At 41.0% G+C, this 288,358-nt stretch overlaps 2 protein-coding genes across 2 annotated transcripts in view; one reads left to right on the top strand and one right to left on the bottom strand.

Annotated features, from left to right (window-relative positions):
- The window catches only part of npffr2a (neuropeptide FF receptor 2a), a gene marked incomplete at both ends in the record, with an annotated part of 15,846 nt that extends 13,557 nt beyond the window's left edge, over positions 1-2,289 (top strand). The window contains one exon of the mRNA XM_083978690.1: positions 1,437-2,289. Within this exon, the coding sequence (XP_083834816.1) occupies positions 1,437-2,289 (853 nt within the window). The remainder of the gene's footprint in view (positions 1-1,436) is intronic.
- A 51,989-nt stretch (positions 2,290-54,278) lies between these two features.
- adamts3 (ADAM metallopeptidase with thrombospondin type 1 motif, 3) lies at positions 54,279-240,557 on the bottom strand (the record flags this gene model as incomplete). The annotated part of the gene is made up of 24 exons (XM_083978186.1): positions 240,495-240,557; positions 240,074-240,095; positions 233,350-233,798; positions 202,476-202,632; positions 166,017-166,210; positions 146,786-146,869; positions 143,001-143,157; positions 128,462-128,567; positions 117,270-117,413; positions 112,922-113,054; positions 102,372-102,485; positions 100,753-100,898; positions 99,091-99,266; positions 97,347-97,480; positions 95,945-96,068; positions 91,242-91,302; positions 89,577-89,656; positions 89,062-89,142; positions 79,880-80,043; positions 72,892-73,048; positions 70,748-70,880; positions 61,186-61,393; positions 57,259-57,376; positions 54,279-54,745 (listed from the first exon to the last, which is right to left on the bottom strand). Exons 1-24 carry the CDS (start codon positions 240,552-240,554, stop codon positions 54,279-54,281), a joined length of 3,669 nt encoding a protein of 1,222 aa, XP_083834312.1. The 5' UTR covers positions 240,555-240,557.
- Positions 240,558-288,358: the final 47,801 nt, after the last annotated feature.

Raw genomic sequence — 288,358 nt, 5'->3', positions numbered from 1 at the left:
TATTATTGATTATTTACACACCTACTATGAATTTAATTCATTTTTCTAATCTGTCATTATGAATCACCATCTTAACCTGGCATGTTTTTTTTACCCATCGATGGTTTTTAATCTGAAATGGCAACAAATTCTGCTAAATGTGCAGCCTGGGGTTGATTTACATTTAATATTCAAAGTGTGGGATACTGAATGTCACCTAGGCCTATTAAAAGTCACAAAATAAACCAATAGACCGAATCGCCTTGTTGTTTACATTCTACTTCCGGGTAGAAAACCAGCACGTAATTTGAATGAGAACAGTAGTAACGAACGAGAATTTAGCTATATATATCATATTTTTCATGCCCTATCACCGTTTAGACGAATCTGAAATGATTGAAGAAACATTACTATTTCTGTGTGTGTGTTTTGTGTTGCTATGTGTGGGATTTATTCAGTTTGGGGGAATCAAGGTGTCTAGAAAGCATCAGTGGCTCAGCTAACGGCGGTAGCTAAGCTAACACCAGGACGTCAGCTGTTAAAAACCTCTCGTTGTCGGACACGACATGAAACTACTCCAGTTAGCTCAGTCATGTTGTAACTCAGATATCCGCTGGAGAAAATATTTTTTCATGGACCGTTTATTGAGTCATTATTAAAGTTAAACAGGTAGCTAACGGTTAGCCCCGCTAATCTCTGATAACCATGACTAATTACAATGTGCACACGTAAATAGTAATGTTTGTCCAATCATTGGTTTTATAGACTTTACAAACATCAGATTAGTCTAAACGGCGATATAGTGACATGAAAAAGTATATATATATAGCGAAACTCTCGTCCGTCACTATTGTTCGAATGCTGGTTTTCTACCCGGAAGTAGTTGTAAACAACAAGGCGATTCGTCCTATAGACAATGCACTAACTGTAAACTCATCATCTGATTTATTTTTTTATTTTTTTAAAATAAACTGCAACAACAATGTGAAGTCAGCAATTAAAGATTTTTGCAATTGCAGAATTTCTCTAAAGTTAGATCACTTATACCTTGGATTCGGCTCTGACTGCCTTAGATCAAACCTGGTAGAGGGATGGGACATGGGCCGGGGGTGAACCTATTAAAATTTGGTGCAGATATCTAAAGCCATGCATTCAGCAAACTATTGTTTTTCCCACTTTCCCCATTACTATGTGAAAGGACACTCTGTCATTGCTCAAGAAATATCATACAACATATTTACAGCACAAACCTCTATAGGATTGTTTGGCCTTGGTGGAGGTATACTGTACATGCCACTGAATGCCATTCAGGTTACATAATGTTGTGCTGTTTAAAGTGAATGTTCTTTACTGTCACTCAAATTCCAGAAGAAAAGCTTCTTTTTTCTTCTTTTAAATAATCTGGTTGAATGTCTACATACATCTGCCTCATTCAGTCTCTTTTAATCCTTTTACAGATTCAGATGCATCGTCTACCCCTTCAAGCAGAAGCTGACCATATCCACAGCCACCTTGATAATAGTCATTATCTGGGTTCTGGCCATATCCATCATGTGTCCCTCTGGGGTGATGCTACAAGTGACCAAGGAGCAAACCATTCGGGTGTTTCTGGGCTACGACAACAAGACGAGCCCCTTCTATTGGTGCCGAGAGAACTGGCCGAACCAGGAGATGAGGAAGATCTACACCACCGTTCTGTTCGCCAATATCTACCTTGCCCCGCTCTCCCTCATCGTGATCATGTACGCTCGGATTGGCATTACGCTTTTCAAGACGGCGGTCCCGACGGGAGGGAAGCCGGGCCACGACAACCGCCACACTGTGTCCAAGAAAAAGCAAAGGGTGATTAAAATGCTCCTAATAGTTGCTTTGCTTTTCATCCTCTCCTGGCTGCCTCTGTGGACCCTCATGATGTTGAGCGACTATGCCAGCCTGACTGAGCAACAGTACAGAATCATCAACATTTACATTTACCCCTTTGCCCACTGGCTAGCTTTCTTCAACAGCAGCGTCAACCCCATAATCTACGGTTTCTTTAACGAGAACTTCCGCAGCGGATTTCGAGCTGTGTTCAAGTTCAGCCTGTGCGCGGCGGACGGACAGCGGAGGAAACCGTACTCGCACAGGCTGCAGGGAAACTCTGTGCTGCCGGCCAACAATGTACAAACCACTCTGGAGCCTATTTCCCTCAACAGTCTGGATAAGAGCACTTCCAGGCGACACAACCACGTCGCTCAGCAGGACTTGGTCATGGAGGACCTGGAAAAGGCGTCTTGCAGTAGCGGCGGAGTGACTGCTGTGTCTATTTGAGGAGACGCATAGAAACATTCTTCAAGGTGATAAGCAAAAGGTGTTCCCATTTCAAGAAAATTGCCGCCGCGGCTCAATGAGTACAAGTAAACTGCCATCTGGATTGGTTTTTAGATGCTGGTGTTTATATGTAATTTATCCAAGGCAATTTTAATACTGTCAAGAAAAACACACCAAGAAAAAAAAACTGCAAAATGAGCTGGAAAATAACATACACTTAAAGCTTTTATCAACGAAACAAGATACTTCAGTGTTTACTCTTCAATTGCATACATGTCTAAACTGAAAATCTACTGTATAGATCACCAATCTGAAAAGAGAAGACTCAATTTGGTTGTTAATCTTTATTTATCAGCTTCAAGGCACACAGTGTACGTTCCGCATATTGTGCCATGTTTAAAGATGGAAGCAGGTTTTCTACACAGGGAAAAGAAAACTTAAAGCTCTTATAAATCAATCAGGATTGGTTGATACTGCATTGGTAAAATTGCATGTAAAAAATGTATAAATATGCATCAGTAATACAGTACGGTGACGTTTGCAGAGCAGATTTCAACAGTAACGTAACTCTTTACAACAAATTTGATGTCAGATGCTGCCTCCGCATGAACAAAAAAACCCTCTGTGGCCTGCAAAATTACATCAGTCCACCTAATCGGCTAATGACGAGCCGAAGCAACTGATCAAGTCCTTTAACTTGGTGAAAGACCATTATCGAAGCAGCCTGTCACACTGATTATGAAGCAGTGGTCCACCTACCTCTGAATGCAACTGAGCCTGATCATTAGACGGGATTTTGGTCATTTTTTAGTCGTTTTTTTATTTATTTTTTTTGGTAGGTGGCCTGTACTAAGTCCCAGATGCAACTCACACTTGTATTGACTTCCCAACTCATTAGTAATTTGAATAGCTGAGAAAATAATGAAAATGTGGAAAGTAATGCTAAAGGTTTGGCACCAAAATAAATGAAGTGATCCAGTATGAATCATTTAAAAGCAGCAGATGTCTTTCCATTGACATTGACTCTACTTATGGTAATGCCAAATTATGATATTATGATGAAGGTAATGACATGTTGGTATGAAAATGCTATACAGCCTTGAATTACTGTATGCAGCTGTAAAACAGTGCAATCTGAGGGAAGATTAGTTTGTCTCAGTTAAAATATTCACCTTAGCCATTAAAATCGAAGTTATTTAATAATAGAATAGACAATGTACAGTAAACTTTATTATATGATTTGCACACGAATGGGAAAGGCCAACTGATGCAGGCATCAACCCACATCAACAGTGTTTAGATTTTAGATTTTGGATTTTATTTTTAAGTCCAGTTTGTGAGAGAATAGAGAGGAAAGATATGATTATGATTGTATGTGAACCATCTACTTACAGATAACATGCTTTTACTCTGAAATCTGCACTGTAAACAAGTACATGAAAGTGTAACGATGCTGGATTCAACATCATTTATTCATGAATATCTCATGAGCCTGTAATGAATGTGCCATGTGAATCTCAGACAACGTGTTTTGCTGTAATTTTGTTTTTCTCTCTCTATAAACAGTCTTGCGCAGTTAAGATGTACAGTCAATGGGAAAAACTACAGTACGAGCCTGCACCGGCCCCCAAGACCTGCACTGTCTGCTGTAAATACGTGTTATTGAGTCAAATGCTTAGATTACAAGTGATCCTGTGAATCTGTTTGTCTGTGTGAAATACTGTCGCTATTAGGAAAAAGTCTTGCAGGGTAGTGTACTAAAAAAACGTTTGGTTCAGAGGTGTTTTACATAATTTAAGTCTCTACTATTGATGGTGTCAAATTTTTTTAAAAGGGGCCCAAAATTTGTATTTCAACGATGTAAGAACTAAAATATATATATATATCTATATATCATCAGCTAATGTCTTAAACCATGCATAATATAACAGCTGTATGTGATATGGAGAATCCTCTGGCAGCCATGTTGGAGGTCCTTACCTCTGCTACCTGTATGTAGTATATGTACCATGACAATGTACTGGTGATCCTGTGTTCATAAGGACATTTATATTCAGGGTCTGATGGATTTCATGCTGAGGAAACTCTCTACTGCATCAGAGAGGACAGGTTTAATGTTTTTAAAGAGCAGCAGAAGCTTGTTGTTGCGCTTACTTATTGCAAACACCAACACTATGCATGAATGAACAGAACTCAGCATCTCATCAATTCAAGGAAACTGACTGATGTGATCAAATGTGCAGCACAAGGCCTTTAGACAATGCTGACAATGTGCCTTACAATTTGGCATTTAAGTTTAAAAGTGGAGTTCTAGAAACTACGATGCATTAAAATCAATTATTCCTTGCATGGACCTTTACCTTTTTAGTCTGCTTTGGGCACATGTTGAAGGCTCCGTCGCAAAATTTGGCAAGAATGAAGTGAACTGTTAGTGTTTCACTGGCTGGTTTTAGCCGGTTCCCGCTGAGAGCAGGTCTGCACTGCCAGCACTAATGATTTTGACACTTGTCACAAACAGGCGCCTTTGTTTCTTGACAAGCTGTCTGCAGAGACTCTCAATCACCCAGGTCTATGGATATCTATGCAGACTAGTATATCAAGAGTGATTGGACTTTGTTTTTGCATCATTTATCCAAAATGGCGACATCTCTTTTGCTGACCCTAACCTTGCTGATACCACGTTCTGTCATATGAGAGAGTCACAACATGTCAAGAGTCACATAAATTAGATTATGAGCCATTAGACCAATGTACTGTAAGTCTGGATACTTAGATTCAAAGATACTGTACATATAAGTGAATTTTAAAACGCAGGGATCACAAAATGTACTGCTGTCTCTAGCGGAGCCTCCAAGATGGCACCAGATGTACAGATGGGAGACAACTTCAAGGAAAAACCTTTATCTGAAGTGTCTTAGTATGGTGATGGGTTGTCAGTCGCTGCTATAGCACAGCTTCTGTTCAATTGATTCTTCTGGATAAATGAAGGAACACCATGCCCCCAAGAGATTATCTACATTTGGTGGTTTGGACTCCAAAATCTACCACATCATTTTCATAGTCAACTCATTCCCTGACTCTGCGTGCAATATAGATGGGGGTATTCTCGTCCTGTCTCCACTTAATGACCAGGTTTCTCCTTTGATTTGTCACCCGTCTGTATCTGCAAAGAGTTTTCTCACACCCTCTATGCTGAACTCACACCTTCTTCGCTCTACAGGCTCATAACTCATTCTGCCATGCAATGTTAATGCATCCAGCAGCGAGCCCTCCATCTCTCTGGTGAATAGGGTTCATGCCCCCCTTTTGGGTATATGGCTGGCTGTGTGTTATGTTAACACATTGAGCAGAAAGGCCCCATTGCAACTCTGATTTGACCCCTTTTTGTGGAGCCAGTTAACATGTCCTCAGCGTGAACCGGCTAGCTGCTGCTAGCTTGGACTCAGAGCTATAATCTATTATACATTCAGACAGAATTTATTATACTGTGATTTTCTGGTTGACCGATCATCTGGAGACCTTGTTTATATATCCAGTTATAATTGGATGCAATTCCTACAGGCTACAGAACATACTGAGTGCATCTGTGAGTGTTATATACAGTATAGGCTACAAAGCATTGGGAGCAATGTGTCATGGTTTTGATGGGATAGCTGAATCAATATTCAATTTGAATTATTTTGATTCCTTCAAATACTGTTTGATTTGGCTTTCTAAAAATCTGAACTTAAAGCCGGAGTGCGATACGTTATAGATGAATGTCTGTTGCATTCAAGCTCTGACAAAATATACACATGGTATACTGGACGGTATACACCTTAATGTCCAGTTTGTGTTCTGTGTTTGGAGCTCTGCACCGCAAGTTTAAGTTTGAAAGTTCTGGGTATTTTTCAAACTCAGACTCTTGGCTCCAAAGTGGGAAACAACAATCATCTACTGTAATCTAACTTTATTTTGAAGTCTTATTTAGGAATGAGCTCTTTACTTTTGGTACCAATTCCAAACGAACAACTTTTTCTATAACTTATCTCGGTAAATGTAAACAAAACCTTGTTATATTTTGATGGCATAATGCAAAATTGCTCAATGCAGTCCTTTTTGGAACAAGAAATACACTGGTATATAATCTCCAGTTACCTGATTTGCATCTCATTAGATAAAGTGACTAAACACACCTAGGAATTAAACCAACCATCTGATGGCAAGTATCAATATTTTACACTAAGAGGTATTGAGGATCAATACCCAGCTCCATTTTGCAAGTTCAGCTTGTGATTCAGCATAGGAGTGGCAAAAATAGAAAATGTTGTCACAATGTTCAGTTGTTTGATGTTCTTTTGAGTTGAAGCAGCCATTCAAAGTATTTTCCTCCTGCCTAAGAAGCCAGGGTTTCCCATGATCCTTCACTTTTGACGGCATTTGCTTGCTACAATACAAACATTTGGTACAAACAAGTTGTTAAGTGTGACACTCAAACATTGAATGTAATGAATTTGTACTCTATGGTGCCTGTGGTTTAAAAAAAATCTGTTCTGTTTCAGTTTGTAAAAAACAAACAAAAAAAAGAAGTGTGAATGAAATCGTGTGAATTTTTTGTTGTTTTTTTTTGTCTGTTTTTTTTTAAAATTGAGACTCTCGGTACCTTTGTATAGTCTGCATGTGAGTAGCTTGTGTACTAGCACGCGTGATCTTTGTGTCGGCACCTACACGTTCTTAAATGATGTTTAATAACAGTTCTAAAGATTTATTTGTCGGGACACAAATTCTGAAGGTTTTTATAGGAAGTTATGACGTTGACAGTGTCCTATTAAATTGTGAAGGGCTACTCATCACATGATCTATTACCTCTGTGATTGTCTGCACAAACTATGACCGCAAGGTTTATAGTGGAGGTTCTGGCTTAGGTTTGCTGTAGATAAAGAGGATTGAAGATCTAATTACTAGAAGATTTGAAATGATAAAACTTCTGTGCCTCTGGGAAAAAGCTACTTCCCTTAATTAAATAAAATCAAACAGAATGCGTAATGCAAAGTTGGCTTAGTGAATAATAATTATGTACATGGACTTCAGTATTATATTTGCCGAGTAGAGGCAATGCACAATTACTACTGTACAAAATCAAGTACTGACTAGTACGTTAATGCTAAATACACGGGTATCTTTTATAGCTAATCAGAGATTTAGACTGAAAGCAGCTCCGTGTTAAACAAAAAAATCCTGTGAGCTGCATCGGCGGTGGCATGACGTTATAGTTAGCAGCACCACAACAACACGATTTACTGTAGGTCATCCAGTTGGGGTGACACATGAACACATTAAAAGGCAATCAGTCATTCAAAACCCACACTGTTAGCAGTGGACAGACGGTATTCAAACACAAGCTAATCTACCAGAAACGTGCACTTGCATGAATTGACTGGCCAACAGAATTGAGATTTCTTACTCTTTCTTACCAAACATCATAACTTCAATTAGCTAAAGAGCTTATGAGATAAAAAAAAACAAACACTGGAGGTAACTGCGACTTTGCAATGAAATGTAGACCATAGGCCATGATCCAGTATAAGCAGTGCTTATTAATGAGGTGTTCTGATTCATTGACATGGTGCACAGTGGAGGCGTTATGTTTATGTATCAGGGCAGCTCAGTGGATTTCCGCTCTCATACCGTGGCCAGTGACCAAAGAAAAAAAAAGTAGGCAGTTTTCAGTTCACTTTTATTTTGTTCTTTTTAATTATACAAGTGTTTAGTAGTTGGCTTAATGTCGGCCTCACCATTGAGAGTTAGCTTGTCGTGTAGTGTGAGCATCGTTTTGGAGGAGCATCTGCAATTTTAAATTCCTTGTACACCGATTTAAACTCAACCAGTATCATGATATTACACAATTTACATATCATATCACATTAAACTGGAATATTAATGGAATAAATCCACTAGCGGACCATGTAACCAGTTTAATAAAAGACGGTATTAATCAAGAATAATTTAATTTCAATTCATATGGTTGATTCGCCTAAGAACCCTCAGACTTAAGGACTAAATCCGCTCTGGAAATGAAGCACTTGATAAACTATAGGATCTATTTTGAGGATGACCGCCTCTATAAAAAACTTATAATTGCCTCTACTTCATGGACATTTCTTATGGTTTTACAGAAACCACTAGATTTACCTTAATGTGTGTTGTAAATTACTGTAGTTTTGCTAAGAGATGTGGGATAAACACGTTGTCCCACTGTGATAATAAGGAAGGTGAGAATTATGAGCACTATCTATAAGTGCTCAATTCATCCTGGCCTGGTGCTCTTCCTGTTTGAGAGTAATTTCTTTCAAGATGTGTGAACTGGTGAGCGCTGTTCCATCATATGAGTCACTTCTATTGCAGTTGTATTGTTTTGTTTGTTTCAAAAAAACACAGGGTTGTCATTAACTTCGTTTTCATTCATCTCCACGGGAGGAAGTCCAACAATGAGGCTGCATGTGAAGACATTCATGATATATATAGTCTACGTATTTGTGTTTTGCCATTTTATGCTGCACCGCTGTCCAGCTGTGTGGTGGGAATTAAATGTACTGAAGCTATCCCACAGCACAACGTGAAAACTGAGGGACGGTTGCTGTCAAACTGCCAAACAGAAAAGGACTTTCCACAGAGCCATGACCAGAACAATATCTGTTTTGTTTTATGACTAACTAACTATACAGCTTGTATTGCAAATGTGCATTTTCTGACAAAATGTTTCGATGCTTTGACTTCTTTTCTGCTGTATTGGTCGACCTTGCAGAAAAAAAAACTTCATGCTTGCCTTCTGTCTTTCTGCTCTTTCCACCTTCAGTGACCAGAAAAAAAAGACTGTTTTGTACAACCTTGAACCACTTTGGGCTCTTAGGAAACCTTAGGAAACCTTGAACGCATTGTGGCAAAGAAAACTAGGTTCCTGCAGCAACCTTGTGTTCAAAATGTTAAGCTTTATATGTCATGCAGAGACATGTCTTAGTATTATTTCATATGAGTGCTCCTTGAAGCGATTCTTTGGCGGCTGTGTATTGTAAAAAGAATCTCCACTTTTAGTGCAAGCAGTATTTAAACTAAAGTTGAAATGACAAATGCTCTTTGCTGTTTGTTTTGTTGCAACAAAGTCATTTTTTATTGCCTTATCATGCGTACATTGATATTTTTCAGCTTATATTTCATCACGCAAAATGTCTTAAGGGGAAGTGAAAGTCATTCCTTTATCCAATTCCTTTAGGGATATATAACATCCAAATCCGTCAGAAGACAAGGGTTATGAAAGAATCTTTGTCAAGGCCAAACTGAAATAGAAAGTCGACCCTATGGAGGCTATACAGTACAAATCATCACTCTGATTGCCTCGCAACCTTGACAACTCGTAATCAAAAGTGTTAAAGGGATAGTTCAACATTTGGCAAATTGTCCCATTGCCATAATCCGTATAGTCATAGCAGTAGGTTCGTTACCTTTAATCGTCGGTGCAAGCTATTTTTAGAACGGCGGAGCAGAGCCGCGAGCTGCTCAGAGCTACGCTACGGAGGCTCATGGGATTTCTTGGTTTCCCTCATCAAACTCATCAAATACACAATCCAACAACTCCAAAACACTCTGGTGGACAAGTTGTGACCTGCACATTCACCACGCTATGAGATAATAACAGAACGTTACCAGACAGAGTTGTTTTAGAGGTAAATTCATGCAAAACCGCTGATGTGCGTTCCCGTCGGAGGCAGTTTTTCATCAAGCAGTCTCTGCATTTACCTCTAAAACAACAAAGATCTTCCATTTGGAGCTTTAATTGCCTTGGAAAAGAAGGACACATTTCTCTGGCAGATTTTAAGACGCCACTTCAAAGCCTCTGAGCTCGGCTATTATCAAGAAATGAATGAAGCTGGACTCTGGCATTAACATTTTGAACCCCAGGTAGTAAAGGGCCTAAACAGGGCTGCCTCTCACTCTGCCTCCTTCAACGTCTGCTCACACATTTTTCTAAAATAAATCCCTTCTCAAATTATCCAGGAATAGTTGCAGGGATGGAGGCTCCATTTTTCTGGTCACTGGGTGTTTACCTCTTTATAAACGACCCTCTTTTTTTTTTGTTGTGTATTGAATTGATTCAATGGAGAAAAAAACAAAGTTGTGGTTGTGTTGATGCTTTTTAAAATTGTCAAGCTCATTTCTGTCTTGCCTTTGTATCAAGAGATATTTCAATGTGCCCAAACTGTGAGAGGGTGCATTCATGTTCTTGTGAAGAACAAAATGTCCAAATGTTCTTTGATGAAGATATTGGTCTTAACTCATTAACAATAAAGTACTAAAATCTCTCTCTGGCCCAGCGATTGATTCAGTGAGGAGAAAAGGAGAACGACTCAAAGAAAAGTATGCAACACGCTGCATTTCAGAGTCATTAACCCAATTCTTTTGCCAATAAGCGTTTGGCGCCTGCTGAAATATCTGTGATGAATCTTTGATCACCGTGAAACTCTTTTGAATGCCACTGACATGAGACATTCAGGGACACAGAGACTTGCTGTCCACATTATAAGCGCCTTTGTGAAGGTCACGTAGCCTACTTTCAGATTTACTAAGGTTCAATTTGAATTGAATTCCCACCCTGCAAATAATTTAACTCTGTGTCCTTGTAGTTTTTGAGTTGACAGTGATAATCTAATTCAAAGGCTTTTTATTTTAAAGTATTTGCAGCACAAATACTCTGTAAAAAAAAAAATATTGCATATAGCTTCAACGGAAACAGTTAATTCCACACTTCTTACTTGTGAGACTTATTTTTCTGTAGATGGGAGTAACATTATGTACTGACGTGCTCAACAGGATTATGAACAGGACATGTGAGACATTGACTGGCGTTAACAAAACAAAAATAGAAAAGTGGTTTAGGTTTGAACTGTGCAACGACGAGCACATCCAGATGGATTTTATGCAGAAGACCAGGAAGGAAGGGATTGTTGGTAAAGCAGCTCCCCGAGGGATGAGGCTTGAATGAAAGGGGGCTTCAGTAGAGTCGAGTACGGCATCTGCTGCAGAGTAGAAATATATAAATAAATACAAATCAATATAATCTTTTTTTCCTTTTTTTTTTTTCCTTTGTAAATCTGTAGAGCACTTCAGACTTCCCATGGATTTCTGGAAGAGTCCCGAGAGCCTTCTTTTTCACTGACGGCTAAGTTTTAGTATAAGATCATTAAAGTCCCACTAAAAAGGACTTTATAAACCTGATTATGACAGTATTCAAGACTTGATTTTTTTTTTAAATCATAGAGGAAAAGGGCTAGTGTGTGGAGGGATCTGATTTAAAACCCGGCTCCCTGGCTGCCAAGGTGCAGCCGGAGATAAGGAGGTGTCAATATGCCAATATTAATCTCTCTCACATGCAGGTTTGGAAGTTTTGAAAGTGCTGCTGTCACATATTCATTATATCTGACGTTTATGCATTAAAATCATTGTGAAAGTTAGCTTAAAGGAATAGTTCACCAAAAAATGAAATTCAGTCATTAGTTATGACTCAGCCTCTTGCTGATGAATACTCCGGAGTAGTTTTTTATGCATGTTTTGTGCATCTGGAGACCCGGGAGGCCGGTTCGTAGTCCAATGAAAACTTTATATGAGAGTCAATAGGGTCTGACACAAAAACGTCCATAAAACTACACAAAAACCTTGTGATCTTCCTCCACACTGCTCGTCCACTGCAATCCAAGAGTCCTGAAGGGATATAGTCCAGAGTTTACTGGAAACAACGTCATTTAGGACATTTTTACAGCCTAAAGAGTCCTGTATTGACTTTGACTGGTGCGTTCACGCAATACATGCGGACGTGGCCGGACTTGCTTCAATTACGTCATTTCGGGTAAACTCTGGACTATATCCCTTCAGGACACTTGGATTGCAGTGGACGAGCAGTGTGGAGGAATATTAAATGGTTTTTGTGTAGTTTTATGGACGTTTTTGTGTCGGACGCTATTGACTCTCATATAAAGATTTCGTTGGACTATACGAACTGGCCTCCCGGGTCTCCAGATGCACTTTGAGGAATAAAAAAATACTCTGGAGTATTCATCAGCATGAGGGTAAGTCAGTAATGATTGAATTTCATTTTTTTGGTGAGCTATTCCTTTAACGTGATGACGCAAAAGAGAGATTTCTTTTTGACAATAACAGCAAAGACAAAGCATCTGTATAACATCCAATATAGTGATTCCCCCCCCCCCCCCCCACCACCATTCACTAAAAGATGTATCATACACATCACACACGTCAACAATAAGGTCTTTAAAACCTTTAAAACCAGCCTTGAGAGACACTCAGCCTTAGTACGTTTAGGATTTGTGAATCTGAGTTAAATCTACTGTTTGCAGACAGACAGTAGCTTATATAAAAACACGCAGCTCATGCCACAGGATTATTATAAAGAGACACGGTGGCGTTCGCTGCGCCCACATGAGCTGGTAATCAGCTGGTTTCAGCAGCCGCACACGTGACCACGCAACATGGTGATGAAAAAAAAACAGGGCAGCCGACTCCTATTCAGCTGCTGCAGCGCAAACCGAAAACAAGCCGCCCACTGCTTTTTAAAACGGGTTATAGGGTTACATATCCAAGTTCATGTGCTATTATTTAAGCTCATTAGACGCTTTGCTTAATCAGGATCCATTTCTTGTGCAGCAGCAGCAAATGATGCACAGGAGAAAAACGGTGCTGAAATTATTAGTTTCTAGATGGTAATTAACTTAATTAATTGTGTTTATTCTTTTTTTTGTCGTTAGCTGCTACATCCGGCTACATTTTGCCCGCTAACATGCTGATGTGTAGTAGTAGGGTTATGTTTACCATGTCTTAGATTAGCATATTACGTAACAGGCAAACATTGACGTTTGCATCAGCCCCAGCTGTTCTTTAGTTGTTTTACTTTCAAGAGTGTTGTGGTTGTGTTGATGCTTTTTAAAATTGTCAAGCTCATTTCTGTCTTGCCTTTGTATCAAGAGATATTTCAATGTGCCCAAACTGTGAGAGGATGCATTCATGTTCTTGTGAAGAACAAAATGTCCAAATGTTCTTTGATGAAGATATTGGTCTTAACTCATTAACAATAAAGTACTAAAATCTCTCTCTCTGGCCCAGCGACTGATTCAATGAGGAGAAAAGAGAAACGATTCAAAGAAAAGTATGCAACACGCTGCATTTCAGAGTCATTAACCCAATTCTTTAGTTGTTTTACTTTCAAGAGGAATTATAAAACTACGGACCGGTCACTGCTGCTCATGAATAAATTCCTAAAAAATACTGTAAAAATGAACTAGAAATAATAAATATTTTCACTTTAAATGGAAATAATCTTTTGTCACACAGCCTCCTGTTGCCATGCCTGCACATACAGTACAGTGACACTCTTGGGTCTTGATTGCCGGCCCATCAGAGCTTTGTCACCCTGCCTGATGTCCATCTGGGTATAGAAGCTGTGGTGAATAGAGCCATTACAGAGTGTCCTAATTACCATAATTCACATGCTCTCTGAAACACGTTGAGGACAACTTGGTCAGATGGAACAAATTGCCCCTGTCCCTCTCAGGATGTTGCTGTATATACCATGAAAGGGAATATAATGACCCCACGATAACAACACATTTTGCACATGTTCTTCTCAAAGCAAGCGTTGAGATTGCTTCTCTACAGCTTATACAGCGACATGCTTGGAGAGTGTGTACATAAAAGGGGGTTTGTACACTAAAAGAGTAAAGCTCATAAACATCCAAGTGCATGTTCATGGACGCCAGCAGGTGAAAATCTATATTGCACACACGCACGCGGCTGCATGTTGAAGATCTCCTCCTGAGAAACTGTGATGGGTATTTCTCAGTATCACTTTAAAGGGATAGTTCGACATTTTAGGCAAATTGGCCCATCGCCATAATCCCTATAGTCATAGCAGTAGGTTCGTTACCTTTATTTGTCGGTGCAAGCTATTTTTAGAACGACAGAGCAGAGCCGTGAGCTGCTCAGAGCTACGCTACGGAGGCTCATGGGATTTCTTGGTTTCCCTCATCAAACTCATCAAATACACAATCCAACAACTCCAAAACGCTCTGGTGGACAAGTTGTGACCTGCACATTCACCACGCTATGAGATAATAACAGAACGTTATGAGACAGAGTTGTTTTAGAGGTAAATGCAGAGACTGCTTGCTGAAAAACTGCCCCTGAAGGCAACGCAAATAAGCGATTTTGCATGAATTTCCCTCTAAAACAACTCTGTCTGGTAACGTTCTGTTATTATCTCATAGCGTGGTGAATGTGCAGGTCACAACTTGTCCACCAGAGCGTTTTGGAGTTGTTGGATTGTGTATTTGATGAGTTTGATGAGGGAAACCAAGAAATCCCAGGAGCCTCCGTAGTGTAGCTCTGAGCAGCTCACGGCTCTGCTCCGCCGTTCTAAAAATAGCTTGCACCGACAATTAAAGGTAACGAACCTACTGCTATGACTATAGGGATTATGGCAATGGGCCAATTTGCCAAAATGTTGAACTATCCCTTTAAATACTGAAAATATTCATTGGGAAATTAAGTGTTGATGAAAGGCAGCCCTTGTCGCCGTGTGCACTGATGAAGAGGCGCCGAGCCACAATGGAAAGCTTTTGGGTCTCTCCTCCCCGATGGGATGTGGGGTTGTGTGTCTGGGCCACGGGAGCTGTGTTGAATGGAGCCATTACACTCTAATTACCAGGACAGTCTGACTGAAACAACATTATTCTGCCTTGGTGGACTTAAAATCCCCGGACACAGAGAATACAGCGGTGTGTGTGTGTGGCCTTTGCCCACCTGGTGCCTCAGTTACAAAGACAGCTGCCGTTTGTTAGGAGCAGGAGAATGGAATCAATCTGGATTTGTTTTTCTGTGGCGACTTCACGTGTCAGGTTCTCTCTTGCACAGGTTTTCTCTCCCGCTTTGGTCTTATGTTAGTGCAAAGTGGGCAATTGTTGATGGTAAATGAACACAGAGGACACGTTTTGGCCTTCGTGACCCTGGACAAGAAAAGAAAATACTACGGAGGATAAAAACGGACAGATCCTTGACATCAGATGTTCAGTTAAGTTAAGAGTGTACGTACGGGAACACTCACAACAACATTTTCGCAGAATTACTCACCGCCTTTTATGAAAAACATGGTATTTCTTCACAAAGGAGCTTCTGAGGATTCGTCTTCTTTGATTATGTTCAGCAGAAATGTTCAGTTACACCACTAGATTTTGATATAGAAGTACAACAATCATGGTTTTTGTTATAAATACATGTTATTGAATCATGAGGAAGCAGACAGAAACACGGGGCCGGATTTACTAAAGGTTTGCGTGTATTAAAACGTGTGCAAACATGATTGCACGCGCAAACACATGTGGAACCTGATCTACTAACCGGACGCACCGAGGATTGCGTCCCTCACACGGGCAGAATAGCACGTGCGATCCATTTAGCGTGTTTGCCTTGATGAATATGTAGATATGGGCGTTTCAGCCAGAACGTGCAGAATACTGGGAGGAGTAGATGCAAATCGATTTATTTAGCGTGTGCAATGTGATTTACCAAACCAGGAAGAGATTGCGGTGGCTGTTTTTGCGTCTTTATTCACCACGTACGAAAACGGGAGCGTGCCTATGTTTCCACAGCCCTATGTTCCCACAGCCCTATGTTCCCACGGCCCTATGTTCCCACAGTTCTAAGGTTTTCCTCAAAATTAGGCCCTATGTTCCCACTGGACTCTCTCTACCTATCTGGACTCTATCTATCTGGCCTGTCTAGCCTCTACCGGGTCTTTTTACTAAACTTAACCAACTCTTTTCTTCATTGCCTAAACCCAACCAATGGTGGGACCAAAGGGCTGTGGGAACATAGGGCCTAATTTTCAGTGACAACAAAAGTTAGAAATGTGGGAACATAGGGCTGTGGGAACATAGGGCTGTGGGAACATAGGAATGACCCCACGAAAACCATGTACTAACTGATACAACTTCGCCAAAACGTATGCGTTTATTGATTTGATACCTGTCAGAGCCTCATGATCTTACATCTCTGCATTTCCTCACGTCTGGGTAATTTTGTAACAGTTTTTCAGCCGTGTTAAAAGTCTTTTACGCGCCGTTACGCACGGGGTACGTCTGTCCTGCAGTGCGCTCCTCTCCTCTCCTCTCCTCTCCTCTCCAGTACCTGGCTGCTCAGCTCCGTCTCTCAGTCCCGGTCCCGGACTGAGACACGTCACCGCTGCCTTTGCCCGTCTTTGATCCCTCTGCTCAGTGGTCAGAGCGTTTAGATCCATGTGTCCCACCTGAGCTCTCTATTAATCCACTCGATCATGGGCGGCACACACATATTATAGGTGTGTGATTGTCCCTGCAGCTGCTGCCTGTTCGTCACTATATGACGAGTTGGGCCCTGTAGCGATTTGTGTTTATTTATCTAAACAGAGCGCGAGACAGATGAACACACGTGCTGTCACTGTATGCATCGGATCAAATGTCATTCTGTCCCTTCGTCCGTCCAGCTCTCTGTCCACTCTCTCCATGGCGGAAACGATTACGACGCGCAAAACCCTCATTTACATATTGCGGTTTGCACGTGTTTTCATTTAGCGGGTTACTCTTAGTAGATCACCTGTTTTGCGTGCACTAACCAAACACGCAATATTATAGCGGGAGCAAACAATATAGCGCCCGCTATCTGGGATCTTAGTAAATCCGGCCCACAGTGCGTAACCATATAACATACACACACACACACACACCTGGGCTGCATGTGCATGAGAGAAGCAACACAATGTGAATAAGTGATAATAACAGATTCATTTCCCCCTCCTCAACGCTTCTGCGTCAGCGACCTTAAACTCACCACAGAGCAAAATGATTTCACCGGGCCAGTGTCAAATTGGTAGATTTAAGAAAAAAAAAAGAAAAAGAAAAAAGAAAAAACTACTGTGATACGATGATATGATATTGAAGGAGAAAAGCTCATTTCCACAGGACTGAGTCACAGTTTAACCTCTGGCTGTGTTACTAACAGAGAAGAGGAGCAGCTGAGTATGATAGAAGTGTCAGTCAGGGACAAATCAGATGGAAAAACAGGGGAAGGAAAGCAGATATCTGTTCATCCTGAGGAGAACAAGGATTGTCTAGGGGAAAAAGTGGAAAACAAGCATGTTTTCGTTCATTTAAATACGCAGATGACATGGCGCTGGTTGCTCTACTGCAGGAGGGTGATATCGAAAGAGAGAATCTGTATTTCAATCATGTACTGAGCTTTCAAAAATGGTGTTCAGCCATGCAGCTCCTTGGAAATTAATGTTCTTAGGACCAAGGAGCTGGTCCTACAGAATAACAAAGATATTAGGAGGCCAGTAAATATACTGTAGATCGACGAATGGTTGAAATGGTCGATGATTTTAAATATTTGGGCACATACATTGACAGTAGTCTTACCTTTCAAATCAATACGGATCATGTTTTTAAAAAATGTTCACAACGCCTCCACTTTCTACGCTATGTCTTGAGTGTTTGTGATGTGTGAGTGGGTGTATTACACATGTGTATGGATGTTTAGATAATTCTTACCTTTCTATTGTTCTTATTCACCTGCCGAGGGACTACGGATGGAAAGTAGCTAGTAAGCTAAATCCGGTACAAGGCACCTCTTCTCATTTCGAGACTAATGTTATCTTGTACATTGTCCCTAATACAAATAAACGTATTAAGACGAGAAGTTGAGTCTCAGTTACTTTATGGTAATTAGCTATGATGCAGTTCGGCGGCAACCAGTCAGAATAGAGGTGTCCTTCGCCTCCTTTAAATGACCAGCACGATCAAACTTTGACGTCAGTCACGTGAAGAGCGACCGAAGCAGCTAAAAATATTTTGCCTCTTTGGAAGCTTTTGGTGCCCACTTTGAGGAGGCGCTATGTTATGTACACTCAGTTGTGATTGGCGAAAAAAGTCGAGTCGAGCTGTAACAGTGCAGTGGAAAAGAGCCATTCATAACTAAAACTACATAATAAGTTTAATAATAATAATATTACCTCTGTGATGTTAGGTTGCTCACCTGTTGGAGCGTGCACCATGTGCTGAAGCCGAAGTCCTTTGCTGCAGGTAATCATCTCCCTCTCTCTCCTCTGACTTCCATGTCCATCTCTGCTGCCACTGTAACATGAAGTGGAAAATGACATAAAATATTATCATCATCAGTGTGGCACAAGAGGAGAAGTCTGTGTGTGGTTTCTGTGGACCAGATCTTGTACTGTAGGTCCCTGCAGCCACACCGGCAGCTGATTTTCTTGATCCTATTCTCATTAGTGCGTCTTGGCCTGAATAGCCTACAGAGCAACACTGGTGGGTTAACACAACTGATTCATTATACAGAGCAGCAGAGCAGCAGAGCATCTAACAGCCAGTTCCTGAGGGTGACCACTGAGAGTCCGTGCTTTCAAACACAAACCGATCACTGAGGAGATTTTTCTCTTTGTTGGCCCAACATCCCCCCATCCATCCATCCATCTCTCTCTCTCTCTTTCTTTGATGCGTAACCACAGAAGGCGACCAGACCGCAGCCACCGCGTTAATCTGTCACAAAAACAGCTGAGGCGACTCTGATACTCAGGGCCGGCCCTAGGATTTTGGTGGCCCTAAACAAGATTTTTGTTTGTGGCCCCACTCTAAGCGCAAATCACTGGTTAAAACTGAATACAGACATGTTTATGCCCTCTGAGGTTTGAGGCAATTTTCTCGACTTTTACATATTTTCTTAAATTGATCTTTTTAAGATACTTGCAGATGTAACAATACTCAAGTGTTTTATGTCTAAATATTAGAACCTAGTCCTAGAACACTGTATAAAGAAATAATTTAGGCCAAATGCTGGAAATTTGAGGTCTGCTTTTTGAAAAATTTCAAATCCCTTGTGAAAACACTCCTTCAGTCATGAGAATGAACTGTTTTGGTGCTTGAAATAGGATATGAAAACAAGTCTAAAATGAAATTTTGTAAGATTGCTTTTTGAGCACAAATGTTGTCATTCTGCCAGTCTATTTTCACCAAATGTCTCAAATGTGACATAAAAGAAGCTGAATATTGACTTCACATATAAAGCTCATAGTGTGCACGTGCAGACCTCAGGATGTTTAAATGACTTGAATGAACCCCGGTACCTTTCTGATCATGTGGCCCCCCACCTAACGGCTGTGGCCCTAAACAACCGCATAGAGTGTTTATGCCAGCGGCCGGCCCTGCTGATACTGCACAACGCCACCGCAGAACACAACCATCGACTGCATTATTAACCACACTTCATCAGAGGCTACCATCGTACTGCTGCTGCTCCCCCAGTCAAACCACAGTGCCGAGGCTGCACCTGCCCCGGGGGGCAGATGAGAGGGGCGGGTGAGTGTCGGGACAGATGCAGAGGCAGCAGCTCCATGTGCAGAGACTGAACTGCACTCCTGCAACAACAAACACAACAATTAGAAAAAAAAATTCCTCTCATGATTACTCTCCTTCAGAAATATGAACCCACGCATGTGTCACATATGACCCAGCTCATATTACAGTACTATACAGGGAAATACAAAAGATATATATTCTATTTTAAATGGCTTTTTTAAAATTGTAAATCGTTTAGTCATTGATTTAACCTTTTAAATATGTTCTCTTTTGCGGTGCAAATGGTATACATCTACAAAGATGAATATTCTCCCATCTAGTATTTACAGTAATATTAATTATTGACTCTCAAATGACAGTGGAAGTTTACCCACCAATACTTGAATGATATGGTTCTTTTATGTGGTTAAAACAGAAAATAATGAATACTTCTTTTATACGTTTTGTTTATAAATTTGCATTTGTAAAATCATTTGTTGGCTCCAGGCTTCTGACATGTATAACACGCCGACTTCACACGCTTCAGACATGTTGAATAAGCTTAATCACACTTCTCTCTACTGTCATCATTAATAGCAGTGTGTGTGTGTGTGTGTGTGTGTGTGTGTGTGTGTGTGTGTGTGTTGCGTTGCAAGGTGCTATCATGTGACTCACTCAGGCTCTGACAGGAGGATAACTTGACAATAATGAACAGGAAATCTACTTCATATTTCATTCATTCGTTTTTAAATTGCAGACCATATTCAATCAGCAGTTAAATGACAGGAAACACCGTTTTGTTCAACAATCTCTGATTTCTGAAACCTTTTCAGCTAAAATGAATCATAAAATTTGATTCTGAACAACTCTGTAACTGTCTGTAAATTGTTAATAATAATAACTTTTGTGCAAATGAGAAAGAGTCTCAGCCGGCAGACACTCTACTCCTGAGTGAATAATTTTTGTTATGAACTAAATCAGCAGGATAAAAGTTGATAAAAGAGAACTAATCACTGGATCTTAGCCTGCGCTTCATCCCACAAGCTACGACTTCAGGCTATATATGAGGAGATAAATTCTGCTCCAGCTTTAGTTTCGCCTGTGCAAATCATCTTTTCCTCCGTGTAATGACGCACTTACCTTAGGCTAAGATTAGAAGCTGTGGGGCGCACAAATGACTTTACTGAGGGATTATATGCTGTAGACAATTAACCACAGTGACATATGAATTCAGGGGTTGATATCAGTTGTCAAACTCCCAGCAGGTACATACTAGACCCCCCCCCCTCAAGACCCCAGCGTGTCTCTGATATCAGACATGACGGAGGAACGAGATCGATTAGATAAACAGGAGTTGCACATACAGTATTTGATCTGAAAATGAAAATCCAGTCATTAGTGACTCACCCTCATGCTGATGAATACTCCAGACTAGTTTTTTATTCTCAAAGTGCATCTAGAGACCCTGGAGGCCGGTTTGTAGTCCAACGAAAACTTTATATGAGTGTCACAAAGTGTTGGTATTCTCTGAGGGCCTGACACAAAAACGTCCATAAAACTATTTAATATTCCTCCATACTGCTCATCCACTACAATCCAAGTGTCCTGAAGGGATATAGTCCAGAGTTTACCTGAAACAATGTCATTTAGTCAAGTCCGGTCACGTTCCTTGTGAATCGCCCCAAGGCAAATTCAATACAGGACTGTTTAGGCTGTAAAAATGTCCTAAATGACATCGTTTCCAGTAAACTCTGGACTATATCCCTTCAGGACACTTGGATTGCAGTGGACGAGCAGTATGGAGGAATATTAAATGGTTTTTGTGTAGTTTTATGGACGTTTTTGTGTCGGGCGCTATATATTGACTCTCATATCAAGTTTTCGTTGGACTACGAACCGGCCTCCCGGGTCTCCAGATGCACTTTGAGGAACAAAGAACTACTCCGGAGTATTCATCAGCATGAGGGTGAGTCACTAATGACTGAATTTCATTTTTTTTGTGAACTATTCCTTTAATATCAAACTGCAACACAGAGGGCCAGTGGTGTTTTGACTGCATCTTATCACCTGTCACGCCAATTATATTATGTAAAATTTCACAGGTTTAAAAAAAAAACGTTGTTAATTAGTATGAAAAGAGTCTAATTCAGCCGGGTACTGCTCACACACACACACACACATACAGGCAGTGCAAAAAAGAAAGAAAGAGAGAAAAGAGGAGGCTTGGTGTCAAAACAAAACACACAAACTCTGGAACAGCTTTAAACTTCTTGGCTTCATTTCAGCATTTTCTGTGGGTGGAGGAGTGAGTGAGCAGCATGTTGCGCGTCTGCTCCATCTGGCTCAGACTGCTGCTGCTGCTTCTCCCACTTCCAGATGATGAGTCAATATCAAGTTGTTTGAAGTCGGACCAGAGATGAGTTTTTCTGCTGCGTAATAAACCCTAGTCTCTCTTTGGGTCTTATTCTCTGCAGTGAAGCCATAAAAAAAAGATTTGGTTCATCCCACAATGTTCCCCCAAAACAAAAACATGGTGTACAAAGCGACGACCACCCACCTGGTGAAAGGGATAAGGAGGGCACAGTCCACTGAAAACGCTGATACTAACCAGAATTGCACAAAGAAATAAAAAGACAAAGAAAATATAGCAGATAAGAACCAAGATAAAAGAATCAATGAACAAGATAACACTGGATTTAAAAGTGCAATGACTACTTATCTAGATGGATAAGTAGTCATCAAATAATCAGTAATAATAATATGGGCTTCCTGTTTTTTTTTTCTAATCTAATCTAACATTTTACTCGACATTCGTGTTTTTGTTGTTCAGTAAAATAATTGAAGAATTAAAACTTGATAAAGTTCTACTCACAAATAAATCTGTTGAAATGTCATGTTTTTTTAATTGTATTATTTTGCATGGACGTCTGCTTATTACAAAACAAAATATTTTCCATTTATGTTTGGGTATGATACAGTTTGTTTAAATTACCCCAAATTTCCAGTTAATTCCCATAAATTCCCAATATGGAAAGTTTTCAATTTGGAATATTTTCAAAATTCCCCATCTTAACTTGCCATGGAAAGTTTCTTGAAATTTAGTGGAAATTTTCCACCCCTTTCCAACCCTACAAGCGGTCAACCCGAGCGGGGCGGTGGTCATCTTTTAAAATGCGTTGAGCTTTCCTCTGTGTGTGTTTGTTGTAGAGGGAATCTACCAATCAGTCTGCCTAACCTCTTCACAGTCGGTGCAGACAGCTCCTATTTCTAAAAGTCAGGTCACAGGTCAAAGACAGGGGGTAAAAAACAAGTGCAAGCACAGGTGCAGAGGGTAAACAATTGCTCTGTTTTGTTATTTTTGTTTGATCTGGAGGTCTCCGTTGTCCTGTCTTTGGTTTTACTTGATTCAGTTCAGATTCCTTTGGGCAGCACTGGTTTTATGGTTTAGTTTGGGCCAGGACCTCCACATTAAACTTTTTATTGTGTTGTTTCCTGTTTACAGTACTTTGGCTTTTTTTCTTAACAAATAAGTTAAGGGTACATTGTGTAGGAATTACTCTCATCTAGCGTTGCGCTTGTATATCGCAAGCAACTCAATCATATTTTTCATGCTGCATTCACGTGAAATTGGGCAGACGGCAGACGGACGACAGCCGCTGCACGTAACGGCATAAACAAGCCTCTATGTAAACAAGTGGTCCGTCAGCACGAGGCAAAACAATACACGTGACAATATGTTGTCATGGTGATGTCGTATTGTTTACCTGACCCATGTTTTACCGGCTTTCTCTCCACCTCTGTGACTAAAATGAAGTCTGGTTTGTTACCGACGGCCGTCTGCCCGACTGCAGGTGAATGCAAAACAGACTTTTGAACCAAATAATCTATTTTTGTGAATAGATAACAGAAGAAGTTACACAATGTCCCTTTGATAAAGTTTGCATTGTAATTTGATTAACAGCGGTCTCCAGTGTCCTCCTATGTGTTGCAGCCCTAATGAGCCGTATATTGATTGAAAAGGGGCTCTATAGCAGTGCCACCTACAGTGCACAGCTAATCTAATCATTAGCAGCTGAGGATGAACCCGTCTCTCTCCTTACAGTGAAGTGATCAGTACTCTCTCCACAAAGCAGCAGATCCACCAGATGTTGGAAACACTCGTTCAACATGATTGCATCACAGAATTGCTCCACTGATTTTTTCTCTCATCAACATCATCATCAGCACATTTCTATCTGCGGAGCCGCTGCTCATTGGATTCAATTAAAAACCTCTATACACTGTTTCCCAGATGATGTTTAATTTTTTGTTTTCTTGTCTGTACACAACATCTATTGCATCCTCTGTTGCTCACCCTGAGGTTTCTCCTGTTTTTTTCCCCTGTTTAAGGTTTTTCTTGTCGTTTAAAGTTTTTCCTCAGTCGATGTGAAGGTCAGAGGATGTTGTAATGTAAAGCAATTGAGAGACAAACTGTAAAAATTCTCACAGTGGGAGGTTATTGCATGTATAACTCAATCTTCTCTGTCACATGTTTTCCGGGCGAAGAACTTCCCTCTCAAATCCCCCCCCTTTGAATTCACCAGGAGAGGAAAAAAAACGCCAATTCTACGTCACTTTATTAAGTTTTAATGTTTTTTCATGCGAGAAAGTAACTGTTTAGATCCCCAATGTGCGGTTGGTTTATCCAAATGACGGCTGTTTAGAAGTTTGTTACAATGTTTTTCATAGAAGTGAAGCTCCACCTGTGTGAGCAGCGACCGCGACATCACAGAAGCAGCAGCCGGTCTGCAGAGCTGCTCGGCCGGCCAACCTACGTTGTCATCCAGGGGGAAAAAACGATCGCTAATTTACTTACTCGCAGGCTTTTAGAGGTTTACCGCCGGCTGGTTAAATTATTTTTAAGAGATAAATGTTGGTCTCATTGATGAAATCTAACAATTGTGTGCCAGTCGCAGTTTGTTTGAATGAAAAGTGAAGCTTCATGTGTGTATTGGACAGAGGAGTGGCGCTGCCTCGGGGCTCTGTACGTACAGAAATCACCACATTAACATCAATAAATACATGTTTTACAATCAATGTCACGGTAAACGGCAAAGATACTTCACTACTCTAAACCGTTTTTGGTTACGGTTAGAGGCGCAGCATTGTGGGATACAGTAGGCTACACAATGTAGACTGGTCAGATACATACTTGAGCTATTTTCCAGATCAGATTTTAACACTCATTTACTTTTGGAATATGTTTTAAATGCAACAGACCACAGGGAAAATATCTTATAATGGGCAAAGCTGTGTAATTTTGTCTTTTCCCAGAGTTCACTGCTTCATTACGGAGTGAGTTTACATCTGCAGACATGTCATCAGCACTGGGATAATAACTTCTGCTCTTGCTTTTCCAGTCCGCAGCGACCAGACAATCATTAAATGAGATAACCGTGTAGAAAGAAAAAAAGCTGTGAAATTTAATTGGCTCCATTGTGACCAGATGTTCTCCTGACTAATAATATACAGTTGATGTAGGACAGTAGAGCAGGTGCAGGTTTTTTTTATCTCACCTCCAAAGTCTTTCTCCCTTTGACGGAGCATAAATCTTTGTTTTCCATCTGCATCCATTCTTGACAGCAGTCTGTCTTCACCTAGTCTGAACGTCTCATCGTGAATATGATGAATTAATAACGATTTGCTGTCTTGATGGATCCCACTCTGAGGACTCCAAATTCTTCTGATAGGGGCCTGGGAAGAGAAGTAATGAAATAAAAAAACATTTTTGCAAATGCTGAACCACTTATGGATTCTGTAACATCTCTATACTGTCGAGTTTTATGCCAAATAATGAAAAATTGAGAGACATGGCGGCGGCATCCTGACAAATGACATCCGGAGGCCCAAGGACAGAGAGTGACCTGATAAAACTGCTGCTATATTTGTCTCATTTTAATATATTTCAGGAAACCACAGAAACAGATGCCGTTTCTGGAATCCATACATCATAAGTGAGAAGACCTTTGTCAACAGAGCGAATGTAAATACATAAACACAGATAAGCAGGAAATTGCACACCTGCCCTTCCTGTCTGCCTGTGATTGATATTGTGCAAACTTTGCTACTGCTGCTGCTGTTGGGGAGGATACTCACTTTCTGTCTAGTTTATTTCCCTTTACACCAACTTTCAGATTGAGAGAGAAGATGTGCAGGTGGCAAAACAAGCAGCAACCGTCTGGGTACAATATTAAAAAACATCTGAATTCCCAATACCTCTGCTCTCATTTGCATATTTCATTTAAGTTTGAAACAGACCCATTAAGGCGAGATGTAAAGCTGCGTTCTCTCCCAAGCTGCTGCTCTTCTCCTGATTGATTTTATAACCACATTTTGTTATCTGACAAAAATCATTACACACATAAGTTAAAGACGAAGACTGAACCGTGTGAAACTTTGCTGTATAATTTGATATGCTAATCTCCAGGTCGAGTCAAATACACCCACAACTAAATACTAATATAAACAAGAAAAAACCTCATTTGACTTTTCAGGTGATTGCTATTGCTGCAGAAGTTTCTGCTCAGGTCACAACACTGTTGTAAAACACAGTCTCTAATCAAGCTTCCACCTGCAAATACATTACTAATTAATTTCTCAGTGCTGAGAAGACAATTATTTGGTTTTCACAAACTGACTAATGAGGGAAGACCCATAAGTTCCTATGAATGGAATAACGAGCACTCAAGCTAACAAGCTGCACTCAAACATATTCCCAAAGTGAGACTGAGAGGATTTGAGTCATTTTTAAAGTCATTTTCTGAAGTGTCTCAAGGTGCATTACACATTTGTCAGAAATAGGGCTCAATTAAATTAGATTAAATCTGAATTCACTAATCCTGATGTAGCAGGCAAGGACACTTTAAAATTGATTAAGACCAGAGTGAGGTGAATCCACCTGTACCGTCTTACAGTGTGCTCCTCTCTTAGGAGATAAGCACTTTTTCAATGTGCAGTTTAATTATGAAAAAAATCAATTGATTTCGAGAACATTTTTACCCATTTTGTAATCTGTACGAGTAGGGCTGGGCGATATGGCAAAAAACGTTATCACGATATGTTTTTCCATATTGATTGATTCTCGATATCGTCTCGATATGTATTTTTTGCTGACGCTGCCAGTTCAAGCAGCATCCTGACTGAATCCTGAAGAAACCAGAGAATGTGTTCAGTTTGGGAGGATGACATGAGTTCACTTTAATGTTCATTAAGGGTGGAACAGTTCAATAATCCACAGTTTAATTTGATTTACATTGTTGTTGTTGTTTTCTGTTGTCTTTTTTCTACCATACATCAGCTCTAAAATGTGTCAATCACGAGGCTTTAGTCTTTCTAGTTATTTGAACAGGTTGTAGACAAATATTTAGCTATTTAGCTACTCTGACAACAGGCTTTATGCCGAGCCCCACTACTTCTTGAAATTAACAGGCTCTGATGAATCCAAGTGTGTCTGACTCTGACCTCAGTAGTCACAACAATGGTCAGACACACCTGGATTCATCAGTTTGTCCAAAAATGTAAGACAGGAAGGAAAGGAGCCTGTTTGAGCTCAGGAGGTAGTGGAGCTGTGCATAAAGCCCTCAGTATTTATTTATTGATCTGACTCGGTAACCAGGAGCGCAGTTCACGTCAACTCAGGTGATCTGCAGGTTGTTGTTTCACTTCACCGCTCCGACACGACGCTCCGTGTGTGTGTGTGTGTGTGTGTGTGTGTGTGTGTGTGTGTGTGTGTGTGTGTGTGTGTGTGTGTGCGGCGCTGACAGAGAGAGAGAGAGAGAGGAAGGGAGAGAGACTGTCGGCGCCTACTGTGAGTGGCGTTGACTCCGCGCGCACTTTCCGCGGACTTTTGCGGTTTCATAGGCGAGTGTACAGTGTCACATTTGAAACAGATCGAGTCCGCGCGGTCATAGAAATTGAGCTTTGCGCGGAAGGGACCGGCGGACGCCCGCTTTGGGTCCACGTCTGCCTCGAGTGCGCGCGGATGTCCGCGGAGTCAAATACGCCAGAGTATGTGGGGGCCTGAGCCTCGCGCATGTTCTTCACACTGTACATGAGCAAACATGAGACATGTTACCGCAGAATAAACGTCACAAGCAGCTCCGTGTTTCCTCCACTTTGTGGCCGTGGTAGGCTGTCATCAGGTCGCTCTGACTCCACACTGCCAGGCTTCTTTTCATGATGACCGGGACAGACGAATTGACGCTCCACACGTTCACAATCGCTTCAGTTGTCATCGGCTCCACCTCCACACGTTTCCTCCCTCTTTTACAACTTTCACTTTATCACAGCTTGGGATCAATAAAGTATATCTATCTATCCATCTTATCCTTCCTCCCTTTAGCTGCAGCAGCTCAAACAAACTCTGCATGCTCAGGACAGGAGGCGGAGTATCAGACGGTGTGGCCGGCTGCTGTCGCGCATTTACTTTCATGTGATATCGAGGAATAGGGCCATAGCTTATTATCGAAATCGATCAAAGATTTATCGCGATCCCGTATCGAGATCGTTATATCGCCCAGCCCTATGTACGAGTATTTTTCACACTCTCCAACATCATAAGAACATGAACTACAATGAAATTAAAACATTAACCTCCAAGGATAAAGTTAAAGCAGATATCAGCTTCGCGGCCGTTTCGGCTAATGCTGCGTTCAAGGCAGGCTTTTGAAACCGTAAGTTACAGCTTCAAGTCACAACTACGACTTGGTAGCGTTCCAGGTAACCCGTAGCTCGTGTTTTTACCATCCTGTTGTCTGTGAAAGTTCCCTATAACGGCCACTCGTAACTTCCGACCCGTGAACTCGTACCAGATCGAACTGGTATGACTTCACAGGAAGGAAAAACACAAAGTACGAGTTTCTTTGAACACACCATGAGTTAGCAGCCCCCGCCCTTGTCAGGCATCAATTGGTCCTCGTGCTACGTCACCACATTCACGCGCATCCCTTGGCTGCACACACAGCCCTTCATGCCGTTCTCTCTCCTCATTGGATAACACTTGTATCCCACAAGGAAAATTTTCTCCTCGGGTTACAGCAGAGCAGAGTGACGGAGAGACTCGTGTTTAGGCTGAAATACTTCATGTAAGTGATTGCTGACGGAAAATAGGACTATTTAGGACTTATATTAACAAAAACATTCCACTGATATCTGCTTTAATACAGTTTATTTAATGAGCAGGATTGTTAGTTAAAGGTACCATCCCAGGCTGCTCATTTTTGGCAAAATGTTGGCAAAATGATAAAAATCTGAGTATATCTGGTAAATATTAGACAGTAATCGATGACATAAGTGGTTTGACATATCAATGATGAAATTTAGTCATAGTTAGATGATAGACTGTCTGGGCTACGATGAAGGATGTCTCGGTCTTTATTTCTCCATAACAACAGACTAACTCTACATTATCCAGCTTATTACGGTTTATGAGTGAAATTATTAATTTCAGACGTACAGTAATGTTGATCAAAATATGACTTTTATCGATTCATAAATTGCATCTTTTAGCGAATCTGCAAGTCCAGTCAATTCTCCGGTGTTTTGCTAAGCCTCCTCTGGTCGTGTGCATTTGTTTTCAATGAAGCCTTTGATAATTAATCAGTGGATCGATGGATTATCATATACTAGGGGTGTCACGATTTCGATTTTTTATCGAAATCGATCGAAATTACGTCACGATCTCGAGCATCGAAGTCAAAGAGAGGATCGACGATGTACAAACTGTACAAAATTTGATGAATAAAATCAATGATCGTAGACTAGACTAGTCTGAAAATAGCAAAGGCCTCTGTGCTGTAAGAAAAAGAAAAAAAATCGAGAATCGAATCGAATCGTGACCCTAAAATCGAAAATCAAATCGAATCGAGGATTTGGAGAATCGTGACACCCCTATCATATACATGTGTGTGTATTTGTGTAGAAATAAACAAGAGATTACAGTGTACGTGTGACAGGTTTGTGTCGCGGAGACGAGAGCTGTGACACCGGATCCGATGCTCTGATCGTTTGGTTTGGTTTCCAGCAGCGGTGTGGAAGGAGCCTCCACTCTCCCACAAGTCATTTATCTATAGAGAGCCGAAGCGGAAGCAGGAAGTAACGTCGCCATGGGAAAAAGTCAGAAAAAGTCTCCATGTAAGTGAACGGGGGTCAAAGTTTTATTTCGTGATCCGATTGAATTGTGCCATGAGAAAAGAATATGACCTCTACCTGTTTAAAACATCACATTCATGCCGAGAAATCAGCAGTTTGTTGTAAAACTATTGTAAAATAAAATTCTGAAGAATCGATCTGTAACCAGAAAGACTCCAGGTGGCGTAGGTGACGTCACACACCACATGGCGCCCTTTCCCGTACCAGATTTGTAGTTCGTAGAGCGGTTTTCACACAAAATACATTCTTCCGTTGCTATTTTACGATAAACTGCTGATTTCTTGGCATGAAACGTGATGTTTTAAACAGGTAGAGGTCATATTTTTTTCTCATGGCACAATTCAATCGGATCATGAAATAAAACTTTTGACTCCCGTTCACTTATATGGAGACTTTTTCTGAGTTGAGGTCCCATGGCGACGTTACTTCCTGCTTCCGCTTAGGCTCTCTATGATATCACAATTAGTCACCAGCTGTTTAATGTTTAATGACGGTAAAAATGAAGCATAATATCCTGCATAGTTATTCTTCTGTGATTCCTGATTGGACAGAGGGGGTGGGTGCTTATTAGTTGTGCAATTAGAAATAAAATCGTAAGTCCAGCCACCTGGGATGGTAACTCTAATGTAATGTATACCAGAGGCTCTCATAAGGTGGAGTGCAGTGCAGCCTGCAGCTCTAGAAACCTTATTTTCTCTGTGACTGGAAAAGTTTTTTTCCTCAGGAATTGTTGAAAACCTGCTGCCCTTGAGCTGAACACCTTCTACCTCAACAGTGACGAAGAAGTCCTAGTTTCCACTTGAATCTTTTTGGGGCAATCTTGAATTTTTATAACATCACCTTAACAAAAGAAAGTCACAGTGCATATTTTAACAGGACTCATCTTTTGAGGGGGTTGTCTCTGGGCTTGCTGCACTGCTGGGAAAAAAGAAAAAAGATAGCTCTGTAAAAAAAAAAAAAACCGTCATTTCAGGACAAGTTTCCTCAAAGCTTATCTCAACAATATGGTCACTGGTTTCTCTAAAATATAAAAGTCATAGTTGATATTTTTTTAAAAATCCCAGGAGGTTGTTTTTAAATAGAAGAGTAGCTGGAATCCCAAAAGACTCCTCCAATCATCTTGATGGTAATATTCCCTCCACGTGGTGATGAAATACATTTTTCTCTCTCAGGTGTGCACCTCTTGTTCCCAAAAATCTTTTCTTTTCTTTTTTTTTTTTTTTTGCACCATCTTGCAGCAGAACAAATATTTTTATTCCTGCAATCAGATTTTCTCAACGACCCTGTGTGGGTTTTTCAAATCACTTAATTATCTCCAGGAGAAACTGATGGTTAGCACTGTGACCTGGCTGCATGCATGCAGATTCATCAGGCGCACAAACTGGAGCAACACAAAACTACGTATAATTATCCGTGACAGGAAAACTGAATTACAGTGTTGCAAATCAGACTTTTACTACTGTATTTTATAATGTGTTTATAATTGCTTTTATACTGCTTTCTTATTGTGTTTTATAGCCTACCTCTACTCTTTTGATTCTTTAATTTCTATTCATTCATATGTGATAATGTGCTATACACATGAAAGCCTTTCAGAGGTAATCACCCAAGGACACAGCTATCAGGAAAACAATAACAAAACTCTGTGTGTCCTATTTTTATTTTATTCAATATTGCTCTGTACAGCATTTTGAAAGTACAATTGAAATTGTAAAAGTGTAGCTAGTCTGTGCTAAATTAAAGGAGACACAGAAACACATTGTGATAAATTCAGGTGCACTGGAGATGGAAATTTAAAAGCTATGCTTCGTCTGTTCACCTATGGTCTGTAGGCTATCTGTTGTGTGGTTACACTCATAGGCGGCGCTAGGACAGTAGGAATGGGGAAGCTACGGGACAAAAAAAAAGAGAAAGTTTTTACCCATAGGCACTAGGCAGATATATAAATTTTGATTATATTCATCAAAATGAGATGCAGTAGAATGATTTCTTTCATTCTCTACTTGTTTTTTTTTGTTTTTGTTTTTTGCTGGTGTAGTAGCCCATAATCAATTAATCAATGTTCTTAGCATACGCCACGGGGCGTTTGTGTCATATTTCTCAACTATTTCTTCAGGGTTAAATCCTTTTAACGTAGTTATTGCTCTCGATGTACAGAAGCGACACAGTTGACAGTATCTGCTGTGCCATAGTTGTCCTCATCCAGTTGCGCACCCGCTGCATCGCTGAGAATGTGCGCTCACACAGGTGTCAGGTGACAGGATTTCAATTTTGGACGGGCCACAGTAATTTTGGATGGGCCACTACTTAGGAAAAAATAACACTAACATACATAGAGTTGGAAATTATTCCTGAATGACTCGTTCGTGTCTATATTGAAAGCACACATAATTTCTGCTGAGACGAGCTTTGACAGCGCGGTGCGCCGCTCTCTCTCCCGTTAAAAGTTAATCTAGCTCACCCAGTGGATCTCTCTCTCTCTCTCTCTCTCTCTCTCTCTCTCTCTCTCTCTCTCTCTCTCTCTCTCTCTCTCTCTCTCTCTCTCTCTCTCTCTCTCTCTCTCTCTCTCTCTCTCTCTCTCTCTCTCTCTCTCTCTCTCTCTCTCTCTCTCTCTCCTGTTACTTATGTGTTTAACCAAATGCACGAAAAGCCAAATCAAATCAGAAATGCGTAGCCCACATCTTTTTAACTCACAGACATTTATTTTCATAAAGTAATAAAATATCTGGACATTTTGCCATCGTTAACATAGAGACAAAAGGCTGCAGGAATGGAAGAAGAATTCGGCAAATCATCTTATCACGCAAAAAGTCACAACAAACAGGTTTTGCACAATGGTTTGCACAGATAAGTCTTAAAATATGTGCAACACCTTCTCATCACAATCCACACCATCTACACAGTTACGTATCAGCTGTTATTAAAACCCAACTCATCAGGACGCGATGACCACCACTCACATTAAACAAACCGTTAACTATTAATCCACACTCAAACCGAAGCAACAATAGTGTTAACTGTACTCAACAAGCTGTTATTACAAGGTTTACAACAGATATGACAGACAACCTGGGCTGTGTGTGTGCGTGTATAAGAGAGGGAGGGAAGAGAAAGTACGTAACCTGCTAGCTGTTAGCTACCGTAGCTCAGGCGTCGGTCCGTCAGGTAAAAGCTGCCGTTTATTCCTCAAATGAAGCTCATGCAGTTATTCAGCCTCTCCGGTACAGTTATCCATCACTGCTGTTGAATTAGCCGCTAGACTGCTGGAAGCTAAAACTGAGGGGGCGTCTGTGTGTTTACAATTCACGAAAGCAACGTGAACGTACGTGCCGCTCACACTCAGTAGAGTGAGGCAGTGAGGCAGCGTTACGTAGCCTCAGCCTCCCTCGGCGTACAGAGGCAAAGCACCACACTCGCTGCCTCTCCTCTGAAATACGAGACGGCCAGTGGTTTCTACGGCCGCTGCCTGACACATGCTGACACATTTAAACCTACGTAATGACGCAGGTAACCAGTCAAATACGACCGAAAATTCTAAATCTAAATCTAAATTTTCCATTTTATTATTTGTGATGATTTTTATTTTATTTTCTGTGACAATCTAGGGGAAGCTAAGCTTCCCCTAGCCTATTGATAGCGCCGCCTATGGTTACACTCTTTAAATATAATTTACTTACGCTGCCTTCCACACAACTCAGAACTCAGAAATTCTCGGGTAAAAAAAACTCCCATTTCCAACTTCAAAGCGGTCGAGATGCATCAGGCCAAAATAACCAAAATCATGGCGGACTGGGACAAACTTTGCATTCAAAGTGCCTCATGTAGCCTAGCTAAAAAAAATCATTACAACCGACACTTCCGGGTCCACAGCAGCTACTATTAGCTTGGCTCATACACACCTCTACAGAGAACAGGCTAGCATGAAATTATGACTGTCACACTTAAACTTCGTATGTTAATAAATTAGGCCTACGGTAATTAGTTACAAAGCTTTGAAATACTCACAGAGAATAATCAGATATGCAGCACAGGTGTGTGTGTTTTTCCGGTTTAATCCACTGTCGTGCCGTGTGCAGTAGTGACGGCTGCGCAGACTGAAGGAGTGTTTTGTAGTTCACCCTCGTACGCCGGCCTCTTGTGGGCGGAGTCAGCTCGACTGGCACAAACCAAACGCAGTTTGTGCTCAAATCTGAATTATATTGACAAAATGATTCACACACATCTACATAAACATATTAGTCCAGTAATTTTAAGACAAAAAAAGGGGTCAACGTTGAACAAATTGCAACAGAAGCGAACTCAACTGATTTTGTATCCTCAACATGTCCTGAATAAGGGGGAAAAAAGTCCATAAGAATCCCATTAGGGGAAAGTTTAGAAAAAGACCCAAATATAGCCCATTCATACGCCTTTTAATTATTTTTCTCACGTGAATAGGGTAAAATTTTTAACCTATTTTTTAACCCTTCCATCTCCATGAAAATTACTGAATTGATAACTTACATTAAGACAAACAAAAAATGTATTACAAGTTTTTTTGAAATTCCTTGTTAACATGAGCAAATTTGCATACATTTACATAAATTTCACCGTTTTGACGGCACATGTATATATAAAGGTGCTGTGGTGGTACCAACATGAAAATTGGAATTCGAGTTGACTCCATCGGTCAGCCGACAAGAAATCACTTTAAATTTCATGATGACTGCAATTTTTCAAGAATCCAACGCTGCGGGAAGCGCTCGTTTTACGTGGTAGCCTAAGCGCCCTAACTCATTAAAGCTACAGTTGGTAAGCTGACGAAAGTGAAAGTAAACTCCGTGACTTGGTCCAAAATTTCAAGACAACACACAAGTCACTTTATGAACCTCTGGAGTCAACTCACTCCAATTTTCAAGCTGGTACCCCCACAGCACCTTTATGTGCCGTCAAAACGGTGGAATTTATGCAAATTTACTCATGTTAACAAAGAATTTCAAAAAACTTGTTAGGCTATACATTTTTTGTTTGTCTTAATGTAAGTAATCAACTCAGTAATTTTCATGGAGATATCTAAAGGTCAAAAATTTTACCCTATTCATGTGAGAAAAATAATTAGGCTAATAGGCGTATAAGGGCTACATTTGGGTCTTTTTCTAAACTTTCCCCTAATGGGATTTTTGGGGGCTTTTTTCCCCTCACTCAGGACATGTTGAGGATACAAAATCAGTTGAGTTTGCTTCTGTTGCAATTTGTTGTTCAACCTTTTTTCATAAAATGACTGGACTATCCTAGCATATGCAGCCTTACCACACAGAAACATAGCCTATATAGGCTACATTAAAGCAGATATCAGCTTCACGGCCGTTTCGGCTAATGCTGCGTTCAAGGCAGGCTTTTGAAACCGTAAGTTACAGCTTCAAGTCACAACTACGACTTGGTAGCGTTCCAGGTAACCCGTAGCTCGTGTTTTTATCATCCTGTTGTCTGTGAAAGTTCCCTATAACGGCCACTCGTAACTTCCGACCCGTGAACTCGTACCAGATCGAACTGGTATGACTTCACAGGAAGGAAAAACACAAAGTACGAGTTTCTTTGAACGCACCATGAGTTAGCAGCCCCCGCCCTTGTCAGGCATCAATTGGTCCTCGTGCTACGTCACCACATTCACGCGCATCCCTTGGCTGCACACACAGCCCTTCATGCCGTTCTCTCTCCTCATTGGATAACACTTGTATCCCACAAGGAAAATTTTCTCCTCGGGTTACAGCAGAGCAGAGTGACGGAGAGACTCGTGTTTAGGCTGAAATACTTCATGTAAGTGATTGCTGACGGAAAATAGGACTATTTAGGACTTATATTAACAAAAACATTCCACTGATATCTGCTTTAAGTATCATGCACATTACTATACCCAGACACAAATAGGCTACATTTTCTGCATTAACAGGAAGTTTTTCAAACTAATCAAAATCATAATAGTAAATAGCTCTCATAGGGTTTTCTATACAAAGCACCTTACATCCCCATAGGCCTACGGCTAAAACAAACTGACATAGAGATATTGGGAGTGTTAGGTCTATTTCTAAAATGCCCATGAAAACAAACAATATCCTAACAATGCAATAGAGACACAGTGTACTTGTCTCATGTCTCAGTCTTTTCCCCCTTTGTGCTGCTCACACTGTGCACTCCCGTTGCTCTTTCCTATATTACTATATTTAGCCACCTGTTGTCTGTTACCTGTCCATCCAGCTGCCTGTAAACCAGGTTATTTTATCATTCCATTTAAAGTAACCTGGCTGATCCAGTCGGCTTGTTTGTCTGTGCCCCTATCACTTGCTATGACACCATATTCTCTTTTATTTTTTATTTTTTTACTTTCTTTTTTTCCTCTCTTTTCTGCTAAACTAAACTCCACTGAGCCAAAAGATTACTTATTTCCTGTTTTCCCAAAACAACCTCTGATGAGTAAGACGAACGCAATGTTAATCCTAGCTATAGGGGCCCGACCTTCAAAATTTGCATTTGCATCATTTGGTATTTAAAAAAAAAAAAAGACATCATGGCTATCAAATTGAAATCAGTCATTTTATAAGATTCGATACGTCTGTGTTGTGTGCGTCTATTACTTTTTTGCATAATTTCATCATTATTCATAGAGTTTCTCTGACCTAAATCACTTGTATCATGTCCTGTCTCCTTCAGTCAATCAGATCGGATTAATGCACTGCAGAAAAGACAATGAACAACACATGTTCACTCATGAACAACCCCCCCCCCCCTCCAAAAAAAAGATGTGCTTGGCAAAAATGGAGCGCAGCACAGGATTATCACAACTTCTGCAAAAAAAAACTCTGACGTGGTTGCAGCAAAACCCATTTAAAGCATTAGCAGTAAGTAGAGCTTCATAACATCGTCTGATAACTCAGATTATGGAGGGGCTCTGTGCTGCGGGGGACAGCGAGGGGAGCAGTGAGGCTGAATTAATGGGCTGCATGAATAAGCACCAGCTCTAGTGGTGTGGAGTCGGAGCAGCCATGCACACCGACCGAACGCACAGCGCAGCTGATACTCGACCGTAGACACTGGGTCCATCAGAGTTTACACCCACTCAGTCACTATACTCAGTCACTTTGATGAGAGATATGGTTCAGTTGCTTGGTCAAAACAACAACAACATTAATGGAGAGTGAAACATGACAGAACTGCTGGTTGTTTCTTCCTAAGTGTGATTTATGTTGATTTGCAGGTCAGAAGAAGCTCAGTGAAGCAGTGAGGTTAATGGAAAGCTGGTTACCAAAGTGTCATTGAATAGCGCTGTAATGTCTATAATTCATGCACTTACAGTACAGTAGCACTTCAGAGTAATTTAAACGCTGTAGAAGCAATGACTATTTGCAACAACCTCTGTGTTTTAAAATCTATTTTCTGCTCAAACAAATTGTTTCAACCGGGACAGGTGGACATTAAAAAAAATAACATGTTTTTAACCCGGAGACCCTCACTCGCTGCTACTGCTGAGCCACTGAATGTCAACAGGAATGTGCACAAATTACCTGCAAGATATGATATGATATGATATGATAGAAAATCAAGAAGAAAGGGCAAAAACAACACGTTTCAAGTTGTAAAACATCACATCAAAGACTGCAGGACTCAGTAGGAGCAACTGCATATTAAACATTAACTTGTTTTCATTGCTCTGGTTTTGATTTTGCTTCACTTTCCACGTGGTTATTATGGACTCAGCTGCTGTGCAGAGAGCAGCACACAGTGAGTGATGGGTGCAGCAGAGAGGAGATGCGGTGGATTCACACGGCACACAGCAGCGTGGGAATGTGTGGAACGAACAGTCGTATTGTTGTCCGTTTCTTCCTGAAACAGATAATCCAATGACTGTGCCCAGTGCAGCGTGCGAAGCTGCAGCGAGCGGCCCCAGTGTGTGGAGGTGTGAAAGTAGAGGCAGGGCTTGAACAACGCCGCCGAGCAGGGACATCAGAGCGCCGAACAAGCTCACATGCTCACATGCTGCGGGGGTTATAACCCCTCCGTACTCCCTCCACAGTGGGAGACCACCGCTCACCATCGCTGCAGCATCAGAGTCAAATTAAAGGGATAGTTCACCCAAAATTGAAATTGAAAACTCATTATCTACTCACCCTCATGTCGACTAAGGGCTGGGAGAAGTTTCAGAGTCCTCCGTGGCTTCTCTGAGTTACAGGGGGTCTCGGCGTAGCAGTGCATGTCCATATGACGGTTGCAAATGGATACCAACTGTCTTCGTAACAAAAAGACACACCAAAAAACATCCAAATACCTCCATGCTGCTCGTATGTAATGTCCGTCTTGTATTGAAGCCCCGAAATGCGAAACTGTTCCGAAAAAAATTAAATAAGTCTATATTTCAAGCTTGTTTGTAGCAGAAGCTCCTCTTCCTGGTCCGTCCAATTAGGACGAACTTGGATGTTTTTTGGTGTGTCTTTTTGTTACGAAGACAGTTGGTATCCATTTGCAACCGTCATATGGACATGCACTGCTACGCCGAGACCCCCTGTAACTCAGAGAAGGCACGGAGGACTCTGAAACTTCTCCCAGCCCTTCGTCCACATGAGGGTGAGTAGATAATGAGTGCAATTTCAATTTTGGGTGAACTATCCCTTTAACTACCTCCCCCCTCCCCCCCCTTCTCCTGAGCTCCACAACAGACAGTCTGTACATTATTTATATTTTAGAGTAGAGCAGTTTGTGCTGTGATCATGAAAATCCACCTGGGACATCATCAGGTTTGATTTTTATTCTCACAGGCTGAATCGTAAAAAAAACGGTTACAGTACCCCCCTTTGAGTGAAAATGGATTTATTCACTATATAGTTGAAGTTGATGGATGGTTATTGGATGGGTTAAAATGAGCCATGGGATAATTTGTGCAACAGGTTATTTTATGCCCCATATAGTTACACTTTGTTGCTAGGCGACTTTTAGTGGATGGAATAACTATGACAGGAGCAAAAGGAAAAAGTGTGGTGAGACAAAAAGTTCATAAGTTTTGGTGCCATTTCTCCATTATAATCATATATTTAGCAAAACTGCAAGAAGATAATTTAAGACACTGCTACAGCTTTTGCTCAGAGGACTAATTTCAATTCATTTTAATTTAATCAGGCACTTTCATTTAGATTAAAATACTCTTCCTGAGGGAGACCCGAGAACAAGATGCAGCCACGAGGGATAATTAACAACAAAGACAAAGACAGAACTACTAGATACAGGAAACATAGCCTTTTTACAATGGTCATAAAATACATCAAATTAATAAAGCTTTAAAGGGATAGTTCAACATTTTGGCAAATTGGCCCATTGCCATAATCCCTATAGTTTTAGGAGTAGATTCGTTACCTTCAATTGTCGGTGCAAGATATTTTTAGAACGGCGGAGCAGAGCCGTGAGCTGCTCAGAGCTACGCTACGGAGGCTAATGGGATTTCTTGGTTTCCTTCATCAGACTTATCAAATACACAATCCAACAACGCTCTGGTGGACAAGTTGTGAGCTGCACATTCACCACGCTATGAGATAATAACAGAACGTTACCAGACAAAGTTGTTTTAGAGGTCAATTCAGCTTGCACTGACAATTAAAGGTAACAAACCTACTCCTTAAACTATAGGGATTATGGCAATGGGCCAGTTTGCCAAAATGTTGAACTATCCCTTTAGGGGTGACACAATCCTCAATCCCTCTCTGTGTGAATTTTGCATGTTCTCTCTTCCCTCAGTCCAGAGCGATAGATATAACCGAGTGGCGACACTCCCATAGGAGTCCGTTGTAAAAAATGGCGGGCCGACTTCCGGGTCATGGAGCCCTCAATAGTTCCAAACATTCCTCCCGCGGCGCTGGACCACGTCTGTTTCTATGGCTGCACAGCAAGAAACTACTGAGCTACGTTAATGAAATACCGACCAATTTTAAGTTATAAAGTGGTAATAATCTTTCCCAAGTACAGTAACCATGTTGACTTAACAAAATAAAAATTATTAGACTGATCGGTTCATTGAAAAACATTTATTTATTTACGTAACTGTGGTGATTTCAGTCCGTAGCCCAGAAGCAGCCCTGCTCACTTTTCATTCAAACAAACTAATGCCACTGCCACAGTTGTTAAATTTCATCAATGAGACCAACATTAATCTCTTTAAAATAATTTAACCAGCCAGCAGTAAACCTCTAAAAAAAGCATGCGGATACGTTACTTGGCTCGTTTCCTCCGACGGGAGGAGGACGGTCGTACCGCCGGCAGATCAGCTCAGCAGAGCGGCTGCTGCTGCTGTGACAGCCGCTGCCCCTGGTCCCCGGTCGGGGCTCACACAGACTGCACTTCTCCCAGAACAAACATCGGTGTAAGTTCCTAACACACGTTATGAACTGACCACAGACTCCGGATTAAACGGTGACTTTCTTGCATGAAAAAAATATTAAAACTGTGACGTGTTGACAGCGCTAAAGCCAGGTTTTGGCAGCTTTACTGCTATGGCTTGGTTGCCGCGAAATGGCGATATCGATGCTAATTTCTGTTAGCCCGTCTATGAGGTTTTGCATTATACGTTAGCATTAAGCTAACGGGCTTTATGTTTAGTTGTGATACTGGCTGTGTGTGTTTTGAACGTTGTTTCAAACTGTGTGGGTTTGATTGAACATCTTTGATGCTTAAATGTATATATTCCCGCTTAATATATTGCTTTAGTCCTCTTCTTATGCCATTTTTACTGTAGGGCAGGCTAATCTTCACTTTAGAGTGACAAATAAAACCTTGAAGCAAGAAGATTTTGCCTTTTGTTTGAAAACTGACATTGATGTACATACAGTAATTCAGTAACAGTTGTAAATACACCTTTGTACGGTTTATTTTTTAATATTTACCGTCCAAAAGCAAGCTCAGTGCTGTCTGTCCCATAGCAGAACATGACAGCGGCAGCCTCGTTTGGAACTATTGGGAGCTACATGAACCACGTGACCGCGCTGGCGGCGACATCAAAGGCTGTCGCCACTCTGTTATATCTATCGCTCTGCCTCAGTCCGAACACACGCACACAGTGGATGGATGAATGGATAAAGTTTTGAAATTTACAAGAGAGAAACACAGGAGTCGACTTTGAGGGCAGGTTGCAGTTAATTCCAATTAAAATGGTGAAACCAGCTCTGCCCAATGTTCGTGCAAACACGAGGGGTGTCGAGGGTTAAGTAGTCAATGTGGGACTTGCCAGTTTGATCTGGACCACGCTCTTCTCTCCAACGGTCTCCGTCCTGACCCAGAGGTCAAATCTGAAATGCCGCCATGTCTGAAAAACAAACCTTATGCTATATAGAAACTTCATGCTTCATGCTCTATTCATATAATGCACTATAACCTCTCATATACAAGTTCATCAGCTGCCTTGCAGTGGTTTTACTTAATAAGATTAAATCTCAAAAAGTCTTCCTTGCATGCATTGAGATTCAGAACACTAATGCGTTTACTTTTTCCTGATATTAAATCTAGATTGACTGCATGCTTTAAAAAAAAAAAAAATCACATCCAGGTGCAACACATCACTGCTCTCTCAGCTGACATGCACAACTAATTATAACAGTTCAGAGTGAATTATTGCAGCAGCAGCAGGGAGGAAAAAAAATCTGAGCTTTGATGGAAACTGCCACTTGCTGAGTAGAAAGGAGCTGTCAGTCTGTTCCCGCAGCAGACAAAGCTCAAAACGCTCATCAGTCAAACAAACAAACCACAGATGCTTTAAATGCCAGGAACGGTCATTGTTGTTGTTCCTCCCACAGTTCGTCCGTTTGCATGTCTTCAAAGCGGCGCCATCTCAACGCTGGCAAGCTCGCCGCTCATTCAGACCAGTCACACACAAAAACAGGGAGGCTGGCTGTCATGCAACGGCTTCACGCTGGGCCGATCCCACCACTTGGCTTCCTGCCACATGGGATGGACCTCCTCCACTCTCTATAGTCTCTCTGCTAGAAAAACACTCATTTGCTCCCTGCCAGGACGCAAACATGTAGAGTCACTCACAACTGCAACAACAATGAAGTCACCTGTGAGTACATACAAATAGACCTTCCAGGTGTTGTGCTGTTTCCTGATTCTGGATCAGTGATGTGTTGCCCAGGCAGCACCTGTGAAAAGGCCTCTTCTTCTTCCCGGCTGCAACAAATGCCGACCAACCACACACACACACCTCTTTACCATGATGTCCATCTTCTGCAGGCAGCAACAAAAAACATCCACACATTTAACATTTAAAGCAATTTAAAGCCTCAAAAAACATGTTCTAAAGCATTCACTACTTCCTACTAGGGGTGTACAGCTAGTGCACTATTTGTATTCGAGTTCAGATTCGGGCTTTTAAAAGAAAACTTTGGATTCATTATTCATATTCGAGAAGAAACGGGACAAGGGCGCACTAGAGACTTCCGCTGAGCTAGCCGGCTAACTTCCGCTTTAGCTCTCGGCTTATTAGAAAGGGAATAAAATAATTTAATCGTGCAGCTTTTCTAGACTTTCCAAACGTAATTGGACTGAATGGATCAAATTCTGATAGTGGAACCAGTTATTTCGCCGGGTTGTGACACCTGTTTTATAGCCGCTTCTTATCCCGTTAAGGTGCATTAGCGCTACCTACTGTGTTAGAGTGTGAACCAGAGCCACCTGGTTATGTGCTGTTGCTCCTCTGTGCCATAACATAAGGGACTGAGCCTGGCAGTGGCAGTGTCTCCTGATTGGCTCAAAACATGCACCAACATGTTCTTTTATTCTGTTTTCTTTTAATCTCTTGTAGTTGGCTCAAAATCATGCTCCAAACACGCATCCAAATGTTTGTTTTTCTTTCCCGAATAATGAGGAGAAACTTCGGATAGAAAAACTATTCTGGATCAAAGCATTATTTGTGCACTTCCGAATAACGTATTTGGGAACATCCCTTCTTCCTACACAAACTATTTCCGAGGGTTTTTCTGCTCAGTTTGTGTGGAAGCTGAAAATCCTCCCCTGAATGTTTCTATGCATGAGTAAAAGTGAGAGACACTGTTACATGTGAGCTGTGTTGTACTTTACATCAATCCTGTCAGGTTGAACGGGGAACTGGACCCAAAATGCCGACTCACATGAACGCAAAAACTCACACATGAAGCTGAAGCTGAACACAACAGGCATGAAACAACCAGGGACAATGGGACGACAAGGACGATGGTAAAACACAGAGGAGGAGACAGAATACAGGAGGAGAAACAAGGCACAGGTGGGGAAATCAACACAGGTGAGAGAAGGACTTCAAGTAGACCAGAGATGAACCATGACAAATCATTTAGTAAATAGAGGTGGTACATCAATCATATTTATGTAACTACAGTAGATTAGTTTATTTGCATATTCACTAGGAGTAAAAAAAAAAAAAAAAAAAGCCAGAAAAAGAGGCTCGTATAGATGCCTCCCCTATTTAAACTACAAAGTTGTCTTCACTGTCAGGGTAAGTGATAATAAAGACAGAAGAAGACCATTTAACATTACAGTTAAAACATAAATCTGCTAAATGATGTTTATACCGGAGCTTCTTTGTTGCACAGATGCACAGTTGACATCCGTTGTCTGAGCTTTTCTCGCACGTGTTGACATCTGTTTTAACTCCATTGTTCATGTAGAATGAGTCAGCATCAGTGGACGGCGGCTGCCTCAGTGCTTAAACAATGTCAAAGATGCAAACACATAAACATCGAGTGGGCGGTGGACGTATGGGAGATGATGATGACCACTGAGACCCACAGTGGGCTGCAGCCTATACTCCACACTGCTCTCTCCCTCTCTCTCTCTCTCTCTCGGTGCACATGTGTAATGATGTAGAAAAATAATACTTTACAGTAGAATTGGTTATTTGTAAACATGCAATAAATTCTCTAAATTAAGTGACAAAATGTGTCGTTTGCCCTTTAAAATAACAGATTTCCTGCTCTGACACTGGCTATCGGCAAAACAATTTCATTTATCTGCAGCTGTAAATCACTGTTTTACCATGTGACCTGGTTATACAGTAGTTCAATTTTAATAAGTTAAGTTTAGTTAAGGTCTCGAGGACGATCTGCAAGGACGGTCCTTTTCCACAGTGATGGAGAAGTAGAAAAGACATTTTTGCTGGACTATTCATCAACAATCCTTAAGGGTTATTTAAATTCCTTGGTAGTTCACGTTTTACAAAATGCATCTGCCCTTTATTGCATTATCTTGGATTGATGGAAATGATTCCCATCAGGCCGATTGCAGCTGCAGCAGCCTCCATCAATCACATGGTCAACTCGATCCACCAGGTTTGATGCACATTGGTTCATTATCAAACACAAACACTCTCTCCTTGGTGGAGGAAAAAAACACTTTAACACTTTAAAAAGGCTGGCTTTGGGACAATTGGGGCGTCCAATAACCCCTGACTTTGTCCTGGATGGACGCTGAAGCATCCTTGGAAAACCCTATGAACTTGAACTGCTCCCAATATGGAGGTCAGTGCAACAGTGTTGTGTGAATGGCCTCGTTTACCAGTTGGGAGCACAATGTTTTCTGTGGTTTTGGACCTCAGAGCAGACATGTGCAGAGTAAAAGAACCACTGTTGGGTGAAAAAAAAAACCTAAAACAATCAGAGTTTTCCAAAATGAAGTCAAAATATTTCAGGCAGTGATAATAACATGAACGATGTGAACATAAATGTGATATTTTTGTCTCCAGGCAACAGTGGCCTGATTCTCTGCTTCTCTAATGGTTGCTCGAACTGATGGGAGAATAAAGCAGAAAATATAAATCCATTTTTAAAGTAGGCCTACATTACGGAATTATTTTGTCACCACCAGAGGACATGAAGAAAATGTATTTTAAATAAACAAGGTTTTATTTTCTTTCAAACAAGAGTTGGGATTCACTCTGAAAGCACTAAGAGACATGGAGGTTTTATGGCAAGAATGAAACTGAGGTTTTTTCATGTCCCGTGCATCAAGTCATTAATGTGATCCAAACCAGTATCAGGGTCAAAACCAGAATACTGATGCACATTTCAAACATAACAAAGGGAACCAATGGCTTTTCAGTCAAGGGGGGCAAAAGGTTTGAGGAGCTCTGGTTTTAAAAGTGCTTCTCTATTTTGAGTCTCATTTATTTATTTATTTTTAAATTGCATGTTTTTATGTTGTTGTTTTTTTCCATTTCCAATTCTATGTTTTGTTATTATTTTAGACGAGACACTACAGGCATAACACAGTTTTTTCATGCACTGATCAATTTTGAGATTTTGGGCTATTTTTCATGTATTCTTTCAGAAAAGTCAAAAGAAATGGTAGAAAATCCACATTAAGGTGGTTATTTAACTTCATTTTGTCTCTTCCGTCACTTGCTTTCTCCTAAATTCACCAAAAGTCAACATGCTACTGTGACATACTGTGCTGTGCTGTGCCTGTCCTTGTCTTGTCTTCCTGTGTTCTCCTTGATTACCTGATGTGTCTCACCTGTGTTGATTATTCTACCACCTGTTGTCTGACCCATGTCATGTCGGGTATCATTGTAAAGCTCTCTCTCTCCTGAACAATTATGTAGGCTCCAAAAATTGCCATTCCCTCCTTATGCGCAACCAATCATAAAAGTACGATTTACATTAACAATCTATGGAATTGTGCAGTAGCAGTAGTTTGCAGTAGGTAGTTAAGCACCTACATTACAATGAGCTTTATACTACCAGGAATCAAAGACTGTCCAATGACAGCTGAATAGTTTAAAGTCGAGCAATGATGTTACATGACTGAGGCAGGAATCAAACCCATGAACCTCTTGATCAGTAAACCTTTACTCTTCCACTAGGCCAAACAGAGCCGAGAATCACACGAGTTCTATACTGACATAAATCAAAGCTGTTGGAACGCTAGCTGAAAGTCTTGTGAACATTTTACAAGTTGAATGGAGTGTGTAGCTTAAAATAAGTTCAAGTAGTAAAATTTGAAAGAGGCTAAAGTTTTAAAGACTATTGTCGTTCATTGCAATGTGAAATGTGCTGCAAACTGTGGGCCATTTTCTCAAAATGAGTTTTTGCTCAGACTCTGAGCCTAAAATCTCCACTTCAGCAGCACCTACAGACACCAAGCCTTCCAGTTATATTCCTGTCTGTATCCTGAAGGTTGTTACAGAGGGGTTTGTTAATAAATCATTCAGCAGACATGTCATCAGTCTGACAAACAGCAGGAGTCAGACATGAAAAGTGTCATGGCGTTAACATGTTGTGATGTCAGGACGTCAGAGGCAGAGAAACACTGGTGTCAAATCTTGCCCCCACTCCCTCCTCCCCACTGTTAGCGGCCTGGCGTCACGTTCCTGATGTGTTGCCGAGAGCAACCACCCAAGTGCACAGTGGTCTGTGTGGTGTGTGTCGGCTCGGTGGATATAAGCCCTCATCAGTCACGCTCAGTGGCTGCCTATAGCTGCTGGCTCGGCGTCCGACGCCTGAGCTCTGGGCGCTCCTCCTGTGGGACTGATTTGGCATCGCTGCTGCTTTCTCAGTCATAAAATAAAAAACTCTGCTCCTCACCAAGGAGGAGAAGGGAGAAGAGGAAGTACAGCAGTTCTAATAGTCAGCCCTCAGTCATACTAATCGACTTTCCTGTGGGTTTAATCAAATGATCTGCCCTCTCCCATCTCTTGCTGTCATCCTCTGTTCCATCACTCCTTTATATCGTCGTCCTCTCCTGGTTTTGTCACGCAGCACAGAGCTCCCCATGCAGCAGAAACACCAACACTTTCAGACTTTCTGCTGCTGTGTTTGCATCCGCTCCGTCTCTCTCTCTCTGTCTCGGTCTCATCCCGCTCCTCAGGAGAGCTCAGAGGCTTTACGCCAGCTCATGTCTCTCTCCAGTCATGGTATTTGCTTTCCGAGTGTTGCCTTGCCTCCTCAGTGTCTGGAAAACAGTCGATGAGCTGGATGTGTGGATTATTAAACTGTGGCATCTGGACCAAGTGTATAGTTTTGCATTTTCCTTTTTTTTTTTTCCACCTATAGAAATCAATTTCTCAGCTCATCCCATTGGGTTGAGCTTAAAGAAAATCTGCAGCCAGGCAGCAACAAAACAAACCGGTAAAATGTATATAGACTGGGGGAGGTACAATGAATATCCCTGTTTAGAGTCGACCACACTAATCCAGTGCTGAATTACTGCTGTATTAGCTGTATATCCTTTATACGCCTGTTGAGGGATATTAATACCAGTGAGATACTCGCTGCGGCTCCTGGGCAAATACGGATGCGAGTCGTTGCCGTGCAGACAATTTATTAAATACTAAAGCCTGGGAGCGGGGGAGCGTGTTTCAGTTGTTTGGGCTTTTTTTGTGTGTATATGAAGAACATTCAATTGCTAAACAAGATTAGGCATCAGTGACATGAAGCCGACAGACATCCTGCACTCATTAACCCTCCAAGTTACAATATCTCTAATTAGATTCAGGCCAGTGAGAGAGAAGCACTGAGTTGTTTAAAGAATGTAATTAGACTTATCTGCAGTCAAATTAAGCTAATTCCAGATATCTCCATCTCCACAAAAATTCCAAACGACTTCATCTTCAGCATGGTTTTAACTGGTCATAATTTGAACTAATTCGGCATATTTGAAGATATTTTCCGTGTATTAGTGTACATCTCATTAGTTATTACTGTCAAATCTAGAAAATATCTTGAATTTGAGTCACTGTTAATGCAGGTAACTCTGGATGGAGACACGGTCAGGTATGTTTTCACTTAGTGACAAAGAGGCTTGAGACAAACTGTTTCTTTTTGGTCATTTTGCACTTGTCTATGTTATTGTTTTGAGTGTTTTGTCTTCATTTCTGTGGATATTTTGTGGGTTTTCCTTGAGTTGACCTTTTTATTGTGTTATTGTCGCCTCTTTGTGCTGATTGCTCTTCTTTTTGCATTGGCTTTTTCAACTTCTTCGGCCTCCTAACCCTCTTTGGCTCCTCCTGTGGGACTGATTAATTCATCCGTCCATGTCAGGAGACCTGATTAAACAGAATGAAAATGACTGTAACATTATTTGATAAGAATGATTTCCTACAGTTTGAATAGCTACAGATATGTTGAATTAAAAATCTTTGCATATGAAGATGTCTAAAATGTAATTACAGATGTAATGAGAAAGATTAGAGACCTATTAAATATTCAAAGGACTTTCCATCGCGTCAACTTTTCTTTGAAGTCTCTCTGCAAAGTTTAAGCTTTTTTATTCCCATTCAGCCACAAAAGGCAGTAAAATGCCTGGATGAGCAGGTTCCTCGTGAACTCAGTAGTGAAACCTCTCAGGGTTTCTGACTCAGTGAGTCTGGACGGCACTTTGGGGAAAGGCCAGGGGCGTTACGTCTCGGAAAACCTCCTCCTCTTGACACATAAGGCTCATGACTCGGATCATTTCAACATGAGGGCGAAATTTCAACCTTTTAAAGTTTTAATTCAACTCCTGAAGTAGGCTACTGTAAGGTTTAATATAGAAATTATGTTTATCATTTACATTTAACTCAACATTTGGCATTTAAGTTGTGGAAAGATTACAGTTTATTGTTGGTAAAGTTAAGTGACTTGAAAGGAACTATTTCCCATTTTTGCTATTGCTTAATGGCTAATGTTAGCATTAGCAGCTGGTTTACAAACCAGTCATAAAGAGGAACTATGCAGGATTGATTTTTTAGCTAAACTATGCTACATTTTTACCTTAATTAAACAGCTTTGGAGTAATTGCTATGGTTTAATAAATGAAGTGTAACTTGTCATGAGGGAGAATGAAGACTCTCTCGTCTACCTAGCGCTTCTTTGCTAAAAACAACTTTGCAAGATCACCACCGCCTCCCCGGTGTCCCAGCTCTCGATCTGCCCCTAACAATGTTTGTTAAAATATCTGACTCTTTCTTGTTTATGACAGGTGGGACTATAGGAACGTGTTAACATCGTATGTAGCTACCACCCGATTGATTGATTTCTCGCCAGTGCTGTTGAAAACAAATGCACATGCAGGAGGAGGGTTAGCAAACAGCGGAAAAGCGACCAGACTTGCATAGTTCCACTTTAAAGTTGCAAGTTCACCATCAAATATGATATATTTATCTATTATTTATCAATATTTTTCAGTCAAACAACTTGTCTGCAGCTGCGGAAAACAACAGCAACGTTAACTCTTGTCTGTCATGTTTTAGCCTATCTGTGGTTAGCATGCTAACTAGCTCCTGCCCATCTCATTATATATATAAATAACAAGATCTAATTGTAAAACATGAATTTAAGGGGACAGGTTTGATAGTAGGTTTTTCATTAATACAATTTAATAATGGTTTATCTACTGTGTTTCCCTGTGTGTGTAGTGTAGTAGGCTATTAGGGAAAATCTTAAGACGTATGACCATATTTAAACTCACCCTATCGTCTAATCTCTAGGCTACTCTATATTCAAGAAATTCACATATAATTTTCTGGATATTCGAACATGTCCATCATTGTACATATTGTAGGTAGGATAGCATTATTCTTATACATAAATGTTGCACTCATCTGTGATAATAGGCCTACTATTGCTGCTTTTCTGGTTAGATGCTAACCACATTTCAATGGTAAATGGCAATAAAGTTCGATATAAACTAATCTAATTTATTTTTTACTATAAGCACTGCAGCATGTGGGATTGCACCATGCTACGTCCAGAGTAGGCTACCTTCAAATTTCATTTTCATGGTATTTCCCTTAATTGGAACTAAAAGGTCACTTTAGACAGTTAACCAGATAATTAAAATCTTTTAACCAATAAAGCTGCCACCAATAACACATAAAGGTGCGTCTGTGAGCTGCAGGGGATGGAAACCTTGCACCAGAATCTAAATGTTAATAAGCCCTATACTATATAGTTATAGTTATAATAGTTGACTGTAAATCAATAAGCGTGTTCGCTCAGAGATGAGGTTATTTCAGAAAATGTAAACCTCATTTAGAAGTCAAGACAGGGAGGACGGGTGGTGATCTTAATTAAATACCTTCATAATTCACATACTCCCCACGATACATCTTTAATTCATTTTGACATTTAACTTGCTGCCCTGCTGTCACTCTGGCTTCATTTAGAAACCATGCACCATGTTTTCACTCCGTGTGTTTTGTCCTCGAATGAAACAGCATCACTTCTCAAGTGTTTATAGTTCAAGCAACTTCTTCAATCAGTAACATGTGGTGTTGCACTGTGTGTTTGATTGTATGGCTCTCTATGTATTTTTTACTTTTTCTTATTTTCCATTTGCTCATTTATTTTTCCTGTTTTTTCTCTCTGTTGACCTTAATGGATGAGATCCTTGCTGGGTGGAGTTGTTGAAGTTTGTGTTATATGTCAACGTACACTCTGTATAGCTTAATCAAAATGTCAATATACATATGTTTTAAAAGTAAGTGGTGCAGAGAGCACTGCTGTGGGCAGTGTTTTATCAGGGACAGAGAAAAACAAGTTTTAGACTCTAAAATGTGTTTTTCTCTATCTATCTATCTATCTATCTATCTATCTATCTATCTATCTATCTATCTATCTATCTATCTATCTATCTATCTATCTATCTATGCCACCCAGTGCACTTATATTTAAAAAATCCATCTATCTACCTATCTGTTCATCCTTCCTTCCTTGATTTCTTCTTTCCATCCATCTATCCATCCATCCATCCATCCATCCATCCATCCATCCATCCATCCATCCATCCATCCATCCATCCATCCATCCATCCATTCATCCATCAATGGAGTGGTCAGAGTTAGTTAATCATGTCTTTTATTGCTATGTGCTCCCCATTACAACAAACAGTATCAGTAGTGTACACTTCGATCTACACAAATACATAGAAGAGCGAATAGAGCAGAGAGTGACTGACAGTCGTGACAATCGTAGTTCAGTCGTGATGCATGGATAGCACAGGGGCATTGATACAGTACATGGAGAGTCCTATGCAGTAATATCTGTCTGAGGCTCAGGGATTGTCAACGTAACATCTACAACTATCCTATGTATCATTACAAGCTCTCTATAACATTAGCAGCAAATGTTTTATAGGCAGCAAGTAAAGGCTGTGAAAAGAACTGGGGAGGAAACTGTAAAATGGTTAGACAATACTGACAACTACAAACAGCATTTTTTAAAAAAACAAAAAACAATGAAACAAACAAAAAAATAAAAACTTTACTTGTTTACTGGTGCTACGCTATTTATGTTTTATTGGTTAAAATAAAGCATCTGTCTGGTCAGTATGTCGCTGCGACATGACAGCTCTGTTAACTTCTACAAAACAGCTGTGAAAAGACAGCTCTCTGACAAAAGGTAAAACATCTCAAAATTGAGCATGTATATTTACATCTAATTGTTTGCAAAAAACAATGTCATTTCTAATCTATTATGTTTTTTTTTCTTTTACTTAAAGTAGAAATCCAGTTAAAATTTTTGAAAAATCAAACAAACAAACAAACAAAAACTCAGAAGGTGATCAGTTTTCAATGGTTTATCAGCTGCAGCTTATTGGTGAGCTGGCACTGCACATGCTGTAAAAAAACAAAGCAGAGCCCTTTAACTTTCAATAAATATTCATGTACTCAATGCTATATACATGTTCTATACATTGGCACACAGGAGTGAGTGTGAATAGTTGCGAGCTATTTCTTTGCTGAAAACACAAAACTGTGTTTTTTTGCTATTGCAGTCAGATGCATGGTGGTTGTGAGGAAATCCTTTTTTTTCCTTATTCTTAATAAATAGCTTTCTCTCTCTCCTGAACCTCTTTCTCCGCCATTAAAAAAAAGAAGCCATTTAGAAAATACTTTGGAAAAAAAACAAAAACAAACTAGCATGTTCCACATACAGTAAAACTCTTGAAAATCCATCTTCCTGTGTTAAAAAATGAGGCTTTGTTCCTGTAAAAAAACACAAACTGTAGCAACAACAGAACGGCGCTCGGACTGAAGGGTGGAGGAAGATTAAAGCTCCATTAAGCACATTTTTGATATTTAAAATGAACCCTGTGTGTATTGTGAACTTGTGCTGAACCCGCTGAGGGTTTGACATCCCGCTCTGCAGCTTGACAAAATGGGAATAAGCAAGAAGCTAAGTCAACAAAAAACATTCATCTGCTGGATATGAGGGTCCATGTTAGCCATTAGCACCTCTTAGCTTAGCTTAACGCGAATGTCTGAGTCTGTCTGTTTCCTAGTGGTCAAAAATTGCTTAATGCAGCTTTAGATGTTTGAAATTGGACAGTTTCTGTCACTGTAGAAAATGCAACACTAAACTGCAAATTTCAGGATGAGCGTTTGTGTTTGTCATGGTCACACGATGTAAAAACAAACAAAAAAGCGAAGTAGCCGAACAAGAGTGCCCTAATGTACGACGAACATTTTGAAAAAAAAAAAAAAAACGCATTCCCTTCTCTCACTTGACAATCTCAGCCTTTCCGAGAGCGAGAGCGTTAACGAGGAGGGAGCGGTACAAAGGAGTTAGCATCATGCTAACTCTTTAAAGGCTGGGGTTAAAGTAGGCTATCAAGATGCTTCTTAAATGAACAGTTTGGAGATATACTCATTCACTTCCTTGCCACAGAGTCATATTCTTATATTGTTATGCTAAATATAATTATTGATACATTGTGAATAAAAGAAAACAAAACAAGGCTAGTAGTTCTGTACGTAGGCTAGCTGTTTCCCTCTATTTTCAGTCTTTATGCTAGGCTAAGGTACGCTAACTGTATAAGCTAACTGAGAGTGGTTTTCAATATTCTCCTCTGACCCTTGACAAAAGAAGTTAATAAGGATATTTCTCAAACTGTCAAACTATTCCTTTAAAATAAAAATTTTACTTTACTTTGCAGAAAAATTGCGGAATAACGCGGCGTTCATCAGTTAGCGCCGCTGTTAATAACACTGTTACTGAGAAGGTAAACATTCAGAGGGATCTCCGATACTCTAATCGATTAAAATGGGATGTTTGCAAGTTTTTTTTTCTTCTTTTTTTTAAAAACAATAATACTGATATTTTCATGTACAGTATTTACAGGAACCTTTATAAATACCCATTTCCATAGAAACCGTAGAGTTTATATAGCCACTCAACAGACATTGCTGGATATAAAAAGAAAAGAAAAAACATCAACTATACAACTAAAACCATTTTTCTAGCGGTCTTCACTCATACATCTCCGGTCACTTATGCACTCAAAGTCCGGTGTTTGATTTAGTTAATGCAGTGACCCTATTGTAACTATACTGACTCTATAGTGACCTATAATGTCCTATAGTGAGCCTTTATATACGGAAATCTTTTCTTTTTTTTTGGCAAGAAAATGGCATTTTATAACATTCAAGTAAAAGGGGATTTTCAGCTGTTTCCGATGATCTGTTTATGATCTTTTCAACTTTTTAGCAACAACATGAAGACATGATATGCACTGATTTATTATTATTAATATTATTATTATTATTATTATTATTAAGTGCAACTTGTTCTGCACTCATTCCTGTACCGGTTTATCTCTGCACTGGGTGAGTTCTTATTCTTGTGCCATGTCCGCACAGTTATTCCCAAATGAAATCATCTATAATGACGGCACCTCTTTCTCTCACCATCTGCTGAGCGCTTCAGCCGCCGTGCTGCAACGCTACACACACACACACACCTACACACACACATACACACACACACCAGGTGCCTGATTGGTGAAGATGACTACACCAGAGAAAAGACTAGTCAGAGAGTAAAATGCCGACACCTGTTCCCTCAGTGATGGCATCAATGAAAGATTTGAGACTCGGTTAAAAAGTCAAGAGACTGATTAGAATTAAGCAACAAATGTCTCTAATATCCACTGAGATGCAGCATATTATTATTATTAGAGTTAGTGTGGTAAAAAAAATAAAATAAAAAAGGGCATATTTTGAATATCAAACTGTCCTTTGGCTGTTTGATGTCCCTGAAAATAATTCACTAGAAACTTAATACCAAAAGCTGTGACTGAGATTATTGAATCATTTTCTCGTCTGAAAAATAAAGTATGAAAGCGAAGTGACTCGGCGGTTTCACCTCAAACACTGTGGGAGCTCAATGTCAGCGTGATACTTAAGTGTCGGGGGGAGGGGTTGGTTAGGGGTTGGGGGGGTTGAACCGACAAAGTGAACCAGCACTTTTCTCTCTCTCTCTCTCTCTCTGTTTCTCTCTCGGTGGTGTTTTGGCATGAGAAGATTCAAGATGAAGCTGGATTATCTACTGTACATGAAGAGTCCTGAAGGGAGAAGTAGGGGGAGTGGGAGGGAGAGGGAGGGGGAGGGAGGGGGCGTTGCTTTCATCTCTCCACTTCAGAATACGCTGTTGGCCGCCGGCTGTCTGTCGAGCTGCTCGACCTTTGACCCTCGGCGCTCAGGCCCGTGTGCCGCGGGACCCGTCTCGGTGCCGAGTTGATCTTCGACTGGGTTTTCTTCGGCGGAGCGGCGCGGGTGTTGGCGGCCGTGTTTCTGGCGGCCGTGTTTTTGGCGCCGCCGCCGCCCGTCGCCGCAGGTTTCCCGGCCGAGCCGTGTTGTTTCCCGCCGCGCGTGGCGTTCGCCGCCATCAGCGTCTCCAGGAGCTGGGAGGCCGACCCGAAGCGGACGTGGTCAGTCGCCTCCGCCTCGGCGGCCTCGGAGAACAAGGACATAGCGCCGTTGCGCCGGGTGCAGGACTCGCAGCACAGCTTGTTGTAGCCGGGAATCGAACAGTAGCGAGCCAGGACCTCCATTTGGCAGAAGATGGATTTGTCCCCATTGCACGGTTCATCTGAAAGTTGAAGAGTTTAGAGAGTGAGCTCAGAGTTTCAGCTATGAAACAAAAATAAAACTTTTTACACGTTTCAGCCACTCAACTCAACTCAACTTTATTTATAAAGCCCTTTAAAACAACCACAGCTGAAACAAAGTGCTGTACATAATGCAACATATGGAAATAAAACAATGAGCAGAAAAATAAATATAAAATAATAATTGTTTATTGCTTTTAAAACAGTTTAAAAGCAATACAACAATTTACAATTTAAATAAAACAATTAAAATAAAAACCAATAAAAACAATATATAAAACACTAAAACAGAGGTAGAGTCTCATGCTGAGTTGAAAGCCAAGGAATAAAAATGGGTTTTACGTAAGACGAGTTTTAAAAATGGTGAAGTTTGATTGGTCGAGAGCTGTGGCCCAGTTTTATACTTGTTTCTAATTCTAAATGTAGTTTTGAGCCTCCGTCTGTCTGTTTCATGTTAGCGTTAGCTTTGCATTCAAGCCAGAAAAATAATCATTTGTGTCTCCCAAAGATCAACACATGGTGATGATTGAAAAACAAAAAAACATCTGAAAACATTTACAGCTGTTCTGCAGCTGTTCCCAGAGCCATCAAAGTCTCCAGCAGCCGTCAGTCTGGATAAAGAAATGTGTTCAATGCACAATAGATTGAGTGGTGACTCTATAATCTTAATCCAAACAAAGATGGTCTACGATGGTGAAAAAAAAATCTTTTTGACTCAAATGATAAGAGGCTGAGGCCTGGTTTGAATACATAGTTTGATCACAGTGGGAAATTTGTCCAGTGTGAATCTATCTGTGTTTTTATCAGTGCAGCTCACAAATAAAAGGAAACAGAGCAGCTATTCACAACAGAGCAGAGACCTGAACTCATCTGCAGGCAGTGTTGGGACAGAAGGAGAAGGTCTTAAAAAACATTGACAAAAGCTTTAAATAATATTTATTACAGTAAAGACAGAAATAGATTATTTTTCCCTCAAGGATCATCTCAGTCCAACTTCAAACACATTCATCATTACAATGTGACGACCGTGAATGACCTTCTCCACCTTACAGTATATAAAGTCCAGATTGTGAACAAGGCCCAGAACATCCTGTCTACCAGCCAGACCATTTATGCTTTTATCTAATAATTTGTCCGCGAATGTGTGAATTGTTGCTGCCCGCTGAGGATAATAAAGATAATTTAACCTTGACTTCCACACCTTTTGCTTTCTGTCCAGTGGTGTAGCATGATTCATTACATCAGTGCACATTTGAAACCTTAAGACAGGTTTAGCTTTTGCACTTTGCTCTGGCAATTTGAATATATTATAAAGCGTTATAACAATATAATAATGAATTAATCCTGAGGTCTCTGGTTTTTAAAAAAAATGTTTTTGGTGAAACAGATGAAATTAAGTTTGTGGGGTTTAAGCAATTTCACATTTTTACTCTACAACATCAAATATGCCAGTAATGTTTTTTTTTTTAGCTTTTATTTTTCTTGAACTATCAATATGGTTTACTATGACGATGGACCTTGGTGAACAGAACGTATCACAATATGATCGTCCTGCTTTTCTCTCTGAACTGACTTTAAAGGGATAGTTCAACATTTTGGCAAATTGGCCCATTGCCATAATCGCTATAGTCATAGCAGTAGGTTCATTACCTTTAATTGTAGGTGTAAGCTATTTTCAGTACGGCGGAGCGCAGCAGCTGGCTGCTCAGAGCTACGCTATGGAGGCTAATGGAATTTCTTGGTTTCCCTCATTAAACTCATCAAATTCAACATCCCAAAACTCCACAGCGCTTTTGTAGACAAGTTGTGACCTGCACAACCACCACGCTATGAGATAATGACGGAACGATACGAAACGGAGCCGTTTTCGAGGTAAATACAGGGTAAATACGGAGACTGCTTGCTGAAAAACTGTCCCTGAACGCAACGCGCATCCGCGGTTTTGTATGAATTTACCTCGAAAACGGCTCCGTTTCGTATCGTTCCGTCATTATCTCATAGCGTGGTGAATGTGCAGCTCACAACTTGTCTACAAAAGCGCTGCGGAGTTTTGGGATTTTGTATTTGATGAGTTTGATGAGGGAAACCAAGAAATTCCCTTAGCCTCCATAGCGTAGCTCTGAGCAGCCTGCTGCTGCGCTCCGCTGTACTAAAAATAGCTTGCACCGACAATTAAAGGTAACGAACCTACTGCTATGACTATAGCAATTATGGCAATGGGCCAATTTGCCAAAATGTTGAACTATCCCTTTAATCACCGGGCTCATTCACGGTGACATATTGATCGAGTCTTTAAACCGTCTTCGGGGCCGTTGTGCTGCAGCTGCATGGACTATAGTATAGATCAATATTAGATCAACAGAACGTGCACTGATGTTCGTCTCAGGTGCGTTTCATCGCTCACTTTCCCACACTTTAAAACCTCTGGTCTGGAGAAGCTGGTATTGAACATCATGACAAACTATTAGACTATTACATTGAAATGAACGCTCACCGTGACAGGGTCCGGGTCTGCAGGGCCTCACACTCTCGGGTTTCTCTCCACTGCATTGATCTCCAATCCGACAGGTGACCAGGCGCCTCTCCACGCCCTCGCCACAGCTCACAGAGCACTGAGGACGAGAGAAACACAACAGCAAAGTCACTCAGCAGCCAATCAGACAGTTCTTCTGCAGAGCTGAGGTGAGACAAGTGCAGACAGAAGATCTGCAGGGACCAGAGTCAAAACAAAGTCTGCAGGATAAAACCTTCGGCCGTCTGGACAGAACATCTGAACTGGGCTTAAGCTCGTCCATGAGGAGGCAAAACTTTTGTTCTTTTTGCTTGTCCTGAAGAACCCGGATTAGTAGGCTAGTACATTTTTATGAAGTCCTTGTAAAACGCAGAGCAGCTCAAGAACTATATGTTGTTGTTGTTGTTTTTTTTTTTTCCATTTCTGCATCCGGCAGCTTCACAGAGAGGCCTGTGGAGACCAGGATTTGTTCCATATTGGAAGAGATTCATCCCTGTTATTGCTGAGCAGAGCAACAATGACGGCTGCTGGTCTTTCAAAGAGGGGAAGCTCATTTTCAGACTACATCTTTAAATTTATCCATTTATTTATACGTAAATTCTCACGAAACAATATTAAACTTGAAAAATGGAAATGTGAGAATCAGGTTAAACTGAAAGGAAAAGTTTCAGTTGTGATTTATATAGAACGAATCGCCTTGTTGTTTACAACTACTTCCGGGTAGAAAACCAGCATGAGAACAATAGTGATGGACGAGAGTTTCGCTATTTATATCTCATTTTTCATGTTACTATATCGCCGTTTAGACTAATCTGATGTTTGTAAAGTTTATAAAACCAATGATTGAACAAACATTACTATTTATGTGTGCACGTTTTTGTAATTAGTCATGGTTAGCGTAGATTAGCAGGGCTAACAGTTAGCTACCTGTTTTACTATAATAACTCAGTGACTCAATAAACAGTCCATGAAAAAATATTTTCTCCAGCGGATATCTGAGTTACAACATGACTGAGCTAACTGGAGTAGTTTCATGTCATGTCCGACAGCAGGAGGGTTTTAACAACTGATGTCCTGATGTTAGCTTAGCTACCGCCGTTAGCTTAGCTACCGTTAGCTGTCCCTGTCAAATGAGCCACTGATGCTTTCTAGACACTGTGATTCCACCAAACTGAATAAATACCACACATAGCAACACAAAACACACACACAGAAATAGTAATCTTTCTTCAATTATTTCAGATTTGTCTAAATGGTGATAGGGCGTGAAAAATATGATATATATATAGCTAAACTCTGGTTCGTTACTGTTTTCAGTCAAATTACGTGCTGGTTTTCTACCTGAAAGTAGTTGTAAACAACAAGGCGATTCGGTCTATACAGTGTATGATATGTGCAATGGAGAATCATCATGCAGAAGCCCAGTGTCCAGGCCTCACCCACTGCTCCATTCACTCGCTGACAGAGTCGCAGCATTTATTCAATGATCATCTACAGTAGTTGCGCTGCAGTAAAAAAAACAGACCCGCGATAAGTAGCTGACTATGAAGGAACTCTTCTGAGAGTTGAATGTGTTTAGTAAATGCAACAGTCCATATTTGACCATCTATTTTTTTTATTTTATTTTATTTTAAAAGGAAGCTCTTGCAGTCTTAGATCAATCGCCTCTGCTGCTGAGATTTGCCAAATTTAATGTGACGTTTAGTAATCTCCTTAAAAACAAATGTGAAGACCAGACGCCTCTTGGCTCTCGATGGGAAACTCCTCCTCAAAATCTGAACTAATTCCAGCGAGTGGTTTCTGAGATGTCCTGTGAACTATTAGACAAACTAATTACACATTAAAAGACTTGACACCCAGGATGAAAACGGTCTCCATGGTGGATGTGTGTGCTTCCAATTAAGTGGCTGCTGCACCATTAAACAGCGACTGAAGTTCAGACGCTCTCTTGAAGTGAGATCTGAGGCTACTTCCAAATATTTCAACCCACGTTTAAATAAGCCGACAATCTGAAATCACACTCACCAGCCTGTTACTGTATGTCAATTTTTTCTACTTTTAACTTCTCCTGTGCACAAAATTGTGCTCAATAATGCAACAACACCTCAAGCTTTGAGGAGAGGTCGTTTTAACGGCCTCCTATGCCAGCGGGCTTTTCAAGTGGGATCCTTTGATAGCAGGTAGAAACACTTTGGCCGTCGGACGTGACTTTGTTTCAAGCACAAACACACACACTGTGGTCCAAATTAGAAACAGGAAAAAAAAAGGATTAAATGAAACCTTGAGTGGGGCGAAAACGAATCCAAAGCAGCAAACAAACTATTAATCTGGCTGGTGGAGGATCTCCTCCCTGACGAGACCCTGGCTGCATGTTTTTTTTAGACTCTTCTCAGATCCCCCGCTGAGACAATTAGGTCTGAAATCTGTTTATCCCTGAATGAGACAACACTCAGAGCTGGAGTCCAAATGTTCTGGGTGAGAACTTCAAAACAAACTGCTTGTAAAAAGAGTAATTATGGCTTTGGTATTTAACAAACAAATCCTAAATGGTAAAACGCTGAATAAACTCTGACTTTCTGTGTCTGGACCGGGATAAATAAACAAAACTGAAAGCCTAGAGGAAGAAAGAAACATGTAGTTTTAGTAATACTACAACTCCACAACTGTTACTATTGTGACAAATGTCTATATTTTTTTCCAAAATATGAAAAAACAATCAGCACTTAGATTTTTACACAGCGAGTCTTCACTAAAAAAAACATAGTAAAATGGAGGTTGATGGTGGTTATTATATGAAACCGCAGTGATATTTACCACACTGCTGTTGTTTCCTCTTTCCTCTTTCGCTTAGCATTGAATTTAAGGTCACTAAAATATATTATGATATTCCCAAAACCAACAATAACACTGTGTGTGTGTACTTGTACAGCTATACATGTGAGGACCAGATTGAGTTTTAAACCATTAGAGTGAGGACATTTTGGCAAAGTGAGGACATTTTGAGGGTTTGAGGGTTAAGACTTTATAATAACTGGGTTATTATAAGGTTTAAGTTGGGTTAAGAGTAGACATGTCACGATTATATATTTTCTTGGTACCATTATTGTCACAAAAATAATCACGGTATTACGATCATCACGATTATTATGCATCAATAAATTTCACAACACTATGAATGTGCAAAATTAAATATAGTCACAATATAATTACATCACTATAGGACCAGTTATTAATCCCCCGGGCGAAGTGTTTGAAATATTTAAGTCATAATTTGTCATCTATACCAAATGTTTAAGTTTATTTTTAATAATTTCCGTGCTAACATTTAAATTCCTACCAATTCACTGTTACTTTAGATAATTGGACCAGTATCTGTGCATGTACTTTTACTTTGGCGCACATCTGCCGATATGGTATCGACATAAGCTTTTTCGGAAAATGTGGCGGTATTTAGGGGTCTTTACGATCAATTAATTGTGGCGTTTAATACCGCGATTAATTGTGAAAACAAGTAATTGTGACATCCCTAGTTAAGAGTAATTGTTGAGGTTAAGCATTTGTTTTGGATGGTTCAGGTTAGGGTAAGGGGCTAAAGGGAATACATTATGTCAGTGAGTGTCTTCACAAAGATAGCCATACATGTTAAACAGAATCGTATTGTGGTGAATCCGCTGCGGTGTTGGGTCTGCTCTCAGCTATTGATCACAGACGCCTCACACACTCGAGTTCAGAAACCACAGCTGCGTGTTATACTGTGAATCTGTGAAGCAGCCGACATTAAAAATCCACAGAAGAAGAGACTTTAACCCCCCAGAGACGTGATCAGCTGAACAAACAGCCGTCTCACAGCTCTTTGATCAGAGAGTTGAAAGGAGATGTCAAGAAAGACAGATCATGTGGATACTGAACCTCTGACCAGGCGCCGGTCCTCCACTGAGCGGGACACGGGACTCTGTTGCACGGCCTGCGGCTCTCTGGCTTCTCGCCGCTGCAGTATTTGCTGTGGACCGAGCGGTTGGTGCCGTCGTGGAGCATCTGGAAGCAGCGGACGGTCCGGATCTGAAAGCCCAGGCTGCTGCAGGTTTTGGTGCAGTACTCCCAGTCCTCCGAGACCCATCTGGACAAAGAGACACGAACAAGAAAAAAAAACACTCAAGTCAAATTTCAATTTCAGTGATCAGAGGAAGTACGAGTAAAATATAGTCAGAAAGAATTCACACCACTTCAACTTTCTGCTCCTTATTGTGTTGGAGATTTCACTTTAAAGGGACAACGAGGAGTTTCTCCATCGGCAGAACGAAAAATTCCGCGACAATAAAAAAGTATCATATTAATGTGGATGAATCTCCGCTACCCACACTTGTTAATGGGCCCATTTTTAATAAATATATCGTTTTGTCTCTATTGTTATTTTGTTATTATTAGTGGTGGCGGAAATGCTGGGCGAGCCGACCAGCGTTTCTTTACTTTCGATTTCGTGGCGAGTCATGAGAATAACGCCGACGAATCACCGTTTATGGTCGGGACTACGACGGTATCTCATCGTCTTCGAACCTCTGACTTTAATTCTTGGTGAATGAAAACATGAGTCTGTCTTGCGCCGGTCAAAGAATTTCACGGTGCGCGCGGAGGCTCATAAATGTAGTGTGAAAGTGCTTCGCTTTTCCAAAACTCCTTGTTTGTCCCTTTAAGTCAAATTTCAATTTCAGTGATCAGAGAAGTACGAGTAAAATATAGTCAGAAAGAATTCACACCCCTTCAACTTTCTGCTCCTTATCGTGTTGGAGATCTCATTTTAAAGTGGATCTGATTGTTTCGTTTGTGGTCAAATCTCCTCGAGTTCAGAAATCACAGCTGTGTCTTGCACTTTAAATCTTCAGCTACAGCAGCTGACTGTAAAAATCCACAGAATAGGAGATATTAACCTCCAGAGATGTGGCCCAGTGGCCTCGACCTATAACAACTATAGGTGTAAACCCAACCTTCCTCCTTCGTGCCTTTGTCAGTAGGTGTTCTGAACAGGAGCTTAAAATATCTATCCATCCATCGGCTGTTTGCTGCCTCTCATCCTCCGTCTCTCTTTGACTCTCCTGACTCTTGTTTGTCGATGAGATCTTGTATTCACATGGCCAAAAGCTATACTATTTTGCGAGGTCAGCACCCAACTGACCTTTGACCACCAAAGTCGAAAAGATTCATCCAAACTGTAGGTGCAGAGTTTCACGGGATTTCCCAGAGATCTTGTGTCCAAAAAAAAAAGAAAGGCCAAAGTCATGTTTTTAAAGGTCACTGCGACTTTGACCTTAAAGAGGAACTAAGCAGGATTTCTCCCGTGGCTATGCTACATTTGTTCTCTCTCTGGAGTAATTGTGATAGTTAACTACAAGACTTGTGACTTGTTAGGAGTGACAACGGAGGCTCTCTGTCTTCATCTGGCGTCTCACGGCTGAAAACCAACCTTGCAACATCAGTGTAGTTACTCAGTCGCCACCGCCCCGGTGTCCCAGCTCTCGTCTCTGCACACCGCAACACAAACGCACTCCATAACCCGTAATCTTTTGTTCATGACGGTTAAGACTACACAAACACACACGTCGTAACATCGTATATGTTATGTAATGTTTTTCCACTACTCAAGTTATTGATTTTTCGCCGGCTTCGTTGTCAACAAATGCACATGGGCCAGAGGAGCGTAACCGAAACAGCGGAAAAGCGAGCTGACTTGCATAGTTCCCCTTTACATAAGACACTATGAGTCTAATCAGTTTGTTTGCGAATCCGGGTAAATGTTCTAACATATTGGAACGTGACATCTCTGAGGGAATTATAACTTTTTACCACCAAAATCCGATCAGTTGTCTGCTGAGACCTGAGACACTGTGTCCACTGGACAGAGAAAGAGTTTCCAGACCTTTGAATGACTTCCTGGCTCGTTTGCCCTTTTTGAAACACAAACAGCCTTTTACCGTCAACATGATAAGTGGCTTGATATCTATGGAAACTGAGAAGTCATGCTGAGTTCACAACGCTCACAAAAGTGCTTTGGCTTTTACGTGCTGTGGCTCTTTTAATATGCAGCTTCTATTTGTGACTCTATAATGTGTGAATATACATATGTGATGAGCCGGTGCATATTCTCATTTGCCCAGGTCATAGTATTTCAAAGGAGGTTAAATCGAAAGCAACTGGACTTAGTTATTTGTATTATATTCAAATAACTAAGTCCAGTTGCTTTCGATTTAACCTCCTTTGAAATACATATGTGATGATTTTAGCAAATTTCTGACAATTACAGTACTTGCCATCGGTATGCACTCGTTGACCTTTCCTTTACTCGTTTTGTCCTGAGTGTGATGGTTGTTGAAAACCCAGCAGAGAGAGACACACTTCTCGCTTTCCTTTCCTTTCCTTTTCTTTCTTTTTTTTTTTTTTACAAAACTAAGAAAAGAATTCAAGAGGAGGCGTGCGTGACCCTGAACACACCGTTCTCCGACTTGAATAGGGAATTAGTTTTCACCGACATGGCCATGTCACCGGGACGGCGTACTGTATTACCGACTACAGACCCTCACACTTGAGCTAATCGGCCCGAGGGGATTCGAGGTGTGTGTTTTTGCATGTGTGAGACTGTATTAATATTTAACAGAAGATAATGAGAAGGGCTGTAGGTGATGGGAAAATTCTTTGAATACGTAATTAGAAGCTGTATTATATAACCCATGGGGATTTTGTCGACATGCAGCGAGATCGTCCGCTCTTGCAGTGCGATTGGTGGAGGTGAGGAAACAATCTTGTAGGAGAAGAGAGTTCACGTCTCAGTGGAGTCCACACAGACGGTAAATCATGTTGGTTTTTATCTTTAAAGGGATAGTTCAACATTTTGGCAAATTGGCCCATTGCCATAATCCCTATAGTCATAGCAGTAGGTTTGTTACCTTTAATTGTTGGTGCAAGCTGTTTTTAGAACGGTGGAGCAGAGCCGCGAGCTGCTCAGAGCTACGCTACGAAGGCTCATGGGATTTCTTGGTTTCCCTCATCAAACTCATCAAATACACAATCCAACAACTCCACAACGCTCTGGTGGACAAGTTGTGTCCTGCACATTCACCACGCTATGAGATAATAACACAACGTTACCAGACAGAGTTGTTTTAGAGGTAAATTCATGCAAAACCGCTGATGCACGTTCCCATCGGGGGACAGTTTTTCATCAAGCAGTCTCTGTATTTACCTCTAAAACAACTTTAATGTGTTGGCGTGATGTTGGGAGGAGACATTTCAACCACCGTGGCAGCTTAGATCAGAGGTTTACATAAGTTTACATAAGACTTGTTTTTCATTCATTTTAATCGTCAGTAAAAAACTCTTTTTTTATATATTTTACAGTGATTAAAACACCTCCTCCCACACAGGTTACAGTTCATCAGCTTTGTTTCTTCCTCAATGCCATTATATATCGAATGCAACACTATATATTCATTACTCTCACAATTTTTTCTTGAAACTGTTGTCAAGGTCTTTTCGGGGACTCTCTCTCTCGTTTGTTCATGTTTACAGTGATTTTCTAACCATGACTTTTGTCTGACAGAATCGCAAAACACAAAAGTTTCTTCTCACAAAAGCAAACAAGAGCAACATGAGCACAGACCATGAACTTACAAAGAGAAAGAGAAACAAGTTTCAAAGTTTTTCCAGTGTATTTTACTTTTTTTTGTCTCTCATTTTCCATTTGAGAAATCAAAACTTCTCAGATTCTCAAGGACTTGTGGAGACCCAACAACATATTATGAAGTGTATAACTATAAAACTTTCTTGTCCAACCCAAACTTGGGAAAATATTAATAACTTTATTGCTCCACAACTGATGATCTGTACTGTACCAACTCTCTCTCTCTTATCTCTCTCAGCCACACGGTCCCAAACTTCCTCTCTGACATTTTCTTATCAACTCGGCCTAAGTGTTCTTTAGTTCGGCTGAAATCTCGCTGCTCTTTCTCTGAACGAACGGAAAGGAAGTGAAGTTAAGAAACAAGTTGGAGAGGCAAATAATGAAAAAAAAAAAAAAGAAAGATCTGGCCAAGTTTTGAGGGAATTTGTTTCTGTCTCAACTCAGAGACCAAACTACAGAGAGTCCAAGGCACAGCAGCAGAATAATACACACTAATTTCCAGAAAATTCATAAACGTGTCGAAACATTTCATTCAAACCAAGGGAAGTGGCACCAAAAGAAAAAAAAACGGTGTCACTATCTGGAGACCGAACTTGGTGGCAGGCAGGATAAAACGACATAAATGTTTTAGGAGCTTCAAAATGAAATGATAATGTTTCAAACTCTTCTCCTGGATCATCGTATCAAAGTGGAACAACAGGAATAATTCAAAGGAAAGACAGGAGAGACAGATGGTGAACCGACTGACGTGGGAAACAGTTCAGTTCAGTTCAGTCCTGAATGTTTGATCGTTATCATTAAAAAGCTCTCAGGCCTCCGAGTCGTTATAAACTCTCATGATTGTCACGTGGACCGTGAGTTGGAAGAAGTAGAAGTTGGGAAACCACCACTAAAGATCAGGATCTGGAACAACAAGCTCATCTACAGATGGAAATTAGCGGCTCCGCTAAATCTGGTGCAGCCATCTTTTTATTGTTTCAATAACTAATGTCACTGCACACTGTCCTTTTTAAATAAATAAATGAAATGAAATCTTCAACATCCACATCACGAGACAAAACACAAACCACACCAACCTCTGCATCTCTGCTCACTTCCCTTTACGTCTGTTTATCTCCTCTTAAAGCTACAGTATGTATTTATTACGCTTTCAGCTTCGCCTTCAGACAGATATTTCACCTCTGAGACCAGGTCTTATCTCGGAAAAGAAGCTACAATAGACACTAAAAAAAACGCCACAGAGGACAGAGCATGTGCTGAATTATGAGATAAGTCTGTCTCTCTCCTGGGACGACAGGACGGTGGTGGACGGACCGGTCCTCGTTATCTCCAGAACCAGTGGAGCAAATGTCCAAAACAGACATTATGGTGTAAAATGGTTGAACTGGGGTTCATAAAGAGACAGCTGTGATCCTAGAGTGGAAATAGAGCAATTAAAGCAGCTTTTAATTCTAGAGAAGTAGTTTTGAATAGAGTACGATCATTAGTAAATCACTTTTGTGTTTTAACTTGTTATTACAGCTTCATTTCTCCTTATTTTATTCATGTCCTACTCTGCTTGGTAAGATTCTGCTAATCCAAAAGAAATGTTTGGGAATGGATTGTTTTGCAAAAAAAAATCCCAAATCTTCTGTTCCTCTTTTTTAGAAGATTTCATTTGTTATCAATTTTTAATGTGAACATATACCAAACCTGTGTGTTTATGTATAAGTTTTTATCTTATTTTGTATGTAAATTGATATTTTTTCCCCTCTTTTTTAAAATAAATTTCTGTATTGTCAACTTTTTCTGACTTTTAAGCCCATTGTTGTTTTTACATTTTTACATATAGGAGGTATTTCCATAAGCCTTTTTTGCCTTCCCCCTCTCCTGCACAATGTTTAACTTCATGATTCTTCTTGTTTTTTTTTGTAGGCTACATAATTCGCAAATAAACTAAACTAATTTGAAAGAGGTATTATTTCATGAAATCTGTTTACAAAACCCTGAAATACTTTGATGCTCTGATGAGCAGAAGTTGGAGTCATTGTTTAATTTCAGTGTGTTTGAAGCTGCTACTGTAATTTTATTTCTCAAGCCTGGAAAAGAAGACAGGAAAATGTGTTTAATTAATTTTTGATGATTTCTCTTGAACCTTGGCATTGTTTTCCTTTTCTTTTTTTTTCAGATAATGGTTTTGAACCACTGTTTGTTTTCTTATTTCTTTGATGTGCTGATGATGATGAGCCCAAATCCTAAAAAATGTCACTGGTTGGGGTGAAATGCATCGTGGGACTCCTAGATAAGATAAGACTGAAGATGCCTCACAAAGATGAGACAAATGTCCATCAGGTAGATGTAAATATATTCAAACTGGAGGAGAGAAAATGTCTAAATGTCTGGTGATGCTAGAAAAGAGTCAGAGGATCAGTGGGACTGAAATCCTGTTAGCATCCCCCAAAGGCAAAAATCTTTCATTTATTCCAATGGATTTCCGTGAGCTCCACATCTCCAGCCCATCAGCACTTCAGAATAAAAAAAAACATTTCCTGAACAGCAGCGAGAGCGTGTGACAGCTGGCAGGTAAACATTAGCTGACGTTGCATCATCTGAGTATTGAAGTTGGGCCGTAATCTAAAAAGCCGCCTCGCGCAGCTTTGAGATTTGGACGGATGATTTTGGCCGCGGTCCTTTGAGGGCAGCTGCTGTTCAAACTTCTCTCTCTCGCTCTCTTTCTCTCTCATCTCCGACACTAATCAGCTTATATGCGTTCTTCTCCTCTTTCAGACACACTTCTTTCACCTGCAGGCGTTTTCTGTCACAACCCCGACAGTTTACTGTACTTCTGCAGCTAAACGCAGCCGAGGCGAATCCGCACTCGCGCCATCTTGTCTCTCGGGTTTAGACCCCGTTCCACCGAGCCCCACACTGAAACGACGTACTGATGAACAGCAGCAGACCTGAGCGGGAGATAACATCGTCTCTGTCAGAGCCTTTCTACAGATTTATCGACTTCTCGACTCTCTGCGTCTAAAGGATTAAGTCCATCCTGGAGCCGAATGAAGCCGTAAAAACACAAACATGAAGAGACAACAAAGACTTTCAGATGGACGCAGTGGGAGGAAGGAGCTGCTGTAACCTGCAGGAAAGACATGAAGCTCTGACCTGCTGCAAAAACACCAATAACATCATTATTATTAATAATATTCTTGTTAGCCTTCTAACCTCAAAGAGGTACAACAAATTTGACTGAGCCGCCCATGCACCATGATGAACTTTTAGCTAATTTGCAGGAATTCACCTGCTTCTCTCTGTTGAGCACAAAGAGGTTTAAGTCTGTTAATTGTCGCTCGTGGCTTTAATTATTCTAATTATTTGTTGTCTGACACTGTGGCTCAGTTTCCATGAAACTTGGGAATAATGACAGAAAATAAATGAGATGAAACTTTGGCTTTTTGTTGAATTTTTTCCTTCTAAAGGAGGAAGATCCGTCAAAAAAACCATGACCCCCATCAACCAAAATGTCTCTGCAAAGGGCGGGGCTTAGCTACAGTAATAAGATAAGATAAGACTTTGTATTGATCCCACCTATAGGAAATCAACTTGTTACAGCTTTTCTTACAGAAGTAAGAAAAGCAAACGTAAAAAGATTAAAGTTGAGCTGCTTGTGCAAAGGCTGAAACATTTTTGACTAAGAAGACGGAATTTGGGAATAACTGTATAGAGTTTGTTGATTCAAAGCTACAAATGTTGAAAATCCACTCCAACAATTTGTGTTTTTGATCACTAATTTAGTGTACACTGTGAAAACGCTGCAGTACTGTCATGTTGAGAGTCGATCTCTGGGTTCAACTTGATGCAGATTCTCTCTGGCTCCTGTCTGGTTTCCCTCTGGATGAGCGCTGACGTTAACGCCGACTTCTAACAAGTGCGAAGAAACTCTCTCCAGTGAGACGAGTAATTTTCTGGGCTTTTCTCGGTCAGTCGTCTTTACTGACTGTTATAACAGCGGCTCTATGAGAAAATAACAGGCCGGTATGTGAATGACCTGTTATTATACTCATACATAGTAGTCCAGGCAATCTAGTTTCATTGTGGTAGGAGTAAAGGGGAAAAAAACAAGCCTATTTGGGTGTATTTTGGGCATATTCCATTAGTGTCTTGCTTATTTGCATATTCAAATTCATTTTAAAAGAAACTTGTAATACAAAAAAAAATACTTTTCATGTATACTTTCATTGTGTAAAGTTTCATTGTGGTAGGAGTAAAGGAAAAAAAACAAGCCTATTTGGGTGTATTTTTGGCATATTCCATTAGTATATTGCTCATTTGCATATTCAAATTTATTTTCAAAGAAACTTGTAATACAAAAAATGTTACATTTCATGAATACTTTCATTGTGTAAAGTTTCATTGTGATAGCAGTAAAGGAAAAAAAAAAATAGCCCCATTGGGGTGTATGGCTGTCCGGCCTTATTGGCACCATAGACTTAAGTAAATCAATCTTGGATTGATGAGAATTAAACATATTTCCCCAACTAGGATTTCTTAGGACTTTCAGTATGTTGTTCTGGACACCTCAAAGAAATGATGTATGGTGAAAAACATTCTGTTACAATTAGCCTGTCGGAAAACGCTATTTTGCCTGGACTATAGGTGGAAGTTACAACATCCCGACCTCTGCTGCTTTAATCGCTGCTTATCTGAACGGCGAACATCGACCCTGCTGATTGGCCGGCGGCAGCCACACGTCAGGCTCTTTGTTGGAACAATGAATTAAAAGTTGGAGCCGCTGATTTAGCGCTTAGTCTGACTCAGAGCTGTGAAAGCCACAGAGGATTTAACGCTCCCTTTATCATTTTAACGCCGAGACGTTGACGTAAAATCTGTGTTTTCCCTCCGACCCGGAGTGTGTCATTAGACGTGAATGTGCTCTTGTGTTCTTGCTTCTTGCTTCGGTGCCCCGAGGTCAAAAAGCTGCACGTGGTCGTGGAGTTTATTTATGCATCTGTAGGTTTTTCTTCTTGTGTCTCCGGACATAAAACGCACAAGGCCGACTTCATGTCTGCATGTTCGCTGACGGTCACGGTCATGAGCTGATAATACAATCGACCCATCTGTGTCCATTTTGTTGTTCTATAAATAGATTAGCCTCAGTCCGTAGTGCTGTGCGGTCTGGACAGGAAGTGATTTGCGTGGCTCCTGTTAATCGATACTCATCTGTCTGTGCATTTATTTCTTTGTCTGCAACAACAACAACAACAACAACATGTGTCGGCGTCAAATCTTCCAGGATTGTTTGAAATTCGTTACAGTTACATAAAATCTTCATGATTTATGACAGTTTATAAGAAGCAGGCGACAAAACAACTTGGTTATAGGTTTTTTTTTTAAAGAATTTGTGATAATTTATCAAAGAAAAAACGTTAGATATAAGAAAAGTCCTTTAAAGCATCAGGATTGGTGATATGAAGATATTACACCACTGTTGGCGAGACTCCCTGCCTTGAATCTACATGATGTATTTAATTAGCTGCTTATTGTTTCCAGGGTTTTATCACTTCATCTATTTTACTCCGTGTATAGAGCGAATAAATCCGCGCAAAGGATTGTTGGCAAGAAGTCATTTTGCCTCGATGCATCATGAATAATGAGACAAAATAACAAACGGAGGAGAAAAGACGGCTTAGTGACGATTTTAACTTCCACTCCCACTCTCGACCACAGACAGAAATAGAAACTGAACTGATCCTGAGAAAAGTTGCATCAACCATCAACACTCAAATGTCTTCAGTTCCAGTTCAGGTGTGTTCAACAACTCACTGAGGCTGCGTGCAGTCCTGCAGGTTGCACATCCGGCGGATGGGCTTCGGCTTCTTGCTGGCGTCACAGTATCCTCGGTGGACCATCTTGGTGTCTCCTTTCTTTCGACAGCCGTACTTGGTGTACTGAAACCCTGCGGGAGAGAGGCGGGAGAGGTTTTTAACCATGCAGTAATTTACATTATGCATTAACCAAAAAAACAAAAAACAGAAACAAAACAGCAACACGTTCCCTTTAAAGGTAAATTTAAGTAAAAATGTCCAGTGATTTTCCAGTCTGTGATCAATAAAGTTTATGCTATGTTATTCTATGTTATGTTATGTTATGTTATGTGAATCAATTTTGACTATGAGAAATTTGTATTGGAAAAATAATTCTTCAGTCATTTTGTTGTTGTTTTTATATAGAAATTCTGAATTTAAAGTATAAAGTGCAGAATTTCTTAATTTCAACTTCGTTTCCAAACAAATTCTGATCTGATTAGTTTATAAATACAATTCAATTCAATTCAAACAACTTTATTAATCCCACAAGGGGCAATTACTTTTGAGCAGCAGGTTGTCGTGCCTGTTGCTCACCCTGAGGTTTCTCAGATTTTTCCCTGTTAAAAGGGTTTTCCATGGAGTTTTTCCTCAGTCGATGTGAGGGTCTGTTTGTAAAAACGGGCTATACTAATAAAATTGCCTTTGATTGTTCATCATACCTAACATTTTTTCATCATCTTTTCTGTCATGACAGTGTTGAATAGTTTCCAGAGATGTAATTGTGTAATATGATTATGTCAGATTGAATTGACCTTTTATGTCATCACTTCATCATTTCGTCCCATTACATAAATGTATTCAATTGTGTCATAATTACTGTATGAGCCTGTGACATCTGGTCAGAAACGTGTGTTTAATGCGTTACGACCCTTGACCGGCAGTTTATAAATCAGTTCACGTTTTAATAAAAAGTGAATGTTGTTTCTGACAAATCGGCAGAAAAAATTCCCCCAAGGTCGAGATGTTTCTGGGCTGAAACGAACAGATGTACGAACACGACTCCTCCCGCCCCGGCCCTGTGCGGCTGTCGGAGGTGACGAAGTGTAAAACAAACAGCCCTGTCAATCCTCTTTCATTTTGATGCTGCAAGAAGCTGAAGCGGCCGATTAAACACTAATTTCACAGCAGACACGGGTACATCACCTAAAATAACCCACTAATGCAGCTCATTATGTTTTATTATCAACTTAAAGGACAATTCCGGGCAAAATCAACTTTGGGGCTGTATTTTCCTAACATTTTAGGTCTAAAAGAAGGAATCTGAAGATTTTCAGCCTACTGTAAGCAGCGGAATTTGCATCCGCTCCCATTCAACGCTATCGTGGCGATGCAGGGACAGACACAACTACTGCAAAACAGGAGCAATTAAACTGACGATCTTCAGATTCCTTCTTTTAGAACTAAAATGTTAGGAAAATACAGCCCCGAGTTGAATTTGCCCGGAATTGTCCTTTAATATGAGGCTAATTGTGTTTTTTACACAGGTCGGATGTTGGTAACCCTTAATTAGGACAAGTGACCACATTCAGTAACTTATTTTGGACAAATAAAATATCCAAGAGTTATCCAACTTTAAACTAAGTATTCAAGTTAAGACTATGTTTTATATGTGTTAATTTTTAAATTTTATATATATATACAGTATATGCTTTCAAATATTGTTTTTTTATATATACACCTTCTGGAAAAATGATACTGTCTGGTAACTTCACTGACGTTGATTTGCAGCAAAAAGAGAATTAATAAATTGAGTAAATTTGAAAAAGTAAACTAAAAACACAAAATAAATCCTCCATTATTTTCCAGTAAGTGTCCAGGTTTGAAAGTATTTAAAAGAGTGGCCTAGAAAGGGTTAATGCCCCTATATCTGCTTGAGGCTATTTCCCTTTTATCAGTGCTACAAACGATAATTATCAAATGTCTTTAAAATTCAACAGAACCCTCCTCAGGCTGAGCGGGCGGGATAAAACAACAACCGACCGAAACACAAAGATCTGTGACCGTCCGTGGGACTGAAGCCTGGACGTCAGATAATTGCGTTTGAAGAAGTAGAGATCTATTCTTTTCTTTTTCCAATCTGATGGTAATTTGTCCTTTTACCTCCGGCACACGGCTTGGAGCACGGCGACCAGCTCTTCAGCGCCCACTCGTACGTGTCCTCCTGGATGACGTTGTTGTTGTTCACGGGCACCGAGTCTTCGTGGATGATGTACTTGTACATTAAAGTGGAGCGCGTCTCATTGTCCTTGGGAATAATCTGCAAAACCAGCGGAAGACAAAACGGAGAAAAGAAAAGAAAAGAAAAACCCACTGAGTCATATTTACATTACATTATTGCAAATTTGTGCAAATCAATGCATCAGGTTTGATTTCAAGAGGGAATAAAAAGTCGGTGGTGTGAGAACAAGCTGTTACTGGACGGAAGCCAAGTTCAGCTCCTCCTCCTCCAGATGTTTCTGGACTTTTTTCCTCTGGGAAACATCTGGAATATTTCTCAGGTACTGTACAGTATAACCTACAGTACAGCTGTGCAGAGCTGAGTGGATTAGAGGAGTTGAGTTGTTCCCAGCAGCAGCATCAGACAGGAGTTGGTGTTGGTATTAGGTTTGGAGGGATTAACACAGATACAGATTAGACAGATAGAGATTATACTTGGATTACATAACTGCTGCTGTCGGATGACAAAAAACTGAATATTCTACGTTATTATTGATTCTTTAAAGTTATTTTGACGGGATTTTATCTAATATTAAATCAACATATCATCTCCTGGTGTATGTGATTTTACATAATCATAAAACTAACAGTGGTAATCTGCGAGTTTAAAGTCTGAGCAATGAAAATACTCTGAGTTGACGTCATGTCCTTTAGCAACCAAATCTGAATATCTGATTTTATTTTATTTTTAGTTAATTTAGTTTTTATTTAATGGAAAAAAAAAGAATAAAAGAATCAAAAGGAGCAAAAATGAAAGCGAAACTAAAGTGAAGTCCTTAATTTCCACACTTTGTGACACAGTGACAGGAAGCGCAGAAAGTGTGTGAATTTAAAAAAAGTTTTAAATCCTGCCACTGTGAGATTTAGGACAGAGAAGTGTTCACCAAAGCTTTAACTTTAGAATAAAGTTCTTAAGAAATCTGAATCTGAATCTGAAATCTTAAGAATAAAATAAGAAGTGGCTTCATTTGTGGAGCTGGAACTGGATCTGATGAAGTCGTCTACAGTATTGTTCATTTGCGGTTGTTGTTTGTTCCACAACTAAAACCATCAAACTTCATCTTATTGTATGAATCAGATGATTATACGGATTCAGGTTTTTCTTTATGAACATAACTGTGCTGCAGCTTCGGTGGTTTCGTAACATAATCTAAAAGCTGATCCAGACATTAACATGTGAATTATTTTTATTTTTCTCTTTTTTTATTTTAGAAATATTTATATCTTGGATCCATTCCAAATTACATTTTTCGTTGCTTTTCCATGACTATACAGGAGCTTTGTAACAGTAATTCTGATTCTGGTTCTGAACTCAGGACCGGATATCTAGTATTTAGACATGTTCTTGTTTGTCTGAAGCTTTTTCTAACTTCACTGCTGCTGCTCAGTGATCAGCGACTGGAGTAGAAGCAGCAGCTCGTCCAGCTGAGCAGAAACGTGTAAAAACTAATGATCAACCACTGATCCTTCATTAGCTCTGTCTTCATTAGCACCTCGAAAGCGTAACAACAAAAACAAACTGATGCTCGGTAGAGGTGGAGAAAGATTTCATATGAAGTTCGCTGATAAATTCCTTGTGACATTTTTCTGAAAGATGGAATAAAATTCTTTTAATTACAGCTGAAGCCTGATGTGCAGAATTAATGATCCAAACAGCCTTTCCACACAGCTCAGCTTTGTGTTATTATCCTCCACTTGTGTCCACTTGTCTGAATAATTTGCACAAAACTGATATTTTCCATCTTTTTTGTTGTTGTCCTGAAATGAGACCGCACTTCATGTTTTTGAAATTACAAGGAAACTAAATTCCTCCTCCTCCATTTTTTTCTGAAATTGCTTTTCAGAGAAAGTTGCGTTCGTGGGGAAACTGTGAATTAACTTGTGTCAGAGCCGCTGCTCTCTTCAGCGTCGTGTCCCTGTAATTATTTCCCTGTCAGATTATGCAGACTCACTCAGCCCACGCGTGAATGGCACTTAACTCACAGGAGCCGTGGTCCCTGCAGGAGAAACACACAACGGCGTTTAATGAGCTCAAGCAAAAGGTGAAATTGTTGTTTTTGTGGAAACTTAGTTTGTCTCACACAGAAGTATCAAATGACAGAAATGAGAGCACGACACCGAAAGAAATGAGTTATCGTATTAACATTGCCTGAATCATTTCATCAGTTCTTTAGTAAGATGATGAAAGAAGGACGGATTAATTTCTATTCAGCACCACATTGGCAGATGATGTATACTAAAAAGCCACAGGGTAATGTTTTTACTATTTGAATCAAATCTCATTTTACTTCTTTTCTACTTGCGTTAGTAATTTCCGCTCTTTCTGGACCTGAGGCCACTTTTTCTTTTTGTAAAGTGGGTGGTTTGGTTTGTGCAGGAAGCGACAGGAGCTGTGACTTAAAGCTGCTTTAATAACCCTGCTTCTGAAAAAAAAAAAGAAAAGAAATATAAAATCTGGGTCTCTCGGGCATTATCTCTGTTTCACTCTGTGAATTCAGCTGCTCTCGTTCCTAGCGCGACGTTCCTGAAAGACGGCAGAGACACACATACAACAAAAGGTACCGGCAGCAGCAGATCCCTCGATTCATTGCGTGCCACTGCCAGTGATGAAAATAATACGGCAGCGAAACGACACCGACTCTGACGGAGAGAGAGAGCCAGAGGATTTAGGACTTAAAAAATCTAAGTGCTGCTTGTTGGGTGCAGGGGCCTTAAAATAAAAAAAAGTTTGAGTGAACAAAATGTCGAGGAGCAGCGACGTGAGGAGAGGACCGGATGTGTGGTGGTTTTTATTTCATGCAGTTAGATCTATCTATCTATCTATCTATCTATCTATCTATCTATCTATCTATCTATCTATCTATCTATCTATCTATCTATCTATCTATCTTTGCTGCACATTGCATTAGAGCTAACTACAAAAAAACAATAACAAAAACCAATCACATGACTGTTCATAGTTAATCACAATTTCATTTGTTCAAAATGTGCTGTATCTCACAAAGATATCTTTTGTTAAATTATGGATAAATATGTTTGTATTTTTTTAGTTTATTAGTTTAATAAGGGACAGTGTGCAATTACATTAATCATTTAAAGGAAAAAAAATGAAAAGATGGTTGCACCAGATTTAGCTCCCAGCTAATTTCCATCTGTCGTCCCTACAGTATTTACATTAAAGCAGATATCAGTGGAATGTTTTTGTTAATATAAGTCCTAAATAGTCCTATTTTCCGTCAGCAATCACTTACATGAAGTATTTCAGCCTAAACACGAGTCTCTCCGTCACTCTGCTCTGCTGTAACCCGAGGAGAAAATTTTCCTTGTGGGATACAAGTGTTATCCAATGAGGAGAGAGAACGGCATGAAGGGCTGTGTGTGCAGCCAAGGGGTGCGCGTGAATGTGGTGACGTAGCACGAGGACCAATTGATGCCTGACAAGGGCGGGGGCTGCTAACTCATGGTGCGTTCAAAGAAACTCGTACTTTGTGTTTTTCCTTCCTGTGAAGTCATACCAGTTCGATCTGGTACGAGTTCACGGGTCGGAAGTTACGAGTGGCCGTTATAGGGAACTTTCACAGACAACAGGATGGTAAAAACACGAGCTACGGGTTACCTGGAACGCTACCAAGTCGTAGTTGTGACTTGAAGCTGTAACTTACGGTTTCAAAAGCCTGCCTTGAACGCAGCATTAGCCGAAACGGCCGTGAAGCTGATATCTGCTTTAACATGTTGTGTTACTGTAACTCTGACAGTCTTCCACTGCAGCTTAATCTGAATATAATACAGATATCAAAATATACAAATGTATTTTTATGGCTTTTTAACACATTTTAAAAACTCTCTGCTCTTGTTTTTCATTGGATGGGTCATTATTTGTCAGTTTTCTGCTTGTTTTATCTATCATAAATCAATTTTTTTTTCTGTATCTGTACAGCACATTGTGACTTTGTCAAGAAAGCTCCCATATAAATAAAGTTTATGATCAGGGTATTATTATTATTTTATGGACATTATAGACGTTTTCTGCGGCATGGTGTGAAAACAGTCGTGTGGTTCTCTGCAGCCTCCACAGCTAATATAATGTCACCACTTCACCGTTATTTTGAGTGTGCGTTATGAATATAAATATGCGAGAAAACACGTCTAACCAGGTTTTTAAAATTCCTCCGGTGTGTCCCTGCTTAATTAAGCTAATTTAAATGTATTTTATCCTAATCAGTGATAATAAGGAGATAAATGAGTGGCAGCTCCACGTGGAGGGGAGAGGAGCTTATATACATATATAAAGAGATAAATTAGTTCTCATCACTGTCAGAGCGACTTCCTGCTTTAATGTGGTTGTTTTTGGTTTGTGTGGATCCCTTATCATCGTCTCCAACAACGCTGGTGTTTCATTGGACGACGTCTGAGTCATGATGCTCCACAGTTTATTTCTTTTGTCCACCTGTCAGCGCTCAGACGTCGGATCTCCAGTCAGTCGCCGTGACTCACGTCTGGTTCTTTACGTTGCCTCAGCAACAGAGAACAACTTCAATGTCAAAATACCTGCAAATGGTTTTATTTTGTCCTTTTTAACTGGATCAAACACGATACAGTCATATAATCAGTGTTAATTCAAGAATTTATATTATTTATTCATATCTGACTGGTTTGTCTGAGTTGCTCCTCACACCAGATTTAACTCGAACATGAACATTATTTGGCTTCTTAAAATGTCAGGTTCCAAGATGATTTATTGCCACTCATTAGCCAAGCAGTTTGTTTTTTGTTAGCTGTTATGTGTGGCAAAAAAAAAAACACACAAAAAAGTTTATTTCACTTTCCTTTGTGGGAATTCACCATGTTTTCTATTTATACAGTAGTAGTATGGTAATGCACTTTAGACTCCTGCTGTCTTTCTTAGGGCCCCGGGGGAAACGCACCGAGGCACTGACCTCTACAGGTCTTTTCTTATTATTATTATTCACCTTCTGTACCCAGTTTCCATTTGGAACTGAAATTATATATTATTATATAATATATCAAAATATATCAAAATGCGTGGTTCAATCGGGATCAGTATGCTACTACTTTTCGCTACAGAATTTCCGCGTATGTGCGCGCTCTCCTCTCATTTTTACACACACCAATGCTCATGGGTTTGATTCTCATGTTACGTAACAGAGATCTCAAAATTTCTGGGAGTCAATTTTCTAGTTCATTAATTTAATTTTTTACCTTTATCATTTATCTCCCTTTTTTTCATATTTATCTTCAATCCAGTTCTTTGTGATGATCTCTTTCCCTGTTGCTCTGATAGGAGCACACTGAATTTCATTGTTAAACCACAGTGACAAATACATTTCCTTGTTGTAATGTATTGTTGTAGAAAACTGATGGATGGATATCAGTTTTCCTGAGCCACACAATGCGTATGAATGAATGCGTATGAATGATCGTGGTGGTGGTCGGAGGCGCTTTGGGTATCGGGTATCAATAAAAAAGCGTTATAATCATGTAATCCATTATTATTATTCGAACAATCTCCAAAAAACACTAAAATTACAGGGATTCATCACCATTTCAACATATTTTTAAACCATAAATATATATATTATTATTACATTGTACCATCTCTGTACTCAGAAAGCCTGGACGTACATTTATCTCCTGCTCCGTGTCAACAGGCCAAAGATTTCTAACAAATGAATCTTTTGAAATCAAAGATCCTTATAATTTCCTGCCTCCTCTCCCTGCACTGCCTCCTTTAATGATCTTTTGTGCGGTCTGTGCTGCCTATCATCAAGGCTGCAGACCGTGGGTGTGCTTTTTTTTTCATTTCAGACCTGTCATTAAAACGCTCAAGGACCAGAGGTGATGTCATTGATGAAGACACAAGATCAAGTCTTTGTAGAACTGGAGAACTTTTAATTCCAGGTTTGATTTGTGCTGTTTGCACTAAGAGAGAGCCTGAGGAAGTGACTGCATTACCCAGAATCCTCACTCCACATCCACTGTTAGTTTTGGGCTATTACTCAATATTTCAGTGCTGGTTTAGAAACGCTGCAGGTTTCAAATCCACCTTTTCACTATAGGCTGGGACGATATGCTTTTCTCCCGATTTGATTCTTCTACGATTTTTTGGATGGCAATTCGATTTAAATTGCGATTCTACGATATTGCCGATTCTCTCGATTTTTAGTCTGCATTTTTAACATTTATCTGCACACAAATACTGTAGGAGCCTATAAATTAACATACTCCATTATAAAGTGAACTTAAACCCTTTTCAAAACCTGTACTCTCTCTATTTATTCTCTCTATTTTCCGCGAATGGAAATTAGCTTTCCAGCTAAATCCGACATATTTACAGCAATTAATTGTTTTTTTTGTATGTTCATGAATATGTGAGGTCCCATTCCAAATAAACCATTAAATAAATAAATACATTTAAAAAAGGCTAACAAATGCACATTGCACAATATTTTAAAACATTAAAAAAATTCAAAAAAAAGAAATAAAAAAAGAAATCGATAAAAAAAAAAACGTCAAAAAGATATCGCGATATTTATGTGAATCGATTTTTTCTCTGTTCACTTCTCTCTGTTTCTCTGTTACCATTTTGCCCTGAAAAAAACAAACATCTGAAGACTTTGACCAGTTGAACTTATACGGTTGGTTAATTAAAGAGTTTCATTAATTATTATCAATGAGATAGCGATGGGCAGTTAATTAGAAACAGCAGGGGGTTGGGAGGATGGAGCTGACCTGCTGCTTTTTGTACAGCGCTCATTGTCACACAAATTAATCTTATGCATTAACTCAACAGGAAGCTTTGATAGAGGAGGAGAGGGGTGGGGGGTGGGGGTGGGGGGGTTGTTGTTATTACCAGAACCACCACGGGGTCGTGCAGAGGTCCGTCCGTGTGCAGCGTCTCCACGTCCTCCTCGATGATGTAGTGCCACTCCACGCCCAGGTCGATGAAGCTCCGGGTCTTCACCTCCTCCCCTTTGCCGTTGAGGATGTAATGCCCCGTCGCCTGGTTCTTGATTGCTGGAATCAGTCGTTAGTGATGAGCCTCTCACATACTTGAAATGTCTTTTCTCCATCACTTAGGAAATGATTGAATTATTCAACAAGGAAGAAAAAAAAAAAAAAAGGTTCCCTCAGAGGGGCCTGAAGGTTTACAATTCAGTCTCTCGTTTACACCAAACAAGTTACTACAAGCGAGAGACTGAAGTGAAAATTTATGGTCGTCAATGTCTCATTTGATGCATCACATCTGATACATTTACTGTAAAAATGACAATTAACAGATGCTGAAACGAGCCTGGTATCTCTGCTACAGATCAGTTCCTCTGGTGCTCATATTATTCAGATTGGCAGCTGTGGCTGTAAGCGATGTATGACTCATTAGTTCTTCATTCATTCAATAACTCATTGGCATTGCTACTACGTATGTGCTTTTCCTTTTAAGTGATGAGGGTCGACTCCTGTATTCAAGACAGGAGAATATTCTAACCTTGTCTTTATTTCATAGGTATGAAGAGCTTTATCTGTTTTAATTTAACTCTCACTGACTGACTGAGTGATAAAGTTGCACTATTGGTCGATTTCTCTACAGGTCGCTGCTCTTTCGAATTAATTTTAAAGTTGTTTAATCAACTTTTTGATTCCCAATCAGAAACTTTTTCAAAAAAATGACAGGATAATATTCTAACCTTGTCTTTATTTCATGGGTACTGTATCTTTTGTAAATGTTTTGAAGAAGAACCAGCTTTATCTGTCTTAATTTAACTGTCGCTGACTGACTGAGTGATAAAGTTGCACTATTGGTCGATTGGCCAAGTGTTGACATTTCTCTACAGGTCGCTGCTCTTTTGAATTAATTTTAAAGTTGCTCTAAAAGTTTAATCAACGTTTTGATTCCCAATTAGCAACTTTTCCAACACAAGCACCTCATCTAGCGACTTTCCAGACAAACTTGAGGTGCCACCGTTGAGCTGTGAGTGAAACAGCTTTTTGTGATGATAATTCACAATGAATTACAGGTGAAATAACAGCACAGCCGTTGTATTAAACTGGTGTGTTTGGTGATTTTATTGGACGACACTGCAGCTATAAAATCAGCTGGAAACAGCTCGAAAAAGTAGCAGTACTGAAATAAATTTGAAATAATGTCAATTTCTTGCTTTTTACTGATTAATTATGAATACGAATTGTAATTTTGTGGCTTATTTCTCTCTAGTTTTTGTTGTTTTTCTTTTTTCTTGTGTCTTCATAACGTGGATGTGTTTCTCGGTGTCAGGACTTTGATCTGAGATTGTTCTCAATGTTCCTTTAATTAGTCTTTACACCTCCCCACCATGGACCTTCCTGTCACCGAGACCCTGGTGAACTAAACACTAATTAGCATTGTAATAATCTTTTAATGGTACAAAATCTCATCACTTACATTAATTACAACAGTGTTTTAATCCTCTCTCATATCCTCAGCGACTTGTTCCATTTTAGCAGCTTTAACATTATTTCCCAACATCTGGTGTGAAGGGCGTTCACGTTGTAAACTGTCCTTTTTTTTAAAGTGTGAAACAATATGGCTGTGCATTTGTTTTGGAAATAAAACTGCATTTTTTTTTTTTTTTTACAAACTGAAACAGAGCACCAGAGAAAAACATCTGACCAGGTTCAGCTCTTACATACTGTACAAACCCACATGAGGCTTTGAGTTCGTGATGAAGACGCTTCCGATGAGATACAGACGCACTGATAGAAATACAGAACTAAAAACAGCAGGAGACTAAGTGAAAACTGAAACAAGAGCGAGTGTGAAAATGTTTCTCACAGCGATCCATCAGCACGTGTCATTTCACATGGAATGACAGCGACAGGAGGGATGGATGCTGTTGCTAAGACGACAGCAGGGGGAAAACGGCGATGCTCAAAATGACAAGTTTAAGATGTTCGACTGAAGCTGAACCAGCGGGGATGAAACTTTGCGTTTGAGTCTCGTCAGTGGAGAGTTTCTTTGTCAAATTGTTCGTCGAATAATTAGTCAGCGAGTCTCACGTCCTCAAATTTGTGAGTATAAAGTCAATTGTGAGTCACTGGCTTGTCACACCCTAGACGATTTTCAGATCTAAACCGAGTCATGAGGACTGTTTCAATGTGGTGCCCAAGATTTCCAAAGGATGCTTAGGCTATTGTTTGTGTAATTTAGTCAGGCATAATCTCATTGTTGACTTTGGTTGTGTAGCCGGTGGAGATCAACTGTGCGGAGATCAGAGTGTAATGAACTGAGGCTCCATGAGGGGGAATCGAGCTGCTCTCCACCACTGAACAATAACACCAGTGAAGTGGAGAGTGTGTGCACTTGTGTCATCATCTTTCCCCCACATTTACTCTGAGTGTTTTAAGGTCACAACGTCAACAGGTTTTTAACAACATCATCCAGACTGTGTGATTTAAACCTGACTTGAGTTACTGTCTGTACATCCAATGGTGCTTCTTGTCTTGTCGTCTTACAGGCGACATTGGAAAGTCAAATCGCCTTGTTGTAAATTACAACTACTTCCGGGGAGAAAACCAGCATGTAATTTGAATGAGAACAGTAGTAATGAACGAGAGTTTAGCTATATATATCATATATATATATTTTATATCACTGTTTAGACAAATCAGAAATGATTGAAGAAACATTACTATTTCTCTGTGTGTGTGTTTTGTGTTGCTATGTGTTGTATTTATTCAGTTTGGGGGAATCACGGTGTCTAGAAAGCATCAGTGGCTCAGCTGACAGGGACAGCTAACGGTAGTAGCTAAGCTAACAGCAGCTAAGCTAATGGCGGTAGCTAAGCTAACATTAGGATGTCAGCTCTTAAAACCGTCCCGTTGTCGGACACGACATGAAACTATTCCAGTTAGCTCAGTCATGTTGTAAGTTGAAAATGTTGAAAATATTTTTTCATGGACCGTTTATTGAGTCACTGAGTTATTAAAGTTAAACAGCTAGCTAACGGTTAGCCCGGCTAATCTATGATAACCATGACAAATTACAAAACATGCACACATAGCCTAGATAGTAATGTTTGTCCAATCGTTGGTTTTATAGACTTTACAAACATCAGATTAGTCTAAACGGCGATATAGTGACATGAAAAATGAGATATAGAGAAACTCTCTTCCGTCACTATTGTTCTCATGCTGGTTTTCTACCCGGAAGTAGTTGTAAACAACAAGGCGATTCGTTCTATAGCTGCTCGACTTCGTGTATTTGTATTTAAAGCAGAAGTAAGCGATCCGGTCGTTTTGGCTAATGCTGCGTTCCAGGCAGGCTTTTGAAACCGTAAATTACAGCTTCAAGTCACAACTTACGACTTTGTAGCGTTCCAGGCAACCCACTCGTGTTTTTCCGACCTGTTTTACCTGTGAAAGTCACTATAACGGCCACTCGTAACTTCCGACCGGTGAACTCGTACCAGATCGAACTGGTACGACTACACAGGTCGGAAAAACACGAGTTACGGGTTGCCTTGAACGCACCATAACAGTCCTCGTCCCTACGTCACCACATTCACGGCGTCCCTTGGCTGCACACACAGCCCTGCATGCCGTTCTCTCTCCTCATTGGATAAAACTTGTAGGATACGAGAAAGGTTTTCTCCTCGGCTCAGAGCAGAGCAGAGTGAGTGACAGACTCGTGTTTCTGTCCAAACACTCTATGTAAGTGATTGCTGTCGGAAGATATAACTATTTAAGACTTATATTAACACAAAAATATCGCTTACTTCTGCTTTAAGTGGCAACACCCAGTTGGTGACGCTTACACACCTAGTCCGGTCTGACTGAGGCTGTCAAATGCGTCTTAACATCCTCGAGTCTAGTGTGTCTCCAGCCACAGGGACAGAGAATGTAAACAGCAGCTGTTGTTTTAGCAAATGCTTCAGAATGACATGTTTGTCCTCAGTCTTTATACTTAATTCAACCCAAACAATCGACTTTGCCATCAGAGCCCCCCAGCTTTGGAACGACCTGGCCGAGGAGATAAGGCATGCCATGCCGACTCAGTGTTGGCTTTTAACTCACTTCTAACCCTTTTATCTCAGTTTTACTCAGATTGCTCTTTGTCTTACTCTCTTTACTTTTTTATCCCATCTTTTCTTATCTTATTGTATCTAATTTTATTTGTTTTTATCATGTATAACCCCCTTTTTATTTATTTTTAACTGCATCCTGCACTCTAATTTATTGTTGGGTTCTTGTATTGCCTGTGTTGCTGTATCGCTTGGGCGGTCCACCTCCTATGGTTTTATGGCATGTGACTTGTCTCTTCTATATTGTTTTGTGAAGCACTTTGTAAACTTGTGTTTTTAAAGTTGCTATATAAATAAAGTTATTATTATTATTATTATTTCCGCTTTTGTTCATTTTGTAACAGTGATTTGTAACAGTGAGCAGACAAATGACCTCGTCCTTCAGAGAAAATAACTCCTATTTTGGTCAATATTAAAATCACAATTATGTCTGTGACTTTGTTTTTGATATTCTATTTTACTCGCTTACTATATTTTACTGTTTAACTACAGGCTGCACGATCTATGAACCAGCAACAACAGGTCAGATGAGTTAAATAACCCACTTACAATCAGGGCTCTTTCAGAGTAAAATCTCAATAGTCTAGGTATAACTGCACGATGGAAAATGATTATTTTTTCCCCCCAGATTATGTTTTACTGGTTTTGAGATCTTTTCTACGGCTTGTTCTGCAGGTAACTAACCAATTACATATTTTGTTATATAAGATAATTTTTTTGGAGGTCATATAAAAGAGGATTTCAATTTTTGCTGTAAAATATGCACATATTTTTTTATGATTATTCAGTTTGAGGGCCATCCACACAGATATTTTACACATGCAGTGATTAGTTATTGAAAATCTTTGAGTATAAAGACTATGCAGGGTCTTTCAAGGTTGAAATCTGCATCAATCATCCTGTTTTTCATGTTATCTGCTGGTGATGAGTACTGTAGGTGTAAAACAACTTGAACAAACAGGATATGAATGTGAACATAACATTTTAACGACCGAACATGAAAGGTTGGTATTTTTTCTTTCCTTATTGAATAGTTCCCTCTCATCACATATGAAGTTAAAATCAGTACATGCCAGTCCAGCACTGGAATTACTTGCCTGAATGCCTGTGATTGAGTCTCTCTGATTGGAGCCCGAGCTGGAATAAATGGGGACTAAGGGGGGGAAAAACAGGGGGTCCAGTGACGTCATCGTTTCCAATCTACAGTAATCAGCGGGGGTGTCAACACCTTGTGACGAGGCTTTGAAACATACAGTACCACACTGACTACCATAAATTTGATTTCTGCACGTATGAATGGAGGGTGATTGTCTGACGCAGCAACAGAGCAGATGGAGGAGCTCGGCGACATCAGATAATGATGAAGAAGATGAGGCAATAAGAAGACTTCACATCTCTGAGGCCCCCCAGCGTTGGACGGCCTTGTTATCACAGCTATGAGTGTGAAGCAGAAAGTGACTGCTTCTGTTTTTTTTACTGACGCTTCAGTTTCCATAATCAATTTTTTACAACAGTCAAAAACCCTCTGAGGCAAACCGCTGATCCAGGGCCGTAAAAATAAAACTGACTTTAAATGTGCTGTGTATTTGATTTTGGATGATGATGATGATTTATCTTTATGCAGTGTTGGAACACATATACAGCTTTTTTTTTTACTTTTTTTTCCCCACAAGGATCATTGGCTGGAGAAGGGACTTATATAATATTTTTTATTTCTTGATTTTTGTTTTGTGTTTATTATTGTACATTTTATTCCTTTTATCGATGTCTAACGCTGCAATACTGTACATTTTCCCATCATGTGACGAATAAAGGATTTTTTTATCGTATTGTATCACATTGTAACTTATCTTAAATTATCGTACCATATCATATAGTATCTTATCTTAAATTATCATATCATATAGTATCTTATCTCAAATTATCATATCATATACAGTAGTATCTTATCTTAAATTTTCGTATCATATAGTATCGTTCATAGCGTATTGTATTTGATCATATCCTATCAAATTCTTAAATTATCGTATTGTATTGAATCATATTGTATAATATCTTAAATTACCATATTGTATTGTATCCTATCGTATCGTACCTTAAATTACTGTATTGTATCATATTGTACAATATTGTATCTTATCTTAAATTACCGTATTGTATCATATCCTATGTTATCCTAATTATTGTATTGTACTGTATTGTATTTTATCATATTGTATCCTATCTTAAAGTATCATATTGTATATCGTATCTTATCTTAAATTATTGTATCGTTTCGCATCATATCATATTTTATCTTAATTTATTGTATCGTGTCGTATCATGAAGCTGCCTCAATTAATTAATTAAGACCGTTTTACACAGATTCTCAGCTAAAAATGAGCTGGAGTTTTCAACCAAAACCACAAAGCATCAAAATAAGTTTGTTATAAATCTACAGTTTTCTTCACAGAAACCATATGGGCAGAGCAATAATTCACTTTTTTTTTTTTTATCTGGCAGGAAACCAACATACCGGTAATCCTCTTCCTGGAAACGCTATGTTCTCCCGTCTGGAAACTTGGGGATATTAGTTTTTTTTTTTTTTTTCCATTAAAGTTTTAGAGGCGTTGACTGAAACCTACAGTAAAACTGAGATGAAGCAACACGGAGCTACGACTGCATCACTTTGTGGCTCTGCAGACTTGATGTATTAGCAGGTTTATTCTGGTCCAGACAATCCTGAGAGAGCGTCTCCGAGGTTGATGTGAGCTTTGTACGTTTTTACTGTAGACGTCGGTTACTGAAGTTTTCGGATGACGAAATCTGGTGTCTTGAGATGAATATTAACGTTTTGTGTGTGTGTGTGTATTTTGGTATTATTCCTTTTGGATGAGAGAATCACAGTTTTATAGGATTATAGGACAGTTATTTATTTTTACCACCCGTCTGTTTCAAAGACTTTTCTTGTGTTCAACGTGTTGGAGCGTCTCTAATTCTCTTCTCACTTTCAGTATCACATTAACAACTTGAGTGTTAAGCGCTGCTTGAGAGGCGCTCGGCCTCGGGCTGAGGAGATCAGCGCTGACCTGTCTGACCTCACAGATGCTGAACGAGTTGGGTTTTTTCCTCGGGCTACCAGCGAAACAAAAACCAAAAATGATTAGCTGCCTCTTTCATTCCTTCAATCATCGGTCTGATAATAATCCCGTGGAGATCCTGTGACCCTGCTGCTGATTCACAGACACTAAATAAATAACTTTTTGTCTCTTTTTGCTGATGTTCAGTTTTTTTAAATTATTATTTCTTTTCTGAGTTGCTCGCTGATGCACTCACTCATCATCAGGCCTGTTGAAAATAAACTGTGACTGATCCTGTGAAGGTCTGACAAGTTGAATTTGCTCATTTAAAGATGAATGAATTGCTATTTATACATTGGTGGGACCAACTGACTGTTACAAATCAACAAAAGTGATTTTAGATCTGAGCTCAGTTTTCTTGTCATTCTAATGTTTAATTTTATCCCCTGTGTTTTTCTTACTGGTCTTTAATTTCCTTTATAGCTATTATTCTAATTTCCTCTGTTAAGCACTTTGTACATTTGTTTGATAAGTGCTCTATAAATAAAGGTTATTATTAATATTATAATTTAAAGCCACAAAGATTGGATTGATCAGCTGATCGACAAAAAACAGGAATATGACACAAGAGCATGGTCTTTCTTTGATTCCCATGTGATAGCAGCTTCTTTTATTCTGTAACCATGAGGATGAGGATTGTGTAATGTTGAGGATGTTGTTACTAACTCACAGGCTGAGTTCTTCAGAGCCGCCTACGTACGTAGTGTAAGTACATACGGAGCTGCCCCATGATGCACTGCGGCTCGTCAAAATAAGATGCAGCAAATTTTAGTCTACATAAAAAGTTTAAAAAGTGACCTATAAACAGTGTATAAATGAAAACTGTAACAGCTTTCAGTTTGCTTTCAAATAGTCGTTCATGGGAAATGCATTCTGGGATATTGGCCATGTAATTTAGTATGAACATCAGCTTGGTAACGGCGGCTAATTGGTTCATTTAGTGGACAGTCTTTTCCTTGTGCCTAAACCTAATCAAGTCAAGTCAAGTCAATCAGTCTGGAGTTAATTACTATTTTTATGGACTTTTATAGACAGTTGAGGTGACGTGCTGCCAAAATCCAACACAACGAAGCAGCATTTAACTCTGAGAGCCGCTCTCCGAGGTCGCTCTCAACATTTTTCAAATCTCAAAATATAAAATATCAGATAAATCTGTCTGTCACTTCAGCACCACGGACAGCGCCACAGTTTTATCACTACACACTAAAGTCAAATTATCAGCATCTTTATCAAATAAACTCATTCATTCATAAACTACTGACGATATAATAGAATATAAAAATGAAATGACGGGTGAAACCTGCAGTAAACAGCTGCAACAGTAGAAAGTTTTTGACAACTAAGGTCCGGTACACCTGCCGCCTTCAGGAGGAACTCCTGAGATTTTAATCGATCAGAGGATGTTGAAAGAGCGAGGTTGTTGAGGTTGGAGGACTCGGTCAATAACATCATTACTGAGCATTTGCACAAACAGCTGCTTTGATCTCCGCTGTTCAATCTGTCTCTGTTCAAAACGCTGTGGTCATGGACGAGTGGCGTTCCAAGAAAACCGTATGATAAAAATAAACAAATTAAATAAATAAAAAAAAATCTTTCGATCAGCGGGGGGTGACAGCAAATTAATACAGAAATCTCTCTTTAATAGACTGATGAATAATGAATGAAGAAAATGAAGAGTCATTTTCCCAGCCTGTGGAAGTGACAGGGAATAAATTATGTAAAGTCTGTAATCTATGATTTTACACCCCGCGCTCCGGTTAAGTCATCCCGGGAGAGACGAGCTATTTTCAGGCTTTCCCCCCCCCCCCCCCGACTCCACACGTGACATGTGTGTGTTTGTGATACAAAGTCGCACTTACCAAGAATTTGAGGGGAGGCCTCATGTTCTTGGATGATCACATGTCTAGCTCCGGGAGGAATGAGAAACATCTTAAGGTAACCTTTATCAAGAGTTTGCAGCGGCAGAAGCAGAAGAGGAGGGAGAGAGGGAGGGAGGGAGGGAGGGAAAGATAAGACAGAGTGAGTTAAGCAGATACAGGAATCATCTTGTCTGTTTGCAGAGGTGGACATCACACATGTGTCAGAAGTTCGGAGTTCACTTTGCTCTACGGAGAAGTCGGAGGAGGAGAAAGGAAGAGTCTGCAGGTCCAGCTTCTATTGAAACAGCTTCATTCACATCCGTCTGCTGGGTTTTGTTGGAGAACTGCAACTGTTGCTATCGACTGTGTGCAGACAGGATGTGAATGAATGAGAGCAGCCGTGTTTCAATAAGGCAGTCTGGGGTTTTTCTTTTCTTTTTTTTTTTTTACTAGAGAGCAGCAAAGTCGTCTTCTGCCAGTGATGTCCACCGCTCTGCAAACCTACTGTGACTCACCCAGCACATTTCTAGAGTCTTCTGTTTCATTTAAAAACACATTTCGAGCTCCTTTGGGCAAAGCGAAGGCTCCTCGGGTTTTCCCTTCAAAAATGAAAATGAATGTTAGTTATTCACAGTTTCTCTCTCTGCTCCCCTCCGCCTCACACTTCACTGTTTCTCTGCAAAAAAACCCAACAAAAAAACGAAACACACACACATACAATTAAAGCACATCACCTACAGTGGAGGCATCTGTAATTAGCATAGCAGGGACCTGAGGAGCTACAACACTGAGGAGGGGAATTTTTTCTTTCTTTTTCTGCCCTCACTGTGGCACTTGCCAATCACCGGGACTGAGCTGTGGTGAGGTGTAATTACTCTCCGTCAGATTTGACAGGCAGGTCCAACACGTCTGGGGCCTCCTGATGAAGCTCCACTGCAGAGCTGATTAGAAATTCAACTGGCACGCTGAGTTCGCACAAGGTTTTCGCCCCGTGGCAGAACATTAAACGACAAAAATTTGCAACCTAACTATTTTAAATGTGAAGAAGATGATGCCTTCTCTGTTTAAAAAAAACAGGTGCATGATAGAAATTATAACATATCGGCTTTTATCCACAAGTTTCCGAACGTCATCTATGGTCAAAACCAGAAGCCGGTTTTGCATTTCCGGTGGAATTGTACATTCACGTTTCCATGGTTTTCAGTCGTTGTCATAGTTGCGGTAAATGCATGGATCTATTAACGCTGGCTTTTAATACGGATGACAATTTGTGTGATATCCATTGTTAAAAGCTGGCGGGATTGATCCATACGTTTTACAGATTTTCATTGAAAAAAAAAATCCATGCATTTACCGCGAGTACCGAAACCATAGAAACGTAAACATAAAATTCCACCGGAAGAGCAAAACCAGCTTACGTTTTTGACGTTCGGAAAAAGGTGGATAGACTGATAAGAAAACACCGGCCATCCAAAAAACAGATGTTTAAAAAGACCCCTGTGGATGAGGCTGAACGGAGCATCTGCATCAGCTTCTCCATCAGCATCAGCATCAGCATCAGCATCAGCATCTGCATCTGCATCTGCATCTGCATCAGCATCAGCATCAGCATCAGCATCAGATTCTCCATCAGCATCTGCATCAGCATCAGCATCTGGATCTGCATCTGCATCAGCATCAGCATCAGCTTCTCCATCAGCATCAGCATCTGCTTCTCCATCAGCGTGCCAGTTTAGGGTTCAATCAATCAATCAATCAATCAATCAATCAGCTGCTAGTCGGCCGACATCGTCCTCGGCTGCAGGTCCACCTACACTTCACACAATCTAGACGAGGACTGGGTCGTTAGTTTGTTAGGCCGCTGAAGCAGAGACGTTGAATTTACATTCAATGACACACAGGAGGAGGCAAAAAAATAAAAAATAAAGTTAAATAATAATGTGGCACACAGAGTTTCAGAGACTCGATGGTTGTAATGAGCCTGCGACGGCTTCTTCTGCATCAGAGTCAGACCTAAATAGACACTTAATTAATTAGTGACACAGCAGCTTATATCGCTCATGTCTCTACGATGTTAGTCATCCATCTGCACTAGAAGCTGCACAGAAAACACTAGAAGGAGGAGAAGAAAAGGAAGGAGAAGAGGAGGAGTCTGCGATGGAGTCAGTGACACTGGATACTTGCATATTGTGCTTTCCAACAAAGGAGTTTCTTTTTGGGCTCTCTTGCTTAACTGTTTCCCTGTTAAAAGAGGCGAGGTGGTTAAATGAGAGTGAGATGTTAGGAAAAATAAATAAATAAACAGAGTTTCACCACAGTGCATTCTCCCATCCTGCTGCGGATGGATGGATTGATGAGGCCATCATGTCGAGGCCTCTCAGATAAGCCCGTTTCCATTTTTTCTCGGGGGGGCTCTTTATTGACTTTATGATGTCGTGGCTTCACATTCAATAAAAGTGTGGCCATGAATTTTTTATGAGAGAAGAAGGTACGGATGTGAGAAGGCAATACAGAGTCATTAGTGAAGTTAAATGTAGGTTTTCATGCTGTTGGAAAAAAACCTAAAACAAAACAAAAAAAAACGTGAGGAGAAGTTTTTTAACATAAGAAAATTAACTCAATCAAGTCGACACTGTAGCAAGCAAATCACAGCTGGACCAGGCTCTGTTTGCTTTAATTTAATATGTGTGTGTGTGTGTGTGTGTGTGTGTGTGTGTGTGTGTGTGTGTGTGTGTGTGTGTGTGTGTGTGTGTGTGTGTGTGTGTGTGTGTGTGCCCAGCGTGGCTGCAGAGAGGAGATAACCTGAGAGAAGCGGCTCCAATAAAAAGGAGCAGAACTTGAACTTAGAAAACTGATATAAAGGAGAAATGAACAAACTATATGAAGAGATAAAGAAACAGAAATGGGGCCTAATTATTTCTCTGCTAATTAGTAAAAAGGTCCTTAAGCCGACTGTTCGGAGTAACGACTGCCAGCACTCCTCCATGTCACCGTGACAACCCCTCCCCTCCCTCCTGTTATTACCTGTGGGATGTGAATAGAAATGACTCGGATCTGCAGGAGGCGGCTGCAAGTCTCACAACAGACTCTCCTATGACCTCATGCACGTCACTATGACATCACAACAGAGCTGCTTTCAGTTTGCATTTGACACTCATTGATCACACATTGATGCTGTTATATTCCTTGCATATTTACTACATTGTGTTAACCTTAGAGATTTACTACATTATGTTAAATTAGACTCGGTTTGTAAAAGTTTTTGTTGCCTGGAGCATTTATTTATTGTGGGAAAAAAGAAAAGCCACCTGTTTTGTGCAGGTGCTGTGACAAAAACATATTCATTTGTGTCTTGAATGTTTTCTCTTCTATGTAAAAACTCGCAGCGTGTCGTGCTGCTTCTGGTCGAGCCAGACTGATGAGTCGAGCCGGTGGGGCAGCGATTCTCACTAGATAAAGTGTCCAGACAGACACAGTCGACATCGTTTCATAAGTTGTGTCTCAGTTCTGCACTTAAGTTTGTAGCTGGGAACGACGTCACATCTGAGTCAACCATGTTCAAGTTATGAGTTGGTAACAAGTTGGAAGGACAAACTTTTTGTCAGCTATTGTTGTTGTTAGCATCGTTAGCTCATACGAGCCAACTTTTTGTCTTTTGTGGTGTTTCACCATGTCAGATTAAACGATCACAGTGGCATAAACTCTTGCTGTGTCTTGGTCGGGAGACTAGCAACACTACATTGCTCACATGAAGCCGTCAGGGCATATGAATCTGTGTAGTCTGATCCTGCCTTAAAGGGATAGTTCAACATTTTGGCAAATTGGCCCATTGCCATAATCCCTACAGTCATAGCAGTAGGTTTGTTACCTTTAATTGTCGGTGCAAGCTGTTTTTAGAACGGCGGAGCAGAGCCGCGAGCTGCTCAGAGCTACACTACGGAGGCTCATGGGATTTCTTGGTTTCCCTCATCAAACTCATCAAATACACAATCCAACAACTCCAAAACGCTCTGGTGGACAAGTTGTGACCTGCACATTCACCACGCTATGAGATAATAACAGAACGTTACCAGACAGAGTTGTTGATGTTGCTGATGCGCGTTCCCGTCAGAGACAGTTTTTCATCAAGCAGTCTCTGCATTTGCCTCTAAAACAACTCTGTCTGGTAACGTTCTGTTATTATCTCATAGCGTGGTGAATGTGCAGGTCATAACTTGTCCACCAGAGCGTTTTGGAGTTTGTGAGAGATTGTGTATTTGATAAGTTTAATGAAAAACTGCTTGCACCGACAATTAAAAGTAACAAACCTACTACTACTAAAACTATAAGGATTATGGCAATGGTCCACTTTGCCAAAATATTGAACTATCCCTTTAAGTGATAGTTTGCGCATGAAGTTCAAAGTTCAAAGTGTTTATTGTCATATGCACAGTGGAAAGGTGAGTTTCCCTGACAATGAAATTCTTACTTTGCTGTCCTCGTCATAGAAGCCAGCAATTAATAAAAAGAGCAATTACAAAACAACAATAGTACAATGAAAGCAATGTAACAACATGTCTATGTAGAAGTTGCACAAAGTGGCTGATAAACAGTGTAACATGATGTTTTTATTCATCCCAGCAACGCACGTTAACTGCAAACACTACGGTGGCCCTGGGTGTTCAATATACTACAACTTAGGAAAACACAAACATGCTGCAAACTCCGAAAACTTCCGAAAAATGATTTGCATAATGTTTTCTAAAGTTGAGGTGTATTGATCTCTCAGGGCCACCGTACTATTCAGCCGTATCCACTTCATACTACTGTGCGTCATAGTTCAGTATTTCTGGACTGCACACTTTATCATTCATTGAAAAACCAATGCCAATAAAAGCTGCTGTTATTGTTATTCACCATGAGGTTGTCATGTGTGGTTTTGAAGGACGCGTTGAACGGATTACGATGAGATCTAGTTCATATATTCATGTTGTATTCATTGCAATCATTTGTCTGATCTCTTCATCTTTTATCAGATATAGAAATGAGATCTGTTTAAAACTTTTATTGGCGACCACAGATCTGTAAACCTCATCACGCTGCCATTAGCATTAGCTTAGCTTTTCGAGTCTGCAAATGTAATGATCTCTTTCTCTTTCACTCACGTCCTGTTTGAGTTTTTCTTGTTTTTTCTGTGACAACAAAAAAAAACCCTGAAGCTCTGAACTGCAGTGATGAGACCTCCACTGAAATAAGACCTGACAGGAAGCTCTGAAAGAAATCTAGTGGCAGCGACGCACGACTTCAACATTTCTTTCTTGTCTCTCCAAGGTCAAGAAGTCGCCTCCGTTCAAAACCTTCTTAGAAGAATTAATATTGCTTTGTGAAACCACGCAGATACAGTCTAAAGGGCCCTAACAAAGAGAAAATGGTACTGAAGCGAGAAATCAAAGGCAGATTTCAGCTTTCATCGAAGTGGCCGCTGCTCAGACACAAACAGCTTTGTCCTCACAGCCGCAGAGCTCATACACGGTGCTACTGTAATATTCACTATTAGTTTTCTATTGAACCAAATCACACACACAGGTGTTTGCTGCAGAATGAATACTAACGTAATCATCCATCTTTTCTCAGTTTTTCTGACTCAGGTTTTTGACTCCGTCTGGATGAATGAGCTCCTGGAGCTTTATTGTAGTGTTGCGTTTCCCCTTTGGCTCAATGAATGAACCATGCAGCTGCAGCCCTTTTTTCCGGATAATGTAGGTGCTCACTCCTTCCTGTTTGAGTCCGTCTGCACCTCAGCACAGTGTCGGACAAAATACCGCAACTTGGCCACTTCCTTTTCACATTAAATGGAGTTTTAAAACTGAATCTGAATCTGTGCCCCGCAAAGAGGTGGAACTGTATTATTTCGTCCACTTCAGCGTTAACTACTGTGAGTCACAGCTAATCTTCCTCTCTAGAAATCAAGACTTCGATAGTTGGGTTGGCTTTTGGATGATAAAAGGAAGCGGAGGAGTGGGAGTGGTAATCATAGGTTGGATCTGTTCTGCTAATCGAGATCTTTTTTTAAGCACTGGCCACTTTGTTGTTTTTTTTATAAATCAGAGCTTAAAGGATTGCATGCTCTCATTACAGCTGCAGAGGCGGACAAAAGTTCCACTCTAATTTTCATTTCTGCAAACCAGGACCTCTGACCATAAGCCCGAATTTTACCTAAGATATTATTTAGTTCCTGCACTGATTGTGGTCACATGCAAAGAAAGTATAGTTCCAGTTCCTGTGAAGGTAAAGTGAGGAACGGAGGAGGAAGACGTCACATGCAGAGACGATACGACCTGCAGGTAGAGAGACATGTGACCGAAGATGCTCACTGCTAGCTTACCCATTAGCTGCAGGAGGCTAATGTCATTTAAATGTTATCAAATAAAGTTAATGTTGGTTCAATAAAGTTGTTTTATGACTTTTTACACCTTGTGCTCTCTTTGTTCTCTGACTTTTCTCCTCTTTTGTCTTTTGTTTCCCGCTCTAACTTTCTTACAGTTAGCGTAAACAAGCTAGCTAAAAGGCTAATGACTGACTCGTCACGTCTGTCACATGACCCTTCAGTCTGCAGGTCGTAGTCGTCTCTCCAAGCATTTAACCACCATCTTAAATCACCAACTGAAGCACAGCAATGAGCCATGATGCTTTATCCTGCTGTTCCCATGCGCTGCTGCTGCAAAAACACATTAATGCACCAATTGTGTATCAATCCGCAGCTGAAAATAGTCCCTTACAAAACGTCCTTTGCTCCTGTTGGAGTCACATTTGCTGAAAACCAAGTTACACAGCTGTAGATTGTTTAGTTATTAAATACAAACATATGGTTAAGCATGTTCTTCTGTTTTCAGTGAAGTCTTACCAGCTTTCTTTGGCGTCCTGGTGAAGGTTCCTTTGACTGTGCGGCAGTGAGAGTTGTCTCCACCACAAACCCCACACTTGTCTTCGACTTTGTTCGAGCCAATTTCTCTATCGCAGCCAACTTTCTGGAGGCCAAAACAACAGAAAAGAAAAGAAAAGAGAAGGAAAGAAAAACAGAAAGAAACTTTGTGACATGGACAACTGAGGTTATATCTGTGGTTCAGTCTGTTTGTTTTGTTTTGTTTGTGTCTGTCTGGGCGTGTGTTGGCGTGTGTTGGCTGTGTTGTTGGCTGTGTTTCTTCTTTTATCAGCTTTTAATAAAAGTTATGACTGTGACTCCCAGACTCAGTTTTAATATGAAACAGTATCTAAACTTTTAAAATGGACTTCTTTGCTTTTCTTTACAGTCATAACTCTTTTCAAAATAAGATCAGATCAGGCTTATGACCCCATTTTGACATCACAAATTTCTGGCGACCCCGTCAATCAATTTTTTAAATTTTATTTTTCATATTTTTATATGCTGCATTTTATTTGAACTCGATTTATGTCATAATTTTAAAAAGAATAATAATTAGTTGAAAAAATATTTGTATTTTAAAAAAATATTTTTTATCAATTACGAGACATTTCAGGTGACCCCATTTGAATTCCAGGCGACAGCACATGGGGTCCTGACCCCAAGGTTGAAAAACACTGATCTAGATTACTAAAAAAATTCACCTTCACCAAAAATTCTTCACACAAAGCCACAAAATTGCAGCTTTGGTTTTGATTTACATCTACTCATCATGATAAAGGCTTTTTATCTTGTGCATGTGGACACAGCAGCCATGCCATGATGTTTCTGAGCATCCATTTCTGTTTTTGTGCACATTAAAAGCCAAGAAGCTTCTACTTTATTGTATCCCTTAGATATCAACTCCAAGACGTGTTTTTGGTGTTAAAGATGTTAAGTTAAGCACACCAGAATAAAACGCTGTGTAGTTTTAAAACACTTCAGTGCTTCAAGACGCTGTGGCTGCACTGAGATGAAAACGAGGCTGTAACGGGGACGACGTGTTTCTTACTCACGCTGCCTATATACACTGACACTCTCGTTTTATTTCTGTCACGCTGGCAGTAATGAATCAAAGCCTTTTATATAAGGCTCGTCCTTTATGAGACCTGCTCCTAAAACAGCAGCGGGCGGCGAGCTCTCTGCATCTGATCGCAGCGTGTTCAAAAGCTGAGCCTAATGCTGATCGAGCAGTTTACCAACATCACACTGTGTCATTCATTAGAGGCCTTCAAAGCCTCTAACTCAAAGCCCGTGGCGGCTGCTGCTGCTGCTGCTCTGCTGTGCTCTGTTACCTACAGTAATGCAGCTTTTTAACACCGTATGTTAACAAACTAATCCTTACCACACATTCTCCGCGCACACAGATGCTGTAGGCGTCTTTGTAGGAGCATCGCGTCCCATCATGCACCAGCTGCTTCATGTACGCCACGTCTCCCGTTTCCCTTGACTGGCAATACAGGTGGCACCTCTTGTTGGCTGCAAAGAAAAATGGAATAAGAGGACTTTTATATGTTATTATTTATTGTTGTGCAACTGATCCTTCCAATATTAGATTACTGTGATCATGTTGTGTACATTTCTTCCTCTAAACATGTTCCAGCTCCTCTTAACAAAGTTTACAATAGAATTTGCAGATTTATACTTGATTGTCCTTATCGTACTCACCATTGTTCAATGTCTCTTCACTTCTCTTCTCTACATACCAGACGACAGATACACTGGTTCCAATTTATATTTAAATGCATTTACCTTAATTACCCGCCTTATCTAAAACAGTATTTTGTGCAACCTACATCTATCAAACCAGGCAATCTACTGTACTCATCCCTACTTTTCAGTCCCTCACAACAGTTAATTACAATTAATACAGTAGGTAGAAAAGCATTTATGTTCAAATGACTGGAACCATTTACCTGTGGGTATTAGATTACCTCAATTACTAAGCTGAGTCCTATCCTCCTATCTTGAAACATCTTGCTCATGCTTTAATTGACTCTGTCACCATCCAAGATGTGGCCGTCTCCTCTCCTGCATGTCACCTACCATTCCTCTCACTAACTTTTATGTCGTTCTCTCACTGTGTGTCAAAAATAAAGCCTCAAAAAGAACAAAAAATTCAAAGATAATCAACAAAATGTGCCTGCTGGGGTTTACCATATGGAGACAATAACTCAGAAAAGGAATCTCCAAGTAGAAACATAACACAGCACCACACTTATCATGCAGCTAAGCTTTTCTAACTTGAGTGAAAATGTTTTTTTTTTTTTTTTGCATGTGTAATGATTTCTTTTTTATTTACCATGCCTCATAAAACTTTCCTCAAAGTCTGTTTTCCACTTTATATGAAAAACAGATAAATGCACTCAACCTGCACTGGTTTATGTGTTTGGTTCTAATCACAACATTTGCAGTCATACTGTAAACTCTCCCATCCCCAAACAGCAACCAATAATAATAAAAAGAAACAACATCAATAAAGACTCAGGACTGAGACTGAGAGGAGTTTGTCTCTATGTGTGACCAATGTCATACTCATATTGATCTCAGTTCAGTGATTCATAATAAAATTACATTTTCTTTCCTTTGGCCTCGAGCTCTCCACATCCCATTATCATAATTTGTGCCTTCAGGTATTGAAAGTTTGAGTTTGCACTAATAAAAACATGTAAAACCTACAGTTCATTGTCAAACTGTATCACAGTGTGTTAGAAAAACTCTCTCTGGGAGGTTTCTTACTTATCTTTTTGGCGAGTTTTTCTACACGACTGAGTCTTAAACACTGAACACTTTAGCTCACAGCGTGTGGCCGACAGCTTCACGGCTCAAGAGTCAGACTGATAAAGAACAGATTGAAACAGTTTTGCATCTGCACGGCATGACGGACGGTTGGAGGTCGAACGGTTGTTACAGTAAAAGCTGCACCGTGATGATGAGAGGCTGAAAAAAGTCAAAACAAACTAACCAGAAAACCAGAGAATCGGGCAGAAGAGAAGACAAAGTAAAAAACTGTGAAAATCCCTGTACTTCACAGTATAAACAACAACTTTATGGAACAAACCATCTGTTAGCAGTTTCTTCTGTCTTACCGTCGGGATGCTCGTACGGCAGCCAGTGGTGTTTGGCGCTTTGGAACTCAAAGTGAGAGTTGCGGAGCTGGCACTGCTGGGCTCGGAAATCTTCGAAGTGCTTGGGGCAGTCGTCGGTGTTACACAGCTGATACTCGTAGTTCACTCCCGGGCAGTCCTGGCCGCCGTTCGAGGGGCTGCGGGGGGAGAGAGAGAAGGAGTTGGGGGAGGAGGGGGGGGTGAAATGAGAGGATCAGACAGTGGGAATTCCTTTGAAAGTGAGAACAGGACAACAACAAAACATGATGCTGCGACGCTCGGAGGCTCATGGGAATGAAAGATGATGCAGCCGCTTCAAAGCCTTGGAAGTGCCTTTAAAGTGCTTTCAATCCATTTGGAGACATGGACTTTCAAGGCTTTGAAATGAAATGCAGCTACAGTATTAATAAATATCCTCTTACAATTTGTATTTGGACCTTCCTGGTTATTTGATGTGTCATGAATAATGCTTGACCACCACAGGTTCGGAAGGCCGTATTTAAACCTGACACACTGAGGCCCAAACTGGATCTCTACTTCGGTAAACATTAAAGGTTTGAAACAAAAACTGTTAAAAAAAAAAAAAAAATCATATTATTATTAAAGGGATACTTCACCCCAAATCGATAATTCACCAATCATCTACTCACCGTCATGCCAAGGAAGGGTTTGGAGAACTTTCTGGGTCATCAAAACGCCTTTGGAGTTCCGGGGGGGGGGGGGGGGGGGGGGGGGTCCGGCTGGCAACGGGTTTTCATATAATGGCGGCGGATAGAGTTCACTTTTGAATCGTCCAAAACACACAATATGAAACATCCAGATACCTCCATACTGCTCGTCTGTACTGACCCAAGTGTCCTGAAGCCGCCACATGAAAAAGTTGTTCGGAAAAAATGTATTTGATCTCTGTTTTTAGCCTTGTTGCAGCAGTCGCTCCCATTGGCTGCACAAGATTTGCTGTGAGATGTTCATCCGTGTTTACATCAAACATCCAATGGTTTACAACGACGAACGAACATCTGGCAGCAAGTCTCACGCATGCGCACAAACATCAACAGAGCCAGTATTCTAAAATTGAATGGCCCTATTTTTAAAGCCCTCACTCGACCATCCTACTGTATATTAACTCTTTAGTATCTTTCAATGCAAGTCTATATCATATACGGGTTAGGACTAGGACCGGCTCACACTGCAGGTTCCCTCTGTTCACACTGAATTTGGAAAGTCCAGTTTTTCTTACTGTGCACCTGCAACCTGGGAAACTCTGCAAAACCATCTGAAACTTACCTCACTTTTATCATTAGGACAATTTAAATCCATAATTGAACCTTATTTTACGTCCAACTGCTCCTTTTCCATGTGGCAGCTTCAGGACACTTGGGTCAGTACAGACGAGCAGTATGGAGGTATCTGGATGTTTCATAATGTGTGTTTTGGACGATTCAAAAGTGAACTCTATCTGCCGCCATTATATGAAAACCCGTTGCCAGCCGGACCCCCCCTGGAACTCCTAAAGCGTTTTGATGACTCTGGAAGTTCTCCAAACCCTTCCTTGGCATGACGGTTAGAAGAAAATTGGTGAATTACTGTATAGATTTTGGGTGAAGTATCCCTTTAATGGTCCATACAATTTTGGTCACTTACGCCGGGTTGTTGCACTGACGCGTCCGGAAACGAACTCCGGTTCCACAGGAGCGAGAGCAGGAGCCGTATTTGCTCCAGGAGCCCCAGGACCCGTCCTGTTTGACCTGGTTGGGGTTTTTCCACATGCAGTGACCTTTGTAGCACCACTGCAGAGGAACGACCAGAGAGAGAAGTGAGACAAACACAGAAACCTCCTCTCTCTACAGACTCAGACACATGATGATAACATGAGGAAAAAATGCAACAACACGTTAGTTAGATTAGTTTCTGGTTTGGGCAAAAAGCACGAAAGGGAAATTTTAAAGTTACATAATACGTTAAAATTTCAGACAATAGTGTGTTTTTCCAACAGTTTGGGGAAGACCCTTTTCCAGGTCTGCAAAGAAATGTTTTTTTTTATTTTATTTTATTTTATTTTATTTTGCCAGTGTGGTGTGGAAAACTTGACCGGCCCCTGCTGAGCCTGCCGACCTCGATCAACACCAACGCCGGCGCTGGACCTCACCGAGGCTCATGGGAGAGAAAAAGATTCCTGCAGCCAGGTTCAACAAATCTACCGTAGTTAAAAGCCTCGACAGGAAAGTTTTACAGCAGCAGATTATGAGAATGACGCAATTATTCATTGCACTTGGCTGTAATATCGATGCTGACACAACATATTTATCACCAGAGATGATGTGGACGAGAAAGACATTCGATTTTATTTATTTTTAAAGCTCTCACTGGTCTTTTACCATCCTATATTAACTCTCTAATATCTTTTAAAGGGATAGTTCAACATTTTGGCAAATTGGCCCATTGTCATAATCCCTATAGTCGGTGCAAGCTATTTTTTGAACGGCGGAGCAGAGCCGTGAGCTGCTCAGAGCTATGCTACGTTGGAGGCTAATGGGATTTCTTGGTTTCCCTCATCAAACTCATCAAATACACAATCCAACAACTCCAAAACGCTCTGGTGGACAAGTTGTGACCTGCACATTCACCACGCTATGAGATAATAACAGACCGTTACCAGACAGAGTTGTTTTAGAGGTAAATTCATGCAAAACCGCTGATGCGCGTTCCCGTCAGGGGCAGTTTTTCAGCAAGCAGCCTCTGAATTTACCTCAACTTGTCCACCAGAGCGTTTTGGAGTCGTTGGATTGTGTATTTGATGAGTTTGATGAGGGAAACCAAGAAATCCCATGAGGCTCCGTATTTATCTTTGAATGCTGTATTGATTGGGTATTTCTGATGTGTTCATTGTATGTTTAAAATGTTTTGTGTTTTGTCTCGGAGTCGGCTATATTGTAAATGAGGTTTGCTTCCTCAATATATCTCAGAGTTTAAAAAAAGATTACAATAACTATTCAGGCTTAAAAACAGGAATTGTAAAGAAGAATTTAAAAAAGGACAATAAATCAATCAATTAAAACCAACATCAAACACCAAACACTACTACTGTACATCGCTGGATTCCCACTTCATTTTTCGTTTCCATTTTCCAGCAGCTTTTGCTTTTCCTATTGGCTAATTAATTAGCTTAGTAATTTAGCTTCTCACGCTGGTTTACCAGTGACACCAAGCTAAACATTTGCAATTGGCAACAAGCTCTCTGATTGGTCGAAGAGATAACTCACTTTCCCAGGAGCGCACTCGGTCCCGTCCAGAGGCGGCCCCTTCTTGGTTTTGCAGAAGTACGGGTTGTCGGGGTGACTGCACCACAGCTGTTTACACGGGTCGAACGTGCGAAACTGAAACAAAAAGAGAAGACGGAGATGATTTACAGTTGGTTGCGTTACATCGCTGACTTCAAAGATAAATTCCAGCTGTGACAGTGAAAATAAAACCTACACACTGTATGTTTACCGTATCACTCACACACTACGTTTGCAAATGAGGCTCAGTAAAGAGGATTATGATGCTTTGAATCAGTTTTACACACAGAAATCAAACAAATAAGCCTCTGTATCAGCTCTTTAAACTAAGCCGATGGAGGAGGTTTTCATTCATGTTAACCTCGGCTCTGCAGCGGGTGGTCGGAGGTTTGTTTCCAGGATTAGAGATGAACATGGGACTCATTTGAGACAACCTTAAAAATGTGTCCTTTTAGCTGCAAACGACCCCAGACCTTCCTTCGCCTGGAGGGTTTGTGAACATCAATTAACTCTGAGAGCTCGTCTCAAGCAGGTCTAGCTCTCTCTCCTCCTCTGGTTGACATTGTTCTCTCTGTCGTGAGCTGCAGTTGTTTTTCTTTCTTGGTAGAACCGTGTGGAGAGATCAAATGACTCCAGAAATATATACCATGTTATATTTGATCTACACAATTAACTAACACTTCTCTTTTCTGTAGTTTCAGATCTTAAATGTGGACTTAGTGTTGCTGAAGTGGCTGAAAATGAGAACAAGCTCCTCATCACCTCCCTTTGTTTTATGGCTGCACTTATTTTCCACTCTGGGTAATTATAATCCTCTCTCTGAAAAAACTGCAAGGTTTTGAAGGCGTTGAAGGATTTTTTAATTCCATATCTCATGCACACAGTTGTTGCTGAGTGTTTCTGTGCTTTATTTGAAGTGTTGATGCATCTCAGCGTTGTTTCTCCTCTTTTCTCTTTCAGATCAGCTCTTCTCTGGGTTTGGTGTCAGCCAGTCAGAAATTAAGAGGCTCTGAGCCTCTCTCCTCTGATTGGCTGACTGTTTTCTGAGAGATTCAATGAAAAAATAGAGCAAATTTCAGACTAAAACACTCAGAGAAACCAAATCCTGCAAGTGTTGGATTGTGGTTGGTCCAGGTGGTGAGGGGGCCGGGCTTTGGGTGACATCACAAAGTGACAGGAAGTCCTGACGGCTGGTTTTAAGGCTCAGTTTCTGAATGCAGGCTGTGTGCATTTCTCTGTGGATTGAGGCTTTGATACTTTCACAGTATTAATATAGAACCTAGAGCTGCTTTATAATCACACTACACATGAACATCGACCTTTAAACTGTATGGAGCTTTAATAGCTTTATCCTGTATGTGGCCTTTAGGGCAGGATTATCAACCAGGCAATGTAGCTGCAACAACCCAAGGTTAAATATGTAGTTATAGTTTGTGTGAATGTAAATGTAATTATAACTTTGTCAGCCAACATGTGCATCTAAAGCAGCCTGTCAATTCTATTGAAAAGGGCCCTGAAGGTTGACGCTGGGTTCATAAAACATGACAGCATGTTTTACTCTGGGAATAATGTATATGATGTCTTGTACTGCAGGTTCATTCATCTATTCTTTATATATCGTACGGAACAAGTAAATTAAACAGATGGGAAAGGTGAAAACTGTGGCTCACCAACACATTGACTTTGCAAAATGTAAAGTCGGAGGCACTGCAGCAAATTGACAACCTAATATCCCTCAGTGCAAACCCTGAATCTCAGACTCTCAACGTGACTTGTCTCTAATTACATGTGTTTTGCAGGATGTATTTGAAACATTAAGTGCTTTCAAGTCAAATCCATCATTGCCAGGTTGATGGGAACCCAGTATTAGATGAAGACAGACCTCTAATCATCAGTATAATTAGTGCTGTTCATCACTTCTACAAAAAGGCCTTGGTTCTCTCCACTTCCTATTAAACCTCTGGAGAATCTCTTTCTACTTAAACAGTAAAAACCCTTTAATGACGCCATGAAAAATAGACTGAAGGAGTTTCAGAGATCACCTTGACTCAGAAAAACTTTCTTTGTCCAACTCATCTGTGGATGAGATTTGAAAGATTTATAATTCTCAAACTCGACCTGCTGGGATTAGTTGAATATTTAATAGTTCAATTTAATATTTGAACCGCCACGTCTCCTCGTCCAGTCTCTCTTGGTTTTGCAGACGTACACAAGACAATTAACTGGATTTAATGACTTTCTCTACACAAACAAAAAAACTCTTTCAGCTCAGCGCTCAGACAAAAACTCCTAGAGGATCAGGCTTCGGCTCTCTTCTCTCTGGTGGTCGGCCGCCGAGACCGTGACCTCAATTGTCCAAAATGTATTGATGCAACAGGGGGATGTCGTCCTCCACAGTGAAAGCAAAACATAAATTAATTAGAAAATGATTGTGGTAATAATTTAACACCCTGAGTGGACTCAATGTGGAGTGTTTGTGTGTGTGTGCTGCAGACCAGTAATCACTGTTTGCAGGTCAGTGCTTTAATCTCAGCTTGCAGTGCTGGAGTGGCCATCGACTGTGAGGGGACTTGACTCGATGGGCAGCTCCACAGATTGGGAAAACAAATGAAATAAAAGAGAGATCAGAGTCAGCAGGGAGGGAGGGAGATGTAGAAGTCTGTTTGGTTGTGTTGCGCCCCCACACGCTTTACTGTATGCATTTGTATCCTCATCGCTGATGAAACACTGAGGCAGCGGCACACTGAGCCTACTCCACTTTATATGAAAATCAAAGATAAAAACAAAACAAAACATAAAAGTCTGTCTGATAAGTTGTGCATCAAACAACCTCAATTTGGGTTTACGTTCAGCCCTGCAGAAACATAATTCCACCTTTTACCCCGACGGTGGCGAACAGGTCAAATGAACGTGAATAAATGTTACTGTGGTTCTGTTTGGATGTAGATTATCAGTAATTTATAATAATAATATGGGAATAATAATATGGGAATGAATTGAATAGGTTTATTTATCTGGTTTTCAAGCTGTTAGTCAGGTTTTGAAGATGACAGGAAGCTAATCTGTGTTAATTCAGAGGGTAATGTTGTTGTTCCTCTTTGTTTTCTGCTCTGGTTGGCCGGCTAATTAAAAAAGTGGTCGGTGGTCTGTCTGTGTGGTGAGTTCAGATCTACAGGATTTCATCCACAGAGATTCAATTACGTCTGGTGGTGGAGTTGCATTCACTGCTGCACTTTTTTTTAAACCTTTCCCTCTGAATGAAGCTGCAGTTTCAGAGCTCATTGGTTATTTTTGAGTTGTGGCTTTTCACAAACTACTTTACAGGTTTCCTCCCACTGATTGACGGGTGCCCTTGTAATGACCGTGTAATGTTGATGATGCTGATGATCAGCGCTTGTCTGCCTTCAGACCGAAGTGCAGATCTCTGGTGCGTTATGAGTGATCAGCGCTGTCAAAAGCTTCAGCTGCTCCTGCAATATTTAGAAATCTCTGAAGGAAACTTTGAAAACAGCTGCATAGGGTTCAATATTAGATCAATCTGAGGTCCATAAAACCCTAGACAGCAGCACTCTGTCAGCTTCATGTGTAACACTTTGAGTTTCGGTCCGGTTCTTCCTGCAATTTTGCCGGCAGTGAAAAATCAAAATGAGCTGTGTCATTGCCTGTAATCTCAGCACAGCAGGCAGCAGCAGATCACCGCTGTGATACGTTCATGTCTCATTGGCTCTTAGTGTCAGTGAAGGAGGTTTAAAAAAAAAAAAAAGGCAGAGGGATGTTTGATGTTAGAGAATGAACTGAATTTTTCTCATTACATTATCTGACTATGGATCTATTGTATAATAATAATAATAATGATAATTAAAAAAAAAAACTTTAATCTCAAATCAATACACTGATAATAATTAGAATAGACAATGAAACTGAACCTGAGTTCAAGTCAATATTTCATTAAATATATTTTTGTCTAGCTTTTAGGTATGGCGTCAGTGAAACTTGACGATTAATTGATTAGTTTTTGAATGTCACACAATCAGACACACAACAGGGAACTTAATATCAGTGTGATAAAGGTGAAGCTGCTGCTAATTGATTTTGTCATTAGTAATCAACATGCTTTTTATTATTTATTTATTTTTTATTAAAGTAAATAAACTGGCAGAAAATACATCAAAAAGCAGCACAGTTAACTATTAACAGTATAAAAATGACAAATATTCAGTTTATTATCAGATTCTAAAAGAAAAAGCAGGAAATCTTTACATTAGAGAAACTGTAAATGTGCACAGTGTAAATGTTTGGTATTTTTGTTTGAAAAAATGACAAATGTGATTGATCAACCATCAAAAACATGAACTACTTGAATAACTAATTGCAGCTCTAATGACAAGCCTGTTTGCAACAACATATTGTTTCCTGCCAGACTGGAGATTGAACGACAATTTGCTACAGTTAATTCACTCTGGAGGAAAACATGATTGCAACTAAATTATGTTTTCTATTAACGTAAGGAGGAGATTATGCCGATACTTAACATGTCAGTGAACTCAGTCCTGTTTGGTGCAAACACTGTATACAGCCCCTGATCGATTCGCACATCGATCAATGTTCATTCGGACGAGTTTGATCAATTCTCCGATGGACGTCCCTTCAGACTTGGGCCGGGTCGCTCTCCGAGGCGGGACTTGGTCACACGGCGGCGCTTCGGGGTAAACAGCTGTTGTGTTTTACGACCTTCAGAGAGCTGAGGGTGAACTGATCACGTTTACGTGTTGGTGAACTCCAACACTTCACAGTGGTCTAACGTCTTGTCGTGGTCGTCAATGAGGCAGCTGAGATGTTGAGTGAGTGGTTATCATTACGGGTGGGAGAAAAAATCGATTCACATAAATATTGCGATATCTTTTTTGACGATTTTTAAATCGATTTCTTTTTTCAAAAATCGATTTTTTTGGGGGGAATTTTTTTTAATATTGTGCAATGTGCATTTGTTAGCCTTTTTTACATACAGAGCGTCCAGGTTTTGAAAAGGGTTTAAGTTCACTTTATAATGAAGTATGTTAATTTATAGGTTCCTACAGTATTTGTGTGCAGATAAATGTTAAAAATGCAGACTAAAAATTGAGAAAATCTGCAATATCATAGAGTCGCAATTTAAATCGAATCGCCATCCAAAAAATCATAGAAGAATCGAATCGGGAGAAAAGCATATCGTCCCAGCCCTAGTTATCATGGTGGTCGTCTCACTATGGGTGTGTTGTGTTCAGACCAGGGGCTCATTTCCTTTGTTCTGATTCGCAGGGCTAAAACGATGCAACCGTTGCATTTTTTCTTTTGGCCTGTTTGTACTCCCATGGTAACAGTCCTAGCAACTTTTTCATCAAAACCATTAATATTTCAAAAATAATACATCCACAGAACGTCATGGATCTATTGGTCCTTGTCCCTACGTCACCACATTCACGCGCATCCCTTGGCTGCACACACAGCCCTTCATGCCGTTCTCTCTCCTCATTGGATAAAACTTGTAGGATACGAGAAAAGTTTTCTCCTCGGCTCAGAGCAGAGTGACTGAGAGACCCGTGTTTCGGTCCAAACACTCTATAGAAGTGATTGCTGTCGGAAGATAGAACTATTTAAGACTTATATTAACACAAAAATATCGCTTACTTCTGCTTTAACGTTTCCGGTTTGTCGTGTTCGCCTGCAGGTGAGTTAGTGTGAAATGATTCAGATGCTGTCAACACCGGAGCTGCTGCTCGTTGAATATGGTTAGCATTAGCTTAGCTTTAGCTACTAGCCGCTCCCTATAGGTGTAGCTGGTAACCAGTAGCCTACAATTGAAGGTTGGAGCGAGAGCGGTGCGAGTGCAACACCTACTGTCTGGGAGGAATTAAACTTGTAGCCAACACCTTTAACAAATGCCATGCACGAACCAACTGTTCTCTCATTGGTCAAAAATCTGACCTGGAAGGGGTAGGAGGAGGAGCAAGGGTTACCTGGGAAAAAACAAAAACCATGGAATAGAGGTCTCAACGGGCCTGAAAACAAAGACCTGACCCGGTACAAACCGCAGTTGAAGCCTGAATGCAGACCAAAAAAAGAAAAGGTTGTTGCTGTGTTCAAATATGAACAAAATGAACCGATCTTTGGGGTCAAACCCTCCCTCCAAACGAGCCAGGTCTGAATAGGCAAGTCAGGGTAACTGTATTTGTATAACCCATTTTTTTTACTGATAGTTTCTCTCAAAGGGCTTCGCATCATTACAAGATCTTCTGCCCTTAGACCGTCACATCAACTGAGGAAAAACTCCCAAGAAAACCCTTAAAGCAGAAGTAAGTGATATATTTGTGTTAATATAAGTCTTAAATAGTTATATCTTCCGACAGCAATCACTTCTATAGAGTGTTTGGACCGAAACACGGGTCTGTCAGTCACTCTGCTCTGCTCTGAGCCGAGGAGAAAACATTTATCGTATCCTACAGTTTTTATCCAATGAGGAGAGAGAACGGCATGCAGGGCTGTGTGAGCAGCCAAGGGACGCGCGTGAATGTGGTGACGTAGGGACGAGGACTGTTATGGTGCGTTCAAGGAAACTCGTAACTCGTGTTTTTCTGACCTGTGAAGTCGTACCAGTTCGATCTGGTGCGAGTTCACGGGTCGGAAGTTACGAGTGGCCGTTATAGTGACTTTCACAGGTAAAACAGGTCGGAAAAACACGAGTGGGTTGCCTGGAACGCTACAAAGTCGTAAGTCGTGACCTGAAGCTGTAATTTACGGTTTCAAAAGCCTGCCTGGAACGCAGCATTAGCCAAAACCACCGGATCGCTTACTTCTGCTTTAATATACCCTAAATGACAAAATGTGAAGGACAGTTACAGGTCTGCATCCAAGCCTAGACCGTCCCACTGTGGCGGCTTCTTCAAATGACGCTCCATTTCCTGAGCAATGAAGGATCAAAGTACTGATTCTCTGTCGCTCGAACATCCCAAGATTCATTGCGTGCCGGGGATGAAACTATTGAGGTCTAAGGGCTGTTTTGATCATTTGATTTTTTATTTATTATTATTAAGTCTCAGATGATTATGGGTTGGTTATGCTTGACTCTCTTTTAGAAGGGATGTTTGGAGATGTACAGTAGGTGGGCGGCACTGTTCCCTCTAAGGTGTTTTACTGCGCAATTGCGCACTGCTCCCCACCTCTTTGCGCAGAAGACAAAAAAGTTGCGCACTCGAATATCCCCAACAGGCTACAATTTATTTTTGCAATGAGCAGCACCAGACCTTCATGCAAAGAACAAGGAGCTCACCATAGCACCACTGGAACAAAACTACTTTTTCCCCCGACGCATCTCTATTGACATCAGACAATAAATAAAAAGACAGTTTGTCTGTGTTACCGCGACACAGGGAGCTGATCAGAGCAGTGTTATGAACGTTAACGGGTCGATCGCGGTAATTTCAACACTGTACATTAGCGCATTTATCCATATCCCTATATCCCTCAGTCTAGCGCGCCTGTATTTGTGTGTGTGTGTGTGTGTGTGTGTGCACGCGCGCCTGGCCTGCATGCGAGAGAGAGAGCGAGAGGAGGGGCTGACTGACAGAAGAGGTGAGAGCCGGTGAAGCGCTGTTAAAAAAAAACTTTTGTTTTCTGTGCAAGACTATGGTAAACACTTAATCGCCCGGGCGTTTAATTGAACCGGCGTTTATTATGCCAAATGAGGTCGGACCCCGGCGGCTATTAGAGCACAGGCGCGTATTTGCACGCGGGCGATTATTTGGTCATCTACGGTATATTTATCTTACAACACGAGCCCTTTGATCTAGAAATGCGAGTGTCAGAAGAGCGACAGGCACAAACAGAGCACCTTTCATACTCCTTTTCTAGAAAAAAAGGAGGGATTTTGGTGAAACCCAGCCATGTTTAGCTTGAGTTTTCTCAGGAACGGATCGAGGCACATAGAAACACATGGTTTGTGGCCATTTGAAGCAGAAAGTTTCACCTTTCAAATAAGCCACAGTATGTGTTGGCTATGTGGCAATAATACAGAATACACTGTGGCTCTACAAAAAACGTCTAAATTGCCGGTACACTTGACTACTTTGGAAAGGAGCGTGACACTCAATGAGTTAATCATTATATTATACATATACATACATATACATATAGCTACATTGTGTGTGTGTGTGTGTGTGTGTGTGTGTGTGTGTGTGTGTGTGTGTGTGTGTGTATAATATAATGATTAGTTGATGATGATGATTAGTAATGAGTGTGGCGCTCCTATATATCATCCTATATATATATATATATATATATATATATATATATATATATATATATATATATATATATATATATATATATATATATATATATATACATGCTTGAGCTTTCGCTCACAGTCGCTCAAGCAGGTGCTCAGGGGAGTTGAATTTCTGCTCAGGAGTTTTGAAAATTAGAGGGAACATTGGTGGGCGGTGTGTTTTATTGCTCCTACTGTTGACGATTGTTGTGAAAGTAAAGCCGTTGTTTCATGTTTTCCCACCTTCCAGGTTGTGAATTGTTTTTCTGTCTGCTCACAACATCTATTGCACGTCTGCCTGTCCTGTCCTGTGGATGAAGGATCCCTCCTCTGTCTGCTGGTTTGTTTTGTTTCTTCCTCACTCGATGTGAGGGCCTGAGGTCAGAGGATGTTGTTATGTGAAGCCGTTTGAGATAAACTGTGTGGCCATACAGATAAACCTGCCTTGTCTTGTCTTGTCTTGTCTTGTCTTTCTTGTCACACTTGGTCTTTCAGCATCAAAGCTACAAAAGGTTTAAAGTCTGAAGCTCCATGTGACTTTATTTTCACGTTGCAACATCTGGAATCAGCCACATGGTTTTGCTGATGGTTAAAGTTTTGTGTTTCAGCTCAGTTCTTCAGAAACAGTCCAGCTGTTTGAACCAGACGTTCAGACGTTCAGAGACTTTTCTCCCGTTTTTTCCCCGTTCAGAACAACTCAATATTGTTTCTTTGTACCACAATTGTTCTGAAGCCTTAAACATGTTTTTAATATTGTAACTGTGACACTGAAGGTCGTCTGACTTTAACAAAGTGTTTATATAATCTGCATGAAGCACAATCAGAATATGAAAAGTTTAGTTATTTATTCTTTACCTTTGATTTTTAACTGTTGCTTTGTGTTGTACGCGGTCGGAGCAGACAACCTTTTTCCAATATTTTCATTGAAGCTGCATGAAGCTGCATGTTCTTTTGTGGCCTTCTTACGGTTGTATTGTTCCAGTTTTATGTGGTTTGTCCTTTTTTTGTTTGTTTTATTGTTGTGGACTGTTTTTTGTGTTTTTTTTGTATTGTTGAGAACATGTTTGTACGATGAGTTCATGTTTGTCTATATGTTTGGACCCCCACGAAAACGAGATGATTCATCTCGAGGGGTTTATCCAAATAAAGAAATTTCAACTTTTTTTTTTTTTTTTTTTACATTTTATAGTTTACATTCCAACTCCAGTTCATTTAAACTGGATTCACAGTGTTTAAATTACTGGAACTTAAAGTATTGTACATAAAAAGCTTTGACTTCACCTGTTTTCCCGAACACTGATTCATGTCTGACGCCACAGCTTGATTTTTCATTTCAAATGGATTAAATCTTACTTTTTCTGTCTCTCTCTCTCTCTCTCTCTCTCTCTCTGTGCCTTTTCATTCAGGGTGTGCAGTGTGTGTGTGTGTGTGTGTGTGTGTGTGTGTGCACAGGAACTGAACTCAATATATTTGCTGATTACACAATATGTAATCACCCCCACTGACCCGTGTTGATTACATACTGTGACATGTATTGATTATTGCGGCCTTGTGTAAAGGATCTTAATATCTCTCATCATGAGCTGCTGAAGAGAAAGTCAACAAAGTTTTTAAATGACAGGTGTAAAGGCCCTGACAGGTTTGACATGTTAGGAAAAATAAAATAAAATAAAGGAAAGAAAAGAAAAGAAAAGAAAAGAAAAGAAAAGAAAAGAAAAGAAAAGAAAAGAAACCAACATACAAAAATAGATGAAAAATTGCAAGGTGGCGGTGCTACAAAAAAAGAGCAAAAAGACGACAAAGCCTCAGGTGCCTGCTGCCTCAGTCGTCATTCATCGGCCTTCAGTCATTGAAATTCAAAATACTTCCACAGAAACATCAACCTCGGTTCAAAATGAAGAGCTTAGTCATCGTTCAGTCCTCACACTATCTTTGCAAAATTCAAAATGGCAAATGATAAAATGACACTGAAAGAGCAACTTCTTTTTCTATCTGGTTTCATCTCGCTTTCATAAAAACATACAGACTTGAACTACAGGCGGGTGTCGATGCGGTGATGTGAGTGGAGAGAGGAGAAGAAAGAAACAGAATATTTAACAATAAAAGTTTCATTTCTAAAAACTCTCAGTTTGACGATTCAGCTCTTTGACAGCGAACAAAGTTTCTTCACGGTATATAAGTTTTATTTTTTCGGGGACAGGTTTGTCACTGCGTGGCAGCTTGTACTCACTGAAGTGCAGATCTTGTAGCCGACTCCAAAGTCGAAGCGACACTGCTCGTCCATCGAGTAGTTGATGCCGGGGAGTTCAGGCAGCTGTGGCCAGTCGTGTTTGAAGGGGTCGTCCAGGAGACAGTCGTAGGTGCTGTCGGATTAAAAACACTAGTGTCACACACAGCTGATATCGACCTCGAGTTCAGAGCAACATGTTGTTATATAAAAGGAATAGTTCAACATTTTGGCAAATTGGCCCATTGCCATAATCTCTATAGTTTTAGCAGTAGGTTCATTACCTTCAATTGTCGGTGCAAGATATTTTTAGAACGGTGGAGCAGAGCCGTGAGCTGCTCAGAGCTACGCTACGGAGGCTCATGGGATTTCTTGGTTTCCCTCATCAAACTCATCAAATACACGATCCAACAACTCGAAAACGCTCTGGTGGACAAGTTGTGACCTGCACATTCACCACGCTATGAGATAATAACAGAACGTTACCAGACAGAGTTGTTTTAGAGGTAAATGCAGAGACAGCTTGATGAAAAACTGCCCCCAACGGGAACAGTGCATCAGCGGTTTTGCATGAATTTGCTTCTAAAACAACTCTGTCTGGTAACGTTCTGTTATTATCTCATAGCGTGGTGAATGTGCAGGTCACAACTTGTCCACCAGAGCGTTTTGGAGTTGTTGGATTGTGTATTTGATGAGGGAAACCAAGAAATCCCTCCGTAGCGTAGCTCTGAGCAGCTTGTGGCTCTGCTCCGCCGTTATAAAAACATCTTGCACCGACAATTACAGGTAATTAACCTACTGCTATGACTATAGGGATTATGGCAATGGGCCCCTTTGCCAAAAAGTTGAACTATCCCTTTAAATAGTCCAATATTAATATTCATCCCTCATTCTTTCAGATGTATTTGATCAACAAGCCTCCTGTTTCTCCACAGTTCCTCCATGTTTGTCTACTGTGTGAGTTTTTTTAGTAACTAATCAGCTCCTGTTGGTTCTTTAGTTTAGTAAACCTGGGCTCTGCAGACTCATGTACGCCTTGATGAAAAAAGCTGCAACAACATGAATCTTTTTTTCTCCACATTAAATAAAGGTTTATCTGAAGTAAGCAGAGTGAATAAATAACATAACATTTCTCCTGTGGTTGAGACAAAATGACATTTGGTTTGTTCAGCCGTGATCTAATTAAAGTCCAATATACGTATACAATATTTTGCAATTTTTCTAAACAACATCAATGAAACTAATATTTCCTAAACATTAAAAAAAAAAAAAACTCCATTTGTCCAGAGGGTATTCATTTCCTCCATCAGTGTTGCACATGTTGATTGTTTAGAAAGTGTGGAGTTCAGCAGCAACACTTTGCAGTCTGGACGTCTGCTGTTGTTGTGCTCACGGAGTTATTGCCGTCGTGGAAACGCTGACATTACATTTACTCCATGTGAGTCATCACAGTTCAGCTAAATTCCACCGATCCCATTACTGAGTACGAGCTTTTTACACTTGAGTCGACTTTTAAACTTTATCTCTGTTCTTTATTTCCTCTCTGGGTGGGTGTTTTGTTTTCTTCAAACTTTGTCCAATTGATTCAGATTTAACTTTCCTGCCAGGGTTGCCAGGTCTGCGGTTTTCCATACGTAGGTTGGGCTTGGCCAGACCTACTGCATACAGATGATATGAATAATGTTTATGAATAAAGGTTTGTATTTTGAATGACAGATTTAAAAACCTAAATCCTGTTAAAATGACTCCACATACAGTACGTCACCTGCGTGCCCCACAGACACACAAACAACATCATCCGCCCCGAGTTCCCACCACCTGCCTGAAATAAGGTAAGTAAGTAAATAATTGGTCTACTTACATATATATTTACTGTAAGTATATGAATAAAATATTGTGAATATCTGGAGATGGGGTAAGTTATTCAATATCATATTTAAAGTCCTGATAATATACTGTAAATTAGTCTTTTTAGGACCTACAGGTGTTTATGGTGTTATTTTATGGATATTATAGTACATTTTGCAATAATAGCAATGCTGTTGGAGTCTAAAAGCAACATATGGATGTTTATGGGCATAAATGAGTTCTGGTTTTGCCTCACAGACCTGGCAACCCTGCTTCTTGCCATTGCATACTTCCCTGTTCCTCTCATTTCGGTTGTGATTTTTCTCCTCCTGCCTGAGCTTTCAAGTGGAATCACGCACTTTGATTTACAACCTTGTACAACCTCATCAGCAAACATTATAACGAATCCCCCCCCCCAAAAAACCCCCCTAAAAAGTCATGTTTTGAAAATAGAAACCAGATTAAATTCATCTGGATTCAAAATTTTTTAATTCCAGCAAATTTAGTGTTGTCATGCGGCTCCTGATTACTCATGCACCTCTTTGATTCCTGTGAATATTTTTAACTAATTGCCTGAGAAAAAAAGCTCACGGAGGGAAATTTGCAGCAGCTTGTTTTAGTCATATTTCAGATTTAGCTGAGCTGCAATGAAGAGCTGATCACAGTTGACGAGAGCAGTACATGTCTCATCATTCTGAACGCACGCTTTTCATACAATATATAGATTTCTCTCTGCAACAGATCCACTTACAACGGCCGGGAGCTGTGAAGAACGTCATACAGTATACGGGGCTTTGATTGCACGTTGTTTGTCCGTCATCTCCTTTTGTGCTCTGTCAATACAGTAGTTCGGCGGTGGTTCACGCTCTGCTGAACGTTCCCAATCACTAATCGATTCTTTCACAGCTGAGTGAAAAAGCCGATGTCTGTGAACCCGACACACACACGAGCTGCCGATGATGCGTGAGCTGTTTGCAGATGACGTGATGCTGTTTTGCATCTGAATCTGAATACTGGGGGAAGTGTGTGTATGTCCACGGCGACACAGTGTGAACTCCCACTGCCTCTGCTGTTTAAAAAGTTAAATTATTCACCTTATAGTTCTTTTTAAAGAAAAGTGTTTTCCCTTCACATGCGGTGCAGAGAGTTTCCAGACTGATGAGATCTGCAGGGCTCATTTTAAATTATAATGAATGAAATATAATGGCAGCTCTCCACAGGAGCTCGTCTTATCAGTCCAGAATATTTATTTATCTATTTATTTGTTGGCAGCGAACCTGAAGGAGAGATGCACCACAGAGGCTTCAGTGAAACTTGGTAGAAAGTTTGACGGTGGGCCAACAAAACCTGTTGTACTGTAAGCCAACACTGTGTTTTTTATAAGCATTTGACGTTTTGGCTCCTGACTCATGGCACAGTTTAGGAAAAATCTCCCAATAGGCAAGAAAAGAAAAACACATTTTCAACACAAAAAGTCTTGTTTACTTTTTTTCAGGATTGGTCCAACTTATTTGGAAAAAAAAAGTTGCTTTCTGCAGAAAACCTGCTGTGACTCTTGAAATCTTATAAAGGTTCATCTTTTCCTCTTCTCTGGTGTTTTATATGAAGTGATGACCCACAAGAAGATATATGCAAATTGTTCTATGTTTAGTTTTCCATCTTCTCTCTCAGCTTCTCTCTGGGGATCTACTAAGAACAGGTTGGTGTCGGCCAATCAGAAATTAGGAGGAGGCTCTGAGTCTCTCTTCTGATTGGCTGACTGTTTTCTAAGTGATTTAATTAAAATAGAGCAGATTTCATAATAAAACACTCAGAGAAACCAAATCCAGCAAAGTGTTGGATGGTGGGTCTAGGATGTGGGCGGGGCTTTGGGCGACTGCTTTGTTATGACATCACAAAGTGACAGGAAGTCCTGACGGCTGGTTTTAAGGCTCAGTTTCTGAATACAGGCTGTGTGCATTTCTCTGTGGACTGAGGCTTTGATACTTTCACAGTATTAATATAGAACCTAGAGCTGCTTTATAATCACACTACACATGGACATCTACCTTTATACTGTATGGAGCTTTAACACAAACATCTACCTTTATACCGTATGGAGCTTTAACACAAACATCTACCTTTATACCGTATGGAGCTTTAACACAAACATCTACCTTTATACCGTATGGAGCTTTAACACAAACATCTACCTTTATACCGTATGGAGCTTTAACACAAACATCTACCTTTATACCGTATGGAGCTTTAACACAAACATCTACCTTTATACTGTATGGAGCTTTAATACAAACATCTACCTTTATACTGTATGGAGCTTTAACACAAACATCTGCCTTTATACTGTATGAAGCTTTAACACAAACATCTACCTTTACACTGTATGGAGCTTTAAATTGTAAAAACCCATACTGTAACTTGACACAATGCTAAAATCTATAAAATGACAGTGGCAGTGGCATTTCCATTTCACTTCTACATAAACACAGAGGCGTGAACTCACTGGATGTATCTCTTCAGTTCCTGTCCGCTGCACATGGACCAGTGGTATCGATGGAAAGCCGCCTGCACCAGTGGAGCCATCACGCTCCCCATCGTCGTCTCGTCCCCGCAGCGGTTCCCCTGGCCGTCGTGCTCCATCCCCAGCCTGCTCCCACAGGGGCGAGAGACGGGCAGATTATTTATTTCACACAGATGCAGGATGTCAAGGTGCAACAAAATCCCTCACCAATGATTCATAGTATATACACAGTATCAACATGTTTTTTGTTTTGCGTGAAAAGTGAAAAATAATAACAGGTTTGGACAGAAAGAGAGAGATTCCTGGTTATTTTTCAATCTACTGAGATGTTTAATATTCAGTTTCACTCACAGCTGGGCTTCAAATGTCATTATCATGATCTTCCTTTTTCTTCCAATCTGTCATGATGATGATGGTTTAAAACTTAATCTGTTTTCTTTTATTTGCTCTTGCTTTTAACTATGTTTTTTGTGTTTGTTTTTATTCTGTTTTATGCTTCTCTTTAAAAAAAAAAAGTTTTGTCTTTATGTAAAGCACATTGACTTGCCTTGGTATGACATGCGCTATATAAATAAAGATGCCTTGCCTTGCTTTGAAAAATATGTCATGACATTGACCGTATGTGATGCCTTCCCATGATGAGAAATCATTTTCTGTCTATTTTCCCCCCACTGGAGTTTGTTAGTGTGATGGTTTGTCTAGATTTATTAGGAAACACATCACTTCTACTGTATATGGGCGTCTTCACCAATTTAACAACAGAGAGGAAGGAAAAACCCACATCTCCCACATGTTTTTGTTAACTGGAAATACGCCCATTGTGTTTTGAAGCAGGTTTTCTTAAATTGCAGCGTGCTGAGCCCTCTGAGCCACCGTAGAGGACAGAGAGTTACCAGCGTCTCCCTGTGCAAATATTAAATAACAAGCCCCGACAAAAGACTGGCAAACGAGAAATGATTAGCTTTCTGTTCAGCCGGGGGCCATCACGCTGAATCAAAAACTCATGAATAACAAAAACCGAGTTCTCTGTGTGCGATATGCAGTTTTTTTTTTCCCACCCCTGCAAAACTTAATTTAAACATTGAAACGAAAGGAAGCTGATGTGGTGTGTGAGAGAAAGAAATCGCCTTCACTTCCTGTTACTCCCGAAAGCACCTTGTTCACACTGAGACCGGTCTGACAGTCGTGATGGCGCAGTAACGATCGCAAAAAGGCCTGAAACAGCCGGTGATTTCAATCTATTCTCAGACTTTAGAGGAAGTTGAGTGAAATGCCTTCAATTCTCTTCTCTTTTGTGGCTTTTAGCTGAGAGTACAGATGAGTGGTCGTCTCGTCGAGCTGGAGACTTGAAAATTAATGGTAAACGTCTAAAAAGCCCCTCAGAAAGCATTGTGACTTTGGAAAGAAAAATACACAACTGTGACCAAAGGATTTAGTCAAAAGTTGCTTTTTCTGGAGCTTTTCAACCATCAAACATGACACGTATCAGTGGGTGGAGGTTTTGTTTGTGCTCTACTGGTAACAACAGGTCGGTGTCAGCCAATCAGAAGAGAAGAGGCTCTGAGTCTCTCTCCTGATTGGCTGACTGTTTTCGAAGTGATTTAATTAAAATAGAGCAGAAGTCAAAATAAAACACTCTGAGAAATCAAATCCTGCAAAGTGTTGGATGGTGGGTCTCTAGTGTGTGGGCGGGGCTTTGTTGATTGGTGACTGCTCTGTTGTGACATCACAAAGTGACAGGAAGTCCTGACTGCTGGTTTTAAGGCTCAGTTTCTGAATACAGGCCGTGTGCATTTCTCTGTGGACTGAGGCTTTGATACTTTCACAGTTTTAATATAGAACCTAGAGCTGCTTTATAATCACACTACACATGAACATCTACCTTTATACTGTATGGAGCTTTAACACAAACATCTACCTTTATACTGTATGGAGCTTTAACACAAACATCTACCTTTATACTGTATGGAGCTTTAACACAAACATCTACCGTCATACCATATGGAGCCTGTTAGGTAGCATGATTAATATCAATATGTTGGATGAATCTGGAAGTGAAGCCTAGATAAATACTGAAAGTTTTTTTTATTAAGTGCATGTGAGGGGAACTTAGAAACTGACTGATGTGAGTGACTGTTATTAATCTCAGACAACATGTACATGTAGCCTCAAACTGCGTCAGACTGTTGCTTTATGGGCCGGACAGATGGTGTTTTGCCTTTTTCTCTTTCTGCTGCATGTGTCTCCGCTGGGCTTCACCAATCATTATGCATCATTTGTCGTCACGTCTCCCTCCCATCATGCACTCTGCTCTGTCACACACACATCGCTCTAATGTCATTAAAAAAAAAAAACCTGCAACAACAGCATTGGAGCTGCTTGTAGTTGTGGAGAAGAAAAACAAAAACATGTGTATAGATTCAAACACTTTTTCTGTAATTGAGAAAACATGTTTTGTTGATTTTCAGCCGATATCATGTATCGTGTTGTTGGTTCCTCTCTGACCCGAGCCGACCTCTGACAACAGGCTGTAACGTCCTCGCTCGTGATTTGCCGACATTACAGTGATGATCAATAAACACCAGTGTGAGTTAGTGAGGTGTCGTCGATATCGTATGTTCCAATGTTTTGCTGCTGTTTGTGAACTCGTCTCTGCTCCGGACGTTTAGTTTCTTTCTGCAAACATTAGTCAGAATAAAATAAAATTTAAAAAGAAGAAGATTTGATTTTGTTTTTTAATTCTTTCTGAAGATGTTGAGTTGAGTTAATGAGCTGTTCGTATACAACAAAAACAACATAATACGCCTCCTAGAGAGCGTCCGTCTGGACAAGTTCATTAAGTCTGTGAATGGTGCGCTTAGTTTTTAAAATTATTTATCAATTACCATCATTAAAAAAGACCATGCAGTTTTGAGAGTGAATATTTTATGTTCATGAAAACATTAAACTTTTATTTCTGCACTCCATTTATATGATGTATAGGAGTTACAGTTTTTCACAGCTGCTAAAAAATTCTCAAAACTCTCGACACAAACATCCAGTCGTCCACTATATTCACCAAAAACTCTGACTCTTCAACAATCAATCACCTCAACGCAGCTTCTCTTTGTCAGTGACTAAAGGCAATATATACTATATGTTCAAATAAATAGTATTACAGGAAATACTGGAAGTATTGAAAGTTTGGATTTAGCTCTTACAAACAGGAAAACTTCAGATCAACAAAAGGCAAACAAAAGGATATACTATTCTGCAGTAAACACAAGCTCTATTACCGATGCTCAAATATCTGAAATTTCTTATCTTCCACGTCTCGCCTGCATCACATTTTATTTTGGTCCACAGTTTCTTTTAACCCTAAATTACTTTTGTTGGTTTTGTTTTGTTGTTTCTATAAAGCTGTGACATCTTTGAGTGAAAATATGTTGTGCAACTCCGGTGAATACCTGTTTATGGTTTTAGCAGTAAATCAAATAGTAATTGATTCATAAATTAGTTCAAACCACTGACTTCGTATTTTAGTATTTTAGCAAACCAGAAAAAACATATTAAGCGAGGCAATGGACGACAGGAAGCACTAACTTCTTATTAGCCGGCAGACGTCAAATGGAAAAAAACATTTATCAGGAGTTGGAGTTAATATTAAAGTGTGTAAGGTTTGTTAAACTGCTGAGAATCATCAGCTACAGTTCACCTGCTCTGGGCTTTTAATTAAAAACTGAAATGAACCTCAGCGCCAGTTCAGGGTCGAGTCTGATTGTGAGGAACCAGCGAAAGTTCAACTGATGAATTATAGTGAATTATTCTTAATCGTCAGCTTCCCCGCCAGCGTTTCCTTAGAAATAAGTTTGTATTTATTATCTAATTGAATCCCTCTTTGTTTCTATGGCAGCGCAGCTCTGTACTGCGACTTGTCACTGACTCATGTTCTGTTGCATCTCTTCACTCTCACATAAAACGACGGCGACCTTATATGGAAACTTTCTGATTAAGCTAATGACTGAACCTCGTGGACTCGTACTTAATCAGGAGGGACGGAGATGAAGCCGGACTCCACCCGGCTGTCAGCTTCTTCTTTATTGCTTTGTCTCTAGTGTGTTTCTTTGGCGTCGACACGTCTATCCTCTGTTCTCGTCTTCTCTGCTGATTAAATCGATGTCCCCTCAGATTTCCTGAACTTCTGGTGGCTCCAGCTTTTCCACCCAAGCAGCATAATAATGACATATCATAATTATTCTGCTTGCGATGTGTGTTTTCTAATGGATTGTGTTGCTAGAAAACCTACTTCTCTGTTATGAAACTACACAGCTGAAGTTTTCACTGTGGACTCGTGATTAATGTGACATTCAGGAACAAAAGGGGCGACTTGTGTTGATTAAAGTCTCATCTTGACTCATTCTCCCCTGTCAAGATTAAAGCGGAGGAAGTAATGATCTGACGCTACTTTGTGCCATCTTTGAAAAGCCATGTTACATAAAAACATCTGAGCTGGTTGATTAAAAACAAGGTGGTCTGAGGTCTCTTATCTGTGGTTATTGATCCCTGATTGCATCAGAGTGAGGGTCAAACGAGGAGGCTCCATCACCGCTCCTGACCCCATGGATGCTGCTTTGAGAGTTGATCATTTGCAGTGTTATTGCCGAGGCTTTACAGATGTACAATACAGATGTTTGGGGTGAATTTTTTACGGGAAGATAAAAGAACTAACTTCAGAGAGTATGTCATGATTTCTGACTGGCATTGCACATTGCAGTTAAAGTTCAACATTTTGGCAAATTGGCCCATTGTCATAATACCTATAGTTTTAGCAGTAGGTTTGTTACCTTTAATTGTCGGTGCAAGCTATTTTTTAGAACAGCGGAGCAGAGCCGCGAGCTGCTCAGAGCTATGCTACGGAGGCTAATGGCATTTCTTGGTTTACCTCATCAAACTCATCAAATACACAATCCAACAACTCCAAAACGCTCTGGTGGACAAGTTGTGACCTACACATTCACCACGCTATGAGATAATAACGGAACGTTGCGAGACAGAGTTGTTTTAGAGGTAAATGCAGAGACTGCTTGATGAAAAACTGTCCCTGAAGGCAACGCGCATCAGCGGTTTTGCATGAATTTACCTCTAAAACAAGTCTTGTAACGGTGTTGGATTGTGTATTTGATGAGTTTGATGAGGGAAACCAAGAAATCCCATGAGCCTCCGTAGCGTAGCTCTGAGCAGCTCACGGCTCTGCTCCGCCGTTCTAAAAACAGCTTGCACAGACAAATAAAGGTAACAAGCCTATACTGCTATGACTATAGGGATTATGCGCTGGGCCAATTTGCCAAAATGTTGAACTATCCCTTTCATGACGGCTGTATTTTTTTTAAGGACCTTGAGTTCTTTAATTTTTTATTCTGAGTTAATCGACCTATTTTTTTATTTAGGTTTTATAGAATTGAATGTTTTGTATTATTACCTGGTTTGGAAACCAACAAAAACAGACTTAGGAGCTTTGTTAAAGAGGAGTGGAATCCAGCAGAGATTGTTCATTTCAAACCTGTACGGCTTTTATATATTTATCTACTGTAGTAAATGTTTGTAGATTATTTATTTGTGATGTTTATAATAAAGGCTTCAAACCAGTTTCCCTGCAGGGACAATAACGATACCTTTGAAAAGATGTTATTATAGAATATTAGATTATATTTTCACATGTCTTAAAGTGAAATGATCTTTAATAATATTCACTTAGCTACCAGCTGGCATCTGATCCACTCATTAAGTGTTTGACTTGGAGCACAGAGCCGACTCTTCTCTCATGGACGTCAGTCACTGCGTCTGGTGTTATCTGTGAGCAAAAAGCCTTTTGTTGATCAGGTATGCCGTCTAGAGAAGCGCTGCTTTATGGAACAGGTGATACAAAAGAAGGAAGGAATGGAAGGCCGGACGGGTGGTGGGAAGCCTGCTCATGTAGAAAATATGTAATTTCGGTAACACTTTAGATTAGGGAACACATATTCACCATTAACTAGGTGCTTATTAATATGCATATAAGTAGCTTACTAGCTCCTTATTAGTAATTATTAAGCACGTATTAACACCTTATTCTACATAGCCTTATTCTACCCCTATTACAGCATGAATTAAGATTTTTCCTGATATTAACTCCTAATTATGGCTTATTCATTGTAAATTAATGCATTGTTGTTTCTGAATAATGATGTGAATAACCAGTGGGTTTTTGGGCCCTTGTACAAGAACAGTAATTCTTCCTTTATCACTCTGAATTAGTATAGCATTAATGCAGTAATTTACAATGAATAAGCAATAATTAGGAGTTAATATCAGGAAAAATCTTAATTCATGGTGTAATAGAGGTAGAATAAGGCTATTTAGAATAAGGTGTTAATACGTGCTTAATAATTACTAATAAGGAGCTAGTAAGCTACTTATATGCATATTAATAAGCACCTAGTTAATGGTGAATATGTGTTCCCTAATCTAAAGTGTTACCGTAATTTCACATGTGTCGTCATGAAAACGCCAGACGAGGGGAGTTTCTTTCTCCTGTCGAACGTCTTTGTATCCCTGCAGGATCTGCAGTGCCTCGCTGGCAGGACGATACGATAAGCCTGTGTTGTGCCTCTTGGAGCCGTTTATCGTCTCATCTGAGGAAACACTTAAGACTTGAAAACGTCCTCTTTATTCCCTCCACTTCACTGTTCTTCAGAGCAGAGGCTTAAAGCGTCTGTCTCAGGATTTTGGTTATCGCTCTTTTTCCTCTACAATGGTTTAATCTTGAAATTAAATTCAAAGGATTCCCCAGCTCTTTCTCTTTCTCTGTGTGTGTCTGTGTGTGTGTGTGTTTTATATGTTTCTTCTATCGATCCCTGAAGATGAAATCCTCACATCGTTCGCTGGTCCGACTTCTGCAGAGTAACAAGCGTGAGGTTGAAGGCCTGGGCGTCTCTGGCCTCAACTGATTGACTTTCCTGCTGAACGACGCTTTCACTTTCCCTCCATCAGTGTTGTAATTTTGAGCTCCTGTCTGTTTAAAAGGATACTTCACCCAAAATTCAAATTGCACTCATTATCTACTCACCCTCATGTCGACTAAGGGCCGGGAGAAGTTTCAGAGTCCTCCGTGGCTTCTCTGAGTTACAGGGGGTCTCGGCGTAGCAGTGCATGTCCATATAACGGTTGCAAATGGATACCAACTGTCTTCGTAACAAAAAGACACACCAAAAAACATCCAAATACCTCCATGCTGCTCATATGTAATGTCCATCTTGTATTGAAGCCCCAAAATGCAAAATTGTTCCGAAAAAAAATTAAATAAGTCTATATTTCAAGCTTAACGGAAGCTCCTCTTCCTGGTCCGTCCAAATCTCGAGCGATAATTTTTTTCAGAAAAATTTCGCATTTCGGGGGCTTCAATACAAGACGAGCAGCATGGAGGTATTTGGATGTTTTTTGGTGTGTCTTTTTGTTACGAAGACAGTTGGTATCCATTTGCAACTGTTATATGGACATGCACTGCTACGCCGAGACCCCCTGTAACTCAGAGAAGCCACGGAGGACTCTGAAACCTCTCCCGGCCCTTAGTTGACATGAGGGTGAGTAGATAATGAGTGCAATTGGAATTTTCGGTGAACTATCCCTTTAACTCCATCCCACCGGTTCAACCCGATTGTTTTAAAGTCTGACCCCTGCACCTGTAGCATCACCTGACCTCCTCCTGGTCGTCCTCGCTCACCTCGTTAGCTCCCCGGGTGCAGAGTGTAAACACACCAGCGTGTTTCCACTCTCGGTGCCAGATTGTCTTGTTGCCATGAGCCTCAGCTTTCCACTGCTCTGATCTCCGCCTGCCTGCCTGCCCCGTTTCGGTCCTGATGGTGTTTGTGTTTTTTGGATTTTGCCTCGGCCTGGCTCTTTGTACTCTGTTTGTACTCTTTTTTTGCAGTTGCTGTTGAAAAGTTGCCTGATTAGAAAAAAAATAAAAATAAAAGTCATGTTTGTTTGTGGTTCTGGGGAATTTTGATTATTTCTGTTGCCTTGCTGCCGTTTCCACCGAGCTTATTTCAAAAGTTTGGTTTGAAGCACTTGAATCAGCTACAGCGTCATCCTGGGAGAAATAATTGCTTCTTTTCTTTTTTGAAAACGTTAAATAGCTTGCAAGGAGCAAGAAAGTGGAAAATCAGCCTGATGTGACCTGTTTATTGTTGTGTAGCTACTGCAGCTCATCTGACGCCGTCCTCAAAACTTTCTTTGTTTCTTCCTTTCAGAGGGTTTTCAAGGGCACCGCACTCAGTAGACATCCTTACGTTTAACAGTGGATATTAAACATCATCATTGTGTGTTTTTTTAAGCTTTTTTAGGTGCACAACTCATTTTAGAGTCAGAATTTCAGCTTTTGCAGCCGTTGTCCAGTTCACAGATGGAAGTGAGGATTGGTCATCTGCTGCTGAATGACTGTCAGACAGATGGATGGGGGTTCAGTTGAGCGACTTGGCTTCGGTATCATCGGGCATCCTGACCACATCCTTTCGGGACAGTTTGTGTTGATGCCTTCAGAGAAGATGCTACTACAGTATATACTGTTTATGCCCCCCTATAGGGAAAACTAACTGCTACTCTAACGCCTACTTCCCTTCAGCTATCAGATTGCTGAATAGCAATTAGAAAATGTTTGTTGCCGTTTTATTTTTCTCCTCTTTTATTTGTGTTTTATTTGCTGCTGTTTTTATTTGTTGTATTTAATTTGTGAAGAACTTTGTGATCTTTATCTGAGAAAAGTGCTGTATAAATAAAGATTACTTACTTGTACATAATGTAATGTTGTAATACGTACACACAGGTGGTGCTTTAACTTTGTTATGTGTTACCTATGTGTGTTGTTATGATGCCTTTTGCAGGATAAATGAAGGTTGGTAACACTTTATAATAAGTACACACTATTAAGCATTAGTTAAGCATTAATTACTGAATTAATCATTTGAATGTAGTTTATAAACACAGTTAAAAATGTTGTACTCATCACTGATCAGCACTAACTGTATTAAACTACATACTAATGTGTATTCATGCGTTATAAATGAAGAATTCAGTATTTATTAATGCTTAACTAATACTTAATAGTGTGTAATTATTATAAAGTATTACCATAAAGTTTTCTGACTGACTGACTGGATGAAATTGTCGTTGGCTGACGTCAGGCTCCTACACAGTCGAGTCAAACAGAACATTTGAAAATGCCATGGACTTAAAATAAGAAGGTCACGCAGGTCGGTGGAGCTCCCTGATGTTTCCTCCTCCTCCTCCTCCTCCTCCTCCTCCTCCAATCGCGGCCGGTACGAAGAGACAAGACTGCACAAATGGCTTCTTCTGCCTTGTTAGCATCATTGCTAAACAAAACCTGCCTTAGAGCTTTTATATTAATATCTTATGACAGTTGTCAATAGGCAGGACTTTCTGTTTTTACATGAGTCATGAGGCTTTGGCTTCACATCACAGAGGTTTTTACTGTTACAGCTTAAGAGTTTGTTATTTCCCTGCACACACCCTAAATGAACTTGTACCATCCGGGGCCAAAATATAGTACAACACGTCCTGCATGAATACTAATGAAGTGAATTTAGATGCAGCCTGTCGATGAGTTTCAGCCATCTATGTCTTCTTTTTTTTTTTTCCTTCCTGTTTCATTGTTGTGAGCGTCACGAGTTCAACCTGTGTACGTTTTGATGGTCACACATTAAATAAAGCCTTTGTGTTTCCACTTGATGATGACAGTTGCCTAGTGACACAACCCTGCCTGATTCGGTCTGACGCTTCCGTTCATCGTGTTGTCAAGCATTTTCTCAGTCAGTGAATAAACATAAATGCTCATTTGTGATATTTCCAGCGACTCGCTCATCGCAGGGTTCAGTAGCTTCGCCTGCTGCGTCTCCGGCGAGGGAGTTTTGGCGCCATTTTTTTAAATTTTTTTCTCCTGAACTTCACTTCAGAGGTGAAACATGTTGCAGGCAGAGTGGACCGGTGTGGACCGGTGTGAGCTGGCCGACACCAACACATTACAGAACGGTGGCTGAGTCCTCGTCTTTTTATTTGGACGTGTGTGTTCGATAAACAAACCGTGAGATTCGATAAAGGTGAAGAACGTGTTTGTTGTCAAAGCGCTCGAGGCCGAACGGCTCAAAGGTCTCACAAGGTGTCGCTTAGTATGGAGAAGAAACGCTGCAGGGAGACGGTCGCCGTGGTAGTTAAGGAGAAGGAGAAGAACGGGTTCCCTTCAACCGCAACACAACGACACGACAGGAAGAAGGAGGAGGAGGAAGAGAAGGAGGAGGAGAACAAGAAGGAGGAGGAGAAGAAGGAGAAGGAGAAAGAGGAGATGAAGGAGGAGGAGGAGGAGAAGGAGGAAGAGAAGGAGAAGGAGAAAGAGGAGATGAAGAAGGAGGAGGAGGAGAAGGAGGAAGAGAAGGAGAAGGGGAAAGAGGAGATGAAGAAGGAGGAGGAGAAGAAGGAGGAAGAGGAGATGAAGAAGGAGGAGGAGGAGGAGAAGAAGGAGAAGAAGATGATGATGATGAAGAAGAAGAAGGAGGAGGAGGAGGAGGAGGAAGAGAAGGAGAAGGGGAAAGAGGAGATGAAGAAGGAGGAGGAGGAGAAGGAGGAAGAGGAGATGAAGAAGGAGGAGGAGGAGGAGAAGAAGGAGAAGAAGAAGGAGGAGATGAAGAAGGAGGAGGAGAAGAAGGAGGAGGAGAAGGAGAAGAAGAAGAAGATGATGATGATGAAGAAGAAGAAGGAGGAGAAGGAGGAGGAGGAGAAGGAGAACGAGAAAAGGGAGGAGGAGAAGGAAGAGGAGAAGGAGAACGAGAAAAAGGAGGAGAAGGAGCAGATGAAGAAGGGGGAAGAGGAGGAGAAGGAGGAGGAGACGAAGGAGGAGGAGGAAGATAAGGAGAAAAAGAAGTAGGAGGAGGAGAACAACAAGAAGGAGGAGGAGGAAAAGAAAAAGAAGAAGAAAACGAAGGAGGAGGATAAGAAGAAGTAGGAGAAAGAGAAAGAGAACAAGAAGAAGGAGGATGAGGATGAGGAGAACAAGAAGAAGGAGAAGGAGGAGGAGGAGGAAAAGGAGGACCACAACAACAAGAAGAGGAGCAACAACAAGTAGAAGTAGAAGAAGAAGAGGAACCTACACATGTCCGGTCTCGTGAGCCACCACGAACGCCGAGGAGAATCCGTCTTCGTGGTTCAGCGTGCAGCTGCGGACCGGGTGGCACATCCCCGTCACCGGAGCGTAACCTGACGGACACAAGGAGACAGGACGGTTAAAAAAACTAAACACCAAAGTGTTTAAAGGTATAGTATGTAGGAATTCCCCCCATCTAGCGGTGCGGTTGCATATCTGAACGTATTGTTGATGTTGCATTCAGGTGAAATCGGGCAGACGTCAGACAGACAACGGACGCTGCATGTAACAGGATAAACAAGCGTCTATGTAAACAAGTGGTCCGCCAGCACGAGGCAAAACAATACAGGCCTGACAATATGTTGTCATGGTGATGTCGTATTGTTTACCTGACCCACGTTTTACCGTCTTTCTCTCGTCGAGTAAAATGACATCCGGTCGGTTTGCAGACAGCCGTCTGCCTGACTGCACCTGAATGCAACACCAGTGCCTCCGTCCTTCCTCACACTACACAGTGGTGACAGTTTTAACAGGCCGAGCCCACAGCTCCGCTGAGTTTCTATGGTTACCTACGGTCACGCTGCCACTCAACGTAAAAAATGGCGATGCAACATGGCCGCCTCGGTTCGGTGCGTCGCCCACTTATTTGTAACGACTTGTAACAAGGTACGAGAAAGCTTTCATTTGTATGCGGTTGTGATTCGACTTCAGTGAAATACGTATTTATGAAAGCAATATTTGATTTTTGCTAATAAAAAGCCAAATAAGTTATATACTGGGGCTTTAAAGATTTTACACTTTTACAATCAAGACGTTTGGCTCCTTTTTGTTCAAACATGAATGAATGACTGAATAAAACATTGAAACAAAGTACATAAAGTATCATATGGAAACTAGAGCAGACAGATTACTGTACCAATCTGAAACACAGCGTACCCGAGGGATCCATCAGAAAGAGAAACTGCTCAGTAGTGGATCAATTCAAATGCAAAGAAGCCGACGAGATAAAATCAAAACTCTATGAAAGAAATTACCATACTATTACCATATTAGACAAAGCCTACTGTTCAACCACGGTTTAATACAGTTTTCTTAATCTGAAAAAAAGTGGACAGAGTAACCTTCACCACTGAATCCAATCACCGTCGTCAGAAACCTCGGGACATAATTGACAGACGGTGGCACATCTACTGTATAGTGCAAAACCATTAAACCGTCTGAAATCACTGCAGCAAACCCTCCGAGCCCTCAGGACGTGATCAGACACAACCTTCTACTTTTCAATCTAACTGGACTTCGCCCTTCACTCGAGAGGTGGAGGAGGGGAGAGAGGTGGCTCGATTCCCAGCTCCTCCAGTTCACGCGTCAAACCGCCCTTGGATAAGATAATGAACTAGGCCATATATAGAAACCAGTGTTGTATGAATGAGAGTGTGGATAGGTAGCAGTGTATTGTATTGTAGTGGAAAGCCTTTTGAATGGTTGTTAAGTCCATTCATCTTCATAACAATACAACATTGATGTGGAATAAATTCACACTGGGAGGAAGTGTCCTTGTTAACTGCATCACAACATCTGCAGCCATGGAGCTAAACATGGCTCCACAACCAAACTGCAAATAACTGAAAGACACACTGCAAAAACTCCAAATCTTTCCAAGAATATTTGTCGTATTTCTTGTCAAAATGTCTAATTTCTAGTCAAAACTAACCTCTTTCCACTTAAAATAAGATTCATTACCAAAAAATTAACTTGTTTTCAGATAATTTTCACTTGTTTCAAACAAATTTTCAATTGAAATAAGTAGAAAAATCTGCCAGTCAAAGCTAATTGTTTGTGCTTGTAATAATAAACCTGCTCCACTATCAGATTTTTCTAATTATTTCAAGTGAAAATCTGCTTGATAGAAAAGCGTGTCTAAAAACAAGCTACTTTTTAATGTGATGAGTCTTATTCTAAGTAGAATTAGATTTGTTTTGACTAGAAATAAGACAAATATTCTTGGTAAGATTTTGAGTTTTTGCGGTGCAGCTACTGGAAAGAAAGATGAAACTTCCTCTGAACAAGTTTTAAAACATGGAAACTGAGAATAAAAATCATCCCAGAAGCTGTGACCTCTTTACCACCTCACCTGCTTTCAGTCGTATCATAAGACAGCCTTTATATGTATATAATAAGACCACAGGGAGTCAAGCACAATGGAGCTTTGAACGGACTATCTGTGAGTTTCTCTGCGGCTAATCTTGGCGTCTTGCTGGGTGGAGGTGGTAATGGTCACTTCATCATAGCTGCAGCCATTGTTAACATTGTTATGAAGAAATAGATTGTAATATATACTGTATATATAGACTCTGCACTGTGCTACGTTCTCAGTGCAGATTAAAGGTGAGTCATGATGAGCCATGACTCATGGAGACTGGTGAAGCGGCTGGGGGCTCGCTGGTTAGCATGCTAACTTCAGTATAAGATTTGAGTGGTGAGTACAGGGATGAAGTTTGTTGATGTGACTTGTTTCTTTATTCTACAATTGTGCTTAATGCTAATGCCAACGGCCAGTCAAATCAGCCAAGTTGCATATTTCAAGCTAATCACTTGCTAATAAGGTAACGTGACTTGACATTAGCATGTTTGCTTGATGTTTGCCTTTGGGTATTAAACATTGAAATCTGGTTTACCATGTAAAAATACACAGCAGAGGTAAATGTACACCCAAATGTAATCCAATGTACATTTAAAAAACTAAATACTAAGTACTACTAAGTATTAATCTGGTTTGATGCTTAAATGACATTCTAGCCTGTATAACATTTATATTGGAATGAAATGATGTTATGTTTCAGTTGCTGAGGATACAGGTTACAGGATAAAAATAAAGATAAAGATAAATATATGCAAATACAAACTAATACGATAATGAAATATAAGAAAAATCTTTAAATATGTATGGTAAATATAGATTATGTAAATGTAATGTAAATGACAGATGCTCATTATTAAGATTTCCTTGAACAACAACAAAAAAAAACACAATATGTGGATTCGCAAATTAGTTGGAACTGAACAATTGCTAATATTTGTACAGCTGCTACATTGCAATTGAAGTGAAAAGAGATCAAAGTTTTGAAAAATTACACTCAAGCGCTTTAAATTCCAAAAAATCAATGTTGCGAGTTAGTTGAGATAATTAACAGATGTTGTTATCAGGGCCGGTTTTAGCTATGGGCAATATGGGCGACCGCCCAGGGCGCAATCTTTGTGGGGGCGCACGAGCGCTCTCCAAAAAAAAAAAAAAAAAAAAAAGACAAAACAAAACTCGCCGTCAAGTTAGTGGAGTGGTCGCTGGGGCGCCCCTATGTCACGTCAACTTGCTGCTGAGAGTCATAGGTCTACTACATATACTGGGTCTAGGGGGGGGGTCAACTTGCGACTGCTGAGGTCTCACGTCGGATGCTCCGCCGGCCCAGAGGGCTCTCATGCGGGGAAAGAAAGGAGGGTTAAGCGCTAAACTCCTTGCCCTGAAGTTGGCTTCATTTTGGTAATGTTGCTATCGGGATGCCCAGCGATATTCCTCTTCTTCCTCTTCAATGTCCGGTCACTGGTAAACAACATGAATGAACTGCGACAGGATCATGTGTTAAAAGGATCCTGGACTGTCATGATGTTTCTAATGAGCTGGTTTAACAGCAACGTCACGCTGTTTCCAAAACCACACCGACTTCAGCAGAGAAGTGAGTTTAAGCACATTTTTAGTTTAGCCTACAGATGGAACAGTGGTTCCTGTCATTACTTTATATTCAAAATATCATCATGTTGCTGGCCCTACACTCACAAACAAAAACTATTTTAAATTGTGTATTTTTTTTAGAGGTTCAGAGGCTGTAGTCAAGCTGCTCAGTTTTAATATAGCCTAAGCCTATAATGTTATGTGATTGGCTATTTTAAAAAATCATTTAAATATGGCTGGATGATCAATAACAAATTAAACTGTGGTTTGACAAATTCAAACACATTTATTGATGATTTAATTTAAAGGAACCACGGTAGCCTATAAGATCATGTGTAAGATCAAATTCAGTGTTAAAGGCACTCAGGCAGGTGATTTTGAAATAGGCTATGCTAAAAGTAATCCAGAAAGTACTTACTTTACTTGAGTAATCGAAATGCATTACAGATTACAGATTTTGGGACATGTAATCAGTAATCTGTAGGGGAATACATTTTAAAAGAAACCCCCCCCAACACTGATTATAATATATTCTTGTGTTTGTTCGTTGGTGGGTTTTTTTGTTTTTTTTTTGGGGGGGGGCACCAAGGGATGGTTTCGCCCAGGGCGTAAAACTAGCCAGGACCGCCTCTGGTTGTTATCAACTATTTCGTATCGATGAAATATTCCTTCATGCCTGTAGATCGTCAAAAACTCTGACGCCGTTTGGGAAAGTTTCAAATATAACGTTTTAAATCTTCAACCTCCTGAGGCAGTGGAGGACGCTCTAACTAGGACAAATCTGTGTATAATGAATATGTGTGAGTTCACTCTGTGTGTTTTATGTGTCACACACACACACACACACACACACACACACACACACACACACACACACACACACACACACACACACATCACGATTGTGAAGATACATGACGTGTCGCTGGAACAGGAAACAGATAATATGAAGACGACAGGACCAGGAGGCGCCACAGGGTACTGGGGAATGGAAAAGGAAGGAAGGGAGGAAGGAAGTGCTGTTCATTTTTCGTCAGCATTATAATTATTAATCATTATTAAAACTTATATTTTCACTTGCGGCTTCTGCACTTTGTTTGCAAGATGTTGCATCAGTGGCTGAGTGAGGCCACGTTGTTGACATTAGTAAGTGACAGCAGCAGGGAAGCTGCAGATGTCTCCCTCGACTGTGCCAAAATTAGAATAAACATGCGTTTCCTGGTTCAGTCCTCCCTCTGCGTTGCTGCTGCTGCTGCTGCTGCTTTGTCGCTCTATTGACAGTAACACACACCCACTGAGGCTGCAACTTAATGGAGTCACATTCATCTTGTTTCACATTATACAGATCCAAACCACACACACACACACACACACACACACACACACACACATGCATTTATATTTTAGAGGAGATGAGCCACATGCTAACAGACATGGACAGACAGCAGGCAGTATGGATTCTGGCACAGCATGGCTAATATACATTTGGCCCAATGCCACAGATACAGTAATGCTCTGTCCGGACTTAAAAATAAACTCATTGATCCTTATGGACATCAATCTGCAAATTTATGAACAAACGTTGCATGAATTTCCTATCTCCAGGCTGTTTTTGACTGATTCAAATGTGCTGCTGAAACAAATCTGGAAAATCTGAATTAACCTGGGATTGATTTGTTCGGACACCATTTATGCATTTGTTTGCAGAGAATAATATGAAGTAGTGTATCAGTTTCTTGTCATTTTTTTCTGCGTTGTCAAATTCAGCCATCAAAATCAGCAAAAAGACGAAATCCGACACGACAGCAGCCCAACACCAGCAACGCTAACAGGACAGAAGTCAGTATCAACCACGAGTCACTGCATTAAATAAAACAACAGAAACAACGGCTCAACCAAATGCTGCTGCGAGTACAACAGGAAAGAAGACTCTGCACAGGGTCATTGATACGTCCAAAAGGATCATCAGCTGCCCCCTTTGTCCCTCCCGCTGCCTCTGCAGTGCAGCGCCGGATCCAGTCTGAAGGACTCTTCCCATCCAGCTGATCACCTGTTCAACCTCCTGCCCACAGATCAATGAGAGGCTGCACCGCCAGACTGACAAACACTTTCTTTCCCTGGGCAATACACACTGACACTTAACTAGCAATATTCCTCTGCCACAATCTCTTTCTCACAAGTTGTTGCTGAGTGTTAATATGGTGACAATAAAAGCTTTATTCAATTCTATTATGTAAGATAAGTAAAGTAAAGTATTAAGGCCAAGACGACCATCCATGGATCATACAATAGAAGGTCTGTCAGCTCTAAATAGAAAGTTAATCCTCCCTGATAAATATTTAAAATCCAGTAACTTGGATCTTCCAGGAACATTTAAAGGGATAGTTAAACATTTTAGCAAATTAAGCCTGTGAAGATTCTCATTTGTCCAGGTCATAGTTATCTCAAGGAAATTTAAATCAAATGCAACTGGTTAAAGTTGTTTTAGAGGTAAATTCATGCAAAACCGCTGATGCACGTTCCTGTTGGGGCCAGTTTTTCAGCAAGCAGTCTCTGCATTTCCCTCTAAAACAACTCTGTCTGGTAACGTTCTGTTATTATCTCATAGCGTGGTGAATGTGCAGGTCACAACTTGTCCACCAGAGCGTTTTGGAGTTGTTGGATTGTGCATTTGATGAGTTTGATGAGGGAAACCAAGAAATCCCATTAGCCTCCGTAGCGTAGCTCTGAGCAGCTCACGGCTCTGCTCCGCCGTTCTAAAAATAGCTTGCACCGACAATGAAACTACTCCTAAAACTATAGGGACTACAACGCACATCACAGCATTTTTACACCAAAATTGGCTGCTGCTGTTTATAAGTGTTTTTTCAAAAATGCACATAAATCCACTTTTGACGCTCATCTCAGCATCAGTCGATGAGTTTTCTTTCCAATATGTCACATTGATGTTCCAAGCAAGCTGGAAAACAGGATTAGTAAACTGTTGGAGGCAGCATGAAGGCCAGTGACTCTTATTTTCTCCATGCTTCATGATGTTGTGCTGGAGAAGGACTGAAATCAGCGTGTCCTCCTGTTTCCATCAGGGCCGATCGTCTCATGATTACTCCACAGTCATCTCACTGTCAACAGGTTGGCCGCCGCTGCCGCCGCCGCCGCCAGACGTGTGACAGAATATTTGGTCGCGTAATTTGACATTTCTCTGCAAAAAATGCTCCTTAATCACGGCCCTCAGATCAGACCTTCAACTTTTCAATCCCACACAGATTCTCTAACACTGTTTCTCATCTCTGATACATGATGATTGAACCACGGGAGTTTCGTGTCAGTCTGAGCCCCGGGAGTCCTCCGGCTGCCACTCACCTCAAACTGTCTGGGCAGAAAACGAATGTGACATGACTTCTAGAGCCTGAAATAACTGTGTGACAGCTATTATACATGTAGAAGCTCATTTTTCTTTGAGGGTTTTTTTGAGCGTGTCTACACTTGTGTGAACAATGTGCCCTGTTTTCAAGCAATTCAGTGTATTTTTAGAAAAAAAAGAAAAAAAGAAGGGAGACATTTCTCACCTCACAGTACGAAACGCCTCTGCAGAGAGCTGATGTTAAGTCTCCACAGATGGAAGTTCCTCAAAACTTAAAGACATCTCTCAGAGCGCAAAGCAGTTTTCGCATGATTACACGTTTCTGATAAAAACACGAAGCTATGGAGGGACATGTCAAAGATATTGATTGGTAGCCAATCGTGTTGCATGTAGTATGTTAAACACCGCCACCGCTGACACTCTTTAAAGCAAGACCCTTGCTATATGTAGATAAAAGATAAAAGAGTAATTATAAGGCTACGAAAACCAAAAACTTTTATTTCATAGCGATTATACACTTATACAAATACTATTAATGGGTAGTATATTCAGATTTTGCCAATAAACCTTGCCAATTATTTCACACTGGATCTTTAAGTATGTATAACTGCATTTAAATCATTTGAAAATCAGCCAAAAACTGAGGAACGTCTGGTTATTTTAGTAGAACATGCACCAGAGGCTTAATGCTCTGAGGGAGCGAGCGGACCGACGCAAGATGGCGCCCGTGTGGCGATGCCGTGTCATTGGGTAGCAGCGTTGGGTGAGCCATCTGGACAGGACTAGCTCATTACAGCTCAGAGGTTGTGAGGTTGTTAATTGGATGCAAAGAACCGCCCCCGAGTGCAGGATGAGTCATCAAACGCATTAAAATTGTTTTAGGGAAGATCAAATACTCAGATAATAACTTAATGACATGAATTTGGCAAATATCAACAGATAAATGAACAATTAACATGTGGAAACATGATTAAAGCCGGAAAACACATCTTTCATTTCAAGGACGGCGTTTTCTGACCTGTCTACGCATGAGCTGCCATTGCAGCTCATGCGTAGACAGGTCAGAAAACGCATTTTAGGTGTTTTTTCTATCTTGGCAAAGGACCAAAGATGTGTTTAGTGAAGGGTTTTAATGTTAATTAACTACAGGATTAGGAGATACAGCATCACAACCTTGAGTAAGGATCTAACACCATGGAACAGGTCTGTGCTGTTTATCCCTGTGTTGTTTGATGGATTAGCTTCACAGAGGCAGCGTTTCTATTCCACCTTCACCATCAACCGTTTCTATCAACCTCTGATTGTCCGTTCACCGTCCGCCAGGTGAAATCTGCTCGCTTGCTTTGTTTTCTTAAGCCTCCCCTGTGAAAATGATCCCATTTCAAAACAAGTCACACTGGAGCGGCGCGGCCTTAATGACATATTGCTTATCAGCTCGGGGGAGGAGAGGGGGGGCAATGAAGTGATTGTGAGATGTTTTCCCCCAGACAACACTGAAGCAATTCAGCCTCTCAATGGTCCTGGGAGTCCTACAGTACAGGAAGCCATGGAGACAATCATGTCCTAATGTCTTTGATGGCATCAAAGAAAACCGATCCTGCTCCGCGTGGGAATTGTCATATTTCACTCAAAACAGCAACAACAACAACAACGAAAAAAGGCAGCGGCTGTTGATTCACTTCTGCAAATAGATTTTTTTGTTTGTTTTAGCTTGAAATTGATTAAACAGAAGCAAGTCTCTCTCTCTCTCTCTCTCTCTCTCTATATATATATATATATATATATATATATATAAAAGAAAAAAGGAAGTCTGCCAGACAGTGAATGTGCCAAGAAGGATTCAATTAGGTCATTCAATTTGTCTCTCTGCTTTTGGGAAATAACAACTGGAGGAAAACCAGCTTCAAAGCATTTGTTTTAAAATGAAAGTGAAACCAAAACTCTAATGGTGCAAAAACAGCAGAGAAAACTGTTCCTGTTTTGGTTTTCAAATGTAGCAACCAGGCTGAAAAATATTGAGGACACCTGATATAAAGTATAGATATATACAGTTACGGATCTGTTTTTTTCATATGGCTCATATTTTTTCAACCTGACAGGTGAAAACCGTTTCCATTCACACCATCATGTGTTAACACGGCATGAAAATGAAGATAAAGAATGAAATTGTGTGCTGCGTTCCTTTATTTCAGTCTCTATTAAGAAGCGTAAAGCACCACACACTGACAGCCAGGCAGCCCAGGTGTGAAAAACAAGCCCACACCGTATTGTCACTGACTCCAGAACGGGACAGGACAGGACGGCGTCGCCTGACTGGTTTTAATCTTGTGGGTAAAATGTTTTGATGCGGCTTCAAGCTCGGTTCAATTACCGAGGGACCGGGCGGCGCGGCGGCATCTTCTGTCCTTTCATAAAGAGAAGAAGTCACGCAATGATCTTCTCGCCCGTTACTGACGCTTCAATTCTCCCGACGCCTGTGTGAAATCGAGGCGTTGCCCGCTGCACATCAAAACACAAACACTGACCTTTTTCCATCTGTGCCTGATCCACTGGGAAGAGAATATAACTCACATGTCCTTTTAGTATTTTAACCCGATAAAGTCTTTTATATAGGCGATGTGGGGAGGATAAGGAAGATAAAACGCTTTGTATGCACAGTAAGTAGGCTACAGGGCCGTGTTGTGTTCATGTACAGTGTGCAGGCATGCACTGACTGCTGATTAGTCATGCAGGGAATGTGTTTTCTTAGCAGAAGGCGGTGACTTCACTAACTATGAACTTAATATACTGTCAATCTCACTGCATTCTGACTCCTGAACGCTGCTTTATAACAACCCGAGTGAAGAAAAACTGGAAAAACTGCAGCTTCAGACATCAAACGTTGCTTTTTGCTTTAAATTCAGAAAAAACAGCCTCATTAATGTTCAACACATGTGCTGCAGGAAATCACAACTCAACAGAAACGTTACCGGGGGACTAATAAGCGATGAAGGTGGACAGACTTGTTGTGTCTGCCTTAATGCTGATAACAAGTGGGGGGGTGAAGTGGCACAAAGGGCCCAAGGTAAAAGGTCTCATGGGGTGACTTGTTTCTAAACCTTCTTTGGTTTTGCACAAGCTGTCCCCACACATGCCCCACCTCTTTAACCATGTACAGTTTACGTAGGTAGGAGGTTAGGGGCGAAGGTGGGTGTACTAACATATTCACTAAAATATGCGTTTTCCTTCTTGTCCATTCTTGAAAAAAACAGTCCGTTTAAAACATGCTAACCAGCATTTACAAGCTAGAGCGTTTGAGATGTTTTGCCTCCAGCTAAGCCCCACCCCCGAAATATGTCACACTGTTTACAAGCTGTGAAGCGTTCTATACTTACTTTGGTAACTATGGGGCAAAAGAACGACTTAAACGACCATAAACTGTGTTCATGTTCACTTCTCCCATTGGAGTCAATGGACTCAAGACCGGCTGCTGCTGCTGGTCTCCTAAAGGGGGCGGAGTCACGGTCTGCTGGCCTCCTAAATGGGGCGGAGTCATGGTCTGCTGGTCTCCTAAAGGGGGCGGAATCACGGTCTGCTGGTCTCCTAAAGGGGGCGGAGTCACAGTCTGTTGGTCTCCTAAAGGGGGCGGAGTCACGGTCTGCTGCCCTCCTAAAGGGGGCGGAGTCACGGTCTGCTGGCCTCCTAAAGGGGGCGGAGTCACGGTCTGCTGGTCTCCTAAAGGGGGCAGAGTCACAGTCTGCTGGCCTCCTAAAGGGGGAAGAGTCACCGTCTGCTGGACTCCTAAAGGGGGCGGAGTCACGGTCTGCTGGTCTCCTAAAGAGGGCGGAGTCATAGTCTGCTGGCATCCTAAATGGGGCGGAGTCATAGTCTGTTGGTCTCCTAAAGGGGGCGGAGTCATGGACTGCTGGCATCCTAAATGGGGCGGAGTCATGGTCTGCTGGCCTCCTAAAGGGGGCGGAGTCACAGTCTGCAGGCCTCCTAAAGGGGGCGGAGTCATGGAGAAACCTATGTGACACAGATACAGGAAACTGACTTGTTTCTAAACCATCTTCCCCCGTCCCCACACCTCTTTAACCATGTACAGTTTACGTAGGTAGGAGGTTAGGGGCGGAGTCAGAAACCTGCTGGTGAGGTCACAGCCATCTTTAGTTACATTGAGCCTCAACGTGTCACTGTGCTGTACGTTCTGGCCTCTTATTGACGGCGATACAAAAGCACAGGATGAACATGAATAATTAAATTTCCCCCGACAACATGAGCGCAGTGAAAGAATCCGGACACAGAGACGGTCTCATTCCTCCTGCTGGGAGACATCACCGCTCCGTTCATGTACCGCCTCAGCTCACATTTCCATGACAACCACACATCACAGAAGTCAACTGCACTTCACACTTGAGGTCAACTCAGAAATCAAAATGTATAATTCAACAGCCCGTTGGAGCCGCTCGAGGCGGGTGTGAGGCCCCTGGTCCTGATGTTACTGTATGTTGCTGTATGTTCACACCTGAGCAACCCGGAGTAAAGTAACTTCACATATTACATAGATTATTATGGTCTGTGGTCTTAAATAAAATGGAAAGAAAAATACATATTTGCTAAATATTAGATTTTTCTGTTTATGCCACCCAATTAAAAATGATTGCTGCCTCCCAGCTCACTGGCAGCCTGTTTATTCACCCAAATCTTAATGACCTGTCATCTCATGTATGAACTCATGGCTGTGTAGCCTACAGTACATCACACTGTATTTGTTACCGGATTCGCAAACAACATCTGGTGTGTGGGCAAAGATAAGTCACTCAAAAGATTGAAAGGTGACTGATGATGATAAATAATGAGCTGGTTGAATATTAAATGAATTCAGGCGAAGGTTTCATGGTGAAGATCCATCCATCTCTTGACAGGAGGACAATAAAGTAAGTGACTTATGACCAAATGTTTCATTATTCTGTATGGTTTCCATGGCAATGGTTCCATAGTCTCCACACTTCCTGTATAGATTATACTGGATGTACACCATGTCCCAATTCAGAGGACACATTTTAAAGGAATACTTCACCCCAAATCGATAATTCATCAATCATCTACTCACCGTCATGCCAAGGAAGGGTTTGGAGAACTTTCAGAGTCATCAAAACGCTTTCGGAGTTCCAGGGGGGGTCCGGCTGGCAATGGGTTTTCATATAATGGCGGTGGATAGAGTTCACTTTTGAATCGTCCAAAACACACACTATGAAACATCCAAATACCTCCATACTGCTCGTCCTACTGACCCAAGTGTCCTGAAGCCACAGTGGCTCAGTGGCTCTCGCAACATGCGCGAGATTTGCAGCGAGATATTCTTCCATGTTTACATCATACATCTAATGGTTTACAACGATGAATGAACATCTCACAGTAAATCTTGCGCACAAAAATCACAGAGCCACAGTACTGCAACAACAAGGCTAAAAACAGAGATCACATTAATTTTTTCCCAACAACTTTTTCATAGTGTGTGTTTTGGACGATTCAAAAGTGAACTCTATCCGCCGCCATTATATGAAAACCCGTTGCCAGTCGGACCCCCGCTGGAACTCCAAAAGCATTTTGATGACTCTGAAAGTTCTCCAAACCCTTCCTTGGCATGACGGTGAGTAGAAAATCGGTGTATTATCAATTTTGGGTGAAGTATCCCTTTAAGGCCGATTAAATCACAGTGGCTTTTTGGGTTGAATTATTAGCTGAGGAGCCATTGGAAGTGTAAAAAAAGCATCCACATCCAGCGATGAGTCACATCAAACCACCACACCGATACAACTGTAACCAGCAAATTGGAAATTTGACTATTGTTGTCGTGGCAGCGGCACAGAGGGGTTTACTGGGGCTGATTGCAGCACTTTAACGCTGTGAAACTCGCTGCTTTTTGTTCCTCGAGTCCAAACAAATCTGATTCTGATCCTTGTAACTTCGGCTAACAGCACAAACAAACTCATCTACACCGTAGCAGTTTTTACCTCGGAGATACGAGACACCGCTTCTGAACAAAGGACGACGTGCGACTGATAAACATGTTTTATTGCTGGGATCATTAAACGAAGGCATTCAGCGGGACGCACAAAGACGCAGCAGCTCTCTGTATTTTCAAATTATCAGCCCCCAACATGAATGCATTCAATAAATCTGAGTGTATCGGACGAGTCTGTAATCACCTCAGGTAGGACAAAACGTGCCTGGCACATTTCTGCGTGCTGCCACTTATTAATTCCTTCCACTTTGTCTCCACAGAATAGGAAAGTATGAGCAGATTCGGGCCAAAGCACGATCCATGACTGCAGAGTGGAAAGTAAACGCAGCTGTTGTTCAAGGAGCCAAACAAAAGAAAAAGGCATAAAGCAAGTGGAGGCTTTAATAGTGTCGACTTCGGGCCAGTTAGTTGCTCTCATTGCTTTCAGTTTGGCTGCGGCGGCGGAGAGAGTCGGAGCAGGGCAGGCCAGTCAATATCTGGCAGACGGTGCAAATTGCCTTCAAATTCCAGTGTGCCCAGGTCTGCACCCACAAGAATAGAAATTAGGGGGAAAAGGGAGCCAAATATGAAGCAGGAAAGGGCTTCGGGGCGCCGGGATCACTCCTGCTATTTGCACTTGATAGTGGCGATAAAAGACAAACTGACTGTCCGCTGCTTGATGTTTCTCTGGAATCAGACAACGGCAACAGCTCGATGTTTTTACCTCGAGCAACTGAGGCACAAAGAGTCGTTATGGCCGCATTTAAAATGCATTCAAAGGGAATCTGCACAGAATTCACAAATGAAACCCGTGTGTGTCTGTGTGAACCGCTTCTTAAATGAGAATCCATTTGCGTAATAGTTCAACTTTTAACACCCGACCTTCAGACAATCAAAGCACTTTAAAATACAGTGGAACAATCTACCTACATCACTAAAATCAATATCCACACTGGCTTTGTTAAAAAAAAAAAACTGAAAAAATCATTCTTTAGTTAGGATTTGTAACACTTCTTGAACTGCCAGTATTTACCTTTAATTTTCTTATGTAAATTGTTTGTTTTTTCTTTCATTAATTCAATATCTTTCATTTTTCTATGTTAATTTGTCTTTTTTTCTTTTCTATTTTTTATGTTATGAATTTCTGTATTATCTTCTTACTTTGAAGACCACTGCTGTTGTTGTTTTTTGGCTTCCACCTCTCCTGCACAATGTTTAATTTCACTATTTTCATTGTTTATGCAGGTTATATATATAAATAAAAAATAAATAAATAAAATAAAATAAAATTTGTAACGTGTGGGTGTGCGTGTGTATGTGTAAAAAAGTGTAAAAGAAACAAAACCCAAAGACTTAAATTTTGCAAAAACAGAGGCCGATCTGGCTGCTGTGTGTGACGGATTGGGTTGCGTGTCCCTCCTGAGAGTGGGTGTGTGGGGGTATGTGTGGAGGTGGTGGGGGGGCGGGGGGCTTACCCTGCATCCCCGTGGGGCCGAAGCCTTGGCGGGTGAGGAAAATTGCGTGGTCGTGGTGCTCGGCGTGATCGGGGTCGCCTTTCTGCTGCACGAAGGCCCAGCGGCACACGTTCTCCAGGCTCCGTGACGGGTTTCCCCTCTCAATGAGGCTGATGGACTGACAGGGGGAGAGAAAGAGAGAGAGAGAGAGATGCTTACTAAAGGACCTTGGCTGTAAATGAACACATTACTGTAGCATTCTGTCAGTCTGGGGCCTTACACTGCAAAAACTCAAAATCTTTCCAGGAATATTTGTCTTATTTCTTGTCGAAATGTCTCAATTTTTGTCAAAACTACTACTCTTTCCACTTAAAATAAGACTCATCACCTAAAAATGAACTTGTTTTTAGACAGTTTTCACTTGTTTCAATCTAATTTTCAATTGAAATAAGTAGAAAAATCTGCCAGTAAAAGCAAGTTTTTTGTGCTTGTAATAAGAAAGAAAAACTTGCTCAACTATCTGATTATTTCAAGTGACAATATGCTTGAAAAAAGTAAAAAAAAGTGTCTAAAAACAAGCTACTTTTTCAATGTGAGCAGTATAATTAAACTTGTTTTGACTAGAAATGACATTTTGACTAGAGATAAGACAAAATGTTCTTCGTAAGATCTTGAGTTTTTACAGTGTACACACCAATGTGTTATGAGTAGCGTTGGTGTGAACAGGGATTTAACATTAAAGCTGATGTGGAGGGGATAATAAAGCAGAGCAGCCGTGACTGAACTTCTTCTGTTTCTTCTTCTACATCATCTACAAAGCAAACACATGCTGAAGCTGATCTAGGTGCACCGAGGACTGCGTCTCTTAAACGGGCAAAATAGCACTTGCAATCCATTCAGTGCTTTTGCCTTGATGATAAATACTGTATGGGTATTTCTGCCAGAACGTGCAAAATATTGGCAGGAGTAGATGTGATTTACCAAACCTGAAAATGATTGCAGTGGCAGTTTTTCTGTCTTTATTTAGTGCGTTTGAAAGGTACAGTAAGTCTTATCTGGCACAGCTTTGTGGTTATTGATATAATACCTGCCAGGACAAAAGCTCTTACTGTACATCTCTGCATTATTGCCTAAATTTTGACTACCGGTAGTATTGATACAGAAGTTTGAATTAGGTAACTAAGATGAAAGAGCAGGTTCCTAGGTAAAATATGAGTCATTTCATTGATGTTTATTTCAAACCACCATGCTGGTACAGCTGGTCAAACAGTGGCTGACAGGGGTGGGGATGGTTGTAACACCTTTTATCTATGTTGTTTTATTAAGTGTCATTAAGGGCGCACTCACACTAGGCAACCGTACTGTGCTCAAGCACGTTTGCCCCAACTTGTCACCAACTTTCTTGGAATAAGCTGCTTCTGACCTCCTGCTGAAGGTTTCCATTCACATGTTCACCTTTCATCGGTATTATCAGAAGATGTTCTTTATAAGACAGCTTTCCAATGTTAGGATCCACACCACTGACACTGTTCTTCATTTGCCCATCAGTGATGAATTCTTTTTGTTCATACTGAACCATGGGAAGATGTTTTAGTGTTGGAACATGCACAATAAACTTACATAGATGCATGTTTTTTTTGGTTTGGTCTCAGTTTTAATCTTACTGTTATAACTGACCCCAGGTTGTGTTACAACCTACAACCTGGTGGTGGGGTAGGTTGTAACAGTGGCACTCCTTGCATTTTACATCAAATAGTGAAGTATGTGATATAGTTTGAGAAGTTTAAGGTACTGCTATTTGTAGAGAACAAATGAGGGGACTTAGTGTTAAAATTTGAGAGCCCTAACATGAACACTCTGCAAGTTATGGGACAAAAACACCCACAATTTTACCAGTAGCACGCAATTTAGCGCCCCTTATCTGGGATCTTAGTAGCTATGTGTATTGTTACCTGCATTGTGAGCAACACTGCAATTTTTACAGTGCGTGCGTGTACAAGTAGTCTGTGTGAGTGAAAGAGAGAGTGGGAGCGGCTGACCCTCTGCAATCTGCATATTTTTCTCGTATCCTATTTAGCGCCTCTGCTTCATTATTAATAACAGTGGATGTGTCAGTATCGTGCGCTGCGAGGCTGAAATAAGCAGCCCTCCCTCTGAAGCAATTATAAGAACGTTTCTGCAGCAAGAGAGCAAAAAGCATCGCTGCTAAACAAAACTGTGACATGACTGCGTCGAATGCTGTTTGTAATTGGTATTATTCAGATTCTTCACACAGCAGAGAGAGAAGAATATTAACAGTGGAGTTGAAGAGCATTTAAAAACAAATTGAAAAAAAAATGAGGCTGGGGATTGAAAATAGACAATTTATTGCTCTGGTAGAAGTGTTGTTTCTGTCTCTGTGCCCCTGGATGATTCTGCAAAAAAACAAAAGCTACTTTCTTTCTGCCACAGTCGGGGCTGATTCTTCACCTCTGGGGTTGGAGAGTTTGTTTCCTCACAGCAAACACAGCAAATTGGTAGGAAAAGACTCTCAGAGTGGCAGAAAAAGGGGCAAAGGAGGGGATGGGGCAGCAACACGTCCAGCATATTACCCATAAATATTGTTTATTTTCTTTAACTTTGTCAAAGTTTTTTCTATTTGGGAGATTTGAGCTGATTAAGTCCGAGAAATATTCTTCTTCTGAACGTTAAATGGGCAAAGATACGAAATGTTAATTAAGTACAATTAAAAGCTCCTAGTCTAGACAGTCTTATCTTTTTTCCCCCTCCTAATTTGTAATAAAATAATCAATGAATTAATCAGACTGAGACCTGTAAGTTATTCTCCTCTTTACTTAAGGCTTAAAAGCTGCTATTAATTCTTCATCTAAAGTATTTGTGAAAGTTTTTTTTTTATATAAAACCTGACAACAGTTGTAAAAGTTGGATTAATTATGGCAGAAATGTCACATATTTGCTGATTTTCTCTGTTTCTCTGGGGTTTTAAGGAGAATCAGGCAACCTGAACACATTAGCAGCCGTTAGCTATGTCGCTAGCAGACCTGTGACTAAGAAGAAAAGAGCAGTCGGCTTCTTTAATCATTGTTTTTTTTTTTTTTACCGTTTCTCCTACACACACTGTTTCATGTTGTTTTTTCTGACTGTTGTTTGTAATTGGAGACGTTAAATTCATTTTTCTCTGGCTAGTTCGGTGCTAACCATTAGCTAGTCGCTACTAGCTCTGCAGGGCTAATCTGTTGAGCACTGTCTTTTGTTTGCTTGTGTTTAGTTTACTGTATTCTCCTTTTACTGTAGCCTAGTTTGAGACCGGGTTTAATAAAGTTGACCTTTGTTTATTGGATTGCATTTGTTCTGGTTTCTAACCTCCATCATCATTTTGTTGTGTTTTATCCAACACTATGCACTTTTACAGCTGCTTTTGCTAAAGATTTTCAAGGCCAATTTTCTGTCTTTAACCCTGTCACCCCTTTCCGCCTGTTTCAACTGAGCAGCTGCAGAAAGGAGCAAACTTCTGTTTCTGCAAAAATAGTGACGCCATTTAAAAACATACAATAATGTATAAATGAATCTGATATGACAGTAATAATGTGTAACTTGCAGCTCTTTCGTTAGGAGCGCTGTGGCTCTGGGCTTGCTTCGGTGTGATGGGATCAAACATTGTGGAGTACTAGTAATTTTTTTTTACATCACACTTTTCTCCCTCTCAGAAAGAAATTGCCCTCTGAGCTTCCTGTCATTTTCTGCAATTTTCTGCATTTCACCAACAAGGCAGATCAACACAAATGGAGGAAGTGTGCAACGCTCACCTTGGCGTAACCCAGCATGATCATCCTCACCAGAACCACGTTGATGTGGACGCCCAGCGACTCGTCGTGGTAAATCTCGTTGACCTGAGGGGCAGAAAGAGGACGGGGTTACAGAATACAGCCGGTCTGTCGTTCCTTCTGTCACTGTCTCGTTGAACAGAGGCTTAAAGTCATAGTTCAACATTTTGGCAAATTGGCCCATTGCCATAATCCCTATAGTCATAGCAGTAGGTTCGTTACCTTCAATTGTTGGTGCAGGCGATTTTTAGAATGGCAGAGCAGAGCAGAGTAAATGCAGAGACTGCCCCCGACGGGAACGGTTTTGCATGAATTTACCTCTAAAACAACTCTGTCTGGTAACGTTCTGTTATTATCTCATAGCGTGGTGAATGTGCAGGTCACAACTTGTCCACCAGAGCGTTTTGGAGTTGTTGGATTGTGTATTTGATGAGTTTGATGAGGGAAACCAAGGAATCCCATTAGCCTCCGTAGCGTAGCTCTGAGCAGCTCACGGCTCTGCTCCGCCGTTCTAAAAATAGCTTGCACCGACAATTAAAGGTAATGAACCTACTGCTATGACTGCAGGGATTATTGGGCCAATTTGCCAAAATGTTGAACTATCCCTTTAAAGATTAGTTCCTTTAACAGGAAAGAAATGTGGAGTGTAAAAAACCCAAACTGCCGATAGTGAAAAACTCCGATGATTCCTCCGATCACTTGAGAAAAGAAACCAGAGCATCAATCTCTGTATTGATGATTGTATGGGAGTTGTGTATCACGTTCTTATTTGAATATACAGCGATCAGATGAGGCAGAAACTGCAGAATTCTCAGTTTCTTTGAATGCAATTCATCAAAAACAACTCGCACTTTTCACGACAGTTCATGAATCATCATCATTCAACACTGAGTCATCTTGAGCACAAGCCTCTACAACAGTTAAAAACATCACACGCTGAAATAATATCAATATACAAATCAATAATACAAGCTTGTAGAGAACAGAAAAGTGACTAATAACTACATTTTGCAGCAGATAGCCTATGTGGTCTCTTGTGAAGTTTTGATAAACTTTATCTTTCAATTCACACATTTTCTAAATGAGAAGGTTTTTTATTTTTCATCCTGTTTTATTTTTTAGATTCTGTTCTGGTTCATGTTCTACATCTGTGCCTATATCTTTGTATATATATAAGGGCGAACATTATCTAATTGTACGTCAATAAAGCTGATTCTGATTCAATGATTATACTGTAATTACTGTAACTGAGTGAAGCAATTACCCAGTAGAGAATAGACCAAATTATATGATCAGACCTAGAAGATTAACTCAATTATAGTCAGATGAGAAATGAATCAACAAAACAGGAGAACATGGTGACTTGCCACGTGTTGACATGATGAAGTTTAAGTTGCAGCAAAGCAACTGAGAGAAACTGTAAACTAAATACTTTATTCTTCAGGTTTGTTGTTCAAAAGAAATGTTGTTTGTGAGAGTTTCACAAAGCATTTGCGTCACAGCTACGTCTCTTTTCTATGTTGCTGCTGCTGCTGCTTTCTCCTCAGAAACGAAGGGGAAAGAGAGAGAAAACGAACCAAAGGCCTCTTTACAAATCACTGTGTGATTGACTGTAACTACAGACAAAGTGAAGCCACTGCTTTTTGTTATTCTGACACTGAATGACAGGAAGAAAAGCCAGTCTCACAACACCAGACCACAACAATGTTACAGTCTAAAAATGTAATTTCTGATTTTTAAATTGCACTTAAGTGACTGAGAGAAACTGTAAACTAAATAGGCTACTTGAACCATGGTCACAGCTGAGGAGGAGGAAGAAGAAGAAGAAGAAGAAGAAGAAGAAGAAGAAGAAGAAGAAGAAGAAGAAGAAGAAGAAGAAGAAGAAGAAGAAGAAGAAGAAGAAGAAGAAGACAGAGGAGCCGTCAAGGTTAAATGACGTGGATGATCTGAGTTGTTCAGAACGGCCTCCGCCATTTTGAAATCTCCAGATAAATCCAGTGCCTCGGGATGTTTAGTCTGTATCCTAGCAACGAATTCATGGAGAAATTCACATGGAACTTCATCCTCCTCCTCCTCCTGTAACCTCCTTTTCCTCCTCCTGTAACCTCCTGCTCCTCTTCTCCTCTTCCTCCTGTAACCTCCTCCTCCTCTTCTCCTCCTGCTCCTCCTCCTCCTCCCTAAATCACAGCTTCACCTCAGTGTGTACAAATCACAGTGTTTATGACAAATGCAAACAAATCATGGATACAACTCGGCCAACAAGGCTGCATTTCCTTAATGGATTTGGATCGATATTTTTTCTTTCTTTCATATAATACGTGGAAAAGCCTTTGAGATAAAACTGTGGCCTAACAATGATGATGAGACACTGTGGAGAAACAGAAGCTACAGGGAGAGAGAGAGAGAAGCTCTGTGGGTGAAGCAGCATCCGATTCTCTATGTTTTCAAAAAGGCTTTAAACCTGAAGGAAAAAAGAAAAGTGAGCTCCTTTCTCGAGCTGCTGCGTCTCTCTCTTGTCAGAGCCGCTCTCTGCGTTGTGAATCAACGTCTGTGACTGAGAGTGGAGCTGAAGTGAAACTACTTGTCGAGTCTCGGAGTTTTAAACACTGCAGCTCCTCAAACAGTGGCCGAGACTTTGATTTGCATCAGCTGCATGAAGTAACACGCCTTAATTTCTAGTTCCCTCTGATTAATTTGCACAATCAAGGACGCCGGTATTTAAATATGAAGCCTCGTTTTGATCTGCTCCTGTTTTTCTACGTTAAAAAACAACTACATACTGTATGAATACAAATTAAAAGCCCTCCTGTTTTTCAGTGGATATAAACCCTTTTTGTTTACACTATTTTTATTGCTGTTTTTTTAAGGCGAGACAATACAGGCAAAAACACTGTTTTTTCATGCACTGATCAATTTTGAGATTTCCAAAATCCACTCTGTAAAAACTTCTGACTAATATGTCAACAAAATAAAACAAGGATTTTGAAAGTGCCTCATTTACATATTTAAACATAACAATTGACAAAACTTAATAATACAAAACATATTTGTCTTAATTTAGCCTAAGTGATACACTTGGGAAGTTTCATGGTGAGATCTCTTATTTAAAATGTTTACCCTATTCGCTGCCTTCAGGTTTAACCTGTAGTGTCTCCCCTTAAGCAGTGTGCTAATGCAATATAATAAAAAACCCTCCATTAATTTTTATGTGGACAGCATGTGGTGCTATCACATTTTCCAGATTATTGCTTCTCTATTGAATATGTTTTTTTTTGGCCTGACTGGCCGAGTGGCGCTGTCCACGGTGCTGAAGAGGTGATTTCATTCTGTTCAGTGTTGAATGACTTTTTTGTGGCTCAACAGGAAGCAGATACCTGGGACATATTATTATGGATTTGCTGTTTAATCGGCTTAAACGAATGCTGACGTGCTGCCAAACACACACATGTGCTCATATCAGCGGAGCAAAAGTGAGTGTGAAGTGTTTAGTTTTAAACTTCCATAAAAGTCACAAATCGTCTTTTTATATCTTATTTTTTTGTACAAATTCTTGTGTCGATTAGTGAGATTTTGAGTCGCCACAACACATCACCTGCCCTCCCTCCCTCCATCCCCTCTCTTTATACTAAACTAGGCCTCCCAGACATAGCTACATAATCAATAAACAATCATTGAAATTGGTATCCATCCCATCTAACACTTGGAAAGGAAGCGTATAAGCTTATAGAACAAATCGCCTTGTTGTTTACAACTACTTCCGGGTAGAAAACCAGCATGAGAACAATAGTGAGTAACGAGAGTTTTGCTATATCTAATTTTTCATGTCACTATATCGCCGTTTAGACTAATCTGATGTTTGGCAAGTTTATAAAACCAATGATTGGACAAACATTAGCCTACTATTTGTGTGCACATTTTTGTAATTAGTAATGGTTATCATAGATTAGCCGGGCTAACGGTTAGCTACCTGTTTAACTTTAATAACTCAGTGACTCAATAAACGCTCCATGAAAAAATATTTTCTCCAGCGGATATCTGAGTCACAACATGACTGAGGTAACTGGAGTAGTTTCATGTCGTGTCCCACAACGGGAGGGTTTTAACAGCTGACGTCCTGGTGTTAGCTACCCCCGTTAGCTTAGCCACCGCCATTAGTTAGCTGCTACCGTTAGCTGTCCCTGTCAGCTGAGCCACTGATGCTTTCTAGACACCGTGATTCCCCTAAACTGAATAAATACCACACACAGCAACACAAAAACACAGACACAGAAATAGTAATGTTTTTTCAATGATTTCAGATTTGTTTAGGGGGCCAAAATATGATATATATAGCTAAACTCTCGTTTGTTATTACTGTTCTCATTCAAATTACGTGCTGGTTTTCTACCCGGAAGTAGTTGTAAACAACAAGACGATTCGGTCTACTGTATATACAAAATCAAAGTGATTTGGCCCCTGTCGCCAACAGACAAGCACACAACATTATATTATATCATATTATATTAGGCTATATTATATTATGACAACTGGAGCCAAGGCCAACACGAGTGTTATTGATAGCTGACCTTTAAAGGGCTTTAGTGTAATGCCTGTGGTCGCCCGTCGCTCCGCCTGCAGCGCTGCTGTTTTGCCGCTGACTGATTGACCGTGCACTGAGCACCAATCGAATCAGTGAGCAGATCAACATCTTGGACGGACCTCTGCCATGTATATAATATATGACAAAGGCTCATTAGCAACCAGGAGCGTTTGGACCGAGGCGACAGGCGGCGGCGTCACAGTGGGTCTCATTTTCTTTGGGCCACTGATTCCTCACTGAGTTTATTTGCCTCATTGCACGATATGTCAGCGTTCACCACACAGAGAGGAGGAAATATTCCAGCAGCATTATTATCACATGCTAAATTGTCCTCACTGCACTCTTTTTTTTTGCCTTTATTCATATACATAAATATGCAGTATATAGCTCTGGAAAAAATTAAGAGACCACTTCAAAATGATCAGTTCCTCTGGTTTTACTATTCATAGGTACAGTATGTGTTTGAAAATGAACACTTTTGTTTCATTCTATAACCTACTGACAAAAATTTCTCCCAAATTGGAAATAAAAATAGTGTAATTTAGAGCATTTATTTGCAGAAAATGGCAACGGGTCAAAATAACAAAAACATTCTGGTGTTTTCAGACCAAGAACAAGTTCATATTCATTTTGGAATATTCCCAATTTTTAATCACAGCAGTGTTTTTTATTTATTTATAATCTTTCTTCCTCATTAAATATGATTTGGTTCAGGTGATCAGCTAAGTAGAGTGAGGTGTGCTTGTGTTGGATTTCACTAGACACTGAAATAGATGGCTGCCATACAGTACATGTAGAGATAAGGCTGATTTATTAAGAACATTTTGGACTTGGTCTCTTAATTTTTTCCAGAGCTTGTATATATATATATATATACGAACGTATATATTTGGCTGCAGCAGAGCTGGAGGAGCAGAGAGTGAGAGAGAAACTCCAACCTCCTGGAGGCAGCGGTCTGACTGCACATGACCCGAGCTGCACATGATGGATGTCTCAGTTGGGAGAAAAATGAAAAAACGTAACAACATAAAAACAAAAACACAGATAAATGCTGCTCATCCTGAACTTGCATCCACTGGTGGAGCAGCTGAGCTCTGCTGCACCATCAGCCTCCCCCCTTCAGGGCCGAGCTAAGATTACTCCATATATATTATCCATCTCCCACGCGCTGAGCTGCCAGACCTCTGAGGTCTGAACCACACTCTTGACATCACAGCAACTTCTTCACAGACTCCTCCATAACGTTCACAGTAGGACTTCCTCTTCACTGTATCCACACACACACACATACACACACCAATCCATCCTGCTTGTGTTCAACAGCCCATAATACATCACTGGGGAACTGACGGAGTTACCGATCGATGCCGCTAACTTGATTGTTTTCCCCGCTGTCTGTCTGTCTGTCTGTCTCCAAATGGACTTTTCCTGTGTGTAATCACTTTCAAGACCGTAGTAAACTGTTGAGCTTAAAGGGATAGTTCAACATGTTGGCAAATTGGCTCATTGCCATAATCCCTATAGTCATAGCAGTAAATTCATTAGCGTATAGTAGCGTAGCTCTGAGCAGCTTGTGGCTCTGCTTCACCGTTCTAAAAATAGCTTGCACTGACAATTAAAGGTAATGAACCTACTGCTATGACTATAGGGATTATAGCAATGGGCCAATTTGCCAAAATGTTGAACTATCCCTTTAAAACTTAAAAGTGTAAAGAGTTGATACTAATCTGAGCTGAAAAACATGGTTCATAAGATCATGAGCGGAATATAAATGCTAAGTTTGTCACTTCCTGTCCAAAGTCACATTGAAACGAGAAGCTGCAGACAAAGAAAACAACTGTCAGTCAGTTTCTGATCTGTCCAAACTTGACAGTTTTGAACGTGGCAGAAACTCGACGAGACGAACTTCAGCTGGGTTTAAGGGGATGAAAGGCGAAGAGACAGAGAGAGAGAGAGAAACATGGACATTCGGAGTGTGTGAGGTCCTGAATTTAAAGACATTGTGAACAGTAAAAGTAAAAGTCAACGCCGCCTGGTGCAACACATTCAGACATCCTCTGAATCTCTGTCCCACCAAGGACACAATGGGACCTAATTTATAAGGTATAAAAATGATAAGAAAAACAATATTTGTCCTCCACAACTGCAACGCCTTCAGATGGGAGGAAATCTGACAATGCAACACGTCCTCCAAGGTAACATCCACTTTCTCTTTGTTGAAGCCAAAGCACTACAAAGTCTACAGTAGGAAAGGAAATATCTCATGGGGCCACGTTACATTTGCTGAATAGAAAGAATTTCATTAGAAATTCAACTCTCATAATGCACACAGTCCACGTCTAGTGAAGTGATAATACTGTAACATCATATAATAACAACTTACTGCACTTTAACTGTACACACTGTATGATTTACAAGAAGTTACACTACAGGCTTTTATCAGTTTTCTACGGAAGCGTATTGCATTCAAAATACTGTTGTTTTTCTGAGGAATTTATTTTTTTGGTTTGTTTTTCGGGGTAATTAGTTCAGTTTTTCTGATGAATTTAGTTTTTTGTTTGTTTTTTTGAATAATCTTTTCTGTTTTTCTGACTAATTATTTTCTGTTTTTCGTGGTAATTTTTTTCTGACTTAGCTATTGAGATTTCAAAATAAAGGTGCTAAATCTGACTGCTCTGATGTTTTCTGAGTGACACTCTCTGAGGTGGAGTTCTGTAATAACAGGTAGTTTCAATATAAATCTGAATTTACTGGGAACACAGTGAAAATAAGGAAAATGAGTGGGGTTTTCCTTTGAAAATCTACAATGCCGGCGATAACTCGACTGTATTTTTTGAAATCTCGTTAAGTCGTTAAGTTAAACAGAAATAATTACCCCGAAAAACAAACCAAAAAATAAAATACTCAAGTGAATGCAATACGCTTCTGTAGTTTTCCTTCACTTCTCGAGGTAAATCTTTCCAGATGTGTTGCTCCAGTTGTGTGTTAACACTTCAGAGTGGCCTTATTCATTTATTTATCAACATTTTCTGAGCAGAGACTCACCACCACAGTTCCCGACGGGCTGCACTTTTTGCACCCCGCCCCCCGTCTCTGTCTCTCTTCATTAAAATGATGCCTCCCCCTCCCAAAATATTTTTTTCTAAAGTTAGCTTGTAATGTCTGTGAGTGTAATTTTTGCAAGTCAAGTTGTTTTTGTTCAGAAAAAGTTAAAGAGAAACGCTGCTTTAGAGACACTCGCCGTGCCCTGTTTCTACAAAACGCTGCAGACAGAGAGAAGTGTTTTTATTTTCCCAGTTCGGCCACGATCGACCTGCTCATAAACCTTCACCTCCGCCTCGTCCAGCACCTTTGGGTTGAACTGGAAGAAGAACGGACCTTGAGCCGGATCTTATCACTCAATATTTTAGTGCTGGACCTCAGTAATCCTGCTGAAGCTGAATGGGAGCAGAGAGAGGACCATGCAGCAGCAGATTTAACGCCCCACAGGCTTTGAAATGAGATTTTGTAGAAGATTACATGTGTGTGACATGTTCACAGGTGTGTGTCCTGCATATATATATATATACTATATACAGGAGATATAGTATTTATTACAAAGCTCTGGTGGCTCAGTGCTGTGTTTACCTGCAGGTGTTATTTTCAGGTCAACAGCAGTTTCTCCTCCATGATGATAGAAGAGGCAACTTTAAAAGACCTCTATAAAGTGAAAACGGCTTCAGCTGCTGTAAACAATTGTATACGATAGTATATATAGGTGGAGAATGAAATGCATTTGGTGTTATACTGTCCTTTCTATAACTGTATAAGACAAAACTGTTTAGTAAGGTAGATCCAAATAATGAATTTCTGTGGTTGGACGATGCTGAGAAGCTAAAACATCTTTTTCAGTTGAAAATATTTTCTTTATTTCTTGAAAAGGCCTGGGCAACGAGACGAAGAGCGATATACAGATGAGAACTGAAAGTATAATCTTAAATTGTTTATTTATGTGTCGCACTTGTGTGGCGGGTAATACCAACAGGAAGGACTGTCTAGTTTTTGATTTGGGAGTAAATGTGTATTGTAATCCCATAATATGGGATGGGCCACAATGGTGGTAGGACACGAAAATACATATTCATTCATTATACTGTATTTACAAAAATGGAGGCAGAGTAGAAAAATCCTAAAACACCTGCAGCAACACTGCACCATTCAGTTTAGCAATAATTCCTATACGAATGCAAAATATTTTCTAAATCCTGCAACAAATATTCATATGATTCTTATAAAATACCTGTTTTTACCATTATAAAGTGCAGATGTTTTATGGTTTCTGGATGTTCATTGATTGATTCAGTGATTAAATGACTTAGCCTGTCGGTATAAACACATCATATATGTCTGTTAACATAAGTGGCTCATTAGCTCTGGTCTATTTCTGTCTCAAACACACCATCTGCGAAATACAACTGCTAACAACAAATTTACAGTAAATATAATATCTTATAATATACAACATTGTAAGACATTATTTTCCTTTTATTATTTAAATTTCAGACTTGTGGAAACCCTGAATGATACAATCCAATACAACCTCCCTGTAGTTCACGCTCTCTTTGTGACGCTCATAATGTTTCGTTTACTGTTTTATTTGACTGAATTAAAGATGACAGAAATATTACAAAGCACCTTCAATGTAGATGTAAAATCCAGCCTCTCTAATCGCAAAAATGCAGATAATAAAGCGTTTACCCAGCAGCCAGGACACATTTACATGCAACTGTTGCTGCAGTACCTCAATGTCACCAACAGAGGTCCATAAGAGTCATGCATCAGGTTCAATCCCATGAGCAGCACTTCATTCATTCATTCATTAAGTTTGCAACCTCTGCCTCCAGCTTCTCCATGATGGTATGACTGGGTTCTTCTATTTCCTATTTATTTTTTCTATTCATGTATTTTCCTCTATCTCTTCAGACTGCATAGCTGCCTGTGGCCCGGTGGAGTTTGGGTTAATTGCAGTTTGTCATGTTTTTTTGTCTGATGATCATCCTGACTGTTCGCCGCCTGTGAAACGTTGGCAGCTGTTCTGTGGTGAGAGAGCGGGTCGTAACTTCTCACCGCAGCTCTTTATGGACTCTGAGGAGACGACGTGTAATAGCTCCTGTCCGACACTTCCATGACAGATGTGCAAGCAAAATACCAGGCCGTTATTGATCTCTGATGGGCCGAGAGGGGAAAAAAGCCAATATGACCACAGGAAGCAATTTCATCCCTGCGTGTCTCTTCTTTTTCTTTTAATGCTGGCTGCGCACACCACTAAACTCTGAAACACATCCACCACACAACACATAGGGAATAAATAAACATCCTGAAGTAAATAATGATGAAGCCTTTCAAGGTTCAGTATAATAATCTGCTGCCTCGCATTCAGCAGCAACCAGGAATAAAACAGTGAAACACAACTAAACAAATGAGAGCAACATGCAGTATTGTGAAATGTTTGATAATGAGCGTTTGATCTCAAATCTACGGTACGGTACGGTGGCCCAGAGGTGCAAAATACAACAGCAAATCAGAAAACACAACAGCAAAAGAGAAAACACAACACAAAAAGAGAAAACACAACAGCAGAAGAGAAAATACAACGGCAAAAGAGAAAATACAACACAAAAAGAGAAAACACAACGGCAAAAGAGAAAACACAACGACAAAAAGAGAAAACACAACAGCAGAAGAGAAAAGACAGCACAAAAAGAGAAAACACAAAAAGAGAAAACACAACATAAAAAGAGAAAATACAACGGCAAAAGAGAAAAGACAGCACAAAAAGAGAAAACACAACAGCAAAAGAGAAAATACAACGGCAAAAGAGAAAAGACAACAGCAAAAGAGAAAATACAACATAAAAAGAGAAAACACAACGGCAAAAGAGAAAACACAACGGCAGAAGAGAAAATACAACACAAAAAGAGAAAATACAACACAAAAAGAGAAAACACGACGGCAAAAGAGAAAACACAACATAAAAAGAGAAAACACAACATAAAAAGAGAAAATACAACATAAAAAGAGAAAACACAACAGCAAAAGAGAAAATACAACATAAAAAGAGAAAACACAACACAAAAAGAGAAGACACAACGACAAAAGAGAAAACAATGGCAAAAATTGTTAATTTGTCGTTGTGTTTTCTCTTTTGTTGTTGTGTTTTCTGATTTGCACCTCCGGGCCACCGTAGAATGAACACCCTGAAGTAAATAATGTTGTGATGAAGCCTTTCAAGGTTGAAGGATCGAGGTTCAGTATAATAATCTGCCGCCTCGCATTCAGCACCAGACGCCGGGTCAAAAATGAAACACGAAAAAAAAAAAAAACAGAACAAAATATTGTGAAATGTTTGATAACGAGCGTTTGATCTCACATCAGCATCAACTCTGTATAATCTGTGAGCTCGGCAGAAACAAAGCGTGAGTTTTATAGCTAAATGGGATTTGCAGAGCACAGTTGAATGCAAAAGTACGAGGCGTCCACGCATGTGATGTGTGTGTGTGTGTGTGTGTGTGTTCAGGGTTCCTACACATTTGAAATGTCCAAATTCCAGACTTTTTCCAGACCCTAATTTCCAGACTTTTCTGTAAAAAATTTCAAATAATTTGTGATATTTAAGTAAATAGACGTGCATAATATAAAAAAAGCATGCAATTTATCTTGTTTTCATTATTCGGAATGGGTATGCCATTATGCAACCAAATAATTTCCAGAAGATTGTAGCTAAGTACAATAGCACATACAAAATAGTTAACCCAAATAACTTCAGATAAGACCAAACCAAGATAAGATAAATAAAATAAATATATTTCCATACAATAATTTCCATTTTCCATACTTTTCCAGACCTGGAAATGTATAAAATCAAATTCCATACTTTCCATACTTGCGTAGGAACCCTGTGTGTTAGAGGGAAATGCAGAGACACACAATACAGCAACTAATCAGAACAAACAGAGGAGGAAGAAGCAGAAGAAGGGAGAAGTCGCTGTGATTTTATTTTTATGGAGACGAATTGTGATGAGGACGGAGATGAGAGGGAGGAACCGCTGAGCTGCTCTCACTGATGGAGCCTCGTTAATGACGGAGGATGTGACAGTCAAATAAGGGACTTGATTCTTCTCTCATCTACTGTAGCAGCGTCTGTGTGTGTGTGTGGTTGTCTTCAGGCGTTGCCCTGAAAATGTAATTGTTGTTTATCTCATCACTGACAGTACCGTTACTGCTGATGAGGCCACACACACACACACACACACACACACACACACACACACACACACACACACACACACACACACACACACACACACACACACACACACACACACACACAGTAGGAGGAGTAGTAACATCTGTCAGTTGTAAATTTGTAATTCGTCCAATCAGGGATGAGTTAGAAATCGTGACACAGATGGCGAGGTGTGTACTGTATAGACTTAAAGGGGAAAAAATATGAAAATATCACTTTTTGAGGCTCTTTAATATGTATTTGGCTGTTTTGTTGCCTTCCGGCCCCCAAACGGTGAGAATTGACAAAAAATCTGTATTTTTTTTTTTTTTTTAACTCATGAACACATATGTTCAAATATCCAAACCAATAATGTTAAAAACTCATTGACCCTCCTGTTGTCCTCCCGGGGTAAGGAAGGAAGGATGAAGGGAAAGATGGGAGGAAAGAAGGAAGGGAAGGAAGGAAGGAAGGAGGGAAGGAAGGAAGGAAGGAAGGAAGGAAGGAAGGAAGGAAGGAAGGAAGGAAGGAAGGAAGGAAGGAAGGAAGGGAAAAGAAGGAATGGAAAGGGAAGGAAAGAAAGAAAGAGGGAGGGAACAGATTTGGTCAATTGGGTCAAAAAGGAAGGAGGAAGAATGAAGGGAACGAAGGAGTGAATGGAGGAAAAGGGAAGGGACAAAGGAAGGAAGGAAGGAAAGAAAGATGGAGGGAGGGAACAGATTAGGTCAGGGAAGGAAGCAGAAAAATGGACAAAGGAAAAGATGGGAGGAAGGAATGAAGGATTGTGGAAAGAAGAAAGGGAAAAGGAAGGAAAGAAAGATGGAGGGAGGGAGGGAACAGATCAGGTCAAGTGGGTCAAAAAGGAAGGAAGAAGTAAGGATGAAGGGAACAAAGGAAGTAAGGGAGGAAGGAAAGCTGGAGGGAGGCAAAAAGAATTGTGGAAAGAAGGATGGGAGAAAGGAAGGAAAGAAAGATGGAGGGAACAGATTGGTTCAAGGAAGGAAGGAAGGAAGGGGAAAAGGATTGTGGAAAGAAGGAAGAGAGAAAGGAAGGAAAGACCCAGAAGGACAGTATCAAGTTTTGGTCATAATCCTTACGGTACAGTATGTCTTAATGTCACATGTGTTGGGCGGGTCTCTGAAAATTAGTAATTAGTAGTTACAGTAGTTACAGTTACTGGTTACATCTCTCAACAAGGAATTACTTTACAAATTCCTGCTTTATTATTTATTCATGTGGCTCAGTGTTGTATGTTGATCAGTGACAGAGTGTGAAGACGAATTTCCCTATGGGACAATAAAGGCATTCTATAAAATTTAAGTAATTTTCAACACTTTTTCTTCTTCAGTTCTCTTATTGACCCTCCTGTTGTCCTTCCGGTTCCCTTCCTCCATCCTTCCCTCTTTCCTTCTTTCCACAATCCTTTTCCCCTTCATTACTTCCTTCCTTAAACCAATCTGTTCCCTCCATCTTTCTTTCCTTCCTTTCTCCCTTCCTTCTTTCCACAATCCTTCCTTCCTTCCTCCCTCCCCTTCGTCCATCCTTCTGCTTCCTCCATTGACCTAATCTGTTCCCTACCTCCATCTTTCTTTATTTCCTTCCTTCCTTCCTTCATTCCCTTCGTCCTTACTTCTTCCTTCCTTTTTGACCCAATTGACCTGATCTGTTCCCTCCCTCCATCTTTCTTTATTTCCTTCCTTCCTTCATTCCCTTCGTCCTTACTTCTTCCTTCCTTTTTGACCCAATTGACCTGATCTGTTCCCTCCCTCCATCTTTCTTTCCACAATCCTTCCTTCCTCCCATCTTTCCCTTCATCCATCCTTCTGCTTCCTTCCTTGACCTAATCTGTTCCCTCCATCTTTCTTTCCTTCCTTCCTTTGTCCCTTCCCTTTTCCTTCCTTCACTCCTTTGTTCCCTTCTTCCTTCCTTTTTGACCCAATTGACCTGATCTGTTCCCTCCCTCCCTCCCTCTTTCTTTCCTTTTCCATTCCTTCTTTTTCCCTACCTTCCTTCCTTCTCTTCCTTCTTTCCTCCCATCTTTCCCTTCGTCTGAGGAGGATTATAACATTTCTCTCTCTGTCTCTCTGTGTTTGAGACTGAAGCACAGACACTTTCTGTTTGTGTTGCAGCTATTATAACACCTGCACCATTAAACAACACGTGACTAATAGTTTATAATAACCCTGTTCTTAGTGTTTGTTTGTTTTTATTCTGTTTTATGCTTCTCTTTTTTTTATGTTTTGTCTTTATGTAAAGCACATTGAGTTGCCTTGGTATGAAATGCGCTGTATAAATAAAGATGCCTTTCCTTGCCTATATTGAATGTGTAAAAACGCACAAACATCCTCCGCTTCCCTGAACAGATGATGTGTCCTGATGATGAGGAGAAATCAAAGAGAAGGAAATGATAGAAAGGATGGATAGAGGGGGGAGAAAGACATGGAACATGGAAAAGAGGAGAGGAAGAGGAGGAGGAGAAGAGGAGCAAAAAGGGGCGCGCAGCCAGGAGAGTGAGTGTGAGGAAAAGGAAGTGAGAAGAAAAACTCAAAAATGAAAATGCAAACGCATGAAGACAGTTCAGGAGGAAGGAAAGTGGAAAGAGGAGAGAGAGAAAGAGAGAGAGAGAGAGGGGGAAAGATGTTAAGAGAGAGCTGAAAGGAAGAAGTGAAGGGAAGAAGAGAGGAAGGGAGATGACATGAGATAAAAGCAGAGGGGGAAAAGGGGGTAATGGAAAAGGGATGGGAGAAGAAGAGGAAGAAGAGGAAGAAAGGAGGGGAGAGGACAGGAGATGAGATGAGAGGAAAAAAGCGGTAATGGAGGGGCGGAGGTCAGGAAAAGAGGATGGAAGCAGAGAAGAGAGAAAAAGAGAAGAGAGAGGAGGAGGAAAGAAGGAGAGATGGAGTGGAGGGAGTCCAGTTGAAGCCAGGAGGGACCTCTACTGGAAAACACCATCAACAACCTCATCATGACGGAGAGAGAGAGAGAGAAAGAGAAAGAGAGACGCTGTGATGGATTTAATTTTAATGGATGTTGTCAATGACGCGTTTCTTGGGGCAAAGATCTGAAGTGTCAGATATTGATTGAAGGAAGTGGGCGTGGCCTATTTTAATCAATATCTGCCATCTTAGTAAGTCAAGTTTCTCATTTTGCACACGACGGAGAGGGGGAAATCGATGTCATGACGACAAACGACGTACAAATGAAGTCTCACTCATGGATTATTATCAGTATCAACAGCAAATAATAAAAATATAGTACAAAAATGTATATATATATATATATTTTTTTTTTTGGGGGGGGAGAAATGAGTTCCCAATAGAAAAGACGATACAACTCCATAATAACAACCCACTACTAAGCAGTGTTACATCCTGAATTCATCATTTATGAAGCGTTCTTCTGTCATTAATACTAGTTAGATGTTTAATTCTAACTTTATTAATAAGCTTATCTATAATAAAACATCTACTAACAAACTCACTAATCAAATGTAGTTCATGTCTAAACCATTGTTTGGATAACTGCAGCATAAATGTTCATCTAAATAGTTTATAGATCATTTCCTGACACTTTATACATGTCTTAAACCTAAATAACTGGTTTGTAGTTGATATGATTTTTTTTTTGTTTTATAAAAAGCAAAATCCATTATTTATTAAGAATAAAAAACACAACCATTAAACGCAGTATGGATGATCTAATTAATCCAGAGTTAAACACTGACAACCATGTTTATGAATTAAGTATCATGTGCTTTATAACTGTTAAATGTAATCATGCTTGACTAATGCTCAACAGTGCGTTTTTATTCTATAAAGTGAAATATTAAGAATTTATTCAGTTTTCACTTCTGTTCAGTCAGTTCGTGCGGGAAAACACACACACACCAGTGAGGTGAGGCTCTGATTGGCTGCGGCCGACACACACATTAGTGAAATCCTGTGAGCGGCTTTCAGCTCCGTCCACTCAGCAGCAGATGCAGCCGGTCTGAGCGGAGGCGTTAGGCGGTGACAGCCAGGAAGAGTCCAGCTCTGTGACCGACCGACCACTGCTCTCTAATCGAGGAGGGCGTTTAAAATTCAGATGATTCATTTTCAGCTTTTGACTGAGCTGCCAAATCACAAAACAAACACAGACAAGACACACACAATACGGCTTCATTGTGTTCAATACAAACAACTAGTGTAGTGCGAGGTGGTGGTGGACGAGTATAAAGGCAACAGAAGGTTAATGTGTTTTCACATACAGTATAGACACAGAACTGAGTGCAGCAGTGTAAGCAGCATTATGTAATCAACGCTTCTAAACATATGCTTTTGAAGGGATTATCCCTTTTGCTGCACTTTGGTTGAAAAAGGATTTACAAGATGTTTTCTGGGACAATGCATTCAAGTAGGAAAAAAGTTGCATCCTGCAAATCGGCAGATAGCAGCTGAACCTGTGACACACTCAACATCACATCACTAAGATAAAAATCTACGGACGCGCAAATCTCCCACTGATGCACGGAAGAGTCGTTCAATACAAAAAAACAAACAATCTCCCTTTAACCTGTGGTCGACTGTCTTTCTCCACAGTCTCTCCACAGACAAACAGTGTGGAGGAAAACATCTTCTTCCTCATCTTAACAGACAAATAAAATGTTTTCACGGTCAGTTTCCTCCGCTGCTCGTGAAATTTAAAGGGATAGTTCAACATTTTGGCAAATTCGGCCATCACCATAATCCCTATAGTCATAGCAGTAGGTTCATTACATTTAATGTTCGGTGCATATTGTTTTGAGATCAGCGGGGCAGAGACGTGAGCTGCTCAGTGAACACAATGGAGGTGAACGGTAGCTACAGGTCCCCTGTCCCTCATCAAACTCATCAAATACACAATCCAACAACTCCAAAACTCTCTGGTGGACAAGTTGTGACCTGCACATTCACCACGCTATGAGATAATAACAGAACGTTACCAGACAGAGTTGTTTTAGAGGTAAATGCAGCCGGAACTACATTCCTCACACGGCTGCTGGGCGGAGGGATATCAAAAGTGCAAGTAGAGTATTTGCTTCAGGTGTCGTAATGTTACACAATTATACATGATTATTTATATTCAGAAAACTTTGCCAACTAACTGACTAAATATGAGCTGCAAAAACCCGCAGCAGAAATCTCAGCGTGAGAGTTGTTATTGTTTATCTTTTTATTCTCATTTTATTGTATTTTTAATCTGCCTGTTCTTTTATTGCTCTTTCTAATTTCTTTTTTATGTATTTATTCCTTTTATCTTTTTTTATGTTTATTTTTAATTCTCATTATGTTTTTCTTAACCATTTTGTGCTCTATGTGTTGTATGTAAATCACTGTGCAGCACTTAAGCACTTAAGAAGTTGTGAACACTTTAAAAAAAAAAGAAAAAAAAGTTGAATTCATTTTGTTTATTGTAACATCAGCATCACAATATTGTAAATGTTTGTCTTTAGCTGTGTCTGTCACTTTAATGTGTCCCTAGAAACACTTCTGTTGTTATGAATTTTAGTTTTTTTGTCTGCATCTGTGTCTTTGTGTTTTCTCTGGGCCACCGTATAGAGTCACAGCCTAAATCGATTTTTATTAAATGACCGCTCTGAGGAGCAGCGATGCCACAACACAGACGTACAGAGATGATCCGACACGCTGCAGCTTTAATGGAGCGGCCCGTTGTGTTTGTGTTTGTAAATGGAGGCGGTCGTCTCTACACACAGAGGGCACCGCCGTTGCCGTCAGCAGCCAGGCGTGGGCTCCTGCAGATGTGCGCCGACTTAATAACAGCTGTGTGTCGACTACAGGTATCAGAGCAGACCGGAGAGGAGGAATCCAAATGTATTCAGATCACATCCAGGTACAAGCAGCGTGTGATCGTTGTGGTTGATAAGAGGGGGAGAAGAGTGTGGCCTCTGACCGCACTGCAAAAACTGTAAGACTCTTATCAAGAACATTTGTCTTATTTCTAGTCGAAACAAATCTAATTCTACTTAAAATAAGACTCGTCACATTAAAAATAGCTTGTTTTTAGACATTTTTTACTTCTTTCAAGCATATTTTCACGTGAAATAAGTAGAAAGATCTGATAGTGGAGCAAGTTTTTCTTTCTTATTACAAACACAAAAAACTTTTTCTACTCATTTCAAGTGAAAATTAGTTTGAAATAAGCGAAAATTATCTAAAAACAAGATCATTTTTAGGTGATGAGTCTTATTTTAAGTGGAAAGAGGTTCGTATTGAATAGAAATGAGACATTTTGACAAGAAATAAGACAAATATTCTTGGAAAGATTTGGGGTTTTTGCAGTGCGTGTGACACAGAAGAGCTCACTAATCAAGTTTAGCTGTTGCAAACTTTACTGCTGCTTCTTTTAAAAAAAACGGACACAAAGCATTCACTCCTCAGAATAATACCTGTCTGTTTTCAGCTCTTCAATGTTCCCCTTCCTTCACCAATTAGTCCCTGACCTTGTCTCCTTATTGCCGAGTGCAGGACAGGAAGCAATTACTGTTTAAAACTGTCAAAAGCTGCGACGATACACATCATCATGCTCTCTATTTATATCAAATGTAGAGGTTTGCAGAGGCCTGACAGAAGATTTAGGACAAGAAATCAGTCTAATATATATTCAGGATCCACACAGTTTATTCATGTGGGTAATTATTCATTTAAATAGGTAGTTACTTCAGGTTCCTCATTGACAATCAGGACATTAACTGCATTCGATTTTTTCTGCACTATCACTGTAACCTAATGATGTGCATGACTGAAGCTCTTCGTGCTGTTTTGTTCTGCACTTTGGGAGCTATACATGAACATTTATCTTAGAAGGGGAAATATTATGGAAATATAACTTTTTGAAGGCTCTTTAACATATATCTGGGTGTTTGTCTTGCCTTCTGGCTCCCAAAATGTGAGAGTTGACAAAAAAAAATCTGTAATTTTCAGGCTCCCTGGGTTGAAATCCATTTAGTTTTACAAGCTCAGTTGTCTGACATGATGTAATTAGTGATCGAATTTGCATAACACCACCCCTACCTGTGAGTACTGGTAGAAGTGGGCGGGGCAAGCAGTGGTTCATTTGCATTTAAAGGGACAGGCACTGAAACCAGTCGTTCTGAACAGGGCTGTTTTGAGAGGATGAAAAGAGCTGTGATGTTTGATCCTTGGGGGATTTTGACTGAAACATGTCACAGACATGTCTTTAAGACACCTGGGAACTATTTTTAATTTGTGGAAAAGGGGCAGAATATGTCTCCTTTAAAGGAAAAAGCTGAAATTCACTGCTGTGACTGACCAATCAGCTTTATCGGACCACTGAACAGCTGTGGTTGTGTAAACATTAAGATTTGGACTTACGATGTTCATGAGCGTCAGGAGGTAGTTCTGCACGTGCTCTTTGCCGTGGAATCGAACCACCGAGTCGTCGACCCCCAGCAGGATTTCGATGTTGTAGTCGTCCTCCCCGGCGTCTCTGCGGCGACGGCGGCGCGCGGTGTCGTTGACCTGCCGGGCGATGGAGTCCAGAGCCCCGGGCACGTCCAGCTCTGGTTCTGCACGGGGACAGCGACAGAGCGACAGAGCGACAGGTGAGTGCAAAGTGCAACTTCTGCAAAGTCTCTAATTATCTAATCTTGTCACGGTAAACAAAAGGCGACGTCGCAGACACCTGAGAACAGAATGGGTTTGTCAACAACAGCTGCTGCAACAAGGGGCTTTTATGTTGAAAGGCTGACGGAATAAATTTACATCTTGATCCATGATTACATAAAAGAATTAGAGTTAATTACAAGAATATAGGACAGAAACACATCGGCGGCTTTAATCCACATTAGTAAACAAGCGAGGAGGCAGAGCTGTTATTACATGTCACAAATGATAATAAAGACGTTCATGAGTCACACAGGTGAGTTTGCAGCATTTCTCTCGTGTAATTTAAATATTTATAAGGTTTAGTTTGTGTCGTTTGAACGAGTCAAACCACATCATGATGATCTGCTTAAGGTTGGATGAGATTTCCTATTTAATTCACAGATTAATCGAAGGTGAAAATAAGACAAATTGTCTATTTCCCACTTTTTTTTCAATGAAGTTGAACACTTGACACTTTATACATGAATAACATGAATATGAATGAACTTAATCAAACATCAATGAAAGGTTGTTTTCTTTTAATACCCAGTCAGATAACCACTCATACAGTTGTTCACATCACTGTCTTTCATTCTTCACAGTGCATCTGTGTCCCTGAAGCCAGTCTATGATGAGGTGTGGGTTTCCATTAACACCTATTATACCGTACCGTACCCCCCCCCCCCCCACACACACACACACACACACACACACACACACACACGGCTTGATCTTAAAAGGATAGTTCACCCAAAATTCAAATTTCACTAATTATCTACTCACCCTCATGTCGACTAAGGGCTGGGAGAAGTTTCAGAGTCCTCCGTGGCTTCTCTGAGTTACAGGGGGTCTCGGCGTAGCAGTGCATGTCCATATAACGGTTGCAAATGGATACCACTTTTCTTCATAACAAAAAGACACACCAAATCTCGCGCGATTTGTCAGTAATCGCATTGATGCCGGCGCAAATCGCGCAAGATTTGGACGGACCAGGAAGAGGAGCTTCCGCTACAAAACAAGCTTGAAATATAGACTTATTTAATTTTTTTCGGAACAATTTCGCATTTTGGGGCTTCAATACAAGACGGACATTACATACGAGCAGCATGGAGGTATTTGGATGTTTTTTGGTGTGTCTTTTTGTTACGAAGAAAAGTGGTATCCATTTGCAACCGTTATACTGACATGCACTGCTACGCCGAGACCCCCTGTAACTCAGAGAAGCCACGGAGGACTCTGAAACTTCTCCCAGCCCTTAGTCAACATGAGGGTGAGTAGATAATGAGTGAAATTTCAATTTTGGGTGAACTATCCCTTTAATGAAGCCTTGGAGCTGCTGCTGTCGTCTTTGTGAGGTGAACACTCGCTGAAGACTCTTGAGCCTGTTGAAAGCTGCTGAAAGCTCCACATTAAGGCTCCTGAAACCTCCTCAACACTCGGAGCAAAAAGCAGCCCATAATACACGACTACACTACACTATCTGTTGGTCCATTCAAACCAACGGCTCCATTTCCCTCTCTGACAAAAAGCCAATGCGATTCCCAGCCAGTAAGACAAACAAACAATCTACAGTTATTTCAAGGTTTTTTTTTTTGTTCTTTTTAACAATTCATAGATTATCCTCTGTGGTTATATAACAGACGAATCAGATTTGACTTCAAAAGCGGCACTCGATATGAGAATGGAAGTGAATTATTATCAGTCAGTATTTGGTCCCCTGTGCGCTCACTGATACTGAAACAGACCATGAAATTGCTAATACAGTAACACCCCCGCTCCCCTTTTTTTCCTGATGGAGTGCTTAATGCCCCCCCTAATACTGCTTAGCTATACACTGTGAAGGCCAAGGCCGTCTCCGTCGAGCCTCTCGGGGAGCGGCGCCGATATGAAATCCTTCATCTGGTCGGTCGCCTCGGTAATCCTGACGAAGGCAAACGACTCCGACTCCGAGAGCTGATCGAGTGGCCGCAGATATCCCTTACTCTTAACGCTTTGCTGCTTTACAGTACCGAGCACTACAGATTAAATTTTCCACTATAATGGCTGGGAAAAAATAAAATGAGAGAGAGTGAGACGAGAGAGAGAAAAATATCCTCAGGGTATCAGAAGCTAGCCCGGTTGGTCTTAAAAGCAACCAGCAGGAGAGTTGCAGGTTCAAACCCCAGGAGGAAAAAAAAACAACAACCTTGGTTTAGGATGTGAATGAATAATCAGAGTTTCTTTGATGGAGGCTCCTGGTTAACAGTGAGTTCACGCTTTGTTTTGGTCTCAGCAACAATGAAAAGTTATTCTATTCGTCTTTTATTTTTACTATTATTATCAGTTTTGCCTCTGTTAAAGCTCCATATGGTATAAAGGTAGATGTTTGTGTTAAAGCTCCATATGGTATAAAGGTAGATGTTTGTGTTAAAGCTCCATACGGTATAAAGGTAGATGTTTGTATTAAAGCTCCATACGGTATAAAGGTAGATGTTTGTGTTAAAGCTCCATACGGTATAAAGGTAGATGTTTGTGTTAAAGCTCCATATGGTATAAAGGTAGATGTTTGTGTTAAAGCTCCATACGGTATAAAGGTAGATGTTTGTATTAAAGCTCCATACGGTATAAAGGTAGATGTTTGTGTTAAAGCTCCATACGGTATAAAGGTAGATGTCCATGTGTAGTGTGATTATAAAGCAGCTCTAGGTCCACAGAGAAATGCACACAACCTGTATTCAGAAACTGAGCCTTAAAGCAGATATCAGCTTCACGGCCGTTTCGGCTAATGCTGCGTTCAAGGCAGGCTTTTGAAACCGTAAGTTACAGCTTCAAGTCACAACTACGACTTGGTAGCGTTCCAGGTAACCCGTAGCTCGTGTTTTTACCATCCTGTTGTCTGTGAAAGTTCCCTATAACGGCCACTCGTAACTTCCGACCCGTGAACTCGTACCAGATCGAACTGGTATGACTTCACAGGAAGGAAAAACACAAAGTACGAGTTTCTTTGAACGCACCATGAGTTAGCAGCCCCCGCCCTTGTCAGGCATCAATTGGTCCTCGTGCTACGTCACCACATTCACGCGCATCCCTTGGCTGCACACACAGCCCTTCATGCCGTTCTCTCTCCTCATTGGATAACACTTGTATCCCACAAGGAAAATTTTCTCCTCGGGTTACAGCAGAGCAGAGTGACGGAGAGACTCGTGTTTAGGCTGAAATACTTCATGTAAGTGATTGCTGACGGAAAATAGGACTATTTAGGACTTATATTAACAAAAACATTCCACTGATATCTGCTTTAAAACCAGCCGTCAGGACTTCCTGTCACTTTGTGATGTCACAACAGAGCAGTCACACCAAGCCCCGCCCACCTGGCCTTACCGTCCAACACTTAACACTTGCAGGATTTAGTTTCTCTAAGTGTATTATTCAGAAGTCTGCTCTATCGTAATTGGATCAATCAGACAATCAGATAAACAATCAGCCAGCCAATCAAATGAGAGAGGCTCAGAGCCTCCTCTTTTCTGATTGGTTGACACTGACCTGTTGTTACTACATGGTTTTTGGTTCTTAAAACCACAAATATATCCCCTTAATGATCAACACTTGAGATAAAACACAAGGAGAAGAGGAAAACACGGAGCAAAGAAAGTGATCTACATTTTTCCCCTCAGCAGAAAAAATTCTAATTTTAAGTTATAAAATGCAAACGGTGTCGATGTGATAATCCTGTACGTTAAAACAATGACATGAACTTTCAAATCTCATTAAACGCCAACAAAAACCTCTCTGTCAGTCATCAGAGAGCCATGGGCAAATACACTGAAGTGATTATCTGAGCAGCTACATAAACTGAAGTGCCATTTCACGAGGTTGACACATATGTCAATTGTTTTTTCACCTACAGGCGACAAGCTAATTAAAGATATTTTTAAAGCTCTGTACAAATATTGGCAACCTATAAAAATGAGCATGTTTTTTTTTCAGATTTAAGATACAGTATAAGATATTGCACACCCCCTGGTTGCCTATGTGTAGCCTATATGTGTGTGGCTCTATTTATCTGTGTCCAGCACAGCACATCTAACCCCCGCTGGAGGGGACGGGAGGGAGGTCAGGTCATCTTCCATTTGGTAATGTCCATAAACCTCCGACCTGTTGTCTGCCAACAAGACACAGCGCCGGCCTTCAACTTGAGAAAAAAATCGAGTTCACGTAGGTTCAACGCTTGCCCATTTACAAACAAACCAGGGGTCGGTAAACAAAGGTCACATGGACTCAAAAGCAGCTTGTGTTATAAAGACGTTTTGGTGAGCTGTCATCCTGCCGTGTCAGAGGCTTTTGGCAGCAGGAGGCCGAGTCAAAACAAACCTCGTTCCCAGCGCCTTTAGCTAAACCTGGCGGAGCTTTTTATATTGGATTTAACCTACTTTGCTCTTCAAACCCCCGTATCAAATATCTTCATAAGGAAACTATTCAAGCTGATGTAGTGAAATTAACCCACAGGGCAGGACTGGTAGAAGAAGAAACAGACACAGTTTTGATGTTTACCTGTGATCCCACTGAGAGGTAAAGAGACGTAAGGCGAAAAAAAAAAAAAAAAAAAAAAAAAACTCCTTCTCCTTCCCTCAATAAATAAATGATTAAAGAAGAGAGAAAAAAAAAATCACAGCTTTTCTATTTCGTCAACACAAGGGGTGTGCAGATACAGATACTGAGTTGGCAAATACTTGGAAATCTCAAGCCATAAATAAAAGCGCATGCAGGCCATTTTTCATTTTTCCAGGGATGCTTCGGGCCGCAGACAGGGCCTGTGATTGAGTGGAGAGGGAGCTAAAATAAATAGTAAGAAATGGCTGCCACCTCAGCCCATGGCCCGGCTCCTACAGTGTTGGGATTGTGGAGTGCATTCCTGCTCTCTGCCGCTCCCGTCATGACACAGGCATTCTTGTGCAGCGGCCCGGCCTTCCCCCTCCTCTCCTCTCCCCCCCACTCCCCCTCCTCCTGAGTAAACAGGCTTTCTGAGGTCCCTATACTTCAAACGCACAGGACTTCCCCTCAGCAGCGAGCGCTCCTTAAGATCGCTAGTGTGCTTCAGTCAGAGGCGCACTCCTTCCAACCCCATCGCCCCCCCACCCACAGCCCAGTCCCATGGGAACGCCGCCGTGCAGCAGCAGCAGCAGCAACAGTCCAGGAGGAGAGTAGAGGGAGGGATGGAGGGAGGGATGGAGAGAGGCGCTGGGCCAGCTCCTGCCCACACGTGGCATTAGTGCAGCAAGGTGGCAGCGAAGCCAGCCAGAGAGCGGCCGCAGGCTAAAAATGGCACAGAGGTAGGCGACAGGCAACTCGCCATCAGCCTGGAGTGGAAATCTACTGTGTCTGCTGCTGCTGCTGCTGCTGTGACGGCATTAATATCCACACGCCACCGTTCATACGTAGACGCTCGCACATTCCAGCGAGCCCATTAATAAAGAACTTAGGGCCACGCAGCATAACCCTGCTAGGATGACGTATATACTATACTGTCCAGAGATGGACAGAGGACTCGACCCCAGTACTTGAGTAAGAGTACAAATACTACTGGTCAAAATATACTCCGTTACTCGAGTAAGAGTAAAAAAGTACTTGCTTTTAAAAGGTACTTAAAGCAGAAGTAAGTGATATATTTGTGTTAATATAAGTCTTAAATAGTTATATCTTCCGACAGCAATCACTTACATAGAGTGTTTGGACTGAAACACGGGTCTCTCAGTCCCTCTGCTCTGCTCTGAGCAGAGGAGAAAACATTTATCGTATCCTACAGTTTTTATCCAATGAGGAGAGAGAACGGCATGCAGGGCTGTGTGTGCAGCCAAGGAACGCCGTGAATGTGGCGACGTAGGGACGAGGACTGTTATGGTTTATCAAGGAAACTCGTAACTCGTGTTTTTCCGACCTGTGAAGTCATACCAGTTCAATCTGGTACGAGTTCACGGGTCGGAAGTTACGAGTGGCCGTTATAGTGACTTTCACCGGTAAAACAGGTCGGAAAAACACGAGTGGGTTGCCTGGAACGCTACAAAGTCGTAAGTTGTGACTTGAAGCTGTAATTTACAGTTTCAAAAGCCTGCCTGGAACGCAGCATTAGCAAAACGACCGGATCACTCACTTCTGCTTTAAGTAAAAATAAGAGTAAGAGTAAATTTCTTATTTTTCACATCAATGAATTACTATAATTTTTTCTAAATGAATTTAAGGACCTTTTAACTCTTGTTTCTGAGAATTAACTCTTTGAAAGCAGCTGCACTGATGTGCTGCTTTTAGGGGTTATGGTTTTCTTCTCTGACAAACACAGCTTGTGTTCAATAGTATTTTAGAAAAAAAAGGGCAGACCTGAAAGTAACGAGTACGTAAGAGTAATAAGTACCAAAGAAATCTAATACTCAACTAAAGTACAAATCCTCTGGATATGTACTTAAGTACAGTACTCAAGTAAATGTATTCCGTTACTGTCCACCACTGATACTGTCTATATATATATATATATATATATATTGCGAAAAACCTCCTTGAAATCTGCAATTGTTTGTTTATATGCGAATACAGAAAAATGTAGGACAAAGCCTCGTGTTTATGGTCGTAAAATGTTAAAGCGTGCAGTGACAGAAAAAGAACACGGAGAAATGCCAAACAAGTACTGTATCCAGGGTATTACAGCGACAATAAGCAGCATTTTTTCCATTTTCTTTTTTTTTTTTTTTCTTGTGCATTAAAATATGGGCTGTAATCCTTTTATCTGTTTCTGCTGTGGAGGGGGACTGCAGGACGGATTGGCCCATATACTGTACCTTGTGTGTGAAACGATGCGGAAATGCACATTAAGATTGAGGACAGGAATTTGCATAAAAATCACAATGTGAAATGAGAAGGAAAACTATTAAAGGCTGAAAACAAAGTGTGAAAAATAGATCAAGGGAGGCTTTTATAAGGGGGGGTTTTCAAAGTTCAAACTATAAGTCCAGACATTGAATTAAGTCTGAAATGACAGTTCAAACAGCTGAACCTTTGCTTTATCCTCGGATTTAAGACCATCATCTCTTTTATGAACTTTATATGTTCAGACACTCAAACTGCTGCTATATTCTTGAGATCAATATCCTGTTAAGCAAACCTAAAGAAAAGACATAATGATGCGATTTTCGATGCGTCATCCTGAGCTTGGCTGTTCAGAGGAGATTATCTGACAGGAAGTCAGGGGATCAAACAGGACACAAGACACCTCGTCAGAAGATTTAACCTGCAGGATGATGATGGTGATAATGGAGTATATCGGGTAAAAGAACAAACGGCATCGTCGTTGTTTGAGCTGATGATGAATCCTGGTTTTCAAATGCTGCACTTGCTGTAAATGAGTGGTTCCCATTGCACAGCCACAGGGCAGGGACATTCAGAGGAAATTATACCATACCACAAAATGCTGAATAATAATTATTTGTGCTTTAAATACTTTGAACTCTGTGCAGTCTGTCCTTGCTGTATCTCCTCTCATCACTGCCTCTCACGCCCACAAAAAAAAAAAAAAAAAATACTGGTTTCGAAACTAAAGTCACCAATCTGTCACCTCCAACTGTACGTACTGTTCTGCTGCTGCAAACCAAGTGAAAGATGATTGATTGAGAGCACCTAACGATTCTTTCAGTTGCAATTGTCAATATAGAAAAAAAAGCTTTGTGGTCCTTTGTTGTAAATAACAAACCTCCAAGCCATTAATCACGCCCAGTATCATAACACCCAGAGTGGGAGCTGTGCTGCTTCAAGTCACTGAGCTGATGATAATATCACAGGGTCCATTAACAGCTGCAGAAAGAAGAATACAGCACAATGTCATGTAAAAGACAAAGAGCATGACGTTTCAAACGAGTGGGGGAGTCGCACAGGAGAGAGTTGGTGACGCAGGTGCAGCGTGAAGTGAAAGTGAAGGGGAGGGAGTTTGTGCTCTAAAAACACAATGAGAAGTTAGTCACCGTACAGTAGCTCGACCTGCAGACGTGACTGGATTTATCGACACCAGCTGAAGCAACAACGGCTGTCACGCAAAATTCATGAAGGCAATTAATTAAGGCAATTAATTAAACCCTTCAACACTTCAGTCAACCCATGAACCAGCTTCCCTTCGTTAATATCGACCCTGTCGTGTGCAGGCAGCAGCTGACTATATAACTTGGTCTTGGCCCTCACACTGGATGCTCCACTTGTTTTAATCATTGCAACAATGTGTGTCTTACAGCTGTTTGCGGAGGCGAACAAGATGCTGATCATGGATTTCCTTTTCCATTTTGGTCACTGAGCACATAAGCCACAGGCTGTTTCCTTTTTTTTTTTTTAATATGAAAACACCAAACACCAAACACCCTGATGCATGTCTTCTATTAAGTCTAGACCAAGAAAGCAGCGCACGCATGTGTGTGACCAACGGCATTAATGCAAAAAATATGACATCTCGTTTTACAGTAGCCGTGAATGATGTTTGTTGTTCTGTTGCTGCACCGTTTCCCTCTGTTTGGAGCTAAATATGGGTTTGACAGAGGAATGGGTCAGTGAGCAACGACCTGAAATCAGGTGCCCTACTTCAACGGTGCAAATCGCCAAACAGAAAACAGAGTCTTTGTCCTCACCGGCTTTATCATTTTGGCAGTGAGGTGGTCTCGGTGCCGAGGTGTTCTGAAGCTGCTGCTGATTTAGTGCTGGCAATTTACTTGTCATGTAAGGGAATTTTTGACTCCCCAGGGCACATAAAACACAGTGTAATTACACTGGATTTTATGGCCCGGGCAATATTGTTTTAGCCTTTTTCTTCCCTCGGCCTCAATAGGGTTGAAAATGAGCGGTGACAGCAGCAACAACAGCAGCCTAATTACCAGCAGTGCACCACAACAGGAGGAGAAAGAAAAAAAGAAAAAAAGAAAAAAGATGCTGGCTGAAGCATTTTGCATTGGTGGAAGACGCCACGCAGGTTTGTGGTTGTGAGCTGAAGGGGCGGTGCAAGTTTAAAAGGTGTGTGTGTGTGTCTATGTGCATTCTCCGTGGCCCACCCGACGCTTCTGAATCACTGTTAACAGGCTCATGGGGAGTTTTTAGGCACAAAATTGAAGCCAACACTCTCCTGCTCCCACTGGGTCTTATATTAAAGCATTACTAATGATTTCAAAGTCTTGGCTGCTTCGCCTAAGAAAACAAACTGAGGAGTTTTTTTTTTACTGCAAAAGCAGAAAACAGCTGTAGGCTACACAATATAAAAAACAAAAACAAAAAATATTTGCAGGAAAAAGGTTGTTGTGGATGCACCCTGTCACAAAGAACTGTTTGACAGAAATGCAACTTAAAACCAATTATTGTAACATGTATAAAGGTTGATATAACGAAAATGTGTCTGGAAACCAAATACACAAGTGCCAACATTGTCCACCAAAAGCACAACACAAACAAGCCACAAAAGTAGTTATCTGGTTTTAAACTGCTGTGTGATGCAGTCTGAAAAAGGTCCCGTCCAAGAGAGGATTGTTTAGGGAGCACTAATGACTTCATGCTAACACTTAACAACCCATGGAGAATTATCACCTGACTCTGCAGTTCCTCTGAGCTTTTTTTTTTTTACTTCCTCTCATCTCAGCTCATTATTTCGGTTTTACAGCTCACAACTTGTACTTTTTTTTTTCTTCATTCACTTTTACTGCTTCCATCAACGTTTTCCAGCTTGCAGACGGCAGGTGTTTTCAGTGAAAAGGCCTGAATAAACTGAGTGCCCGCGAGCTGCCAAGCAGGCAAACAGAGTTAGCGACTACCTGGTAAACACGGCGCAGCGTTTAGCGGCTAAAGAAGCAGACGTTTCACTCAAGGGCTGGTGCAAACTAAAACAGAGACGGAAGAAGAGTGAATGTTAATAGACGTACGTTTGTCAGGTGACGTGACTCCAAATATATGTTAAACATGTATGCTAAACGTTGCTATTTCTCTGCTGGATGTAGCCGTTTGCTAACAAGCTCAGTAAGCTAGCTTGCAGATGCTCAACACCTGCAAACCATGTTATTTGTCGCCAATTGTTTTTAGTTTTAAGGAGTTTCAATTTCTATTTCAAAAATATGAACAATTATATTTAAATTCACAGGGAAGGATAAACCACAGGGTCAGCAGTCGTTAGCCATTTATGTAGCTTGACTGGCAGGAAGGCTGGGTTAGCATTAGTAGGTGTGTTGGTGCCACATTGACACAATTAAGCAAAGATGATGAATTTGATTTGTGGTTTTGGACAATTTTCAAATTTTCTCTCAACCTGCAACCCATTAAAGGGATAGTTCAACATTTTGGCAAATTGGCCCATTGCCATAATCGCTATAGTCATAGCAGTAGGTTAATTACCTTTATTTGTCGGTGTAAGCTATTTTTAGAACGGCGGAGCGGAGCAGCAGGCTGCTCAGAGCTACACTATGGAGGCTAAGGAATTTCTTGGTTTCCCTCATCAAACTCATCAAATACAAAATCCCCAAACTCCAAAACGCTTTCGTGGACAAGTTGTGACCTGCACAATCACCACGCTATGAGATAATAACAGAACATTACGAAACGGAGCCGTTTTCGAGGTAAATACAGGGTAAATACAGAGTCTGCTTGTCCCTGAACGCAACGCGCATCAGCGGTTTTGCACGAATTTCCCTCTAAAACAACTCTGTCTCATAACGTTCTGTTATTATCTCATAGCGTGGTGATTGTGCAGGTCACAACTTGTCCACGAAAGCATTTTGGAGTTGTTGGATTGTGTATTTGATGAGGGAAACCAAGAAATTCCCTTAGCCTCCATAGCATAGCCCTGAGCAGCCTGCCGCTCTGCTCCGTCGTTCTAAAAACAGCTTACACCGACAATTAAAGGTAACGTACCTACTGATTATAGGGATTATGGCAATGGGCCAATTTGCCAAAATGTCGAACTATCCCTTTAACACCCACCAATTCCCACATTAGAGCCAGAAAAGGTTTATAGCTATGCAAATGCACCTTGCAAGAAGACATTGCAAGGGTGATAGAGAGTCTGTTACTGGGGTTCTTGAGAATTTGTGTTAGACAAGTTTCCCACAAGGGACAATAAGGTTTATCCAGATCCTTAAGTCAAAGCTGCTCGGGATATGGAGGGAGACACGCCAATTCAACCAACCACACCAAACACAGATTGGCCACGTTTTCCTATTTCCTATAGTACAGTAGTCTAAGTTCTGCATCATACTGATCTTTGTAGCTATCTGATACTCCAACCTTCAAACATAAACATGTACAAAACTTTAGTGCAAACAGAATCTTATTAACATAAAACTTCTTTCCCTCATTAAGTTTCAATTTACCACCTGCCGGAGTTGTTAAACTTCAAAGTCAAAGTCTGTGGTTGCCATAGAAGTCAAAGTCACCTCCCAGAACTGTTCTCTTATCCTGCTGGAACAAAATCCCCACAGCCACGTTGTTCAGGGAAGGAAAATAAGCCACATTTTAGCATGAATGTCTCCACAGGAGTTTATGATAAGCAGGTGGAACCAATGACATGACAAGGTAAAAGGCAAAAAGCCTCTGACTGCATTAGAATATATACTCAAGCATAAAAGCAATTGTGTTTGTGCCTTTTGGACGCTGAGAGCTGGAAAATAATTTCATGGTTGCTACTGGCCAGAGCGGATGGCCGGCCTACCTCAAATTGGAGGGATTTTTGATCTCCTAGGGAGAAACGCATGATAAAATAACACAGTAAATGGGGGCACACTTCTGACACCTCTTTTTATGTGTATAATTTTTAATTTAAAAAGCACTGTTTTTGCTGTGACCCTCTGGTGAACATGGAAGCAGCTCTGTTGCTCGGTCAGCTGATTAATAGTAGTTGTGCATTTAATGCTGCAAAGGTCCTTTATATAACACTTGCTGAGAAATTATGTAGAAAACCTTTCATTTTCATTGGCTTGGCATTTTATGTTTCCCTCACAGGCACGAGGACTCTGCTCTCTGAAAAGGGCAATGATTACGAGTCTTCGGTTTAAACGGTCTCTCAATAGTTACTCCTGCGGAGGCGCGCGGCACGTTTCCTCATCAAGACCGCACCAGCAACACCTCAGCGATGTTAGCGCCCTTGATCAATACATCACATTAAACTGCGTATAGATTAACTGCTGCATGTTCAAACCAATTACCAGGCAATAACGAGTGATAAATGTGACAATATTGAAAATCTGTCTCCGAGTGCTTAATCTGATTAAAATCTCATCAGGATGCTGACGGAACAGCTGGTCACTCGCTTTCTCTTTCATTCAACATCTTTTCACCGAGCAGTCGGTTCAAGTTAAAGGAATTTTTGTTTGACATGTTAATCTTTAAATGTTTATGTACAGACGAAGTGTCAAAGTGCATTCATTTGAAGTATCACAACAACTGTGATCCAGATGCCAGACTATAATAGCATTGAGGCAGATAAGTTGTTTTCTATCTTAAGTATGGATAAATCATATATCTTCATAACTAACTTCCTGTTACTCAGCAGTTCTTTTCATGGGAACCATGTTAATTCTTAAACTGCTTGCAAATCATCCTAAAAGAACTTGATATCATTTGCTTTTTTTAATTAATAGCTAATACAAACACATTTTTCTATCCTATATCCTGTCATGTCACTTTAATGGTCATGATTTAGAAACCTGGAGGTCTTGACCTTTTCCTAAAGTCTTTACACTATAATTGAAGAACCACAATGACAGACTTGAGACCCATGACTTGTCCCTAAAGACTTTAAAACAAGTCACAACAAAGAAAAAGTCCTTTGGACACATAACAAGCTTTTGTTAAACCTAACTATAACAGTTTTAAACATTTAAAACCACTTCTTTTTCTGTTTGAAGAAATTAGTGTTGTGTTTGTTGTGACTTGTCTCGTCTAATTCAGAAACGCTGCTCAAGCTGGAATCAGAATTAAAACTGTTGCTCAAGACGCTGCGTGGAAATACTTCATGTCTTTTGTTGGTTGCGTACAAACAATCAAAGTTTCTCCTTATGTGTAGGCTAAGTGTTAAATAAATAGTGACTATAGTGAGGTATTTGATTGGCACATTTTGTACTTGGACAGAACAACCTCTGACATTAAAACGTTACACTGACACATATTTTGAGCATTTCTCTGTTACAAACTGATCTAGATCTGTTGTTGTGTTGTAGCTGTTGAGTAAGAGAATATCAAACTTGTGTGTGGAGTGTGTTTGTGTGTGCGTTAAAGAGGGAGAGAGAGGGAGAGAGAGAGGGAGCGAGCCCTGAAGCAGACAACGGTCGGCCTTGTTGGGGTCGGTCAGTTACAACATGCAGCAAAACTTAGGCCTCATTCATGGGAGGGTGCGAACTGCCTTTTTGGAAGAAATGCTCACTGTATTTCCTTTCAGGGAGTTCAATATATTTTGGTGACCTGCATCCGTTTTTTTCTCTCTCTCTTTCTCTCAAAGAACAAACAACCCAATGTCATCGTTGAAAGGTCAAGTGACAAACTGTTTCCACTCTCTCCCTGCCCAACACAACTAATTAAATAGTGAAACGTAAGAACCTGAAATACTGAGATACTGTGAATGGAGCCTATTTTTACCTCCAAGGATGTTTTTGGTCCTGTTTGTTCCCTCAGTTTGGCAGGAAAACTAAAAAAAAACTACAAATTGCAATAAAATTTTTTAGAGAGTGTTGAGTTTTGAGTGTTACTGTTAGGTCACAGACCACAAGACTGGCCACGGTGCAGTGTTACAACCCTTTTCTACGTATCTACTGCCAATTATAAATAGGCTACATGTATTTAGCAAAAGGTTAAACCTCAACAGAGAAAAACCACAAAAGCAAAGTTGTAAAAAGTTGGTCAGAAAAAATACATGACAGCTGTACGAACTCAAAACGAACCCCAGAAACAACCCCAGAAACAACCAAGAAAGCAGCATTGCAGACATTTGCAACAAAACGTAATCAAAAAACAAAAGGCCGGGCTATTTCTTTGATGTGCATGTTGTAATTTCCAGACAAGAGGGCAGAGTTGTTACTGTGGCTCCCAGATCCTTACACAACGCAAAGACATCTGAGTCAGGCGATGAAAGCTTTAGTGTTGCAAGACTTGGGAAACACACAACATTTTTTTTTTTTTTTTTTTTTTTTTAATTTTGTCACATAAACAGGCTCAAACTCTGTCTACTTTACAGAGAAATACCGCTCCAGAAAAAGAAACAGAGTGGATGTAGTATCACAACAAGCAACAAGAATGTGAAGTATTTGGCTCTCCCCTAGCAGGCAGACTGGATGGAAAGAAGGAAGAGATGCTCATGAGCCCCTTCCAGCTGCCATGTGACTTTTGGAAAGCGACTGGATGATTCACAGCGAGTCAGAGGAGAGAACACAACTGAGCTTTTTTTTTTTTTTTTTTTTCGATTCAAAATATTGCTCAATGCTCCCAAGGTCTTTTCCATCCTGCTTCCAGATCCTTGGCTTGAGCCGGAGCTCGGCTAATTATCACCAGGTTTCAAATGGAAAGAACTCATCAGATGTGTTCAGGGTTCATACTTCTGAAGACGTAAGGCAATGTGGAAAATATCTCCCCAATCTGCTGGTTCATCGTGCAAACAGGGAGAAGGGTAGAAATATCGGATGGAGCACGATCAGCTCCTTTAAGGAGTTATTTACTCTGTTAATGACACTGAAGAGTGATGAAGTGTGATTTAATCAACCTGCAAGACTGCACACGGTGACGGAAACACAGCGTCAGCGTCTCTGTTGTCCAGAGATGTTTGTGGTTAACTAGAAGCATGCATTAGCTTAGCTGATGGTGGTGCAGCTAATTAGCTAATTAGCTGAAAGACTATAAGGTAATGAATAAACAATGACCTCAACAGTTTTCCCTTTCTAAGTAAAACTCCTACCAAACTGCTGTCCCTGACAACAACAATGTCCCTAATGCCACAGCTTTAGCTTTGTTGGCAAGGCAGCTATCTAGTTTGTTAGCATAGTCAGTAACGTAGCAGATCAGACTACCCATTTCTCCGACCATACATTTCTTTATTTTTGCGTCCATTAGTCCGACCTCCCGTTTCTCCGACTTATGTAGCCCTAACACTTAACCTTACCCTAAACCTAACCTTAACACTGTAGAATGGGTAGTCGGAGAAATGAGCCGTCGGACTTTTGGGCAGTCGGACTGATGTGTGCTCCCCCCTGCAGCCTGACTCAATAGAAAATGTCTCCATCTTTTACTTCCCATGATTATTGTACACACTTGTTAGCCACAGAGTTACATTTGTGGCATGGCAGCTGAGTGCTGATGAAAGAGCATTTCGGCTCATCCTGAATAGCCTATGATTCATTATTAGCAAGCATACCCAACTGCAGGACTCATAGTTTGGTATGAACCCTAAAACTATGTTGTATTTGCAGAAGTTGCAAGATTTTTAAAACATTATTTTAGAAAGATATCTAGTTAAAATACTTCTATTAATAATGCCCCTGTTTTTTATCTTCACATTCTCCTTGTAGCTATACATTACTGTTTTGTATTGTGCTGATGGACTCTATTTATTCTATTGTCCATTGATCTATGTATTTCCTTGTGCTGAATCATCTAGTATAATGTCAGTGTATTTGCTTGTGCTGTATGATCTATTGGCACACATGATCCTTGGAGGGTTATTTAAACTGCCTCCACTTCTCACACCGTAACATAACCTGACGAAGGTCCAAGGGACCGAAACATTGTGCTTTCATTAAAACTACAAAGCAAGTTAAGACAGTGTGCACCTTCCTTTGATTTACACTACAGTAGATGTGTTGGAAATTTATCTGAACTTTTATATCAGAGGTTCTGCCCTGATGTATATAAAAGCCAATGTTTACTTCCATATATCAGTAGCATCGGCTCCAAAGATCCAGTATTGGCCGGACTCTCGTTTGTTGTTGCGTTCAGCCTGTTTCTTACCGCTGCATTGATGTTGAATGTTGAGAAGTTGCAGGAAACTTCAAAGCTCATGTGGTCATTGGAATTCTTTCAGGCATCTGAAACACAAACACACACACACTAACCCCTGAGAGCGGAGGACACCGAGTGCTAAATCGCTCCAATTACTTCTGTTTACAGCACAAGAGAAGAACCATCCTGACTAACGGCACCAACCAAACACCCCATAACCTTCACCTGAAGCTTAATTGCTTTCCCTATCGCTGTCTACGCCGCTCACATCCACTTACTGTAATTTAGAACATACACTCATCATGTACCGACAATAGCAATCAGATGGATGTGGGGTTTTTTTTTCCAGGAATTCCTCATTAAGCTCCATCATGTCTCAAAGTGCAGAGTGAAGTGTTTTTATGTTTATCGGAGCAGGTAGCTGTGCATGGAATTACAACAGCATAGCCGAGTGTGAAATCAGCTCTTAAGCATCTTAAGTATTCATTTGCCGTAATCACGAGACGTTGGAAAAACAAGCTATTCATTTAAAAACCGCTCAGTGAAGCAGCTACAATTACTTCACTGGCTGTTTTTTTTTTTTTTTTGCACCCTTGTGCAGAATCGAAACAAGATAAACCAGGATAGATGGAGTGATGAACATGTGATGTAAACGATCCAGCAGACCAGGAGCAGAATGATGCAACTGCTGCTCAGGGTCATGATCAAAGGCTGCGTCCACACTGCTACGGTTACGGTGTTTTACAGACACAAAGGCTTTGGAAATCTTTGGAAATGATGGCTTTCGACGTCCATGGTCGCTCCCCTCATTGGGTCTTATCTGTATCACCCACAAGTGGCTAAAGCAACGTGAATAATACATTACAAGTGTTGCTGACCTTGTCGTCATTCGCTGCAGCGTTTGTTAAGTTAAATTCTGCATTTTAATGCTCAAAATATTCCTCGTTTGTTGTATTTCATGAGACTAATCAACTGCACAGAGGACATTTTGCTTCCTACACTAGCCAGCCTTGTGTAGGTAATGGCTCAGGTGTTAGTTAGGATGATTTTGAAATAAAAACGTACTGCTGTGGACATAGTTGGAGTGTTGCACAGCTCATCCTGGTCCATTGATAAAAAAATGGGTTGCACGGATGATCTGAAAATTACTTCTTGGCTCATGATATGTTTTTTAATTCTTTAAACGGTAATTACAATAAATCCCTCATGGCATGGAAGTGGCGTTAGGCTCCTTGTGATACAATGAGCCATCTCACCAATTACAGAGCAGTTAGCAGCACCACAGAGGCAGCTAGGGGAGGCGTGCCTTGCTCAAAGGCAATTAAAACACCAGAGAACCTTTAAAGAAAGAGAGAAGCGACATTGTGCCACTTGGTGTCGGGAATGAAACTGCTGACGCTCACAAGTTCCCTCGACCGCTTGGCTGGCGTTACCGTGCAGCCGCGCTCTATCTTGTGACCTGTCACAACACTTATTATCACAGAGTACCATCTCTTATAACCGCCAGCCAGTGACAAAATGTTCCAATTCTCTCCGTCTCAAGCTGTTGGCACGACAAGAGGACGGACGGCGCCTCAGCCTCTCCGTCGGCTTCACCTGGAAACAGATGGTCAAAGAAGAGCCTTCATCTTTCACCGACGAGTCGACGCAGACCTATGGAGGCTTTCTGTGGAGCCTTTTCTCCGCTAGAAATCAAAGGAATCCCGAGGCCGGTGAAGGTGAAAGGACTTTGCTGATCCTCTCACAGCAAGTCTACAGTATTTGCATTCGAAGTGAAGGGGAGAAAGAAAGAAAGAAAGAAAGAAAGAAAGAAAGAAAGAAAGAAAGAAAGAAAGAAAGAAAGACGGAAAAAAGAAAAGGACCAGACGGCGTTATGTTCAAACACCACACAAAGGCATTAAGAAGGAGCCGCCACCTCGCACCAACCTTTTCATGGTGCCGAGGTTTGCTGAGCACACACACACACACACACACGCGCTCCTTGCTTTGCTGCTTTGCATTGCAAACATTCACCGAGCGGCTGAAGTCATTCGCTTCATGCCCTCTGCCCAGACTAACCACAATTCAACAGGAACGTAACTACAATATATGAAGTAATTACCTGACCCAACCTCAACATCAATTTCCTAACAGCTGCAAAACGGCCAGTGAAAAATGTTCTGCATGCTGCATCCAACCTGCCTCCAGACTGGGCTGCAATGTGTCGCTTTAATGGGACACTAAGATGTTTTTTCTTTCTCCTCCTAATCAGCTCTAAACAGCACAGAGAGTCGTCTCCGCTTCAGCAGCTTTTGTGAGTTGTCTGCTATAATAACGATTAGCTTAATAACTACAAAGGTGAGCCGCCTGGCAGCAGTGAAAACGTCTCAGTCCAGCTGCCGTTCGCACTCAGTCTGCAGTTTCTCCTGCTAGATCTCATCTTAAGGCAAATTCTAGGAGGATTAAATAATACAGACTTTTTTTTTTTCTTTTTTGGCTTTTTTTTGTTTTTTTGTCTCTTCCTCCCTTGAATGTTTCTCATTCCTGCCAGCTCACCAAATTCCTCCACCCTGAGCCAGCCCCCACTCTGCTTAACACATCTGTGTGACAAATATAAATCACAATTTTCCCTTAGGATCGCTTTCTCTTTCTTTCTTTTTTTCTTTCGGCTTATTTTTCCCCAAAGCTCCAGCGGCTCGTGAAGGTCATCGATACAGCCCTTGGACACGAGGCCTTTTCACTAGTTTCTCACTCTATTTTCACCACCATGTGAAAATAAAACCTAATATCCAAGTGCTGCACGGGGTGAATCCCTCACCTCGCCCGGGCACGAGGCCAGATAACAGCAGATCAGATCCCTGACGTTTGCTCTCAGTGCAACTCTAATTTACCCCAGGAACACACACTCCCATCTGTCATCATGAGCCTGTGATAACACGGCTAATAATGGTTGTAGCTTTAATAATTGGCCTTTTGGCATCTGTAAAATGAGGAAAAATAAATATATTGCAGTTATTTTTACAATCATTTAAAGGCACGAAATAAACAATGAAGTGTAGAGGGTTTCTCTTTTTATACTGTTGCTTTTTGCTGCTGCACAAATGTAAATTTCCCCACTGCGGGACAAATAAAGGAATCTTATATTATCTTATCTAACTGTGAAACGTCTCTTTCCATTAAAGATTTAATAAATGCACCACTGCCACATTCGTTATTGCCTTCTGTTTGCACATCTACAGTATATTTAGACTCCACGGCCCATCTTCTTCCTCCCAGATGCAACTTGTCAACAAATCGTTTCATGTTCGTTGTCGTGGTGGATCGTGGCGGTGTTAGAGCCAGTTCTGATTTGGCTCGTTTTGCTCGTCTCACCATCTGCCCTGGCAGAGAAAAACCTGAAAGTGCATTCACAGAGCAGATTTCAATGTGCGCCGCTCTTATCATGGGATAAATAGAAACTCTCACTCAAAATAAAACATTTTCAGCTCGAGTGAACACGCTCTTATATAAGCTGCTGGTGAGCGAAACACGTTATTTTCCCCTTCACTGCTGATTTTCCATTGATTCTGTGATCAACAGTCTGTTTTCTGTTGCATACTAATACAAAGTTAGTTGCCATCCACAGAACTATTTTGTATTAAAAGAGACTCCGAGGAGTTTGCTTTTGGTTATAAAAGAGTCTCATATTAATGTAGATAAATCTACGTTACCACTTGTTAATGGGTCCATTTTCAATAAATATATCGTTTTGTCTTTATAGTTATTTTGATATAATTATTTAGTGGTCGACTCGCCCATGCAGCATTTCCTAGTTTCGGATCCCCGGACGCTGCCCGGCGGGTCATGGGAATAACGCCACTGGATCGCTAGTTGCATCGTTTATGGTCGGAACTACGACAGTATCTGATCGTCTTCCAACCTCGGACTCTAATTTTTATTGTATGTATTGTTTCATTTTTTACATTTTGTATTCTTTGTACTCTTCTATACTTTGTCCATTGTTACTGCAGGAACTCAAAAAACTAAAAAAAAAATGCATGCTCTGGAAAAGACAGTGTGCAAACATATAATATTGTACCATTCCACCTCAAGAATGACAATAGGATCCTAATAATAGCAGCAGGCTTCTCCCCAGCTGGATGAGCACTTACACCTGAGCTTCCCTCCCTCACAGAAACTGATTGATCTGTTAACAATGACTTTTTCAAACACACTCAGGTGTATGTGTGTGTGTGTGTGTGTGTGGAAATGACTGAAGGTTCCCAGGAGACACATAGCTTCATACCTGGAGACCTGAATGCAAGAGTAATTTTTCCTCTCTGTCTTTACCTTGGTGTACGGAATCCAAACCTATTCATGTGTGTGTGCACTTTCAGAGAAGACTTCAAACCCATCGGTGAGGAGCAGTGACGACAACAACCGGCATCAATCACCGGCACAGTCGGTCCCGTTCACTTTGTCATTCCAGGCACGTTTTCCATTTCTTTGTACCGGAGTCATTTTCACTTTCACTTTGCTCTCGATGCACATCCCTCCTCTTTTATTTGTGCTGCAGCGTTCACACTGAGGGCTGAGGTGTTCACAGGATGAGAGGTTGTTGACCTCTGTCATGAGGAGCAAAGAGCCAAACAAACCCTCCAAAACCAAGGACCGCTGGGTAATTACTCAGACAAGACGAAGGGATGATGTCATCTCATTTTCTGATTGATGAATAAAAACACCAATTTAATTTAATTAAGGCGAGAAAACGACCTCAACACAACGAGGTCCAACATGATCACGGTTGTTGGCCTTGTTGTTATGGAGCCTAAGATTTTCAGTTCGGATCAAACTGTTTTAATTTTACTTACAAAATGTCTTGGCTGCAACATTAATCAATCAATAATCTAATCTCTGATGCTGTACTTAATTTGGTTTCATATGGTGTCATAAACAATAGGCTATTGACCTCACTATGATCTCTACAATGTTTCTTAAGATTTGTTTTATCTGTGGTTCCATGGTAACAAGTGCAAACAGGAACTCCTGATACCGGTCTGGCAAATTCTGCTGTAAATTCACCAAATGTCAAAGAAACAAAAAAAAACTGATGATCATCCAAACAGAAACGTGTCTCAAGTCAAACATATTTGCCATTTGGTTGCATTTGGCTTTTCTTGGTTCCTTTGGAGCAGTTCTCACCTGGGAACAATATAGAAACTGAATTTTATCGACTTTTTTATTGACTTATTCTTGAGTAAAGTAGCAGCATCACTCTTTCCAGTCTTAGGTACAACAAGAAAACCAAAACTATACAACAAATGTGTTCCTATGTTGCGCGGCGACTGCCTTTATAAAGCCAAAGGTTCACTGGGTTCAAAGCCAATTAAGGTACAAAGTTCACCCTTGAACTTGGAAACTGAAGTTGAGAAAACAATTCGACCCCGAGTCCGGTTTAGTCGCCGTTCTGGAGCTTTCAGTCCGATTTCCATCTGGCTGTTTCTTCTAAGGTCAAGACTGAACTTTAAACCTTTAGGTGTTTTCTGGATATTTTCACAGCACATTGGACGAACTACAGTCTAGATGTGAAGAGGATAAAGAAAGGCCAGCGCCTTCTGACGGGCTGTGATGTCAACTGCTTTAAAAAAAAAAATCACAAAATGTCAAAGTGAGTGGGTTTGATGGAGAATTTCTTCACTTTGAAACAATCACAACATTTTTTGAGGCCTTTTCAGATAAAAATCTGTTCCATGAATCACAGTGTTGATCCAGCGGAGCTCTGTAAAGAAACACTGTTCTGGATGATTATTAGCACCTTTCCATGTGTAATCCCCCGGCTTTTGTTTGCTTTCTTTGGCATCTCATATCACAGAAATTTGTTTTATAGGAAAACAGAAAATGCTCACGGCTGTTTGACTTGCAGGAGTGTCAGCAGAATCCCACTCCCGCTAAGTGAATTGTTAAAACTGAGAAATTAAGTGAAGGGGTTGAAAGTTATTTATTCAGATCTTTGTTCCATAAACACCCGGATAATCTTTTGTTATAGGTGAGGCCACAGCCGGCACAATTCCCACAGTCACAATGACCTTAACAAAAGGAGAGGCTATGTGGAATCGAGACCTGCACTGAGTCCAGAACCTCTTCCCCATCCAACACCACTGGGATGAAGTAGGACATTGATGGACCTTTGCATTAAAACAATGCATTACACCTGTTGAGACAGTGACAGGTCTGTACATCAGCTGTTCAGCTGCAGTAGAGGAAACGCCGCACTGCGACCAGCGCTCTTTTTTTTTTTAAAGCTCCGGTAGCGACCGGCTAAAATACGGAAGAATACTGTAAACTGGCGCCGATCCGGTGTACTGTATTTATCAAAGCTTGGTCGCCGTGCTGAGGCACCGGGTCGCTTTTCACGTGCTCATGGCTGAGCTCTTTTAAGAACTTAAAACTTTATCTATTTTCTTTTATTTTACTTTTATTTGCTCTTGCTTTTAACTCGGTTTTTAGTGTTTTGTTTGTTTTTATTCTGTTTTGTATGAAATGCGCTATATAAATAAAGATGCCTTGCCTTGCCTTGCCTTTGAGCTGTGTTCATGAAGTTATAGGTTACTGTTCGGACACCAGTGATCGCTGTCGATGGCTTTTTGACTCGTGACTCACTGGTCGGCGGCGTTTTAGCGATGGTACAGGCTGAGGCCAGAATACAGTTAGGTAACAGGTAACAGGTAACAGTGTTGTTGTCTCTTTTCACCTCCTCTCTCCCTTGTGTGATCAGTGCGCTGCGCACACATTTAAACAGAGATCCTGCTACTTTATGTCGGCTCTGCTTATTTACATTTCACAGAAAAACAGCCATTGAAAAGGATCGACTGACTGCAATTAATTTAATTTAATGGATTAAATTCTTACCGGTTTCTCGTCTCATCAAGACATGTGAAACTGCACTAAAGAGTCTCTCACTGTCCACGCTTGTAAGGGTGCGCATAGAAACTTGTTTGGCTTTTATTTTGAAGAAAAAAGAAATTAAATGGATCGGCCTTGAAATTAATTATGATCGGCCGATTCTAATCCACTATAAAAGCCCTAGATCGGGCCGATCCGATCCGACTGTACCATGTTTGAAACATTAAATAAAGTTCAGTAAATGCTGAAGCTGTCTGTCTCGTTACATTTTTCCTCATTGAAAAACTATACAAATGGCATTTAGATGATGTTCTGCATAAAAAAATGAAGTGAAATAATAAAAAATTGGTGATAATAGTCAACCGCTTATACAGTAGTGTAGTGCTCACATTGACTCTGGACCCACGTGATCACTGTAAGCGGTTTCCACTGTACTGGCATCATCATGCTGCAGTCGTTGATATCCGTGCGGTTCACAGCAAACAGGAGACTTTGACCTTGACCTTTGTCTTTAGAGCCGTGCCCTCGCTGCAGGAAAAACCCACGAAACATAAAAGTAACCCTGTTAAATCTGCACCGAGCGCTGGCTGAAGGACAAACTCTGGTAACAAATGACTCGTTGCTGATGAGCCATGAACCCACGAGCTCCGCAGCCGACTTGAAGTAGTAACGTTCGGCAAATTGATGCCGTCAAACAATGATTGGTACGCTGCTGATGGATCGGTAGAAAGGGAGAGAGGGCCTCGACAACAACAAAAACAACAGCTCCTTTCTTTCAGTCGTCTTATATGACTCATACCCAGTGTCTCCTCAACTGACATCCCTACTCTTGACCTTGGTTGCTATGGTTACAACAATAAAGGTGCGGACAGTACCGAGAATGCCGTACCTACCTGACATACACTTCAGCTGTGTTCGAAATCGCCCCCTATCACGGATGTCATGCACTATATAGGCTAGTGTGTTCGCCATTTTGTAGTGTTGTTCGAATTCTCCGTGATTAATTTCATCCACTGTGTAGTGGACGACAAAACACCCACAATGCACCGCAAAATTGAGTGAACAAGCGATGTACACTACTTTCTACTCCCACAATATCCCACAATGCAATGCGGTCGTGTTTTGCCAGAGAAGAAGAGCAAGCTAATTAGCATGTTAGCTACGATTTCTTTAGGTTATTTACCAATAAACTCCTCAGACATATTTGCCTTCGCTCTGTTTGCCTTCGCTCTGTTTGCCTCGCCCGAGGAGCAGGAGTTGGGCAGCAGCATCCGAAACAATAACAGGCAGCATTAAATCAATCTAATAAAGAAACTGTAGAAGAATATGTAGTAAATACGAGCTTACGAGCTAAGCTAATAGCCACAGTTCACACGCAAGCAGTTAAGGCTCACGGTCGGGACACACAACAGTAGTTGACCAAACCAAACTTCCGATATTTCCGATCATAGCGGAAATAATGAAAGTAATGGCAAACAAACACTGCATATCTCCAAAATCAGGCAGGTTTCCAGGATGCCAAGTAGCCTACTCATTTTAATGTAACAATTGCCGATGAGAACCGGTGTCAAACAGGAAAAAAGGAAGAAAAAAAAAACAATTGATCACGGACTTCATGATCGATTACCATGGCAACGAACGAAGCTTCGAAGCTTCGATTTTTTTGGGTCAGCCCTAATAATAACCTGCTGCACCAGTGAACCTATGGGCTCGTCTTTTACATGAGGACAGTCTTGTTAGATAAGATTTAGATCCAGAAAGCTCTACATCCTGAAAAAATAGGTTTTGATTCTGGTTTGTATTTTTTCTTATATATAAACTTAAAGCAGAAGTAAGCGATCCGGTCGTTTTGTCTAACTTCCTGTCAGCCGATGGAGTTAGCAGTCCCCGCCCTCGTCCCTACATCACCACATTCACGTGCATCCCTTGGCTGCACACACAGAGAGGACCGCCCCTTCATGCCGTTCTCTCTCCTCATTGGATAAAGGTTGTAGGATACAAGGAAAGTTTTCTCCTCGGCTTACAGCAGAGCAGAGTGACTGACAGACCCGTGTTTCAGACCAAACACTCTAGATCAGGGGTTTTCAAAGTGTGGGATAGTGAGCCTCCCCTAAGAGAACTCAAAAGCATACCGCCCCCCCTTCACCCCCCCTAATTATTATTGCTACTATTACTGTTATTATTGTTGCTTTGTATGTTCCACACAGGCTTAAAAAAGGTTTTAAACAATAAATGTTATACACATCTTTATTTTTATAAACATCTTAAACATGTTTGTATGTTCTTAAACATATTTTTAAAACATTTTAATCATCTTTATCTGTGTATGTGCTTAAATATCTTTTTTAAACACATTTTAACATCTGTATGTTTTCAACATCTTTTTTAAACACATTTTAACATCTGTATGTTTTCAACATCTTTTTTTAACACATTTTAACATCTGTATGTTTTCAACATCTTTTTTAAACACATTTTAACATCTGTATGTTTTCAACATCTTTTTTAAACACATTTTAGCATCTGTGTGTTTTCAACATCTTTTTTAAACACATTTTAGCATCTGTATGTTTTCAACATCTTTTTCAAACACATTTTAACATCTGTAGCCTATGTTTTTCACATTTGTTTTCACATTTTAACAGTAGCCTGTTTTTTTAAATATATTTTTGAATACATTAATTTTAAGGCCTCTTTTTGCAATTCCTCAAATCAAATAAACAGATCAACGTCAGTGATTTTTATCATCACTGCGCGCATGTACAGCGCTGCTTTTCATATCGGTCTCAACATCATGCGTAAATCTTTTCCATGACGGCAATAAACCAATCATGCCACCTTATTTTGCTCACCTCTATTTTAGTGGGAACAATGAGTCTGTGTCTTTGATGCGCACAGGCGGTTGATGCGGGGATGCACTGTGGAAAGGAATAAACGCAGATCATCCTCTACCCGCAGCCGTGACCGGTACTTGCTTTTAATCATTGTCAATGCGGAAAACCCACACTCACACAAGTAGGTAGACGTGAAGGGGATGAACACCTTTACAGCCTTTTTGGTGAGGTGGGGGAACTCGGTCTCCACAGACAGCCAGAAGTGTGCAAGTGACACCTCACTCATCCTTTGTTTCAAGTCCATATTAGAGTTCAGCTCGACAAGGGCCTCCTCCTCTCACAGATTTCTCACCCACTGATTTGCCACGGTCTCCTCCCCAAAATAGTCTCCAAACTGCTCACGTAACCCCTTCAAATGTGCAATGACCACTTGTTGCACACAGTCCAGTTGCAGTCCTGTCTTCTCCACAACATCCTCCAAGGTTGGGAACATTTCCACCGAGCCCCGTTCAACACGAGCACACCACAGATCCAACTTTTTCCTGAATGCAGAGACTTGATCGTGCGCCAAAAAGACGTTGCACTCTTTGCCTTGCAGAGAGGTGTTCAGTGTGTTTATCCGGTCAAAAATATCAGACAGATAGGCCAGCATTGCAACCCACTTTGCGTCCTCCATATGCTTCACCAGTGGGGAGTTGATTTCGGCCAGGAACATGAGGACTTCCTCGCGCAGATCACACAAGCGGGTGAGGACCTTGCCCCGCGACAGCCACCGGACCTCGGAGTGCAGGAGCAGCTGATGGAAGTGAGCGCCCATCTCATTGCAGAGGATGGAGAAGAGACGGGCGTTCATGGCGCGTGATTTAATTAGGTTGACAATTTTTACTGCCTCATCCAGGACCGCGCGCAGCTCTTTGGGCATCCTCTTGGTGGCCAAAGCCTGGCGATGGATGATACAGTGTGACCAAACAGCGGCGGGCGCAACCTCTTGCACCTGTTTCACCAGACCGCTGTGGCGGCCTGTCATTGCCCTGGCACCGTCAGTGCATATACCACAACAGCGGCTCCAGTCAATATGATTTTCCTGAATGAAGTCATTCAAAGCCTTGAAGATTTCTGCGGCTGTAGTGCGAGCCGGCAGAGGGTGGCAAAATAGAAATTCCTCCTGGACACCGAGCTCTTTAATAAAGCGTACATACACCATTAGCTGTGCACAGTTAGCAACATCAGTGGACTCGTCCAGCTGAATGGAGAAGAAAGGGCTCTCACGGATAGCGTCCAGCACCTGTTCTTTGACATCAGCTGCCATGTCAGAGATGCGGCGCTGGATGGTGTTGTCAGAAATCGGGACGGCATCCAGCTTGGCAGCAGCAGCTTCGCCCAATAGTACCGAACACATATCTTTGGCAGCAGGGAGGAGCAACGTCTCACCAATGTTGTGGGGCTTCCCCGCCTTCGCAATACGTAACGCTACGCGATATGATGCTTCGGTTGCCCTGGTGTTCACGGTGCCAAACGCCTCGATGACTTTCTTCTGTGATCGCAATTCCTTAAGTTTCAGGTCAAAAAACTCCCTCGGCTTGGTCATTAAACTGTGGTGCTTGGTTTCAATGTGACGCCGGAGTTTACATGGTCGCATACTGTCGTTAGCTAGCACCTCTTTACAGATAACGCACTGTGGCAGCTGAGCATCGTCAGGACCAATATATGAAAAACCAAACTTTAAATAATCAGGGTCATACTTCCTCCGTTTTCTGCTCGCCCCAGACTCTGTGCCCTCTCTCACTTTCACTTGAGATATTAAAAATCGATCCATTTTGCCACTCTCCAGATGTTTACAGTTTTTTTTTTCTTCTTTTTTTTTCTCTCGCCGCGCCTCCCCTGAAACCCTCTGGCGCCCCCCAGGGGAGGCGCGCCTCACACTTTGAAAACCGCTGCTCTAGATAAGTGATTGCCGTCGGAAGATATAACTATTTAAGACTTATATTAACACAAAAATTCCGCTTACTTCTGCTTTAAGGAAAATAAATGTGAAGTCAGTCACATCTTTGAGCAGCAACAGATATCTGAACATCTACAGGAGGTTTCCTTTTCAGCTGTGGGACGTTGTTACTGTATCATGCTGGTAAACAGTAATGATGCTGAGTTGTGTGTTATGCCAACACATTTGGGCCGTGCTGGTTCACCTTCTCTACTGATCTGTGTTGCCACGCACACTGTTGCAACAGTTTGGGGGGGAGGCCCTTTCCTGTTCCAGCGTGATAATGGCCGGGCTGTGCTTTTTCACACAGTGCTGTTGTGTGTGTCCAAACACGGCCTTATCGGCAAACATCAGAATTGCACCTCACTGACGTTCAAGTGGCTGAGTGGGAGCGAAGGCGGAAAGTCTGAAGCCAGAAGAGCGGAGGCTGTTGTAGCCTATAGCAGCAGAGAAGCCATGAGATGTCCAACACTTCAAGTTTGGAGATTTATCCTAAACCTGGTGGTGGATAATATCTGTGACAAAATATTCCACTTTTTCACTATCTAGTTTGTTTGCCCGCTCCCTTCAGGAGAGGAAGACTTGACATCACTCTGAACAGCTGTGGTGAAGTGGCAGCGACTCTGGCTGAGAGACTATAAGGCTGCATTCACTGACTTCAGCTCAGCATGAAATAAACACAGCCCTTTCATTCATCTAAGAGGAGCTGCTAACACCGGGTCATCCAGCAAAACAAGTCCACACTCAACTTTTACTGCAGCAGCACGACACTGCAAAAATAACACCCAGAAGCACATTTATGGTTGATTTTTTTTATTTTTTTTGACGTTCATCTCGTGATCAGCGCGACGAGACGACGGGGTAAAATAGCTGCCTGCCGCTGTGAGTTATTAAATCTAGTCTGTGAGGAATACAAACTGTTGTGCAGCCGTTTGACAGCTGATTATTGACAGCTTATTATGTAAATACACTAGACACTGTTAGCTTCATAACCCGCCCCCCCCCCCTCTGTGCCGTCTAATGCAGAGCTGTTTAATACCATCGGATGTCTGTCAAAGTCTATATCGGAGGACGACTGGGACTAAGAGGCTTAAAGACACTGAAGATATGCAGACATTGAGTGGCAGGAATTGCAATCTCACAACATGCACAACCACCTTACTGCATCATGAGTTAGAAAACATGGGAATATGGTTAAAAAATACCTCCTATTTCCCACTGACTTTAACAGATTATATCATCCGAGAAACCCCAAAATGTTAAGTCAAATAAAGAAAAAACTACTGTCTCTCTCGACTGTGTAAAACTTTCTTGCTGCCAGGGAACGGGTTCGTCAGCATCTTTGTTTTCACACACGACAGCTGCTCGCAACCCGACTCTCAGGTTGCGACAGGAAGTAAGAGGTGCTGAAACAAACACGGCACCTTGAGCGAGCGCACACACAGCTGAGATCAGGAGGACTGTGAGCAGCAGCAGCAGCAGCAGCAGCAGCAGCAGAAACGCTCTTTAAGCCTCCCCTCTCCCTTCTATGTTCCTGTGGATGTTGACTCATCCAACGCAGTCTGAGGGAAAACGACTCAAACTATTCACCAATGTTAAAATATCATAAACACAGACAGTGCTCCCTTGTCTACTGTACGATCAATACTAAAGGTCACGGCTACAGAACCGTCAATTCAACTGATTCAGACGTGAAGGTCACGGAAAAACACTCATTACTGAACTTGCACATGATCGTCATTTTGCCCATCCCATTGTATATCAACAAAGCTTAATAAGATATTAGACCTCTCAACATGAGTTATTACTATTCATCAGCTCCACAATTTACTACAGAATATGATAAATGTCCTTTTTCAAACAGGATTTTGTCATTCGTCCCTTAAGAAACTGAACATTGCGATCCTTAGGATGATTTATTTCAGGCCTGCTGTGTGTGTGATAAATAAAAAATGGACATCAAAGGTGCCATATAGTTTACACCTCCAGAAGAGAGGATGCTCTGACTCTCTCCTCTGACTGTCTACTGTATGATCAATATTAAAGGTTACGTCTATAGAAGTGGCTCAGAGCCTTTAATGATCCTGCAGTGTTGCTCTGACTGGGCTGAGAGCGGTGACTCTCTGTTGTGATGACACAAAGTTACACAACTGACAGCTTGTTTAATAAGCTGTAAAAAGATATATTAGTCGTTTCAAGAACCAAAAAAACATCTCAGTGTAGTTTTCTATCTCCTCTCTCAGCTTCTCTCTAAAGCTCTAGTAACAACAGGTCGGTATCAGCCAATCAGAAGAGAGGAGGAGGCTCTGAGTCTCTCATCTGATTGGCTGTCTATTTAATGAGTGATCCAAAAAAAAAATAGAGCAGATTTCTGAATAAAACACTCGGAGAAACCAAATCCTGCAACTTTTAGGTGTTGGACGTTAGGTTCAGGTGGGCGGGGCTTTGGGTGACTGCTTTGTTGTGACATCACAAAGTGACAGGAAGTCGTGACGGCTGGTTTTAAGGCTCAGTTTCTGAATACAGGCTGTGTGCATTTCTCTGTGGACTGAGGCTTTGATACTTTCACAGTATTAATATAGAACCTAGAGCTGCTTTATAATCACACTACACATGGACATCTACCTTTATACTGTATGGAGCTTTAATACAAACATCTACCTTTATACTGTATGGAGCTTTAACACAAACATCTACCTTTATACTGTATGGAGCTTTAATACAAACATCTACCTTTATACTGTATGGAGCTTTAACACAAACATCTACCTTTATACTAAATGGTATCTTTAATATTGTACCATAGCAGTGAACTTCATGACTGCACCAACACCTGATATAGTACTGTAGCTGCTGAGGACAAGTGATTGGCTATTTTGCCCCCACTGAGCAGCAGGACAAGGCATCACAGCTCTGCCTGTTAGGCGAGTGGAGGAATTACTCACCCTCCACCATCACCCAGAGTGAGGCTGGAGGGAGAGAAAAAAAAAAACAAACAACAACAAAAAAATCAATCTCACAATCTTCCAGTCTCGCAACAGGTTGGGCTCCAAAGTACGAAATCCAATCAACGGCAAAATCAAAAAGAATCCAACTGTGATGATGCTGAGCTGTACAGTGAAAATGATCTCTACCTTGCACCGGCCAAGATCGATGTTGTCATGTTATTTTAGTTGTTTGCTGCACTGCTTAGTGTACAATCTCACTTCTATTGGTCAAGTTTCTTTCAGGACACTCTTGAAATTTGTAAAATCTCCTCCGACTTCCCATTAAAGGAGAATTCCGGTCATTTTCTAAGTAACGCTCTACAGCTCTAGGTCCACGAGTGCGACCATAGGGAAAAGACCCGAGAAAAATATGTGCAGCCCGGACCTAGCTCTCCTCCTGCTACAAGCTGCGCTACACTGCAGTTAAACAGCAAAGTAATGGGGGTAGAACTTTAAAATCGTGACTTTGGCCTCTATATAATGCTCAAAATATCACTACACATGGTGTGCAACATCCAGCAGTGCCTTACCACACAACACTGAGTGTGCATAAACTCTGTTAATATGAGAGAGCAGTGTTAACGTGTGTTTTTATCATGTAGCTCTGTTCATGTTAGCTCCCTTGGTAGACCTTACTAGTCGACTTTTGAGCGCAACGGTGCAGAAAGTGGAAGAAGGAGAATATGTCTGGATCCGATGTTGAAGAGATGGAGGAACATTTTTAATTTGATGGTCGTGTGTGTTTATTCGAACGAGAATATACAGATGAGGAGCAGTCTTCATTGATATTGAAACACTCCACAGCTCAACAGTCGACTAGTAAGTCCTACCAAAAGGAGCTAGCATGAACAGAGCTACGTGACAAAAACACACATGTTAACACTGCTCTCTCATATTAACAGAGTTTATGCACAGTCAGTGTTGTGTGGTAAGGCACTGCTGGATGTTGCAAAGCATGTGTAGTGATATTTTGAGCATTATATAGAGGCCAAAGTCATAGTTTTAAAGTTCTTCCCCCATTAGTTAGCTGTTTAACTGCAATGTAGCGCAGCTAGCAGGAGGAGAGCTAGGTTCTGGCTGCACATATTTTTCTCGGGTCTTTTCCTATGGTCGCACTCATGGACCGAGCGTTCACTTAGCAAAAAAAATATACTTGAAGTTCATTTTATTAAGTAGCCTATGCTTGAGTATAAGTATAAGTATAGCAAAACTATGGACCAGGAATACTAGAAAGTATACTAATTTATTACTTCTTCGGACTAAATTGGAACATTTTAAGTTTATAAAAGTATACTTATTGGTCATTTTAAGTTTACAAAAGTACACTTCCAAGCATACTGCCTCAGTTTTAGTATAAAATGAATAGGCCCTATTGTAGTACACTTTAATAAACTACTTTTTGCTAAGGGTTACTTAGGAAATTACCGGAATACTCCTTTAAATAACAGTTGCAGCATACGTCTGTCTCTGTTAATGGTAAGATAACGTAAGCAGCACATTACAAATGAGCTAACTGTGTAGCAGCTGCAAACACAAAGCGGAGGTGTTGACTAGAGAGGATGTTGACGTTCCCCTGGCGATGCGATGCGATGCGATGCGATGCGAGGTGCTGTAAGTTGCTGTTTCTCCTGTTTCTCTTTAACCGTCACCCTCAGTAGGCTACACGAAAAAGGGCGATTACAACAACAGCACAGAACGACACACACCGAGCAGTCGTGTTGTGTGACGGACGGTTGATTTCAAAGCCGACGACAGAAGAGCAGATGGATCAGTGGGGGAGTCCAGCTTCCTCTGAGCTCAGTGAAGAGATATAATGAAAGGAAATGAGAGGACAAAACATACATAGTGTAATGTTGTGTGTGTCTTTGTATGTTGTCATGTTTCTTCCTGTCCCTTCTCGGGGGCTGAAGAAGAGACCATATGTTCACATTTCAGCACAGACTAAACGGCTCGTCTGCCACCCGTCGCTATGTCGAGGATGCAGCTCCTCTCTTATTCTGATTGTGGCCGATAAAGAAAATGTTTTCACTCGCGTGCAGACTCACAGGAGCTGACGCCGAACGAACGGCCTCCTTTAATGACTGCAATCAGCACAGCTTCACGCTAAATCTAAATGTTTTCCCTTCCTCCATTAATAATTCACATACAGGAGCATTACACATTACACATTAAACACCACACACTTCCTGAAGCCCCCGGTGGGATGATCACAAACGGTCGACACCGAGGCCCCTAACGAGCGTGATATTTAAAAGGCTTTTAACTGAGGCGAGTCGAGTGGCCACGTGAAATATTTATCAAGCAAATAAATATGCATGGAACCGCACAGTGATCAATATTACTTCGTGGAACCCCAGGAAGAGTTATTGTTAAAAGACAGATAAGTTTGAAATTAGTAAAATGTTAAATAGGTTTGAATATTTAATCATTACGACTGAATTTTACATCTATATTTTACGTATTATCTAGTGTATTAGCTCTGTTTTTATGTCCAACGTAATTGTATATATTTTTTTATAACTCAATGAATCATGTCCAATCCTCCTGCAATCAGTAAATCTACTTATTTTGTTATCTATACTGTAGATCCTCTGTTTTATGGACTTTTTATGTCAATTGTCGGTGTATTTACAGTGAGTATTCATGTACTCAGTGTCCATTAATATGCACTGTCCTGTCTAAATAAACAAAATTTATTTTAAAAAGTGTGTAAATTACAGCCATGACATCTGCAAACTCTTAAAAGCCACATATTAAACAAGCTAATGTTAAAATCAAACAATATTGGATGGGAATGGTGCCAGTGTTGCATCATAGAAGTGTCATTAAGACTTGACCTGAAGGTAAGAGAAGTGTTGAAATCTAAGTGTGCAAAAATTAACCAAACTACAGCAGGAAGTTTCCTCAAAGTGGATGAGGAGAAACATCCAGAGTCGACTCTGCTGCTGAAGCCTGAAGTTGTCTGACATGTACAGGAAGTGTTGAGGGTAATGAGCATGTTATGAGAGCTGGTATCAGCAGGAGTTTGGTCAAATGGTCTCAGGAGCCCAGAGGGGAAACATGTGTCAATCAGTCTGTTGATTAGTCAGTCACTATAGCTGAACCAAAGAGTCTCAGTGCTGCGTTTTAACAGTCATGAAATTAAAGGATGTGGCTGAAATGAAAGTGAAGTGAGTCAGAAACCTCAGCCTCTCTGAGCTCTGAGTCAGGTCATTAACTCTGAAACATGTCCGACTTTATTTTTACTTTCATAGTGACTAAGACTTCCTGAGATGTCCACCACGAACACACTGAGTCTGTCCATGGGTTCTGGAGGAAGTATCGGCTGGTTTCTTACAAAGAGGCAGGGCTAATAAAACAGTCCTAAAGGTGTAGCCCGCAGAAAACTCAGTGGCTCTGTGAGAACTGTAACTGCACAACACTGTCAACATTTGTTTTATCTAATAAGATGAAGTTCTGTCAGTCTGTTCATCTCACTGTTATTTAGCTTTCATCTTGCAAAACTGGGATTGTCAAGCAGTATCCTCAAACTGAAATCTTAAAGGGATAGTTCAACATTTTGGCAAATTGGCCCATTGCCATAATCCCTATAGTTTTAGCAGTAGGTTTGTTACCTTTAATTGTCGGTGCAAGATATTTTTTAGAACGGCGGAGCAGAGCCGCGAGCTGCTCAGAGCTACGCTACAGAGGGGATTTCTTGGTTTCCCTCATCAAACTCATCAAATACACAATCCAACAACTCCAAAACGCTCTGGTGGACAAATTTTGAAATCCCATTTGCCTCCGTAGCGTAGCTCCGAGCAGCTAACCCTTAAAATAGCTTGCATCGACACTTAAAGGTAACGAACCTACTGCTATGACTATAGGGATTATGGCAATGGGCCAATTTGCCAAAATGTTGAACTAACCTTTTAAAACATAATAAAAGATCAACACATGGCATCTTATCTGTGTATCAATACAATACTGTCTGGTCTCCTTCTTCAAACGCCTCCACGAGTTTTTCTCCACGATGTTTATTAATCCTTTATCAATATTTACAACTGCAGGTGGTTTCAGGGGTTAATAATTATCATAATGAAGTGGGGAAAATGTCCATGATGGAATAAGTATGAAATTCCAATAATATTCTGATTTGTAATAATGTCTGCGATTAATCCACATGATTGAGTTTATATAAATTATTTTCTGATGGTTGATCATTGGCCTCGAGGAGCAGATGTCTTCTTCATACATGCGGGCACTGACAGCTGCTGCTTAAGGTGACTGGAGACATTTAATGGCCAAAAACGATCTCCTCCTCCTCCTCCTCCTCCTCCTCCTCCTCCCTCTTCTCTATTCATGTATTCAGATGCTCATTCTACGTATTAAAATAAAACTAACATGAGATTCCAACTACTGCCAGAAAAACAAAAACAAAAACAAAAAGTGTCTTTTGGATGCTGGAAGCTGCCAGGAAAATAAATATTCATGCATTCATTTTCAAAACTAGTGGGAAAAAACATAGAAGCAGAAATGTAGTTTTGTAATTACACACTGAGCAGCTGATTGCCTCTTTCTATACGTTGACTTTCTTATAGTTTCCATAACATTAATCAGGCTCGGTAATGTGTTTTCTCCCACTCGCTGTGGTGAGTGTAGAATAGATAATACAAACTTGGTACTAAGTGTGCATTCATTACGGCAGCAGACATATGCACACGCCGCCTGCCTCCTATGGTGCGTTCACAATCAGCCGGTATTCGAGCTCTGTTTACACCTGAGCCGGACGCAGATGGAGCGCCGCGACGCGACGCAGCCGAGCACATTAAACCGCCGACCCTCGGAGGAAGGTGACTTAGTACTGCAGTAAAAACATTTTCTTTTACACTCTTTGACCTGTGAAATGCAGCTAAGTACATTCATACAGATATAAATGCATGAATCCATACTATATATTAGCAGTGAGCAGGGACAGCTTTTAGAATATAATAATAATAGTAGTAGTAAGCGATAAGAGAGGTAGCTGCTGCGGTCATTTTTTGAATGAATGACCCTCATTGCTTGTGTTTCATTGGCAGTAAATGGAGCTGCAGCTGTAGAGGACGGTGCAACTGCCTCTTCACATTAAAAGCCCAGGCAATTTTAATTAGGAGCACCACTCTAGCATCAGTCCAATCCCCAATATTTCAAATGTACCCTGAGGATTCACATTACGTAGATATCTGCAGAGAGCATTGGTCGATGCATTAAGAGCTCATCTGGCTCGAGCGACCACCCCATGATATGTTTTTTATTTCCTGTGAGAGATAAGAAATAAAGACTTGATTGTTGTTGTTGCTGTTGTGCTGATTGGGCCTAAATCAGCTACTGAAAAGGACACGAGGAGAGTTTGTGATGGCATTCAGGTGAGCCGATGATTGATTCATCGATCACAGAGGCCCTGGATACAACACAACAACACTGTGAGATCAGACCGAAGCAGAGAACGAATCCCCCGGGAAGCTGCCTGTAGCGCTGAGTAAACACTAAAACACTGAACACTATAAACACACAGCGTGGGGTTTCTGCGGCCCTACGGTCCTACCTTGCAGCTGGTAGTCCACAGAGATGTCGGACGGTGCCTGCACCAGAGCCGATCTGCGGTAAACCACGTGCACCCTGCCCTGGTCCTCCAGCTCCTGGGTGCCTCGCTCCAGCGGCTCGATGAAGTACTCGTCCGAGTCGGTGCGGATCATCCCGGCCTGCAACACAAAACACAAGGTTAGTTAGTTAGTTAGTTAGGTTAATCCACCTGCAGAGGATTAACATTCAAACTCTGCGGGAAAACTCTTGATTCATATCTTGGTCACAAATCAAGTGAATTATATCATTAAAGGCATAGTTAAACATTTTTGGCAAATTGGCCCATTGCCATAATCCCTATAGTCATAGCAGTAGGTTTGTTACTTTTAATTGTTGGTGCAAGCAGACAGAATTGTTTTAGAGGCAAATTCATGCCTTCAGGGGCAGTTTTTCAGGAAGCTGTCTCTGAATTTACCTCTAAAACAACTCTGTCTGGTAACGTTCTGTTATTATCTCATAGCGTGGTGAATGTGCAGGTCACAACTTGTCCACCAGAGTGTTTTGGAGTTGTTGGATTGTGTATTTGATGAGGGAAACCAAGAAATCCAATTAGCCTCCGTAGCGTAGTACTGAGCAGCTCACGGCTCTGCTCCGCCGTTGTAAAAATAGCTTGCAACCACAATTAAAGGTCACGAACCTACTGCTATGACTATAGGGATAATGGCAATGGGCCAGTTTGCCAAAATGTTGAACTATCCCTTTAAGCTGGATGCGAAATTTATGCAGCAATGAAAGACTAATGAGACGTGACACGACTTCTGTTGAATTTAACCAGCACATAAACAAGTGAGTTCCCGGTAACAAAGAGATGCAGAAAAGAAAATACATGACAATATAAAAACGCAGATGTACTGTAATATTAAGTCGTCAATTCTTTATCTGTAATTGAGTCTTCTTCACACATGTTCTTATTCCTTTCCCGCAACTTTTGTTTGCAATTACCAGCTGGTCGTCCAGCGGCTGCACGCTGCGCTCTGAAAGCTGTGCATCATTAGTGAAACATTGGTACAAAATTGCCTTGTGATGGCTCCCTGCCGCTCTCAGATTTACTGCAATATGAGGCCAGTCATGCTCCCCATGCATTAGTATGAGGAGTGGGGGAGTGGGGGGGGGATACAAAGGTCCACTCTGTCCATGTGACACAATAATGTACAAACAAAGCAAACGTTACATCTTATCAAGACGCGTGACGGCGAGAAAAAAACACGACACGCCGTTGATGGAATTCCACTTTGCCCCGTTTTTTTCCACCTGCAGGAGTTTGAATCGCTCTGCATGTTTTCTCGTCGTGTGCATTAGCTTAACTTCGCCCCTCCGTTTGTGTAATTATCATCTGGTCAACCCCCTCCGACAGCTACAGGTGGCGCGACCACATCGCTCCGTGTCATTAGTGACACATTGGTAGAAAATTGCCATGTGATGGTTTCCTGCCGCCCACAGATTTCCAGCAATATGAGGCCGGTCATGCTCACAGTTTATTAAGGTGGATTTACAGATTCACACGGTCCAGCTCACACAATATTGTGCAGATAGAGAGAAAAAAAAAGAGAGAAAAAACTGAATGCACACAGCTTATGTCACATTAGTGTTGATGATGGGTGAATCTGCATCAAAATACAACAACATATGGCTGATGGCATCTATAGACGTTTAACTGTGATTACTGTGCACGTGCTCGTTTCTCTTTCCCATCTTCTGTTAATGCATTGATGAGAGATTTAAATTTAAAACACAGGGTCAAGAAGTCAATGTCAGTTTTTTTGTTTACTGTATCATCCAGGATGTACACAGTCTCATACTAAGGCCTGGAAACTGTATGGTGGTAATGAAGTAAAATCAAGTATTAATATAGGACCAATTATTAATCCTTCAGAGGAAATGTTTTTTTTTTTTTTTTTTTTTAAATGCCGCACTAACAATTTAATTCCTACTAATTCAGTGTTATGTTAAAGGAATAGTTCAACATTTTGGCAAATTGGCCCATTGCCATAATCCCTATAGTCATAGCAGTAGGTTCGTTTCCTTTAATTGTCGGTGCAAGCTATTTTTAAAACGGCGGAGCAGAGCCGCGAGCTGCTCAGAGCTACGCTAAGGAGGCTCATGGGATTTCTTGGTTTCCCTCATCAAACTCATCAAATACACAATCCAACAACTCCAAAACGCTCTGGTGGACAAGTTGTGACCTGCACATTCACCACGCTATGTGCAGATAGAAAAAAAAACTGAATGCACACAGCTCATGAATGCAAATCGTCAGTCACATTAGTGTTGATGATGGGTGAATCTGCATCAAAATACAACAACATATGGCTGATGACATCTACAGACGTTTAACTGTGATTACTGTGCACGTGCTGCACATTATCCTTTACATTACAAATGTGCCCCTCTTGATATGTTAAATCTTGTCGAATGTTTTGTTTCATCAAGGTCACGCAAATGTGTCTAATCTGTCCATCTGTGCCACTTTGCGAAACACCATCATCCAGCAGCTTCCAGAGAGAGAGAGAGACGGTGGGAGGAAGAGGAGGAGGAAGGATGATGATTTAAAGGGATGATGATTTAAAGGGATAGTTCACCCAAAATTCAAATTTCACTCATTATCTACTCACCCTCATGTCGACTAAGGGCTGGGAGAAGTTTTAGAGTCCTCCGTAGCTTCTCTGAGTTACAGGGGGTCTCGACGTAGCAGTGCATGTCCATATAACGGTTGCAAATGGATACCAACTGTCTTCATAACAAAAATACACACCAAAAAACATCCACATACCTCCATGCTGCTCGTATGTAATGTCCATCTTGTATTGAAGCCCCGAAATGCGAAATTGTTCCAAAAAAAAAAGAAAAAGTCTATATTTCAAGCTTGTTTTGTAGCGGAAGCTCCTCTTCACAGTTCGTCAAATTTGGACGAACCGGGAAGAGGAGCTTCGAGAAGCTTCCGCTACAAAACAAGCTTGAAATATAGACTTATTTAATTTTTTTGGGGACAATTTCGCATTTCGGGGCTTCAATACAAGACGGACATTACATACGAGCAGCATGGAGGTATTTGAATGTTTTTTGTGTGTCTTTTTGTTACGAAGACAGTTGGTATCCATTTGCAACCGTTATATGGACATGCACTGCTACGCCGAGACCCCCTGTAACTCAGAGAAGCCACGGAGGACTCTGAAACTTCTCCCAGCCCTTAGTCGACACGAGGGTGAGTAGATAACGAGTGAAATATCAATTTTGGGTGAACTATCCCTTTAATACTCAGCACATCAGAGAGTTTGCAAAGTGGCACTGCCTCTCACTCTCACACGTCTCTGCACCTCGCTCACGCCGCTCTGGACGCTTCGCCAACACTCTGCTCCACTGTTGCTGCACATATGGCGCTTAGCGACCGACACGCACGCTGCTGCTGAACTCATTTCCAACTCCCACAGTCCCCCATCAACATCCAACCCTCCTCCTCTCTCTCTCCCCATATTTACATGCGCTGCTGCTGGCCAGACTCCAATCTCAGCTCTTTTTTTCAAGTCCATATGTAACTTTGATAACGTCCGACTGAGCGACCTGCTGCTGCTAATGATCACATTAAAGGGATAGTTCACCCAAAATTCAAATTTCACTCATTATCTACTCACCCTCATGTCGACTAAGAGCTGTGAGAATTTTCAGAGTCCTCCGTGCCTTCTCTGAGTTACGGGGGGGGGGTCCGCGCAGCAGTATTTGTCCATATAATGGTTGTGAATGGACACCAACTTTCTTCGTCCAAAAAGACACACCAAAAAACATCCAAATACCTCCATGCTGCTCGTATGTAATGTCCGTCTTGTACTGAAGCCCCGAAATGCAAAATTGTCCTGAAAAAAAGTAAATAAGTCTCTATTTCAAGCTTGTTTTGTAGTGGAAGCTTCTCGAAGCTCCTCTTCCCAGTTCGTCAAATTTGGACAAACTGGGAAGAGGACAGACTCTGGTTTGTCCAAATATGACGAACCGGGAAGACGAGCTTCGAGAAGCTTCCGCTACAAACAAGCTTGAAATATAGACTTATTTACTTTTTTTCAGGACAATTTTGCATTTTGGGGCTTCAATACAAGACGGACATTACATACGAGCAGCATGGAGGTATTTAAATGTTGCTACGAAGACAGTTGGTATCCATTTGCAACCGTTAACTCTGAAACTTCTCCCAGCCCTTAGTCGACATGAGGGTGAGTAGATAATGAGTGAATTTTGAATTTTGGGTGAACTGTCCCCTTAACAGAATATTCATGTGCCGAGATGCGAACAGGCTGCCAACGTCGCTGCTGCTGCTCAGCATTCACATGACCTCTTACTGTACTTCCCTCAGTGGGGGTATAACCAAAAAAAAAAAACATGATCCCCTACTGAATAATGTGCGCGGCAGCTTGCCACTTTCTGACATCAGGATGCAGCAGGAGTCTCGTGCGATGCGGAGGAACGGGACCTAGATTTCCTCTGGCAGCACAAACCAGGTTTACTTCCTGCCAGGTTTCGGATGCAGACGCAGAAACCTGAATTATTTAAGCTGCCACATGTCGCTTCGCTTGGCATCGTCTCTCCTGATGGAGCCACAACACGATCTTAATAATGTGCGACGATGAATAGATTGGAAACGTATCTGCCTCCACCTGGCTGCGTGGGACTGGGAGCCTCGGTTCCACCTGTCTGGGCTGTGTTGTGTTTATCCACGTTCATCTAACAAACATGTTTTAATTTCTTATCCAATTTGGCATCGTTTTCTCTTTCCCATCTTCTGTTAATGCGTTGATGAGAGATTTAAATTTAAAACACAGCCGGGGTCAAGAGGTCAATGCCAGTTTTCTTGTTTTTCTTTACTGTATCATCCAGGATGTACACAGTCTCATACTCAGGCCTGGACTATGAATGAATACACTATGAATGTGTAAAATCAAATATAGTCAAATTATAATTGCATTACTAATTATATAAACAAATATTTCAATTATCTATTAATATAGGACCAATTATTAATCCTTCAGATGAAATGTTCTTTTTTAATTGTTTTCTTTTTCTTAGAAATGCTGAGCTAACAATTTAATTCCTACCAGTTCAGTGTTGTGTTAAAGGGATAGTTCAACATTTTGGCAAATTGGCCCATTGCCATAATCTCTATAGTCATAGCAGTAGGTTCGTTACCTTTAATTGTCGGTGCAAGCTATTTTTAGAACGGCGGAGCAGAGCCGTGAGCTGCTCAGAGCTACACTACGGAGGCTCATGGGATTTCTTGGTTTCCCTCATCAAACTCATCAAATACACAATCCAACAACAACTCCAAAACGCTCTGGTGGACAAGTTGTGACCTGCACATTCACCACGCTATGAGATAATAACAGAACGTTACGAGACAGAGTTGTTTTAGAGGCAAATTCATGCAAAACCGCTGATGCGTGCTGCCTTCAAGGACAGTTTTTGAGCAAGCAGTCTCTGTATTTACCTGTATTTACCTTACGTTTTGTTATTATCTCACATCACGCATGATCTAGTCCCGTATGAAAGTCAAAAACAGCAAAGCAAGTGTGAGCGGAAAACAAATGTCGACAGTTTCTATTTCACATATCATAATGTTATTTATGGATCATCCACACACACTGTGGGTCTTTCAGCTCAGGAAAGATTAAACAGGGAATCAAAATCTCTCATCTGCAGTTGAATTAAAAACCCCGGCACATCTCCAGGTAGATATCACAGACAACCATCTGACCTCTGCGCTGCACACACTGACATTTTCCAACAGAAGGAAGCAGAAGAAAGGTTTTTTTGTGTTTTTTTTCCATGACCAGTTGAATGTTGCTTATATGATGCACTACTGCAGCCGCAGCGAATCCTCCAATGAACTCGTCAGCGGAGTCACGGTGGAGAGGACACAGATACAGAGTGAGAGGAGAATCTGACACCTGGAGATGGAGGAGGTGAAGAAGAGGAACACAGAGCAGAGAGAGAGAGATAGAGTGGCATTTGACACATCCTCCTTATCAAACAGAGCAGCGACACCTGCACAGTGATGTGGACACGGCCCAGTGGCTCCATCAAACTAATTTGCCATTTTTCAAAAAGAAAAAAAAAAGATAGAAGACCATATAGTATCTGGGACTTTCTAACAGACAATATGAACCAGAGTTTACACTGAAAATGTTGCTGCCTTGCCTTGTTAACTTACATACTGTTATGTATATCTTCTCCTCCCCCGGCTTATTGTTTGCATTTATCTACAGCTGCAGGCTTCGCTCGCAGAAGCAGATTACAAATATTCTGTATATTCAGCAGAGTTGTTTCGACTCGAATTGCAGTTTGCACAGCGGCCGACCAATTACCAATATCTGGTATGAAGAGTCGAGTTCAGCTGATTATCCATCCGGCCCGTATTCTTCCAGCCGTGTCCACCCCCTGTCATTCAGCTTTTTTCTTTTTTTTTTAAATTTACTCTGAGCTCATCGCCCCCATTGACTCCACTCTTCAGCAAATTGACCTTAAGACTGACACGTTGAGACAGCAGCTGGGCTCGGACTCGTACAGGACTTTTCATTTAAACTGGAACGATTTCAACAAAATCTGTCTTTCCGTGAGTGTAGACGAAGAGTTGTTAATGAGCTCAGATGCTCTGAGATCTGAAACGTCAAAGGGTCATTTATTTTCAAGCATCTTTCTCCCAGGATAGACAAAAATCAAAATCAAACTCATCAGGTCTCACATTTGACACTTGTACTGTGTTTATTTTGAAGAGTCGAACCATGAGGAGATAAATTAGTGGTTTTAAGAACCAAAAATCCATCCCAGTGTAGTTTTCCATTTCCTCTCTCAGCTTTTCAGATGAAATATACCCGTAATACTGTTTCCGGTTATGTTTAAATGAATCAAAGTTAAAGTGAGAAAGTTTTGCAATGTAATATTTATAATTCAACTTCAAACAAATTGCAGTGAACTTAAAAAGAAACTTTAAAGACTCAATTTACACTTTTGAAGCATCGATCCATAAGAAGATACTGTATATTAAACCATCTCAGTGTAGTTTTCAATCTCCTCTCTCAGCTTTTCTCTGGAGCTCTAGTAACAACAGGTTGGTGTCAGCCAATCAGAAGAGAGGAGGCTCTGAGCCTCTCTTCTGATTGGCTGACTGTTTAATGAGTGATCCAATAAAAATAGAGCAGATTTCAGAATAAAACACTCAAAAGAATCAAATCTTGCAAAGTGTTGGATGATGGTTCCAGGTGGTGAGGGGGCGGGGCTTTGGGTGACTGCTTTGTTGTGACATCACAAAGTGACAGGAAGTCCTGACGGCTGGTTTTAAGGCTCAGTTTCTGAATACAGGCTGTGTGCATTTCTCTGTGGACTGAGGCTTTGATACTTTCACAGTATTAATATAGAACCTAGAGCTGCTTTATAATCACACTACACATGGACATCTACCTTTATACCGTATGGAGCTTTAACACAAACATCTACGTTTATACCGTATGGAGCTTTAACACAAACATCTACCTTTATACTGTATGGAGCTTTAACACAAACATCTACCTTTATACTGTATGGAGCTTTAACACAAACATCTACCTTTATACTGTATGGAGCTTTAATACAAACATCTACCTTTATACCGTATGGAGCTTTAATACAAACATCTACCTTTATACCGTATGGAGCTTTAACACAAACATCTACCTTTATACTGTATGGAGCTTTAACACAAACATCTACCTTTATACTGTATGGAGCTTTAACACAAACATCTACCTTTATACTGTATGGAGCTTTAACACAAACATCTACCTTTATACCGTATGGAGCTTTAACACAAACATCTACCTTTATACTGTATGGAGCTTTGATACAAACGCCTACCTTTTATTCCATATGGGACCTTTAAGGGTCAGGCCTATTAAAGCTCCTCTGTGAATGACGGTGGATTCTGATCCTGCCCAGATAAAGACACACAGGGATAATTGGGTAAAGGTTTGTGTTTCTGCCCAGGGTCGTTTAATTCGGACCATTTCACGAAAGCAGTGCAGCAGCTGAGACTTCAACCTTCTTGTTAAGATGTGACAAGACGCCGACAAAGCTACGAGTCCACGACAGGTCCAGCTTTAAAAAAAAAAAAGCAACATCGTCACTGCACCCAATGACGCACAACTACAGACTTATTTTTATCGAAGACCTATCTGTCAGTAGGACGACGATTAACACCGGCTGCACTCTCCATGAATTCTTAAAGGCAAGTTTTCAACTATGAAAAGTAGGCCAGCACAGCACATTACAGCTCTGATCAATGCAGTCAGTATTGGATTTTTCCAAAGTGTTTTTTTTGTCGGAGCTTTACTGTGACACAAAACTCACAGATGAGCAGAAAAGAGAGAAGCTGCAGTAGATATTGACTTTTCTCTATGTAAACCAGTACAAAAGAAACTAAAGTGTGAACATCTGACAAAAAAACACACTGGCTGTGTCTTAATAAAGCAAAGAAAAAAGCAAAGTGTCTCACTATCTGTATAAACCAGACAAAGCACGGAGCTCTCAGCAGTCTGAATGAATGGAGACAAGAGCGACTGGAAACAGCAGCCGTCCTTAATGGAAATCTCCATCTACTTACTCCTCTGACTAACACTCTCAAACACACCGAGGGGAAGCTCACAGACTAATTTCACTTTGTTACCGTTTTTTTTTCTGCCTCCAGGGCCATAAAAATCACAGCGTGTTGAATGAGGCCGACACAATGCTGAGGCAGAAGGTATAAAAGACAGTAGCAGTAACGCAGCTATCTCTTCTTGCAGGGAGGAAGACACAATCATGCTGCTGCCTAAAGCAATTCCTGTTTAGCTTGTTAGCCTGCTAGGTACATTATAATGATCAAATACTTGTTTTCTCAATCACTCAATTAATCATTTTGTTCAAAAATGTCAGAAAATAGTAAAAAGAAAATCTTTTTGAGGTGTCATCCCTTCATCCGTGATGTGTCGGACAAGTTTGCAGCATATTTCACTACAAAGGTTGTGGAGATATTTGATTCTGGACCAAAGAGGTGCAGGGACAGGAAAGTGGAGCAGCTAAAAACTAAAAACAGAAGAAACCTGACACTGTCTTGTCAGGGGACATTTCAAAAGTGTTTCTTCAGGATGTTGCTGAGATATGATGTCCTCCTAGATGTGGCCCAAAACTGTTTCTGGAGGTCACCACGCCTGCGATCACTGACTTTTGAGCTTCAAAATCGAATCAGTTTATATTTTAGTCCGACTGAATGTAAAGAAGTTCAATTAAGACATAACTAGGACATCATGTGCAGCAGAATGGAACAAAAATAGACATTCAGATGGAGGAAGTCTGGACATAACCCGTTATTTTCCTGGTCTCCATCTGATTCTACAGAGACAAGATACTCAACTCTCTCTCCAACATCTGAAAAGAATAAAGCTAATGAACACATGAAGCCAGATATCTGAAAGAAACAGATTTCTTTAAATGTGTTTTTTGCCTTTTAGGTCACTAAAAACTCCGGCCAAATCTGAGATTTAGGAAAATGTAGGTTTCGTGTTTGCGTTTATAAACATGGGAAAACAGAATTTTAGCTTCCTGAACTTCACCATATGCGACAGAAATGCATTGACATCAGGTGCGCCACCTTTGTTTACTGTGAGATCTTACATCCACTTCGAGGCAAAAGGAAGGAACAGGATTGTGATTGGCTTCAATGGCTCGATGCTACCCGTTACAGGTTATGATATAGTGTATTTATCCAGATTCACTTTCGGGTGTAGATGATATTATTATTGAAAACGAAGGGTAAAAAATGGCCTCAGACTGACCGTTATAGCCAGTGTAGTTACACACTCTACTGTCCTCTTACTGTACAGTGTGTTGTGTTTTGTTTAGTGTGGAGATATTACCTGACATTTCTAGCTCAGCTGTCCTCGTCTGACCAATCGAGAGCTCAGGGAGGAAGAATACCAAACACACAGAATTTCATTAGAGCCTCTTCCCTGTCTGCAGCTCGTCTCCAGTGTCACCGTGACCTTCCCTCTGTGATACAGTTATTATTGAACAGTGGGATCAGCCTTCGGCCACTGTGGCCTTTAACTGAACCGACATGTACTTCTACTCTGAGCTGCTGGGGAAACGGTTTCTAAAGAATGTATTTTATTCATTTATATATCTATTGGTTATATAATCAATCAGAAATGCTATGTTAGCAATGCAATGTCACATCCAATGGATCTGCACTTGAGAATCATGAAGGAATATTGAATTGCTCGGCGCTGTTAAAAGCTTTTACACACTAACATCAACGTCCCTGTGATCACCGAGGTTACACACCGAAGAACATGAATGAAAACATAAATAAAGAAGAGAAGAAACAGTCTGGTCACACACCTCCCTGTAGTGAAAACTAATCTGAGCGGCGGCTGCCGGGTGAATAATTGAGGGAGACGGTTGAGTGACTATTTGACCTGGAGTAACGTACTTTAATTACGTGTCAACAACAGAGCGCTGAGGCTTCAGTCGTTAGCAGCACATCAAGTCAACAGAGAGAAACCAAGATAAGATTTTAGACATTTAAAAGTCAAGTTGTGTTACTTTCTAACTCTGGAGACCCGGGTTCAGTTTTGGATCTTTGATAACACCAAACTAACTGATGGAAATTCTCTTTTACGATGAGTTTAAAGAAAGTCAAAGTCCACAAATCCCCTGACAGTAATTCCCTGAGCTCGTATCATGACTCAGGACATTTTAAAGGGGGCATATTATGGAAATATCACTTTTTGAAGGCTCTTTAACATATATGTGGGTGTTTGTCTTGCTTTCCGACCCCAAAATGCGAGAATTGACAAAAGAAATCTGAAATGTGCAGGCTCCCTAGGTTGAAATCCATGTGGTTTTATGAGCTCCTCCCTCAGTTGTTTTCCAGTGATGTAACTAGCTTTTGAATTTGCATAACCCGGCGAGCAGTGGCTCATTTGCATTTAAAAGGACAGTCTCTGAAACCAGCCGTTCTGAACAGGGCTGTTTTGAGAGGATAAAAAGAGCTGTGATGTTTGATCCTTGAGGTATTTTGACTGAAGCATCACAGACATGTCTTTAAAGGGATAGTTCAACATTTTGGCAAATTGGCCCATTGTCATAATCCCTATAGTCATAGCAGTAGGTTTGTTACCTTTAATTGTCGGTGCAAGCTATTTTTAGAACGGCAGAGCCGTGAGCTGCTCAGAGCTACGCTACGGAGGCCAATGGGATTTCTTGGTTTCCCTCATCAAACTCATCAAATACACAATCCAACAACTCTAAAACGCTCTGGTGGACAAGTTGTGACCTGCACATTCACCACGCTATGAGATAATAACAGAACGTTACCAGACAGAGTTGTTTTAGAGGTAAATGCAGAGACTGCTTGCAGAAAAACTGTTCCAGACAGGAACGGGCATCAGCGGTTTTGCATGAATTTGTCTTTAGGTCTGTAACAAACCTACTCCTAAGACTAGAGGAATTATGGCAATGGGCCAATTTGCCAAAATGTTGAACTATCCCTTTAAGACACCTGGGAACTATTTTAATTTGTGGAAAAGTGTCATAATATGTCTCCTTTAATGCATTTTGATGACTCAGTTTCAGGGGAACTATACAAGTCCGGTCTCTTTTCCTCTGTTCTGCTAACCCTCCTCTCAGCCATGTGCATTTGTTTTTAACGAAGCTTGCGAGAAAGTAATCCACGGAGCGATACATGAAGTCATTTATCATACAATGTTACGTCTTGTATATTTATGTGTTCTTATCTGTCATAAACAAGAGACTGCAGGTTACTGGGCTCTCTGTGTGATGAGAGCTGGGACACCGGGTCGGAGGCTCTGATCTTACACGGTTGGTTTTCAGCCAAGAGACGCTAGGTGGAAGGCAGAGAGCCTCCATTCTCCCTGGAACTAGTTACAAGTCATTGATTTAACCGGCACTAGGACTCTGGAGCTGGTTAATGAAGGTAAAAATGTAGCAGAATTAAGCTGAAAATCCTGCATAGTTCCTCTTTAAGTCAAGGTCAAAGTTATTGTCAATTTCTGTGATGTAAAACACATACAGAGGATTGAAATTGTGTTGTACACATGTTGTACTTCTTATCCAAAGCCGTGTGCTCGCCTGGTTTCACTTTGTAAATCTCACTCATTGAGAATTCGGCCTGAGCCTCGTTTCCACTCCCACGATTAACTGAATGAATGGATAAAAACACTCCCTCAGTCAGTTTACATACAAAACACCTTCTGTGCTACAGGTTATCAGACACTGCCACTGCCAATTAAAACAAGTAAAGTGGAAGGAAATAGTTCACTATAACAAGTACATTGAAGAATCACTGAATTATTTCCCTGTATGAGATGTAAAACTGGTTTTGCTGTGTAAAACGTATAACGAAAAGGAATAAAACTCTGTGAGGTTGATTTTATTTTATTTTATGTTAAATTAAATGTGTATTGCAATATTTTGTATTTTCACATCACTGTAACGTTGAGTGCGTACGCCTCATTGAAGCATCTGGTCCCAGATCAGCTGAATCGAGTGGCTGAGCTCTGGACAAGAAGAAATAAAACACGACGAGTTATAAATCATTTTCAATAAGGATATTAAATGCAATAAGTAAATCATCTTGCACGCTACTCATTGGAGTTTGCTCTGTTACGGTTTCATTTGCAGCGATGTGAAGGCCAAGTCTTGACCCGAGTCGAGGTCTCGTGCTGCTTCACGCTGCCCTGCGGCTCCTCTGCTGTTTAATCAATGACGCTTCATCATCGAAACTCTTTGAATCAGACTACGAGGCGCTTCCACCTCCGCGCTGGGAATAATTGTGTCGGTCAAGTGCTGATTGACCTCCGATCACGCCTCTGGCACACAGTACGGTGGCCTGTGATGGACATTTGGACTCATTTGTACTGTACATCAGAGGGCTGGAGGATTGCTGCTCTAATAAAAAAGGTGCAATAAGAGTCGGCATTGTGCTTTTTTAAAGACCATTACTTTGTTAGACAGATTGTTGCTTCAAATGTCAACTTGTTAATCAATTAGGGATCAATAAATCAATTAACTGACAAGTAGGGATGTAACGATGCATCGTGAGTCGATTAAAAATCGATACTTTGCGTGACGACTCGCATCGGTGAAAATAAAAAGAAATCGCGATGCGTGAGAACAAAGTCTCTGGTGAGAAGTAGCTTACATTATCCCAAAAGTCACTGGTTGATTCATTTGTTCGACACCAGACGCCGCCGCCACGCACACATAGCCTACCAATTCACTCTCTTTTCTCTCTCTATCTCTCTTGTCCCTCGGTGCTACCCAACCTTTCATACACGGTTCAGTCATATTGATTTTGATTTAATTTTGACAAGCCTAGGCACCAAATGTTTATTTTGTTTGTTTTTTTCTCAGACCAATCGAGCAATGAAATTGGTTCATTTTCTTTTTTAATTGAACGACTATTTGTAAATAAGACCAGTTTTACTTGTGATAAAAGGTGATAAATGATGATGTGCAGTGTATCTGTAATGAAAGGTGAACTTTTCAGACCATCTTTCTCTTATGAATAAAAGATCATTTTATTAGGTCATAATTTGTCTGTAGCTCATTTTTGATCTAAAAAGAATCGTGAGAAAATCGTATCGTGAACAAAAAATCGTGAATCGAATCGAATCGTGAGTTGAGTGAATCGTTACATCCCTACTGACAAGTAATTCATTTAAAAAAAAGTTTAATATTTGCTGGATCCAGTTTTTTCCTTTTTCCTTGAGTCAAAGACGATTTTCACACCATTTCGATTGATCATATTGGTTTTAATTATTAAATGATGAAAATAATCAATACCCGGAGCTTTAATCTGATAAAAAATTAAAAACCCTCCAAACAGGGAAAAAGTAACCAGTGAATCTCAAGTGTGGGTTTTTATTTGCAGGTTTGCTGTTGCAAAGTTCGACCTTTCATTGCACTGATTTAAACTGCTCTGCAATAATAATGTATGTTGCATTGCATTATGGGTATCACCCCAGCCTTGGTTTACACCCCATCTAAAAAGGGTCACAATACAGACCTGGTGGATCGCCACATTTAACACAAAAACGCACAAAATCCAACTACTACAAACCAAACACCAATGGGGCAACACCTGCAACGCCGACTCACACAACTACTGTAACTGATCGACTGGAGAATAAAAACAATCCCATGAGTCATGTGGAGCAACAAACGAGTAAAAAATCTGCCTGACTGCACCTTTAATTTTCAAACAGAGCGGACAAACAATAGAAGATACTCATCGTCACCTCATCGCACTCAATGACTAATCATTTAATTGAATCTGCTGAACATCGCCGAGGTCGATCTGAGGTCAGCTGATGTTTTTACTGATGTGTTCACACATCCCGTCACATCTGTCTCAACTAGAAGGAATCTGTTTCACAAACAAAGAGCATCGGGAAAAATACATCTCCAGCTGCTGAGTGTGTGAGATAAAACACCTTGTGGATGATTATCTGGCATTAGTCCCATTGTCAGTGTGAAGAACTGACTGGGAACAAAAAAAAAACACAATTACGCAAGATTGAGACTCTGAAAAAACGTCCTCAACAACCCGGGCCCAGTTGTTCAAAGGTAATCTGATCGGATTTTGGATAATGGATTGGATCAAATCTCGAAAATGGGTTGTTCAAAACCAAAAACGGATTGTGAGATCGGATCAGATCACGTAATCCAACGTTTTCATCTGGATCAAACCCTCAGTTTGTGCTGTTCAAAACTTTTTAGTAGGATCAGGGAAACTTTGATCCAAAAAAACAGGATTATTCTGATCCCATGGAGTCAAGTGGATTCAGGAATAAAATGTGATTTAAATTAAATTCAAAACAATATCTATATCTATACATATTGATATATATTTTCCACCTAATGTTTAAACCTCAACAGTGATTAAATAAAGTTAACTTTTGAATATTCTACAACTGAAAAACTTTTCCCCAAACTGAATTTAATGAAATTTGAAGTTTGAATTTGAAACACATGGGGAAATATTCACAATTTCACTAATGTACTGTATATCTGCTTTTTATTTTTATTTTAACAGCCCAACCAGATGGAATCTGGCTGTTTAAAAGAAACAATACATACGTACACTCTGTTTTCAAATAAACACACTGTGAGTGAGCCCATGCTGCTGTTCTACCTGTTGTTTACAGACCAATCAGCCTTCAGCGTGATGCACAGTCCCATCTAGAGCGCTCATTATCCGGATTTGGTCATCTTGGAAAGTTTGGATCTGGATCAGACTGATCCAATCCTACTTTGCTTTGAACAACTGCAAATTAAGACGGATTACGTGATCCTGGATAGCACAAAAAGGGATTTCAAACCTGGATAATTTTACACCTTTTCAACAACTGGGCCCGAGATTGACATTTACTCGTCATCCAGGGATATCAAGTATCAGAGCAGGAGACAATAGCAGGTGTCTGATAGAGGCTCAGCCAGTTGGTGCCTAAACACAACTCTTAAAAAAAAAAAAAAAGAGTCTGTGTGTGTGTGTGTGTGTGTGTGTGTGTGTGTTGGGGGGGGGGATCAAGAGTCCTGTGTTCCATCAGTTTAATATCCCCAACATCGGCCGCGGCCAAGCAGACAGCGCTCGTCTGCCAAGAAAAACATATGGGATTCAGCTGAAGGGCTCCAGTTTTTCAAAAACAGTCTCTTTCAGTCTAAACTTCTTAAGGAGGTCGGTATGAACGTGCTTTCGTTTAAAAAAAAAAAAAAAAAAAAAGCTGAGGTACTGCGACGTTGAAAAAAGGTCTGGATTCAGCCAGGACACTGCCACCTTTCACCCTCGGTGTTGTTCAAAGGTGTGTTTGCTTTCAAAAATGTGAGCAAACCTTCGTCATCATTACCTGCCATTTTCATCCCCATCCTTTAAGGTGAAGAAAAAAAAAAACATCAGTTCATTTCTTGTGATTTTGCCGGGAGCGGAGGGAGTGAACGTCTTCAGTCGTTTAGAGACTATTTTTGAAAAGGGGCTTCACAGTAAATGAAACGAAATGTGCAAAACAAAATACTTCATTTCCCTCTCTTTTATATCCTCGCTGGTTCTCGTTTCTCCTGCACGTCTGAGTTACGAGTTCATAAAGCTGAATTTACAGCTTTCAAAACGAGAATCAAACATTAACAGGTCAAAAACAAACACTTGACGGATAATGAATTGAAACGACGGGGCAGCGAGAGGTGAAACGGGCTGAAACAATAATATAAAAGGATTTATTTTCGGGTCGGTCTTTTTGTGCCGCTTCAACCGGGGACAGAGCAAACATTTACAGACGACCTCTGAGGAGGTTGGCGAGGCAGAGGGAGGTGGCGTCCGCACTTTGACTTAAAAATAAGAAAAAAAAAAGCCGGTGAATGGCTCTCAATGTCCCGACGTGAAACGACAACAGAAAATGTGGGCTCTTCTAGTTTATATAGGTCATGATTAAAAATGTTTCAACACATAAATATCAATAAAAGCAGCAGCAGCAGCAGTGAACCTGAGGAGAAGGAGCTCGGAAGAAATAGCTTGGCTTTGCATATCTTGGTGTAGCCCCCCACTCCCCCCCTCCTGTACCTCAAACCATATACCAAACAGCTCTGGGGTCAGGCCTCTGCAACAAGCCTTGGCTGAGTCAACAAGGAACATTAAGAACTATTAGTGAATAAAACTCTTGTGCCCGACTCTACAGTACAGTTCGCTGCAAAGAGGAACTGGCCGACTTTTTCTTTTCCTAATCAAAAAGGATATTTTCTTTGCTTTTTTTTTTTTTTTTTTTTGCTCCCTCCCTCTCTCTCCTTCTCTCTCTCTCTCTTTCTCTCTGCAGCTCCAGATCTGTCGAGGAGCCGTGCGCGTCCAGAATGCTCTTTTAAGTCTCCGAGGCCAAAAGTTTAGGCCACTGAATTTTGTCTCTCCTCATGAATCTCAGCGTTGTGTGAGCGTTTCCTCGGGCGAGGCGAGGCGAGGCAGAGACTGGACTGGACTGAGAGAGATTTTCGGTTGAAACGTTCTTCGCCCCCCCTCCCCGAAAAAACTCTGAAAGAATCCTCCGACTGATGCATTACCCATCAGGCCTGGAGTGTGTTTACACTTGAGAGTCTCACACACGGCACAGACACAGCAGTGCTTCACCCTCTTGGCTGGCAGAGCCGATTATGCAACATGACACACATTAAGAGAGCGCCAAGTTTTACAGAGCAAGCCAGGGCGGCGAGGGTTAATACCAACAGTCAGATCTCAGGTCAGCTCTCTGTCTGTCTGTCAGAGGATCGGTCGGTCGGTCGGTGCTTCTGCCGAGGCCTGCAGTAAAACAAAACAAAAAACCAAGGAGGTTTTTGTTCCAGCTTCATGGAAACAAACGCATGAGGCTCAGGCTGCATTTCACGGCTGCTTTGAGGCATTTCCAGGCGGCTTAAGAGTTTTGTTTGTCGCGACAAAACCAAAAGCTGATACTTGTACGCAGACGTCGGTCGACAGTCGACGACGTGCTTCGTGCTCCGTGCCGCAGCAACCAGGAGGAGCCGGGTTTGATTTTCCCCCCGTCTCACATGCGACACAGATCTCATGTTCCGTAATCAACGGGGATTGGAAAAACCTGCATGCAGCTCCGAGCCACAGGGACATGTGGCACCCAATCAAACAGATCTCTGTCTGAACGCTCGAATCACAATCTGTCAGCACGGCAATGACAATAAGGAGGAATGTCATTTTCCATTTCTTTTTTTTTTTGTCCTTGTGAAAATACTTTGTTTTTTTTAACTATTAGAAAGAAACCGGCGGCTGCTGTTTTATTTATTTTTTTGCTGTGTGTTAGTTATAGATTTATTCCACTGTGGTGGTTTCCTACGGCGCTGTGCAAAGGTTTCATCATGCAATCATAGTGTACTGTACCATCAGGGAGGAATCTGATCCAATCGGTCTGTGTGGCACGACAAAGACAGTGAAGACGCATCTTCAGAGACGAGAAGAACAAAGGGGTTCTGCTGCAGGAGGGCTGGACCCCCGCCGAGCCCTGATCTCTACATCATGGAGACAGGAGATACTGAGACTGACTCCACAGCAGCACTATGGGAAGTCTTCACAGGTGCTCGGAACAACCTACAAACTTATTGTAAAACTGGGTGTACGGTTCACTGAGGAAACTGGTGCTGTTTTAAATGCATCATTGCCAATCATTTAATTAATAATAAAACCCCATTGATGTTTGTATTAAAGCTCCATACAGTATAAAGGTAGATGTTTGTGTTAAAGCTCCATACGGTATAAAGGTAGATGTTTGTGTTAAAGCTCCATACGGTATAAAGGTAGATGTTTGTGTTAAAGCTCCATACGGTATAAAGGTAGATGTTTGTGTTAAAGCTCCATACGGTATAAAGGTAGATGTTTGTGTTAAAGCTCCATACGGTGTAAAGGTAGATGTTTGTGTTAAAGCTCCATACGGTGTAAAGGTAGATGTTTGTGTTAAAGCTCCATACAGCATAAAGGTAGATGTTTGTATTAAAGCTCCATACGGTATAAAGGTAGATGTTTGTGTTAAAGCTCCATACGGTATACAGTAAGATGTTTGTGTTAAAGCTCCATACGGTATAAAGGTAGATGTTTGTATTAAAGCTCCATACAGCATAAAGGTAGATGTTTGTATTAAAGCTCCATACGGTATAAAGGTAGATGTTTGTGTTAAAGCTCCATACGGTATAAAGGTAGATGTTTGTGTTAAAGCTCCATACGGTATAAAGGTAGATGTTTGTATTAAAGCTCCATACGGTGTAAAGGTAGATGTTTGTGTTAAAGCTCCATACGGTGTAAAGGTAGATGTTTGTGTTAAAGCTCCATACAGTATAAAGGTAGATGTTTGTGTTAAAGCTCCATACAGTATAAAGGTAGATGTTTGTATTAAAGCTCCATACAGTATAAAGGTAGATGTTTGTGTTAAAGCTCCATACAGTATAACGGTAGATGTCCATGTGTAGTGTGATTATAAAGCAGCTCTAGGTTCTATATTAATACTGTGAAAGTATCAAAGCCTCAGTCCACAGAGAAATGCACACAGCCTGTATTCAGAAACTGAGCCTTAAAACCAGCCGTCAGGACTTCCTGTCACTTTGTGATGTCACAACAAAGCAGTCGCCCAAAGCCCCGCCCCCTCACCACCTGGACCCACCATCCAACCAACACTTTGCAGGATTTGATTCTTTTAAGTGTTTTATTCTGGAAATCTGCTCTATTTTTATTGGATCAGTCATTAAACAGTCAGCCAATCAGAAGAGAAGCTCAGAGCCTCCTCTCTTCTGATTGGCTGACACCGACCTGCTGCTACTAGAGCTCCAGAGAGAAGCTGAGAACTACACTGAGATGGTTTAATATACAGTATCTTCTTATGGATCTACACTTCAAAAGTGTAAATGGAGTCTTTCAAGTATTTTTTTCTTTTTTTTTAAGTTTACTGCAATTTGTTTGAAGTTGAATTATAAATATTACATTGCAAAACTTTCTCACTTTAACTTTGATTCATTTAAACATTACCGAAAACAGTATTACACAACCTTATAAAATGGGTATATTTCATCTGTATGGTAGAGTTAATGTTTAAATATTAAAAAATAAGACGGGAAAGTCAATTTTTGGCTCATTAACTCTGTTATATAACAACCTTCACACTGATGGAAATTGCCCTGAGCAATTCTTATCATTGATTTACAGCTCTGCCTATAATGGTCTAATACAACATAGGTGTAAACACTGTGCAGTATAACAAAATCTCAGCCAATTTACAAAGCTCTCTCATCCTCAAGCTGGGATTGTGAACATGTTAATGCGGAGCAGCGGGATGTTTTCAGCAACACAGTGTCTTACAATAAACAACGGCAAACAACACACATGTGGCCCGAGCCTCACGCAGCTCAGACGGTATCTGTGAGGTAAACAAAGCCTTTGTGTGGCTGAGTATAAACAGAGTATAATAGTGTGAAAGCATTACATAACAAGTCTAAAGGGTTTACAGCCACAGCAGCTCTGCGAGGCCTGAACACTGACTCATCACGGCTCCCAGTGGAAACGCTATCGAGCTGATGTTTAGCAGGTGGACGCAGCTCGCTCGGCCATCTGACTGTAGTTGAGATAGTTTAGTCTCAACCAGAGTGGAGAGAGCGTGACTAAACAGAAAAAGCGAAAAACAAGAGGAAAAGCTCCTCTTTGACAGGATTTATTCCTCCTCATACCATGCGTCCACAATTACAGACCAAATTATCAACTGTTTTTTAAGAAAACCCTCTGGTCCTCCTGTGACCTGTTGTCTTTGAATCTCTGCTGCCGTGAGAGTTTACAACAATGACAAATAAACTTCCTTATGTTATATTGTCCTTATTCATATTGCATGCAGAGAAATGACATTGTGTTTAAAAGCTGTGTTTCCAACATTTCATCACCTTTTTCTGCCTTTCATTCTGCACTCAGAGTGTGAAATTCAGCTTTCGTGTGAAAACAGAAAACACACAAGTTTTCACATTTCACTGAGCCGTTGCTGAGTCGCCTTTTAACATTTTCCCTAAAGTGGTGTCATTAAAAGTCTTTTTTTGTTTGTAACTAGGGATGTCACGATCACTTGTTTTCACAATTAATCATGGTATTAAACGCCATGATTAAATAATCATAACGATTCCTAAATACCGTTACTTTCCAAAAAAGATGATGTTGGAACCATATCGGCAGATGTGCGCCAAAATAAAGGTCAATGCTCAGATACTGGTCCGTTTAACTAACATAACATTGAATTGGTGGGAATTTAAATGTTAGCGTGTCATTTGTAATAAAAAAAAACACTAAACTAAACAAAAAACGATTAAAATAAACATAAACATTTGGTATAGATCACAATTTATGACTTGTATATTTCAAAAACTTCCCCTGGGGGATTAATAATTGGTCATATAGTAATAGATTCTTGAGATATTTTGTGTAAACAACGTGTAATTCAATTATAATTTGACTATATTTGATTTTACACATTCATAGAGTTGTGAAATTAATTAATGCATAATAATCGTGATAATCGTAGTACCTTGATTATTTCTCTGACAATAATCGTACCAAAAAATGTTAGAATCGTGACACCCCTATTTGTAACGTCCTGTGTGTCTTTGTGTCTGAGGACCGAGAGGAAAATCAATTCAAAGTTAAAATGTTTTTCAAGCCTGAAGCTCCGTCCTCCTCCTCCTCCTCCTCCTCCTCCTCCTCCTCCTCCTCCTCCTCCTCCTCCTCCTCCTCCTCCTCCTCCTCCTCCTCCTCCTCCTCCTCCTCCTCCTCATCATCATCATCATCATCATCTGCTGTGTCATGTCGAACAGCGAGAGGGAGTTACTCGTCTCAGATAAGTTTTGAAAGCGGCTCGTTAATTTCCTCAGCGGTCTTCCCAGCTTCGCTCTGTCTCTCAGGGCAACAACCCCACAGACAGTAACACATCTGCAGTGTGCGAACCATCAACTCAGTGACAAGGGAAGCCTGCGAGCCATGAGTTTACATGAGGAGAGTCATGCAGGAGGAGGAGGAGGAGGAGGATGATGATACAGCGCATACACACACTCCTGGCATGGCGAGGTCAGCTGCATTCCTTCACTGTTTGCTCTAATCCTTATTTGTAAAGAGTCGTGTGCTGGAGGCTTCGTCCACGTGAACAGCATAAAAAAAGACTGACACGACCGACCGTCCTCAGCTGAGCATCGTCCCTCCTTCTCTGTTTACGACGACCTTACTGTACTTGTAAAAAAAAACCTGAAACCTCTTCCAAACCAGACCAGGTGTGTTTCAGGGATCGAACACTGTCATTAGCTCCTGTAAACGGAAGCAAACGCCGTCACGGAGCCCATATTTCAAGAAAAAGAAACAAATAAACCTGTGAAAAATGACACTCTGAAAACACGGTCCACGTTTTAAACACGTGGGACTCGAACCTGCGTCTGTGTGTCGAGGTTTTTTGATCATCAGATTAATTAATGTCTTTATAAAAGACTCACTGAGATTAGAGACTTCAACACCGTGTCATCTGTCGTGGCCATGCAAATATCACAGATAATTCAAGGCAAACCAGTTAAAGTTTGTTTTCTTATCATCAACATTGCACCAGAGCTTTCTTTTCTTTCTCTTTTAAAGGGATAGTTCAACATTTTGGCAAATTGGGCCATTGCCATAATCCCTATAGTTTTAGGAGTAGGTTCGGTGCAAGCTATTTTTAGAATGGCGGAGCAGAGCCGCAAGCTACTCAGAGAATAACACAATGATACAAGTTGTTTTAGTGGTAAATTCATGCAAAATCGCTGATGTGCATTTTTAAGCAAGCAGTCTCTGTATTTACCTCTAAAACAACTCTGTCTGGTAACGTTGTGTTATTATCTCATAGCGTGGTGAATGTGCAGGTCTCAACTTGTCCACCAGAGCGTTGTGGAGTTGTTGGATTGTGTATTTGATGAGTTTGATGAGAGAAACCAAGAAATCCCATGAGCCTCCGTAGCGTAGCTCTGAGCAGCTTGTGGCTCTGCTCCGCTGTTCTAAAAACAGCTTGCACCGATAATTAAAGGTAACGAACCTACTGCTATGACTATAGGGATTATGGCAATGGGCCAATTTGCCAAAATGTTGAACTATCCCTTTTAAAGCTTTTCCCTCCATTAAAACTTCAGTTATCTTCACCATACTGATCTTTTACAACCCTCCGCAGAACTTTCTCAGACTGCCATACTTATCAAAAGTTACATGAAAGTGAAAATTGAATACACAATGATGTGCCAGACCTGCAGCGAGTGATTTCTTTAACCATCTGCTCAGTCAATCCGTTGATTCAGTCTGTAAAATGTCAAGAGAAATGAAAAAAATGCCTGTCACAATTTCCTGAAGTCGGTTTTATCCATCCATCCATCAAAAACCAAGACGCCTTATGGTTGCAGAGCACAAACTGCCACCTCACCTGGAGACCTCACTGCCATGAAATGAAGGCCCTGTCATAAATAATACCACCTTTAAAGGGACAACGAGGAGTTTTGGAAAAGCGAAGCGTTTTCACACTACATTTATGAGCCTCCGCGCGCACCGTACATTTCTTTGACCGGGCGCAAGACGGACTCATGTTTTCATTCATCAATAATTAAAGTCAGAGGTTCAAAGAGGTTCACATACCACCGTAGTTCCGACCATAAACGGCGATGCGGCTGCGTTATTCTCATGATTCGCAACGAAGGAAACGCTGGTCGGCTCGACCAGCACTTCCGCCACCACTAATAATAACAAAATAACGATAGAGACAGAACGATATATTTATCGAAAATGGGCCCATTAACAAGTGTGGGTAGCGGAGATTCATCCACATTAACGTGAGACTTTTTTATAACCGAATAGAAACTCCTCGTTGTCCCTTTAAGGCAATGTGGTGCCATATGAGGCCTATCAAAACTTTAAATTGATCTCAAGAAACTCAAGAAAGTCTCAAAAAATCATCATGCACTCTTATTATAAAAGAAAAATAACACTCCTGCACAGTCGATCACATGCATCCTGATCATTTTCCACTTTCACTCAGAGTTTCAGTCCTGTCACATTCACAAATTCATCTCTGAAGTCCCACTCCTATGAAAATTTAAATTTCCCATTTGTGATATTAAAAAAAAAAAAAAAACCCCAGCAGGATATGTAGCTTAAAACAAGCCATGACTAACTGCAGTGAACATGAGGAAGCGGTGGCCTAATGGGCCGTCAGATCAGATCTGTCTCTTCCACTTTGCCGTGCACCAGGTTTGAACGTGGCCTCGGCTGCGACCCTGACACATCCATTTCTGCTCGACACATTAAAGAGGCAGGAAACAGAGCTCAGTGCTGATGTGTTTCATCAGGTTTTATCAAGAACACCCCCCACCCCTCCTCACCCCTCCCTCCCTCTCTCTCCCTTGTTTCTCCTCATGCAACACGAAGGCAGCTCCCACACAGGTCAGCACAGATCGGCCTGCATGGCTTCACCCCCACATACACTGCTGCTGCTGCTGCTGCTGCTGCTGCTGCTGGAGTAGTAGTATCTGCCTCATAAGCATTCAGCAGCGGTGGAGCAGCCTGCTGCAGTAAAGACTTCCAGACAGCAGCCTGGCTATAATTAAGAAACAGTAAAACACACACCTAGCCGGGGCCAGGGCTACCACTTTGAGATCAAAGAGCACTGGCCCTCAACGACAGGCTTTTTCATCAGCAACCACCGGTTTGCTGCAGCGTTTGATGTCGAGTTACGCAGTCCAGCATGCTTTGCATTTAAGCTGCAAACAACACAAACAAAACGCTGACCACGCTGAACGTTACAGCAGCCAGAAGACCCAACGCTGAAGTTAATGTAATTGGCACATTGAAGGGTCGGCTAATGTCAATTTGGGTTTTACTGATTCTCAGCCTAAAACGACCTTTTTTTAATCCAAATTTTCTGGTATCTATGATTTTCTAGTTTTTATGTCTCATTTCAATTTTTAATTCAGCTGAAAGTTGGATTATTTTAAGGCTTCTGTGTTTTATCATTCTACATTTCCTGTTTCCTGCTTTTAAAAGCCAATGTTTACAATAATTTAAGAGCGCTACTGATGCTGACAGCTCAGAAAGTACTTCCAGCAGAAGACAGTGAAATGGCCAGAGTCTCTTTTAAGTTGCTGCCAGAAGCCAGACTTTATCTAAATCTTTGTTATCAGTTATGTTTTAGTCTAAATATTACATTTCTTTCCTTTAAAATCAAACCATCCTTTGAGAAGAAGAAAGTTCTATAAAAAAGACATTTATCGACATCTCCTCCTGTCGTGTCCCATCACATGTTAAATATGTTGTTTCCTGCTGTGTCAGAGCGCCAATCGTTGCAATTTACAGCAAATGAAAACTTCTTACATGGTGACAGAACAGAAAATGTCTCCAGTCACAGAAAGTGACAAGAAAATTTGGAGTCTGAGCAGAACTGAGCTGCAGGAAAAGTGCCTGTGCTCATTTCAAATCAGTTAAAGAAACGAGGGAACGGTCAGATTCATTTGTTTTGAGGCATCGGCATTATTATTATTATGAAGAGAATCGGATTTTGCCTTAGGTTTTCACTAATTTCCATCCCAGAATCACAATATTTCTCAGCTTTCTGATGGTTTTAGGACATTTCAGTGCTTTATTTTTTGTCCCTTTTCTGCATTCTCCTGCTGCAGTTTGCAGTGAGTGATGTTGACAGCTCAGAAAGTGAATCTGGTATAAGAGAAAGTGAAGAGAAGAAACGAAGGGGGGAAAAGGAACAAATGAGCTTATGATGACAGTGCATAACCGAGTCCCTTAACACCATTAGGTATTTTGGGTGTAAGAAAATCCAGATTTCAATTCACTATTTCCTATCGTGTCTATTTCTGCTTCCACGTTCCTACGGAGACCGTCCAGCAGCAGCAGCCGTCTCAGATCATCCCTCCGCTGGGCAAAAAGCTGACTGACCTGTGATGGCCGCTGGCGTCTTCAAAGTGACATCCTGCCACAACACTATTTACAAAGCAGGACTCTCACATCCTGTGTGGCCCCCCACCCTCTATCCCTCCCTCCACCCCCCGCCCCCTTTCTCTCAGGCCTGAATCTCCTGCGAGGTCCAACTATAAATGTCTCAGAGAAGAAAAGACTTGGAGAGGCCGAGTCCGTCCAAGTGATGAACTGCTTCCTCCTCCTCCAATCAGAGGAAGTGGCTGAATCCTGCAGCGCATGGTCCCGACCTACAGCTCTGACTGGCATTATCTTTGTTTATGGACATGTGCTTGGCATTTGCTATTGTTTTATTTTTAGACACACTACAGTTGTTCTCTTCAGAGAGAACGAGGCAGACTAGTTGTTTTCATATTGTACATTCTGCCCCTGTTCTGTCAGCAACATAAAATATTCATTTTCAAGTCAAACGGAAATTAAAATGTAGCTCTGGGAAGAAATCAATCTATATCACCTTGGTGTTTGTTTGGATGTGTGCGCTTGGATATTCATGTTCTGTTAGGGGAACTGGAAATTCAATTTGTGTTAAATTGTTACTGTTATTTACTCATCAAGACCCATGATGATATAGAGAAGTCTGGATGATACAAATGTTTAGAGGGAAAATGTTTTAATTTTGCAGGAATACAAGACATGTCTTAGTGGTCAGGACTGGTTTCATTGGTCAATTGTGTTCTCATTGGTCGGAACTGGTCTCAATGGCTAGGACTGGTCTCATTGGTTAAAACTGGTCTTAGTGGTCAAGATTGGTCTCACTGGTCAGATGTAGTCTCATTGGTCAGAAATGGTCAGAATTGGTCTTAGAGGTCTGAACTGGTCTCATTGGTATGGACTGTTCTCAATGGTATGATGTACCTAATTGGTCAGAACTGGTCTCAGTGGCTAGGACTGGTCTCATTGGTCAGTGTGGTCAGGACTGGTCTCACTGGTCAAAACGGGTCTTAGTGGTCCGGACTGGTCTCATTGGTCAGAACTGGTCTTAGAGGTCAGAACTGGTCTCAATGGCTAGGACTGGTCTCATTGGTTAAAACAGTTCTTAGAGGTCAAGATTAGTCTGACTGGTCAGATGTAGTCTCATTGGTCAGAAATGGTCAGAATTGGTCTTATTGGTCAGAACTGGTCTCAGTGGCTAGGACTGGTATCATTGGTTAAAACTGGTCTTATTGGTCAGAACTGGTCTCAGTGGTCAGAACTGGTCTCACTGGTACTGTATGGACTGCTCTTATTGGTATGATGTAATTGGTCCAGTCAGAACTGGTCTCAGTGGCTAGGACTGCTCTCATTGGTCAGTGTGGTCAGGACCGATTTCATCAGTTAAAACTGGTCTTAGTGGTCCGGATTGGTCTCACTGGTCAGATTTGGTCTCATTGGTCAGAAATGGTCAGAACTGGTCTTAGTGGTCCGGATTGGTCTCATTGGTGTAACTGGTCCAGACTGGTCTCATTGGTTAGAACTGGTTTCATTGGTCAAGTGTGTTCTCATTGGTCAGAACTGGTCTTAGTGGTCAGGACTGGTCTCAGTGGTGTAACTGGTCCAGACTGGTCTCATTGGTCAGTGTGGTCGGGTGCGGTCTCACTGCTCAGTCACAATAATGAATGAACTGACAATAAGAAATCTAACACTGCACCATTGTAACAGAAATACACCGAGGTGCATGTGCTGCTGTCGTTTAGAGATAATCAGAGACGACACTGCAATTGGTTTGTTGGATCATTTTGAATTCAATGTCTTTGGTTCAGTTTCTTGAACAAAACAGGTCATGTGAAGACATCCCTGTGCTTTGGGGAACATTTTAGCGATCAATGATTAATAAAGAAAGTAATAACAGTACGATTGATTAAAAAGAAAAAAGAAAAAGAAAAGACACTCAGTTTAATTGCAGCTCTAAATGCTGGTTGGACTTCTGGGTCTTCTAGCTCAACATGAGGTCACCTCTGAAGACGACCTGTTTACTGAGTGTCTGTTCCATGAGTCTCCAGAGACAGGAAAACGCTCTTTTGCCATTTCAGTCTCGTCTCATTTAGACTGACGCCACTGTCATTATTCCTGCCTCGCTCTGAAACTGCTTCCTTCAGCCTCACTGAATGTTTTTCATAGGCCAGAATGAGTGTTTTCAAATCTGTTTCAACGTTAGATGGAAAAGTTACTTTGTTATTGCCAGGCATATTTTACCATTAAGAACCTCAAGAGCACAGTATTTTTTAACAGTATTTATCAAAAACAGACTTTAAAAGGTGCATTTGCTGTAGCTCTTATTATCTGGAATTGAAATACTTAAATCCTTTCACTTTCTCCTTTCAGTTTCCCGTTCGTATGACTTTGACCTTCATCTGCTGAGAAGTGTTGTGTGTTGTTCCTCTGACGTCACATAACGGTTGACTCGAGTTTCATGCTAAACCCATAACAGGACCTGTCAGGTTTCTTCTTGTAAGTCAACATGTTGAAGTTTTCCTGAGAAGACAGGTCATATTACATGAAAACCCCCCTCCCACCAGGTCGGTATCACACACACTGACTCGCCTCATTTTTTTCTGCTGGCCAGCAAAACTGTCAAAACCTCCCACGCACACCCCTGCCTGTGAGAATCTCTACCCGTATGTACTGCTGCCCCTGTTACAGCTGTTTTAACATGGTGAGAATAAAGTGAATCCCTGCAGAGCAGCTCCTGGCCTCCAGCTGAGAGTCAACTCCTGAGGGGACCCACACACTGATTTTCAAAAGCGAATACTGATTGCCACGCTCTGACATAAATGAAGGTTTTCTTCACTTTTACCATATCCATGACTCACTATTTTCAATGGTCCTCAGGTGAGAGGCGGTCTATTCATACTGTATAGCAGCACCGGTCCAACCTTAAACTCTAATAGTCTAATTGAAGTCCAAGGCTCACTGAGGTACAATAGACTCATGAAGGTGGTATATAATTAAAAAAAGTGGCTTTTCTGTTTTCTATTCCTTCACAAAAGTCCCACTAATTAACCTTCCTCTTGAGTTAGCGTGACCCGTTTTTAGGTTTTTAATGCATAAAAGTATCACATAAATTTGATTATTGCATCAAGGCTTTTTGACTTTGTCAGGAACTTATATTTAAAAAATAAAAATAAAAAGTGTGTTTTACAGCTGATTTAGTAAGACTGATTTAAGACTGATTGGTCAAAATCGACCCCAACACAAGAGATAGCTCTGTTAGCAGAAAGCTAACAATAGGAAGGTGAAACTAAAGCCAAGGGGTATACTGACACCAAAAATATTAAAACCAATATTTCCATGGTTAAGGAGGTCTAACAATGTAACCAAGAGATGAAAAACAAATTGGATGAAAAAAAATGTTTTTAGTGTTTTCTAAAGCTGATTTAAGACACGGATCAAAACTGACCCTAACACCAGAGATGGTAGCAGAAAGCTAACACAAGACAAAGGTTAATGTACGTCATAAAGATAAGGAGCGTCAGTTATGCACGGACACTTAACGCTAACATACTCACAATGACAATGGAAATATTTTGATGATCTGCAGGTACAGTGCTGACATTCACCATCTTAGTGGAGCACGGTGTAAGTAACTACAGCCCCTCTTCCATTGGCCAAAACGCCAGGCCAATCACTTATCACCTAACCAGGCAAGCCAAAACTACAATCACCATTCACACCCTTTAAAAACAAACATCCTATTTATCTGCTGCACCAATGATCAGGAGTCTTGGTGAACAAATTTTGTTCCTTTCTCCATCACCTTAGCAGGTCACTGTCAAACCAGAAACACCACAGCTACACTGCGCTCCAGGATGAAAGAGTGAACTGCAGCCCAGAAATAAGTTTCAAAAACACACATTCACCAACTGATCTATCTCAACTAAACCGAGCATCAATTTTTTACCAGTCAACAGCACCTACACCTTCTTATTGTGGTATAATTATAGAGAGGACTGGTCATACATTCAGTTTTTGTTTGGTCCAAAAGTCGTAGTAAAAGAAAAGCTGGACAAAATATTAGACAAACTGAAAACTGCCAAGTTTTAGGGCCAACTATAGATGTAATCCACTGGGTAAGTGATGGATTTGGAGCACTAGTGATACAACATAAGGAGTCCCAAGATCAAACCAAAGTCAGTCCATCCAGATATTTTAATCTGGACCAAGTGACAGATGAAATCTTCATTCCAAACGCTCTGCTACTCTGCTACTCTGCTAATGTGGCTGAAAAGATCTAAAATAGCCAAACTGCTGCATCGGGTGATACAATCTTAAATGCTGTTGGGAAGAGTAGTTTAGTCTGAAATGACTCTGTGGATGCATTTTTGATTTCTGACATCATGTTGGGCACACGCCTCCGAGCCGAGAGGAGTCAACTCTTCTGTTTATAAGCTGCAATGGGGCTTTTACTCTGACACAAATTAGTCAGTCCGTTCCCCCGGAGATTAAATTCTCTAAGAAGATGAAGACATGAGATGACTCTTACTTTTTTATTACCAGTTCTCGACCTCTGGGGGAAACAAACGCACTGCACTTCAAGAGAAATTCAGAGCAGGAGCAGCCCACCTGTTTCCTCTTAAGGAATAAAGTACACTTAGGCAATATCTGACCGCAGCTACACACAGGGCTTATTAACAGGATGAATTCACTGTTGGTTCAGTTTCCGCAGCAGAACCGCTGTCATAATAAAAGGATGAAATAACACCAGCGTCATTATTGCGTTTAGACTTCTTAACATGGTGACTATCAGGAGTGAAAGTTACGGTCCGTCCTTTGTGTTGCATTTTAAAAGTCTGCAACATTTCTGCACCTAAGAACTTCATTTAAAGGACTTTAGGTTCTGGCTAACTAAGACTTCCTTGGATGTAGAGATGTTTCGCTGGCTTACTCTAGGATATTTTGGCCCAGGTCATTTCTCAATTACTGTTCAAGTGTTTTACGAGGGGTGATGGGGAGGATAGGACTGCAGACTTTTTGTGGAGCACAAAGGAGACTCGTGTTTTATGTTGGGAAGAGGTTGGAGGGAAAATCCGTCGGGTTTGTTGCCGCAATGCATGGCCACTCACCCGTGACAAACCTCTGCACAAAAAGCTATTCCGTCTGCCCGCCTGAAGAATATCTCCGGGAACAATGTGCTGTAAAAATGCCGAGTGCTGACGTAAATAAAGGCTAAAACTTAGGAGTTACGGACATCTAAAATCCCTTAGTGTCACTTGATAAGGTCACGGCACTTTTGTAATGAAAAGACAAGGGGGTGAGGGGGGCGGGGGAGAGTGGAGCTTTATGGCGGAGGAGGACTTACCAGCCCGTCACAGTTGTTAATAGCAACCGAGGCCCCGGGGACGTCTGAGATATCGCCGATGAAGGTGCAATCCGTCTTCAGCAGCTCGCGTCGCAGTATCCTCTCCGTCCCGTTGCCGGGTTCGGTCTGGTTGGCGCCCAAGGCGACGACGGCCTCGACGACTCCGGCGCTGTCGCTGACGTTCTCGAAGCCTTGAACCTCGTCGTGCCACTCCACCATCGCGCCGGGGGCCACAAGCCTGTTGTTGGGGCGCAGGCGGAGGTGGAACTCCTTCCCGAAGGCGGTGATGTTGAAGAAAAGCTTCTGTTCGCCCTCGCTGGACGAAAACACCTCCCTCTTGACGCGCTGCTTGTGCGTGGCCGAGAGCAGGTGCGACAGGTAGTGTCCGTGAGAGTCGGTGCTGAAGGGCGTGACCAGGCCATACTCCTTCAGACGGCTCCTCAACTGGTCTGTAAAAAAACAAAAAACACAACACAATGACAGCGAGGCATTAATTTAATCTCAAGGCAGCAGGAAGCACAGAAAGAATAACAAATGTCCATGTGATGTGAAGAGAAAAACATCCCACTGAAATCTGTGGCTCTCCAAGATACAAAATGAAACTTTTGGCTCGACATAATTCCAGAGTCGTCGGGCCAGGACGCTCTCATCTACTTCCACATCTGGGCTCATTCCAGCTGTTATCCACCAGTGCTGACTGACAACCCAGAGATTTTCTATGTGCATGCGCCAGAACTGGCCCAGATGCAGAAGTAGTATCTGACAATCATCCTGTATATGGGTCAGGTCTGGGCCACGGTTCGTTTTGCTATCTGAGCCCTGCAGAGTGGCGCTTTTTAACTTAATTTTGCCAAATTAATTACAATGAATTAATCATGTAGGCTATTGATTCACTCTCTATAATCTAATTCATTAACGAGCAAATCAATTTGAGTACTGCCTCAGGTTTTGCACTGGTTCTTGGTGGCACTTGCCTGTTTTGTCTGTGTTTCTTTGCTAGAGATGCTATGCTATTCCATTGATCTTTTTAATGAGATCCCTGTGATGTTTTGAAGCTATCGTCGCTCTAAGTACGGCCTTGCTCTATATTACAGGTGCACACACACAAGCAGAAGTTCAGTTCAAGAGACATCCAAGAGACTCTAATGTGTCTTCTAAACCATGCTGCTTCTTAGATCTGTTAATGTAACTACAGAGTGAAGAGTTGAGTGTGGAGTGTGTAGGAGTTCCTCATAAGCTGTTACTGCCTTTTACATGTCCAAAGCAAATACTTTGCACAAAAAAATATGCATCCCCATACTGGATGGTAGTCATTATCAACCCTCAGACCTGTGTTCACTGGCAAATTTGCGGTCTAGTCGATTTTACAAAGAAAATCCATGGACACAGTGTAAGGGAAATTTCCACCCAAGCTTGGTTTGCTTTTCAAAATGTGTGGAATGGCAGACACTTAAAAAAAATGTCTTGGTTGGTTTTGGTTGGAAAAAACAAATCCAACATGAATATTGAAACCATGTCATTATATTATAGAAGACTTTCAAACAGGTGTCAATGGTGAAACTAAAATTACACGTTTTAGGAAATTACATGCTTTAAAAATCACAGTGTGTATGCTCTGTGCATGTGATGAAAACACACATTTGACAAGACACACTGATAAAATGAAAAGGCTGAACTTTGAGGGATGGAAGCAGCTCGATCACACTGACTTCAGCAGATCAAGAGGATACAATGCTCCTCTGTCAACACTACACAGCCAAGGCAAACTGCCGGCACGTGTCTGGTACTGAACATGCAAAAAAAAATCAAACGCCCTTTTTTTTGGGTCCGACAGAGCAAATACCTCACAGTTACATCATGTTAACCTTACTCCCTCCACAAACATGAATGACACAGAGTCAGTTGTTTGATACCGATATGTGAAAAGGTTGTGCAACACGTGCAGGGCTGATGTAAGTTTAGATAAGGGTTTTACATATTTCCCCTCCAGTTTGCTTTTTGTGAGAAAGCCAGTGTGACAAATCTTTACGGGATGAAGAAGTTATAGAGCCATGGGTCAAAGAGAAGCCAAGAATTAGCTCAGTTCATTAGTGTGCATTTGCAAGAGCAAGGTTTCACTGCTTAATCCTCAGGAGGCCCAGCTTTAATCTCAAGGGCCATTTCCCTGACATCCAGACTTAGGGTTTTCTAAATGCCCAAGAAAACCTAGACTCAAATCTTACTTCTTTATAATATGTATGACGAAACGTGCGCTCATCAAAGGTTCATTTGGGGAAAATCACTGATAAATAATTAAAAGAAGTTAATTATCTAATCCTTCAAACACATTCTCATGGCTGCTATTTTTCAGCAATAGCCATTTAGCCTTTACATTTAGTAGTAATGACCCCTCTAAACACTTTTTAATAATTGCATTTAAGGGATTCACAGAAAATCAGTGGATCTAATTCAAATTCACAGCAGCTCATTGACAACAGCACCTTGTTCACAGGTACATTACATACAGCTGCTGCTTCATGAGTAAAGTGCTGAACTAGCAGAGTACATAGTGGATTTTATAGTTAAGCAGCCACCGGAGACCCAATGGTTTTATCTTTGTGGTGGCCCCTACTAAACAGGAAAACTTTTAATTTCAGGTCACAACCTCCAACTCTTTAGGAAGCTTCCTCTGTGTCAAGAAATCCAATTATTTCACTGACTGCTTCATTAAAGCAGCAGAAGAAGTTTGTTTGGCTGCTCTGTCATCACCTTCTGTGTTTATGGACTGAAAAACTGTTGCTTATTCACACATTTAGTGCTTTTGCAGCAACTTTATCAATGATCTAGGCTACAGTATATCATTGTATCTGGTCACAAGATGAACGTTAAGTCCAGTATAGGCTCTGTTTTTGGTCTCCACAAACACCTGAGGGAAATATTTGGCTTTTTTTTAGCTGCTAAATGCTCCAATGTGTTCACTACGTAGCTGAGAGGAACCTACAGATGGATTCATCAAGTGACACTTTTCAAATTGTCATTTGATATATTGATAATATAAGAAATATGAATTATAGAGATGCAACACTAAACGACTCACAAACACCCAACCATCGGAAAATTTCGGTTCATAGCTACCTCCTGATTGGTACTTTTCCAAACTCGGTTCCACCCACTTCAACTTCCAGTGGAAAAAAAAAAGCACAGAATTGAGCAATATAACGTTGTGTTCATGTAGGACCTCATTGCTCAGGGCAAGAAGCTGATTGAAAAAACGTGTTTACAAGGCCTTTAAATTCTTTTATGATCCACTAATGCATAAAGGTTTAGTCCAGCTCGAGCTAATGAAATGGCATTACAGCAAATTTATAGAAACCGTTCTGCCTGAAATTCATCTGCAGTGATGTTTTTGCTGAACGCTGAGGTTATGAAACATGAAACGTTTTAAAGGAACATTTATTTTGAACAGGTCTTAATTTCCAGTGCCTTAGATTTACTACCCTGAGCTGCAAATATTGAACCATGGACTGGAATCTGTTTATTTTGAGTAGGAAAAAAGCACAGGCTTACTCTCCATCAGTACAATCAGTCTCTGCAGCTACTATACATGTCTTGAATTGACTATGAGTCTGTAGCTATTCTTTAAAAGAGCCACAGTTCTGATAGAAAGATGAAATACACTGAGTGAATAGAGAGCCCAGACAGCACTTATGCTCTGTCTATTAGATACTAAAGGTCGTCCACTCCAATGCCCACTGGCATACATCCTTCACTGTCACACAAAAAGGCTTCTGTCAATGTCATTTCACAATACACCCACAGTGTGTCTATTCAAAACGATGAATTCTGTCAAAGTGGAAAAGACTTTGCTTGATTTATGGAGAATTATTATCTAAAACCAGTTGAAACTAATATCATCTCTGATGAAACACTAAATATAATTTGTAGAAGCTTATGCTGCTTATTAATGGTAAATATTGGATGTTCTAACCTTAGAACAATTCAGTATAACTATGGATATGATTGTTAGCAAGCAAGCTGGCACATGTGCATGGTGAAATCCTTTTATTTCTTAATCAAAATTTTAAGATCTGAAAAAAGTGGAATGCTTCATAAACTTGAGGTTATTGATAGATTAAAGGCTGCAACTGTAGACCATTTCTGGTCCATGACCTTCCAAAAACACACAAGCTGTGCATTCAGCCTTGTCTGACCACACTTCAGCAGAGCCAAGTTTGTGGACTGCTTTTGCAGAGCTCGTGTCCAGACAAAGACCAAAAGTAAAACTGGCATCCCTTACTACGCCGGTCTATTTTTTGCTCCCGTGAGAGGAGAGATTACTCTCTCTGCCCCTTGCTGTGATGGATTTCTCCATTTGCATGATTGTTGAACATTGGTGCAAAATGGCAGCTCCCCAAAGACACACTTGTTCTTTGATTGTGAGGGTCTGACACCAGACCCTGACATTTATTGTAGAGGTTTGAAATCTCTTCAATGGCTTATGCTCTCAACCTGCAAAAACACATCTCAGTGTTACATCTCAATGGCCACTTGTCCAGGGCAAGAGCGACGTGCCATATGAGCCCAGAAGTGCCAAGTACACCAAGATGGGCTGTTTGAAAGCTTTAAATCATCAATGGACCTTTTTTTTCCTAGTTGCTGTATTTACAGAGACAGCACCTACAGTACTGAGCACAAAAAGAAAAACTGCCTTTGTCGTCCTCATGAATGATGACAACTTGGTGCTTAAAGATAAAGACAAGTGAGGAAATTCCCAGGTCACCAGATTCCTAACCTATGGAACAACGAAACTGACTTACGCCCCAACCATCCACCTTCAAAACACCAAATGAATCATTTGAGTGGATAGTGTTCATCTTCAAGTAGACTACCTGAGACACACATCTAGCAGTAACAAAAACCGGCCAAATTTGTGAACTTGCAAACACCACAGAGACAATAACCAACACCAACATGACTGTAGTAACATAAATGAGATGGTGTTCCAGACAGATAACTCAAAGGAGGGTCAGTGAGATGCAATGATACAAATGATGAAGCCTTTTGAGGGCTTTTTGAGGGGGAAAGGCTTGAGATCAGCTGGCACCTGACAAACACCTTGCTTGGAGGACCATGAGGCCTTAAGAGCCCTGATACACACAACTATCCACAAACAACTTGTGCAACCAACGACTGAGTGATGCCTCAACTAAAACTGAAAACCGATGGACTTGAACAAACCACAAAGACTTCAGCCGACGATCATCTAGCCTCTGGGATGGATAAAGGTGTTGCAAGGGGTGAAAAAACAGACTGTATTTCTAACCTTAAACTGTTTTCACACATGCCTATACTCTCACACCTCTACACACCTGGCCAGTCGTCGCATAAAACCTCCATGACTCCTGAACTGATGCTGATTCCACAGATGGAAGTGGTTTCAGGTGCAAGAACATTTTTTATACCCGCACCAGACCTCTCAGAGCCTTTTTTCCCCCAGATTCTCTATTATGATGTAACAGCGGAGTTTTATTAACAACCATTGGGGTACCAGCACTGTCCTGTCAAGATACGGCAGAAAAGCTCAAGAAATCCTGATAATTAAATTAATTCATACCAGAGGAGAAGACCAACCTGATGAATGCAACAGGTTCTCTACAGACCTACACTGTTTAGTCTGGTTGAATCCGACTCTGGCTCCTTTTCCCCCTCCTTTGGTGCAATTCGTTAGGTCAGAATAAAACAATCAAGCCGTTGGGTGCGGTCCCAGTCCGGTCACAAACTAATCCTGTAGCAGTTTGTTTGTGGTAGGAACATGATCCCATGTCGATGTGACCTAACGACAAGGCAAACTCAGCAAGTTGGACTTGGTCTGCGCCTTCAGCCAGATGCACTTTGCAAACTGTGGATGAGAAAAATCAACAAGTGCTTCTAGGGAGCTATTAGCCAGGGAATGAATCAGGGTCTGACTTGGACTAGAGACAAAGTTTGCTGCTGGATATTTGGGTCTGTCCACGCATCATTTTGTGTCTGAAACTGAACAACAGAAAATGCAACAACCTCATCCACTGATTCAAACCAAAATGTATTTTCTAAATGCCACTAAAGAAGCAATACAAATTGTGACTTTAACTTGTGGCAGAAGGTGAAATATGAATAGAAACCACACTACAGTAAATTGGCGAAGTGGTTGCTTTACAAGGCTGATAATGGCCGAGTGGAGGCTACGCGGGCGATGGGCGACCACAAACGCTCAACTAGCGCCCAACGGTGCCTGACTGCCAACTGTCATGTTGCTGTGTGAGGGCCCTTGAGGTGTTCAGAAGATAACAGCGGGTGTAAAAGGATCCTACGTGGACACTGTTGCAGCTCACTTGTTTCTTAACCTCAGAATGAATAACAGATGTGCAGGATTTAGAAGTGGAATTTTCTTTCCTGTATAACAAAGCCCTTGAAGCAGTTTGCTCATGTAATATAAGTGTGCATGTGTGTGTGTGTGTGTGTGTGTGTGTGTGTGTGTGTTGGGGGAATAGCGGGGTGGTAGAGGAGGGTATGAAGGGGAGGGTGTAGCTATTACAGAGCTCCTCACACACATACACATACCCACACACACTCAACTCAAACTCCCCTCCCACTTTGATCTCAGTGCACCGAGTTGTCCTCCTGAGTTTTCTCGGAGGAAACTCTCCTGTGCCCCTTTTTTTCCTCGCGACTTCCTTCTAATTATTAAGAAATGAGCAGGACTTACCCTCTCTATCTACTTCACCAGCCTGCAAGAGAAGAGAAAGCTCGTTAAAAGCCGTTTTACGCCACTGGGGGGGGAAAAGGAAACAAAAACAAAATCATGATCTGAGAAGCTGAGATGTTCCAAGCAGCAGCAGCAGCAACAGCAGCAACACTACCGCCCTGCAGCAGCCACTTTACTGTAGGGCCGAGCTGCTTGTAAAACTGCTTTAAAACAAAAATGCCTCTATTTCACATGTGTTATGTAACAGGCTAAACTCATGCGTGTGCAGTGTCAACATGTAAATCACAGAGGAGGCAGTGTGCTGTGCAGGCAGCAGCGGAGAGAGAGACTCTCCTCTCCTCTCCTCTCGCCGCCCGCGGCTGCAGCGCTTTAATAATTCATATTAACAGACTGGATGATGTTAGCGCTGTTAGACACTTACCTTGTCGGCTGAAGTCAATACAAATCCTAGGAGCAGTAACGCTAGTGACAGGACAGCCATCACGAGTCTTAAATCGGAAAAGAAAAAACTTTATCCCAACGTCAAATTTTAAAAATTAAAGTGAGAGAGAAAAAAAAAGAAAAAGTACAAAAAAACTCTTTGCGCAAGCGTGACCCGGCTCATTCAAAAAAGAAAAGAAAAAAACCCTATCAGAGTGGATGCGCAGCTGCCTCTGTTTCAGGTTAAACGTTTCAAAAAGTCATATAAAGTAGTTAAAGTTTCATTAAAAGAAAGAGTGAGGCGAGTTACGACACTTTTGTCAGTCAGTCAGTCAGTGTTTTCAATTTTTTTTTCGTTTTCTTTTTCTGTTTTTAATCTGTTGACTGAAGTTTTCTAGAAAGTTTCTGGTGGAGTTAGTAGGACATCCCCTCTGCCGCCGGCCGGACAGAGCTGCAGTGTGAAGCTCTCGCGACCTGGCACTTGGCTCCTCGAGCTAATAAACGGCAAGACCAGCCCTGCGTGACGTCACCCGGCCCTCTCCTCCAGCCCCAACACATGGTGGGACAGAGGAGGAGGAGGAGGAGGAGGAGGATCACAACTCCCCAAACTTAATCCCAGGACAAAACATTTCTATATCAATATGGAAAAAGACAATAATCATGTCTGTTCTCATTGAACACATGAAGGGACAGAGGAGGAGGAGGGAGGAGAAAGAGGAGGGGGAGGAAGATCCCACCTCCCTAAACTCATCTCAGGACACCACAGGATGAGAAAAGCTGCTCATTATATAAGAAATACCCACATATCTCTATATCAATACCAAAAGACAACAATTACTCAGGTCTATGTCCTTAAATACAGACATGATGAGGAGGAGGAGGAAGAGGAGGAAGATTGTCTGCTGAGGCTGAACGGTAAACGTATAAATAACATATTTATGGAGCAGAATTGAAAACAATAGTAACATAACAACCTGAACTCACTGTGACACAATGGGACATGTCAGTTTAATAGAAGGTGCTCAACATTAACCATAAATACCTGTATAAAATAACTCTATGTTACTGTAACTCATGGTAACTTTGTCTATGAGGTTTCAAACAAACACATGAAAGTCAGTAAGAGGTCTCAATTTGTTTCACGTGTGAGATGTAATATTACATTTGTGTGGTAGTTGCACATTTATCCATCTTTATATTTGAGAATAATAAGTTTGTGTGTGAACGTTTTGTAAAATCTCATGTTATTACATCATCAAGTTATTTGAGAAACATATTGTACCGGTATTCATGTATGTATTTACTATTTATGTAAAATATTATTGTAATTTGCATTTATATGCATGTTTTAACATGGACTCCATAGAGTAGCTGTTGCAGGAGTAAAAGAAAGAAAGAAAGAAAGAAAGAAAGAAAGAAAGAAAGAAAGAAAGAAAGTCTTAGAAAAAACAAGATCAGAATCGCACTGGAAGACAGAATATATAATACAATACAAAAAACTTTAAATGATAAAAATTGTTATATGGTGAGATGGAGCCACTTCTCATTACTATATCGTATATACAGTATTTAACACTATTATTGCCACAAAAGGCCTACCAGACTTACTTTTCTCATTTACAGTTTTTAAGGTCTTGTTTTTTATTATCTTAATGATCTTGTGAACCACAGGTGAGGTCGTGACCCCCAGGTTGGACACCTCTTCACCAGCAGCAGAGTATATGTTAATATGGACTGTGCTGCAGGCAGTAGGACACACAGTGGGACAGGAGAACCAGGAGAGGAAACCCAGCCAGACTGAGGAGGAGGAAAAAATATATATACATGAATCTCTATAGAATCAATTATATGATAATAAGTAGTACAAGTTTTTAAAATCAGGAAAAAAGTTTAGTGTGATGCATTAATAAGAGCAGCACAGCTCCTGAGAGCTGAGCTGCATGAGATATCAGGTTAGGGGGCGTAGCAGCCGTTTGCTCTCATTACTCACTGCTCATCCTCCACTTCTTTCTCCGTCCGTCTCTGTCGTCTTCCATGTCGGGGCGCTCTCTCTCTCCAAAGGACCAGGTGGGGTGAGGTTTTCTGTGGGGAGTGCATTAGTGTAAAATATCTCCGCTGAATGAGGAACCTAACAGGCAGGGTGAACGGCCCCGGGGCCCACACACGGCATGAGGAGCAAAACGCTGTTATAAATATTAATGGACATTTTTTGCTATTATTAAAAAACACCTCCGACCTGCAAAGTGGAATTCAAATGGCAGCAGGGAAACGTTAAGAGGGATCAGGTTTGGTTTCTCAGCTGCAGGTGGAGGAGGAAGCACTCGCATCCTTAAAAGCTTCTCTAGCAGAGTAAAGACTCTCCACTGCACTGAAATCCCACAGCATTTTCATTAACAATCTATATCTACATAGTCTAAAAACTCCTAAACCACGGGTCAGGGGGTGATTTATTAATAGAGAAGATAAAAAACTAAAGTCCTGCTACAAAAATAAAAAAATAAAAATGCAACAAAAAAAAAGTTACTTTGGATAAGTTGCCGACTTTGGGCCAAAGTTATTAAACTGAAACCATGTGAGAAGTTCAGGTTAATAAGTCAGGTTCCTTACTGCCTTAAAAAATAAATGTGAGGTCACTGAATGAAAACTGAATAATTTATTTTAATTATGTCAAAAAATAAGTTTCTTGCTCCTCAGCAACTTCTGAATCGTGCTCACTTTCCTGTTACAGTTTCTCACAGCCCTGTTGAATTAAAAGCGTATAAGAGCAAAGAGTTGTTCTTTAATATTACACACAGAGCAGAGTCTGGATCCATTAAAGAGTCCTATAATATAAGGGAACCCCTGCTGTGATTTGGTGATGTATAAATAAATATTGACTTTCATTATTGGAAAAAGAAGCAACAGTGAGTTGTGCTTAAAAAAGCTGATTAAAAACATAGCACACACACACACGCACACTTTCCATTGTGTGTTTTTCTTCAAATTACAAAAGCTGAACGGGTCTGGAGAGTTTTAAGACTCTGAACGATTCATGCTGGGAAACGTATGCTGATCATGTTTCTGTAGAAAATGAATTTAATGAGTTGAGGGAACTCATTCATTAGACTCATGGTTTAATAGTCAGGAGACATCGGTCAGAGTAACTTTGAAGTGGTTTGGTGAACACGACCAGGAATATTTAATTTAAGTCGGACAATCAGTTGGTTTTAATCAATTATGCGGCCGTGTTTTGTGTTTCAGTATCTTAAATATCTCACAGTATGTAGCCTACTGTACGGTACTTCAAGTTGGATGGTGATAGACGTCAAATAAAAATCGCACTTTAAAGTACAGAGCTGCTGAAGCATCCTTAGGAAGAGCATCCACTCCCCCACGCACCACCGCTAAAGGGCTTTTCTGTAGAGTTTTCAGGGCGCTTTGACCTCTCTGTTGGCTGCTTGTGTTGATGCTCGCTACTCATCTGAAGATGAACTATACCACTCACTGTCAACAGCTCGAGGGCACCGACCTGAAATGTTGCAGCAGCTTTTTTTTTTTCTTTTTCTACCCACTGCACAGAGCTGGCTGCGCGACCTCTCTGCTAAAGAAATCTCTTTGATATCTCAACAGTGAGCGACAGATTCAGTAGTGATTTGCTGACTGTGGTGTTTTTGTAAAAGAGAGGTGGTGCTTTGGTGTAAAAGGTCAGAGGTCACGCTCAGGGACAGGAGCATACAGGAAGGACACATGAAAGGAGCCGGGATTAGTCCCACATCAGCCCTGCAGACAGACGACCCTGGAGGACGATGGAGGTTCGTACAAGCTTCACTTTTTAGTTTCAAATAAAAACAGCCAGAATAGATACAAGAAGAAAATCACAATTACAGTATGATATTTTTTTTCTTCTGCCCACTCCTGTCGTTCTGAACCGATAGATAAGTAATTAGGTTTTTTGATGGATAAAAGTTTTAAAAACTGAACACGTTTTAAGATCAAGAGTCAAGACAAAGACAAAAAAACTCCTCTGAGTCAGTGAACGAGAAACACATAGAAGAACAAAGCACAATTTAATTTACTGCTTCTTTTTTTGGTTTTTAAGAATACAAATGTGAATGGATCTGTTGTAAGAAGTAAGTTAAAGGTCCAGTTTGTAAAATGGGGGTAAACCCGTGATATCTAGCGTTCAGATTCCAGTTTGCAGCGTTCACTCACTCGTCCGCACTCACCCCTCCTGTCGGCAAAGTGACGGTGGCCTCCGAGGACAAAAAAACTTTTTGTTTACCACGACTGGGACGGCTGGGAGTATTTCAGGAGCATGGAGCGATGAGGTGAAGATCTAAATCATTTTACGACGTGTCTGTTGTTTCCTACTCCTTATTTCCTTCCACCTTCTTATTCGTTGGTTTATTTATGAACGCGAAACTTGCTAAACACGCTCTCTGGTTGGCTGGACTTTCCGTTCAGGCTGCCGCACAAACATGTCGGCGCAAGATGGTGACACTCTGTGTAAAGCAAGACCCTTGTTATATGTAGATATAAAAGAAGAATTATAAGGCTACGAAAACCAAACAAATTTCATTTTAAAGCGATTATACACTTACACTAATATATTCCTGGGTAGTATATTCAGATTTTGTCAATAAACCTTGACAATTATTACACACTGGACCTTTAAAAGTGAGGTCTTTAAGTGATATACAGTATGAACCAAAGTTGTGTCCTTCAAATCCAACAAAATAAACCGAGTCCATCTCTTTGAACTGGATTCATTAGAGTCCATTCAGGTCCTCTGGTTATTTGTTTCGTCATTTTTTTTAATTTCGTTTTGAGTTTTAGTTTTCAATCTCAGTTTAGTTTTAAAAAGTTTGAAAGAAAGTTTGCTGGTGTATGTTGTTATTTTTTTGGACAATGCTCAGTTTTAGTTTGGACCTCGGTGTAGTGTCTCTCTCGGGGGAGGAGGGCTGGGAGCTCTTTCTAACTTTTCCAAGGTGAGCTAACTAAGTCTTCTGGCAGGATTTTTTTTTTTTTTTTTTTTTCTTTTTCAAATAAACTTTAAGATTTTTAGGATTTTTTCCCCTCGAGATTTGTTCCACATATTTCATCACCTTCCACAGCAAGCAACTGGCTCTTATCTGTGGCACAGCTCACATCAAAGTCATCCCCAGTGGGACGGGGGTGCTTTCCCTCAACTTTTGCCATAATGCCAGTTTTTGGAAAGTGGGTGCAACACTTCACCAAAAACTAAATTTCTTTGAGTCTGGCTCCAAAACTCGGTCGATCTCCATTGACTCCCATGTTGAAATGTTCAACTTAACAGCAGAAGTAAACATGTTTACAACCTGGTGCAAAAAATTTTTTTTTGGTCTCTACGGTTAATTCCCTCCGTGGTGACGGCAGCACCGCGGCTGATTTCTTATCAATCATTCTGCATTAAGGGACAGGTGGGTGAGCGTATGTTTGTCGATTCCCAGCAGGCAAAGTCTTGGCTCCACGCTAAGTTTGTTTTTCTTAATTCTGTCAACACAGTGATCGTCTTTGTGGAGCCTCATTCTACTTCTGCTTCTGTTATGGCTCATCTAGTTTTTGTTGTTTTGTTCATTTTCTTGGTTTTTGGTCGTTTTACTTCTCTCAGTCTTGGACCTCCTGCTGTGGCGTGACGAGCAAAGATATACACTGTTTGTCTTACAACTATTAAGTATTGTGTCTTTTACACAGTGGATTTTACTGAACAAAAATAACGAATTGAGACGTGACTCATCATGCATTAAAATTTTAGTCCTGGTCCACACAGAAACAAAGCTTTCTCAAAACTTTCTTTTTTCTTGTTCGTGTTTTAAAAGTTTTTAATAAACGCAACATTATTTCGAGAAATGTCTGCGTACACATGAAACCACTGAGAACGTACATGTAGTACATAGGCCAGGCTTGTATGTGGCGCTGTGACGCCACCACACAAACACACCTGCTGAAAACAAACTCCAAACATTATAAGTCGACTAAAAGTGAGAAAGTTGATGTCGGGTTTCAGATGCAGTATCTGAAAGTCATCCGCCATTGTTGTTGTTAACGTTCAACTAGTGCTGTCACTACGGTTACAGGTTAGAGAGGCGGGGCTATGGCATCGTCATTTCACAAAAGATGCTTTTTGTTGTCTAAATGAAAACGCAGTGAGATTGCTTTTGGGATTTATTCACTCTGGGACCAGTTTCCAAAAAAAACACCGTCTTAGGACTCTAAAAATCCTGTTTCCATTTGGACGAAACGCTGAAACGCTAAAAAAAAACAACCTTTGCAGATACTTCCAAACCTGTATTCATGTGGACGAGCCCTTAACCTGGTGAAAATCCCAGAACCGACAAAACGGTTTATAGTCTGAGAATACATCACTAATGCATCTTTAAAAATGAAAATTTGGACTTCCTTCCATGAAAGTCCAAGTCCAATTTCTAATTCTGACTCTTACGCTTAACGTAAAAATACAATGACATCCCAGGATGAAAACGAAAGGAAGACTGAGGCGGAGCGAGCTTCACATTCACCTGCTGACTGTAAACACACCAAAACAAGAAACAAGTGACTCATTCATCTCAAAAGTTTGGAGCCTTTCCTCTCGGGTCTGAGCTGAGCTGCGAGAATGAAGTGTCAGGGTGATGGAGTCGGCATCACACATGGAAGACACATGATCGTATATCACAGCTTTTATTGGGCACAACGACGGCGCCGGTGTCAACACACACTCCTTCATTTTCCTCTCTCGTTTTCCCTCCCACCCTCTCTCCTTCTCTTTCTCTCTCTCTGTGCTGCAAGATCCATCAAGTGACCTGATGAGTCAGAGCACAACACAACAACAGAGGCCTCGCCGCCGTCACCTGCAGATAAGGAAACCTGATTACCTGGCACATCTGCACGCCTCATGGCTTCACCGCCGTGGGAGAGACGCAGGCCGACAGACAGACAGACAGACTTAAGGTGAGAGGAACTGGGTGATTGGGCTGGTTGGAGGCAAGAGGAGAGGAAAATAAATGAAGGTCCAGGAGGTGTATAGACGAAGAAGGAGGGATGAGGAGTAATGAAGAGACAAGGGCAGCTGTGGGGGAAAAGCTGTTTTTTTTTTTTTTTCCTTTCCAAAAAGGAGTCGAGGTTTCCTGGTTTCTTAGTTTATCAACATCCTGTCCATCCCTGACCCGCTGCACAGACACAGACCCTCAGACTTCCCTCATCTGGCCTCATCTGGACTCCAACATCTGGTCTTCTTCGCAAAACCACAGAGCCAGACAAATAAGTTGCTGTTACAATTGGCAGTGAATCACATGCAGCAAATTGAAAGCAGGCCCTCTGCGCCAAAATTGGATTTCTATGCAGATAAAGTGTGATAAAACTTTATTTTTTAAACTCGAGAGGTTAAAAAGAAAAGATTTTTAGTGATTCTTCTTCATGTTGGCTTTTCTGGGAGAATTTTTTTTTTTTTTCGGAGGATGTCACTCGAAAAGAACAGATGTTTTCTGCTTACACAGGTGTGGTAACGTGTCCCGCTCTCACTCATTGTCACTCAAGCAGAAACATACACTCGTACGATTCCTCTGAGCCGATGGCTGCTCTGTTCCCTCGCTGTTAAATCAGAGTCTCAGGATCGCTGTGTCATTACTTTTTATAAGGGTGTAAAACAAACAGCAGGATCCCTCTATTTCCTGTTTTTCATGTTGTTCCTATAAACCACCACCCTCCTACTCACATGGACTTCTTCAGTTGTCACTTACAGTCACTGGTAGAAAGTTACTCAAAGTGCTGAGTAGATGGTTTTCATTTTTAATGACACATTTTGTGTTTTATCTTAACTTACCTAAAATATTTCAGCAGTTCTCAAACTTATTCACATCATGTTCTCCTTCACTATCAATAATTAAACCCCCATTTATTGATATTTTCTCCCTGGTTCCTCAGTCTGATAGGATTTTTGCTTGTTATGACAGAAACTGGGATCAGAATAGTCACATATTCACTGTGTTACTTATAGATGGAAATATAGTAAAGTAATATATTCCTCCCATTTTAATGGAATTGTTGTACACAAACAACAATCTGATCATGTCATATATACAAATGAAAGATGGAGTTCCTTTTCTAACTTTCTCTGCATAAATTTTGTTTTAATGAATGGTAATTAACTCTACAATTTAAAAATATCATTATATGTCTCCACTGCGGAAATTGCTTGTTGTCTCAGTAACCGTTTGAATCAGTGGGGTGATAATTGCGAGTTAAACGTAAGACACAGTTTCATCTGATTTACTGCCAGAGGAATCACCAAGTTACACGGAAGAAACTCTCTGTGTGTTTTATTTAGTTCAGAGTCAGTCAGTCAAAGGGGTCATGTGTCTGTAGAGTACTTTACTTTAATACTTTCAGATGATTTCTTCGTCTTCTGCCTGAGTATTGTAGTATACAATTATTTTCCTATTGTGGTGCTGGTTCATGTTTATTCAAAGACTCTGGATGCTTCGTCCATCACTGCTTACATTAATAATATCAGGAGCAAAGTCAGGTCAAAAAAGGACATCTGGAAACTTTACTGAAAGACAATGAGTCCCCTCTGGGTTCCTGTTGTATTCTTCAGCAGTTTTTTTTTTTTTTTCTGTTGTTGGACCAAACGACTTTGCCAGATATTTACAAAAAGCAGACAAGAAAAACAAAAATTATATTCGTGGTGAAAACCCATTGTTTCAGAAGCCTTTAAATTACAGCCTGTGCGTGTGTTGGGTTCGGGGCAACTGGTACTCAGTGGAAGATAATGAATACATACACTCCTACACGTGATTGTAATTTGTATAATTTTGCCAAGTGAAAATAATCCCCCCGAGAAGAGAAGAGAGGACAGAGCCATCAGCTGGGTCCAGACAGAGGGGAGAACAGCTAACCTAATTACAAGACATAGGTATGTGCTTTGAAAAGTTGGTTTCTCTAAAAACGACAACGATCGCCGCGTCCGAACAAAGCTGACCCCCACTTGCATTATAAAAGGGGGCAAGCCGAGCCGTTTCAGAGAAGGCATCTGGATTGTTTTCTTTTCTCTCTTTCACGCTTTGTCCTGAGACACAAAAAACGCCCCGGCACAATGACTTGTGACGTCTAACAGCGAAGTTATGCCAGAGTCACAATGTGCATCTAGGTGGTGAGCCCAGCAGATGCCCCCATGGGGTCAGCACTGGTTTTTGTCCCCCAGTGACACCACAACAGAGGGAAGGTAGGGTAATAAAATTCCTCTGTGCTAAAGGAGACATTCCAGCAGAGGGGAGGGGGAGCGGGAGCGCCGGGATCTGACATAATTTAAAACATGGTTGTCATATTCTGAATTGGAGCCCCCTCCCCTTCCTGCTCCCTCCTCCTGAGTGGAAACCATTTATTTTATTTTTTTTGTTTTCAGCAGCTCTTACATAAGCATGAGCACTAAAGCTAAATAGGTTCTGTGTGCAGCCTGGAGAAAAAAAAACAATTAAGTGGAGGGCACGAGGAGTGTTGTAATATCCATATGAATGGAGAGGAAGTGATTAGAGACAAAATCGATAAGGATCAAACATGAGCGTCTTTTATACAGCCTATAGTCGAGGCGGGAACGCTGCACCATTGTTCCACCTTGTTGCTCTGTATATTAAAACAGATGCAAATAGGTGACTGGAAACTGGAAGACTCATGACCTCTGAATCCACCTCTTCTACTGTTTGGCAATATGTTTTTAATACTGTGTAATCAGGGATCTGTAATGTTGCTTAATTGTCTCTAGTCGTCAATTAGCAGCCGGCTGTTACAGGAGATATGAAGATAATGATGCATCCAACAACCAGCGAGCATTAGCAGATGTTTTAGCATTGACACATATTGTTCATCATAATTGTTGTTGTTGCCGTTTTGCTGTTAATTGCTCTTGTTGTCATTTGGATGGGCTTAATTTGCCATACTGTTTCGCATGGTAAAAAGATGTAATGTATTGGTAGTTTATGCAACATGGTCTCTGTTATTGTGTATAGTTGATGTGATTGTTCAGTTTTACAACTTCTTTCCTTTATAATTTCTTTGTATCAACTCTCAGTGCTAGAGTGGATCTATTTGTTCCTTCACTTTTCCTCTCAGCTGAAGTTAAAAGTTAAAATATTTCTATCAAAAAAAATCCACTCTTCCTTAACAACTGGGCGACGTCCATGTGCTGACAAAGTAGACATCAGTGAAAGCTTCAGAGAAGATACTAAATGGACCTTGTAGTGAAACCGATTTCCCAAGGTCAAGAATTATTTCAGCTTTTGAGCCAACACGTACAAAAAGCCTAGAAAGTTCTCTGAAACAAAATATGGTTTTTCACATCGTGACAAATGTCCAAATTCCTTCTGCCGATGAAGATCATGGGATGTGATAGACGGCTCCAGAGCAGCTGCTAAATGGAGCTTGAGGGACCTTGTGATAAGATTATTTTTTTCCCCAATTTCAACATTATTGTCCCCAAAAGGGAGATTTGTCTCGCAGAACAGAACTCACACAGACTAAAATACATATTAATAGTATTAAACTTACATCACACTCAGACCTAGCATGTCGCTGTATAAACAGATGCATACATTCATCCCAGTCATCCAGAGTTAAAAATAGTCACCGCTCCATACTGTTTGATTGACAGTTCATCTCTGGGAACACAAACAACTGAAGATGAAAGAAAATCTACAAATTCAGAACACAGAGGATACATGTTGTCAGTGCAATCAACATGTTTTTGTATTTTATGCATTTGTTTTTTGGGGTGAGAAGCAGATGTTGAGGTTTCTGATTCATTCATTCATTCATTCATTATCATTCAAACAAAACAAAAGACAAACAATTTGATTTGTTATCAAAGCAACCACTAACATTGGTTGCTTTTCATTTGCTTTTTTTTTTTTTTTAGATATCAACAATTTCTTTTAACCTTTCCTTTAAGAATTATTGTTTATTTATTCTCTTAAGATCTTTTCCTGTTTCTTTATCTTTTCTGGGGTGGAACAACTTTCTTTCTTTCAGTTTCCAACTGAGTCAGAACCACAGGAAGTTGTGTTTCTTGACATTATTTGGCTGTTTTTACTTTCTTTTCCATCTAATGAAGTAATGAATGGATTTCCCAGCACATGGGAATGCAACCACTGGTGTCCTGCATTCCTTGATTCCCACCATCCCTCTGCCGTTTCTACGGAAACACAACCAGCAGAGCCTCTGACAGTCTGTGAATTTCAACGACCCCTCTGCAGCAGAGGATTCGACGCAGCCCCCGCACCGAGACGCTGTCGTGTAACTGAGTGTAACTCGGGCACAGTTGTCGTGTCATCGACTGTCTTCAACTCGTCTCCACAGTCAGAAAACACTGGGGACGAGCCGGTCGGGTTCATCGAGGCTGCGCGAGGCTGCAGTCGGGCCGGGGGAGGCGATTCCTCGGAGGGGAATGCTCTTTATCAAACTGAAGCCAGAGTGACGTCAGAGAGGCTCCAAAAAGACAGACTACAAGAACTGGTGTGAGGCCAGAGGGTCCTGGCCAAGACGGTCACACTGAGGACCTCACGTCTAGGGTCCCCCGGTCTGAGAGCCAATAGTGAAAGCGTCACTTGCCCGAGGGTCCGCAGTACTTTCATGGTCAATTTAAGTCCCTTTGTTTCAGAATAACAGGGTAACGTTTTGTGGAAAGTATCTTGTGAGGGAAATATAATGTATCCGAGCTGGCAGTGAGTGGATGTAACTTCTTCTGTGGCGGCGTCTATACACAAGCTGTCACTCTCATCCATGTTGGTCAAGCACAATAGCTTTATTTAGCTTAAAGGAGAATTCCGGTCATTTTCTAAGTAACGCTCTACAGCTCTAGGTCCCCAAGTGCGACCATGGGAAAAGCCCGGACCTAGCTCTCCTCTTGCTAGCTGTGCTACGCAGCAGTTAAACAGCAAAGTAATGGGGGCAGTTCTTCTAACCGCAACTTAGGCCTCTATGTAATGCTCAAAATATCACTACACATGCTTTGCAACATTCACCAGTCCACCGTTAATATGATTTTGTGTTTTCATTACGTACCTCTGTTTACTCTAGCTTCCTGGGTTACTAGTCGACTATCGAGCTTGGGACTGTTTCCATCAACAAAGACAAAAATTTAGGATTTAGGAGGAAAAAAATGATTTTGGATGTCTTTGTTGATGGAAACAGTCCCGAGCTCGACAGTCGACTAAGGTCTACTCTGGAAGCTAGAGTAAACAGAGCTACGTGTTAAAAACACACCAACTCATTGAGTCAAACTTTTACATTTAGAAAATAGAAAAATGGCTGCAATATATTCAGTTCTTTCTAAAGATGTTTGTAACTAGCATTAGCCTTGGTACAGAGACAACAGGATAATAATATTGCTTTGTGTCCTATGAATGGAAACGGAGAATTATTTGCCGACATGTTCCTATTTGATCTGTAACACTAACCAAACTCTGACATATTTGTATCTGTTTATAATTGCAAAAGCTGGAAAACACAACATCTCTGCTACTTTCAGTTTTGAACTTGATATAGAAAATCATCGTGGTACATTTCTTTCATCAGATAACTCATACAAGACGTCCTGCTTCATTAGCTTTTGAATTCCTGTCATAAGAAATTTCCTAATGATTTTATGGTTCTTGGACTCACGACCCGAGACGTATACCACCCACTGACTGTCAGTGGTGTTTTCCTCAAAGCACCAGCCATCTCTTACTTCCTCTGCCGTGACACACAAACCGCTGAAACAATGGCGAATAATGAGAGTGGAGCGTTGCACTCTCACCCCCTGCCTCCCTCTGCTCTCCCGAGTCTCACTTCAACAGAAGAAGCTCAGTGGAAACAGACGTAAAAACCGAGGCCAGATTGTGAAGGAGGTGAATTTGTTGGGCCCCATGCGGAGTTAGAACTGGGTCACTTTAGCCCTGTCTGATCGTTTTACACGTCACCTTGTAAACAGGAGATGAGAAGGACTACCACCCAAGCATTAGTCATCTCCAGGAGCTGCTGTGCTGCGCATTTTCCCTCCTACTGTAATAAGACGTCTACCAAATAATGTGGGCAGGGTAATTGATCTCAGATTTTGTCGTGTCAGAAAGTCTCGGTGCAGCTTGTGTGTGAGATGTGGTTGAGGAAGGGGTTTTTTACTAGTTTCACTGCTGCGATAGTTTTGCTCTGACTGCTCCACGCTGCTGCACACGTGGCAGCACAGCCAACATAACAATCCCTGATGGGAACAATCACCTTGACACCTGCAAAGAGGCTGGAGAGCTGTTTGTCAGTGCTGCTTTACAAAAAAATAGAGGTAACAGTAAAGATAATATTTTGGATAGGGCCATTATTTCAAGAATTTTTATTTTTATTTTAATGGAAATGTGATTGCAATCAAAATATGGAGAGCTTATCTGAAAATAACCTCAGTGGGGACAGGGATCAATGTTTCCTTCATATCTGGTATCTACCACATACACGTAGTTTACCACCACCGGTGTGAATGTGGTATGAATGAAAGCGTCTTTGGGTCATTGAAAAGCGCTATATAAATTGAATGAATAATAATAAAAAATAATAATAATATTTGTAGGTAAACATCATGAATTGGTGCCAAAGAGTTGATGTGACAAACTAAACACTTAGAAGAACAACCTTCAAGTTATTTCAAATGCATTTTTCAAACATGAAATAGGCACTGACTTTATGAAATGAAAAGAAAATAATGAAGGAGTTGTTACAGAGTGTACCGCTCGAGTGGTGAAGGAGACTGAAGACTTGAAGAGACTGTAAAGAGACTGAACGACCCTAAGTACAAGCCTGACCAATCACTGATCATGACCCTGCGTGTCTTCATAGGTTATTGGAGAGGTGTGACGAGAAACTATCAATCATGGTGACCGTAGCGCTGTGTACGCATGGATCTGAATGTGTGTCTGAGGCTAGCGGTCTTTTGCTCCGACACGAAAAAGAAAAGCAACAACAACAAAAAAAGGTTTGTGGACCGGTTCCTGGGTCTGGTTAAGAGGACAGTATAGACTTCCTGTCCCTCAGAGAGAATGTGAGGTACATTAACGAATGCTTTCACCTCAAAATCATTAACGTTCACCGCGTAGTGAAAAATAACTATCACAGTACCAAAGCGACAGCCAATCAAACAATAGCTGCTCTTCGGTGGCCGCCATGTTGCATGTAAAGAAAAGCTTTTAGACATTGCTTCTCTATTGTCATCACATTAAGCCGGCCTATGTAAAAATAAAAATAAAAACTTTTGTGATTCGTTCTCCAGGTTTTGGGGAACTGGAGGTCGGCCACAACAGCAGACGGATCTGCAGAGTAAAACTGGAATCGCTGGCCATTTGTTGGGTTCACCCAGGCCGGCCAGTTTGCTTCATTATAACATTCATTCATAACAGATGACACCAAGTTAATCAAATGTTAAAACGAAGAGTGCTTTGACACTAACTGAATGTTAATATCATGCTGATGCAAACAGAGTGACGTATCAAACCTGACAAAATACCAGTACAAATAAATTTGTTTCCTATTTTGCCAGCACCAATAATGAGTCACAGGCTCAGTGATATTCTCTGTTGTGCTACCAGGAGCATTTTTATTTTCCCTTGTCCAGGGACACTTCCCACACAGTTAACCTTTAAGAAACAACCACCTTGAGCAGGCCTGCCCACTGTTCTCCCCAACCGCATATTTACCAAAGACAAGGAACATTTTTACATATGCAGCCCTGGGGCAGTGTATTTAGACCAGTGTTTATGCATACATTAATAACGTCCAAGAAACTAAGACATCACTCCGTAACTGGAAGACAGTGCAAATGTTAAAGTCAGGCTCCCGTTATGAAAGGCTAAAATGAGGAAAGGCCACAGCTTTGCATAAACATATGACGTAATTGCATACACATGAAAGGAAATGCAGTCCTCCAATGCGAAGAAAAGGGCAGGATGGATTGCCAGCAACCCCGGTGACCATGCTTTGTATTTAATTCTTGAATAAATTGCCTTACCAATGCAGAGTTTTTACTTTTTAATGTCATTTTCAGCTCAGAGCCAATGTCAGTTAACTAAACTGTTTTTTTAAGTGCTTGGTCAAGCTTATGTCTTATTTCTAACTAGAATTAATCTAGCAGAGCCTTTGTTTATTATACAGTTTTGATGAGACACTGTCAGTGAGGTGTTGCTGCACCATGTGAACATTTTTAGCCTGTAATTTTGGCGTTTAAGTTGAGTGCATTTTTTATCAAATATTTATTGACACAGAAAGGAGATATTTCGCATGACTTGATTATTTAGGCTAATCTTTATGCAGACAAAGTTTTTTTTATATTAAATTACTATGAATTGAGATTACTTACTGTCTGCGACTGTCCGTGACAGTCTTGTCTGATTCATCTGGCTGTGTCTATAGTTTCAAGACAAAGACTTCCTCTTAGTCCATGTTTGGAAACTTACATCTATCACGATCTGTTTGGAAAGTGGTGATGTTGGATGGAGAAAAGCGGAGGAAGGTGATTAATAACAGGAATAATAACACATGACTTATACAGTATATTACTGATATGTTAGCCACAACAACTTTTAAAGAGTCCTGGGCAGCTGAAGACATTTTGGTCTTTGTACAGAAATGTATGAAGAACATCAAGTGTTTATAGCCTATTTGCCATTAAAAATCACTATGTGATATAAATTTTATTGAATAACAGCCATGGGTGTGAAAAAGTCCAATTATATCTAAGATGCTGCCAAATGAGAACGATACATAGAAGATGAAAATGGAAGTGGAAAAAATTGCAGTTATCCCAGAGCTTTATGAATCTTCCTCATAAACATACAAAGCTGACAGGAAAAGGGAGAGACACCAGAGGGAAATAACTGAAAGGAGGTAGTTTCTGAGATCAGTCAGCGGCTGAGATGACGCACAAATACACACCCGATGCATATATTGCCTGCTAGCTTATAACTAATGCCTTTGCAGTTGATATGTTGCTGTTTGAAGTGAATAAAAGATGGGGCAAATGGTTCAGCACTGCAGAAATAACAAGGCATGCCCAATTTGCTTCAGTCCAAACACAACTTAACAATACAAAACATAATACTTTACTTTTCTTTTTTTTTTGCAAAGGGTGGATTGATGTGTTCTGCAAGCTGCATACATTAGCATGCACAGCTAACAAGTTTACCAACCAATAGGCCTACTTACACATTATCCTTTTCAAACATCAGTAAAGCTAGCAAGCTTGTTTTGCATTTTCAAAGCCAGTGCTGAGACACGAAGGCTTCATCCACTGCACAGAAGCCAATTTTGAATGATATCGTACAGAAGTTCAGTTTAGATCTCTGTTACACGTGACGAACATTGTTTTGTCCACATTTTGGTGGCTGTTATAGTTTGGCAGTACAATGTGCTAAAGTCTCAAAGCCTCTTCATGAGCTCTTTAAGTTTTCAAAAGATGTAAATTTTGATGACAGCTGGCTAACTACATTAGCTTTCTGCTATGCAACACTGCAGTGCAAGTTAAGTTAGTCTCAGAATTGGCTAATTTTCTAGTAATACTTTTTTTGTGTGTATCAAGCTATATACATCATGCTTACCTCAGATATGTTCCTAGTGTAACAGCAGGTAGGCCTACAGCTAAATTATTTTCCGTTCACTTTAGAGATTAACAAATGTCCTGCAATACTGTAGATGCATGCATGTGAAGTTTCCAAAATATGTTGAGCTGAATTTTGGGAAACTGTGAATAGAAACATATGCAGTATTTAAAGTCTAAGTTTTTAATATTTCACTCACAGTATAAACATCATCCAACATTAATAAAGGGCTGGAACATGCTGATACACAGATGTGATACTGTCGGATAGAAATGAAATGTTACTCAGAGATAATTTTTTTGACTGATTGATCTTGTCTATTAATCAATTAATCATTTTGTCTAAATCACTTTTATCAACTGTTGCTACGCCCATCAAGCCCTACCATGTTAATTCATTGCCACTTTTGAAACAACTGGTTCTTGACTTAATGTAAAGTATAACTTTGTATTTTTTGACAAAGAAAGCCTTATTTGGACTAAAGGTATTTGCCCAGGAGACATGGAGTGATGTCACCATTTAAACATCCAACCTGTGCTGATCAGTGATCAGTGCCGACATATGTGAGCACATATGTGGGCAATTTTCCACCCCTATCTTTGTAATAAGCTACAGCTACGATTACGTACCGTTTCACTGCCAACTCACTGGTCCTCATATGATTCAAATTCTGTCAGAGTGGTGTGCTTCCATTTCTGAATCTTTGAGGTTTTCTACTTGTCCTATTGTTTTATGTTTCTTTTTTTACCAGCTCAGTGTGAAACTTCATGTTTTCATGAAAACGAAGAATGTAAAAATACATTTTCTACACTGAGAGGTGGAGACATTTTGACACAAACCTATAGGACGGTTTGAAAATTACTGAAAAACAAACAGTTACTGTATATGAATCTATAACCACAGCAAGACCTTGTAAGCTCATCAGTTGAGGTGTTGTAATGTCACTCAAAGGCAGGTACTGGTATTCCCCTTTGGCCAGACCTGCATAATGTCCATGTCTATTACTGAGCACAACCTGTAATTTCACAGTGGTTAAATGTCATCAAGAGCGATGAGTTAAATTATAGATGAGCTTGCTGAATATTTTATTCCCCACTTCACTCTGTAGAGTTAATTGTGTCCTATAGGGCTGTCAGGAGGCAGATTTTTGAAGTGATTCCAGATGAGTGAAACAAGAACCTTACGAAAAGGTCTTTATTTGACAGGGGGTACTATGTCACCAAAAGAGAAAGGATGAAGGTAACACACCTCAGGAAATGGTTGAGGTCTTTGAGACACTTGTCTATGCCCACAGATTTCTCGTTGCCAGCTAAAAAACTAATTAAATTCTGAAGACCAGACTGACTTACTGGTCCAGACTGGTCTGACGGTCCAACTTCCAACAGGACAGTGACCATAACCAAACAGACTAAGAGTGTATTCACACCTGGCTCATTTGGAGCTGTTGTTCCGAAACAGGGAGCGCTTCACCCCAAAGATTGGTTTGTTTGGGCAGTTTACATTTACACATGTGAACACAGCAATTGCACTCGGATGCTGAATAAATCAAGTGAAACAAAATCGCTTAGAAGAGGTGGTCTCGGCTCATTTCCATTCGAGCCCTGGAGCGGTTTGTTTGCAGAGAGAACGTGATTGACTCGGCAAACCGACACAACATGCTGCTGACGGTCCATGGTTCTCAACGACTGGACGATTTCTGACCAATGAGAGAAGAGCTGGTTCGCGCATGCTTGGCCGCCGCTTGGGACTGTTACCGTGTGAACACAAACGACCCAAAAGAAAAATGCAATAATTGTATGGGTTTAGCCCCTGGATCGGAACAAAGCAAAGTATAAGCCACAGGTCTGAATACACCCTAAGACTAGGGCCATCTCTAGATGCCCTCTAGAGATGTGGTCTCAACAAGAGCCTGGATTTGGACCCAACAGAACACATCTGGAGAGACCTGAAAAAGTCTGTCCACCACTCCCCAAATCCAGGTCTGCAAAACTTTTCACATCGTACCCAAGACAACTTCAGATTGCAACACCTGCTAAAAGTGCTTCCACGGAGTCCTGTGTGGGTCTGAATGCTTTACAGTTATTACTTTTACATTTTCCTTTCATTTTGTTATGACTGGGTGTTGAATGTTTATTTACACTTTCACATGTGGCAGATGCTTTTATCCATAGAAACTTGCAGGTGAAGGATGTCAGTGAGCTGTCGTACTGTAGGCAAGTGTAGTGTAAGTGCAAGGAGATTGTATAAAGTGAACCAAAAGTGCTGTTTAAGTGCTAATTCTGGAGGTCTGGAAGCTTTCTTTAGGTGCTCTAAGTAAAACATGCATTATGGTGCCTGTTAAATATTATGTTGTGTGAGTTTGATTTGAATTAGACCCAAAAATGTAAAAATAATCACGTCTTTCCCACTTCAAATGTGGTTTGAAACTCATCTGCTTTGCCAACACCAATATCTTTGCTTAATAAGTTGTTAATTGGACCAAACGGTTTATAATTATAAACAAACAGCATGGAATCAAACTGTAACAGCAGGTCTCTGGGGTTAAATTCTCTCAGTTTCTCTTCAGGGTTTGTATTAGCGAGAGGGGAAAAAGCATGTGTGCCAGTCGGTGTGTGTTTTGAGTTTGAAAATGAGGAAATGTATCCTGTGCTGAGCCAAACATTGCACACATGGTACCAACAAACAAACAGCTACACTGATGGGGACTTGGCGTTTGCGAGCCTCCACCGAGGATCCCAGCCTCGGGTGGATATTGCTCCCACATGTCAGACACATACTGGCTGAGCCACAGACTGTGCAGAGCTGCTCGCTGCCCTCATCCCTTTGTGCTGATGTTGGCACCGGGCGCTCGTCACCAAACCAGCTTCACAGGAAAGTCCAATATTTGAACTTTTCACTCGTACTCCACTGCAGCGTGGATTGGCTGATGGTGGGTCTGACCACCAGACAGAGGAAATACAGAGACTAGACTGTCAGTGTTAACACTAATACTCCCTGCACTGCTGTGGGAAACATTAGTTTAACAAGACAAGGTCATAACCCAGCGTATGGCTGGACCGCATCATATTTGCAGTCTGCCTAGTGTCAGCTGGTCTCAGACCTTTATCTGCTCTCTGTGTTTGGTTACACGCAAACTCCAATAAAACTGTTTTTCTGTTGTCAGACATTGGAAAAGTATGAAATAGTGACTGGAAGGCAGCGACTGAATTCCACTAACATTGATTTATAACTGCAAAAGACGAAAGCCACATGAACCTAAGTTAAAGGCAACAACTGTGCTGCGATTTTTGCTATATTTACTTGTGTGAACTCTCAGACCAAGTGTTGGTACAATTAATTGGAAGTGAGGGGGTGGGGGTTAGTTTTTTGAAGAAAAAAAAAATCCTAAAATAATCTAAAAAAATTGGTGGCAAATGCTTTGTTTTCATCACTGTTGCCAAAAGGCCAACACTAAGCTGACCAATGGTGTATCTTTAGTCAGTCAGTCAGTCAGTCAGTCAGTGAGTCACATTCATCCAAACAGGGCTGGTCGCACAGTCCAGCAAAAAATAAGGCAAATAAGGGAATGTGATGCTTCGCTTTTTTCAGAAATACAGAGGGGAGAGATGATAACAAAATGATGGGGGAGTGAAACAGCTAGATGCTAAAGTCTTTTTAGGTATTTCATGAAAAAGGGCAAAAAAGTTGAAATATTTTCAGAATAAAGTCAAAAATATGAGGAAAATGAATTGAATGTTCCAAAAAAGCAGTGACAGTTGGAAAAATAATAGTAATTCTTGAATGTAGACACTATATTATCATACTTTGTGTGTGTGATTTTTTTTAATATTTTGAAAGTAAACATATCATACTAAGGAAAAAACTTGTTAACTGAAGTCATGTTTTCTACAGAAAAGTTGCACAAAGTGAAAATCAGATGCCACCACAGTGAAAATATCTGTTATTTTTCTTAAAACTCCTGCGCAGGAAGATGACTTATTCTTTCCCCTTTTGAGATGCAGACCCTCGTTTCTATGACATCCTTGGTTATTTATATGGAAAACAGGCTGTCACATTTTCACTGCACTGGTAGATTTATTTTGTATTTTCCTGAGTAGCCTTTAAAATAGCATCCAGGGCGTCAGTGTCACCAAATTACAGAAAACTAATTCAACGAACATCTAATTACAAATTCATAGCGTAATGTTTCAATCAGCAGAACAAAAGAGCCATAAAGAGCCATTTGTTGTGAAACTGACCATAACAAAATAAAATGGATTTTGATTTGCATGCTTTATGTCATTTTGAAATTATAAACCAGCATCAAGAGCTTTTTGCTCCAGGAAACTGTTACACAACAGCACATCTTATACATATATATGATACTAATCCCCGCTTGGAGCTGCTCCCCACTGATCACATAATGATTATCTTTTCTTTTCATACTAAATACTGCAGGAAGATGACGCTTCCCGGCTCTGACTCCAACTCTCCGCTGCTGCTGCTGCCATGCTGTGATGAATGTCAGAGCTGTGTGGTGTAGGTAATGGAAGATAACCAGATTTTGGATGAGGTTTGCTAATCCAAAGAAAATTGAAAAAGTGGCGTGGTGCTAAATCAGCTGGAGCGTAAACACACACACATACACACACTGGAAAAGCTGAAGTCAACAGGGGCGACCTGCAGAGAAAGCAGCTTTACAATGAGCTCACTCACTCAGACACTCACACAGATTTTATATCAACAGTTAAGATTATTTTGATGTCAAGTGTTTCTTTTTTATATATATATATATAAAAAGATGTCTTCCCAAAGTCATGTAAACAAATTAATTTGCTTCCTGCAGTTTCAACCCATAATCCCCTCAAATGTTGTCTGGCTTGTAAATCCTCAAAATTGACTGCAAACTTATTGAAACAGGACATTTTAAACAGCTCCAATCACCATCAATTCATACCCACACCGAGAGGCTCGCAGCATGAATTTGCATGTTACTCACAGGGAAACGTCTGTCACCTGTGTTGCATGTCCTATTTCGCAGTCATAATCCTTTTTTTACATTCCCAAATGGCGCCAGATGTGTTTTCCATCTTCATCTTATGTAAATACCATTCCCAGGCCTTTCAAATCTCACCTTTGATTTGTGAACAGTATCATCTCTAAACCGTCTCTGTATTTTTTTTCCCCTGTTGGCTGTCGCTGTGGGGATGTTCATTATTCAGATCAGTTTGTCTCATCCAAACGAGTCGCTGCTTTGCTCTGGATCGGGTTTTAAAGGAAGACTGGAGTGAATTTTCTCTGCAGCACAAACGGCACAGATACTTCACATCCTTTTGCTTCTGCGAACCCTGTAGCGTGAACACAATTGAATAAAACTCATGTAGCGTGAACACAATTGAATACAACTCATGAATATATTTTACCATATGAGTATCTCCAGAGTGTCCTATATTGTTCATAAGAAGATGCATAGGTTAGAACAATAACTACTCATGTATAATAAAGTGTGAGGATGGCCCTTCAGTGATCTTTGTTGCATCTCATTGTTGTTTCAAGTGTCTGATTAATACTTCTCTTCCAGAGGCTACAGAGAGGAGCTGGAGAACAATTCATGGATTACGCAAATTAAAAACTGCTCATTATGAGCGTAATAGTGCCCTGAAAATGTAATAATAGTGAGGAGATAAGAGATAGTGGAAGTACATTTTGTCTGAGCATTTGCCTTTGTTTGTTAATGTCTAACAGAAAGAGTTCTGTTGTTAAGATGGGGACTTTATCTTTTAACTATTAACACTTCTATCTTAAAAGACTTTAAATTTAGCTAAAAAACAACAACGTGCATGTTTTACACAGGTTCAGTCATTTCTAATTTGACAGGTATAATAGGTCTACTGCATGCCCGTCTTGGTTTTGCAGGTTTATTCTCTTTTTCTTTCTTCCACCTGTTTCGGAGGTGCATCTGTAAGTTTCCAGGAAAAGAAAGTTGGGGAGAGAAAGGAGCATTATCTCATTTTCTACGAGTGATTAGCTCCACTGAAAGTTGAGGACTGACCTTTATGCGCTTGACCAAGTGTTTCGCACAAAGATGTGGAAACTCTGTTACAGCATCAGCGCTGGTGGTTCATCTTTGTGTCTTTTTTTCATGTGGGGAAGACGAAGGCTGGAAAAACACTTCCAAGTATTTGCAGCACAATCTCCTGATACTCCTGATGTAATGCACCGACTTGCTTAACGCTACTGTGCAATTACATGGTGACGCTTGTATGAGCTGCAGTCCAAATACTGTATCTTTCAATCCAAACGTCCAAGCTTCTTGAGGAGTTTCTCCACATTTGGGTGATTGAAGCCTTCTAGCTCACGCTTGGATGACGGCGCCTTATGAATCCTGAAAACCCAGTCCGGTTCCTGCCACGGTTTCCTTAACCATGACTGAGGGTGTTTGCAGTTATCATCCGCTGCCAGCTGGTGCACAAACACCCCGACCTAAAGGTTAGTCAACGGTACACGTTATCACATGAATGATGTAAGACCCCTTAGCAATTAGATAAATGAGCCACAACTTTACTGTTGAGGATTGGCTGTTAATCAGAGGCCATGCTCTCTCTCTCTCTCCAGTTGTGGGTAAAATATTTCAGCCGTCCAGTTGTTATCAGGCTCTCTGTATCACCCTCTCTGGAGGTTAATCCCACTGTGGACAGAGTCGTCCAACCAGAACCACTACAGGTCGTTATTTGCAGTGTCTCCTGTCCTGATATTTGTCATGGTGACCATTATGAACATCCGCAGTGTAGCTCAGAGTGCCGTGTACTGATTGTTACCATGGTTACTTCATTAAATGGTCTTGACGGGATGGTTGTGACAATTTCAATGAAACTACCCTCACTTCAAGGTTCTCGGCCAACATTTAATATCTACATTACAATAAGTTGGCATGAATACCAAGCATACATTTAAACTAGAGAAACAGCACTTTTATTTCTATACAGTATAATTCAAATCACGCAATTTTAAATACACTGAAGACAAGGTAGGTGAGAAAAGAATATTTTCTTACCTTAAAATCAACAGTGTAGCTCTGAGAGACATGTCCTGTGAGCTCAAATAGGAAATTGAAATTGTACGATGATTCCTACTGCCTTTGTAGCCAATGTTATTCTGGCCCACTGCGTTGTGTTTCGGAACGGACTGCCCCAGGTGGCTTTGGCTCAGTCATCATTTATTTTGCAGTTCTTCATTTATTAACTGACCTATTTAAAACCATTTCGTGCGCCGTAACGTAACCTATGAACGTAACCGTGCGGCCCCCCCCCCCCCCCCCCCGCGGCCTTCCGCCGCGGATGACGGCGGAGATGGCAGGGGGGCGGCGGCGGCGGCGAGGCGATGGCCGCGGATGACGGCGGAGATGGGGGGGGGGGACGTTGGCGACAACACAGCAGAACAATCCTGCCTAGGAGCTATCCATGGTTAGGCTACTTAACCAAAGTCTCTTGAAATATATAAAAAGAAAAGGACTATGGACTGTGGAAGCTTGAATGGCCAAAATACAGAAGTTATCATGACGTGAACCCACAGTCTATGCGTGAACCATATGTTGCGGTGTAAAAAAAAAAAAAAAAAAAAAGACCGTTGATTCGGTAGAAACCCGGCTTAACGGGCGGGGGCGGGGCCCCCACGGCATGCGGCGGCTGCGGGGGGGGGCGGAGGACTGTGACATGTGTTCGTTGTAACACAGCCCTTGCATACCACAACAGCACGTCTTCCATGTTGCAGCATCTCCGCAGAAAACATTTTTGATATCTTGAAAGTAATTTAATTTATTTTTATTTGTGTTTTATTTATTCTTATTTATGTTAGCAGCAGTCGCCTCTTTGGTAATGTTTGAAGACCAGAAAATACTTGCTTGTGAATTTAAGAAATAAAAACAGTTGATTCTATAAAAGGAAACCAATTGGTCATTCATTATTAAGTGAAATATGTTATTTTCTCTTGTGTATTCATAATTGCTCTTTAACCAAGCAAAAATACGTTTTATCCAATTACTCGATTAATCGATGTAATTTTCAGTAGAGTACTCGATTACTAAAATATTCGATAGCTGCAGCCCTAGACCACTTGGCAATTGGGTTTGCACGTCCTTTATGGGTGAGTGAGTGAACCCGGACCCTCCGTTACGGAGTGTGGATATCACCATGGAGAGAGGAGGCTTTAGTGACCATCGGGCTCCTTTATTAATGTTTAAAAAAAGTTACTACGATATTTCATCCTCCGTCCACACAAATCTTCTGTTGTCCGCTATGTTGTTTTCTTGTGAGTGAACCGCAAACCCCGGAAGCAGTTGGGGTGAAAGTGCACTACGTCACACATAATTTTGAACATAACTGTTTCCATCCAATTCGAATCAAGCAAAACCCAGCTTCAGCGAGCGTATTTTAGTTTGTGCGAATCAGGGGATTTTAGTTTGAATTACGGCATTTCCATCATAATTTTCCGATTCGATACTTCTAGATGCGCATCTAAACAGGCTGATGGAAACATGACTAGCGTTGTGAGTAACATGGTGCTACAACACTTTGCCAACCTCCTCTAGATATTTTTTGCTGATGTTTGAGATGCAACTCTCTCAAACATCAGGTCATGTCAGCTGTTTTTTTTTAGTTGCAAACTTCCTGCTGGTGAGCACGGTGAAGCTCTGACCAGCTAATCCCATCAGATGTTGCCCCTCGGGTGCTGGATGGGTTCATCAAAGTGAATATTGGACTTACTTGGTTAAAAATGTTGCCCCCACACCATGAAGACTTCTGGATCTGAAGCTGTGGCTGCGCAGGTCTCCTCATCTTCTGTCCAATTCCAGCTTGGATTGGTACAGCTAATGGACGAATGGATGGACATTATATCAGATGGTCAGAAACACAACGACTGCTACACTAGATGTTTTGCCAACAAGCGAATATAAGAGGTGATAAAACTTGCTTCCTAAACTGGACAGAAAATATACTTTTCATTACACCGTATAAAGGCAGTGAGGTGAAAATGCCAGAACTAAAAGGAGCTGTTTTATTGAGCTGTTGAGCTTTAGAGCTTTAATTGGTGCAGAATCACATTGACAATAAATAAAAAAGTAGCATCAAGCTGCTCCTGGCCTTTTTATGAATCTCCCATGTGCTATAATGTGATATTGAGGAGATTTCCTGCTTGTTAAGATAGACGTTGAACTTCCCCCCCCCCTCCTTCACTGTCGTCCATCAAACGCTAGTTATGAGAGCAGCTTGGACAGAGAATAGGAGAAATTCTTAATGCAGCGATAAAGGGGATTTCTGAGAGTGAAGTGGAGAGCAGATGGGACACGCTACACAATAATTGACAGTGGTGAAGAAAACACTTATTGGAAAATCTGAACTGAGCCATCTGTTATGAAAGATAGAGAGTGAGATACTTTTATCTGCATTTCTTTTTATTTTAATGATGCTCATTGTCAAGGAAAAACCTCTAAACCACTGCATATAAATGATTAATTTCAAATTACCGATGAGGCCAGGCTTTAGAAATATACACCATTTATATTCCTACACTGAGAGGTGAAAAAATCAAAATTCATGTGTTGAATTTCATGATTCATATGCCCTTAAAAGCAGCAGGTTATCCACTCCATTGGATAATTTGCATTAATAAAGAGAGTTCCTGTCCAGGGAGAAAAAAAAAGTCAGAAAAGAGCAGCGTGAGACATGAAGACTCTGTTCCCTCTGACTCTGTTCTCCTATTGAAATAGCAATTTCACAATCAAATCCACCTGAGCCGAGGTAAAAACAACAATGACAGGTCTAATGTTACATATGAACATTTATGAGCCTGGAGAATTCAATTCGCACTGCTTCAGTGTTGAACGTCCCTTTGAAAATACCTTGACGAGCACAAAAAACAGGAAAGTTTTTGAGCGTCTGCTCTCTGTGCACACTGCAGAGACATTACCCGAGGAGACAGTATGCATAATATAGGTACGGTCTAATCTGTGCATTTAAATTAGATCAGGGTCTGTGGATCTGAACTGAGCTGCTCATGTATCTGTTGATTTCTCCTGTGCTTTTTGTCCAACATGTGAAATTGATTCAAGGTTTGACTTGTCTCAATGTACTGTTGCTTTGGCTCAGTCAACATTTATTTTGCATTTCTTCATTTATTAACTGACCTATTTACGTAAAACCATTTCCATTTTTTGATATTGCATAGGAGAAACGATCAAATAAACTGATGAATCCATTCATTAATTCAGCTGTTCAAGTGGTAATAATATTAATAGATGCAGTGATGGTTCGACTTTTTAGCCCCATTAATGGCGAACACGGCTCCAAGATGTCACTCGGTCCACCACTTCCATCTTCAGATGATTTTCATAAATTTTTGTGGAGGCATTCATGGTCCCCAGAGAGAAAGACTGGCTGACCTCCGCAGCACGCAGGTCAAAGCCGCCACGTATCTGCTCGACGCCCTGGCGCCATCACTGACACGGAGCTCACGATTAGGACGAATCCTGATAATTAAGGCGATCTCATGCTAATTTTAGCATTTAGACGCAGAGGTCCTTCCAACTCGGTTTTAGACCCTCATGATCAAATGGTGTTCAAGTATTGAAGTAAACATTAAACTTACAAAAAAGCCATAAATTACATTCATCGCCTGATTAGAGGGTCATTATCATCACAAATTTGACATTTTCAAGATCATTTTCCCCTCGCACATCAAAAACAAGAAGACAGCTGAAGTCAGAGATGCACTTGGTTACATTCCCTCTCGTAAAAGCAATCACAGAGTCTCGGTGTAAACAAAACCACATCATCTCCAACCACAGACACTCTGAGGAAAGACAATGGGCCACAATAGAGAGGAAAACTGCTGGGCAAAGACTTTTTTTTGATAAGTATGTGCATGCAGTTGAGTTTTATTTTGCTTTTTTCCTCTTGCTGATAACACATTTACTGACACAAATAAAGCCTGTTGTAACAAGGCAGCTACAAGAGAGCGATCTGCAAATAATTCATGAAGCATCATGAAAATTCAAGCAAAAAACGAGCTGCAACAAACGGCGTTAAACTGCTGCACGCGGTCTAATAACAAGAATGACACTTTAAAAAAAGTGCCTCACTGCACTTTATCCTGTCAGCGTTCAGACGGCCTGACGGTTTTCTTTAAGGAAATTCTTTCTAGCTCTAATTTCCCAGGAGTGTTTGCAGCCGCCGGGCACGAGTGTTTTTTTTTTTTGTTTTTAGACAGCTCAGAGTGAAACTACTGAGAGGCTGAAAAGCTATTTTATGCGGCGCTCAACTTTTAACCTGCATATCCTCAAAAACCTGGCTGTCATGCTCAAGTGAAGCCTTCTGCTAAAAACAACTGTTTCCCTTGAAAAAAAAAGGAAAGGGTGTCATTCGAGGCTGCGAGCCAAGTTGTTCTGGACATTGAGCTGAATGTATTTATTTATAGGCTGGTGTGTCTTTCAAAATAAATGTGTGCGATGGTTAGTTGTGATGTTTTTTTTTTTTCCTTTTCCCCACTTCCTGTGAAGCGGCATTCGCTTTGAGAAAGTCTTCTTTCACAGTCCTCATGTGATCTCCATGAAACTCTTGTTTCTGCCGACCCCAGAGGATTGCAGGAATGCAGATAGATGGTTTGCCTACATGCCTGGTGAATATTTGGTCAGGAGGGTATGTGCGGGCAGAGCTGCAGAATGAACTTCTGTCTGGCTGCTCGGAGGCCGAGCGCTTCACAGAGTCTAGCAGCTTCTCTGATTACCCACTTATTTTCCCCCAACGTGTCACTGTGATAAAGTACGTGTCCGATTAAGAGCCGTGAAGAACTTCAATTGAGCTGAAACATGAAGAAAAACACTCTGAAAAGAAAAAGGTGAGCAGCAGCGGCGGCTTCACCTGAAATAACTCTCGCTCCACCTTCGGAGCTGTACGTGTTCGGTGACTCATTGCTCAGATATTTGTGTTTGGTGAAATAACAAATCAGGACCGCGGCCGGCGGCACGGACCTCGTCGCACATGCCTGCACACTGCACATCGCTGCCTCCAACAATTTTCACTCAGAAATAGACGAGTGTTTGTTTGTCTGTTTTTCTCTTCCTCACAGAAACACTCTCAGAAAACTGAGAGATTAGGATCCGATTAAAACCAGAGTGGTGACAGACTCTTCACTCTTCTCTTCTGACTGACAATCATTTGCATACAGTGATTTGAGTAGTTTTCTTGTCATGGTGGTAATAATGTGTGCATCTGGACAAACATATTTTCTGTTGCCGCTTTCAAAGTTGAAGCAATTTTTCTTCCCATCAGGCCGAGCTACAGGATTTATGTCTATGCGACTTCCTCGGAGCAAAACCGCTGCCGCTGACCAACTCCTTATTTTCAAAATGCAAATCTTAGTTTACAGAGTCCAGATAAGACACATCTTTTTCTTCTCTTTCTTCATTCCTTTGGAAATATAATAAGGAAGTATCATTTGAACTTCATGTTATTTTCTTATTATTTTGCAGAGAGAAGAGGAATCCGTACTATAGTTTAGGTGATGCTGTGTCTCATGTTTTTAATATCTACTGTATGTAATTGAGAGCTGCAGGGTTTTATTGAAATCGCAAAACAGTTTCATATTCAAATCAAAAAGGAGCTGCAATTTTTTTTCCATAAAAAAGGTAAATGAAGTGTTGTGTTGCCGTAGAGACGACCTCAGAATACAAATCATCCTCCTGACAAAAGAGAACATAAAAAAAAAATCACGGCACTTCCATTTTGTATGTTAATTGTTTTTGTTGTTTTTTTGCATATTGCTCTGCTCTATATGTGATTTATACTTCACTCATTATATTTACGTAAGATGTTATATAATAATTATGAAACAAACTCATGAGATAATTAGATGTCCAGACCTTTGTGTGGGTGTGCTGCCTTTGTGCAGGTGATGATGCTGACGATGATGACGATGATAAATTGCTTTCAGTTGTAAATCTGAGAGTTCGGAGCTTCATTAGATGCCAGATCACGTCACAGTGGTTTATTAGCCTATTTCCATTTCAAAGTCGTCCATTAAGATTATATTCCTGCACGCGTTGGAAGAAGGCTGATGAATGACACTGCATCATGGCGCCACCTAGTCCGACTTGTTCCCTTTCATTTGCATAAAGTGCAAGACAGAACAATCTCTTGATTTTTAATTTTGTTGATAGTAATGAAATAAAAATAAATTAAAAAATCCCCTTGAGTTGCGTTATTAATGCTATCACTTGATCATCAAACCTGCAGTCCTGGAGCGAATAAAAAATCATTAATCAAAGACTGCATGGCATATTCTGACAGGGCTATACACATTATTTAGACATTATCATTGTTTCTCATAAACAAGTCCATCAAATCCAGCGCTTTCAAACTCATATGGAGAAAAATGTGAAAATTACGTCACATTTACTGACAAGAAATGGTCAGACTGTCAGAGGAGAATCTGCAGGTTTAAATGAACTCCTTAAAAATAACTTAGTTGCCAGTGCCATTGTTGTTTCCTCTATTCACAATATAGTATTGTACCATAACCAGGACCCTGACACTGAAGCAGCAAACTGGAATTTAACTATCATTAAGTCTATTTTTTTCTATGTTTAAATGTCTGTGGTGGGTAAGCGTGCTAGAGCCAGATGTCGGTCTTATTTCTGGAGATAATTTCCCTTCTTACCGTGTTCCCTGTCTTCATGCTGTATAGATAAGGTGTACAGTTATAAAAATATCTATTTTTCTTTTATAAAGAAGCATTTTATTGAGCTAATTTATTCCCTCATTCTGGGAAAGATGTACTGGTGTGGGCGGAGTTGTGTTTTGGAGTTAGTTCTTAACCTGCATGAGTAAAAGCCTAATTAGCCTTAACAAGGTTGAAAATGTATTTGTTGTAGCACCTCAGTGGGTTTCACTCAACAAACTAAAGTCAAGTTAAGAACCTGAAGCTTTGCAGCCTAGAAAATCGAGGCCACTGCGTCTCCTCTGTCCTCAGGTCAAACAAACTCCATGAACACCTAAGTTCAAAGGAGTCAAGTCCGTCCACTACGAGAACAGGTGTTGAAGAGCGTCCACCCCACTGCGCTTTGTGGATTAACACAGGAAGGTATTTTCTAACTCATTCATAATCTGCCAACTCTCTGGTGCTTACGCTTCCTATTTAAGTGACTGTTGGTGAACTTAAGCCCTAAAAGGCCGTTGGTCTTTGCCTCTGCTCACTGGGGCTGAACTGGATTTTAAAGGTCCCATATTATAGAGGGTGAGATTTTAGAGTCTTCTCTCGTCCGATTGGCCGAGACCAACCTGTTGTTACTCCAGACAGAAACTGAGAGAGGAGATGGAAAACTACGCCGAGATAGTTTTTGCTTCTTAAAACCAAGAAATAAATCATCTTATGGACCTCAAACACCTCAGGAGAAATGTAAAATATGAATATTCAACCACAATGGAAAAAAAGACTGTATGGTCATTTAAGTCTTTTGAAGGTAAAACTTTCACTAACTTTCACTTTTTCTGGTCAGAAAGAGTTCAAAAACTACTTGGAAGGCTTTCTCTGTCGGAAAACTAAATTCCTGACTCATACTGACCCTTCACACTTTTAGCTTGAAGCTAAAAAAAACATGAAAACACTGAAAAAACATCACATTTGAGAAGACGAACCAAAACAGCAACATAAGCAGGTCGTAGCACCAAAACAAAGAGCTGAAAGATGCTTGAAGCGACGCACTACCTTCTGACTTCATTCTGCTAAATTCATCATATAAGTCGTTAAAGCAACTTTTGTCCTTTTTTGTGAATGAAACTTTTCTACTTCGTTCTGACTAAAATTCCCCGTGCACTGCGCCTCAGTGACGGACGATAGAGGTTGATAAGGGTCCTGATTTACTCAATTTGTATTGAAGTCGGCCTCTCGTCTTTTCCCATGTGTGCGTTTTAGTGAGGCAGTGAGTATTTCACTTCATAATTGAGTCACTAATCTGCCAGAAGTGATGCCTGACCAGGCCTCTTAACAAAAATCAATCTCCTCTGGTTTATGCATGAACTCAGTAAGCTCATATTTCACTCTGAGTGTGAGAGCACCAGTGGTGGGAGAACATTCACACATTCCTCGTAGTGGAGGAATGTGAGAATGTGTGAGATGGTTATTGACTTTTTTTTAGCTAATTTTTGCCCTAATCAGTTATATAATATTATCAAACAGCACAAACTAATCTTGAATGAAGCAGTGTTAATTGACCTTAAAGGGGATCTATGCAAGTCCAGTCGCTTTTCTGCTGTTTTACTAACCCTCCTCCTGGCCATGTGCATTGGTTTTCAACAAAGCCGGCGAGAAATCAATCAATAGAGCAGTACCTACATGATGTTGCTTATCATATACACGTAACAAATTGTGTATTTGTGTAGTCTAATCCATTATAAACAAGGGATTACAGGTTATGGGGTGTGTTTAAGTCATGCTGCTGCTGAGACGAGAGCTGGGACACCGGGGTTGGTGGCACTGATCTTTCAAAGTTGGTTTTCAGCCAAGAGACGCTAGGTGGACGGCAGAGAGCCTCTATTCTCCCTGGAACTAGTTACAAGTCATTTATTTGTAACTTTAAAAAGGGCTCGACACTGTTGACCATAACATTCTGCTTTTAACTTTTCTGGTCAAGCTACTTCTTGGGTTAAATCCTACCTGTCAAGCAGGACACAGTGTGTCCAAGTGGCAGGCGAAAAATCCCCATACCTACTCTGTCCAGTAGGGGTCCGTTACTTTTTTAGTTAACGATCTACCCAATGTCTGCAATAACATCGACACCCTGATGTACGCTGATGATACAGTAATCCTAACCTATGCTAAAACTTCTCAAGAAGCTGCCCAAAAGATATCCAACCTAATACAGGAATGGTTAACTAACTCATGCCTATCTTTGAACACTGAAAAAACTGTTTGCATGATGTTTGCTAAGCCCACAACCCACTACTACACCTGTCACCTACTAAAATCTACTTTAGAGGTGAGGAGCTTCTAAAAGTGAAGGAATTTAAATATCTTGGTGTGTGATCCTGGAGTCTTCACTATCATTCAAAAGCCATGTTAAAAATACTGTGAAAACTTAATTTTAATCTATACAATTTGAAACAAATCAGATCCTCCTTGACAGATAGGCATTCCTACACTCCATGATCTTTTCTCACATTGATTACTATCACCACCTGATCCTATACTAGTGCATCCACCATCAGACTTATTGAATCTTGTTATAAAAAAGCTCTGATTATGCACTGCAGCACTCTACCCTGACTTACTGCTACTACTACTGTCTTAATAAGAGGCTTTTCTTGTTTGTTTGTTGCTTCTCCTTGTTGTTTGTTTGTTTGTTTGTTTGTTTGTTTGTTCTGTATTGTATATTTGTATATTGTATTCCGTTTGTTTTTAAATGTACTTGGGGACAATGGATGGAAACTAGCCTTTGGCTACATTCCGGCATGCTTACATTTTATTCCTAGTGAAGAAATGTTCATTAACATGCACTGTCCCTCCAAAATAAACACAATTACTCCGAAGCTGTTTAATTAAGGAATAAAAGCATAGTTAAGGTAAAGATCTTGCTCCTCTTTAAGAAGTGTCACCAGTCAACCTTTGCTGGAAAGAGAACGCAGAGGACAAACCGAACCAACAACGCTGGGGGTCGTACCGCCAAAGCAAAGAGCTGAAAGACACTAAACTCTCCACAGAGCAAGAGAGAAGCTGCAGCTAGTCATATTTAATTAGTGAGGTACAATGCTCACTAATTAACGGAAAAAGATAATAAATGAGCCAGAGTCTATTGTTTTTGTAGCTCCAGGCAGAACAAATTAAAGCCTGAATAATGTAATCTCAGCCAATAGTGGTTTGGACTAAAGACTACGAGTCTGGAAATGCAAAACTCTGGTGGTGTGGACTCTCTCTCTCCGCTTGAAGACAGCGACTGGAGACAACACGAGGCATCACCAGCATCTTTGATCAAACAATCAAGCCAAGAAAATATAGCTGCTAGATTATTTCAAAAGGTAAAAACGCCTGAAATAAAGAAAATGCTCTATCGATTTTTATACTACATTTCAAAAAACGTTATAGGAGCTTAAATGTCACGCATGTACAGTATGGGATGCGCTAATTTTTTGTCTGAAGAAAACACCTTTCACACATGACATCAAAGCCCAGATGGTGCAGCTGCAGAGAAAATGTTATCAGAGGGTCGAAGCGCTGAGCCAACAGGCTGCGATCGTCTCCTTTTACAATCCAGCCACCTGCTTTTGGCGGCCCTTTTTTTTTCTAATCCCACTTCTCTTTCAGACGTTGAATTCCTCCTGAGCACATCAGGGTCAAACGGTGGAATGAAGAGATGACTTGAACACGGTCCACACGCCACACCTTCTCCTCGTCTTTGCCTCTCTTTGAACCCGCTGCCGCCGCCGGACAGATGGACGCACGCGGCAACCTGAGTGAGTCTCTCCGTGAGGTGTCCGTAGAGCGTCGTTAAAGGGATAGTTCACCCAAAATTGAAGTTTCACTCATTATCTAGTACTCACCCTCATGTCGACTAAGGGCTGGGAGAAGTTTCAGAGTCCTCCGTGGCTTCTCCGAGTTACAGGGGGTCTCGGCGTAGCAGTGCATGTCCATATAACAGTTGCAAATGGATACCAATTGTCTTCGTAACAAAAAGACACACCGAAAAACATCCATGCTGCTCGTATGGCATCTTGTATTGAGGCCCCGAAATGCAAAATTGTCCCGAAAAAAATTAAATAAGTCTATATTTCAAGCTTGTTTGTAGCAGAAGCTTCTCGAAGCTCCTCTTCCCGGTCCATCAAATTTGACAAACTGGGAAGAGGAGCCTCCGCTACAAACAAGCTTGAAATATAGACTTATTTAATTTTTTTCAGGACAATTTTGCATTTCGGGGCTTCAATACAAGACGGGCATTACATAAGAGCAGCATGGAGGTATTTGGATGTTTTTTGGTGTGTCTTTTTGTTACGAAGACAGTTGGTATCCATTTGCAACCGTTATATGGACATGCACTGCTACGCCGAGACCCCCTGTAACTCAGAGAAGCCACGGAGGACTCAGAAACTTCTCCCAGCCCTTAGTCGATATGAGGGTGAGTAGATAACGAGTGAAATTTCAATTTTGGGTGAACTATCCCTTTAAATGCATCATAGGACACGTTTTTCAAAGCATCTGTACTCTCCTGTGAGGTCTTTAAATGCCAGCGTTTATTCTCAGTAACCTCGGATTGAGAGTTCGTCCATGACCACGATACTAACAAGGTCCACTCAGGAGCTTTTGATTATCGCCGCGTTCCCCTGGTGCTGGAGTTCACCCAGCCTTCCTTTAGGTGAACATGTTCAAGTTTTATCATGGTCAAGAGGTCCTTGAACTGGAATTAATTTTAAAAACTTTCAAAAGAGCAGTGTATCAAAAGAAAATGTGACGACAATGTGAGCATTCACCGTGATCCACCTGAGGAAGGTCGTCGCCTGAATCTCCAGCTCTTTTTTACTGAACTTTATACTGTGAGTCTCAGCTCATTTTTTATTTCTTATTCTCTTGTAGATGCTGTTTTCAAAGAGAGAGGGAATAAAGAAAAAGCTATCTACTTCCTGCTCAGTGTCAAACAGACAGTTTGAGAGCAGCAGTTGAACATAGTGACGCATTTAGCTGCCGGGGAGGCAGATATTTCCTTCAGGAGGTGAGTGAATATTGGAATTAGAGACGTCAGGTTGATGCAAATACAACACGCTGGGTGACAGCCATGAAGAGCGGAGCCTTTGGTGACTGTTTTCTAAAACTCTGCAAACAGTTTAAGCTTTTTTTTCAGCTTTGACGTTAACACGAATACACTGACAGGACTTCATCCTATTACCATTAGCTTTAATTTAACTTAGCTGAGACTATAAGAGTAAAACTAAACCAATGTTTGACTGACATTCGCTCCACATCACAAGAACACAGAGCCCTCAGTCATTTCAATGAGACCACTGCTTGGACACAGCAGGACTCCCAACACAATGGAAATGATAATATTACATTTCTAACCTGATATCTCCATCCTCTGAGTTTTCTCTGCGATGCCAGAGATTTTTATTTTTATTCACGTCCCGGTAGAACTGAAGAGTTCGTGGGAATTCAAGGATCCTTAAAGAGGATCGGTAAAACTGTCATCACATCACTTCACAACTTCTGCCAGCAATGACAACACCAGAGGCACAACAGATGCAAAGTCTGCATATTTGAGGTAAAAGTTCAATTTTGTTGAACTGTAGCGCAGCATATGTTGTCTAGCTAAGCAGCAACACGACATCCGGTGACACAGAGGTCCCTCCACTATTCATTGGGATAGTACCTTTGTTTTTCTGGTGAATCTTGGGCATCTGCTGCCTCATTTATAAACGCTGCGAACGCACAAAAGAAGGCGTACATGTACCACTTGTAAGCAACATTTGGGATTTATAGAAAACGAACTTGGCGGGAGAATGTGCGCAGCTCCAAGGCAGCTCTGACCTCTGACCCTGCCGTACGCACTAAATCTGGAGAAACGGGAAACTGCGACCCAAAAGAAAAAATTTGAAATACATTACATTACGTTACATTTGTGTGAAATAATCAAATATTACCTTTCACGTATCATATATGAAGGATGTATTGGCAAATACAAAGGACGAGGCATAATTGATACTGATACTCCTGGGAGTGCACACGCGCGTGCACACAAAAATAAGCATTCAAATGGAAACAGAGATGTCTTTAATTGAACCACTAAAATATGTTCTGTCATTATGAAACAAAACTTGCATCTTATAATAATAACTGATGGTTGGATATAAACTCTCACGTGTCCCGTGGCCGGACTCATTAGCATTAATTCTCGGCTTGAACCCGGCAAAAAAAAATGCGCCTGGCCTGATACGTCAGCGCCGATTCACTGCATTTCACAATACGCGACACAGATGTGCTTTATATTTTTTTTAAAAAGGAAAGAAAGAACCAGTGGAACCAGTGCGTCTGAACCGGTTGGTCGGACCGGCCCGGTATTTCCACGTGTTAAATGTATTTTCTTGGCTCTTTTCCTCTATCATGGATTTGGTATTTGAATATTCATAAAGGGTGTTCCCCTGACCTTATATGGGCACCATATGAGCGAGGTAAAGCGCTTCGTCACGTGCGCCAACTTTAGAATTGATTGTGATTTATAACTGGAAACAGGCGTAGGACGTGCATGCACACTCGTTATAAATCTGCAAGTTTTTGTGCACACACTTCACAGTTTTATAAATGAGGCCCCTGATCATTACAACCTGGTAACTGGGACAGTCAGGTTTCCTTATCTGATGCCATCTTACATGAACTATAAAGGACGTTTTGCCTGCTGCTACATACCTGAGGCAGGTCTCTGGATCTTCTGCAGCCACTTGTTGCAGCAGTGAAGTGCATCAAGGCAGACGTGTAGATTTCAGCTTGAATGTCGCCACTGAATGTCACCGACAACAAAAAAAATAAAAAATTCAAATTAATGATGCAGAGACACAACTGAGACCTTCCCACCAATTTCACATTTTACATACAGATATTAAAACACAAAAAACACGGTTTCCCTCGCTGCAGCCTCATTATTATATTGCTCCTTCCTCCACCGGTCCAAATGTCATACCCTTCAAACATAATTACCTAACCACCTCCCACACACGGTAGCCTCGACATGCCATGGTGTTGAGGGAATGGATGTGGGCAGCTTTCGCGCTCTCAGACCCCTGCTGAACGCTGACACGTCTCTATGTGAAGCCTCATGATGAACATTACTGCTGCAGCGGCAGAGAATGAAGGGAGGCGGTGTATCGGAGTCTGTTCTGGTGGTCGTGTGTGTTAAAGATCTAATTTCTCTCACTGTCAGTTGCGGCCTGCAGAGGAAACTGCTTCTCTGCTTCCGTCCATTTTTGACCCCTAAATCGTTGTCCTGATGGTCACCCAGTGTTGGGGGGAGCAAAAAACGCGACTAAAATCAAATATCTATGGTACATGACTCGAATCCTTATGACACACCACTGAACTCATACAGTGTACAGTATAAACAACCTATAAACTTTGTGTTTTTGCACGTAATCACTCACCTCAGATAACTCTGAAACATCCTGGAAAGACAATAGCCATGTTTCCACTGCAGGAACTTTGGGGTAATTTTACGGGGCCAGCCCCGTTGGTGCGTGTTTCCACTGCAGGAACCTCCCCCACAGGGCCATTTACAGGAACTTTTACAGGGGCCAACGGAGTACCTACTCCAGGGTAGGTACTCCGTTCGGCCCTGAAAAGCTCCTGGGTGGGGCTCGAGGTTAACCGCTGTAAACAACAAGAAAACAGCAGGAAGATGAACACAAATGGACCGACGATGAGGTGCAGACATTGATTGCAGTCTATACCGAGGAGATTCAGAGGGGGTTTGAGTCATTGCGGCGAAATGAAAATATCAGCGCACCTCGACACACTGGGGATCCATCACACCACAAAACAATGCCGTGAAAAGTTAAAAAAAAATTAAAAACACTCAAGCAGGATTACAATCAACCGCCATGTGCACAAACACACAAACCAGAAACGCGGCTACCACCTCAGCTCCTTCCATCCTTCTTCGTTGTTGTTATGATTTTTGTGCATGTGCTTGTGACCTGCCTGGGTGACGTCACGGTCGAAACTGTAGCACAGCGATTAAGCGGCGATCGAAACTCATGACGTCGCCGCGGGGTCCGACTCTGCAGTGGAAACACGGCCACTGAGAGGGCCGAGGGAGAGGACGGTTCCTGTAGAAGTTCCTACCCCCTCCCTTTACCAGGAACTCCTGCAGTGGAAACACGGCTATTACTATCTGATCGCAGAGCGCCTGCTCTCCCCAACGCAGAAACAAACACTTTTTCCTTGTTATGATGATATCTTAAACAGTCTGAGATATTTTGGACATTACCAATGCGCATTGCTTGATTTGAAAGGTTGAAAGAATTGCCCCCATAGGTTAGCATGTCGCTATCCCTAGTGCCGAGTAGCCATGGTGTAACTCCGGTTTACCTGCATCAATTTTAGTCGTGTTATTTGCTCCCCGCAACACTGGATGACCATCAGGACAACGATTTAGGGGTCAAAAATGGCTGGAATTCTCCTTTAAATTTGGACACCATGAAGCTTCACTTGATCACAGCTGCAGCTTTATCTCAGCAGTTGTTCCTGTGTCCCCGTCTTTCTTGTGGTTCTGAAGTGGTTGGTGCCAGCTTCTCAAAAAAGTCTTTCATCATCCCTCATCCTTGTTCTGTCAGTCTGACCCTCAGAGAGCTCCTCTTTTATTTTGGAAACTCGTCTTCCACATGGAAAGTGATGCTCCTGTTCTTGTTCCTTTATCACAGACACAAAGTACTGTAAGGTTTTCTTTTTTTACCTTTTACATTTTTCAACGGCTGTCATCCGTCTTTGTCAGAAGCGTCGCCAGGTGTCTTTACAAGCTGATGTTACGGAGGTGCAGTCGTCGACCACACCTCCTACTGTCAGGTGGCTCCTCGTTCCAGCTGTGCGATGATAGCATGTAAGGCCCATCATCCAAGTTCATCGTCCTCCTCACCGCCAGGGTTTTGATCCAGCGTCGGTACCTGTTTGATGACAAGAACATTGGACAACCCCGAAGACATTAGCAACGTTTTCATTGTAATGTGATGAGGAGAGTTCATGACAACCTTCGCCAACAAAACCTTTTCACATGCTACTGCTGAGGGCACTTTCACTCTCAGACCAATTAGAGATGTTTTTTTTGAAGTGCAAAAACAAGCTGAAGCCACAATTACACATTGAACAACAAGTCCGAGCTACATTAATCCCTTTTTCCGACCTTTTTACATCTCATTACTAAAAGCTTCTTTCAGCTCCTAAACATGATTAGTGATTAAACCTCAGTTGAAGAAAAGCTGAAAAACCTGTGAAAGGAGTATGACTTTTAGTGCAACTACAACTGCCAAACTCTCTATTCAGAAGAAACCGAGGAAAGTTTTGGGTCTAATGCACACACACACATTAAAGTCATCCATCATCACACACAGCACAAATCAGTCACAGTCTCCAGGGAAACTGACAGTCAACATGAAATATGACGTTAAAGAAAAAAAGAATCAAAACAAATGGTCAAAAGTCATAAAGTCTCAGAGTCGCAATAAAAATGGAGCTATAAGATGAGGTGTTGTTAAAGGGATAGTTCGACATTTTGGCAAATTTGCCCACTGCCATTATCCCTATAGTCATAGCAGTAGGTTCATTACCTTTAATGATCGGTGCATGTTGTTTTGAGATCAGCGGGGCAGAGACGTGAGCTGCTCAGTGAACACAATGGAGGTACAGGTCCCCTGTCCCATCAAACTCATCAAATACACAATCCAACAACTCCAAAACGCTCTGGTGGACAAGTTGTGACCTGCACATTCTCCACGCTATGAGATAATCATGTAACATTACTGTATGTAACATTACAACACATTAAGAAAATACTGCGCTTTTGAAATCACTCTGCCCAGCAGCCGTGTCTGGAAAGTAGTTGCGGCTGCATTTGCCTTGAAAACAACTCTGTCTCGTACATGATTATCTCATAGTGTGGTGAATGTGCAGGTCACAACTTGTCCACCAGAGCGTTTTGGAGTTGTTGGATTGTGTATTTGATGAGTTTAATGAGGGAAACCAAGAAATCCCATGAGCCTCCGTAGCGTAGCTCTGAGCAGCTCACGGCTCTGCTCCGCCGTTCTAAAAATAGCTTGCACCGAAATAGTAACGAACCTACTGCTATGACTATAGGGATTATGGCGATGGGCCAATTTTCCAAAATGTTGAACTCTCACTTTAAACCAACTCCATCGTTGTCAGTTTAACCCCCACCACAAATCACCTTTTTCTGTCTTGAACTTAGATAAACTTCTGATAGAGCAGACTGTGCGTGGGGTTAGTGACAGATTCACCTCACAGCGCCCGTGTGTCTCAGAATGGATGAGTTGTACAGGTGAAGCCAGCAGGTGAAGCCAGCAGGTGAAGCCAGCAGGTGAAGCCAGCAGGTGAAGCCAGCAGGTGAAGCCAGCAGGTGCTGCGTCAGGTCACCGAGGTCTGCAGAACAAAATCTGCCGACTCACGGCTGTTGGGATATTTTGCCAGAGTTTGGACAGGGGACCTGTACCGTTCACCTCCAACGTGTTGGCTGAGCAGCTCACGTCTCTGCCCCGCTGACCTCAAAACAACATGCACCGATAATTAATGGTGATGAACCTACTGCTACGACTATAGGGATTATGGTGATAGGTGAATTTGCCAAAATGTTGAACTATCCCTTTAAGGGCTTCCTGTTCTCTTTTTACCTTTCCTCTGAACGCCAACACTCTGCATTTAAACTGAAAAAGACTCTGTCTGTCCTTTCTGTTCACATCAAACTGTAAATCTGATCTGTGAGAAGAGCAGCGCTGCTCCGAGACATATTTGTGAAAATAAAACTCTGACACCGACGGAGGTCCAGAGCACACAGGAGTGTTTCTGCAGAACTGATGGGACCACTGGATAGTTTGGCACAACGTTAGCACATCTGCTCCTCATCACAGGTGTGTGTGTCTCTTTTGGGGTTCTTTATTATCATTAAATGCCTCAATTAAATATCCAATAAAAATAAACTTGGACTGGCGGGCTGCCTGATTTAATTATGGAACAACAGAATAACTCACGTCTGCGACTAACGTGCGGGTTCAGACGACGTGACAGATCAATTCATTAACAATAATTAGCGATAATAGGAAACTAATTCAACATTGCAGCGAGCAGCTTATCTGCTTTTGACACAACAGGAATGTGAGGCAGCGCAACCGTAAGTCGGAGCAGCTGGGGAGAACCAGAATAGGCCACTTATCTCTGTTTGCTTCTCAGGCTGAATCCTCACATTTAACTGGAACTCCTGCATTTCGAGCTCTGAACAGATTGATGAGATTTATATGAGATTTATTCCACTGAAAAGTTTCTATTTGGCAAAATATCCCAACAGCCGTGAGTCGGCAGATTTTGTTCTGCAGACCTCGGTGACCCGACGCAGCACCTGCTGGCTTCACCTGCTGGCTTCACCTGTACAACTCATCCATTCTGAGACACACAGGCGCTGTGAGGTGAATTTGTCACTTCCCCCACGCACAGTCTGCTCTATCAGAAGTTTATCTAAGTTCAAGACAGAAAAAGGTGATTTGTGGTGGGGGTCAAATTGACAATCGGATGGAGTTGGTTTAAAGTGATAGTTCAACATTTTGGGAAATTGGCCCATTGTCATAATCCCTATAGTCATAGCAGTAGGTTCGTTACCTTTAATTGTCGGTGCAAGCTATTTTTAGAATGGCGGAGCAGAGCGGCGAGCTGCTCAGAGCTACGCTACTGATGAGCTGATGAGATTTCTTGGTTTCCCTCATCAAACTCATCAAATACACAATCCAACAACTCCAAAACGCTCTGGTGGACAAGTTGTGACCTGCACATTCACCACGCTATGAGATAATAACAGAACGTTACCAGACGGAGTCGTTTTAGAGGTAAATTCAGAGACTGCTTGCTGAAAAACTGTCCCTGAAGGCAACGTACATCAGCGGTTTTGCATGAATTTACCCCTAAAACGACTCTGTCTGGTAACGTCCCGTTATTATCTCATAGCGTGGTGAATGTGCAGGTCACAACTTGTCCACCAGAGCGTTGTGGAGTTGTTGGATTGTGTATTTGATGAGTTTGATGAGGGAAACCAAGAAATCCCATGAGCCTCCGTAGCGTAGCTCTGAGCAGCTCACGGCTCTGCTCCACCGTTCTAAAAATAGCTTGCACCGACAAATAAAGGTAACGAACCTACTGCTATGACTATAGGGATTATGGCAATGGGCCAATTTGCCCAAAAGTTGAACTATCCCTTTAAAGTTTCCACCTGATGAAAGAGAAGTGAAAAATCAAGTTTGTTCTGGAGGCTGTCAGGTATTAAATAATGGTGGCGCAGACAAGAGCGGAGGAGTTTGTAGAAACAAGTTACTTTTCTTTCAAAAACTATTACCATACAATATGAGAAACTCTCTGCCTGCAGGCAAGACACGCTGTGTTTGTCACACCTCCAATACATTTGTTAAGCTGAACCGCAGGGCTATTCTGACACAGATAATTTGCCCGTGCAAAGGCCAGGTAAGAAAAGAAATACTTTGTCCGGAAAGTAGAGGAGCTCTCAGAGAGTAACACGCCTCCAAACGTCAAGCAGCGTACATCAGACCTCGGAGAAAGAAAAAACAGATTCATCGGTACATGAGTTTTTCCTCCAGGCGGGTGGGTGGAAATTGGTTCAGTAATTTTTACATAATCCTGCATGCGAACGACTCAACAGACATGGATGTTAACATAACTTCTCTATGCATCCTGACATTGAGGCTTAACACAATCCCAAGGGTCTAAAGTTTGCAATGAATGTCAAAAACCCCTGAATGAAACCAAAATGAACTCAATTTCAATTCTAAAAAGGTGACGACCGCTTGCGTAGAACTGTTCTTTAGCTCAGTATTGTTTTGTTATTGGCACTGAAGCTCAGGTAATATGTTCATCACTAATATCGAGACATTTCATAGATTGAGCACAACAATGCAACAAAAGGGAGGAAAAACTGTTTCTCACAATCACTGCTTATTAAAGTAAACAAGAGATAAAACCAAACAGACATTTTCTCAAGCAGTGAAAACCATTTTCTCAATCTTTACACACCTTTGAGCAAGGTTTTTAACCAAAATGCTCTGTGACTACTCACTGACGAAGACACAAAACTGGATTACAGGTCAAAGCAGGCTACTGCTCAAGAGCCACAAACTGGAGGACTCCAGGTTTTTGCCAGTGGATTTTGCAGTTATAAACTTGATAAATTGCAAATTTATATATTCTATAAAGAACAACGGTATAGTGGCTTTAAGGTGACATACAGTATGAAACCAAATCTCATCAAGTAGGTGAGTACCAAACTCTCATTTCCCCTTATTTTCTTTATAATGAAGCTGTCATGTCACCTGATGTGTGCACTGCTCTTGACATCTGATTGAAGTGAAATATACAATGCAAGAGCTTATAGAGCAGGGAGGTTAATAAGGGCCTATAGCTTCTTTTTGTCTCGGGGCCTCCCATGTGTTAATCTGGCCGAGGACCCTGTGGTTTGTTGTGAGAAGCTCCAGCTGTGAGTGTACTGTATATAACTCTGTGAGGGATGGAGGCAAACCGCTGCTGTCAGGGTTTCCTTTATAAATCAAAAGCTTCAGACTGAGCTGGAGCACAAAATGAGAAAACGAATGGACATGCTGTGCAATGACAAAGCTGAGGTGTAGCTAGCTACACTACTGTAGGATGTGCTTTCATATTCACATTACATTGATGCTCACAGGGAACCACAGTTTATGTAATAGCTAGCCTACTGTACACCTGACACCCACAACACACGCCTGTGATGAAATACTCAATGTGTTTGTTGTGGCATAGATATTTGGAGCTGCTGAGAACAAAAATTTAAAATAATTAGATCTGTGTCTTTGTCATCTTAGATTCATCATTTACTGACTCAACTCAGCTGTAGTGGAGCCTATATGCTCCTTATCTAAGGTTGAATTAAACAGCTAGCTAGCTTGTCTACATGGAGCAAGTAGCACAATTAGCTCTCAAAACGTGCCTCATACAGGTACACAAATGTTTGTGTTTCTTGGTTTTATAAACAATAAAATAAGAATAATCAGTTTTTCATACTTGTTGTCACCACAGACCTTTAAAACATCTTCGATAATTTAGCAACATATCAGTTAAAGCCATTAAATTAAGGTCAAACAATCATACCTTTGTCATGCAACCAACGTCTCTCGTTAGAAAAAAAAAATCCGCTCATTTGAACCGTTCGTAAATTTAAAAAACAAGTGACCAATCATGATGCGCAAACAGCCGCTGTCGTTTGACTGACGGTATCTTTATCCAATGGGGGCGGAGGGGGCGGGTCTTCGAAATATAATGAAGAAATCTGATTGGACGGTCGTTGTCCCGATTCATACACGTCTACGTTGTCCAAAGTGATGTTTGTTTCCATGGAGATTGTCAGCAGTGCCGACGACGGTTGAAATGCAAGCTTCATTTTCAAATGAACGAAACAAAAATACCGTTTTGTACGAGATGTTTTCAGAGGAAGAAACCGAAAAATTACTTACATTACTTCCTTCCCCCTTCCTTCATGTAAGTAGTCAATTTTAATGTTTTAATGTGCCCGCTTTTTAGTCAGTGAATTTGATATGGGTGAACATATGAAGCGTTAGACAAAGATTTATTTATTTTTTCATAATAAATGATGGAAATCATTAAATTATATTGAATCAGAGGGTCAGTTTCTGTGCTAAATTTGGCACTGCCAAATTAATTTGTTTACAATAAAATTATAATTTGGCAATACAAATAAGTCACATATTTTCCAGTTTCTAAAATGCCAAAAATAAATGTATTCCTTCCTTCCTTTCATTTGTTTTGATTTGTAAGTTTTATTTTATTAAATGGGAAACGAGTACTGTCACTTTTACTGTCACTTGATGTTAAAAATATATATAAAAATGCTGCTGACCTTACCTTGCCTTGCCTTCAATAAAGTAGATGCAAGAGAATATTTTTGACAATCTGTTATGTTATTTATGGAGGAATAAGCTTGTTTCCAGTTCGTAAAATGAGAGATTTTGCTTTGAATAGACTATATTTGACATTTGGACTCTTGATCGGGTGAAACAAATAACCTCTGATGGAAGGTTTAATCAATGCCGTGACATTTTAAGGACAATATGTGTGATATACGGTTTTTGCGCCTTTGATGTGCTCTTTGATAAACCAGGTACACATGATGTGTCCTGTTTGCACCTGAAGCCCTCATTGTCCTGGTGGCTGTGATGTGACAGCTTATGAGCCTTTTCCTCGATCATGCGTTAAACTGATAGTGAATCCAGGAATCTGTAGGGAGACAAAGCCTTTTCCCGCTCTTCCTTTTAAGTTGTGCAAGAGTTAGCATCGATAGGGCCCATTTCCCGCCTTTCGAATTGCGGACGGGGTTACAGCACCAGACAAACCGGGCCCTCTAATAATAGGGAGCACCTGGCGCTTTTCAGATCACCATTCATGAGTCATTAGGAGGGAAAATTCCCTGAATCCGTTTGGGGTTGGAAGGACCTGCATGCGCTGCTTGGAGAATGTGATGATGGTGTGAGCCGTGGACAAAAGCTACAGAGGAATAGCAGAGAGCGAACTGGCACCTGACTTTTTCCAGCTGACATCTCTGGCTCTCAGACAAGGATTAACATCCAATTTGCCCCTCTCTTCCTGGGCTCAAGTCTATCCCAACAGCTCGGCACTTCAAAGGGGCAGATAAAAAGGGGGCGATGGATGGTCATTCTTCAGGGGGAATTGGCTTAGTGAAGCTCTGTTTAAAATGGCAGGGAATACAAAAAGGAGAGCTGTTTTGATGTGCTGCGGAGTGTGAGGGCCCGGACAGCTGTACAGTATACGACGGCACCTTCCTCTGTCCTTGTGTGACTGAGCTGCACAATGCTGCCGTGATGCCATTATAGCAAGACAGTGTGCAGCCTTCAGCGCAGCAGACAGAGCACAGCAGTGGTTTGGACAGGCGTGTGCAAATGTTGGAGAGGGGGAAACCTCCTGGAAAGTAAATAAGAACACATGATGAGGTGGAAATGAAGGTTTAAATTAATTCTTTTTTTAAAAGAAAATATATCCGTCTCTCTGTTGTTTGTCAAAACTTTGGTGGAAGACTTCTGGTCAGAGCTGTAAGTGTAAAGACCAAAAAAAAAAGAGAAAATTAAAAATTTGAATTACGGTACTTTTTTATTTCCTTTCCAATTGTGTTGTTTAGATGAGTGCATGGAAACACTGGCACACTGGCACCACCTATAGGCCGCTTGGTGGAAACACATTGACTCCTGAGATGGAACAGTGTAGAGATGAGGAGGAAGGCATTTATTTATTTATTATTTAATATGTAGCAGGATGAAATCCCAAGATGCTGACAGTGAAGAAGCCAAAGGCAGGAAATATGATGGGATACCTGGGGCCAGGCTGCACTCAGACCTTGCTGGGCAGCTCTGGGTTTCATGACCACAGTGTGTGATGATGATTAGTGATGGTGTTGGTGACGGACGGAGCGTGTTAAACCCTCCCAGAGGCTGCACAACTCGCAGACTTGACATGAGACAGTGCAGAAAAAAATCCACGTTATGTTGTTGGAATATAACGACAGAGGCAGAATAGGGACCATTAGGAACCACTGATGTGATGCGATTGAAATAAGAGTCTTCTTTAACCAAGAAACTGGATCCTGTTGAGCCTGGTTCATCATGATAAATATATTTACTGGTTTGTCACAGATCAGGTGATGATCCATAAGAAATTTGGACCAATTTTGATGGATAACTTTGGATAACTGCTTTGTTTTTTAGCAGATTTTGAATCCGTCAGAGAAATTAATGGTGTCGTCGTCTTTGGGCAAAACCAACTCTTCCACTGCAGCAATGGTTCAAGGCCTCGACATCGTTTCCACAGAGATGTTCATGTTCATAATCATCTGGTAAAATGAGCTCTGTACTGGGGCTTTCAATCATTTCCCTTGGTCATTTTTCATTCATCAGCAAAGGGCTTTTGCAGTTGTCACTTGCTGTCATGTTGGCTTCTATCTACAGTAAGATCTATTGCCAAACTCAAATCATTTCTGTCCATCAAAGACCTACAATAGAAACTCTGGTTCATGCCTTCAGTTCCTCCTGTTTAGACTATTGTAACTCTCTTTACACTGGAATCAGTCAAGCAGAATGCAGATGCAAGAATCTATTACTGGTACCAGGAGAAGTGACCGTATTTCCCTGCATTGGCCTCACTCACCCTCCATTAATATCTCCAAAACACGGCTAATAACCCGTCTCTTTTTCAGAGTAATTTGATTCGGCGTATTACTAATACTCCATCATTCTCTGATTTTATTTTATTGCCCCCACTGTTTCTAAATGTTATTTCTCTCTGTCTGTTTTCTTGTCATTGTTGATCTTGTTTTGTACATAACTGTAAAGCACTTTGGTCAACATTTGTTGTTTCTAAATGTGCTCTAAAAATAAAGCTGACTTGACTTCACTTGACTTGAAAGTGTGTCCCCAAGGAAACG

The sequence above is a fragment of the Trachurus trachurus genome (assembly GCF_905171665.1).
Source record: "Trachurus trachurus genome assembly, chromosome: 9".
Classification (NCBI taxonomy): domain Eukaryota; kingdom Metazoa; phylum Chordata; class Actinopteri; order Carangiformes; family Carangidae; genus Trachurus; species Trachurus trachurus.
The sequence above is the reverse complement of the archived record's forward strand: the minus strand, read 5'-3'. Positions and strand labels throughout refer to the sequence as shown.